General features: G+C 47.8%; 1 protein-coding gene across 3 annotated transcripts; it reads left to right on the top strand.

The window, feature by feature from the left end:
- Positions 1–78,719: 78,719 nt before the first annotated feature.
- Positions 78,720–229,852, top strand: COL5A1 (collagen type V alpha 1 chain). Of its 3 annotated transcripts, none has more exons than XM_086763616.1 (66): positions 78,720–78,953; positions 113,182–113,349; positions 119,397–119,610; positions 120,203–120,365; positions 145,917–146,048; positions 147,810–147,956; positions 148,081–148,329; positions 152,420–152,572; positions 152,857–152,913; positions 156,879–156,920; positions 157,192–157,254; positions 164,265–164,339; positions 165,843–165,935; positions 168,747–168,803; positions 168,963–169,016; positions 169,663–169,716; positions 170,575–170,628; positions 172,420–172,473; positions 173,397–173,450; positions 174,872–174,916; positions 177,939–177,992; positions 179,176–179,220; positions 179,835–179,888; positions 180,510–180,554; positions 181,790–181,843; positions 184,190–184,234; positions 185,635–185,688; positions 187,087–187,131; positions 188,154–188,207; positions 189,816–189,923; positions 190,533–190,586; positions 191,818–191,871; positions 196,390–196,434; positions 196,769–196,822; positions 197,765–197,809; positions 198,884–198,937; positions 199,501–199,554; positions 203,034–203,087; positions 204,287–204,394; positions 204,602–204,691; positions 204,784–204,837; positions 205,464–205,571; positions 207,306–207,413; positions 208,034–208,087; positions 208,707–208,760; positions 208,968–209,075; positions 209,171–209,224; positions 209,309–209,416; positions 209,553–209,606; positions 209,998–210,105; positions 211,197–211,250; positions 211,621–211,674; positions 212,133–212,186; positions 212,612–212,665; positions 213,396–213,503; positions 213,951–214,004; positions 214,103–214,156; positions 214,850–214,957; positions 215,444–215,497; positions 216,177–216,212; positions 217,013–217,066; positions 217,444–217,702; positions 218,073–218,185; positions 220,408–220,476; positions 224,220–224,453; positions 227,055–229,852. In XM_086763616.1, exons 1-66 carry the CDS (start codon positions 78,854–78,856, stop codon positions 227,199–227,201), a joined length of 5,514 nt encoding a protein of 1,837 aa, XP_086619742.1. In that variant the 5' UTR covers positions 78,720–78,853; the 3' UTR covers positions 227,202–229,852. The 3 variants fall into 3 exon arrangements, with proteins under 3 accessions (XP_086619742.1, XP_086619741.1, XP_086619739.1); XM_086763615.1 differs by lacking the exon at positions 220,408–220,476 and adding an exon at positions 220,285–220,353; XM_086763613.1 differs by having other exon boundaries at positions 220,285–220,476.
- Positions 229,853–234,720: the final 4,868 nt, after the last annotated feature.

Here is a 234,720-nt window from a genome sequence, read left to right as displayed (position 1 = left end):
CCAGTGTGGGTGCATGGGAGCAGGGCTGTCTCCCCGGGGCTCTTCACCCGCAGATGTGGAGCCATGAGGGTGCTCAGGTTCCGAGCAGGGCGGCCCGGGGTGCCGGTGCGGGCTGTTAGGGAGCTGTGGTGGCTGGGGCCGTGCCTCAGCAGAAGGGAATGTTCTCCTTGAGAAATGGTAGAGGCAGCCTGAAACGCTCCGTCCAGACCTCATGAGTCACCCAGCACCGCACACGCGGGCTCCGACGCAGCCAACATCCCTCAGAGCCAACGGCAACACTGCGTCGCCTAGCAATCGGGAGCAACCCTACCATAATAAACCGGAGGGAGAAGTGCTCATAATCCTATACAGCAAACCCATATAAGATCATTATGTTTAACGAGGATTTTCCAGCAGACAGTGACAGGGTCTGCGAGTGTGAGGAGGGGAAGTAGAGGCAGAATTTTTGTCTGATGCAGCCTCAAGCTCACAGCTCCTCCATCCTTTTTCCCTTCCCCATCTCCCCCTACCCATCGCTATTAAAGCTTTTTTTTCTGAATCACTTGTGCAGGGGGTTGCTCGCCAGCCTTGCACGGCTGGCAGTTGTTGCAGCCTGCCACGTGGACCCTCCAGACCCCCGCCCTGCTCGTGCGATGTCCCCAGAGCCCCGCTGATGTCAGTGGGAGCTGCTGGCTGCAGCTGGACCGCATCGGCAGCCAGGTCCACGCGTTGCCGAGCGGCAGCGGGAGCCTCTCCAGGGATCGCAGCGGGCTCGGAATCAGGCCTCGACTACTCCATGCATCTTGTCCGGATGGTGCCTTCGCATGTGGTTGGCTTTAATTAAGCCCCTCCTTGAAATATAAGCATACGCTTGAACGCCGTCTTCAGCGTGGGATACATCCCTCCGCGGCGGCAGAGGAAAGGGGAAGCTACTCTAACCTGGGGAAAATACTTCATCCTGAAACGTGTTGTCTTTGCTGCTGGAAAAGACGGATCCTTGGAAAGAGGAAGAGGGCAGCTCTCCAAAAGGTCCCCACGGGCGGGCTGGCTGCAGGGGTGGGAGGAGGTGCAATGTGGGAAAACACCAGCTGTTAGCGTCTCCGAGCGCTTGCTTCAGCGACGAAAAGCAGCACCATTAAATGTTCTGAAATTAGGTATAAATTAACTGGCCTGGCTCTGGTCATTTATGATGTCTTTCAGGTTAAAAAATGGTCCTCATTTCTAAGGATTTAGAGTCTCCACCTGCCTTTAATGGGACTGTTCTCCCTACAGCTATTGCCGTAGGTAAAGACTTAAAGTCAAACAATAACTACTCCCAGGAAAGAAACATTGTTTTCTTGTCATGTTCCATTAAATAGTTCACAGCACGAACCAAAGAATTAATGGCCTTATTATCTCGCCTTCAAAATATATCATACTAAAGAGGAGAAGGCAGCTCTGAAGAGTACAGAAGACACTGGGGACACCACTACCCGCAACGATACGGCTGTTGGGATGTTCAACATTTTTTATCTCAGTATTGGCTCGGCCACCAAGGGATGGAGGGGGGCGGTGGGAAGGGACCCTGGACCAGGAGAGGTGGCCGGGCAGACTGGGGACGTTCCCTCTCCGTTGGGATTTGCTTCCCGCAGAGATGAGGTTTGTTTTTCACCCTCGGTACGTGCCATCAGCTCCACCCCAGCTTCGCCTGGGGCGGTGGGTATTTGTGCTGCGAGGCGAGGGCTGACATCCGCACGTCTTTGTGTGATGGCAGATGTCAGCTCGGGATGTGAATGGGCTGCAGCCACGCACTGGCAGCAGGAACCTGAAATTCATTTGATTAATTCGCATTGTTGTTGTTTCTCCTTGAGCTGGAGAACCTGGCAGCCTCCAAATCATTTGGAAGTACATTAGATCCCCCAAGGAAAGAGAGGCAGAGCTTCCACCCCTCCTCCACGACTTCGGGGCTCTTTGAGGAGAGGATTTGGAGCGGCTCATCTCCCAGACACCTGCGGGCACACTCAGGCACACAGTGTGCACATAGGTGCGGCGCTGGCGGCTGAATTCCCCGTGGCCGTAGGGCTGCATATTCCACCTCTCTGATGATGCTCTGATGATGCTCAGCTGCTCACAGTTCAGCTCAGGCATTTGTGACGTCAGGGGAAGATGTGGCAGAGGAATGCCCTGGCCAGATCCCTTTTCTCTGTACACCCCTCTGCAGAAATCCCCGTAGAGAGCTCAAAGTTCAGCTGATGGCACAGACACCGGTCCCAGGGCCTCACGCGGATGCTCGGCCAGATGGATGCAGTTCCCCCGGCTGAGCTGGGGCTCATTGCACCTCCAGAAACACATGGCACAACTGTGGCTGGCTCAGTCCTCTAACTCTCTTCTGCTGGTTTTGTTTCCTAGTTAGCTTTCAAGTAAGCGGTGACACGGGCTTTTTTTGGCTTTTCATGAATATTAAATGGCAGAGTGGAAATGCGGGGAAAATCACTCACGGCTGTCATGGCCCCGTGCCCATGCTGCCTCATTCGTCAATCCTTAATTAGGTTAAGGACAGATTTGCCAATATTTTCGTCTCCTCATTTGATGGGGTCAGTGGGAGAGAATGAAAGCCCTCTGGTTGTGCCTTCACTTTTTTCCTTGCTCAGGAGGTGGGGATCTCCCATGCTGAGTGCCAGTGGAGCACAGGCGTTGCGGGGCCATAGCACCCCATGGAGATGGGCTGGCTTATGCCATCTCCTCTGGTTCTTGCTCAATGGCTTCTCTCCCCTCAGGGCTGTCACCGAGAGGCACTCAGTGATGCAGGTGGATGCAGGACACTGTCTCTGACCAAGGGCATGGGGCTGCCCTGTGCCGCAACAGCAAAGCCGGGGCTGGTGCTGTCTGCTTTTACCTGGCCTCGTGTCCCAGAAAGCTTCTTTCTGTCTCGTGCGTCTCTCTGGACTCTTCCAAATGTATCAGGAAGTCCAGGAAAGCACAAAACAAAAAGGAAATAAATAAATCTTCATGAAATTGTTTCAAGGTTTTACTTTTTTTTTTTTTTTAGATTCTGCTGCACCAGTCCTTGCAGACCAAATGTTATCTTTCACTTCTGGATGGACATAGCCACTGTAAAATTTTTAATAGCACCTTCCTTTTCTCAACAGCAGTCTAGAAGGCTCATTTTTATATGCTTTAGTCTATATTTCTTTACCTGCTTCTGTTTCAACACCGATATTGCTGAAAAACTTAAACTGCTTTGAAGACGAAGGAGTACTCTGCTGCCGATTTCTTTTCTGCTTCAGCCTGATGACATCCATCTGGTTTGCATGATCTTTTCATTAAGGGGGCTGGGCCTAATGGCACTTCACAGTTGAAAAATATCTCTGCATCCTTGCAGGGTTCTTACAGCATACAGCCCTGATCCAGCGAGCGTAATTCTACGCGAGGCAGTGAACTCGGCTGAGGACAGCGGGACATCTTGGAGTGACACCAGACACGCATGGGCGCAGGTGCTGTCGGGGTAGGAAGCATCTCCTTTGAAATCAAGCTTGGAAGGAAGCGCTGGATGTCAGCAGGCACACTGAACCTACTTTTGTTGCCTAAAATATTGTTGACACCTGAGGTGTAATCAGTATGGTGTTTTGCAACATTCTCTAAAATGCTGCTTTTAATTCTTATTTGATTTCTTCAGGTACTACCAATGTGGAGGCTTGGGGGCTTTTCATTGTTTTTTTCTTTTTTAAATTTTCAAGATGTTCTTTTCCCACATCGAGGGAACACTCTTTGCCTTCCCCTTGTTCCACAGAGGCGACTAAAAAGCCAAATTGCAAGAATGAAAAGAAAGTCAGGCTCACCATTATTAGCCAATCCATCTGCTTACGGCTTTAGGATTCACCAGCTAATATTCCCACAGTTCTACTTGGGCACAGGAAAATGGAACATTAGCCAAAAATTGTCTTGGATTTCTCTGGGTAGGGAAAAATATAAAGCTAATGCCCTCTTGTGGCTCCTTACAGCAAAATGTTTGGCTGCTGAGTTGTCTCACCTTTTGGTTGTCATGGGGTGGGAAAGACATTAGAGTTGTGTGGCCCTCTCTTTTTATTTCAATGTGAATTTAAGGGCTGTGGAGGCAAGGCGGTGTCTGGCTCACACCTGTGAGGGAAGCCCAGGGCATCTCCTGATCCTTGGGCAGGGCTGTGGCAAGGGATGCCGTGCTGGATGGGCTGGGATGCAGGCAGCAGACCCTGTCTGTAAGGCAGCATCCCAGCTCCCAGCCTTGGCAGGCTGTTTCTTGCCAGAAAGGGATGGTTTTAGAAACATTTAAGTCAGTTTTGGAGATTTGGAGGTGGTCCAAAAAGCACAGGGTTTTTATCCCAAGGCAAAACAGCCTGAGGGCACCAGGGATGGAGAAGTCCACTGCCTGTCACCCAGCTGTCCATCCACCATGTCCATCCATTCTAGCACACTTTGCAGGAACATTTAGCTTTAAATAAAACAATCTGGAGGTTTTCCTCAAAGCCCAGTTCTCACTTGCTTTTGAACTGCTCTGAAACGTACAGTCATCGCCTTTCATTGGTGCAAGGCATCCAATGACACATCCAAGTACATCTGAAAGATTTTTTTTTTAAAGTATGGACATTAACATATAATAAAAACAATAAAATTATCTATATTTTAGAGCCCATATGCCTGCCCCCACACCAGCCTTCCAGGAAAGACCTCTATCAGCATCTGCTTCTGATTAAACATCATTGGGTTCCAGCCCAAAATAACTTCAAAGATTTATTGACTTCCACGATTTCTAAACAGCTCCCAAAGAGCAACGGAGAGCCTGGCATCAGCTCCGCTAGCCCGGTGGGATGAGATGGTGCTCCATGCTGCTTATCCCACAGATTACCAGAATATGGAGCCAATCATTCCCTGTTTGAATGTTAACTTGAAAATATTTTGACCATGAAATTTGAGGAATTTAGGACTAATATAGCTGCTGAGCAGATCAGAGATGGAACCAAAGGTCCGCATTACCCAACATCCTACCCCAGCAGTGACCTCCCGTTGCCTGTGAGAAGTTCCCGTCCATTTGAAGTTAGTGTCCTCAAACAGGAGGACTCTAGCTCCTCCTTGCATTTGTTACAGTCCTTCTTCTTGCAAGTGGCTAGTCTCTCTCCAAATAAATTCTGAACATCTGATCAAGCCCCAGGAGTATCTGGTGGCTGAGAGTGTCACAAGCTCCAGGACCAGCATCGCTGCTAAGATTGTTCTGCAATTACTTTTTTTTATGCACAAGAAATTTTATCAACACCAAGTTTTCTGTAAAAATAGTACTCTAGAATTTTTTGAGAGATAGTTTCAGTTTGGAGTTTTCCTCTCTAAATCTTCTGAGCACCAAAAATAACAAAGATTTTAACTTAAAACTGAAGTTTTTTTTGCTTTCAGCTTTTTGGCAAAGACCCAAACTTATTTTCTTAGGAAAAGTGTGAGCTGAGAGAGGGCAAAGTTCCTTCCGTGATCACGCCACACACCACCAGGACCATGCTCACAAAAATAACAGTGGAAGAGCTCAGACCTCTTAGCCAAACTGCAGACATCGCATTGGCTCGTCCCCACTGCGGGCAGGGGCACGCTGCTGGGCTGGAAGCCAGCATCCAGCATCCAGCTCCTTGCTGTGCAAACATCCCCTGGAGTGAGCATCTGCACGGGTCCTCCCTGCTGGGATGAGCCTTGCCTGCCCCTTTCCCTCTGCCCAAGCAAATCCTTCCCTCCTAAACGTCCTTCTGTGGTCTTGACTGCTCACTGGCCAGTATAGAAATGGGTCCTGTATGGACACAAGCAGCTGTGATGAGGTCGGGCTGGGATATTGCTGCTGTGAGCTGAGCACCAGCTCCTAAATCCAGGAGGAACTGCCCCACAAAGCAGGAGGGAACTTGCCAAATGAGTCCCCGTTTGGTCCCCAGCACCATTCCTCCTTGGCTGGACCAGGTGAGATAATCTGCCATGCGATGGTTCGGGATCACCAGTGTGGGACCGTTTAAGCAGAGACTGGGCTTTTCCTGGGGTCTTCAACACCCTCGTAGGGAAAAAGTGGAAAGCGTGCCAGGCTCGCACCTTGAGGAGCCCCTGGAAGCATCCACCGAGAAGGGGACATAGGGGAAGAAGCAAACAGGGGTTTTGGCAGCGAGGCACCACACATCTGGCCCTGCGAGACTGTACATGCAGTCCCAGTACTCTCCGCTCGTTTCTCACTTTTTCCTTTTTAAGCGTCAGCTTCAGGCAGACAAATGGCTGAGAAAAGCAGAGCGATCGGCTTTTTTGGCCACAGGCCTGGAGAGTATCAGGCTGGCTGGCTGGTGGCGATGCCAGGAGGGATGTGCCCAGCGGCAGCGGGTGCTGCAGAAGGGCTTTGCAGGGTTTCTTTTATCACGGCTCGTGTTTGAAAGGAGGGGCGCGGGAGCGGGAGGCAAGCAGACTGACAGCCGTGTTCGATGGCTGGTGGCGGGATCGGCAGCTAAGATGCCATGACGAGGGGGTGCAGAAGGGAATTTGCAGCCTCTTAGGATGTTTCTGGGAGGATTTGCCTCCTTACTTCCAGGCTTTGTTCAAAATCAGGGTGCTGTTTGCCTGGAAAGCAGAGGCTCCTTAGAGGGGCTTTTCTTTCTCTCCACCAAATACAGATCTACCAAAAAGCACGGCTCTGGTCTCTGCCAAGAGCTGCATTTCTGTCAGGATTTCCAGGGCTACTTAGTGTCTCCATTTCCTGGGAATCTCTTTCCAAGAGTTTTACGCTGGTCCTTCCTCCCTTTGCTGTGGGGAGGAGGCGCGTGGGGCAAGCACTGAGACCCACAGACTAGGGACAGGGAGGAGGGATGCTCTCATCCAGCTGCACTGGTGCACACAGCAAAGGGCTGGACTCCAAGCTGCACCTCATGTGTTATGAAATACGGTGCTTCCTCCAGGCCCTGCCACTTTTTTCAAGCTAAAGCAATGCCTGGAGAAGGCAGAGCGTTTTTCACTGGGTTTGCTTTCCACTGACTCACGCTGGGCTGCACTGGAGGTGCACATATCATTTCTACTGCAATCATTACCGAGCGGGCGAGTGACAGGACACATCGGTTAACGTCAGCCTGGTCTAAGATGCAACCTCTCCGATGGGTTTGCACCATAGGGGAGTTCTAGGGGAATGACCAGGCTTTGCACAAGTGAGAGCTCTGCTAGGTCGCTCTGCTAAGCGGTGAGCAGGGCAGGAGGGTGCTGGTGCTCCCCGCCGAGAGGGAACAGACTGTTTGCCAGCTGCTGCTGCTCTCAGAGAAAAATAATTATTAAAAAAATAAAATAAAAAGAGATGGAAAAGCCTCAGTCCTCACGCCTCTTTTGTGGCCTGGACAATATGAGTCATGCTGAGTGCCCGGGGCATCCGAGGCTGCTGCCTGCTGCCCCCCTCTTCCCCCAGCACCGTGGCTGCCCCTTTGCCCCGCCAGCGTGGTGAGGCCAAGCTTCTGCCCCAGGTTGAAGGGAGGAAGACAGAGGGACACACAGTAGAGGACAGAAGGACAGCCTCCAGCAGGGAATGGGAAGGAGAACAAGACCCCAAAGAGCTCAGAAAGGAGCCAGCATGTAGCACAGGGCTCCAGCAGAAGCGTTCCCAAGCTTTTGGATCAGCAGCGGGACAAAAGAGTAAATTTGACACATATTTTCCATCCTCAGCTATCCGCATTGCCCCTAACCTGATCCCAATTAGATATACAGAGGCAGCTGCCAAGGAGCTTTTATGACTCATTGGAAAGGGAGCCTGCACAAGAACCGCGCGTTCGAATCCAGCTGTCTCCTCTCTGCTGTTGTTTAGGGAGGACATTTGTGCTTGCTTAGCTCACCTAGGAAAGGGCCAGCGGGCCCCTGGATGCAGGGGAAACTGGTTGTCAGCCCAGGCTGGGAACATGCTGTGTATTCCTTAAAAAAAAAAAAAAAGGGAGAGAGGGAGTCGAGCTGGCAGGAAACGCAGCTCAGGCTTCGAGGCATGGGCAGCAGCCCTGTGTTCTGGGGCAGCCCCCGCGCTGCATCGCCTTTCTTCTTCATGGGCTGGGCTGCGAACAGAGTTGTTCTGGGACAAGGTACTCAGGGTGTTTTCAGTTAGAATTGGGCAAAGAGCTAGAATATGATTAATATTTTGTGCTAGGAGGCTGTCAGGCTAAGCTTTGTTTGCAAAACGCATAATTTCTGATTTAAGTCTGGTACCAGAAACCAGGAGGTTTATCTTGAAAGCTGTGACTTCAGAACAAAACAAACCAACAACCCCCATCTTGTGAGAGAGCAGAGCACTTCATCTCTCACAACACAGTTTTACAAAACTGGCCTGGATATGCCCCAGTCTCAGAGGTCCCTGTCCTGGGCAGAGTTTATTTTCCGGGCACACTCCCTGACTTTTAAACACTTTGCACTCAGTATGGAGCAAGCCACATTTTCCTTTGATACCTCAAAAAAAAAATTCACTAAGTGAAATTGTCCTTTTACCACTCATCTCTAAAATTCAGTATCTGCGATACATCTTTCATTTGGCTTTTCAAGTTTCTGAAGCTGTGCCACTCTCTTAACTCATGTTTTCCCAGCATTTCAAGTAAGTACTTTTAAATGAGAGTTGAGACTCTCAAATTCCTGTGATTCTGGGAAATGGGTCTTAAAGAGTATCTGCTACTCTAACACCCTTGCTAGCAAGTGCCTTCACATCCCATGAGCCTAGGCAGGATCCTGCTGACATCTCCATCCTCTGTGCTATCAGGGCAGGGACTTGCACAACCTGAAGCTGGAGCAGCCTCCAGCAGAGCAAACACTGCACAAAGGACAGTGGTCCTGGGCAGGGCTGATGTGGGCATTGGCTGTGAAGGATGGGTGAAGTGCTGCAGTGTGCTTAGTGAGCAGGGTCTGCAGGGTTTGCACCACTTAAGACAGAATCATGGAATCATAGCATTCTAGAATGATTTGGGTGGGAAGGGGCCGTTAAAAGCCCACCCAGTCCAACCCTCTGCAAGGACCAGGGACATCTCCAACCGGATCAGGTTGCTCAGAGCCCCGGCCAACCTGGCCTGGAATGTTCCCAGGGATGGGGCATCCACCGCCTCTCTGGGGAACTTGGGCCAGTGCTTCACCATCCTCAGTGTAAAAAATTTCTTCCTTTTATCTAAAGATAAAGGTCTAAAGCTACCTCCTTGTAGTTTAAAACCATTACCCCTCACCCTATCACAACAGGCCCTGCTAAAAACTTTCTCCCCATCTTTCCTATCAAACCTCTTTAGGTACCAAAAGGCTACTCTAAGGGCTCCCCAGAGCCTTCTCTTCCCCCGGCTGAACAGCCCCAGCTCTCTCAGCCTGTGCTCACAGCAGAGCTGCTCCAGGATCTGCCCCTGGGATGGCATTACCCAATTTCCAGATCGCTGATGCTCTCCTCTTCCCCCCTCCCTGGAGCCCCCAGCCCAGTGCACCAGCACCCAGCCCGGCTCCCGCGGGGTTTTGCGGCGGGCTGGCTGCGGGCCTGCCCGGGCAGCGAGGACGGCAGCCGGTATCACTAGATGGTGCTCACGCTTGCCTTTTCCCCGGCTCCTGGCTCCCGCAGCAGCGGGCACCCGGCAAGGCGGCCCGCGGGGATGCTGCGGGGCGGGGGGGTCCCGGTGGGCCCCGGGCACCGCTCCACAGCGGCCACGAGGAAGATTATCGACTCGTTTAGGTTAGAAAAGACCTTTAAGATCTTTAAGTCCAACCGTTAACACTGCCAAGTCCACCCCTAAACCACGTCCCCAAGCACCGCATCTACACATCCTTTCCCTCCAGGGATGGTGAGTCCACCACCTCCCTGCGCACCCTGCTCCAGTGCTTGACAAACCCTTTTGGATCCAAAGAAAAGATGCTTCCTTTCTCTCTGGTTGTCTCCAGGCTCTCAAGAGGAAGGGCCTGGGCTCAGCATTTTGCAGGATGCGTCCCTGGGGTGTTAACGGGACACTGCCCTTCCCACCACTGCTCCCATTGAGGGTGTGGGTGCTGAGCCTCCAAGGGGCTGCAGGAACCCTTGTTCCCTCTCTGCATCAGTTTGTGCTGAAGCACCTCTCCTTACAGGGGGGCTGGACTGGATGGCCTTGAAAGGTCCCTTCCTACTCAAACTGTTCTGTGAGTCTATGACTCAAACCCTAACCAGACACAGGTTTCTTGAGGTCAAGGAAGCAAAGCCGCACCATGGGTAGGGGCAACTGGCTGTAATTCCCAGGCGGTGTTCCCTGTGCTAGTGATGAGCTGGAAACACATACACATGTCCATCCCACAGCCCCTGCCACTGGAGCACAACCTTCTGTGGATCCTATCCTCCTGTCACTTGGGAATGAAATGAAAGCTTGTGGGATGGGAGCTTTCTCTCTTGTGGAGGGATCATTGGTTTTTGGAAGCCCCACTCTAAATTCCCAGCTGATAAGGCACAGCCCGAGCTACAGCTGGCTGATCTTACCCCTCCTCACTGGGCAAATTGTCCCAGGAAGTGCTGGGGCCCAAGAAGGAGGGAGAAGGGCTCACCCACACAGCTGACTCAATGCTGATAAGCCACCACAGCCAGACACTAAACAAATGTGTCTGGGAACATTGTGTTTCTGCTCTCCAGGCACTCCTCACATCTTACAGGGCTGAGCTCAAGGAACAGAGCTGCCCCTCATCCCTTGGAGGAAATCAGGGCTTGGAAAATGGGTCTGACTCAGCCAGAGTGTGCCAAGAGGCACATGGTAAGGGGATGAATTCCCAGTAGGGAAGGGGGACATGGTTGGCAGGGTCCTCCCATGGCATCAGCCAAGGCTGTGGTCCCTCCCAGACAGAGTGCCCAGCCCCAGCCCCGGGATGTGGCCCTGGATGCAGAAAGCAGCAGGGATGTTCAGTCAGGATCATTAAATCTTCCACAGGGAGAGGACATGGGTGCACCCTGTACCCTGCCCATTCTCCAAAGGGCTTCCAGCTTCTTCAGGGATGGAGAAATTGTTGTAGGAAAAGGTATCTAAATGTAATTTTTCTCATGGAGTTGGACAAGATATGGATATTTCAAGCCTCCAGAGAACCCTGCTGGGAAGGGCAGGGAGAGCAGAACATCTGCAGCAAAACTAAAGCACAGCTCCAGTTTGCTGATTCTCAGCTATTTCCTCCCATTTGCTCCTGCCTTCTTCTGTGAGCAAACCTACCAGAACATCATTAATTCAGCCATGGTAGGTCAGCCCATGGGTCCATGTAAGAGCTCACAAGAGAACTATCCTGGTTTAGCTCCATTCAGCAGCTAAAACACCACGCAGTCACTCACTCACTCCCCCCTCACCACCCTCCACAGTGGGATGGAGAGGAGAATCAGGAAAGAAAAGGCAGCAAAACTTATGGATTGAAACAAGAACAGCTTAAGAGAACAACAGAGGAAAAGAAAACAGACAAGGAACACAAGCAAAAAGCCTCCCAATAACAGAAAACACTGAAGCAGGTAACTCACAGGACAACAGCTCAGGGTGGATCCTGGTGCCCAGCTCCCTCCCAGGCAGCCAAACCTGCCCCCCAGCCCCATCCCCACTTTATACCCTGAGCCTGATGGCCCAGGGCATGGAGCAGCCCTTGGGCCAATTTGGGTAAAGCATCCCAGCTGGTGGGCAGTCAGTGACCTGTCCCAGCTGTGTCCCCAGCCACAGGGGCCACCAGCTCCAGCTCCTCTCCCAGCTCCAGTGAGAATTAACTCTGTCCTAGCCAGAACCAGGACAGGAGCTCAGAGCTCTGCCCCATTTCTGAGAAACCCCAGCTTTCCAGGTCACAGCTTCGGCCGATCCTCACACCACTGGCAGCGTAATTGCCAGTGCCACCATTGTTCTTGCTCTTGGAAGATAACTGGAACCAGAAACACAGAAACATGAAGGAAACCACATGGAGAGACCAAGGCAAACCCAGGATCAAATGTGAGCAGTCACACCAACCTCACTGGCCTTGCGGTGCCACCACTGGATCTCACTCAGGATGGAGAAACACTTTGACGGCATTTCCTGTGCAGGGAAAAGGGCCATCATTTCCCTTGGGCAGCAGACACCGCTTTGCTGCAGAAGGTTACCTGTGGCTAGGTGAGCAGCTTTGGCTGTTTGATCAGATGCATGGGAGTAATTAACATCCTGATTTTAGGATCTGATCATATCAGGATGAGCAAATAAGCCCCTGAGATTTTTAATCAAAAGCTCTTCTCCTCACACTGTGTTCAAAGGCAGAGAGGACACAGGGAGGAAGATGAGGGTTGAGTGGCTGCTTTCTCTGTGACAAGGACTACGTGTCAGACCTGCTGCGATGTGCCAGCCCCACCGCACCGGGCTCCTCTCCCTGGGCTCCTTCACCTCCCGCGGGGCTCACACAGCCGTGAGTCACTGCAGCCATCCCTGCACCACATCCTCCACAAGACAAACCCACCCAGGAGCAAGAGAAGCTCAGGGCATTCTCTGAAGGAATTGCTTTCTTGTGACTAAATGTCAATGTAGATTAAAAATGAACCACAACCACAAATTTACTTAAAAACTGTGGTGTCGATGTCGCGGTGTGGAGCAGATGCAGGGAGAGGAGTTGCTTGTGTTGGTGAGGGCTGCTCAAACGCATCTCCCTCCAAAGAGCCTCCTGCGGCAGGGAGCTCCGCTGGGGTGGCCTCCGAAAGGAGAGCTTCTTGGCTTTATTATTGTGAATAATGATTTATTTATCAGCAGCTCCTTGGAGAGGAGCAGCTGGGATTGCATTGACACACAAAGTGGTGGGGAAGCTCTAAATCAGCTCCTGCCTTCTGCAGGCTGGGGCACAGGCAGGGCAGGAGTCGCGGCCAGCCGGGCACCCTGCGACGCGGTCCCTGCACCTTTCTGCAACTCATTAAAAATCCACTCCAGCTTGTCTGCAGGGAGCCTTGGTTTTTATCTTTATCATTCTCCTCCTCCTTGGGTTTGAGGGCGGTTAGGAAAGTGCAAGATGGAGAGCTCTTGTAGGCATGGCTGGGTGCCAGCCACCCTTGTAATTTTGTTAATAGACTAATAGAGGAGCAAATGAAGCCATTGTAGGCAACATTAATGCTGCGCAGTCCCATCATGGTCAGAAATGTTCCAGGCTACGTCATTAATAAATTTTCTTCTGCAGGATCTTATTTGCCCTTGGTTATCTCAGGACTGGGCTGGCATTGGTAGTGTTTTCAATTCTCCAGTAAAGTTTGATTTTTCTTTTAAATGAGCAGGCATTAATGGACTGTCTCAATTCAGTTTTTAACGACCTGATATAATGTAAGGGACCAAGCTCATAGTCTGGGTGGGGCTTTGTCTCAGGTGTCCGAGTTACGGCAGTGAAGGTGGAGGTGTTAACCCACCCAATTTAGCTGTCCAGGAGTGGCAGAGAGCGCTGGGGCTCCTGTGGAAACCTCTCCAGCACGAGCAGCGGGCCCCGGGGTGTCCCGGCACTAAGAGAGTGGAAAATCCATACGACAGGCCAGAAATGCAAATACTGTGCTGAGTGGAGAAATGGCTTCAGCAGAGGAGCTCTCTGGTGATGCAAACCCTGCGGACGCGCAGAACCAGGCTGCACCGGGGAAAGCCATCAGCGTTACTTCGCTTCCTGCAGTTCCCCCATCACTCACACTGGCTGGAATAGCCTTCGTTATCTTTTCTCTTTTCCCAGGCGGTGCTGGGCAGCCGATGCCAGGACAGGGATGGAAGGAGTCACATATTGAGGGTGGGAGGAATTGCCATGTGCACGGAGCCACGGACATCACCTACGTGCTGCTTACCTTCGGGGGGTTGTAAAAGCTGTTTGCAGCATGGAACTGCAGCCTTGAGACGAAAGTGCCCAGTAGCTGCCACATCTCTGGCAAAAAGCATTTCCCCTTTCCTGGTCCTGTGCGGCATTTGGGAGGGAAAAGCTGGAAATCAGGACATCTGGTTTGGGGAGGAGGCGGCTGGTGCTGCAGCCGGGGCCGCTGGCACCCGTCTTCCCTGGGCTGTGGATGCAGTCATTGACACGGATCCACCGGCGCGTGAAGTGGCCTCCTCTGAGACGGAGACGGTCACCCTCTGACCAGGCAGAGGAAGCACAGCTGGGCGACAAACGGGTCCAGACGGACATCGTTTATGGGCTCCATAGTGGGGCTGTTCCAGGACCTGAACCGAACTCGTAGGCTCAGAAATGTGACACGCTCTGCTCTAACAACCCACGGTTTTGTGTGACTCCAGCAGCCAGGCTTTCACCGCCACAAGCTTTTCTCCCCGGATTCCAGGCACCATTAGCACAGCCAAGGGACATTTGTTTCCTACCACGTGTGACTGGGCCACTGCTAATTTTAGCCATCTCTTCTAGAAAGACTCTTCCCAGTGAATGACACGGGGTAAACTCACCTGCTCCCAACAGCAGGTACCCTGAGTGCTGAAAAGAACATCACTTTCTGTCCCCAGGCCACAAGATGAAAGATGTGCCATTGTGTTAAAGTGTTAATTGTAAATGAAAATCTTCTCTTTGAACATTCCAGCTGTGAAAGTGGAGGGGGAGATGCAAAAAAAATCTTTCTGAACTTCCCTCTTCTTCAGTTATTTTACAAAACACTTTAGTGTTGGATATTTAAAGGAACAAACAGTTCTTTATGACCATCTAGCCCCTTCCTTTCTCCTCCCGCTCTTGATAATGAGGACCAGAGCGATGGACCACGCTAGACACAGCCAGTGCTAATTGGGAAGGAACAATTCCTGGAGAAATGGCAGAAAAAACCAGAAATTTTGTCTGGGCAAACCAGACCCTGCACTCCAGAAAGTAAAGGAGTGGGAAGGGCAGAGAGTGGAGAGTGTCGACCATGGGGTCACGTCTGCTCAGAGTGAGCTGGAAGGAGAAGGACATGGCTCTGGGAGAAATTCGAGGGAAAATGTAATGAGGCAGAAGGGATTGCTCCCTGCTGTGGTTAGCCAGCACACCAGGATGAGCTAAATGCTTTTGTGCATCCAGAGGTGATCTGGACACGTTGCAGGAGGATTTCGGACGGTTTAGGGGAGCCTGGTGCCCACAGGATGTGAGCTCCCGGGAAGCGCGTGCCCTGGTGCCGGGCCCCGCAGTGCGCGGGTGCCGAGAGACGCCTGACCTCGTGCTCTGCACCCGTGGAACCAGGGAGTGAGCGAAAGGGAGTCTGAGGAACATGAGCGAACGCAAATGTGTTTCCACTTAGCTGGTCCTCTGAGGCCAAATGATGTAACTCCCGCGAAGCCCTGCAATATGTTGGCAGGAGGAGCCTAGTGACAACTCCAACTGTAAGTTCCTGAGCTAATGAGCAAAAAAAGTTGAACTAAAAAAAAAAAAAAGGCTTTTTCTTTGGCTTAACATAGTGATCCTCCCCAGGACTATTTTCTTAGCAGAGAAACAGCAACTGAAGGAAAAAAAAAAGCCCCTGGCTCCTCTTCTCTGGGTCTAGCGGGGCAAAGCCAGGGGGTCAACACCCATCGGGACACGCATTTCAAACCAGCGGAGCTGTGGGTTTGCTCAGCCTGCTGAGACGCCGAAGCAGATCTCTGCCATCCTGTTCTCCAGCCGTTATGGAGTTAACCACAATTTTTATTGCCAAGGGTGGGTTTTTCTGTCTGTGTGTGTGTTACCAGGAAAGAATGTTTTACTACAGCTCTCCACACAGCCACCAGCCTCCAAATGGACCATGTTACAGTAGAGCTAAATGTTGTGTCAGGGACCATGTGTTTCTTGTAAGATGGGTTTGAGCCACAACTGTGTAGGAAATTGTTTATCTCTCTCCCCCCTCTCCCTCTTTCTGCCTTATCCTCCCACGGGTTGCGTGGACAGTCGGGGCACTGCTGATGGGAACTTTCCCGGGGATGCTGGTGGAGTTTTTTTTTGCAGCCCATGCCTGTAGCGAGGAGCGAGCTCCGGCTGGGACAGCACCGCAGAGCAGCTGCGGGTCGTGGTGTCTCCCCATCTGCCGGGCGACGTGCCAGTCTTGCCATCCCGAGGGGCACGGGCTGGGATCGGGTACCACGAGGCACTGCCCCAGCCCAGGGGCCAGCACCACTGCTGCAGGCTGGCTCGGCACCGCAGATGCCTGGGGAACCCTCTGATAGAACGCGCGGATGGAGCAAACAAAAGCACGATGCTGATGTGTGTGTGTGCGAGTTTTACAGCGTGATCCAGCCAGAGAGGTATTGCCAGCCCCAGGGTCAAGGTGGAGATGAGCCATCGTGCCATCAGCAGGGCACTGCTGTCACCGCGGGCAGGGCACAGGCTTGGCTTCACGCTCCGACGCTGCGCATCCACCCGTGGCTCGGTGCTCGGTGGAGGCACCGTGAGCAGGGCAAACCCCCCTGTCCTGACAGAGCTGGAGCTGGCAGATCTAGGACTTATTTCTCCCCTGTGCTTCTCTGCAAGAGGGATGCCAGGGAAACCTGAGCCCCTCGTGCCTTCCTCGCCGTATCCGTCCATCTCAACGCCATTCCCAAATGCAAGAAGGCACTTTTCCTTTTTATTGTCTCTGCTCTCTCCCGGCCACTGATCTGCACAATAGCATAATTGTATATAAACATCTGATTTCTTTTACTTTGCCTCAGTAATAGGTTGTATCAACCCTTTCCAACATCCATTAATACTGTGCTGTGTATTAGATCCAGACTTCAGACCCCTAAATGTGACTGTCTTCAGAGCAAAGTGGGGAAAGGCTGAACGCAGATCAAACGTTTGCCCTCTGGTCAATTTTAAATACAGTATAAACTGCATCTCTGTATAAATTTAGCAATTTTTGCTTCTAACCACCTTGGACTTTTCTCTCTGGGAGATACTATAGAGGAGGCCCACCTGGACCAGCCTAATGATCTCTAAACATCAGTATCCCGCATTTTGGCGAAGGCCAGCTGAACCTGGAGAGCAGTCCTCCTCCCACCGCCTCTTACATAGAGCAGAGCAGTAGGAGATCAGGGTCTCGTCACTTTATAGAGGGAAAACATGAGCACTCATCCAAAATCACCCAGAAGCCAGGTGGGAGGTAGAAACCACCAGAGCTTGATGGTGGTCGCTCCCTCCAGCAATCCCAGGACCTGGAGTGGTTTCTGATGGGAAGGATGCTGAGATGCCATTTTGTTGCTTTACATCGTCTCCTTGTAACAGAGAGGGAGACTTCCAGAGGTGCAGTTGCTTCTTCAATCACAGAGGCTTGCATTTGCCTTACTCTTTGGAACACGAAGGCTTTTACTTATAGAGAAATGAAGATTTTTCCAGATGGACTTTTTTTTTCTGAATTGTTTCGACTTTAGAGAAATTTGGCTTTTCACTGAACGTGGCTTGTCCTATCTCTTACCTACCCACCTGCAGAGGCAAAAGCAAAAAACAGCAAAACTGTAGCTAAAAATAAAAGCCTCATCTAATGCCTGTTCCTTTCACCATAAGATCAGATAACTTTTGAGCAATTCTATAAACCCCGGCACACGCTTTGGCCCAGCCGTGAGGCCTGGCTCTGCTGGCACACGGAGCACCGGTCAGGAACGGCGTGCGTGACGAAAGTCAGAGCTAGGGAAAGGGGCAGCACTTCCCATTGGGAAATTATCTTTCTCTGCTCAAAATCAAAAATCTACCCAGGTTATAATAACAAAAAGGCATGTTAGCCCTGATTTTATTGCTGGGAATGAGAAAAACAGCCTGCGTTAGATCTTCCAGCTGGTTATAATCCCTGGGAAGTGCCCCCTGCCCTTCCTGATTAGGGCATTGTCAGGGTCCAGTTCCAAATTTTAAAAAGATCACGTTTTTGCAAAAACAAACCGTAAAGCTGCATCCTCAGCTATATTTTTCTCCCATTGCTCCGTGGCATGCACACAGCACCACGTGCAGCTGCCCGCGCTAGGGCTGCTGTGAGACGGTAGTGACTGCTCTGCGCATCGCGTTGCACCCGCAGAGTGATCCAGCAGAAGACACTTAATGAGAAAAGGACACTGAAGAATTCGGCTCGGAGAGAAAAACCGTGTGTGAAGATCTGCCGGGGCTTTCTGGTAGGTTTTCTGGCTTACTAGGGTTTCTAAAAGAGATCAGATTCTTCCTCCTCTTCACCAGAAATAGTGATTTAAGGATTTCCTTGGTTCTGCTTTGCTTCTTGCTGCTGGCCACTGCTCTAAATTGGGCTGGGTGAAGGAGAGTTGCTGTACATTTTTCTGTTCTTGCTGGCTGGGATCATTAAAAGGCCTGAACTGTACCACGGACTGGACCAGCCCTTTGGATGACAAACTGCTTTACCACCAGCCTGCACTCCAAATTTACTGGGCTGCAGCTGGGAACCTTTCTCTTTGATCCATCTCTGCTAAGAAACAGCTTCAGACAAAGCCTCAAAGCTCCTTTCTAGGAAAGGAAGCCGAACAACCCGAGTCTTGGAGCTGAAGAGCAGTGGGGAGCTGATCTTCAAACTGCATCTCCTCACCAGCTTCAAAAACAAAGCAGCTCGTTTTAACACACTACACGACACCTCAGCAATGATGAAAGTACCGTAAACGCGCACCTTTTTCATCGCAGAGCTGTCTGCTGACGGGGTGCCAAGAACAACAAGCCCAATCCAAACCATCATCCCCGTGATGGATCTGATGGTCATTGTCTTGTTTCCCGAACAAGGGGAGCTGTAACAAAAATAGAGCCTGGAGAAAGGTGCACATCCTCGTACGGCAACAACCCCCTAAAGGCAGCCTGGAAAGCTGTAGGGGAGCCAGCCTGCAAGCTACAGACACAAAGCGCCAAGAGAATGAGATATCTGGTCGGTGAACGCTGGGAAATAATACCCTAAAATCCTTCTGAGCCCATTCATCACCGCGGCTTCAGTGATCATCTCGGCAATAAATTCCCTTATCATCCTATTGGAATTTGACATTAATGACCTGCCTGTTATTTCAGAGGGAGATGGACTGTAACCGGTGGGTAATTGGTAGGAAAAATTGCCGGGTATAGCAAAGATCTGATACCATCGGAGTAGTTACACCACGAGAGAGGGAGATTAGGGAGCTCTGTTTACCACAAGAGGCTTATTCATCCTGAATAAATGCGCTAGCTGCCCAGAGCCTTCCTCTTACACCCTCATTCCCCTTCGGTGGCATACTAACATCAGCACTGACACAGCTTTTTCCCAGCGACTTGTGTATGAAACACAGCAAAGACACGGCACAGCAGAAGCTGTTGATTGTAAAAATGATTTAAAAGCTGTCCTCAAGCTCCCATTAGTTTATACACTGTTTCTTGAGTTGTTTCAGGAAAGACAACTGATTCCTTAATCATTCACATTGCGCAGAATGCTTCTGCAAACGCTGCCGCTCTGCAAAATTTTCCACGAGCCGCTTCCCAAACTGCGGCTGCTTTAGGTTTTGTTTCTGTTTCTCTGCTGGAGTAGCACAATAGGTTTATTAACTTTTTTCCTTGCACCTGTGGGTCAACTTCCAGTGTGTTCTGCCTAAACTGTAAAGTCCATGTTTGCTGGAACCCTGCAGCCTTAACCAAAAATAGGACAGCTGAGCTCCCTAGTGTGTTAAGGGAGAGCTAGAAGCAAGTGGAGGTAAAACCCTGGCTCTGCTGCAATCAATGATGGTTATGATGGTTTTGCCCTGGCTTGATGGGTCTTTGCCTTTCTCAACAGTTTCCTGGTCCTGCCTTTCACTTCCCAGCTAATGGGACCAGCGATGGAGCCAGAACATCATTTTTTGGTGAACACACCTGCTTTTTAAATGAGCTCCCTGGAGCATTCACAAAAACAAAGCTGCAAGGCACGGCCACAGGAGGACTGAATGCTGCAGAAATACCCGCACGTATTCATAACAACGCATCTGCACGATTTGCCCGGCCCTGGCTGCAACTTCCCATCACATCCTGCACCTTTCTGGGAAGAAAGAACTGATGATCCTGGTGGGAAAATTGCTTCACCAGAGCGGAAGGGGGTTTCACAATCACTTTCGCTGGAGGCTGCTTTTAACCCTACGCATTCCCCACCTCTCTGTACCACCCTGTGGGCTCCCCATCACTGTAAGCAGTGATGGAGGAGAAGGAATTCTCCTTTTCCATGCAAATACTCGCTGGAGGGCCTGTGGGTGGTGGGAATGGACCCAAAGCCTCCCTCAGAAGGAGAATGGCTTTGTCTGCAGGGACCCTGACAAAATTCACCTTCTAGGCTCTACTGAGCACTCATATGTGCCAGTCTGGGCGTGAGTGCAGAAGGGTCAGCCCTGTGTCCTGCTGCCTGTCCCCGGCATCACCGCAGGATGTTGTGATTTGGGGACAAGGTGTATGGCAGCAACATCTTTCCAAACCAGCAAAACTACCCTGAGAGAACGGCTAGCTGGAGCTCTTCTCAATCGCTCTTTAAAGCCACCATTTGAAACCGGGCTCAGAGCAGAGAAGGAGCATCAGACCCCCAAAGAGGGAGTGGAGCTTGGAGGGACGGATGGAAATATTGAGCTTTGCATTGATAGCATCTGAGAGAGGAAGCTGCAGCAGCCCTGGAGCCACAGCATGCTGCCCCAGCGCTGAACCATCCCCTCCAATGGCTTTAACAGTGCTTGGGAGTCGATTCCCACATCTGTGGTGCTAGCAAGAGCTATGGCCTTGCTTCTCCTGGAGACCGAACTAGAAACCTGGAGGTTGGATTTCTTCCCTACAGCCACATAAAAGCTGTTAACTGCCATGGCAGGAGTCGAGCCTGCAAATCCCAGCTTGCTGCACTCCTTACAGGAGACTCTTCATGCAAAAAAAAGCATGAGCAGAATGAATTAAACGCTCTTGTACTGCCACGTTCCGACGTGCTCCTTGTGCTCTTCCGCTTGACTCACCAATAAAGAGGCCAAGATATTTTGTAGAGGCTGTTTTGAAAACACTCTCATCAATTTAATTCATAGCCAGAGCCCTTCCAGCCCTTTTGCTGGACATTTCCCCAGGAACGTGTTTAATCTCTGGTTGCCCTGGGTCGATGGAGATGGCGTCCTCCAACCCGTTCTTTCCCGGCTGCGGCACCGTGCCTGGCGAAGAGGTGTCTGCTGCTGGTCTCCAAGGCCATGCACAAGAACGAAAACGTTGGCGACAGTCTGAAAAAGGCTTCAATTTCTTCTTATCTTGTTGAAAGGCATGTTGTTTACCGCAGACAAATCGGAGATGAACATGCCGCGAGAGCCCAGTGAGTTCATAAAATAAACCCCTAAATAATCACAGTACAATATTTCTGCAAGAAAGGTTTTCTTATCTTGATTTTTCCCCCTTTGTCTCTCTCTCCGCCCCCTCCCATCTTGGACTAATCACTACCAGACCAGGAACCTTCAAACAGATTTGTTTGGAGACTTGGCATGAGCTCATGGTCGCTGGAAGCTTTCCTGCTTTTCCTACAAAAAACAGAGCCCATTTGGAGGAGAAGGAGAGTTCCAGCAGTAATTCAGAACCTAAACAGCATACATTGCAAACGAGATGGGAAGCAGAAAGCTGCTTAAAACATCTCTGGCCCCTTCCCTGCACGTCTACAGCAGAACCGCTTTCCCTTTGGCTTGTGGCGGTTGAGTTACAAATGCTGCAAGGATGAACCCAGCAGCCTCCTGCGGTTTGTTCTTTACATGTTCGCGAGGCGGCTTCCAAAATAAGTTTGAAGGCTGTCAATCTCATCACAAACAGCCCCGGGCAATGACGTGTCAGTCCATGGGAAAGCCTGGGTGTTCATCTGCACAGAACGACTGCTCCCTATCCACCCTGCCTGGCTTCTTGCCTGCGGTGATGCACCCGTGGTGGAAAATGGGGTGTCGTGGGGTGGGCTCTGTGGGATTTCTAGCAGAAATAGGTTGGTGAAAGACATTCTCCCAAAGGCTGCTGTGGTCCAGAGCAGCCAGGCAGACTCTCAGCCATGGGGAAAAGTTCTCTGATGCCCGGAGATGAAATGTGGCCAGGGCTTCACTTTGGGATGGGGATCACACTCACAACCGTGCACTGGGGAGCAAAACCCTGCCAAGAGGCAGGACCCCATGATGCAGAGTGAGGGGGTCCCTTTCTGAGGGCAGAGTGGGTCTTTCTGCTCAGCCCAGAGAGGAAAGTGGTGGAAATTGAAGATTTAATGTCTTCCTTGGCTGGAAACTTCAGTCTATGACAAAAACAATGGAAAGACACCCAAAAGCACTGGAGTCCTATCCCAAGGGGCTGTTCCCCTAGCAGAGGCAGGGATAATGCCTGGGCAGGAAATATGTTGGCCATATGAGCTTGTGAGTCATCCTGGTTGTGAACAACACACTAGTTAAGAGCTGGCTCACGTGTACATCAGGACATAAACATGTATATGTTCTTCTGAATCTTTCTCTTTACCTTTCTATCCCAGAAAATATCCAAGCTGCTAACACTCTGAGGAGGATGATGCAGCAAAAATAAATGTTTTAGCAAGAAATGGAGAAATTAGATTTGCATATGTTTTTCTGGGAAAAATATCAAGTTTTCCCTGTTAGAAAATGAATGTGTTGGAAACTGGCTTATAAAACTCAAAGCCTGACTTAAGCACTGATTTGTCACGGGACTGTCACCTACACTCGTGGTTAATGAGGACTCCTTGACCCTCTGTCCAAAAGGAAAGATTGCTGTTGATGTTTTATCAATGGATTTATGGAAGAGCAAATCCCGGTCAGGGAAGTAACCGGAGAAGCTTTCCCTGGACTCAGCAGTGGGGTGAGAAAAGTTTGTGGAATACAGAATTATCCTCTGTTCCCAAGGAGACTGGAAGCACAGTGATAAATGAATTTCAGAAGGCCCGGGGGTTCAGCTTGGCTAAGGGAAAAAATGCTGGTGTGTATCCCAACACTGCAAACCTGATTTTCCGCTTACATGCCTGGTTACAAATCAGCAGTAAATGTACTTATGTTGACACGCCAAGTTGTCCCTTGGACATCGTTCTATAGGAACACGCTCCTTCGGCCACAGGTGGTTAGATGTGATGAAGACACCACCAAGCGAGGTGCTTTGGTGGCTACCAGCAGGAGATCCTGTTTGATCAGCGCAGCGCTGCCTTTTGCCCTTGGATGCTCCGACTGGTTCTTCACCGCTCTGCTGAGGCAGAAGAGAGATGCCAGCGAAGAGTGTGACCCAGCAGAGACCCAGCCGGTGGGAATCCTCTGTCTGCAAAGCTCCTTGAGTCTGTAAAACTGGGTTAGAAATCTCTTAAGAGGTTTTTGATTAATGCAAATTCCATTTTTTTTTTTTTTTGCAGCAAAGTAAAGCTTTGGTTTATATTCATGTTCCCTTGAGGCTTATTCAGTCTGAGATCTCCTTGCTAAGCAGTATGTGCAGCTCTTCTTTTTGCTTTCGTTTACGCAGGACAGAAAGCATCTCAGTGCCTGTATTTCCGAAGAAGCCGAGGCCTGAGCCTGCCAACCAGGGCCACCAAAACACAACCTAAGCCATGCGAGGAACAAGGCAAGCACTCCAGGCAGGCCCCCGCAAACGAAAAAGGAGTCACTTGGAAACTGGGGCAAAAGTTGAAACAGGATTTAATTTTATCTGAATTGATTCATCTGTCCCTAATTAGTAATAGCTTCCCAGTGCATGACGTAAGAACATGCAGAGGGTTTTTTAATGAATAACTCTCAGCTAAGACAAAATATAGCCATTCTCAGATAGTCAGTTCTTTTTATATGCCAGTAGAGATTTGCGCAGTCAAAGATGAAAAATAGATGAGATCCCACAGTCACACATGTTGAAGACTAAAATCTTTTAAAGAACGGATCTTGTCCTCTTGACAATTGACTGTGGAAAAACCTGTAACTTTTGCACGCCCCGTGGTTTAATATCTGTATTTGCTTTTACTGAGAGAGGAGCCTTAAGCTCCCAAAACTGCACACTGCATGATGCTGTACAGAGGGATAACGCATAAAAACTTGCCCTGATACCAAAGTGCTGGCTGTGATTGTTCTGAAAGTCCCAAATCCAGCTGGCACGAAATGCTCATGTTTAACAGCACTTCAACAAAATAAATGAAGCAACTAGTTAAATTTAAAATCCATATTGTCCAATTTTTCATGGTAACAATGTGAAACTGGGCCACGGGCTGATCTCGCTTGCCTCGTAATGCACAGTCCTCCCCTCTTTCATACCACTCCTTTGCTCCTAGTCATGCGTCCTTGTACCATCCCACATATTTCACCCCAGTGCTCTGTGCTCACACTCTTGAAACCCTTCCAGGCTGCTATCACTTCCACTTCTCTAACTCACCTCTCTGAGCCAAGCTATACATCCAGGCTCTAATTCTTCTCCATAAACCAGTCCCTCTGGGGCCCTGACCGTTTTCTGATATTTCCATGAGCTGTGCAATGACTTGTGGGTTCACTTCTCCTCTTCTAACATCAATAAAAGCCCAGAAATTTACACCAGAGTGAGAGGAGAATAAAGTTTCTGGGTTCATTTTACAACCGGAGCGAAAGGCGAAGCTGGGGGATGCTGTACACGGTCCTCACCGAGCGGTGAAGAACCAGGGCAGGACACGTTGAGCAGATGGTGATTCTGGACTGCAGATGAGGATGAAATTACTGTGTTCAAATCACATCTCTGATACACTTCCAGCTTTTATCAGATGGTTCCACTCAATGTTTGGCACAGCTGATGCAAAGGGAAGGCCAGGAGAGCAATTGAACAGCATGAGCAGCTGAAGCAGCCCAGCGCAGGAGAAGGGCCCCGTCCCGGGGTGCTCTGGCTGTCACGGTCCTTCCGCACCTCTTGGGCAGCTGAAGTGGGGACTTCTCTGATTGCTCCCACTCTTCCAGCACCCGCAGAGCTTTAATATTTACCCTATAGGTGCAAAAAATCCCGGCACCCTACGGGCTACACAGCCTCTGCTGCCTCCTGCCACATCATGTTGCAAGCGGCTCGCCCAGGCGATGCGATTGTAAGCTAAAGTATCTGGGAGGATTGATAGCACGTGAGCAAGTTCTTGGCGTTAAAAGACTCCCCTCTTCGGGTTTTGGCTTTGGATGACCTGCACTCCTAATGTACTCTTCACTCCATTCACCCCTGCCAGTGCAAATGCTCTTCTTTATGAGGCTGGTAATCACTTTCTATCAACACGCTCTGAAAATCTGCTCCTCCTGCAAAGCATTCCTCCAAGTAAATCCTTCCCCGTGCGTATTCCCAGTATGACAAACCAGGACAAAGCCGAGCCCAGGGCCTGTGTGGGGCACAGGAGAGGACTTTCAAAGGACTCCCACTGAGTTCAATTGGCTCGGACCCCGAGTGAACACACATCCACACCCACAGCGCGCTGTTATAAACAGCCTCAGAGAAGCTCACAAGGAAACCAGACCTTTCCCAAAGTCCTTAAGAGGGCCCGTGGTTATTTCGCCAGCCTTTCGCTGCACATGGATGCAGGGTTTTACCTCTCGGGAGGTATCTCGGGCGGCACCACAAAGCACGTGAGCTGAAGGGCTGTGCTAATTTAAAATCCTTCCTGAACACTGAGTTTGGTGTCTTTTTTCTTCCTCAACTGAAAAGCCGTCTAGAGACGTCTGTGCAGGAGAATCAGTCACATACAGAGAAACCTTCTGCGTCCCGCGAAACAGCCCGTGTTTCCAGCCTCGGCAGTTTATTCTTCCCCCTTTTGGGAGGCAGCGCAGATATGTTTTCCATTTGAAACATCCCAGAGGTCTTGCAGCTCCTGCTGAGCCCTCAGAAGTAAATGAGCCACTTTTCCCAGCAGCAAGCCCAGCCACAATTAAGAAACGTTATTTTTTTTCAGCATACCCAGCCCGGCGCTTGGTTCCAGCCATAGGAAAACAGAGGCGCTGCGTCCACACCGGAGCAGTACCAACAAATATATAACACAAAAATACCTTTAGCTCAGAGTTTTCTGCTCTGTGTCTCTCAACTGTTTCACAGGCCAACTAGAGCTCTTTATCGGTGTCATTTACTCAGCTGTCAAGTGGTTTTTTTTTTTTTATCCTAAAGCTCCACAGTGGGGAAATAGGAACCTGCAATGAACTTGCCTCAAATTGAAACAGATATTTAACTAGAATAAACCAGTGGCTGGACTGAATAAACACTGCAGGCACTTTAGAAAGAATGTTAAGTTGACATAAGATCTGTTGGGTGAGTTCAAGAAATGGGAGACTTTATGCTGAAGTCATAAATCTTCCGGGTTAAAAAGGGGATAATGCTGAGCTCTGCGCCTCGGTGCCTGGCTGGGAGAGACCAGAGCAGGGGGTCTGCGGTCCCGGAGGCCGTGGAGCTGTTGGTACGGGCAGTTAGACCATTGCATGGTCTTTCCCATCACAGCTGCTGAGGGGTGAGGACTTCACCTCCATTGCTGTCTTCTGTAGCCACTGCAGCTCACCGAAGTGTCCTCGGCTGTGGGAACCCAAGTGTTTCATGGGGAGCTCAGCCTTTGCTGCTAAGCCCCGACACATGAATGTCTTGCAGGTTAGTGCAGCCCAGGGTCCCTGGGCCAACAATGTCTGCTCCAGCTGGGACAGCCCCAAATGCTGTTGAGGGCCAACGCCACGATGAAACCCCGTGGGGCTGTCCCGGGGCAGCAAAGGCGCTACAGCTCTTGCTGTGTTTGGAAACTGCGGTGCCCTTGTATGACCCAGACACGCTCCCGCCTGTCTCTGCTCTCCTCTTCCTCCGAAACCCAAGGACGGATGAAAGGGTGGGTCTGGGCTCTCCTGATCTCCTCTGAGCCAGCCCTGTTGATTTCAGGGGCAAGTTGGAGCCCGTTTCCTCCAGGCCTGCAGATGCCGGCAGCCGCGGGAAGTGTGAATTGCCTGCGGGCTGAGCTCTGCGCGGGGCACCTGTTATTTTGGGGTTTTTTTTAAAGAACACTGCACTTATTAAGGACAGACTTTCAAAAACTGGATACCACAGGAGACCACGACACTAACTGGCCTGTGATGGATTGCACGGGCTGGCAGGACCTGTGACCTTCACTTGGCCAGACCTGACAGCCGAATGGCGTGGGAAGATTTGGACATGATTGTGGTTCTGCCTCCATCACAGACCCCAGGTCTTGAGAAAGGAGATCACGTTTGCTGGGGAGGGGGCTGATCTCAGCAAAATGCATGCCCCGTCCCTGCGTGGTACCTGCCGGGTGGACTGAGCAGTGGTCCACGGGGTGAGAGCTCATCCCTGTAAGACAGCCTGTGCTAAGGCATCGCAGATGTTTAATATTTCTGGTCCCTGCTCCAAGGAGAGGGAGAGAGGAGCTGCAGAGCGCACAGCAATATTTTTTTCAATGCATTCCATATGTTTCCACCATAAGTCAAGATTAAACCAGTCAGTGGTGCTGGTCGGAATAGAAATCAGCCCGCCGGCTGTTTTGCTGCTTTTGAAGGAAGAATGAGCCTTAGCACAGGCTCTGACCTGACTCAAGAACACATTTCCACAGGGACAAGTGGACGTGTCATTCATGTTGTCAGCGTTCTCGCTGGTGCTCTTGCCTTTGCAAGGAGAACTAGTCAGCCCTGGCCCCACCTGCCTGGTGGAAAACCCCAAATTTTGGCGCAGCAGCTTGGCGTCGTCCTCGTGCTGCCTCTCAGCGTGGCATTCCCAGGCAAAACGCGATGTCCTTCGGATCCCCCAGGCCCAGGCCACCGCAGCCCGGTGTGCAGACACCGAGGTGGCACAAGGGTCCCAGCGCACGTCCCAGCACCCGCAGCCAGCTGCCTCGAGCCCTCGGTTATCACCCCTCCCACGAGCGCACCCAAATTACTGCAAATTACTTTTTTTCTATATTTTTTCCCAGTTTTCTCACTCCAGCAGCAGCATTCCGTCCTTGTTACAGTCACCGCTCCGGTCGCACGGCTCCAGACGCTGCAAAAGCCATCGCTGAAGACGGCAGGGAGGAGGACAACCCAGCAACCGCGAAGGGAAGGAATTTGCTCTCTCCTGAAGGGCACGCTGGGTATAATTACACCAGCCAAATATGCGCACAAGTCCTCAGTAATTGCTATGGTAATCATTTCACATGTGTGGGATTTTTTAGGCTAAAGCATAATTACAGCTAATTGCTGTTTGATTTTGTTCCTGTTTATATACCCATTAAAGGTATTGTTGAAACGTCTTTGCTAAAAGACTTTCTTCTTTCTTTTTTTCTCCTCCTCTTTTTCTTAAATCATCCTGAAGAAAAAAAAAAAAAAAGGATTGTGTTGCAACACTCGGAGTTCATGAATGGCCATCAGCTCGCCAGGGATCCTACAACAAAGAGCCACGTTAAGCCCGCAGGAGCCTGATGTTTTCCCAGTGTTGGGAACTGAAGAGCCCTTGAATTTGCAGAACTCAGGAGAATTTGCAAAGATCTTGGCTGTTTGTTAATGAAACCCTTCTGAGTCTGAATTCACCAGGGGAGAGAGGGTCTGAGCTGTTTGGGGAGAGCAGGAGGAAAGGTGTGCTCAGCCAGCTGCTTGGGTGACAGAAAGTTAAATTTCTGCTGCGTGCTCCCCATGGGAAACAGGCTCAGTGCAGGTCCAGGGATTTGCCAGGAGCATCTCTCAGCATGGCTGGTACCAGTACCATCACCGATTAGTTTTTCTCATCCCTGGTTTTTAACATAGTTGTCCCAGGGCACAACTTGGAGAGAATTAAACATTAAGTGTGCTCAAAACTTGGGGAGTTATCTTGTTCTAATGGCGCGCAGTGAGGCCAAATAAATCCCTTATCAATTTGGCCAAATATTTACATATATGTCTTTGAGCCACCCTTCAGGATGGCTTTTGCAGGTTTTCGTTTTCTATCAGAAAATTCGCTTTATGTTAAGGTGCTGAGCAGGTTTTGGGAAAAGGAATGGAAAGAGTCAGTTTTCTTCTCCTGGGAGAATCCTCCATCCCCTTCCCCATTTGGAATGAAAAACTGGAACTGGGAACGATGCTGAAAGGTGAAAATATTTGTTACTAGGTCTGTTGAAATGCTTTAGGTTCATTCAGCACTTGTCAAACAAAAATCACACAAAACACATGCACAAACAAAACCTTTCATACTGGTCTCTGTTATTTCAGCAGTGATTTTTTCAGGAGCTTCTCCTTTACTGCGTGCTTCTCCAGGGACTGGAGCACTTGGCAGAAGCTGGTGGACATGAGGTGGGCGATGCTCAGTAGAAAAACTACTGAAAGAAGGGCTGGAGAGGAACTTTTATGACTCCTTCAAACCCATCCTGGAAGAGGTGCCAGGGACCATCTTACCAGGCGGCCCTACCTCACCGAAATGCAATGTTCCTCTGGAGGAAGAAGAGGCCGTGGCTCACGAAGGCTGTAATACTCTCATTCCTGAGCATTGTATCCTTCAGAGGGGACCGAGACCACATGAAAACAGTCCTGACCGTGGTGAGCCACAAGCCATCGCTCCAGTCCCTCATCAGCCGCATGCAAAATTCAGAGCAGGGAGTGATCACAGCAAACGCAGGATTATGTTGCTAAGGGACTGGATGGAAAGAGTGGGCTGGTGCCATCACAATCCTTCGCCTTGGAGAACAGGGACCTTGTTTGCTTTAATTTTTTTTCCTTTTATTTTTTTTTCCCCTTTTCTATTTGGCTTCTACCTCTGCTCTGAGAAGCCAAATTAGCTCATGGTCTGAGGCTCCAGAACTGAACATAAGCAGAAGCAAACTGACATTGGCTGGAAATAGAAGCAGAAATAGAGCTGTTTACCATCCTGGTTTGCTTTGACACTTCGAGGGAGCAGGAAACAATTTCAGGGCATGGGCACTCACACAACAGCCACCAAAAGCACATCTGTAAGCACGACTGCTTCCCATGCGGCTGATGCTGTATGGCTGCTGCTTACATCTGCTCCGAAATGCTGTGGGCAAGGTTGTCACCCGCTTTAGTTCGGACTTCCCACTGCATCCAGTGGATGTTAATGCGCTGATTTCCAAGGTGCCACATCACTTTCCCTGACCAGAAGATGGGAATCCAAATCTCGACCAGGGATCTCTCACTGATGCACAACTCGTTCAGGGAACACAAAACAGGGATTGGAAACCACCGCGTCCCAGCTGACCGTTTATCCCTAATTAAGATCCCTTTGAGCTGGTGGCTGCGTCTGAAAGCTGCTGCCCCTCTGCGTGGATGTGTGGTGTATTTTTAGCCAGGCTCTTCTGAGGAGGATAATGATATGGTGGTGCCTCCTCCCTGCAATTTTGTGAAGTCTCTGTGTTTGGAAGATGATTTCAGCCACGGTGCTTACATGCTAAATAGTAGGTGGAAGAAGAATGAGCTCTTGATTAAAATATGTCTAGACAGCCTTCTGTAATTTTAGGTCCTAATTTAGAGGACATAGGTATGGAGGGTTTTACATCATTTCCAAAATCTGATCTGTTGTTTCTGATGGTGGTAGGACAGTTCTCATCGTCAGCTCTCAGTTTTCTCTGCAGTTTTGGGACATGTGGTGTTTTCCTGGTAGCCCCAGTCACTGTGGAAGAATAGTTACTTCCTTTTCTGTAAAAATAGGAAATTCTCACCCTTAAAGATCCCAGAGCAAATGAGACTCATAATGGTTGAAGTTTGGGGTGGGGAGGGAAGTGGAAAAAGACTACTATTAAATGGGATATTTTGAGCCATCTCATCTCTTTTGAAGGCTTAGGGTTGCTATGCCTATGGAGGAGACCCTTCTAGCTTTCAGACCACTCACGTAGCTTAAAATTCCCAGTCCTGAGCCCACGGCTGCCAAGAGCCTACAGAGTTTCTTTACCCAGCATCCCCCAAATCCTCTGAAGGGAAATGCTGTGCAGGAATGACTGCCCCAGGGGACTTGATGTGGCAACTGAGCCCTTCCATTCAAAGATCAGCTTGTTCCAATTCAAGCCATGTTGGCAGCACGCTAATGTTGCAGCAAGTTTGCTGCCGGGCCATGAGCTGCTGCCGCCGGCAGGACACGTTTTCTAACAGTGTGAACTGGCTCGACCTAAAAGCAACTTATTCTGCCTGTAGAAAAGCATCAGGGTCCCAATCAGCCGTGCTCCAGGTAGCTGTGACAGCACAAAACTCACCCTGAGTAGTGGAGGCATCAAGTCCATGTATACTCCACTGCAGTTATCGCTGGCACTCAACTTGATTTGGAAGTCAAGTTACCTAATAGCCCTACTATTTGAACCTGTTGAGGAGACCAGAAATTGAGTCTGCAGTTTCCATCCGCCAACGATCAGGCTGAGTGTTTTTAGTGCTTGGCAGCACTCAGCCGTGTGTTTGGATACAGACCCGAGGCAGTAGGAACTCACCATCAGATGCAACTCGACTGGAGAACTCTATGACTATTGGCCTCTGGAACGCAGCCACAGTTGATAGCCAGGGTCAATTTTGCTGGGAAAGAGGAGTTGAAACTCTTTGAACTCCACTAAGAACAAAAAGTGACATTGAGGTGTATTTTGCAGAGATCTAGAGAAAGTGGGCTCTGGAATGTTTGGGTACAAAATTACTTCTGCCACAATCTATTTCTCCTACAGAAGAACATGATTCTGCAAGGCACGGAGCTGGTGGGGGCAGGACAGCTTCCTCAGCGCTGCAGAAAGCAGGTTTCCGAATCACCACTTTTGAAGGCTCTCTGGTCTGGTGAACTCGACAAAGGAAATGGAAGGGAGATACTAACTGAGATGTAATTAAGTTTAAATTAATTTCTAAAAGAGCTCAAAGGAGAAAATCAGAGGAACTTTTTGGTCCTGGCAGAGGAGCTGATTTGAAGTTGCCCCCATGACCAGTAGCATTAAAAAGATGACAGCATAAGAAAAATGAGAACTTCTGTGCCTTTTAAAATCCTCTGTTCTGTTGAGCTTAATGACTCTTTATTTTCAAGAAATGCTTTGTCCTATGAATGTGTAACCAGCATCAAGAAGAGGATGGCATGGCACATCTGGAAGAATGCTTCATGACAGCTCTGTGGAGGTGGTGGGACTTGAAAAAAGTTAATGAGAAACACAAGCTTGCAAGAAGTGGGTGGGAAAAAGGGTTAGAGATACAGCAAAGTGGTTTGCATCCAGATTGCAGGAACATTTAATGACTCAGTGTGTGCTGATTTCTGAGCTAGAGATGTTGTCAACTCCTTAATGATTTCTCCATCCATGGGCCCATTAAGATAGGTTTAATGTGTTTAAGACGTGAGTCACTATTCCAGCCCTCACAAGGCAGAGAAACCCAAGGGAAAAGATGAAATGGGCCCTTATTGTGCCTGTGGATGACTAACCCCAGGAACTCTCTAACTGTGTCATCTCAAGGGTATAATTCAAAACCAGCATGGGAACCTTCCCAGTGCCACACCACGATGGTGGCTGGGCAGCCTGTGCCACAAGGTGAGGTTTATTTTTGAATCTGGGTCGCGCTTTCGAGGGCCACGGTCCCTGCTCCCTCCGCCTGTCAGCATCCTAGTCTTCTTCCAGCCTGAGACCATCCCGATCCCTTGGATGAGAGCTCATTTCAAAGGCAGATGAGGCTTCCCACAGCTATTGTCCTGTGGCTGTCTGCATATTTCAGCCCTTCACTATCCCTGCTCCCAGCAAGCTTCTGATCAGAAGCTCTGAACTTCATCTGAAAGCACATAAATTAAACTTTGAACAAAATAAAAAGACCTCCCCTCCAACATTTACTGAAATACTCTTTAAAAACAAATCCTTATATATTCTAAACTCAAAAACATCTGGGTTTCCAAGCCTCAGGAAATTACAACTCCCATTCTAGAAATAAAATACATACTTGTCCATATATCACATTAATTAAACCCCATAATATGGAAAGAGGCCAGTAAAATGCTTTCCTGATGACTGACAGATTTGCATAGCAATTTATCATATCACTCATTGCTATTATGATTATGATTATTATTTTATTTTCCTTCATGTAAGCTGTGTGTAGAAAGATAGTGTGTTCTTTGCTGATCAAGAGAGAAAAGCACCTGGTATCCCAGTGATATGATTACTATTTATATGCCCTGTCTCACGCTGAGGAAACACAGGGCCTCGTAGGTTTGCTGTTTGATTGTACCACGCGATTTTAGCAAGGAAGAGATTTAAAATTGAATGACGACATGGATAATTTATAAAAACAAGCTGTGACAGGCTGAATAAGACGACGGATGTGTCCTCCAGCTTGCTACTGGACGGGCTGTGGTTAAATCCCCCACTTGCGTCTCAAGGATGACTTCCCACCTGCCTCTGCTAAACAGTGGATGGGGAAAGCCCTCAGAGATGGACCCTACTCAGTGCCACCATTCCGGCTCCCGAGCCGTGTTCCCGCAGCTCCCCACCCGTGCGCAGGACGGTAGGAAATGCCACATCAGAAGCATTCCAGCTACTGGGGAAAACGATTTGGGGACTGGGAAAACTGCAGACTCTAGTTGTTCTTCGTGGGTTTTGCATTTTTTCCTAGTGAGGTACAGTGCACGGAAAACCATCGTACACCATGTGGTCAGCATTTTTACCATACACAGAGCAGTTACACATTGTTAAATTATTATTAGCTTAGCTACCCATGGGAAGGTTGTCTTAGCCTCCTCCAACAAGACTAAATCAAACATCCATTGGTTGCACAAGCTCTTGACTAGTTGTGTGTGAGCATGAATGCATGGCACTCCCAAAATGTGCACTGTCTCACATCTGTCCTCCCAGACACTGACCCTTCTTCCCCCACAGCCAGAGGAAAGAAGCCCAAGCAGGCATGCCTCGTCAGAGGAAATTATTTGCGAAGAGATGGGCTGAACTTGTGGATTCTGAGCAGAAGCCAAATTGTCTCAGGCTTTAATACACGCCTTCATTCCCCAGTTGTGTCAGCCCATCCGAAGTTGAAGAAGTCGTTGCCAAAGGAAATCTGGACCCGAATTTTGAATTCCAAGCTCTGAATTTGGCAATATTTGTATCAAGAAATATGACAAAATTAGGGAAGTTTTTCATGGCTATTTTTTTCTGCCTGGATGCAGCTCATGCCATTCAGTGATGCCAAAACCAATACCAATTTTGTGAAAAAATTTTATGGCATTTTGCTGTGCCTATGCCACAGGAAAAAGGCATTACTTTATTAAGAATGGACTTTACATAGAGTCTGTAGAAAAAACATAGCAAACTTCTTATCCTCATCCAAGGGGCATCCATCAAAGCAAAGTTTGGACTGGAAGCAGCTGTGAGTCTCAGCCTGAACCTGGAGTGACCATGCTGCTGTTAGGGAAGGAGAATTCCAGCCTCCAAAATCCGAACGGAGACTGCCAAGAAACGTGGCAGTCTGCAGCGGTAATCTCCCCGCCACGAAGATCTGCCGCAGCGACAGCTGGTAGCCGCGTGTCCTGTCCCTAGGAATTGCCGCTGAACGGGAACGTGCCCAGCGCCAGCTCCCTGACCCCCCCAGACCTCCTCAGCCTCTGCAAGGATTTCAGGCTTTGACTCCCTCGACGGCCCAGGCTTCATTCTCTGCAATTAACAGCTACGTTATTGTCAGCCGAGTAACTGTATACTCCATATGTGAAATACAGGAGATCCTGTGACAGCTACCTCGTCTCACAGAGCAGGGGATGTTGAGCGAGACAAAACATCCCATTCCCTCTCCTCCCTTGTTAAAATAAATGTCATACACTCTGATCAGCCTCCGCGTACATGCACGCAGCCAGCAGGAGAAAATCAAACATCAAAAGGGGAAAAAAAAAAACCCTAACAGGATATTGACATCAATAGGAGTTCTGTGAATAGAGATGAAATGTAAAATTGAGTCGCAATCCGGCTGATAGAAGTTAAAGACGCCGTTAACCCTTGAGCGGATCTGCTGCTGACATGAAAGGGAGGAGAGCTGTTAAGGCACAGGGCTGCTTGTTATTACACGGGCACTTGGGCTGTGCTTTTCTCAGGAATCTGGTGGGAATTTGGCACTCAAATTCCTTGGAAAGTTAGACATTTAATGCAATAGGTTCCTTGGAAATTACTGCTTCTCTTTAATCCCTGCTACAGATCCAACATGTCTGTGGGGAGAAAACCACTTTCCTTCGTCTTCCTCTCGCCGTAATTTTTCCATTGCTTCTTTCCTAATGGAAAGAACCATCTGTTTCAGTGATGAGGCAAAAAAGGAACAATGACAAAGGAGAAAGGGATCAAAGATGCAGGGCGAAATTTTCTGCCAGGATTTTTAGTTTAGGATGAGAAATAGAAAAAAAAAAAACCACTAGAAAAAGTTTCCAATGGAAAATTCCTAGCAGCTTTAATGTCACAGCCTCTGACCTCTGGCCAGCCACTTCAGTCAAAAAGCTCCTGCAGACACCCCTTGCTCAAGCTGGGAAATCAGACTCCAAATCCAGTTCTGGGGAGTCAGGGACCAAACTCCACACCCACTGGCTCGGACACCCCAACTGCCAGCCCCGCCTGAAGACCGTGCCCTAACGAGCCGTGACCCCTAACGGCAGCCTGAAATGGGTGATGTTCCTAGGTATCCTTAGAAAACTCGGTTTATTTTCTTAACATTTTTTGTTTGTTTACTTTAAGAAATAATCCAGCATAGAGTTTGTGTTAAGGACTGGCTTTTCTTGCACATTTTTATCTGACAGAACAAAGGGATTTATTTCTGCAGTGGAGAAACAACAAAATAACTTGTAAAGGCACACTGTAATTCCATCTATTTGAAGTTGTTTCTAGCTCTGCAGAAGCCCCAGATAACTTAAGAAGTTGCAAGTTCAGAAGGGATTTTTATCTCGCTGCCTGGAAAAGCATCGTCTTGACTTTATCGGTGGAATCTCAACATCAGGCTGTTGTTTAAATAACAGGAAGCAAGAGTGCTCGCCCCGGGTCCAAGTTTGCTCCAGGATTTGGGATGAAAGCCTGGCTGTCTGGTGGGGGTTGCTTCTTCCCAGAGCAGATCCATCCCACGGGATTTTGTGGACAAATCTGGGAGACACTCACAAGACCTGTTGTTTTGTTGGGTCTGGGCATCCCCACTGCTTTAGGGGACCTCAGCACAAAGTGTAAAGCGAAGCCTTGATGGAAGTAAGCAGAATAACTCCGTGCTGAGGTTTCCTGGCCCACAGCAGGGCGAGCAGGTCCCATACCTGGCACAGACAGACATATCCCCACCAGGACTCGGGTTTGATTCTCAATTGCTCTGTCTGCTCAGACGATGCCAGTTGTTAACCAGCACCACTTGCTTGGCCTGGGCTGACCCGGCCGGTGGCTGGAACCAATGAAGCGAAGAGGCCACGAAGGCAAAGGGGCTGTTATTTAATGTGTTTCCATCCCGAATGATGTACCCGTCAGCAGGCCCGTAGAGTTGTGCATTCAGGAGGTGAGAGGTAATTTGCACCATCACTTTGAGTGCCGAACCTCTGGTTCCCCGTGTCGCGTGAGTAGGTGCCTTCAGGGCTTGCTGCTGCTTAACATCAGGTTTTCAGCTTGCATTTCTTCTCTTGTTTTGTTGAAACAGCCTGAATTATTCCCCATTGCAGCAGGATTAGGACAAGGTTGATCACCTGCACGTTTTCCTGCATATGAGCTCAGGCAGAAAGCAATTTCCAGCCGTGCAAGGCTGCAGACCTGGGCCTTAGCAAGCACTGCAGTTGGGTTTGCATTTGAACTTCACTAGAGACAAACCTTTAGGGACAAAATGTGCATGTCTTCTGCCAGGAGTGGCAGGCAGGAGGCTGCGGGTGCTCAGCTCCAAGCAGGATTGAGCAAGGGGTGCGTTAGCGGTCCGGCTCTGCCTTTCGGACCTGGGATGCCGGCCACGCGGTATATCACAAAGGCGATGACACAGGACATATGGAGCTGTGTGTTTCAACATACATTTTCAAAAAGCTATTTAATACATTCCTTAGCTCCCAGTAATGCGTTGGAAAGGATCCAGGCTTGGGGATGTTTCTATAAACACATCATCTCTCGCTGCTCTTCTACCTCTTTTGCTGTGAGCTGAAGGATGTGGTGTTTCCCCCTCTTGCTGTGGAAGCCTTGGATGTCGCTTAAGATCTTGCTGGTCTATTAAAGCACAATCTTTCATTCTTACCCAGCTTTCAAGTCAGTGTAGTTCACATCAGAAAACCTCGCAGTCTGTGGCATTTCATACAGTCTGTGCCTTGAGGAGATCATTTCCTAGAAGCAGCCTTCCATTTCTGCAGCTATGAAAACATTCCCAGTACATCCTGTATGTGGAGATGATTATACGCAGCACACACACACCCATTAGATTGGGGTTTTTTTAGCTTTTTATTTGTTCGAATTGTTACTAGAGATAGGTGACATTTCTTCACAAAGCTTTTTCACCTGGAAAACGCAGGTTCAAAGAGACTCGAGTGCTTTGAAAATGTGCATTGAACCTACCTATTTCATAATTTAGGAAAAGATAAACATTCAGAGTTATTTTGAAACAGAAAGTTGTTAGAAACAAGCTGTAGATCTGTATTTCTATAGAACCAGCAAGCAGAAATATATGCTATGTTGAAAATAGCAAATCTGTTAGGTTGGGATTTTTACTTAAAAAGAACAAATATTTTAAAGCTCGGATTCAAACCTGGATGCTTTGCTCAAACCCAGGCAGATGTATTCCAGTTGGGGAGGAGGAGGTATTCAAAACAAAGTTTGATTGTTTTCCCACAATTTCTAAATTGCCAAAAAGCCATATCAGCATTGCTTGTTACAGTCTGATAGTCACATCCACTTTTAATTGAGCCTGAAACTACCACAGTTGCTGATTTCCCACACAAGAAAAACTCAGTGTTTAAATTTTACAGTGGGAGAAGGGATGAAAAAGCTTTCCTGGACTGTGATGGGCAGGAATCAGCCTCTGTCCCCAGCAGCTCAGGGATACCCAGAGCATCCTGAAGAGCCTGCTGAAATTAGGGATTCAGCAGTAAAACTGGTTGAATATTAGCAGTTTTACAAAACAGTTTGCATCTGTAAAATGCAAATATTTTCAATAAAATATGTCTTTTCTGGGGAAAAAAATTCTGCTGGGTGGGTGGTTCCTGGGTGCAGGCCAGGCCATGCAGTGGAAATGGGAACCACCCTAGAGCACATACTGGGAGCACGGGTGAGAGCCCCAGTATGTTCCTGATCCAGGTCTAACCCCCTCGGGGAGGTCTCGCGGGGTCCATCTGTCTCATTTTCTCCTCTTGGATGTACTCAGCTTGGCCCAAAAAGAGACAAACTGGATAGAGCAAAGGCCCTGGAGCTAAGGGCGGTCTGAGCCGAGTCACCCATTCCCTCTGTGCTCTCTCCCAGACGGGGCTGACGGGTCCCCTTCTCCCTGCGAGGGGGATGGAGAGCAAACGTCACAGTTGTGACCTTGCCACGTTGCATTTCTTGCTCTCCCGCCAGCCCAGTTCAGCAGTTTTCCTCATGGCACAGGAATCTTTCTCATAGCCTTTAACTTACATTTTTGGTCAAATTTTCAGAGCTTGTCCTTAATAATTTGGACTTTAGTTTCCTACCAGTTTCTGGCTCTGATCCAGCCCATCATATCTGCAAAGAGCCTTTACTCAGCAAGTTTCCACTTTTTCTTTTTGTGTGTGTGTGTGTGTTGAGGCTCTCAGTCTCCAGGAGAAATACTTTGAAAGCAGAGCAAAATATAAGAGTTAATGGGAAGCTACAATGCGGAGTGCCCTCCATGCACGCAGAAATGACCAACGCAGCTCTGAACCCTCGGATGAATTAGCCGGAGCGAGCCGCTCGTGCTGATGCTGCACCTTCGCCTGCCTGCTTTGATCACATCTGCAATCCTGACAACTTTCATCTACCAGTGATCGTAGAGGTTCTCCCATGAGCTAGTGCAAAGCGAGCGTAAAGGGAGACGGTGACTCCACTGACCCTAATTAAGAATTTATCATTAACACAAAATCTCCAGAATTAATTCTTCTGCAGCATTCAACTGGCTCTGCTGCACCAGTAACACATGAAGCATCCCTGAGGCTCCGGATTTACTGATGCCATCCTAAAGGAGGGGATAAATGAGGGCAGGAACAGAAGGGATTATAGATACTTGGAAGAAATCGTGCAATGATTAATTCCCAAAGTATGGACCACAGCGTGACTCTGACTGGACCTTCACTTGTGTCCAGACCAGCTCCCCAGCAGCTGTGCTGCAAGGACATGGGAGACGATACGTCCCATATTTCCTTGCCCTGCTCTGTCCACTGGTATCTCCGGAGGGCATGGTGGCTGTTTATCTCTACGACTGACCATCACTGGGCATCAGAGGGGAGCGCAGCAATTTTCTAGGCAGTCCAACAAGCAGAGAACTACACAATCCCTGCTCATTGCTCATTAGGATCTGTTTAATTAGAATCAGAAGAAATGGACAATACGTTAGGGTCATGTTTCTCCTTTATTTTAAAATTTCATTAATGTTTTCACATCCAAATAGAGATAAGCAAGTTCTGCTGTGTTTTACTTTCCTGTTGCAAGCACGAAACATCACTTTTGATAGATCACTTTTAATAGATCTTCATTTTTTCCCCAGAAACACAGACTGAACATGTGTAATTAGAGCAAAAGTTGTGTATCTGCATTCAGAGAGATATACCATTAAATGCAGTTTGCATTCGGAGCAGTCTGAAGTTAAATCTAGCGGCTGGATTAAGCTATCTTCAATTTTATCCTAAATGCTAATTGGAGTCTGAGAGCTCTTTGATCGAAATAACAAGGGAAAAACAGTGTACACCATTTCACCCAATTTCCAGAAAGCACTGGGCATGAGAACTGGACTCCCAGTTTAATTTATGTTGTGAGAATCCCTCACTGCATAATGCTGCTGTTTCCAGCTATTATTAACAGAGCTGGAGTGTCCTTCTTTGTGTTCTGATGGAAAGTAACTATAAATCAAACATGCTTCTGGGATGGTTGCAAAACTTCCATGAAGCTTGACTCACAGTCTAAAAATGTGCTCGTGGAATGGCTGTGGTTGCATCATGTAGGTGCTGGAAAGCAACCACAAACTGGGGAACCTCCTCTCCCCATCGATGCTCTTTCCTGCAGCGCATTGCCACACATTTCCTCCCCAAGGGGTCCCAGTGTCCCAGCATCCTGGCATCCCGACGCAGCCCTCGGGCCCGTGCATGGTCCAGTGCTTGGGAACGTAGGCATGACCAGCTCCAGTCTCATGGTTTGTCCATTGCTGAAGCCAACTCGCAACGTCTTTCAGCTTCTTTATGACGTGGAACCTGCAGTGAGGGGAAAAAAAAAGGAAAAGGAAAAAAAAAAAAGCCAACCAAAACAACACTATTTTCTGTGACCCTCCTCTGGCCTCTGCTTACAAAAAATCCTGGCATCCATAGCGATCAGATCTTTGATTAAATGACATTTTAATTTGGAGTATATTGAAACAGCATGTTTTCTACAAACGATCTCAGCACAGAAAGGGAAGAAGAGGCTCACAAGAACCTCTTCAGCTGCACAGTCACAACGTGCGCCCCAGATGCCATCACGATGTCTTTGATAGGCAGGCCAGTTGATTTAAAAGAGGGCAGGGGGGTTGGCTAATTGAAACCACTGTGTTATGATAACCAAACGTCCTACATCTTGTGCATCTCCCATAGATGGCAATGCATACTGAAAAAAAAAGAAATAATAATGCTACGTCCGTTTTCAGGGAGAGATCAAAGGATCTCCTGGAAAGAGGAGCCCAGTTGTCCCTTGAATGCATCTGGGCTGCAGACAGCCTCTGGAAAAGCCTACTTCATTCATTCATGAGGCAGAGGAATGCTGTCTGGATGCTTTGAAAAGTGCATGGGCTGGTTGAGGGAGGAAAAGTCTCTGTGTAAAAGGAGCTGTGGGAGCTCACATGGCTTTTGTGGCCAGCCATGCCCAGGTCATCAAACCATGTCTTGCTTTCCTGTTGCAACGGGGTCCTCTGGCTGTGATGTGCATTTCGGAAAGAGCTACAGCTGGTGCTGCGGTACCTGTAACACTGACTGGGACCTGTAACGAGAGATCTGGCAACTGGGGAGTGGGAGATGCAGTGTAGCAAATACAAAAATAAATAAATTCAGTGATATTGAGAGACTAGAGCTCCCTGTAATTCCTGGAGTACTCCGGGGTGAACAGCATTCTCCAGACTAATGGCTGTCAATGTACTCTTTGAAAGCATCTTGGCAGAAATGTATTTCTTCACCCAGACCACGGCCTCTGAAGGCGCTCTGCCCCCACTTGCTTTCAGCTTGCATTTGGACCGCAGTCGGTGGATGCAGTAAAGCTTCCTCCGCAGCAAAGGAGATGCTGTCCAGATGAATCAGAATCATCCCAGGCCTACAACAAAAAAAAAGGCACATCCCTCTTGGGATTGCCCCGACATGTTCCTCTGCAGAACATCTGCTCTTGCACACCCAGCTGCTGCTGCTGCTGCTCCCGCCGGCGCTGCCGCTCACCTTCCCTGCTCCCGGTGCTCCCACCTGACCCAAACGGCTCGGCGTGTCCAAGAACCACTTATGCAATGGCTTTTGGCTCTTACCCAGGGAGAGATCTCCTCTATCTAGAAGCCATCGCTGTTTCTACAGGAAGGGAAATGGCAGTTCCCGACAATCAGATGGAACCTTGCTGTGCCCCCAAGGGGATGGACTCCGTTTCTTCCCCCGAAAATGCAAACAGCCGCCAGCATAACTGGAAACAAAGCTCAGATAACTGGAGTCCTCTTTCCCTGCTGTAACCTGGGGACAAGCCCTTTTCCTCATCACAGGATAAATCCCACCACAGGACACGTTAAAAAGAACGTGTACATAATTAATGTAAATTAGAATATGGAGAGGAAAGGGGAGATTTGTTCCTCCAGTGTAATTTGGCCCTATTCTGGGTGTCTCCAAGGATGCCTCTGTCCCTCAGTCATGAAGATATTTCTGAGGGAAAAGGGTACATTTTGCTGATTTTTGAAGGCATCTGATTGCACCAGATGGTAAATATATTTTTTTTTCATTCTCCTGGGGGGATGCCCTGTGAATCACCTACCAGGGTTTTATTGCTTTCTTCTGCATCCACTGGCAAATTTCTGAGCACAGAAACTCGGGTTTGTTTGCATTTATAACGAGGCATTTGGAAACATCTGCCAGCAGCTCAGCTTACCAACCAGACAGAAAGCCCAGTTTCATTTACGGGTATTTCAAATAGCAATTAAAATTACAGACCATCTTCTCCTCATTCTTCCACATGCAGAAATATTTGGTATGGCCTCTGGAAATCCAGAATAACAGAAAGCAAAGCTTGCTCCTATGTTTCGTCAAGCATTATTCTGAATACAGAACATAACAACAACAAAAAAAACCTTTGTTAGATGCATAACACTGAGCGGATAGTTTTGCTAAACATTCATGAGATATTGGAAAATTCAGCTCCAGCCCTCATGTTTCATCAGCTGCAGCTAAATGCTCCAGTACAGATGGACAGGGCCCAGATGGCAACCTCGTCCGTGGAATTTGTCTCTGCTCTGGACCATATGCTGCTCAGAAGTAACAAAGGATGCAGAGTTTGCTTTGAAGCTCGGTCTGCGGTGCTCTGCGGGCAGACGGGTGCCACATGGACACTCAGACCTTCTCATCTACATGTGACCGACCTGCGAACTGAATCCCGGTGACACGGCAGGGACGCGGTGCTGGCAGTCCCATCACCATGTATTGGTGGAGACACGTCCTACTGGGGGTGAACTGGGCACCCATGGACATTCACAGTGGGATTTTGCGGTGCCATTCCTGTGATGGTGAATAGGACAGATGGGGGTGTCATGAGGGCAAGACATGCTTTTAAGGATGGAGTTAGCAGAGTGAGAAAGCTTTGATAGTTTAGGCTCAGCACTGTCCTAAGAGCAGAAAGTTTTTATTTCCAGAGAACGTGAGAGCTGAGCAAGCATCTTCAGCAACAGTATGTTTGCAGCTGAATTTTGTCTCCTCCCTGAAACGCTGCTGCTCTGCATGTAGAAATTAGTCTTCTTTATGGCTTCCACATTCCCATGACATATTCCGTTGAAGGTGCCAAGCTTTGTATGAGTAACATTCCCCAAATGTGCATCAGTTTTATCAGCAGCTGGTTAGCCAACTAGCAGAACCAGGGTGAGAGGAGGATGAACAGGGCTCCTAGACACATGCCCAAGTGCTAAGACTTAGTTTTCATCTCAGGTCTGCTGTCTGGCTTGGCACACGATGGCAAACTGGGGACAAGGCTGCCTTGGTTCAGCACAGAGGGGCATTTTTAATGAGCCACTCACTGAATCCTCAGAACAGAGAAAGGATTTGGGGATAACAAGATGCAAGGGCTTGATAGAAGCAGAAATGACTGTTGGAGAAACCATAAGAGAGGGAATAAATCTATTTAATCAAGCTGTGTTTGCTCAGCAAGGTGTGTCATGACTGATACCTCACTCCTGGCATGGGGTACAGCTCATGACAAACTCCAGGAGACCTTCTCCATCAGCACCATCTCCACCGCACCGCTGTCCTCGCAAAGGGGAGTGCGGTACAGCCAAGCGGCCTCCGTGCTGCCCCGCATCGCCATTCTCCAGGCCCCAGCTCCCTTCCCGGAGCAGGGACCAGACAAGACCTTCAGTGAGTCCTGTGCAATGCTTGTGTTTCAGAGATGTGTTTTTAAAGGTAGCAGATGTTAGAGAATGCTGTTTGCCAATTCTCTTTGATTTAACCAGTGCTCTGGGAGCTTCTCCCTTATTTATTACCTTTGAAAGCAGGAGTGTGGTACCAGCCTGCATGGTGATGCAGTTTACTGATCCCCCTTTTTCATCCTTCCCTTGCACTGCAGAACTTTTCCCCCTTCCCAGCCGCCTGGCATCTCCATGGGCACTTGGATGTGGGCAGGGAGGGCAGAGCTGCAGCCTTCCCTTCCCGCTTTCACTCTCCGGCTCCCCTCTCTCTCCATCTCACTTTTTGGCATGGCTCTAATAGAGAAGTAGAGAGGCATTTTTATTGCGCACACAGCTCTGTGTATCTTTTCCTTAGCATTTGTTTTTCCTAGATATACACACGCTTATCCACAGCCATTTCTACAGGCAGAGATGTTAATTTGGCATCATACATGGAAAGTTTTAGACATCTGATCAGAATCAGTACAAGCTTCTAGGAGCTGCTTGCCAGCTGAAGGACGAAGAAAGGGCCAATATTAAAAAGAAGCCCTTCCTTAATAAACGTAAGTACTGCAAATATAAACACTTAAAAATGCTATTAACTGTATTTGGAAAGTTCTGGTGAATCAATAAAGGGTGGGGGTGAAAGAGTCAAGCAGAGGCAATGAAATACAAACTTCGCGTTTTTTTCTTCGAGTGCCCTGAGAGATCCAGACTTTAAAAAGCTGCCTCTCAATCTGCACGTCTGATTTTCTACGTGCAACTTATTGTGTTTGCTTTGGGCCTGACCCAAAGTCCCTGAAAGTCCTCGCGATGGACTGGAGTGGTGCTTTCCCCCCGCAGTGTTCGTTGCTGCAGACACTGCCCGAGCTGCAGATTGCTCGGCATTGCTACAGAAGATGCTTCCAGGAGGGTTCAAGCACCCAGTGTTAGTCTACGAAATGCCACCAGCTGAGGTCTTGGCAGCTGTTGTTCAACAATTCTGAGCTGGCCCTTCCTGCACACCTTCTTTAGGTTTTTCCTAGACCAGGCACCTAAAAAATGGGACCAGAAGGGGAGTCTCACATCTGATCCCACCCCACCCTCACTCACACTGATTTGAGAAGCAGTGGAGACAGAAACCCTGGATTCAGGTGGCCCAATCTCCTGCTGAAGACAGCTTGGTGACCTTGTGAGCTCTTTCTTTTTTTCTCCTCTTTATTTTTCCTAAGGCGCTCAGGGTTTGGCAAGTCTAGAACTGCAGGTGCAAAGCTGAGAGGAAGGCTTGCCTGTAAAAGACCGTGATCTTCGCAGAGGGGATTTGAGTGTCTTACCCATCGGCTGGAGGACTTTCTGGATTGCAGCAGCTGAATGTGCAAAAAGCACGTTGCTCTCCAAATCCCCAGCAAATGCTCCAGGCACAGCCAGAGCCCGATGCTCCCCTGCGTCGGCTGCTGCGATCATGGAGCAAAGCCTGCCTGGCCCCCACCCACCCGCACCCTGCCAGCGCCTGAACCCTCCCTCCAAGGCACGCGTCAAAACGCTGCCTTCATTTTCCTGACATGATTTTCCTGCTCCGAGGGCTGAATTAACACCAAACAAGACCCAGATTCCTCTGTAATTAAGGGTCTCTACTCCACATCAACTTGTCTATTGCTTCCCCTTGTCCAACCCCAACATGCCCAGCTCCATCCTTCTGTTTACGTCTCCTTGTCCTGTTCCTCTGGGATCCAGCTTTGTGTTCTCCCCTCCACTGCCAACAAGGGACGTGAGCACAGAGGGCTGATGGTTTTGTCCCATCGCTTCCCCTGTTCTTTGAACCAAGGATGGAGCACACGTTCTTCATGAATGAGAAAGTAATTTGAAGCCATGTAAACAAAACTAGCAACAACAACCAAATCTAACAGAACAACCTGGAAAAAGCTGCTTGGGAATGGTCAGAAATACTTGTTTTCTCTTTTCCCATGCAAGCTTTATTTCTTTGCAGTCTTTCCATCTTCCACACTCTGCAGCTACCAAAGCTTCAGAAATCTCAAGAAAGGGTTGGCCCACAGTGGCCCAAACAGAAGTGAAAAACCTCTCAAGAAAGCTCATTTGCAAGACTGTGCTTCTATATCCCTCTGTTTTTGCAGTTTATGATAGGACCAGGGTTTGTCTCCTCCACTTTAGCTCCAGCATTCATGTTCCTGGCTTCCATGGAGGCACCAGCCCATGCCAAACAGCATGCCAGAAACTTGACCTTCTCATGAACTTCAGGGCTATTTTCTAGTCTGCACCCAGCTCTTTGCAGGCAGGACCATCTGGCCAGTGGATTCTGGCCCTTTTGCATGGAAAATGAGATGTGTCGGCTTGCATGGCTGGGTGGCTTGCCAGCTGCGTCCCTAACAGCACTTCACAGCCTGCTCGTGCTCCCCCCTTCCTTGTTCAACGAGTTGCCTTTGCTCGTACGCGCTTCGCACACGGATCTGCAATTGGGGGACCTGTGAGATCGTCCTTGGTGGCCTTGGGCCAGCTGGCCGACCCCCACTTTTCCTGCTGTGGCAACCAGCATGCTCCTCAACACAACCGAGCTTAATGCACGACTTTTTTTTTTGTCTTCTTGTTCCTCTTTCCAGAACTACTCAGCATTTTAGTTGCATCTTTCCCCATTTCCCCATTTTTCGGGCAGGGTACTCGGTGGTCCTTACCCTCCCCTTGCAGCAGCTGGTGCTTGCTTAGCTGGCGAAGGTCTGATTTGCACTGGAGCTAAACCCAGCAACGCTCCAGACTCCGATCAATATAATCTACCCCAGCCTAAGGCAGTTTATTCTGATATTAATATTGAGGCATCAAGTTCCCGCGCTAAGGATCTGCACTAAGCTCACCACTCAGGACTGTAATTGAATTTCATAGCAACCTTGGCTTCCATCCCCGGGCGGCCGGCGTTTGCGGGGGCTCCCAGGCCGTGTCTGGCAAACCCCACCGTGCCGTCCCTTCGGTACCGGTAAGGTCAAGGACAACCTGGACAGTCCCAGACTGCTTCCCTGTTTCTTCTGCACTTACTGCGTGACAGGGAGATCTCTGGTTGAGTGGCTCTTCCAGTTACCCTATTAATGAGCCTTTTAATTAGTACCCTTTTTTCCAAAGTAATTGCTACGGCATCAGATTCACTTGGGAGATGCAAATGGACTGGAAGCATGATGTTGCAAGGTAGCAGAGGAGCCGAACGCCACTATTAATATCTTCTGACAGGCTGCGTTCAGAGAAGCAGTGCCGGCCCTGGACAGGCGCGGACCTGCGAGCCATCGCGCCGTTTCCCATCACCGCCACGCGCCTGCCGAGCAGCCCGTCTGCCCGCGACGCCAGCGACTCACGGGCAGCTGCCCGGTCCCTGCTTTGCCCGTGGCTGCTGACCGGCGCTAAATTCGGTTCGTTGACTCAGAAAGGCAGTGCAGAGTGGAGTCGTTCGAGTTGCAAAAGCGGATGCGTTTTACCTGCGTGAAGTGCTGCTTTAGGCAGAGGCCAGGTTAAGCCACGGAAATGAGAAACGGCTGCAGAGGGGATGCTTTTCCTCAGTTTTGTACTCACGCAGCTTCACTTTAACTTTCTGTTACCTCAGAACAGCGTGAATACAGATATTACAGGTGTCACTGGTGTCCACCGCACACTTGTGAGGGGAAATTATGAGCAGGCATGTCCCAGGCAGCACGGTAAATCCCAGTCCTCACCAGGATCTCATCTCATACACCATTTACTGGTGGAGTCTGCTTCTTTACAGGTCTAACTGTACCAGCCCTACAGCAGCCACGCAGCTGAGCAGGCTCTTCCCCTCGAGCCAAGCAGTTTCTGCTGGCAGTGAGCTGCTCAGCACCAGAAGCACAGTGGGCTCAAAGCATGATTTCCCCCAGCGTGGCGGTTGTCCTGCCGCACTAGGAAAGCAGCAGCCTGTTCCTTCTCGGAAACACACCACTGGATCATGGCAGCTTTGCTCTTGCTTCTTTTGAGGCCCCAGTCCCGTTCCCCGTGGGTGTGCTCCTGGGCTGGCAAAAGGCTGTGTCTGAAGTCCATCACGGAGCTGCAGCCATCCCTGCCCCAGAAAGGCTGGGGCTGAGGACAGGAGGGGTCCCCAGGCAGCAGCTGGTCCTGCTGGGGACAAGCACCCTGGCATGCCCCAGGCTGCTCCAGCAGCCCGCTAAAATTTACAAGGAAAAGCGGAAAGGAGGGTCTGAAACCCCACTGGGGAGCTGGGGCTGCAGTGCTCTGCAGGTAAAGATCTATTTGGGAAATTTCCAGCTTGACTGAATTCTGCTGATGCACAATAAATGGGGACTTTTGTAGCAGCGCTGTTCGAAGCTCTCAGCTTTAAGAGCACATTTCCCCCAGCACCGCGACCAATGTTTCCTCTGTCAATACAGCGGGTTCCCCGCGAATCCACATCTCGCCCCTCTTCTGCAGGCGGCACCCACGCAGCCGTCAGCTCCGCTGATGTCGCTGCCTTTTATCCTCTGCATCCCTGAGCAGAGCTCACAAGTGATGCTTTGTACCAGAGCTAGAAAAAAATAAAAGACGTGTGCTCTAACACACGAAAGAAAAAAAGCTCATCTCGCCCCTTGTATTTTTCCTGGAAATGTCACTGCCCTTAATGCATCAAATAAATAGAATCACTTCTCTCCTTTTGTTTGCTTTGGCCCTCGCAGCTCACATTGAACAGGCCAAAATAAACCTGCACGCACCACAGGAATTTCGGGCACAGCCTATTCTGCAGCGCTGGGCTCAGGGAGAGAATGGCTCCGAAAAGCCATCGCCCTGACTCTGCTTTGTGGGTCCGAGCTGCTATGGGTGCAGTTGGTCACTACCCTGCAGAGAAGCCGGGACCCCGCTGGCCAATGCTCTTCTCCATCAGAAGACTTGATTGCAGATCAGATTCACTTCCAGGGACCCACCTCTAAGAAAACCCTCGGCCCTGGCATCAGGGAGGAGAAAATTGGGAAAGGAGTTTATACGCATGGGAGATTTTGGCTGGGAGCAGTCGGGGCTGAGGAGCACGTGTTCAGCTCAGAGCTGGCAGAGACACGCAGGAGAGCAGTGGGATGTACCCAGCGGCCAGCTGGCAGCAAACGGCAGCTCCTCTTCCCCTTCACCTGGCACAGATGCTGCTGCTTTCTTTATTTTGACTGTCTTTTCCCCCATGCATGCCTCAGAACAGCGGCTGGGATACGCAGGGCCAGGCACTGCCTCGAGGTGGCACTTGGGGGTGAAGGGCCCATGGGGCGGTCCCTGATGTTGAATGCCAGGGAAGAGAAGGAGCAGCTGGTGCCCATTTAGAATCACAAAATGGTTTGGGTGGGAAGGGACCGTTAAAGCCCATCCAGTCCAACCCCCCTGCAAGGAGCAGGGACATCTCCAACCAGATCAGGTGGCTCAGAGCCCCGGCCAACCTGGCCTGGAATGTTTCCAGGGGTGCGGCATCCACCACCTCTCTGGGCAACCTGGGCCAGTGCTCCACCACCCTCAGTGTAAAAAATTTTTTACTTATACCAAGATGGCATTTCAGTGCCAGAATTTTGTCAGCTCTGAATGGAAGGTCTGAGCGTGATGGTCACGGTTCAGATGGGTAGATGTCTCCCTGAATTCCTGATGGGAAGTTGAACAAGTCTCTTTGACTTTGTAACTGGGAGAGTGGAGGAAGGTCCCTTCTCCTCTGGGTGCTGTGGAGGTGACATGGTGAAGTAGGAGAACAAGTTCCCGAGTGAGTTTTCCAGGTGCAGAGGAGTTGTTCAGCATCCCCTTGTCACCCACGGTGCCATCCGTACTGATCTGGATGGACAGACAGACAGCAGAGCCAGCGTTAGACCCAGCGAGGCAGCACAGACTCCGCACGCTCGGCCCCTGCCTGCCGCTGCCTCCCAATGCTGGCTCTGATGGTAGGTTAAATACATGTCAATAGATTGTTAAATAAATACATTGAGGATTAGCTGTGCTGTAGGTATAGACCCCTTTCAGATTTGCTAAGTTTCAGCAAGTATGTTTTCAATAATTGGCTAATATTTTAAAGAAATGAATAAAACCTATGCTACTAAATCTAGTCCTTCTCTTATTATAAGACATTTATTGCATGCTCAAAAGCATATGTCTTTAATATCTGCAGCAAAGGAAAATAATATATAAGGGATCTCTTCTTAAACTTGAGTACGTGTAGTCATAATCAGAATTATTATCGATCATCAAATGTACACTAATGAAATAAAGAAACCCTGTCATTAGTAACTTTACAACTGGACTAGCTTAAGAAATAAGGACAAATAAGGAAATTCCCCTTTTGAAAATTTGAGATTTCACAAGACAGAAGAAGGGTCAAACGTGTTGAGATATCCCTGCACCTTTGAGGAGATTTATATGGATTTCTTAGGGAGTTGTGCAAACAGTTCTGGAAGCTGGTGTTGCTCCTGATTATACTCTCTTGAAAAACTGAAATTGGAAAACTGCTTTTCTGCTGCTGTCAGCGCAGAGGTATACTGATGTGTTTTTGCAGAGTTGCATTCACTTGCTGATTTATTTGTAACCAAGGTACCACCGCTGCCTTTTCTCCAGCGGGGAAATGCTTGTCCAAATTCTTGGTGAGAAGAGCCACATGTTTTCCAAAAGATTTTTGTCTGAGAATGCAATCAGCTGAGATCAGTCCTGCTCTCAGAGACCTGAACGGAGCTCTTAACTATTACTCAGGGAGTTATTTTTGTGTAAGAGGGAAGAACCTGGCCCAGCTATGTATACCTTCCCAATGATCTTCACAGCGCCTTGTCCATCTCAGCTCTTCCTCCTGACTGCACCATCCTGAAGCACATACAGAAAATAAAAGTTGAAAACAGGCTATCCTTTTTTTTTACAGTGAGTGAAATTAAGCCTTGGAACAGATTCCCCAGGGATATAATGCATCCCCCATTGCCTGGAGCACTTAAATCAAGACTGGGGTGGAGATGCTGGCTTGCTCAGAGCAAGCTGCATGCTAGGGGTGAGTGCCCTGGGACCCACCGTTGGGGTTTGGGTGTCTGAACTGGCTCTTACTGGGGTTTTGGCAGCTCTTTGGACACTGTCAGACTCAATTGCTCCCAGATCAGCTCCCAGTGTGACGACTTACAGGGCCAAATCAGTGAGGCTCCGCGGATGCTGGTTACCAAACCTGCTTGCTGTTTAGCCTGGCGTGTTTAATGGTTTCTGTGTGGGACTGGGAATAAACTGGCGGCAGCCCAGCTGCTCTGTGGGTCTCTCGCACATTGCAGCCAGGTATCTCTGTCCTGTGCCTGCTCCTTTTGGGTTGCAGCTCCGCTTGCAGCGGCGTGGGGCCGACTGCACCAGCTTTTCCTCCTTCAATGGAGCAACATCGAGCCGGCTGGGACTTGGCCCAAACAGACAGATAGCCCTGGCCCAACTGCAGAAATGAGTATAGAAAATAAATGTGCCTCCCACAGCAGGTACAAACCTCCATGCTGAGAAAATCTCTTGAGATGAAGAACAAAAGCAGCCCCCAGGGAAGCTCCCTGCTGCCCTGGCTGCCCCAGGCTCCTCTCCAGCAGCCCCCACCAGTGCAGGGGCCACGGCGGGCGATGCCCGGGCTCTGATGGCTTTTCAATTGCAGGTTTTATTTTGTTTTGTTTTAAAGGCACATTACCAGTTTGCAACAGCTGTTTCTTTAAGCCTTTATATGAGGTGAGGCAGTGGCCCAGGTTCCCCAGAGAGGTGGTGGATGCCCCATCCCTGGAAACATTCCAGGCCAGGTTGGCCGGGGCTCTGAGCAACCTGATCTGGTTGGAGATGTCCCTGCTCCTGGCAGGGGGTTGGACTAGATGGGCTTCAAGGTCCCTTCCCACCCAAACCATTCTGTGATTCTATGACATGCATTTCAAATCCCCACCTCGTTACAGAGGGAGAAAATACTCAATGATTTTCCCTGCTTCCAATTCCAAGCCCTCAGACTTTCTGAGTGGAATGTGCTGCCCCTGGATGCCGTACAGCTCCACAGGTTTCAATATTGTTGTCACCAGCTGAGACTCTGTCCACATCAATTTTGCTTTCTTATTTTGTTTCTAAGCTGTGCACATTTTGGCTCACAGACAGATTTTCCTTTCCAAGATTTCAGTGTTGGAGGACTGTTTCCCTAATCCCCAATAGTTTACGATTATCTCTAGCCAACTATTAATCAAAATCAGAATCTAGCACTGCTTGCTTGTGCTGTTGCACTTGAGAACATAAAAAAATCTTTTTGCTCTGAAGAAACACAGTTGTTAGTTTTTAAATTTGCCTCTGATTCCTTTAGCACCAGCCCCTCAGACACAGAACAGCCACATCTCTCATTCAGTACTCAATATTGCACCAGGATGCCACATAGGCCAAAGGATACTTTAGAAAAGCTGGCAAAACAAGCAAACACCAATGTATGAAAGGCTTAAAATAAGCCGGAAAATGACAAAGAAACTTTCTTATTTTCTCCTTCCAGAGTACGCTCCTTCAAGTGCAGAAGGATGAATTGCCATATAAAAGCCTGGCATATTGATAGGCAATTAGCTCTTGCAGTGACACGGGTTATAGAGCAAAAGATGGATTTTTACCGCACCTGCCATATGCCATGTCTCCAAAAGGCTTCGTAGAAAAGTGAATTAGATGCCACTGACTTTTTAGGGTCGGGAGCTGGAATGGCCCTCTCTGCTTCAATAGTGAGCTGTGCAAAGCGGCGTGTTTCAAGCCAAGAGGAGTCCCCGGGGCCCGGGACACAAGTCACAGGAATCCACTTACAGGAAAGTCTGGCTCCTCCACCGACCAGGGGGCAAATTCCAGCTTAGCCATGCACAGGGTTTGTGCCTGGGGTAGGGACTTTTCCTGTTTCCCATCCCCTGTTTTGTAATTAAATCAATTCTTAATGCCAGCATGCTCTCGTGGCCAGCACCCAGGGACTCAGCACTTGGGTAGCTGCCCTAAATAGTTTGTTTGTTTGGGTGCATGAAATGCTAAGGGGTGCTTTCTGAACACTGCACCTTTGAGAAATGTGTAAAGTGCAATTCAAATTGCTACAGGACACAAGCATCCTTCCTCCTCTGTCAGCATCTCACGGGGACCGCCTGGCACCCAGGACAGTGGACGTGGCTGGTGACCCCACTCCTGACTTCCCTTGATCCCAAATCCTCCATCAGGAATTCCTGCTCAGGGAAGAGGTCCTGCCGGATCCAACCTTTTAAGTTCCACTGCGGACCCTGCGACAAGGGACTTTTTTCCAGTCACATTGTATTTTGATAGAGCTTACATCAGCTCAAGCTGCCTGTCTATTTTAGCATCTCTGCAGGCTAAAAAGAAATCACTCTTCTCACAGCAACACAAAACAGGGAAGCTGGTGCTGCTTTGTCATATCCAATTTCAGGCAGCTCTTTCCCTTAAGCTGGTCGTGAACAAGCGAGGATAATGTAACACATAACTCGTTTCAGAAATGATTCTCCCATGCCGAGTCCTGATCTACCGCTGTCTGAGGCACTTTGCTCAATAGATTACAGCACGATGCCAGCTCGGGCTGGCAGACTACGCAGGAGTCGCAGCCACAGAACTGGATGTGATTTGCATCGGTCCCGCTCGCTCGCAGAGCTGTCACAGGGGATGGATGCTGCTCTCTAGCTGGCACCCGATATCTGCTGGGGAATCCCACGTTATCACTGCTGTCATCTTCCAAGCTGTGTGTTATACAGAGAAGGAAAGCTGCCAGGCTGCTCCACATGCCAGTAGGTATTCTTGGAGACAAAAACCTGAGCCTGGCCCCAAAGCCATTGTTTAAGCTTTACTTGGGTTTTATTTCTTTGAGAATTGGATGCCCCTCTCCCTCTGTTAGCTCACAAAACTGCAGCCTGGATCTGGCCAGCTGCATCCTCCGTTTCACACCCAGGACCTGGTCCAGAGCTCAGCAAAGCCAGAGGACCAGCTCCCATCGCCACCAGTGTTTTCTGGATCAGGCTGGGAGAAGAGGGCTCCGCTCAGGCTCGGCAGCGCCTGCCCTCTGCTCGCTCGCACCCGGGGAGCTCACGGCAGGAATGCCGGTGTGCAGAGCCCGCCGGCAGCCCCGCTGCCAGTCCTTGGCTCAGCCTTGCTTCCAAGGCAAGGTGTGCTTGGACCTTCTGCTGGGGAAGTTTTACCAAGGTTTTACAAGAAACCCTGCTGAAAATGGAAAGTTCACATAAAACCATCATACAATAACTGCGAGGGGCTCCATTTATAAATGCACTGTCTGCTGGCATAGTTCTGTCTCCTCTATTCACCAGCCAGCAATTATCCTCACTTGAGCTGCTTCTTATTTAGCTGCTCCCCGATTGGAATGAACAGGAATGGCATTTGCTTGCTGAACTGTAAAATGGAAATCTCGTCTTTGCTGAGGAAGCACCAGATGAGCACCGGCTCTGGCTGCATCCTCTGCTTCCGAGGAGCAATGTGGCCTGGGCATGGGCTTCGGAGGGGGGACATTTATAGGGAGCGTGGTTATCTTTTGGTAATTTTAATTTTTATAAGAAAAATTTAAATGAAAAAAAAGAAAGATGGTTTGTGGTAAATGGAAAACACAGCTCAGCAGAGAGAGGAGGAAGCTGCAGTGGAGAGGGGCTGCATGCGTGCTGTGCACTGCGAGGCCACGGTCCTGGGCGGGTTGGGAAGATCAGCTGCTCGATACGCGGTGCCAAGCGATGATGCAGGATGGGGAACGTTGTATATATGGAGCAGCAGCTGGAGGCTGTTAAGGCCAGGAGTCCACTACAGGTCCCTTGTGATCCACTCCTCTTAAACCTCTCTTGAATTATTCCGTGCGGCAGAGCGCACCACCCTGTACAATATGTGTACATTACATACACAAATATTTATACAACATATGGACGTATATTTGGCCAGGGTGTATAAACTCTGCAATGGTCTTTGAGCATCAGTGTGTGTTCCCCTGTCAGTCCCTGCTGCGACGCTCCACTGTCCCCAGCTGCACCTCCCTGCTCTGCTCTGCCGGGCTGAGCAAGCTGAGCTGCTGTAGCAGGGGACGTTCCCCATCCGCAGATGGTTCATCTGTTCATCTCCGTTATTAAGGGAAATTGGAGGATTCCTTGTGCACATGCACGGTTAGAGAGAGCTGCTGGACCAAAATGTGACACAAGGTAGACCCAGCGCGATAAGGAGTGGTAGGAAAGAGCCATTTGCTCGTTTGCAGCCAAGCAGCCCCGGCACGGAGCGATGAAACCGCTTGACGAAGGTCACACAAAGAGCATGTGGCAGAGCTGGGAATGAAATCCAGTTCTCAGCCTTCAACCGCACGGCTCGCGTGTGTGCTGCTACAGCCCAAACCGTAACTGCTCCGGAGCTTTGTCCCGTGTCCAGATGAAGGTGTAGAGTGCGTGAGGGACCTCCTCACCCTGGTTCGGGAGCAGGCACGTGGGTGCCCTCACAGCAGCAAACAGCAGAGCTGCAGCCTGCGGACCGGCATCCCTCATCCAGCATGACTCCTCTGGGCTCCCCAGGCTGGAGGGCTGAGCTCCCACAGGAAGGAGACAGGATCCATCCGATGGGATCTCCTGGGGGGCTGGAGGAGGGGAGCGACGGTGGCAGCACTCGCTGTGGCTGCGGCAGAGCGGGAGGTGCTGCCCGGGGTGCCAGCGAGGCTGTGAACCCTTCTCCGAGGACACGCTCCACCTTCACATCTCACCTACGTCAGAATTACCTCATGTTCATAATGCCAGGAATTTCCAGCTGGCCCAGCCAAGCCTTTAGCTGCTAAATTAAAGTTTCTACCTCTCCCCAGAGAGTTATTTTCCCTCCATTCTTTTTGTTAATAAATTAATAATACAGAATTGTGCTGGAGAGACACGGCGGACTCGGCTCCAAGCGTGGCAGAGCGAAGCAAGTACAAACATCAGCTTGTTTATAAGCACGTCTGTCTGCAGGGTTTGGGTACCAGAGACCAAATCCTTCACTCAGCACTTGCCAGAGCAACTGGAAGGTGTGATGGATGATTGTACAGGAAAGAAGCCTCCTTCCTTCTGCCCACACCACGGCATAGCTTGTCCAGCCAGGCGGCCAAGCCCCGTTCCGTGGTGGGGTCTGATCCCTGGCACTCTCTCCTCGTGCGGGTGGATGAGTGCTCCTTTCATCTCTCAAAGCTGGGTTTTCTTCAGTCCTGGCCCACAAAACGCTTAAAGCTTGATGGACCCAGGGCAGCAAGGATCTTGGGTTCTTCACCACCCATCTGGGAGGTTTGTTTTGTGACGGAGACCTGCTTTGTCCCTCTGCAGTAAGTCGTGTGTCATGTCTCCAAAGGTAAAGCCAGCCCATCCCCTCTGTGACACACAAAGCTGGTGAGAAGCAAGGTAGGGCCTGGGGTCGGTGGCCAGCTATTTTCCTAAGGGTGCAACTCCATAAAAACATTTTTGGAAACCTCAATCCCATTCCTTCTTCTTTATGGGAGGGGACATGAAGAGCTGCTTTGTACAGATTTATTTTTTTAGTCGCCAATGACCAAATTCTAGCGCTGTTCCTGCAAGACAGCTTCAGGTTTTGACTTAAACAATGCCATTTACTGCTAGATCAACATGTATTCTCTGTTATCTCATTTACAGCCGTGGAGGGAGCAGCAGGCGGCTGAAATCTGGTTACGGTGGCAGGAAATTTCAGATGCAGCCACTGACCAGCGGGTCAGGGCTTTGATCAGGCACTGATTGCGGCACCTGAGGAGCACAAATGGGTTGGAAATGAGGAGAACTGAACACGTGGAGCCTGGCCTGTAAACTGGAGCCGGCCCCGAAGTGGGATTTTTGCAGCTGGTTCCCGTGCCTGTTTTCCGCACCCTCACACGCGGTTGGTGCCGCAGGAGGGTCCTGCATCCCGCGTGGAGGGACGGGGACCACCTGCCCCCAAAAAACCAAGCGCTGACGAGACTGTGCTTAGGTCCAGGATTATCTGTCAGGTAGGGAGAAGGCAAAACAAGGGAGAGGGAGTGGACTCGGTGCCAAGGTTCATGTTTTCACACTTTTAATGTGGTATGGCACTCCACAACAAGATTTCCTAAAACTAACCTTGAAAAACCATGCAGGATTCGAGACAAGTGCAAGGAAAATACCTCTGCTTCCCATCAATAACCCCCGCCTCTGCGACAGAGCGAGTTGGGCTCAGGGCGGTTCACAAATCCCGGTATTCACCGCGCCCATGGGTTAAACACACTGCCCGACAGCAAACAGGGGTGGCCCACGAACACTGCAGATCCACGCAGATGTTATCGTCCTGCACGTGGGCAAACGTCCGTTGGGGCAGGACATAAATGAATCGTCCCGCTCTACCCATATCTCTGGTTTCTGTTCCCTCTGCGCTCTGATGCCAAGGGACAGCGCACGGTTGTAAATACAGCGGGAAAATTGCACAGTCTGCAATCTGCTGGTTCATTACAGCGGGTATATATCATTTTCTCCTTTAACCTGGGACCTGGTTTTGTAATCGCCGCACAAATCTCCAACTGAACGTTGATTTACGAGGGTGCCTTTCCCCCAGCCTTTTCGGTGCTTTACGAGAACCACAACCTGACTACACAAAGGGAATTTTTTTGGCATGGTGATGCGCAGCCATCTTTGGGCGGCAGTGCAGCGGGGGTTTGGCGGTGTACAGCGAAATGGCTGAACGCTGAAACATGGGAAGGGAAGGGGAATGCAAAGGAACAGAGACTTCTGGAACCTGTAAAGCTGTGGCACGGTAGCAGCTATGGAGCTGATAGGCCCCAAAATGTTATAAATTATGATATACGTATGATAAATTATGTATATGATGTTAGAGAGGAAAAGCTGCCATCAGTTGGGTGGAAATAAAACACAATTCCTGGGAATTTGTGTCTGCAGAAGGCACGACCCTGATGTGGGAATCATCCAGGAAAGCGGTGGCTGACACCTGTGCTCTCCCTCGCAGCCCAGCAGTGCCTTGGTGGGAGCAGCCCCTTTTTATTTGTCATCAAGAGATTTGTGGCAGAGCATCCAGGGCAATGGGGACAAATCCCACAGCACATCGTCCTGTTCTGCTGGCAGAGGTCAGCCCCGTGTGAGCCTGGCTCAGCTGGCAGGGATTTTACCTCTGCCAGGGGAGAAGGAGGGAAAGATTTACAGGAAACCCCCCAGAACAGCCAAACTTAGGAAGAAAGCAACAGGAGGTTGAAGTTTCACACTATTAACAGCTGAGCTGGCAGCTGAGCCCAGTTCTGGGTGATTGAGCAAGGCAAGGAGTGGGCTTTATTAGGAGCCCATGGGTGGGATCCTACTTCTCTGCCTGCCTGGGGTGGTGCTGGGGCGGGCAGGGCTGAGCTGGGGCACAGACACGTTGGGTCACAGCTTCCTTCGTGTCCTGCTCCTGTGAGGCTGCAGGAGGACGTCAAGCTTTTCCATGTCTGCCATGCCTGGGATACGCCTTCAAGATGCTGATCTTGGTGAGTGCTGAAGGTGGGAAATGGTCTCTGGAAACTCCCATGCAAAAGTGATCCCCTCTGTCTGGTGGGGTCTGGGGACCGGCTCCTGGACCAGAGGATGCTGTGGGCAGGTCTGCCTGGGGAGGGCTCCCCACCTGGGAGCAAAGGCAAAGGGAGTATTTTATTTCTTATAGAAGTTTCATAGATTCCTTGTGCTTTTGATCTAAAAAAAGGAAAAAAGCTTGTATGCTTTTGATGTGGGCCAGGCTGAATACTGTGGGTAATGATGGGCTAAAATTACTGAGTGGTCCTGTGGAAACAGCTGGTTGAATGTTATAGTTTGAACCAGACCAAGACTGCTGCTGGGTGACCTAGAAATTAGGCATATCCCTGTGTACAGCTATGGAGAGAGGAGTGTTAATGGGGAGAAGCACTATTTGTGTGTCTGCCCTTGGTATGAGAAAGAGACGTTTATTTCAGTACACCTGTGTGGCAGCAGCACATTCACATTGTAGCAGCATCCCAGCAACAGCCCAGTACGTTATTTTGCACAGAATGTAAAATACAAAGCTGAAAGGCACTCCCTTCTCTATGATCCTGTAACCCAGAGGGCTGAGGACACCCCCCAGGCCACGCTGGCTTTTGGAGGGGTGCATTTGCTCTGACCTTGCTCAGAGAGCACAGGCTGTCATTAGCAGGAGAGCTTTTGCTTCTGCTGAAGTGGAATTTAATGAGGGGACAGGAACTATTCTGTGAATGAGTAGTAGCTTTACAAACACAGTAATGAACTTCCCAATGACTGGGTTTTCTTGCTTTGCTTAATACTGATAGGAATGAAGGCAAAATATCTCTGTTTATGATATTTATTGCTCACAGCTTAGTTTGATTCACTTGAACCTGAATTTCAAAGCCACATTTAAGTCACCGGGTGTGAATCCACTTAAATTAAAACCAAATGAAAGCTGGCTGGGAAACCAGGGAGCTATGCATGCTTCCCACTGAAACTGGTGGGAGAATTATTATACCTTTGCCAATGGGAAAACCCTCATTGACTGCTGCTGGCAAAATTGGATTTCTAGTTAGCGTACACATACAATGCTTATAAGCTTTTGTGTGAGTGGGGACCTATAATAATGAAAATTCATTTGTAGCCTTAGCCTGGAAGTTGGTGCAGGCTGCTTAAGCCCAGCCGAAGCCTTGAGTAATAGTGGGTGATGCTCATGAGGGGAGGAGACAGTTTTCAGCCTAAAAAATTTAAAATTAATTTGTGACATAACCACAGAAAAGCATTCCAGGGACTGAAGGCACCATGCCTCCTTCCTCATTAATTAAAGATAATCTGAAAATACTGTCTCTAATTATTTGCAGAGAGGAGTTTATCAGCTCTAACATGATGGTAGTGATTGAAGTTGGAAAACTCCTGAAGTTCTAGGAAAATGTGAACCAGCATCCCCTTGCAGTGTCACTAGGAGCAAATATCTTTATGAACAATTAAGATGTGTAGCTCTAAATTGATGAGGAGGAGGGTTGGGGTGCCCACAGTGTTGGGGGGCTGCTCTGTAGCTCTGCTGGTGCTGAGATGCACTTGGAGGATTGGCTTGCTTGCTTCTCAAGTGTCTCTTGTGTTCCCAATCAATGATGAATTAGTTTCAGCTACTAGCAATAACTGCCAGCTTCTCTTTGAAGGTGAGCTGAGTCTTTCAGACTGCAGGGCTGATACTTGCAGGTTTCTATCCAAATGCTTGTTAGGTGTCTTCAGGTGCTTCCACTTACATGCAGGTGAGAAATACTTGTTAGTTCATGCTGCTTGTAAATGCATGTTGAGGTGCACTGGTGTGGTGTTCACACTGTGGGCACAGCAATGCAGAAATGCTTGGTCCAACATGCTACTTCTTTTCTTTTTTTGTGCTTGACAAATGAGAAATTTCTCCTCTTGACCCAGATCAAAGCAGAAAATAATCTCCTTTACTTGGTGCTCCTCACCCAGCACCCCTTTGCAGACATCAAGCCAAAGCAGGCTTTGAGGAGGGATGGGGAAGGGGGATTCTGACCTGTGGGGAGCCTTCCCAGTCCCTGAGTCAGCACAGGGATGTGGCTGGATGTCTGTTGGGAAATCAGAGCTGGGACTGGTGGGATCAGTGCTGCTCTGTGCAAAGGATGTCAGGAAAAATTACCAGATAGAGAGGAAATAGGGTGGCTTTTTTGTGTGCAGAGCCAGGCTTTGTGCCCAGACTGGTGTGGACACTGTATGAGGAGGCAGTGGTAGCAAAGTGGGGGTGACCTTGAAATAGGGGCTGCTACTGGATGCTGGTGCAGGAAAGCAGGTCCCTCCAGGGTGGGGAGAGGGAACTGTGTTGCTTTGCCTCGGAACATGGAGAGAAGGTGAAAGGAAGGGCTGCTTTTGATCCAAAATCCTGCTCACGATACAGTCTTGCCTTTTGGGCTTCTGTCTTTCTCTGCCTCCAATCCCCTGCAAAATGGGAATTGCAGATTTTTGCTTTTTTTACTGAGCTAATTTTTTTTTTTCCCCAAACAAGGACTTTGGGATTGAGTCTTGACCTATGAAGTGTATCTGCAGTTGCACCATGCATCTCATGTCAGGCACAGCTCCCCTGAGCTATTCCCCTCCCTCTTGGCTTTACAGACCACTTACAGCCTCACAGCTCCTGAGGTCATACTTTCCTATGGAGCAGCTTCTCAGCCAATCTTCATTAACCATCACCAGTCTTGCGTAGCTTCTTCCTCTGATTTCATGCTGAAATAATTCTTTACTCTCTCCCAGAGTTATATGAGCTTTCTATAAGTTGTTTGGCATCTTCATAGCATAATTCAAGAATGGGAAGGGGAAGAGACAGAAGATGGTTTAGAGAATCTAAACTTTAATCTCAATGAGGCAAGCTGTCTCCTAAATGCATGTTTGCTGCATGGGAGACCAGGCTGATGCATTCATTTCAGAGCCAAGACATGTGGATGCTTATTAAGCTTCACGTTATTCATTGTGCTGCTGAATTCAATGAGGCAGAGAGGTCTTAAAGTCCTCCCAAATAATTTCCTGCCTAGAATAAATAGCGTGCCATCACTCTGCAGTAAGGCAGGAGGCCCATGTACCTCCTAATTAAAAAAAAGTATGAGCAGAGTTTTGAAAAACCATTTATAGTTCCCATCACAGCTTGCATAAGTGTCACCTTGTAGGGTCTAGCCAAGAGAGACAACGGTGTTTGTAGCTGAGAGCAAAAAAAAAAACCAAAACCTGGGCAGCTCTTCAGCTCATGTTGGTGGTTACCAGAACCATGTGTTTGACATTTCTGGAGCTGAGAACACAGATCTGGACCTCTGTTCTCCTGGTGTCAGCTCTGCCTACCGTGCGTGGGGGGGTTCTGATGTCCAAGTCCTCCCTCCCCACCAAGAGAAACAAGTGAAAATACCAACAACAGCCACTCTTCAGACCCTGCCAGGTAAATGGAAGAACCAATCCATCTGTCTTGCTCTGCTTGTTTAATGTTCCTCTTCTGCAGAGAAGTGAGACAGTTACTTACACTTTCCAATATGTTGGGACAGTCTTTTGGCCTTAGAATGCTCCAGAATAATGAAAAAGTCTATTTACAGTAGCAAAAGCTCAGTCTGTCACCTCCTGGAATTAATTTACTACACTGGGATTTCTGAGGAGACTGTTTTCTCTCTCAGAAATGAGTATCTTGGCTACTCCTTACTAATGCCAGGTAGTAAGTTTTTGCAACGGTACCATGTGATTTATTTCTTGAAGATTTGTGGGACTTTTTTGAGGGAAAAGAGGAAAACCCCTCTGTTTTCCTGTGATGGCGAGAGTGGCAGAGCTGCTCCTGGAGCACAGATACATCCAAAGGAGCTGATGTTGCTATGAGAGCCCTGGGGCAGTGGGCAGTGTTTGCAGAAGGGGTGAACCGTGGCAGGGCTGCCCAAATCCTCCTTGTCCAAGAGCCACCGGTGCTACCAGCCTGATGGGGAAGGTCTGCATCCAGTTGCACGCAGCAGGCCAGGAAAATGCAGCTCCTGCCCTGGGCCTGGAGCCAGCGTAGCCACAGCAATCCCCTCGCTTTGCTTGGTTTGATGGCTGGCCAGCCTCTCTGGGGGCCAAGTTTAGCCCAGCAGCTCCTGGGCCACTCTCCTTCGGTTGAATTGCCATTTTGATTTATGGCTTTGGAAGTGGCTTGGTTTTTAGACTGCACCTCAGAGCTGAGAATGTGATGTGGAGGCCGGTTGCTCCTGCAAAATACTCTACTGTTTGCAGTGCTGCACTTCTGGATGTGCAGAAATCCAGCTGCCACTGCCAGGGAAGCTGGTTCAGGAGCAGCAGCAGCACCCTGCGAGGTGTGCTTGGGTGCGGGAAGCATCCCAGGAGGTGGTGGAGCCGTTCTGTGTTGAGGCTGTTGGACACTGCGCAATACCAGATGTATTGGGGATAAGTTTTGCCCAGTGTTGTCTGGAGCTTTGGTGGATAAGTGGAGCAGACAGCACTGCAAGCACCAGCCATATCCTATTATCTGGGATGGGCTAAATCTGTCCCTTTTGGAAGCTGCTCTGTTTATTGCAGTTATTGTTTTGTTTTGCTTTGGAGGAGTTCTCAGGGAGGTTCTGGCACTCTCTGTGTATACATGCTCAGTGTGGCATCGAGCTGTGATTGCTGCTGCCCTGCTCTGTGGGATGTATTTATTTTCTCTGCAAGCTGGTGTCCAGAGCAGTGCCATAAGGGAGGGCTGTTCGCTGGTGGTGGGGAGGGCGTGCGACCCCCCTGCTCATCCCAAGCCTGCTGCTGTGGTGTGCAGTCTAGGCATGGCAAGCGGGGACTTTCCTACTGTGGATCCATTCCTCGTACAGGATATTGCAGTTTATTTGCCCATGTGAAAAAACGAGCAAGTCCAATGAACCACTAAACTGAAAGGAATACAAGAGAAATGCATGTTTCTTTTTTCTCCTCCTGCATTCTTCTTGCCCTCAATGTAGACTCTGGCCTTTCCCGTGCTCGGCTTCTTCCCTCCCCACTTGCTGCTGCCTCCACACACGTGCGATTTCACTAGTGGATTTAAATTCTTTGAGCCAAAATTGGAGTTGGAGCCCCTGTTGCAGATTTGATTCACAAAACTCCAGGCTTGCATTGCTGGAGGCAGTTAAGAAAACAAAAGCACAGAAGAAATGAAAAAGCCAGCTGTGTAGTGGAAGTGCTGGGAGTTTGCTATTCCCGGTCACAACTGTGATTTCACTTCTGGATCATGATGCCAGTAGTGGTACAGCAGCCCCTGGGCTACCCAAAGGGGTTACAGATTTCTTCATTGCAGCCTATAGATCCTAGAGGAAGACAGCTGATTTTCCATTACTGAGAAACTCTCTGGATCCCAGAGGGTCCCTGAACTTAATTATTCCTGCGGCTGACCAGCTCATAAATTTCACATTTCATTAAACTGGTTGCTCTTGTTTAACAACATCCCAGCTGTTCCCTGTGTCCATCGCAGGTCTAACAAGGGGGGGAAAAGTAAGGTTTGTCCAACAGTCTTGAGAACTGCAGCTTTTTCCATACAATATCTTCCCATGCGTCGAAGGGCTGGTAGATTCATTATGATGTCTTCTCACTGCAAGATGTGTTTGGCAAGAGGAAATCCCTCTCTCTTCTTGTGTCAAAAGACAGCCATGGCATGTATGAGAAATGCAAATAGCTTGGCTAATTTTGGAAGTCGGCAGCTGAGATTGTGGCCTGTATCCCACAGAGTGGGATTGAGCCTTGGCCCTGGTTCTTCACGCTGTGTGTATTGTCAGCTGTAACCGCGCTGCTGTCAGACCTCTGGACAGAGTAAGTGATGAACATGGAAAAGCCAGGAGTAATTCAGCTCTTAGGAAGAGGCTGATATACTGTGCTGCTGTTGCAAGAGATTTATTTTTGGTTAACCTTACTAAATATCCTGCCAAATGTTCATGTTTAACTCTTCCCTGGATGTAAAAAAGAAATACTTGTGTTGGTCACACATGTGTGTGTTTGTGCATGCTATGTGTTCACTAGAAGCAATGTAACTTGAATTTCCAAATTTGCACATGGCATTTGAGCAGACTCAGGAGAAAAACATTTGTGATAGCACTTATTTTTTTCTTTCTACCTGTAGCAGCAGTCTTGTCTCTCACCTCTGAATACCAAGACTTTCCACACTAGTTCCAATTTATGCAGGTAAATACCCTGGGAAGAGAAGATTGCAGTGTAACGAGGCAAAACCACGATGCAGTGGCAAGAAAGTTTCATTTGTTTGAAGATCTGTGGCAGTAATAGTTGGTGCACTGTTCTGTACAGCTGGCACAGATGTGTTTATGAACTGGTGCTTCCTCCAAGGTGCATGCTGGAAATAGTTCCCTCCAAGGCCCCCAGAAAGCTGTTGCTGTCACTGTGACAGCTGGACCTGGGGAAGAGGCGGGGGGGACGATACTGGAGCAATGCCTCTGGGTCTCTAGAAGGAACAAACATTGAGTGCCCCAGAGGGACAGTGTGTCTGGAAAGGGCCATTTGAGTGGCGTTTTGGCAGGGATGCCCATAGAATTACCAACACCCGTAGAAAGCTGGAGTTCTGCAGCCTCTCCTTTTTCTGTTGAAGCCTATAGAGTATCTCCTCTTGTACTGCTGTGCTTTAAAAGAGATGGGGGTGACGGCTACAGAGAGCAGCTCTTCTCATCCCCAGGGCTATTGATGCTGATGTAGCATTTGGGAAACAACAGAGCTTCTGTTTAATAATGTTAACTCCATGTCATAACATAGCCAGCAAGGGCTTGAATAACCCTACACAGCTAATTAATTGCCATTTGGCTTAAGCACAATAATGAAAACATGCTGTTTATATTGTATGACCTTTACTGTGCAGTAGAAATGAGTGACGCTTGGTCGTGGGGCTCTTCTGGGTTGCTGCAGTGCTTCCATCTCCGTGTAGCTCTCCTGGAGCTGGGATCTGCAGGGTGCCTGGGTTCATCACCCAGTGAGCTGCTCTCTTCTCCCTAGCAGTTTTTCTTAACGCCAGTGCTCTCATTGCACACAACTTGCCCAGAGACGCTGGGATAAATTCTGCAAATAATCTGCTCCTGGGGTTTTGTGCAAATGGCCCAACTTCAGCCCAAACTTGTTCTTGATTTTTGGTGAGGCTGCTGTTGTGGAAAATGCTGATTCTGCTCTGTTGTATATGTAACTCTTGGCCAAGTTCAGTTCTGTGCACAAACCACCATCTCTGTCTTGCTTTGGGAGGATCTCTGTGTGAATTGACTTCAGTTACACTGAATGGACATTTTTTAGCAGCAAATGTTGATCTCAGTCCTGCTAGTAAATTATACTTGTGCTGCCACATGCCAGACATCTGTAGTGAACAGAGATGCCCAGTGTCTCTGAAGGCCAAGCTGTGTATTGCAAGATATGACTGCTTCTGTGTTCATGGGACCTGAATAAAGGAAGAAACAGAGCAGGATGATAAGACATGTATCCAGCTTATCAGACTCCATGTATCAGATGCTGCAGCACTCACAGAGGAGAAGTTGCAGCTGGCAGTAAATAAAACAGCCGCATTTTTGTCATGTCCTGTGGGAATAGCGTTGCATGCAATAGGATGAACCACAGGAAGCCAATGTAGCAAGTGAGTCACTGCTGGGGTCGGGGGGGTTGGTGTTGGGCTTTCAAATGGTGCCCGTGGGAGGCTGGCATCTCCTGTAAGTGTCTGAGAGAATCGGGACTGGAGCAAGGAGAATGCAGAGCAGCAACTGGGCTTGTCTGGCTTTATTTATACCATGGGGATTTGTGTGGGGGATAATGGCTTTAAGGCAGACTCTAGGCTGATATTTTCCATAAATGTGTTTCCAACCTGTCTGAGGAATTTGCTCAATCCATGCTTAAACGACAGACTTGAGGAATACGGATAGTCAAGAGGTATTTAGTTGTTCATTTGGGGACGCAAAAATGCAGGCGCTGAGGAGGTCAGCATACAGCTTTATTGGGAAATGATTGAACCAGCACATCTGCGATGCTCCCAGCATTAGGACACAGTTCAGCTACTACACAATATGCCGAAACCCCTCAACTTTGTGACTAAACAGCTTTCAGTATGACACTGAAACGCCTGTAACAACGCTGCTGTACTCTAGAATCAGGACTGAACTAAACCTCAGCTCTTCATACCCAAAAAGAGCCACTTCTGATTTTTTCCTTCATCCTGCCTTAGAGTAGATCAAGTGAAAAGTTACAGCTGAAAGATTTACAGGATATTTTTCAGAGCTGCCTGAGAATGATTTTGATGTGTTTGCTTTCTTTGCACTTGGCAAACTCTGCTTCTCTGGGATTAAACCTTGTGGAAACTTATCATTTATCTTCCATGGCTGGGAAGGAGGAGGCCAGGTTTAAATCTGTGCTCCAAATCAGGTAGACAGTACTACATCTCAAAATATCCAACATTCAGTGTTTTTTCTCAAAAAAAATAGTAGTTTTACAGCCAGTGCAGGAACTGCTTGTGAACTTCAGTGACTGATTCACCAAAGAGTCAGTAGAGGGGCTGGGAAATACTTTGGGCTTCTTCCCTGTGCCAGTGAGTCAGTCAAAAGGCTCTTTCCTTTGGCTCTTAGGGTGAGCTCCCAGTTGGGGTGGGAGCTGTGCTCATCTTGCTGCTGGAAGTCCTCAGCCTGGTCCCTGCTGATGGCTCTTGGTGTCTGTTAAAGGCCAGGCTGCTTCCTGCTGTCCTGGGACAAATTAGCAGAGGATGTGGGAGAGATGGTTGGTTGGTGTGCCTGCAAAGGCATTTTATCGGGAGCAGGCAGCACAGGTGCTGTTTTCACAGGCTGCCCTCTGCTTCCCTTCATTCTCTTGTGCAAACCTGATTTTCTTCCACTCACACATCTGCTTTCCATATTTGCTGCCTCCTACCCTAGGGAGGATCTGACAGAGCTGCTGGGCGAGATCCCAGCTCCCCTCCACCATCCCTGGGGGCAAGAACCCAGCCGAGATCCTCTGCTGCTGATGATAGGAAATGGGGACAGCGCTGCCAGCAGCCTGAAACGTGCAGGGAAGGTTGGTGGAGCCACCACACAGGAACACAGCTCTTAGCTTTCCATGAATGTCTGTCCTTACTCAAAAAGGCCCCTCCTGGGGCTGGGATCTACATAAAATCCAATGAAGTCAAGTTCATAGGGCAACAGGATTGCTTTGGCTCCAAGTAGTTCTACTGATGTTCTCGGGTGTAACTAAGCAGAGGTCGGGCACAGGGTCTTTAAGAGGAGACTTTATTTTTTAAGTTACTTTTTGAGAGTTTTAGTGTTGGACTCACTCTTTGCTTTGTAATCACATTTTTTCATTGGGTGCCTTTGGTAACAGATTATGGATGGTACTGGATTGCTCAGAGGAAAAGGAGCAGCTTGCGAATTCACTATGGAGCTATTCTGTGAACCTTGCAAATTTCCAGTGGCATATTAAAAAAAAAAAAAAACCTTAAAGAGCAGCCAGTGTTTTCAGTGCTTAGCCAAACAGCAAACACCCGGCAAGTCAGTTATTGCTGATCAGAGGTGGGCAAAAATGCTGCAGTGAAAAGGTGAATTTACAGAGGAGTTGGAGTGTCCTTGCATTTGAATGCAACCTAGAAAATGTTTTATTTTCATCTTATTTCAGGCATTGAGCACCTCTCTTAATTATAAAAAAACATATTTACATGTAATGGTAAAGCATTTGGAGTAAAAGCTATCTTACTCCAGTGATACAGCATGGGTGTAATGAATGCAAGGACAGGTACAGCCTAAAGGGTTTCCCTTCCTTGTCTTGGAAGCATTGACAGGGAAAAAAGAAATGTGGTGTCTGAGACCCAGCATCTTGAGGATCCCAGCCTGCAGTGCCTGCTTGTTAAAACTTGGCATGACCTGCAGTAACTCTTTGTGTGGCTGCTTATTCCAAGGGACTGGACTTCTGCAAGGCTGCCCCAAAATCAGTGGGACACAGGAGGGTCTTAGGGATGGGTTAGCATTCATATTTGTGGGCTTTCCAACATTGTAGAGTCTAAACTAGTACTTGTTTCCTCCCAGTATCTTTAAATGCTGAAGGAAAGGACCTTCTGCTGAGTCTCTGTAAATGAAAATGCAATCTGAGAGGCGTAAGAACTGTGAAAAAAATTGAAAGGGATGAACACTTTAATGACATAATGTCAGTGAAGTGGCTTGCCAGTCCAAACTTGGCTGGCATATTGATGCAGTAAGCTGGATCTGCTGGGTAAGCAAATGGTGTCACCCTCTTCCCAGATCCCAAACAACCTCCTCAATGTGTAGGCAGCAGCCGCTGATCCTCATGGAACAAACATGTCCCCTTCCAACATGAGAGACAACACAAAGTTCTTTGATTCCTCCTAATTGCATTTCAGTGTTTGTGGCTCCATTGTACAGTTTCTGCAGGAGTTCAGCAATTTTGGTTGCTGGCTTCCTCTCCTTGCTGACCTACAAATACCGGTTTTTAGGGGAAGATTTATGAGCAGGGTGAAATTACCATCTTGTAAAAGCACAAATCATAGCTATAAATAGGGGGCTGGACTGTGCACAGAAACCCAAGGGGATGGTGACTCTTGCTTTGTCTGTGCAGGACAGCCCCGCTAGCCCAGGTTGAGGAGGAGCCGGGTGCTTTGACTCCTGAAGGCTGGCGGAGCACCAGCCAGCCCTCCCCTAATCCGTATCCTCGCAAGGATGGAAATAACATCTGGCTGGGCTGATGGTAGGCAGGCTTTGTGGTAACCGAGAGCTCTGAAAACTGAACCTTCTTGAGCCTTGTATGCATTTATCTTCCTTTCCAGAACATTAGTAGGCAGAGTTTGTTTTCAGTGAGTTATTTAGCAGAAAGAGGGATTAGACCTCAGGCTAGCATTGATTAACCCCTGTGTGTTGAGTTGTTTAACAGCAGAATGGATTAGTCGTGTTTGCTGGTGACCTTTGTCAATTGAATCCTTCATCCAAAGACTCTGCTGTCTTTTTAAAAACACAGATCCTTAAAAATGGAATCTATGCTAAAATGCCCCTAAAGTGAATGGCTGGCTCAGGAGAGCACAGAACTGGGGCAAATAGTCCAGAATTTCTGATCTTAGGTTTGATGTTGTGTGAGTTTAGGTCATGGGAGCCCCACTTACGCAGCTGGCTACTTAGCGCTGCCCGTAGAATGGATCAGTAAGTGTTTGAAGAGCTCTGTATGACCTGGAAACAAATTGTTGTCTGAATAAAAAAGCATTCCTGGAAAAGAACTGAATTTTCTGTAGGTCCTGGGGAAGACTGTAAAATGAGTCCAGTTAGCAGTGAGATTTAATGTCACCCTGGAAATTAAATCAGTCATGTTTGGTGATTGTGGTTGATTGTTTCATTTAAAGGAAGGCATGTGGGCAGAGATGCTGCAAGTTGTAAATGTGTGAAGCCTTGTTGCCTTTGATGGAGCTGTATCTATTTAAATCAGCTGAGCATCTGCTCTGGATAACACACACATCCTGCTGCTGCTGCAGCCAGCGACCAAGGGGAAGAAAAACTGCTCGGACATACCACCAAGAAAAGCATCTCTAACTGCAAGAAGACACTGATGGCAATTTAAGGGCTGCCAGAAAGGTACAAAGGGCCCTTACATAAATCAGCCTTGGACCCAGCAGAAGGTGTCTGAGGGTGTCTCCTCAGACCTTCCATTCTCTCAGCAGTGCCATGGGGAAGCTGTTACACTTGACTTTTTGAGCAAAATACCTTCCCGCTGCAGCCAGGAGTTCTTTCTGGGCTCATTTTGCTGTAGTACAAGTCAGGTCAAGAAGCTTGTTTAGTTTGCTAAAAAAGATACTCTAGTTCAAACAAGACTTAATTCATTGAAGCCCCATGGCCTCTGTGAAACATGAACCCCTCTGGCCTCGTGATTTATGAACACAAAGCCATGGGGAAGTCTTGCCAGAGGAAAACAAGCTGTATGATAGGTAAATAAAAGGCACTGGGGCAGGAAAGGGTTAAGCAGACATAAATGTGGAAGCCATACAGTTGGGAGGTGTAATGAGCTGTTGAGTGCTCTGCCCTCCCAGAGGGGCTTTGCTGAGGATAGTCTGGAGTTGGTGCCCTTGCTTTGGCAGAGAGTTTGGGACAGGTCTGCTGTACCCCTGTGCTTTTGATTTGTCTGTGTCAATCTGAACAGGCTTGAAAGGAGAATAAATCTATAGCAGTGTTGAGATTGTTTTGTGGTACTCAGAGGTGGAAAGGGCAGGACCCAGCTGAGTCTCCCAGCCCTCCTGCCTGAGATACACTGCCAAACTCCTATTGTTGTGATCACCAGTGGTAAAAAAAAAAAAACACATCTGGTCCTAATCAGGGCCACATGAATCTCTATGCCAACTTAATCTTCCCCAAATGTTAATTACACAGATTAATATTTCAATGTTTAGGAGTTGTCTATGTGCATTGGATGTCTGGGGGTTTCTCCGTGTATGTTTGCAGAACCCCTAACAGGCACAGTGCTGCTTCCCAGGGCTGATAAAACCCCAAGGAGTGACAAAGCTGTGGCTGTGACTTTGTGCTGTAGTTGGGTGTGGTGATGCAGCAAACACTTCTAACCCAGTGAGATAAGTTATAACCTTTTTTTTTAGGAAAAACTTTTTACAATGAGGGTTGTAGAACACTGTCCCAGGTTGCCCAGAGAGGTGGTGGATGCCCCATCCTGGGAAACATGAAGGCCAGGTTGGCCGGGGCTCTGAGCAACCTGATCTGGTTGGACATGTCCCTGCTCCTGGCAGGGGGGTTGGACTGGGTGGGCTTTAAGGGTCCGTTCCCACCCAAACCATCCTGTGATTCTATAGGGCAAGCAGATGTGCTCCTAGAAATCTCACCCTCTGGGCAGGGGGCTGCAGGCAAAAAAAAAGGCAATGGCATATATACGCATGGCTAGATAGCTTATGTCTTCTGAAAGGTACAGTTTAGTTGGAATTAAAAGATAGGAAGCGCAGCAGACCATGGTCTGTCTGCTACCTGTTCACTGACACAGCTCCTTTAGTGCCTCAGGAAAGTACAATGAAGCTGATACACTGCTGTTTTTTTCTGGATCAGATCCTCCAAGGGAAGTGAAATGCTGGTGGAATGTTTTGCACTGCTGATCTTGAAAATATAACCTGTGGCCAAAACTCCTTGCACTTCCTCAAAGGTGTTTGAGAAATGTGGAAAAAATCCACATGCAAAAACAAGCTAACTAAACTCAAACTTCCAAAAAAAAAAACCAAACAACAAAAACCCTAAAATATGTAAACAGGAGGCTTTAGGATGCTGGTCTGGAACTGAAGGTCTGTATTTAAAAAAATAAAAGCATGACACTCTGTAAGAGGTGACCAGCCAATTTCTACTTTAAGATAACTGTGAAACCTGGTAACAATTTCAGAAGACTGTAGATGCTACAGAAAGACACCAGCACCACAAGGTATTGTCCCCTAAGCGGTAGGTGAGCGTCTGTTGTAGAAATACAGTGGATATGTAGGTGCTGCATGCTGGAAACGCATCTGAAATAAGGAGGTTGAGAGGGTGGACCATGGCCCTGATGTGGTGGCCGGAGCTAGCAGGCAGTGGGGTGGTCTAGGGTGGTATATTGGTGCTTAATCTGGGTGTATGAGCACTGTGTCTCTAGTTAAAAATGTTAATGAGCTGGCACCTTCTTCTAGCCAAGGTCTGCACCTTTGGCCATGCTGTCTGGCACCATGTAGAGCTCCCCAAACTGGAAAACTCATCAGTGAGGGGAGAAGGGAGTAAGTTACTGTGGGGACTTGTGGAAAGGTGCTGATGCATCTGAGAAGGTGACTTACTGGAAACACTGAGCAGACAGAAGCAAAAATTAGTCATGTCAGAGACCACTTGGTAGCTGGATTGGATTCCTCAAGTGATTCATCCACAAAATTGACTGCTTTGCCTGACATTTTACTTCCCTTCTCTATTTAGAAAGCAGCTCAGACTTACTGAGACTGTTGCCCGTTGTCTGAAAGGCTTTTTGATAGCTGGGTGGTGCACATAGCATCCTTGTGTTCTCATAACTTCTCAACCACTACTTCAACAAGGGGGGGGGGAAAGACAACAAAATGAAGGGGTTTGTCACTGCAGAAGCCCTCAGTGGAATGAACCTGTAATCTTGTGAAATCAAAGGGGAATCTGGGGAATGTGCCATTTTTTGGTAGGCTTACTGCAACAATTACAAATGGAAATAGCTGCCTGGAAGTTGTTACATGGTTAACTGACAAATATTAGAGAAGGGGGAAATGTGGATGAAAATTGCTTGGTAAAATAAAATCTCCAGGCTTTAAGTTGCGCTGTTTTTTTTTTTTTTGAGGAAGGACTAGAGGATGAAAGGACCATCAGCTGATGCAACAGAAATGTACTGGGATGCTTTAGTCACTACTAGACCTGGATAGGATAATTCATAACGATGCTAACTTTGGATGTGCTTGAATACGTGTAGAACATAGGATGAAAACCCACTTGTGATTTTTTTTTTGCTAGCTTATGTGTGGAAAACCTAGCAAATGACATCCTTTGTCCTGAAGAGTGTACTCAATCAACAGGCAGAAGTCCTGCTGGGATGTCTCATGCACCAGCAAAGGCAGGAGAAGGCTGTGACCTGCTTGCTCAGTGGTGGGAGCAGGACTTGTCTTAGTGCAGTGACCACATTTGTGAAATTCACCCAAATTTTTTCAGGATTACTGAGCTGCAGAAACCACCAGTGGAAAAGATCTCTCTGGTCATCCAACCCACTCTCATTCCAGGTCAGAATTGTTCCCTGCAATGTATAGGTTTCTCCAGACTGATATGACTCAGGCAACAGGATTTTTTTCACCACTTCCTTGGGGAAGTCTAACAGATCTTCCATAGCTGAGGAGATCTTAATGTGAGGATTCTTTTTTTCCCTGACATCTTGTTCTGAAATTTGTGCTATTTAATTTCCACCCAGTAATCCCATGCATGCCCTAAACTCTGGTGTTGTACCCTCACATACACACAGGTAGCACACGCTCAAGTTGTGTGGGCTGCTTTTGAGAGTAAGGAGCTCTGGAACCTTCTTAATATCCACCCTCCCCCCCCCCAAAAAAAAAAAAGCACAGACATCTTTAGAGATCTCTTTTTGAGAAAGCTCTGCAGGGAAGAAGTTGGGCTGCCATGCTTGCAAAAGCTGTTCCATATCCTGTAGATAAAGATGTACGACTTCTGCTGACTTCTTAATCTGGTATCTCAGGATTTTCAGCAATTTATATTTTGGATTCAGGACTTTCCTGGGTAGGATTCTAGCACATCTCATTAGGAAAGAGCTCTGCTCAAAGAAGCTAATTGCAGCTAAATGTAGTAGGGGAAAATAAATTTCTGGCTTTTCCATGATTCAACACCAAATCTTGCTTATGCCTAGAATTTACCAGAGATTCTTTTTACTCATCAAATAACTGCACACTGAACATTTGGTGAAATGGCATGGTGATTGCTTGGAGGGGTAGGTAATGAAGGAAAATTGCTGGGGATGAGCACAATTAACATCTGTCCTGGTCATTATTTCAGGAAATGTAGGGTAGCAGGGAGGAGAGCAACCTCAGTTCTCAGAACTGGGCTCTACCAGCAAAACTGCTCATCTGCATTCTTAGAATAACAGTGCGAAGGGGAAAAACCCCTTAAAACCTAACAATTGTGGTCCCAGCAGATGGAGTGTTATATGAATTTGTGATCACCATTACCATCCAAAAAGAAGAGGTGCCTGAGTGGTTATCTGTCATTTGACTCCTGCTCATCCCCATTCATCCCTGGGTAAAATGTTAGAGGCCTTCCTTGTGGATAGGCTGGAAAATTAATGCCACAGAGGTCTAGATGAAAATCTCTAATGGGCACCCAAGCTGAGCTCTTGAAGCCAGATGTTGCTGGGTGGTGTTGGACCTGTACATAAGCTTTGTAGTTTGGGCTTACCTTTAATCTTCAGGCATGATTATGAGGGACAAACTGGAGCTAGAAAATGAACTGTGGTCTGTATTCAATGAAACCTTCACTGGGGTCAGTGAGAGTTTAGTCCAAGTCACTTGGGAACTTTTTCATTTTTTTTGACCCTTGTGAAGATCACAGGATAAGTCCCAGGTCCTTGTTAATGTGTGGCTTCATGGTTTAACCTAACACTTTCTGTAGCCCCAAGGATCATCTCCCTGAAGTCTAGACAGATTATATATGGTTTAGCCTGGGCTGTTGACCGCAGATCATAAGGCATGAGGAAACAAAACAGAGGGATGAGAAGAGGGAATGGCAGCTCCTACCAGTCTTCCAGGCTGGCAGTGGGTGTGGAGAGGAACGAGATGAAAGGGGAAGAAGGTGAACTGAGCCCATCCTTCTCAATAGGCACCATGCTGCAATTTGTCCTCCCACATTTAATAGATCAGTAGGGCTCAAACACATACAAGGCTTGGAGTCATTAACATGAAACTTGAAGAGAAGGCAATAACACTGGAAAAAGAGGAGGAGTGGAAAGTCTGTTCTCTTTATAATGCCATTTCCTCTATTAAACAAACCTCTTTATGAAACATTTAAACATACAAAAAACAAACCCCACCTTGTGTTGGCTGCTCTTTCTACCGATGGGACTTGTCCTGGTGCCACCCCATGGCAAAAATCAGATTTGAATTTCCACCAGAGGATCTAGGAGAACTGGCTGCCCAGTCTCACAGCACTGTAGTGGTTTTGTAAAGAAACCGGTCTGCAAAGCCAAAACAGGTGCCTGACCACGGGAGTGGTGGTATTTTATTTCTGTGTTTTGTGATTTGTCTTTCTGGGAGAAAAAAAATTAACTCCAGAAAGAATTGTACATTTTAATGTTTGGGAGGTACCTGTAGAATATCTTCATGTCACCAGTCAGCCTGGGGTCAAACTGGAAAATAAAACTATCTGCTCTGTGTTTGGTATCACGCGATAGCTTGCGGTATTGCAGTGTCAATGTGCAACCCATCACCATGTTCTGTAACTGCAGGTCTGTGATGGCATTTGTTCAAAACCTTTTCGGAAAGGTTTTAGGATGCTGGGGAAGCTGCTGCCATGCTGCAGCTCTTCAGCAGGGTGAGAATGGCTACGAACAGTTTTGGGTGGTACGGGAAACACTTTGGATCAAAGACCACACAGAACAGAGCGCTGAGGCTTGAGACATCTGCCTTTGGGACACTAATGTGGCGCTTCCTCTGTGGATAAATGATAGCTTTATTTTTCAAATTTCTCAATCAAAAATGTCTCAGTAGCACTAAATTATCTTTTTTTTTCCTTAATCTGTATCTGAGAGCAATCATTTCCATGGCAACAGGTGTGAGAAGTTAGAATTGTGACTTCAGCATAAGACTACTCATAAAACTTGAGCTAGGTGTAGGGATGGGACTGTGCCTGTATCTTTGCAAAGAGTAAAGGCAGGTTGTAATATTGCAGAGGAAAATGGTCCTTTTTAGATATGTGTGCTCTTCATAAACAGTATTTGAAATAATTCCTGAGAGCAGTTGTATTTCCTGATTTCCAGGTAATTCTAAATGTATCACTTTCAGTCTGTTCCCATCAGCGGGTCACAGGGTGTAACTGGTTATCAATAACACCTCGGGCTATTCTTTCTGATTATCCCAATACTCACTTTCAAACTACAGAATAATGGCCTTTTGGGTTTTTTTGGCTGAATGCTCATGTCTGGTTTTATAGCATATACATGATTTAAATTTTTTTTTTCCTCTTTATCTTAATTTTTTTAAAAGCTCTCAAATGTGTCCTCCATCCTGTAAACAACAGCTAGCTGAGCTCAAGATGCACTTAGTCATGAAAATACTTCTATAAACTGCTGTTCCTTAAAGATATTTGGCCATCTGCCACTGCTGCGATGTACTCCTTTGCCTGTTGAGATGTTACCCTCCCTGGCTGCTGGAGGGATTTGGAGTTGGCCTCGACCCAGCTCATGTAAACCCACTTGGAGCTTGCCCCACCAGGTGATTTGCCCGTTCTGACTCGGAGGGTGGCTCTTTAAACTTGGCATGCGGATGCTGGAATTTTCCAGTTTGCCATTACAAGCTTATTTCTGTATTTCTGTTATTGTTGAGGAGGAGCAAGCAGGTCTGTGCAAGCTCCAAAAGCAACTGGAAACTCAGGCTTGCTGCTTAGCAGAAGCTCTCTAGGCCAGTTTCTCAACTGGTGTAAAGCAAAGTTGCTTTGCATCCGATGGAGATCCAGGTTTGGGTATTCTGGCTTCTGGAGCTGGGAGCCCTTGGAAAATGGGTGATGTGTGAGGGTAGTGCTCTGAGCTGCTTTTATTTCCTTGGTTTTTGGTGTTTGAGTGTGCTTTTGGAGGTGTAGATATCTCCCTTCCTACAGCTGTGTCTGGAAGGGCAGGGAATGTCAGCACTTCGGTTACAGTGCTCAGGTGTTAGCGGGAGGTTTCAGTTGCAGCTGGAGAAGACAGAACAGGGTCTCATTCCAAAACAATGAGCTGTTTGTATGATCTGAAATGCCAACATCTGGGATGAGAAGACCCAGGATCCTGGCATTCATGTAACTGGGGATGAAACAGGAAACCCCTTTGTCAGTGAGGCTGGTAGTGCCTCTCAAAGGTGATTTAAGGATCCATAGAAATACTGTGGATCTGGTTATTAATTTACCATAATAATAAGGGTTACTGGGAAGGGGAGGGTATTTGCAACACAGGGTCTGATGCTTTCAGCTGTCCTAGTTCTGTATTGTGTCCCTGAGATGCTTCACTGTCCATTTAAATGGAGGGGAGGGGAAGCATCTCCATCATGCAGTGTGGAATAGCTGCTCTGCTCCGTACCGGAGGCGTCTGCGAGCCTGTGGAGAGGCCTGTTGCTGTAAGCAGTGGGATATTTTGAAGCAGGAGGGAGGTGCAGTGGTGATGGATGCTGTCATCGCCAGGCTGCATCCAGTGGGTGCTCTGCACTAGGGTCTGCAGGGTTGTGCAGGTGTTACTTGTACTGGAAGAGCTTGCCTCCAGGCTCCTCCTGGATACAGAGCATTGCTTAATTTGTCTCGCCAGCCTCTAGTCATCTGGTTACTCATGAAAGGCAAGAACGGGAAGGGGCTTTCATCTGAGGGATTTGCCTGGGAGTACCACTGGCACTGTACCCACCCTACACATGGCCGCAGCCAGCTCATGCATGCTGCATGCCTCTTCCCGGCTCGGGGGCTCGCGGCCAATCTGCCTCTCACCTCTCTGGTGAAAGGCTCTTTCAGCAGAGAAACTCTTCTTGTGTGTGGCTTGTGCTCCAGCCTTTCCAGTTTCACAGGGAGGCTGGTAGGAGGGAGAAGGCATCTCGACAGGTTCAGAAGTAAAGAGATATTTCCTACACCTTTTCTCTACTGCCCCATCAGGTAACCTCTTCCTTAGGCTACAAGCTGAGCAGACTGGGAGCCCCCCTTTCCTCTTGCTTCCTTCTGCAGACCTACTGGGATTTGGCCTCCTGTGCTTGTAGGTTTTGATGTGCTAGTTTGATACCAGTTACCTAGTCAAGACACTTTCATCCCAGCAGGTCACAGAGCTATGCTGAACGAACAGCTAAAACTCAATATAAAACCCTGTTGCACTGAGTTCTTCTTCCATCAGACAGCCCAAAGCAGGGATGGGACGAGCGACTCCTAACTCGCATGTTGTCCTCCTTGTACATGGCAAATGGCACGGACAGTGACTGCCCAGGGTTTGGCAGTGCTGAGTGACCAATCCCACAGACAAGGAGACTGGAGTCCAGGGTAGGCAAAGTGTGGGAGTTCAGGTGATGGCAATGGTGTTTTTCCATGTGGATGATGAAGGCCTTAAGGATGCTGCTGTGTGAGGGCTACTAAACCACTAAAGTCACGGGAGCTGGGACTCTCAGCTGGTTGTGTGCTAGCAATGATGCTCAGATCTCTAATGGCACTGACAAAGCAAGTATTGACACACAGCAAGTGTCCTCAAAGCATTTGGCTGTTCTTGGATCTCCAGAGGACCTGATTTTGGGATCTGCAGCACTATGTGCCACTGAGTCCTGAGGTGTGAGGTCTGTCCTTTCCTGGAGCCTGTGGGAGAGCATTGCTGGAGGAAAGGGTCTGGTGTGGGGAAGGCACATCAGCTTTGATAGTTTTTTTTTCTGTACTGTTCTAATACTGCTGCTGTACCATGATAGAACAAGTGATATTTAAAGCTGATGTTTAATCACCATGATGCCTCAGCCACCACTGGTGTGTGAAGGTGATTGGCGCTCAGCAGTGTAGTGAGCGGGAGAGCGATGGGAGCAGAGCTGGGGCAGGACAAGCTGGGGGGCCAGCAGTGCCTTCATCCCTTGCTGTCCCCCTTGCGTAAGAGGAGGGTTTTGCCCCCCAGCACCCAGCTAGCCTGGCAGGGCATGCTGCCTTCCCTTTCCACTCCTTCCTGCTTGCACTTTTACTCTTTCCGTGAACATTTTGCAGCCTCCCCCTCCCAAATCCTTGCGTTTTCCATGCTTCCACAAACCCCGGACCTTGTCTCCCTCGGGAGCCGGGAAGAGCAGCGGGGGCTGGGAGAGAAAACTCGGGCTGGTGCCGATTCCGGGCCGGGGGCTGGGAGTGGAACCCCCTGTTTTGGTGGCCGGGGCGGGCACATCCCGGCTGCGTTCAAACTTACGGCGGGGCCGGGCCGGGAGCGGGGGGGAGGCGGGGGGTGGGGGGGGCCGGGCTGGGGGCCGCACCGCCCGGCCGTGATTTGCTGCCGCGGCTCCCAGATTGACAAACTCTTGCCTTGGATTTAAAAGAAGGGGGAAGAAAAAAAAAGAAGGGGGGGGTGAGGGGAGAGGAAGAAAAGTTTGAGGGTTTTTTTTTTCCGCTGCAGAACAGGCAGGGGCCGGCAGTGAGCGGAGCCCCCGGCAGCCCTCGCCCGCCCCATGGCTTTATAAAGCGGCTGCTCTCCGGGGGGGGCTGGCGGGGGGGTCTCAGCGGCTTTTCTTCGCTTATAGATCTATATATATTATTATTTTTTTTTTTTTTCACTCCTTCCCCTCGAGTTGTCCCGTGCTGGTGGCCCTTTTTTTTGTGGACCATGGATACGCACACGCGGTGGAAAAGGCGCAGTTGGATACGGAGCTGGTGGGTGCCGGCTGCCCTGGTGCTGCTGGGTGCCCTGGCCCTGGGGCGGGCAGGTAAGGGGGTCCCGGAGGGCGGGGAGGGGGCTTTCGTGCAGGGGCAAAACGTCTGGCTTTCCTTGCTCGATGCATTCCGGGGGGAAGAAAAGAAAAAACCCACAACCCACCCAACCTCCTTTAGCTGCACGAGTCTCTGAATGCCATTTGTCAGGGGGCCCGTAAAAGGGGGGGAAAAAAAACTTAAAACAATACTTTATTCGCTTTTCTTAGAACAGAGCAGCCTGTTGCTGAGCTTGTTTTTTTCTAGAGCAAAAGTCAGGCTGTGTTTCCAGAGGCTCAAATTCTTTATATATCTGCATGTATATATATGTAGAATATATATTTAGTCAACTGGAAACCTTTCCTCTTGCATAGTTCCTCCTCCTTGAGGAGAAGAAACTTTTTTTGTCCCAAGCGATCCGCTCTCCCCTCTGCACACCAAGGCTGCAGAGCTTGGGGACAGAAAAGCTCCACAGCTGTGTGTGCTTGGGACCCCAAGGCTTGCTCTGTGCCCTCCCCAATTTCCAAGATTTCTCCCTAAAATTGTGGCTGGTGAGTGTGACGAGAGAAGTTCTATGAAGTGCCAGATGTGCAATGGCACTAGACACGCAGCCAGAAAAACCCCTGGAATGTCATTTTTACAGTCGTGCCGGAGCGGGACCAAGCGTTTTATTTTGCCAAATAAATGCTTTTGGGGTTGAGTGCGTTTTGAGCTCTGCTTCCCAAATGTCTGCCTTCCCCGGGTGGGCTGAGAAATGCCAGAGCAGGGCAGATGGAGGCTTGTGGAAAAGTTTTCTGTGTGTTTTCAGAATGTTCTCAGAGTTTGTAGTGGACTCTTGGAGGCATCGGTGCTGTGAGGTCTTTTTGTGTTTCAAGGGAAAGGCTCAGCAGTGGTTTGTTGGCCAAGCTGATTTTTGAAATCTAAAAAGTTAAAGTAGGTGCAGTTCTGTGGGGTAACTTGAGAAACTGAGAAGTGCCCCGGAGAGCTGAGCGGTCTGAGATTCAAGATTTCATACTTGATTCTTGTGAGATCTGGGTGTTTTTTCCTGCAAAGCCCAGGCAGTGGTGTTTGGGGGGTTGTTTGTGTGTTAGCAGGACAAATGCGTGTGGGATTCTGTGTATAGCAGAACGACTGCAAATTATTGTGATTTCTGGGTTCTTAAAATGACCTTAAGGAAGAAAAGGTGGGCGTATGAGGAATGCTTTCATTAATGGTTTGCTTGCAAAGTCTGAGCAAGATGGGAAATAAGTTGCTAGTTGATTAATAAAATGCCTCCAGAACATCACTGCAGGAGAAGTTAACGGCAGTCGGAGCAACTGCAAGAGTTTGTGTTGTACTGCAACAGTATCGGGCTGCCAGAGCGGATTTCTGATGAGAGTGCTGGAGTGGTACTAGCTCATCTTGAGTTCCCTTTTAGAGCGGCCAGTCTGTCAGGCTGCTCATTACTTTGTGTGAGTTGAAAACTGAGTTATGACCAGTCTCAGCTATTTCAAAGGAGAGATGACAATTTTTTTCCCCTTTTCTTTTGTCTCTGCTAATGTTTTAATGGTTTCAGAGCATCCTTGGGCATTTTGCTGGTGGTGTATTTCCTTCAGTTTCACTGTAAGACCCAGCTCCTTTCAAAGTGACCTGGTAACTTCTCTGCAACTTCTGGGTCCAGCTGTGGGCTGCAGCTGGAGGGAGCAGGGGGCTGGCTGGAGCTCGCGCTGTGGTGGGTGGGTGGAAAGCTGCTGTGGGGCCAATGTGCAGCTCCAAGGGATGACTTGTGTGGAGAAAGGCCTTGAGTTTTCTTAATGAGGCTTCTAATAGGACATCAAATAATTCGGATGAGGGAGGAGTCAGATTGGGACTGCTGATGGCATTGACTAATGCTCTTGATAGCTCTTAATCTTTCCAAGTTCTTGTTGGTTTTATTTCAGCTCAGATTGTTTCTGTTTCAGTTTCATTTTAGTTGGCTTCTCTGTATAGAGAGAGGTGAATCTTCTCTGTGATCTCCTCCAGAAGCAGATGCATCAGGTGGCTCCAGAGAAAGGGGCAAGTAACCTCGCAGAGAAGGGTTTCCAGAAAAATAGAGAAACCACAATGTCGAAGGCAATGCGAACTGAACTGCCTCTGAGCCTTTCCAGCTCAGATTTTCCCATATTTTAACAGATGATGTCACACAAAAATCTAAGCCACAGACAAAGTTGGAATCTGTCTCTGCTTTTACAAATCCCTATAAAATTGAATCAGGTTTCTGGGTGAAAATTTTTGGAAGCAGCAGTTTCCTTTAGTGGCAAAGAAAAGTGTAATAAGAATACATGGCTTGCCCTTTAAAAGAAATAAAAATGCTGGAAATTATGAAGTATCCTGTTACCATCTGTTGCTTCTTTCCTTGGCTCTTCCCCAGTCATCTAGAATGAGCTAAAAAAAAAAAAATACTCTTTATCCAGCTAGTTAGAAGTGTTTTGTTTAATATTTTGCCAATCAAAAGTGTTGATATTGTTTTACAAGAAGAAATATGACTTTATAAGTCTGGAATTGATGGTGGATCTGATTTCTAGTGTGAAATCTGGATTATGCTGTCAGTGCATTGCCAGATTGGAGCAGGACTTTGTAACTTAAAAGCACCCAGCTGTTGGACGTGCCCTGTCCAGGGGATGCAGAAGAGGCATTTGGCTGAGGTAATATATTGTTCTTCCATGTAAGCTGGGGTCAAGATGAGAACTCTTTGCTGACCATTCTCTTCGAGGTGGTTTTTGAAGGCTGCTCCTGTGCTCACCTCCTCGCAGTGCCGTGGCTGTGCTGGATGCGGGAGCTGATTTCAGGCTTGCGGTGGAGGAGCTGGTTCTGCTGGCTCCCACCAAAGCTAACGGGAGCTTTGGCTCTTCAGTCCGAAGCGTTGCAGTGTTGTCTGGGCAAAAATGGGTTGAGAGTTGGAGAAATCCCATTTCATCTCTGGTCTGTAGTGGTAGCTCTAAGGCAAAACCGTCTGAAGAGCGGGTGCTGATTTTTTGTATACAAAGAGGGACAACAGTGTGGACCTGCCTGCTGGTGTTGCTAGCTCAGATTTCTAACGCTGGATCCTCACATCAAACCTCTTTTTAAGAACAAAGCTAATCCAATAAACAAAATTGGCACGGTGTTTCTCTGCTTGCAGACATAGTCTGCCCTCGAACAAACAGGGAGGGACTGTAAAGGGGATGTGCATCCCTTTTTTTCAATCGGGACTGTCCCTGCCCCTTGCATCTTGTTGTTGGAGATGAACTTTTTGGGTTCATTCAGTTTTGAAATGCACAGCAAATCTAACTAGTAGGTTTGTCTCGTGGTGACTTGCAGTCTGATCTGTGTTGCAGGAGATGTGCTTATGTCTATCAGAAGCCTTTGGGATGTGGCTCCTGCTCTGATCTCCCACCTCTGCTCAGGAGGGTGATGCTTTTCATGTCAGAGTTCTGAGAAAAAGAAAACTTTTGCTACTGCCACAGAGACCCTTCATGGCATGTAGATGTCCTATTACCCTCTGCAGCATGTGCCTGGCTGCTTTTCTTCTGACACTGAAGATGTGGTCTGGTCCTGGTGCTCTGTCCATCTCTGCTTTGGTGACTCAAAGTTTCCCGGTCTGTCCTGCAGCCTGGTTTCAGGGGATAGGCTTAGAGTTATGCGTTCTCACAACTGCTTTGAATTACAGATATACTCTTTAAGATGAGGCAAAGCATGGCAACAGATGCTGAGAAGCAGAAGGCACTGCTGTGGCAGATGCTACTAATGCAGAGGCATTTGTGTGAAGTGCCATTTATAGTCACATTTCAGGTAATGTGAGTTTTGTCTGGACTTCAGAAATAAATCTGTGGGAGTGCTTTCCAGGAAACTGCTCTTCAGTTTGAGGGTTTTTTCCTGTAGATTTTTTCTTCTGTAGAGGTGAAGCAAACTCGCATTAATTCTTTTAGCAACTACTTTTTCTACTTTTTGTCTTATGCCTTGATTCTGTGGCATGCTCCCTGTGCTCTCCCCACATCACTGGGATGCTGGGACTGCATGCTGCTGCCCTTCCCAGAGCAGGTGGAGGATGAATGCTGGTCACTCTGCGTAAATGTGAAAGTCTACACTGGGAAAACTGCACGGAGCGATACTGCTGTGAATGATTCCACACAAGCAGATGGAGGATTAGGGGCTTTCTGACCCAGCAAACCTTCAAGGGGCAATGGGGAGGAGGGGGGACAGGTCAGCTGGCTCCTGGGGAGATGATGTATGTAGGGTAGAGAAGTGCTCAAATGAGGTATCGCAATGGTGATTCGTAGTTCTGTTTTTGTGTGGTTGCCTGTGGATCCATCTGAAGAACAGTGGGACCAGGGAAGAGCGGGGGGCTGAGCCCCCTGTGTCATTGAACAGCAGCAAACACTGCGGGTGCCAAGATGGACCTAGGACCTTGTTCTAGGCAATGGTGTGCATGTCACAGGTGGGGATTTTTGGCCTTGGAGGACTTCTGAAGGGTTGAATTGAGAGCCCCTATGCCCTGTGGGTTGGCACTGGTGTTGGACAGCAAGGACCGGTCTGTGTATGCTGTGGTTCGGGGCAGAGATGCCTGGGTCTGGAATGATTTGGGAAGAGCAGCTTCTTTTGGAGCTCGTGCTCTGTTGTCGTGTGAATTGACTTTGAAGTGTAGCAGCCCTGAGTCGGGGGAAATCCCTGCTGCGTTGCAAGTACAGATTTGGCATTTCATCATGTATGTACACACTCGCCCACGTGTGCTCTCGCCTCCTCTGTGTAGCAGGAGTCTTATCCTCAGGATGCAGCTATCATCCTGTGAAATTAATTATTTTTGCTGAGAAAGGTTTGAAATGTTATTTGGGTTCTGTTGAAAACACAATTATAACTTTTGAATACCTAGATTTTCGTAAATGGTAACTGCTGTTTAAAATGAGAATTGTCTGGGAAATAAACCAGGAATGAACCACAAAACACACATCTTGGGCTTTATTCGTCTAGAGGAAGACTACTTCCACTCAGTTTTGTGCTTTTATCCAGTGTAGACTTCTACTCATCAAGTGTTTAGGAAAGCCCTGACTCTGCAGGTCTCTGATACTGCTACTGTTGAGGATATTCTGGGAATGCTGAGGCGTTAAACAGTCAGCTGCTGGAATTGGGTCAGATTTAAGATCTACGGGATTTGTCCCACAGTAGAAGTTGTGTCACCACAAAGGCATGTGCACACATGGGTTATGCTGCTTCTGGAGTTCAGATGAATGGTACCTGCTGGTTTCCCTGCCCTGTCTCTGGAGGTCCTTGACTTTTACCTTCTTTTTCAGTATGGAATGCAACCATCCATCTTGGTTATATGTCAAGTCTGTCTGATACAAGCAGTAGGACCTGGTGCTGGCATTGCATGGAGACACTGTCCCTTCCCCACCCAAATCAGCTGATGTGGTGGGGGAGCTCCAAGGGAGCCAAAGGCACTGTTCCTCCTCTGGTTCTGCGGGGACGTGGAGGCTTCTTGCTTGGTTATGTTCTTCTGGATCAGGACTGCTCAGTGCCCTTCTCTGGCTCTTGTCATTTGGATTTAGCTCTGTACAATAGCTGCACTCCAAAGGAGTCATAACCAGAGAGATCAGGACAGTCTGCAGATGTTAGTGGGTTTTTATTCCCTGCTAATGGGGTGGCTTTCTGGGGAGGTTTTAGATTTTTCTTGGAGCAGAAACTTTTCCAGGTGGACACTTGTCCTTTCTGAGGAAGGCAGCCTCCCACCTGTGGCAGGGAACAGTTTCCTTCCTAGAGTTTGGCTGCTCCTCTTTGAGCATCAGCAAAGAATGGTGGTGTCCTGAGCTAGTGGCTTTGTTGTTTGGCTGTGGGTACAAAACTTGGACCAAGGCAAGCAGAATGCAATCTTCAGACCCTTAAGATTTTTTTTTCTTCCTGTCTCCTGGTGTTGCCCGTTACCTACTTATACCTTCAGCTGTTGTTAATTGAGGCAGGGCATTCCCTCTCCTCTGCCCTCCTGCCTTACTTGAGAGAGGTTCCTGGGATTATCTCCTCCAGTTGTAGCCTGACCTTGCTGTATATCAAATGTTTTATTTTTACTAGCTAGGTTGGAGTTTGTGACAGGTACTGAGTTTGCAAGCTGGCAGTTTTTATTAAAAAATAAAACCTTTGTGTGAAACAAACCTAGTATGGGAAGAATGACCAAAAACCAGGGAAAAAAAAGTTGAGACGTGAAAGAATGGAAAAAACTGTGTTAAAACCTAATGTTATATGGAAAAAACTTAGGTTAGCAACATGGTATAATTAGCCATTGGGTTACTGCTGGCAAGCTTCAAGGCTCTTGAAATGAAGCCTAGCACCAAGTGAACTGTCCAAATGATGCCGTGGTTTCTCTGTGGATGTGTCTGGAAAATCTTTAGTTCTAAAATAAATAAATGAAGGAGCTACACAAAAGGCATTTTTGAGGTTGGTTGCTCTGAGTCTGGGCTCTTTTTCTCTCCAGAAGCCAACAGGATTCTTAGCATCATCTGGAAGCTTTCACAATGTTGAGAGATGTCACTTTTTTTTTTTGAAACTAGGAAAATGGTACTAATGTATTTACAATGCTGGAGTTTTCCTTCAAGATTGTGTAATAAGCTAGAGAGAAAAAGGATAATTTTGGGATTGAATGAGTGGAATGAGCTACACCAGTGCTCATTCCCAACCTCTGCTGCAAGCTTTCTCCCAGCCCTTAGGGAGGTCCCTGTTGCCCATGCCCTGGGGCTTGATCCCATGTCCCTGTGTGGAACCTGGCACTGAGGTGTTGCTGTAACACAAATTCAACATGTATATACCCACAGGTCATGTGTGTTCGAGCACTGAAGTGTTCTAAGAGTCTTTTTCATCGCTATGCCTCAGGCTATGCTAGTGGTTGTGGTCTGGGAGTTTTCTACTTTAAAAATACTTTTCCTTTCTGGGATGGTGTTTTCCTGGCTAGCAACAGCAGTGCCTCACACTGCACATCCAGAAGGTTATTTGGATTTTGTCTTTAGATTTGGGCAGATTTCTTGCATATTATATGGAGTACAATACAGAATGCCATGCTATTATGTTGACTACTCTCAGAACACTGTGAAGCATTAGATACATAAATGAAACCCAAAGAAGGTAGAGGATCTCTTTTTTTTTTTTCTTCCATTGGTCTGAACAGTGTCTGGATGTCACTTAGTTTCCCTAATGTTTGGAGGGGACCTTCTGCTCCCCTTAGGATGCTGCAGCTTGCTGAAGACCTGAATGATCTGCCAAACTTAAATGCAGTGAAATCATCCCAGTAGCCTGGGACAACCCCGCATGCCATCCCTGCCTGGATCAAGCTGTGCATCTACAGCCAGGGAGATGTTAATTTTTTCAAAGTAAATAAAATAAGTTTTTTCCTGGCTCAGCTTTTGAGCAAATGGTTTAAAGCCCTTTTCTCTCCTCGCCTTTCTATGCTTAGCTGCTGTAGCTTGCAAAGGATGGGGTTTGCAGCTCTGCTGGAAGTGCTGCGAGAGGTTGATGGGGGGAAACTCCTACAGAGGATGGAGGTCACCAAGGGGTCTGCTGGAGACCCTGCTTGACAGGACAGTTGGGCAGTTTTGGTGGCCAGATTTAGAATTTTACTTGCACGTCAGCTGGAGTTTCTATTTTTTGAGTGTGGATATACAGGAAAGAGCCATGCTTCAGCTGAGCTCGTGTATCCTCACCGAGAGCCTCGCTGGCCTCTTTTCCTCTGTTCCTCCCTCCACCCTTTTTTTTTTTTGTCTCCAAGACAATACTTCAGTAAGAATTTGTTGCAGCTGAATTCCTGGAGATGACACTGCCAGTTTCCCAGGATCTCTTGTACTCCTGCAGCATTTTTTACACAGCAATTTTTTTTTGGTGCAGTTCATTCAGCTGCACCCCTCAAATACGAATTAAGTGGTGGGTCTGTGTGGTCTTTGAGGGGGCTCATCCTGGATGTGCTGGAATGGGATCTCTCGTCTGCTGCGGGGTAGAGATTCCGTCTGAGGGCTGCAGTTCACCAGCTGAATAATGAACGCATTGTTTGTATGCCCTTATTTCCAGCTTCCACCATTGAAAGTGAATAGAAAGGTCAAGGAGATGAGTCACTGTGAATACAAGTGTCATTCTGCTCTGAAGAAATGGAAAAAAAAAGAGCTCCCAAGCCAGGTGTTTCAGCTGGTGCCAAACAGCTCTGTTTCACTGTACTTTCAGGGAGTTACGAGAGTAAATCTCAGCTATGATCTGCCAAAATGTCCAAGAACCTAAAAGTTAACATGGGGCTGGAGCTGGGGTTTGGTGCTTGTACTGGCCAGGGGCTCTGAAGGCAGCAGCTGATGTTGGCTGTGTTCAGAAGATTGGGGTGATATTCTGGAAGTGTTGGGCTCATTGATGCTCTTTTGCAAAACAAACAGCCAGAGCTTGCAGAGGTAGGAGTGCTTGTTCTCAGCTGCTTTACAAACCCAGCAGCACCCAGAAGAAAAGACCTTCCTCCCCATCAATGTGGAGACTCCTAATACTCAGGCCATTTTCCTCAACACTGATGAGGGTAGAAGTGTTATGAAGGTGCTGTCATGGGATGGTATTATCTCTTGAAATGCTGGTGGGAAAACCTGTGCACTTCAAGTGACGGGTCCCAGCTGGGTTCCTGCAGCATCCTGGGAAGAGGAGCGGGGTGGTGGGATGTGAGCATCTGCAGGGTGCCTGGAGGTGAGCATGAGCCCATCCTTGCCCTGGCCCTAGAAAATGCTCAGTTGTAAATTAAGCTTTTTAAAATTTCTTGCCCAAAAGCTTCGTTTGACAAGCCCCTGGCAGCTGGTTAACCACACTGGCAGAGCACTGAAAATAGAAATGGGGCTCGTGGGCGGCATGTGTGGAAGGGGGAGCAGTGAGCTGGGGATGGGCTAATGCCATGGGTGGGATAGGATGGGGGAGCTGGCCAGAACTTTGCTTTAATTGGTACTGCTGGGGCAATTAACATAAAACAGCAGTGGTGGTCAGGAGGCTAGAAAACAGAAGCCAGTTCAGATGTCCTTAATGCTCTTTTTAATGGAGTGGAATTTATCATGGGCTCCTGTACCTATGGGTTTCCTTTTTCACAAGGCTGAAACACCCTCCTTTGGGGTTATCAGCATTTTGGCTAATTGCTTTTCACTGCCCTGGCTAGGAAACATCCACAGTGCATTGAGATGGTGTGCTGTGGCAGACACTCCTGCACATTGTCTAGTGCTGCTTTGGTATTTTGGCAGAATGTGAATCCTGAGAAACAGTGCATAAATATTTACATTTTTGATTTCTAGCCATTGGATTTTTCTGTTCTGGAATCATTCGTCTGGTGATATGCCTCCAAAAAATAGCTAAACCTTTAGAATCTTGATTTATCCTTTCCTGTCAAAATACACCTGCAGTAGAAAATGAAGCCAACCATTTTTCTTGCCCACCTAATGTTAGATCACTTCCATAAACAACTTTCAAATGAATTTACCAGTATAGCTTTGATCCAAGCTGGCCAAAAATTCAGATGTTCCATTTGATATCAAATGACTGGCAGCCTGGGTCCCTTTGCTCAGGATGCAGTAGCGTGATGCTGACCCAGGGCTCTAGCAAGGCAGGAGCTGGTGGCTTTGTGCAGTGAAGCATTGGGTCTGTACCCCTTGTATTGGTATTTGTGGGAGTTGGATGTCTTCTGCAGACAGATAAGATGGGTATGTGTGTTTGACACACCTGACAGGTAGGACATGGCTGCTAGGAGGGTGAGATGTGTAGGACACACCGGAGGAGCTTGCTGCAGGGCAGGAGTGTGCTGGACGTGCCCCTCGGAGGGTTTCCCCTAGAAGATATGAGCCTGTCCATCCCCCTGTACAGCATCTGTTCCCCAACTGTGGGCTGCTCAGTGTCTTGTCTTGGAAAGCTGTCGATTCCTTGAAGGATAAGGACTGCTTGCCTGGAGCCCTTTGGCTGCCGATGCTTTTCCTGATGAGGCCGATGTTTTTCTCTTGATCCCATTGGGTCGTCTGCTTTTTGTAACAAGGAGGGCAGATCCCTAAGAATCCCCTCATCTTCTCTGCACTTGGAAAGCGACGTGAGGGTGGGAGGAGGAAGCGCCTTTCATCCTGGTTGCTGCCTTTGGCACATGCTGGCGAGTGCTTCGAGAGGAAAACTGCTAGGAATGTTCTCTCGCAAGGGTTTGCAGGGATCGGGAGAGGCATATTATCACGTCTTGTACGCTTTGGGAGAAAGTCCCTCACTCTGCCTCTCTGAAATGTTTAAATTAAAACAATCTGTCTTTCTGCAACTGTTGGATGCTTTCCCTGCTGACCTCAGGAGCTGGGACTGGGAGGAGGAGCGAACATACCCCAGTGCTTATAACTGGCTCTGGCTTTTTTTTTTTAAAGTTCAGTCTTGATTCCCTGCAGGATGCAAACCAGAAGAACAAGGGCCATATCTGCTCTGGAAACATCAATTTTCCCAGTGCTCTGTAATTAAAGAGCTATATTGGGAAGCACTGAAGCCTTCATGTGCTGGAGGCTATTGTCTTACAAGACTGCATGCAGGGAAGGCAGCAGGCACAGAGGGTAAATCCTCTGCAGTGTCTCCCCATCTCTTTCTTTTCCAAGCACAGACACCTTCCCCCAGGAGGGAAGATGCTCCTGGTGAGCAGGATCAGCCCCTTGCTCTGGGATGGGAAGGAGCTGAGCATCTTCACAGCTCTTGGCAGACAGCTGTGCCCAAGGATGCTGAATGTGGTGCTTTGGACCTGGCCTCCGAATGCAGCTGTGGTCCCTGCTTGGGGGATTCGTGTGTCCAAGGGGAACGTTGTCCCTGTGCAAGGGCCAGGGTTTTGGTCTGACCCTTTGGTGCTTACACAACTTTTTTTCTTGGCCCAGGACCCCGTGGCTGGGCAGAAACAGGTTGGTTTTTTTTTTCACTTCTTGGCTGCGAGTCCAGCTCTTGCAGCACTGCAGTGTTGCAGGAATCTGTACACACAGAGCTGTGGGCAGATGCAGGGCTGGTACCTGACTCTAGTTGACCTTGAGAATTCAGGCAGTGAAGTAGGATAGCATCATCAGGCCTAAATCACAAAACTGCCCTTCATCTCTGCTACTGCTGCCTTTGATTTGCTGCTTTCATTGCCCACAGGCCTGCATTTTTTTGGCAGTTTATGGGAGCTTACAGCGCTGGTTGGGATTCAGACTGGGAACACGCAATGTGATTTCTTGAGGCAATAGGGAATAGGCTTGGGTAACACCAAGCTGACTGAGATTTTCCTGTGAAATATGAACCAGAACTAAAACTGGAGCTTGGTTTGGATGTGGAAATGTCTGTGAAGAACTTTAGGTTCCTCATTTGAAGGTACTTTAAAAATTCACACCAAAAAACTCAGATGCTTTGAAACTTTCAGACTCAGAACAATAGTTAAAGATGTTCTGCACATTTGTAGTAACTGAGTAACCCAGCATGCTTCCCTTCCTGCAGCTCCCTTCTCCAAAGCCTTGGCCAGACAAGCCGGGGCCCTCCTTGCCCTGGGGACGCTCATCCCAAATAACAAACAGCCGCGCTGCTAAAATGAGCACAATTCCTGCAAGCCTGGAAATAGCTGAGTCTCTGCTGCCTGAGCAGAGCCGGCCAATTTGTGGTCTGGGACTGATCTTTTTATGGATGAAGCTGAAACATCTGCTTTTGGGGGAGTGAAATCCACCACATCTTTGCTTTAGCTCATATGGCCTCTGAGGAACCTGGGTGGGATTTGGGTCCAAATGTACCCCATGGTGATTTGTGGGGTCAAGCTGATTATTTTTCTGATGGTGGCAAAATGCCCAGCCCTGGAGTATCTTATAGGGAATTTTAGTCAATGGAAAGGATGAACGTCGACGTGGGAGAAAAGGGGGAGCTTTCATGAAACTGAAATGGATTCTCTTATGCTGAGGACTGAAAGCTGTAGATGTGCCCCAGGAAATGTTTTTGGGGGAACAGATCTGTTTCAATGCTTTTCTTTCCATTTTAGTGAGCAATGAATGACAGCGGAGGGGTGTTAATGCAGGCAGGTATGTCACGCCTGTATAATGTCAGTCGACACAGGATTAAAATAAGGCATGTGGAAAATTCTTCTAGGAAGTAAAGCCTAGTGAGAGAGAATCATTGGAGAGCTTGGGAGGTGCAGTAACCTGCTGTAGACAAGCCACAGTCCTGGAAATATCTCAGGAGATGGATCAGTGGTTTGGAAGGAGCTGGCAGGGGTGAGGCTGGCCAGCCTGAGAGCATCCTGCGGTGCTGAGCTGCTCTGCTTTACCGTGCTGCTTTGAATTGATAAGGTGGTGAATTTGATGCTTAATGTACTGGTTTTAACATGAAAATATTTTATTCTATTATCCAAGCATGTAGTGATAGACTTGCAAACTTCCCTGCGTGTGTGTCCTGCTGGTTTTTGACAGGAATGGGCAGGAGGAGCCAGGATCCCACTGGAGAAGGACAGAGTCCTTTCCAGACTCTCATGGGTCTGAGTCTTGTTTGCAGCTGATGTTATATTTTTCTAGGATGTCTGTCTTAATGTCAAAGGGAATGTCTCTTCCCTTCTCCTTGCTCTGGAAAAGATCTTGGCATGTTAATGAAGGGAAGAGGAACATACTGTAAGTGACCTCTTTGCACTTTTGTAAGGACAAAATTTGTTTTCCTGTAGCTATGAAAAGTCTGTGTTCCCTCTGAGCAATAAATGAGGGCATATAAAATGTACACAGATTACTTTTAAGCTATTGTGTATACCCTAGTCCAAAGTACTCCATATATTGCTTATTTTAGTGGTGGAGAGCATGCTGTGCGTGTAAGTCAGTCTTCTCAAAATATACTGATAACTCTTGGCATCTGCCTTGTCTCCAGTTTCCCAAATATTTTCTTACCTCATTTGGCTGCTTTCACTATTCAACATGCCTTTTGCTCATCTGTGAGATGAGTGGTGCTGGGCTGCTCTACTTGTCTGCATGGATTGATGCCTTGATGTGTCATTTACCTCCTCTCTCTATGTAAAAATACCAGACATTACTTACACACATTCATGAGTGGATGCACAAGTGATTGGAAGTGTCAGCATGCACTTTTCCAGATGGTGGAAGCATGTTCCTTAATTCATTTATTTCAAATGTCAAACTCAATGAAACTAATTACTGCCAGACTTGAACTGAAGTGACGGAGTGATTCCTCCATTTCACCAGTGCGAGGTGAAGCTGCCTGCTCCATAGGAAGAATAACCTTCAGGAGCTGAAAGGCAATTACTAAGCTGTGACTCCAAGCAATGTAAAGATCTGGATTTGTAGCAGGATGACCTCTTCTTGGTCATGGTTCGTGGTTTCATGGGGAAAGCTGAGTTTGATCTTGGTAGGGAGGGATGTCTCCTGTGGGAAGAATGGCCTGGTGAATGAAAGACTGACTTTGCCTTGGATTTATTCTCCACTGTACGTGGTGTGAGTGCAGCAGCTTGCTTGTGATGGCAGAGCTGATGTCCTGATGCTCGCTCTGCATCTATCACTGCGCTCCAGGGAGCTCCAGGTCAACCCCTAGTCTTTTGCCCTTCTACTTTATCTGTGAGAGGATGCTGTTGGGTTTTTTTATTTGCACAACATCTTGATAAGTTCTCAGGCTCCTTGGGGACAGCAATTGTAGAAGTACCCAAGCTGGGCAGGGTGGTGAAGTTCCTCTGGTCAGATATTGGCAAAGCTGCAGGGGTGGATGCTGAGTTTGGGACCCCAAGTTAAGGCAGTGCAGGACTGAATTTCAGCTTAACAGCTCTGAGCTTGTGGCACTTCTGGAAGCTGGGGTGGCTGAGTTGCAAGACAGTCCTGTTGAAGCAGAAAATGTAGTTCTTGGTGGCTGCCGTTTTCCTTCTGGGGTCTGCTTGCATGGTGGCTGTGCTGGCTGATGGAGCTTCAGGGAGTTGGTATTTCACGTGGACCCTGGGTCACAGGCAGAGCTGCGAGGCTTCATCCAGAGCCTCAGAAACAATAACTGTGGATGTATTTTAGTGTCTTGTTTCCACCCTGCATTTTGCCTCATATAAAGAGTATGTTCTTGTAAGGGATTTTCTAGGTAATTCCTTCTAATAATCCTCTGCATTTCTCAAACACCTTTGTTCCCCTTTTCAGAAGATACCTTGCAGCAACTATTTAAGCAGACTGCCAGTTTGCTGTTTACCTTAGGGAAATAACTGTTATCAGAGTTTCTAACTATTCCTAATTTGGGGTTCTTGTGTTTTTAACCTTGTGGTCCCCATGCCTCTCAGGCTGTTCTCTGGGCCTGATATCCTTTCTCAGTGGCCACTCGTTCCAGGGTCTCTCCCAGCACTGTTTGTGAGCCCTTCCTTGCCTGCCATACTCAGAAAAATAAGCAGCCCTGTCTCCTTTTGCCCTCTATTGTTTCTCTCTTTTGTGCTTGGTACAGTAATGCCGCTGAGCTACCCCGGGGTCCTGCGTTCCCATGCTTCCCATCCCTCTCACAAAGGACCTCTTTTCTCCCCGCCTTCTGGGTGCTGGGGCTCTGCAAATACGTGCTGGTGACCCTTTGCTCTGTATGAAAATAGCCCCTGCCTTTTTGTAGCTGTCATTTATTTTTGCTCCTTTAATTAGACTTGATCCTGCCTGTATTTTTTTTTTTTCCCCTTGACCTTTCTTTTAACTGCAGCAAGTTTTTGGAAAGTTGTTCAGCTCCCTTTCTACCTGTGTGTACCCAGCCATGCTGGCTCACACAAGCCTTCTCTCTTTGGATTAAGCTGGAAGGAGCTTTAATTGCAAGACTCCAAACTTTCCCAAATATTTCCTACTTCTGTGTTGTAAGGCTCCCCTGGGATGGGACTGCATATTTGTAGTTCTGATTGTCCTTCCATATGCTTTTGCCTAAAGCTGGTGGCTATTGTGTGACTACCTCGTGCTTCCCTCTGTGGGTATTTTAATATTGTCATCACTGAATTTGTAATATTCTCACTCAGTGGCATCTTGATTCATCCTGGCTGGCTGCTTTTCAGGGCTCATGTGCAAACAAAAAAGACCTGATAACTTCTCAAGTGCTGACTGTCATGCTGAGACTGATTTCTCTGTGTGGAGAAGAATCTTTCCCTGCAATGGGTTGCCTGCTCCTGTTAGGATTTCAGTGGAGGGATGCTGATTTACACCATGTGAGGATCTGCTCTGTGGTACCCTGGTTACATACAGTGAAATTGTTTTCCCACCTCATCAATTAATCAAGATTCCTCTTCTGCTGATCAAAGCTCTGGCCTGTGCACAGGCACAGACTTACCTGGGGAAACACTTCCCGCTTGGTTTTCAATGACCAGGCTGGAGCAGCATCCCTCAGCCACCTGACTGCCTGTATGGTCCCCAGCTGTATGGCTGCCTGTCCTGTTGGCCAGCTTGCTTTGAACATCTCTGCAGCTTCAGCTTCATTCCCTGCCAGAGTTACTGTCCTGTCCTCTCTCTGCCTTCAGCCCCTCAGCTGGCTGTGCTGCTGCTTGGCTACCTGAGATGGCTGCTGCTGCATGGTGTGGATGCCATGTAGACTTGGGGGTGTTTCCAAATGCGTCTCTGGGAGACAGTGGTCCTCTCAGAGCATCCTTGTCCATACCTTTGCTTTAAAGGCTCTGTCTGGTGTCTTTGCCTGGATGATGCTTTTATTTGTTTGGGTGCAAAGCTGTGCTTGGCAGAGGAGATCAGTGTCTATGCTGTTTAACCATATGTTGTGGTTGAGCCACACTCAGCAGCTAAAATACCATGCAGTTGCTCACTCACTCCTCCCTCAATAACCACTGCAGTGGGATGGGGAAGGAAGATAAGGAAAGAAAAGAGAGCAAAACTCCTGGGTTGAGATAAAAACAGTTTAAGAGAGCAACAGAGGAAAAGAAAACAGAGATGGAAAACAAAACCAATCACAGAAAACACTGAAGCAGGTAACTCACAGGACAACAGCTCAGGGTGGATCCTGGTGCCCAGCTCCCTCCCGGGCAGCCAAACCTGCCCCCCAGCCCCATCCCCACTTTATACCCTGAGCCTGATGGCCCAGGGCATGGAGCAGCCCTTGGGCCAATTTGGGTAAAGCATCCCAGCTGGTGGGCAGTCAGTGACCTGTCCCAGCTGTGTCCCCAGCCACAGGGGCCACCAGCTCCCCTCCCAGCTCTGGTGAGAATTAACTCCATCTTAGCTAGAACCAGGACACCATGGTGTTTTCTGAAGTCAAAAAAGGCACTTAGAGATGCTTTGTGGTTTCTTCAGGAGAAAGAACCAGAAAGTTTGCCACAGAGTGCTTGCTGCTGTGCAGATCAAGGGGATCTTCCCAAGGTGCTTTGCAGAAATGTGAGGAGGAATAAGGGAGACAGAAGTCATTTAACTGTGGAGACATGCTTGCTGCTCTGCTGGAATGGGAGAAACTCACCCAGGAGATGGATGATGGAGTTGGAAAGGAAGGGTGAGCATTGCAACAGTGAGAAGCGGTTTCTAGTGTGCTTTGCTCTGAAAAGCAGGGGTGTTTCTTGACAGATCTTGATTGATGAAATGGAAAGAAGCAAACAAACAAAAATTCCCCACCAAGGTCTGCATGGGAGTTGCTGGGATGGCTGGGCTGAGTGTGGATAGAGGTGGCCAGCAGCTCCTTTGTGTAGACAGTGTGAGCAGATTACTGCCCTGTGAAGCTCATCTGCTTGAAGCAGTCTGGGGTCCTTTTAAAAACAGGTAAAGGGTGATGGGGTAGGTTAGTTGTCATCCCCATCGGATGACTGACACATTACGGGGGGTCTGCTGGGTGTTGAGGCGGGTTCCTGTGTGTCTGCTTGAGGGGAATGTTACAATGTGTTTGGGACTGAGTAGCAGTGGCAGAGAAAAAAAATCCAGTTTAAGTCTTAAAGCACGTGCTTAATTAGTATTTAATGTCTAACATAGGTGATTAAGGGGAGGTTGATTGGTTGGTCAGGTCACTATGGTCTGATATTTGGAGCTGCGGATGAACTGTCTTAATCTCGCTGCCTCCTGTGACCTTGCTCAGGGCCACCTGCATTATTATCCTGCTTATGATAAAGGAAGAAAATAAATTTGACAAGAGATGTTGAGCCTTTAAAACAAATACAGGGGATAATGTCAAGGTAAATGTCTTAGGCTACAGAGAGAACAGTTTAAAAAGTGGTTAATATGTCAGGGTATTGATTTCTGTGCTGCTTTTTACTCATCTGGGGTTTTACCTGCTGCATTTTCGTGCCCTTTGGGAGGGAGAGTGATGTGGGCTCTGTGCTGTAGTTAAGAGGCGCAGGTAGAGTACCCATCAATACCAATCTGCATTTATTCTAGCTATGCTGGATCAATTGTCTGAGGCCAGATGGCTTTCAGGCGCTGCGGAGCTCTCACCCTTAAAGCTTGGGGCACAGACTCTGCTGCCGGAGGAGCCTGTGGTTGCTGGGTTGGGTCTTATTTGGGCATCTCTACATGTTGTGATTGCCTTTCTCACCATCATACAAATGAATACTTGTTGTGTTCTTATGCAAACTTATTTTTTTGATTACCCATCTCATAGGGACAGATTCTGCCACCCTTACCACCTTAGCTTAAGCAAATTGCCACAGAACATAGTGGGATTATCTGAAAGCAAAGCAATATACTGTTCCCCAGCGGGAATAGGGACTGGAAGAGTTGTGGGAAGCTTATGGCTGTGCTGGGCTTCTGTGGGAAACTTCAGCTCTGCTAAGCAGTTCTAGTTCCAAAGCTGCAATTTAGATGCTTCCCTTTGGAGAATGCAGTTGTGTGGTGGAAAACTGGTTCTTCAGTGTTAGCAAAAATCAAAACAAACCCCAAAAAGCTTAGATTTTACTGAGTAGTACATGAAGGTGTTGCACTTTACTGGCTTTAAATGGAGTATATCTCTGTAGTTGTCTGATTTTGGAGATTTAAAACAATTTGAGAAGTATTTGTTCCTTGAGAAAATTCAAATTTCTTTTCAAATTTGGCACATTTTCAGGTTGGGGGACATCAGGAGAGTGGCCACACAGTGAAATTAATCTTCCAGCATTTTAACTTTATTTTCTGGTTTTGATCTGGAATGTGAGGAAGTCTGTATTTGGGAGTAAAATTGCATTTCACTACTGCTGGCAGTGAGACTCAATTTTCTGTCTTTGATCTTCCTTTAAAGCAGCACCAAGACTTTGCATATTTGCCGCTGTGTCTGACTGCTGGTAGAGCTCTGAAATAGCTCGGACCTGGATGAATCGCCACTCTCTATGCCCAGAGTCCCTATGTGTCTCCCTTTTTTATTGTTTATACTGCTAATTCCTCAAAATCGGTGCTCTTGGGTTTGTGCTACACAAGCTACAGTCTGAAGAACAAGTTCACTGGCAACCTGTGGTGAACAGGGACAGTATCTGGCTGGACAATCTCCTGCCTGCTGACCATGACTGAAAAGGCAGAGAAAATAAAGCATGGTAGAATTGCTGCTGAATGCGCAACGGGTGGGCCAAGCTGCTCTGCAGAAGTGTGGAAGACAGACGTTAATTCCACTGGTTCCCTTTGCCAAGAGCACGCACGTGCCACCCCCTGCTCTGTTTGGTGCCTTGTTTATTTTTCCTGCCTGGGAATGAGAAGTTGCCCAGCCATCTGTCAGGAGCAGGCGATGGAGGGCTGAGGGGCTCAGCATCCCACCTCTGCCAGGATCTGGCTGTATTTGCCTGTGGTGGTGCTCACCCCACAGCAGTGCCAAGCACCTCATCCATCTGCCAAGCTCCTTTTGTCATGTCACCAAGTTAGTTGCTGGCAGTTAAGAAACCAGAAGTATCATTTCCTGAAACCACTTGGCGTAATACCTGTTGGGATATGGAAAGCATCATTATAGCAGTCTGCAAATATTACAGGCCTGACCGATCAAAGTTGTGAGTGAGCTCCTTAAACCTCCAAGTATGATTAAGAGGTCATGCCATGAACCAGTTTCAGGCAACTGAAAATAAGCTTGAGACTGGAATTGACCTCCTGTAGATGCTGAGGCAAAGCAAGGTTGGTTTGTTGGGTTTTTTTTTTGCTTGCAGCCTGAGAAAAGATTGTCCTGGAGACAGAGCTACTGAAATACAAAGCCCTTTTCTTACCTACAGAAGGAGGTGCAGCACTGGTCACCATGCTGAATATTGCGTAAGGAAATCTTCAGTTGCTTCTGTTCATTAGCTGGAAAGGAATCTGTACAAGAAAGTATATTTTCATGTGTTTTTATTGATGCTTTGGGATTGGTTTGTGGGAAGGTTACCTGATACTTATCTACCTCTTCACTGGGAGGGAGCACTAATTGCTTTCTTGCTGGAGTTAAATGGGTTTGTGGCAGTTCAAGTCCTCCCTGTCAATGCGAATTGAGGGTCACCTTTCCCTCAGGCTCCCCAGGAATGTCTTGCGCACACTTGTGTGACCAAGCCACCTGTGATGAGGCACCAGGTCCAAGTGCTGCCACCTTATTGTGAAGGTAGCAGCTTCCAAAGGCAACACTTGCTGGCTTTTTCCCCTTTGCTTCAGCCCTGAGGGTGGAAAGGTCAATAGGAGGGGTGAGAAATTTTTCTTAATGTTTTAGCTTAGCATGAGGGTCGTGCCCAGGAGCAAGCATGGTCACTAGTCCCTCCCTGTGTAGAGAAGTCCCGAAGGACCTGGTTTGAGGACCTTGACAGTTATTGCCCAAAGTACAGCTGGAGAAATGCCTGGGAGGAGGAGTGCCCTGGCAGCAGACAGGTTGTGGACCTGCAGATCCATTGCTGTGGCAGCTCCTGCCTCTGTGCTCCCTGTCCCTGTTGAACCGGGGTCTCTGGAGACACCTGAGGAGCCGGAGGTGGTGTCACCGTTTTGGCTCTTTTCCAGTAGTGGAAAGGCAATTTTGATAATGGTGTTGATGAGAGGAGCCTATGTGTGCAGGGAGCCCTGGGGATCTCCAGTGGAGTGATCTGGAAGCCTGTGCAGAAGTGGGCTCTGAACAAACCGCAGGCGTAGTTTTTCTTATAGAACAGAATCATGAATAGTCTGAGTTGGAAGGGACCTTCAAAGATCATCTAGTCCCACCCCCCTTATCTCCCACTTCATCAGTGTACTTGAAACCTCAGCTTGAAACTGGGTTGTGCACATTTGTGGTCTCAGTAAAGACCACCATAAGTACCTTGGTGTGTGGTTATCTCTTTTTTTTTGTGCTACATGGATCACTTCTACCTATGTTATGTTTGTATGCTACAGTAGGACGTCAGACCTGAGGTCCACTGTGCTGGGCTGTCTGCATGCGTTCAGGGAAAGGCCAGTCCCACAAGCCAATATATAAAGCAGAGATACATAAAAGTGACTCTGGAGTCATAGCTGCCCATCGTTCAAGTACCACTCGTCAGTGCTGCTGGGAGATCTCGGTGGTTTTTATAACTGTCATTGGCCCCTAATTAATGGCTGATGCCAAAGCAATAATAATAAAAGGCTCTTTATTTAAAACAAGCCCATGTGAATAATTATGTAAATATTTGTCTGGGCCACTGTTAGAGTCCTGGGAAAGCTTTTTGGGTGGATATCTTGGATATTTCTTGTTAGCTTTTATAGTAGCATATTTCAAATTAGATGCTATCTTTAGGCTTGAAGTCTCCTTCATGTATAATGGAAGACCTGAAATGACATTTCAGTGATGAAGTGCAGCAGATATTTCCAAGAACAGTCAATGTACAAGTCACACTGTAACCAGTTTAATAGAAAGTATCTGAAGGGGGAAAAATGATTGTGCAGCTGTCACCTAAGTTTTCTAAAATTGGTTCTTGTCCCTGTGTGACTTGGTCACTGCTGCAGTACACCACAGTGGCAGCTGTGGGTTTCAAGCGGATGAAGCCATGATTTTATGGGAATATTGGTACATGATGAGCAAAAATCCATAGTCTCCTTTAAATCAGCTCCTGGAATGGTGGTGAGAGATGGTTTCTGATGGTGACTTTGCTAGCTCTGGGAGGATTTGTCTCTCATCACAGGTGAGATGGTGTAGGGAGGAGTGGGCTGATGCTGGGTAATTAGCTCCTGATAGCTATTTGTGATGGAGATACCCCCTCATACACCCAGAGAGGTTAATGAGCTGGCTTTCTCCCCTAATGACCTAGGGTCAACGATCACAAAGGTCAGTCAAGGCTGAACAGAAGTTTCTTGATGTTACCCTGATGGCACTTGGTGAGCTGGGTTAATGGTAACAAGCCCCCTTCCACTGCTTGGTGCTGCCTGGACCAGGGGTGGTGGGTGGGGAGGGATCCTGTGTTTTAAATGCAAAACCTCCCATGTGCCATTTCTTAATTTGGGCAGTAGGGAAATGTGCCATCTACTCGTGTTTTATTTTTAATGGGACTGGGAATCAGAAAGGAATGGGAGCTGGAGTGTTGTATTTGGATGAGCCTCTTCATGTTTGGACCTTGACAGTTTATATATGATTCTAGCTGGTCCATAAAAAAACCTCAATTTGCCTAAAGTAAAATAATGTTTATTCCCTGGTGATGTTAAATTTAACAATTTAAACACCTAATTGGGCATAAGATCTGCTGAATAAATATCGACTAGAACTGAGAAAATAGTTAGGAACTGGTAACTTAAGTAGTGAATTTCTCTCTTCCTGCTTGTAAACTTCCCTTGAGGGCATCACAGCTCTTGGGTTTGTTTGTGGTGGTTGAGAACTGATGAAACTCATGGCTGTGGGTGCTTGGTTCAGGCCTATGACTTCCTCCTATTCTTGCCTTGAAAGCAGCACCTGTGTTGTGCAGACGTGGGCTGTGTAAAGGAATTAATGTTCCTGACAGAATTTTGAAAAACAAGCTTCAGGAACTGTTTTTGTGAAGTCAAGCAGATATTAATTTGAAATTTGCCTTCTGGCTAGATTTTTTGATGAGGAAAATCAGATATGGATATAAAGTGAATGATGGGAGTTCATTGATTCAAACATCTGAGAAGTGGTTTTACATTTATTTTGCTGTGTCAAAATACTCAAGTATACAGCAGTGCTGGAAATAATTCAGTGTTGGGTTTTTTTAAAACCATCCAATGAAATATTTAAAAAAAAATACTTATGCTTGGTCCTATTAACTTTATGGACAATTAGAACACCAGAGCTCCTAAATGACTGCACGTTGGAAGCATCCCAGCTGGGCTACCTGTGTGGGGTAGTGCCCTTTCAGTCAGCTCCTCTGTTTTGGTGATGGATTTTTTTTTCCTCCCCTTTAAGTGGCTGGTGATATGCCAACCATGTGATGCTGATTGCCAGCCTGACTCTAGCTGCAGTGTTTACCATGGTGGAAATGATTGTAATTATGCAGGTGTGTTAATGTGTTTAATTAAGCTTGTGGTTGGGCAATCCACTTGCAGCACCACAACAGAAATTAAAGGTCTGGGCATGGCTATAGGAAGGCTGTGGAGAGGGTATTATTCCAGAACGGCCAATATCTCTCCAAAGCTTGTCCATTTTGGCTGCTCTTTCCAGGCTGTACTGGTCTAGCTGATAGAAGATGCTCTCTGTGCCTCTTCTCCCTGCATCAGAGGAGCTCTAGCCATGGTTGCTGGACAGCCTGCTCTGCTGGCATTTCAGCATCTCCTGGTTTCCCCAAGTACTGCTGGAAGATGCTGAGAGGGAACACAATCCTTTGCACTGCACTTGTGAGGATGATCCTGTTTGCCCTGGCACAGAATTCCATGTAGAAAGCGGCTCCATCAGATTTTTTTCCTCATAACCCTGAAGCATCAAGAAGAGGTGTGGCACTGAGCATCCTGTATGGATGTAGGCTGCTTGTGTTGCATCCCGTTGTGTTTAGCTGTGCTTCCAGCCACTAGCCTGGGAAGCAGGAGGAGGGGAGAAAGCCCTGACCATGGCTTATTCTGTTCCTAAACTGCCCTGACATGCACATAGGCTGCTGGGTGCTTGTTAGGGTCCAATATAGATGGGCTAGGGCTTTGTGGGTTCAGGGCATGACTGTAGGTCTGTCTGCATATGATGGCTCTAGCCTGCCTGATGCAGTTCCTGTCCCATGTTTGTGAGTGCTCAGTGACATCCCTGGGATACAACAAGATGGTCACCCACATAAAATGACCCAGAGGGCTGCTGAGTATTGTTTTTGCAGGAAAACCACAGTTCAGCTGTTTGAATTTTGTTGTTTTTTTTTCCTTGGAAGGCTTTTGGGAAGTTTTGAGATGTCATGTGGAGAAGGCCATTGCCTTGATCTGTGTCTCCCCAAAGGGTGATGCTCTTGTTCTTGATTCAGTGCCAGGTAGCTTTGGACACAGAAAGGAGGTAGAAAGGTGCTCAATGTGATGTGCAGTGGCAGGCTGGAGCAGATGGCAGCCCTGGCAGCACGCTGCAGCTGAGGGAAGGATGCTCATGCTTGTTCTGACAAAGGCTCTTACATCAGGTCTTCGTGGATTATTTCCCTGTGTCTGGGAGATGAGTATGCCAGCTGCTTTCTTCCTTACAGGAGTAACTGTTCTGCACCCCATTAAAACTGATTGCAAAACTTCTTTTGACTTTAATGTGCTGCAAGATAAGGCCCTAATTAAATCTTGCAAAGAGCATTAAGTGGTTGATCATTACAAAGTGCTTTGAAAATGCAAATGCTGTCCAAGTGCCAGATCGTTTGGAAACACATGGCACTACTTAGAACAAAGACACAAAGTTGAACTTTCCTTTTCCACTTTCAAATGTACTGATTTGAGAGCTCTGAGGAGCCGCCTCCTTGCCTGCATCTGGCTTAGGTGTGAGCTCCACAGCAGCCCAGTGAATCTGGGAAGGGCAGTGAGGCCAAGCCAGAAAATACTGAGCCCTTACAGAACAGTAAATGTTTTGCTTAAAGCTAGCCTGAAGTGAAATCTGTAGTGTAGATGGGTTGCCTTGACTGTACAACATGGAGTCAGGTGTCCAAGTGATGCTGACATGTCCACAGTCCCTGGACCACTCTGCACACATGGTCCTGGGCTTGAGCTGTGAGCTCTGCCTCTTGTGTCAGGATGGCTCAGGGTGAAAATCATGCTGCCTGGGGACATCAGGTCCTCTGTGTCACCAAGCTGGGCCCTGTGGTTGGATCTCTGCAGAGAGACTAGCTGGTTCTGCATCACCTCCTGCAGAAAAGCATGCAAGGAGCCATAGGCAGAGAAGGGTCAATTCTCACATCAGAGGATGAAAGATCTCAATGCTTTACCTACAGAGCTGCTTTCCACAAGGCTATGTCAAGGTTTTACTTGGGAAGAATGACAGATCCCTTTGGATGCGATTTCTGTCTCTTGCTGGTACATCTCCATGTGCTCCCTTGGGGCTGAGGCAATCTGGGGGCCTTGCAAGGACTTTCAAGTGGGATTTTTGAGTAAAAGAACCAGAGACTTGGGGTGGGAGGGGAGGAGAGTACCTGTTCATTTGCACATAACTTGCATCCCTTTATGGCTGACTTTCAGAAACTGCTCCTAAAACTGAGTTCTCTTTAAGACCTCTCAGTTAATTGTTCAGAAGATGAAGTCATGCTCCATCTCTGTCTCCTTTTGCAGATCTGCTGAGCCTGTGACTTTGGAGTTTTAATAACTCTGAAAGTTTTAGACTCCGTTCACCCTTAGTTTTTCTTTAAAGGGCGAGACTCCCTGCCAGTAATCAAACTTCTGCTGGAAAACTTCCCAAAATGTCACAGTGACCCAGAAATACTTGGTCCAACTGGTGGGGGATTGGAAAGCTCCTCCAGGATCCCAGCTAGCCAGGGAGCGGGGCCGTGGGCAGGGTGGTATGCGAGGCATCTCCGCTACAGCCCGGGTGCCTGAGCAGAGGCAATGACGGTGACGGCAAAGCGGGTGATTCACCTAATTCTTCTGACCTTGCTGTCAGGACGGGCCCATAAAAACTCCTCGGACACTGAACAGTCGCGCTGGCGTGGGCTGGGGGTTTGGCAGGGCTTGGCTTGGGCTCTGCCTTAAAAGGCTCTGTGCTCTTCTCTTGAACGGGTGCGATGGTTTGTTTCAGTGGGGAAGGGGGGTGGAGGAGGTCATGCTATGGCCTCTTTCTTGGGAATGACTGGTGAAAGCCGGGGGAAATCCCACTGATCCCTGCAGGGACGGTGGAGATGCCCCTGAGCAGGGAAACAGGATGCTGTGTGCTGGCTTTGCACCCTCAGATCTGCCCCTCTGGGGACCCCACCGCTGCCCCTTCCCTGGGTTCTGGATTTTACTCATTGTTTTTTCATTTCCCCAGGATTTGCGGGAATGGGGGTCAGCAGCTCCCTGAAAGGGGCAGACCCCACGCTGTGGGTGCTCTCCGTGGGCCCTTGGCATGCAGCAGCAGGCTGTCCCTCGCGTCCCGGTGACAGATGCATGGCTTGGCCGTGCCCTGGCTCCCACGCTGGCGTGGGGCAGGAATCGCCTGGCTAGAGCTGCTCTGATGCCAGAAAAAGCCCGTCATCCTCCTCCCTGACCTTTCAGCACCCCTCTTCCTCACTGTGCTCAGGGAGCCAGCTCTGTGCTGCTGCTCCTGCTGCGTTTTTCTTTTCCCTGCTGGGGAGAATCTGAAATCCTCCGTCCGTTACGATGAATGGGATATTTGCTGCTCTTGAATGGGGCTGGGATTTCTCCCCAAGTCCTGAACATTTGCCTGTTTTCTATGCATTGTCTAAGTTTTCCGTGGCATTTGCAGCAGAGATTTTTTTTCCTGCATGGTTTAATGATATTCTGTGGAGGAAAGGCTTGCTCTTTGCTTGCTGTTAGCTGCTAACACCACTGCTTTGTTAGAAACCCAAATGATTGATTATTTTTTAACAAAAAGATTTACACGCAGAGGGACAAAGATTATTTGATTCCCTGAATTTAATGTAGGCTTGCCGAGCTGCTCCAGTATCAGTTCTGGGTTTCTTTCCTTCCCTTTTGGGATTATGCATATGATCTTTTGAATCTGACTCTGCATAATGGTTTCCTTTGTTCGCAGTTGGGACTATTTGGGCCTTTAAAAAACCCCATAAGGAGATGACATGAGTCACTGGTGAAATATTCGGCTATCTAGAGCGATGTGAATTGACACAGCTCTGTGCAGCTACTGGAACGGAGCTGATGTGCACCAGATGAGTGTGTGACCCCTTTTATTGCTGCCCTTTTTTTGCTGTTTTATGCCCCTTCATAGGGAACAAACTTTTAAATCTTCAATCCTGCAGTTCAGTTTTGTCAATTCTCCTCCTTATAATGCCTTTCCTCGTTGTCCAAATATATCATTTTGTTTTATTGGGCTGCTGGGATGCTGAAAAATTCAAGGGGCTGTGTTAAGTCCATCCAAAGGATGCTCAAGCAATGGCAACTGGAGCTCTATATTTATATTTTTATCCAGATTTTGTCTTAGCCTCTGCTATCTTGTTGTAGTTGGTTATCCAAGGGCTGCAGCCAGGAGTCCAATAGTAGTGAAAAATGTTTAGATAAGGACTAGAAATTGCTGAAATCCCCCAGGCGTGACCTGTAGCCTCCAGACTCTGTAGAAACCCATCACTGAGCAAAGCAGCTTCCAGTTCTCTCTGCGTTTGGCTCTCTTGTGAATCTCAGCACGGGAGCGTTTGTCCCTTGGGGGTTTATTCCCAGTATAATCCAAGACATCCACGTCCATCTCTGGGCAGCTGGCTGGAGAGTGAAAAACCCCAGTGAAAGGGCATCCTTCCCCCTGCACGCTCTGATCTGCCTCTGGTCCTCCAAAAATCAAGTGCTTATTTAGCACTAAGAATAAAACTAGCTTGGAAAAGTATTTAAAGAAGCACAAGCTGGTGAAGATGGAAGGGAAGAGGGTCTGTGTTTGGTGCTGTTTGGAGTGATGTTTTCCCTCGCTGGCTTCCTGGTGGGGTGGGCAAGCACCCAGTGCGATGCCCTGCCCACGGCTCTGTCACTGCAGAGGCTCAGCTCCTTCCTGGGGGGACCCTGACCTCGGCTGGGGGTCCTGGGTGAGGATGACAGTGTGGTGCTGCTGGGTCACAGCCGGCTCTCCTGTCCCCGTGCTGCTGTGTGAGTGCAGCCTGGTCTGCCCTCTCACAGCTCAGGCTTTTTGGGCTTCTGTTGGAAACTGCCTTTTCCTTTTTAAAAATACGAAACAGCCTCTCCGTCTCTTCCTGGGAATGGGTTTTTGCTGTGTTCAGGCAGCCCTGCAGAATCCTCCTTTCCTGTTTGAGAAGGTAATGCAGTGAGACAATATCCTGCTTAATGTTGTTTGTGCAGGATGCATTGGTATTAATTGGGGAAAATATAGTAATAACTTCAGAGTTGTCATCTGAGTACCTGAAACAGCCTTACAGAATTGATCTCTTGTAACCTCAACAGAGATGCTGGTGACTTTTCTGGCTTAAAGATTATAAAAATGAGAGATGGAGATGTTAAGTAGTAGGTTCTCTGGTGACATAAGTGGCCCTTATTTCATTAAAGCTGGGAGTTTTAGATCCCCCTTATCTACTGAGGGGGCTGGCACTTGCTGGCTCGGCCACGGCTGCGTGGGTGAGACCACAGCGCGGCTGGGTACGGGAGCCAGCTCCAGGCAGCCTGGGCACCATTGGTGATGTGCGTGCAAGAGAAACAGGACCATTTAAACCAGTTAGTTAATTGTGGGCAGGCTAATTGCAGTGCCTCTTTGCTTTTTTTTTTTCTGTTAAAACTGTTCTTTCTGTGGGACTCGAGGTACTTTTCAAGGAGACGCTGTTCTTGAAATAATCCTTACTCACTTTATTTACTGTCACTACTTGATGTGGGATAAGATGGCAATTTTGTTTTATTGCTTGTTCATATAGGAAGGATTTGCTTCACTGGTGGTGTGACGCTTGGGTACAAATACCCAGATGGGTGGGTTACGTGGTGAAGTTGCAGAGGGCACCTGGAATGAGCTGGGAGCACAAATGCTTACTCATTCTTCACCTTGTGACCTCAAATCTGTGGCAATAATTGCACATAAACTATAGTATGACTAAGTGCTGCGTCATGAAGTCCTGAAGGTCTCTGGATGCCCTTTAGCTGTTACCAAACCAAATATAGAAGAATGGTTCTCCCCTGTTACAGGATGGTGGTCCCTTCTCCAGACACCCAAATGTCTCAATTATTAATACAATGACAGGTTAACTGTACATAATAAATGTGTCTCAGGGTGCTGATGGGGAATTTTTTTCCACTTTGAAGGGTATTGTGAGGCAAAAGGTTGGAGAAACCTAGAATTTGCGTCAGGAAAACCAGCTATGTGTTCAGTGAAGGCACTGAAGACGTGGTCAATGTTGTCAGGTAATGCAGAATAAGCTAAATGTACCTTAGGATGGCAGTGATAGCTACTGAAATGAGAAGATTTTGACCTCTTCAGCCTGGTTTTGGACACGGCTGTAACACAACTGCTGTGTGGTGGAGCAGCTGCTTTCTTGTCCCATGGACAACACATGGCTCTGGGCAGGGCTAGTGGTGTGTGTGCAACTGGGTTGGGTTAAACAGCTCTGCTAAAACCTCTTCAGTTTCTGGTCCGTTGAGATCTTCAGGGGCCTTCTGACTGGCAAGATGAGGAAAAGGTAGTTGGAAAAGCAGGTCTGTTTTCAGCAATACACCAAATACCCAGCATCCTCTGCAGCTCCACTGGAAAATACAGAGGTGTGAGGAGGAAGAGGCTGATTGGGAGTACTCAACCCTTCGCAGGTACAAACTGCAACGAGGACACTGGCCCAACTGGAGAAATAGTCTTCTTGTTGACCAGTGGAGCCCTAGTCCTTCGGAGGAAGGAGCAGACTGGCCGTGGTGTGGGAACCTGTCTGCTGCTGGTGTTACTGCAAAGGATCTCAAAGAGTTGGCTTTGATCTTGGGGGATGTCAAGCTCAGAGCCTTTTACTAGCAATCAAATGAATGTAACAGGGCCATTAAGAATTGGGATTGGCTTTCCAGATGTGCTCTTGGTACTGCAGGAATGGCATTTCTACTCCTTCCAGTCCCACCCAGCTCTGGGGTGCCTGGTACTATGGGCTGGTGGGTGGTGTGGAGAGTCCAGGTTGTTTTTGAGTCCTTGCTGTCCCTGTGTGAAGGATGCGCTGTTTGCAGTCGAGATATGGTGTCGTGGCATTGCCAGCCTGCTGGGATTTGTATGAGGAGTCTTGTGATTCCTTGTGGGGCTTCGTTTTCTTTTCCTGAAAGTTTCTACTCCTAGAGCCAAGTGATTACTATACTTAAAAAAAAAAAATTTCCCACATGACAGCTGGAAAAGCTTGAACATCATGCTGAAAAACTAGGAGGCGACTTTCGGAACAGATTTATAAAATTTATTGTGTGTAGTTGGGAAAATAGGTACATTAACTTTGTAATTTACTGGAATCCAGTAAATGGTACTCGTCTTGAATACCTGGCTTTGCCTTTTGGCCACGTTGATGCTGCTTGGTTCACCCTGACGGGTGGTGCTGGGGTGGCCGGGGAGAGTGGCTGCCTCCGCGTGCCGCGATGTGAAGCAGGGAGGCGTTGGAGAGCGTCACCAGCAGCTTCAGCCTTCTGCTCAGTGCCAAGCTTAAATATTGCGGATTTCCTTGGGGATAAAGATTTAATTAAAGACTTTGGAAAAATGACGGCAGAGAGAATTGTTTCGAGGTTTGTTATCTGTAATTTGGCAATTTTTCAGACACTGGGAACGCGGATACCCACAAGTAATGTATAAGCGACTTATGTATCCTGACGCTTGGGAAAGTGCTTTGGGGCTTATTCAATAGCTTTGCTTCAGGTGTTAAAAATGATTATTACAGGCATAAATATGGCTTAGATTAATGACTTCTGGCTAATGCTTTATATACTGGGATTTTCAGCATGGTCTACAGAAGCTGTGGGTCTGTCTTGCACCAAATTTCAATGGCACCACTTCCATTTGGTTCGTGGGTTGGCTTTTTTTTTGAAGGGGGGAATAATGTCTTAGTTTCCTGCAGATCCATTCTACTTTTAAGAACATTAAGATAGGAAACAGCCAAGGGGTTGACAAAACTAGAGTAGCGGGGCTCTTTCTGGGCTGACACCTGTGAGGAGGTGAGGACAGCATGGCTTCCCTTGGCAAAGGCAAAACAAAATGCTTGGGCCAGGGAAGATAAAATTAGGAGGCTCTGGGCTTGATATCAAGCTTGGAGGAACCAAACTGTTTAACCTTTGTGCAATGGTTGTGTGGTAGATAGCGTACAAAGTCTTGAACCGACCTTCACGCAGTCACTAGGCAAGGGCTGGTTGTCCCCTTTCCTGTTCTGTGACTAGCCAGTGTAATGCATTAAGAAAAAGAAAATCCTTGTTTGTTATTGCACATGTCCTGAAGGATCAGCGGGGCTTAAGACCTCTTTCCCTCTTAAAATTTGATTTAAAGGACAGACAGGGAAAGGAAAGGTGAGGATGAACAACCCAGTTATGTAGTGAAGGAGGTTTGCCCATAGTCAGGGCGTTCAGTGTGCTCTAAATTTCACCTTCGGATGTTAATGATGCTCTGGGTTTCCTTTTCAGTTCCTTGGGGATACTTCTACTCCAGCATCCCACAGCTGAGTCTGGGCAGGCGGTTTGGCCGTGGTCAGGGTAGCAGGGCACGGCCACACTGACCCCGTTTTGGCTGGAGCCTGTGCCCAGCCCCAAGCCAGGGAGCTCGTTTCACTGAATGCTTCTTGGTTGGCTTTAATTCCGGTGTGTAGGAAAGAGTGGCTTTGGGCCACTGCTGAGGGGGGGTAGAGTTATAAACTCAGTACCAACTGCCTCTGTTCCAGGTTTTAGCAGGTGATTAAATCATTGGGAATCAGATTAACACAAAGATTGGTCTTGTAGCTAAATCCTCAGTCAGACATGTGGGAATTAGGGATTTAATTCCTCCTTTTGCCACTATTGGTTCATCAGGGAGTTGTTCATCCCTGCTTCATGAGAACGGGAAGTAATTCTCCTTTCTGGTCTTGTTCAAGGGCTTTATGTGCTGTTGGGTGCAGGCTTTTGGGGCAGCCTCTGGTCTAGTTTTGGTGCAATTTTGGCCATTTGGGGGTTGCCTCTGTGTACTGGGTATATTGCCACCCTCCTCCAATTCAGCAGGGACCAAGCTGCCGGTCGCTTTAGGGAGCCCTGTGCATCTCGAGTGAGAGAATTGATCCTGTGTGTAAAGCTGTATAGTAATGTTATTCATAAAATAGCAGGTAAAAAAAAAAGCTTTCATAAAGCAGCAGCTAATTCAGCTCTCAGATGAAGGGCAAGCCCAGGGCAAGCTTGCAAGAAACACGCTGTAGGGCCTGATGTTGCTCGGTCCGGTCTCTGTCCTTCTGTGCAGGATGCTGTCGTAGCTCCTAACGGAGATTGCCGGGTTTAGATTTGGCTGAAAAATCAAAGGGCAATAAATAAACCAATTAGCTGGGCAGGAGTCAGAGCTCCTCCTGTGTGAAGCTCATCTTCCTGGAAAGAGCTGGAGACTTTCATGCTGTTTAAGTCCTACTCAAACCAATGTTCTTGGTGATGAAGTGCAGTGTGAGCGGTCCGTAGGGCTTCAGCTGGCTCCTCAGCTCCACTGCAGGAGCTTTGGGCAAGCAGTTGCCATATGGCTTGCAAGTGGTATCATTCTGTTAGTGTATAGAGCTGGCAAAATCTTCTGTTTTCATGTTGCAGTTCCATCCTCTCAATATCCTGCAGACGCCCCGACCCCGCGGCGGCCGCTCTCAGCAGGATGGTTTGTGTGCAGCGCTGGGAGCGATGTTCAAATCCCCCCGCAGCCGGCATGGGGACCGGGCTGATGTCAGGAGTCTGGAATTCATATCCCCTCCCCCTTGCCTTTGCCTTTTCCACCTCTCCTCCCTAAATAAATGTTGGAGACAGCTTCGGAGCCAGCTGATTGGAATCTCTTGGAGCACAGGGAGGGAGTTGTAAGCAGAGCTGGGGTTTTATTGTAATTTTAGCTCCTTAAAACGACTTGGGCTGCATGTATGCGTATATTTGTGAAATAAAACATGGTTAAAGGCAGAGGGAGGATCTAAGTGGCAAGGACAGCTCAGACAAATGTGTGTGATCAATATACTGCCTAACAAGAGCAAGAGAGATGAGGAAACATTACAGCTGTACGCTGCTGGGCCAGGCTCTCAGCTGTTTATCCGCAGCGTTCCTTGGGTTTGCCATATGTTTGTAATCTCCCTTTGAGGGCCCAGCTTCTCAGGACTGTGGAAACTTTTAAAAACCGTCTAACAATGTACACGAATTTTCCATGCAAATATTAGGCAGCTCTTCTTGGTAACCAAACCTTTTCATATTGTAAAAGATCTGTTCATGCCATTTCTTTCCACGGCTGGGTGGTTTATTGCGTTCAGCGCTGATGTGCACCCCGTAACCCTTCCCTAGGGATGCAGCTAGTTGTGTATGATGTGTCGCTTGCAAATCCTCTCCTCCTCTCTCCTCTTTGGCCTTTCTAGTAGTATGCTTCATCCTGAAATGAGGCCAATTTTTTCTCCCTTGCAAGATTTTCTCCTGTATTATTTTCCTGCTCTTTGGGAGATCTGTCTTCTTTTTTTTTTTTTTTTTTTTTTTAGTAGCAGTGATGCCATGCACCTTCCTGAACACAGCTAGGCTGTTTGTGGTCATTCTGTGAGCTGGTATGAGCTCTGCACCCTTGGCCACGCAGCGTGGTGAGACGCCCTGAGATCCTGATGGAAGCTGGGGCAGCCGGCCCCGGGGGTTTGGCTTGGGTATCGTTGCAAACGATCAGATGTCAGACTATCTGATGTGTTGAGGATCTGAATAATATCACTCTTTGAGGGAAATAATGGATCAAGTGGCAAAAGAATGCAGCTGTGGTGTGTTGTCCAGGCAAGACTAAATGAAGCTGTCGTGCAGACGCTTGCTTTGGGCGCTGCTGGGGGTTTGCTGAGTTGGGTGGTTCATCTTTCTGACAGTGCTTTGCTCCAAGTATCAGGTCTGAATTCAAAATAACTTCTTTTAAGCATTTGAAGTCGGATCTGGTTATTCTGCTCTTGGAGACAGTCTCCCCTGACATAAGCAAGGCCAGATTAGGAAGTTAAGGAGATGTATCAGTTGCATTACTTAATCTATGCTAAAGACCTGAACATCTGGAGGTGAACCAGCCCCAACTTTGCTGGTGTGGGGAGTGCTGGGTGTGAGACGTGCTCTCTGTTAACTAGTTTAACATCTGCAGGAGTTGGGAGCCTTGGGACATGAGCCTGATGGGATGTGCTTGAGGAGGGCTGTTAAGGAAAGGAGCCCTTTGCTTCATGTCGTTAGTCCAGATGCCCATGCAGCTTGCTTTGAAGCATCCCCAGGTGCTGCACTGTCCAGAGGAGGAAGACAGGGATGACGGATGGGGCATGGGTGGCTGTGCTGTGCCCTGCTGCAGCCTGCTCCTGGCCAGGATGGAGGTGCCATTTCTGTACTGTGTCCTGAATTCCAGCTGAAGGGGCAGATTGTGTGATGAGGTCACAAAAACCAGAACAAGGTTTTTCCCAAGCTGGAGAGTAACTGGATTTTATCTTTATGGAGTGTTTGTGTTTCTTTGGCCAGTTCAGCTGCATCCTTGTATGAACTGGTGGCTGTGCAGAAATCCCAGTGTGTAATGGGGCGGAAAGAAGGGGAATTAGTTGATGGGACTTGCCTGGGCTTGGGTTGAGGTATTGGGGGTGGGGGGAGAGAGTTGGGGGGGTGCAGTTGGCTGCCTGCAGTGGATTTGTGCTGCATCCCTGCCCCATGCCCCCTCCCTTCACTCTGAGCAGGGTGATGCTCTGTGGCACCGCGCTGGGACGCTGCTCTGCTGTGACGTTTGTACCCCGAGGCAGGGCTGTGGGTTTACCTGTTGTCCCAGCGGGTGTGAGTTTACATCTGGTGGCTTTGCATGGCGTGTGTAATCCTTTGGGGAAGCTCACTCAGGTATTTGCTTCAAAACAACTTTTTGGGTTGAGCAGGTTAAGAAAAAAGGATGGAAAGGTTTGCATCAACGTGATGGCAATTTCTTGATTTAAAGCCTTTCTCTCAGATCGTGAATTTCCTGTCTAATGCTTAATCTTTAGGGTGGGCTTGAATGATGGAGATTGGGTGAAGACATCCAGAAAATATAACTGCTGCCCCTGTGCAGACAGCTGATCAGCTGTTCCTCTCTATGTTGAATTAGTGTCTCTGACCAGCAGTACAGTGTCCAGGTTTTGAAGCCGGTGTTAACATTGTATTTGCAGATGTATTGAAAACATATTTCATATGTTTTTAAAATTATGCTGAATATTTGTGTGAGACAGACTAATAATGACTTGGATCTGAGCAAGTGCCAGCCTCATTGCCTGCTAATTCTTGTTTTCTCTTTTTCTTTTTCCAGCTGAACCTGCAGACCTCTTGAAGGTGTTAGATTTTCATAATTTACCTGATGGTATAACAAAAACAACAGGGTTTTGCACAAGCAGAAGATCTTCGAAAGAAGCAGATGTTGCTTATAGAGTAACAAAAGATGCTCAGCTTAGTGCGCCGACAAAGCAGCTGTATCCTGGTGAGTCCGCAGCTTTTTATCTGTTACGTGGAAATATCTGATGCTTTTCTCAGATTCTGCAGGCGCTCGTAGGGCACTGTGTAATTTCTGCATTTCCCAAGTGTGTTTGCATGCTCCCTTGGCAGGGAGCCATCCTGCTGTTTCAGGGGGCTGCAGAATTTCAACCCCCAAATGACGCTGCAGTAAATTGCCTCTATCATTGCGTTTGCACGTGGTGGCGGGCTTCACTGCAGAAGATGTGGCCAGTGCCTACATCTGTTCCCTCCTGTATTAAAGTTTCTACTGTCTCATTATCGCACAGTGGCATCCAGCTGGGGAGAAAGACTTGGAAGATGCAGAGGAACGCAGACTGTGTTTTGTTCTGCGTTTGTGGAGTGCCAAGCACAGTAGGGTCTTATTCTGTGGCTGTGGTGTCTCTCATAACACAAATAATCACCATATAAAAATAATAGACTGCCCCACAAGAACAGATGTCCCAAGAACAGTTTGAAGAAATCGGAGGTTCGTTAGAGAGCCACTAAGATGCAGGAGTTCATAAGCCTTTGAAGAGCATGTGGGCTACTGATCACTTTTTGTCACTGAGGGTGTACTAGAGTTTTTTAATTTTTCAGGCTGAGACAATCACTCCTGTAGAGCAAAAATGTGCTTGTAAAAAGACTGGACACATTATGGACATAAACTACTCGCTGCCCGAGAGTTTGTCTTGAACGTGTAGTCACCATGGCGTTCCTTCCAAAGCCATACAGGAGCGTTGCTGTATCCCCGTTTTACGTGGGGGAGTGCATGGATGCTGGCAGGAGGCATGGTAGGACGTTCTAGGTTTGGTGAGAAAAGTGTCTTTTGAGGAAGGCTCAGCAATGGTGCAGAAAGACACTGCGTGTCCCTTGTCTGTGGAACGGTAGATGGCTTAGGCAAAGCAGAAACACACATTCTCCTTTGGTGTTTGTGAGAGAATTGATGATACCAAATGCATTAGCTAAATCAGAGGTAATGTGGCATGCCACTACCAGTGCTTTTTAATTAACATGCTGTATCTATCAGGCCCAGCCTGTCAATGGCCTGGACGAGGGCTCCGAGGCTGGACTGCTGATGCGCTTCTGCACTTCCTTCATTGCATGTGTTATCACTGAGGTTATTTTCAGACTTCATTATTATCCTGCTGTGACAATAAGCAGGTGAATTAATCTGTGTTGAGTAGGAGCATACTGTGTCTTGCATATGAACTGAGAACCTGATGTGGAAATGCGGGCAGTTGTGCCTGGGCTGAGGGCTGGTAGCCCTCCATCGCGTGGTCAGCCTTCAGCCGACAAGCTGCTTGGTTTTGCCTAAAGACCTGTTCCAATGTCTGCAGAAGCACAGAACAGACCCTCTATTTTTCTTTACCGCTGCCCAGGGCGGGACAGTCCTTTTAGACTATAGACAGTGTTGTCACGTGCCCAACTGCACCCCTCTGCCAGGCTGTGCCTTTGTCCCAGAGGATTGTTTCTGTGGATATGGGGAATATTCACCACAGGGATAGGCTGCAAGGGCCCTGCAGTGGCCCCTGAGTCCATCCATCTGTCTCAAGGCAAGATCAGCTCATCCTAAGCAGTGTGTGTTTAACCACTCTCATGTACTTTCTTTCCATGTATCTGAAATGACTCAAAGTTTTGGTCCAGCTTGGTATCTTCAAGCTCAGAAGTGCTTGGAATGAAGGAAGGAAATGGTTCCAGTTTGGAATATACAACTGGAATGGATTTGAGAGCTTTCCAGTAGTTGCTTTAGCCACTGTGAAGTCTTGCCTAATCGCCTTTTGTGTTACGGAAACCAGCAAACAGTGGTGACCCCAAGATATAAAAACAAGGATGGAGTTGTCTGGCTAATTAACATAGCAAAGAGACTGGATGACACTGCTTCTTGCAAAGGTTTACGTAAGAAGATGGCACACTGAACTGCATCATGGTCACAGGAGAGAACTCGGCGTTGTAGGAGATCTTCTTGCTTTTGTCCTACGTTACTGCTTATATGTCCTTTGAGTTCTTGGTTTGCACCTACTGTCTCCCCTGGGTGAGATGATCTGGATGGGGTGTCCTTGGTGTTGTCAAGCAACACACTTCAGTTGCTTCATCATCTGGACAATGTGGGGTGATGGAAGCAGCTCTGTCCCTCTATGGAGACTTCCAAAGGCACTGAGTCTACTCTGCTCTTCCCTTCCTATTTCCTTAGCAAGCAACAAAGTGAAGAGCTCTTGGTGTTTTCCATCAGATCTAAAGATGTTTTCTCAGTATATCTCCATAACTGGATGTGACTCCTGCTCACACCACCAAACACATGGGGGAGGAGATAAAGATAACAAAGTAATTGCAGTGCAATGTACCAGGGGAAATGTGGTTTTAGTGATTTCACGTTAACAGGCGGGTGGCTTGTAGCATAACTTTTCCTCTCTGCTATACAGCACCCTAGGCAAATGTAAACAGCACATAATATTTTGTGCTAATTAGAAGTCGGTGCTCTTCTAAGATGGTAATTTTGTGGGCTTTGCATTCTGCTTCTACAGCCACAGCCAGCAAAGCAAGAGAGATGTGTATATATAAAAGTCTGTCTGTTTTTCAAACCCACAAAAGTGAGAAAATCTGCTGAGATGCTCTTTGTCCTTGTTCCCTAAATAAGTTCTGCTTCCCAGCAAAACCATGCTCTTCCAGCAGAGGCAAGAAAGGCAAAGTTTTCAGTGACAGCCAGCAAAATGTCATTTGCATTCTTCTAGCAAACTCTATATTCTCTGCACTGCTCGTGGGTGTTTGCATATATATTTAAGAACTCAAAATTCTCTACTATGGCTTGAACAGACATCTCTGAGGAAAACAAGCCATTGCAAAATGGAGAGTCTTCTCAGATGGAGAAAAAGGCCAGAAGTTGGTGACACCGTTGAAGAGCTGTTTTCCTTCGAAAAGTGGCTCTGGAAATGACACCATCTCTCACAATAGATCTGCTTTCTGTTTGTGTCAGGAACTGGATCAGCTCATTGTTTTTGCTGGGTGTTTTTTTTTTTCTTTTTTGCTATTAAGCAGCTGAAGCTTTCCTGTCCTTCCCAGATCAGCAGCAAGGCTCTTCATTTCAGGCTGTGTTTTGATACACCTGCAGGGTCTGGATTAGGAGGAGGTCCTAGCTGTCCTTATTTTGAAGATCATGAGATGGCACAAGAGCCTTTAATCGCTGGTCATGGTGCTTAGGAGAGAAGGAACTCAGCTTGACCCCACTGGTTTGTGTATTGGGGCATACCACAGATGCAGTCTGCTCAAGTGAAGCTAATGGCATCAGCGTGTGGGGAGGAGGGGTCCGTGCCTACCCTGGACTTCCTCAGCTCTTTCCATGGCTCCATTTACAGAAATGTGGTCTTAACACTTCGCTGCCTTGCAGGAGGTTGCGTGTAGTGAGTTTGAAAGGACTTGGCCACGGGGTAAAAGAGTGATGCCGAGTCAAATTCGGCATTGGTGCGGTGTTAAGTGAAGAGATGGACGTGCAGCATCTCTCAGCATGAGCTCATTTGGAGAAGTGAATTGAATATAAGGGCTTAATCCCCCAAACCCATTATTGGGAGGGTTGTCTCCATTGTCTTTAAGGAGATTTGGGTCAATTTCTGTGTGCTTCATATATTTATTACGATGTATTTATTAGCATTACTGTGTGGATGCATTTTCATACATCATTCAATAGCCTGGGTCACTTCTGGCTGTGACAGTGAAGGCATTGTTATTTTGCCAGGACAGCAGAGCAGTAACAGAGTAATGTCAGCTATAATTCATCCATTATGGTTATTTGGGTTGAGAAAACTTGCATCACCATGGAGACATTTTAATAATAATGAAAAAAAAAATTAAAAGCAGCTTTTTAATGAGTTGGCAGCTTGTCCAAGCTGAAAGGTACTGTATTGTGGATTCATAATGAAATTTTGGACATGAACTATTTTACATAAAAGGCCCAAAACTGTAGCCTGTAATTGGAACCAGGAAGGCGTATGGTCTTGATTCAGTGCTACAGGAGGGTTTGCATACAGCAGGAGGGAGATAAAGCTCAGTGCATCCTATGGGAGGCACAATAATCGGATGCCTGCCTTTGCCAAATATCTGGGTCTGTGTCCTAGGGGGAAATCGGGCTATAATGATGGCATTTAATTACTTGACTGAGTCCTCTGTTCAGAATGCTGCTTTCCAAATGTTATTTAACCAAGATGAGGGATGTTAACTTGGTGCAAACACTGTCTCTGCAGGTACCCTCAGATGTGCCCCTCAGTGCCCTCTGTTTGCTTGTAGCAGTGCTCAATTTTGATGGAGCCCAGCCTGCCCGTGCCTCCTCTGCTGCCCGGCTGTGCACCCCTATGCTAGGCAGCTAGATGCATTTTAAATACTGCTTTGTTAATAAAAGTAAAAGCAGCTTCTAGGCAGAAGAGCAGAGGGTGAGCTCACGGCCTCTTTGCATCTGAGCTTTGCTGTGGTTGGAAGAATTCACCACTCCCATGTTCCCAGTCCCCTCCCTGAGATAAAATCCCTTATGCAGCCCTGTGATACCACCTAAGAAAACCCTAAGGGGGTGAAGGAAATCTCTTTGGAGCTTATGGGCACTGAGCTGGATGGTTTTCTTTTTTGTGGTTTTAAATGGCTATGGATCTGCGGTTTAAAGCAGATCCGTTGCGGTGTTCCCTTCCCTGCGTGCCGCCAGTTGCGGCACGCGGAGATAGCCCCAGCACGCACGCCGCGGTGCCCGCTGTGGGGCTGCCCCACTTTACTCCGCCCTGCCGCGGTTTAAGATTTCCCAGGCAGATACCCAGCCATACAATGCAATCCTTGTTTTTGCAAGCCTGGACCTTAAAGGAAAGATGCCCTGCAAGTCTCACGCTGCTGAAAGGCAGCTTCTGAGGAGGTTTTGCCCTGTAGGTACCTTCTGTTTCAATAGTTCTTGTCTCCAATAATAATTTGAGCAAGAAAGGTCCTTTACCAATGCTTCTGGTCATTAAGATGTCTTTTTTTTTTGGGATGTGCATCCAAGCTTTTCAGTTTGGGCTCATCTTTTCAATGGGAATGGTAGAGAAAACCCAAACGGAAGGAGTTGTGTCTGGCACAGGGTGGGACTTGATGCCCGGATTTTCTTTTACAGGAGTTACCTGAGATCAGACAGGGCCACTTTCCTGAGTGGAGAAAAAGCTAGGAAACTTTAGGTGCCTTTTAACGTGCAGAAAAACTGGCCTCTCCTACTAATTGCCAGATTTATTTCTATTTTAAGGTTTTTTTTTTTTATCTGCACCAGCCCTGAAAGCCAAAGCCGCAGAATGCTCTGTTCTCATCTGGAACAGACCAAACCTGATGCAACTTCCCTACTCCTTTAGATAAAACCTTAAATAATATTGTGTGTGCCTAACTGGCATGGGATCCTTAATTTCCTCTCTCCCTCTGACATCTTAATTTAATTTGAGGACCTCATGATATATGAAACAAAGCTTTTTGCCTTATCTCTGAAAAAGCTCTAGGGCACACTAGGGAAGGGTTAGATGCAAATAGTACAGATTTCAACCAACAGTTTTTAAGAAACATCTGTTTCTCCAGCACTATGGTCTCATCCCAAAACGGTAGACCCCTTGCTGTCCTTTGCAAGTTCAAGTGTGGGGTGGCTTTTGGCTCTGTGACAGATTGCAATAAGGGCTGGAAAAAGGCTTTCCTAGTCATAAAGGAATGATCTTCAGAGATTCTCAATTCTGCACTTGAGGTTTTTATTGAGGTTTTTAATGTGCCCTGAGAGCAGGTATTCCTTGGGGGACACTGCTTTATGCTAGCTTTGCTGGTGCAGTTCACATTGCAGCCCATCCCAACTCCATTTCATAGCAGGCTTTGGGGGAAAGCCAGACCTTCACTTGGCAACTAAGATGCTGCCTGATATAAATTTGTAGGGTTGCTGATGTGCACACATCTGGAAGGATAAACCAGTGGTCTCCTCATGGGTTGTTAGACAAGAGGACTGTTTCTGTACAGATCAATTTTCAAGGAAACCTGACTAACCTCTGTGCTTTTCCACTCCAGCTTCCCCATTCCCAGAGGACTTCTCCATTCTAACCACTGTAAAAGCGAAGAAAGGAGGTCAGTCCTTCTTGATCTCAATTTACAATGAGCAAGGGATCCAGCAAATTGGTGTGGAGATGGGTAGATCTCCTGTATTCCTGTATGAAGACCATACAGGAAAGCCAGGCCCAGAAGACTATCCTCTCTTTAGAGGCATTAACCTAGCAGATGGCAAGTAAGTGAAATTTTGTGCACAAAGGGAAAAACGGTACACTGTTTATATCGATACCAGCATGTTGAATATTGTGTAAAATAGGGTCATCCATATATAAAAATGTATATACGCACCTTTGATCACTGACAAGTGTTCAATTCTTGGACTTTTGCCCTTTAGCAAATAATACTGCATATATAAAAAGCATGAATCGCATGCCAGTCAGTGCACGTTCATACTTATGGGGACAGGAACACTGACTTTTACTGCAAAGGGCCTTAAAAAAATCAATTTGTCTTGTGAAATCCACATTGAGTCCTTTGCGAGACATAAGGAGGGTGGAAGAGGGGTTGTAGCCAGGGAGTTAATTGTGGTTTGGGGTTTTTTCCCTTCTGCCTCTTCTTGAAGCCAGAGCTGGCACTCTCCTACCTGTTTGGGAGGGATGAGAAGGGAATGGCCATACAGCCACCTTTAGGGCCTGCCCAAGGATGATTTTCATCTGTTTGCAGATGATGGCTAGTGTGGAAATTTCATAATTTATTTGTTAAACAATTGGCTTGTTCTTGAAAGCCTAAGGCTCTGGTTAACATGTTTATGGACTATGTTCTTTTAGGTGGCACAGAATAGCTATCAGTGTGCAGAAGAAAAATGTCACCTTGATTTTGGACTGTAAAAAGAAGATAACTAAGTTCTTGGACCGAAGTGACCATCCCATCATTGATGTTAACGGCATCATTGTATTTGGAACAAGGATATTGGATGAGGAAGTCTTTGAGGTAAGTCGTGACAATGAATAGCTCTGGAGATGTTCCACAGGGATGATGAGCTGGGTTCTGTTTGATGTATTTACAGCTCATTTTTGAAACTTGTGTTGGATTTTTGCATAATAGAACACTGTCATATGTGACTTAAATTTTTTTAAAAAGTTTGTTTGTTTTGATTAGGTAGATATTTTCTGTAGTAACAATGAAAACAATGGATTAGATGACCTGTTGGAGTGTGCTCCTTCAGTTCTATGGTTTCGAGCCCTTTCTGGGCTTTTAGACCAGCCCCTGCACTGGGATTTTTTTAGTTTTATAGCTCTTGTGCTCTCAGCTTGTCTCGCATGGGAAGGGCTCACAGGGTTTTCATTCATCCCTGTGTTATCATTTAGATTAAATTGTAGGGGTAGTAAACTAAGGCTGAGGAAAGCTTCTCCCTTGCAAGTCACAGTTCACTCTGGGGCTGCGGGGATTTGGTCTTTTCCCATGCATTGGCCGTAGATCCTTGGTTTCTTGCACCGTGACATAAGAGGACTCTCCTCAACAGCTTGTTTGGCAGCCCCGTCACCTCCCACACAGCGACTGCTTTTAAAAAGCAAACCAAAATCGTGATGGGTGGAATGTTCCCATGAGCTCCTCTGATTTAAGCAAAGAGATACAGGATTATTTATAGACAAGGTACATATGGTAGAAGTTCTTCCCGTAGTTCAGCAGTGAGTTTAATATATGCATTTCACTAGCAATCTCAACTTCTGTGATCTGCTGCGCTTCTGAGGTTTTCATGTGTATGAGAATCTTCTCCCTGATCTTTCTTGTGAGCTAGAATTGCTTCCCTGAAACCCGCACCAGTGTGGTGGGATGTAAACTAGGACCTAACGATCTCCATCCCCTCACTTTTACTGTTTTTATGTGAAGGAAGAGCTGTATCTCATGGGCCTCCCCAACCCAGCAAAGGGATGGGGGACATCTCTCAGTGGGTAGCCAGAACTGTAGCAAAGCCAGCTCTTGTCTGCATTTTGCTGTTACTCAGAAGGAAAGTTCCAGTCTGTTTAACATTACCGACATCTGGGAGCTCGTCTGCTGTAAACAGAGCAGGAATGCACGGGCCGAACGTTGCTGCCAAAATCCTGGTTACAGAGTTAGAGCTGAATCTCTAAATTGTCTTAAATTAGTAGGCATTCTCTGGGAAGTTTAACAATTAAAAATTGAAAGTAAAAGCCAGGTTTAATGGGCACTGGAGTGTCTGGATGTTCTGCCAAAAACTTCAGCACTTGCGCTGGATGTGATATTTTAAGCAGAGTTTTTACATAAAGCGATGAACTTTTCTGGGGAGCTGCTGGACCCAAGGATCTGGTAGATCCACTTAAAGGACTTGGTATTGCATCCAAACCAGATAAGAAACCTGGACTTTAGACTACTTAGTTTTGCAAAAATAACAGTTTCCATTACTGCCCCTGAAGCTTGAGATGTTCCTGGGTGGGTTTTAGTGCTTGCCTGGGTTTAGGAGTGCTGATTCCCCTTCCAGGCAAGGGAGCACACGTGGGTGGCAACGCTCGCCCAGCTCCACGGTCAGGCCTCCTCATGGACTTGGCCCCAGCTCCCTTGCTGAAAAGGACTTGTCTAGGGGTACAAGTTCAGGGGGCTTGTGAAACCTCGATTTCTGGGAGGTGGGTTGAAACGGGGCAAGCGTTCTGCTCCACTGGAGCCTGTCGTCTGTTCTGAGAACTGGACAATTAGCAAGTATTTTTTTGTCTTATATTATACAGTGTGTATGTAAAAAACCTCTGTAGTTCTGGTATTTGTCCTTTTTTCTTTTGTCATCCTCATCAGACAAAGAGGTTTTTCAGCGTATCCACACACACACTAATCAAGATGCCAGCAGCTTTAAACAGAATGTAATTAATAGGTTTCATGAAGGCAGTGGACTATAACCTAATTTCCTTCATATCTCAGCAACTTAATTTCCTTCGGCTCCTCCTTTCTTTTCTTTTTCTGCAACCCTAAGCAGAAACTGTACAGGGAAAACTGTCTCAGAACAGTGGGAGATGGGCGTAAACTGTTGAAGTTCCGTGTTCCTGGAAAGCTGGTAATTTCTGGACTGAACGCAGAACGATGAGATGAGGCTGCTGCTGTCCTGCAGGCAACTGCTCTGCAAACCTGAGCTGACAAGGTGTTCCCTCGTGTTCTCTGCACCCGTGGGGCTGCCTGGCTCTTACGTGCTTCTTGCTTTTTGCTAGAAATTAAAATAAGCCCGTTAGCTGGGAGTGGGATGGGGAGGGCTTAGATGGGCTGTGTCTCAGCACGAGCTCTATGGAGTGGGAATTCATTCCCTCCTTGTCAGGACTGAAGTCAAGTAAAGCCCTGGACACTTTTTGTTTTGAAAGGCGTAATTATTTAAGCTCCAGGTCTAGCTGGGGTCGCAGGCAGAGCGGCTCTGCTGTATTTGTCGATCGAGCGCCCCGATGGGGACTTCTTCGCCCGTCCTCTGTGGCAGAAAAAGCCTGGCAAGGAAGGTTAGGGGAGTTTCAAAATATTTCTCTAGCACAACATTCTTCCAGTGGAAAAACGACTTCCTCTCATTAAAATTCAATTAGTTCGGAGGCTGTGTGGGTCTCTGTGCGGTGCGGGAATGCTGGGTAGGGTTGAAAAGGGGCCAAGCCTGCAGCCTAGGTTGTACAAGTTGGGTTTTGTGCCGAGCCCTTGTTGGAAACAGAGGTTTACAAATGTCAGGACGGGCTCCCGCGCCGGGGCTGGGAAGTGGTGGCCGGCTTCACGCTGTGACTGGGAGGATGCTGTTGTGAGGCAGCAAAGGGCTGTTTGCAGGGAGAAAGGGGAAGAGAAAAGAAGCAGCAGGATAAACACTTTTGCTCTGCTTGTCGGCTGTCGTAAGCAGTGTTCCTGTGGCCGCAGCGGCGCTGGAAAGAAGTCAGAAGACATGTGAATGCATCTCATTTTTAGAGGGATTAGCTGTTTCTTTTGATGTGCTTTTTTGTAAACACACATTAGAAACCACGTCCTAGCACAGTCTGGTTAGGCATAGGGATAGAGAGGGGATGAAGTCTGGGAAAATCCCTTTTCCAGAGGGCAAAGCATCTTCTGTCTGAAACCCAGGGAGGTTTTCCAAAATGTCCTGGTGACGCGATGGCCCTGCTCCTGCCTCTGCTCTGCACGGGTGGACCACAGGAGCTGCCTGTTCAGTGCCCCTGATCTGCTGCAGGAGTCACCTTATCATGCAGGACTCCACCAGCTCTTGTGTGGGTGACATGGAACTGGAAGCCTGAGCCCCTCTTTGCTGGCAGCAGCGCGTGGATCTCAAGGCCGATCCATCAGCCTTGGTGCCGATCCCAGCTAGCCTGCGCTGGTGTAAGAGCTGGGAATGAGTTGGGCGCTTGTCAGGCTGATGCTTTGGTTGCTTGAGGGTTTACTTGGCTGCTGTTTGCAGGCTTCTGTTGCGTGTCGTAGTCATCAACCATGCCTGTGGGCTGTTTGGGTGCCTTGTGGGCTTTCATCTGAGGTTGTCCTTGGAAGGAAGATGCTTATGCCAAGGAATTTCTGCTCCACACACAACTCTTTGCTGGGTTCAGAGGACAGCACCTATCTCCCTGGGGCATGCCCCTTCCATCAGAGCCTGGAAAAGTTTTGTTAGCCGTAACAGTGTGCAGCTCCTGTAATCCATTTGACCACCATGTCCCAGGACCGCATGGGTGGCATCTCCCCATGGTCTGGCTTTTCCAACCTGCCCATTTGCTGCGATGGTCTGGTGGAAAAGCACTTCAGCTGGCTCTGGGCTGAAGGAGTTGTTCTGGTTTAGCAGATGTGGGTTGAAACAGAGTTCAGGTCCTGGCTCAGTAAGGTTGCAGGTGCTCCGTTTCAGTCCCAGAAGTGGCTGTGTTACCACAGTGAACTGAGAAGCCCCATAACCCACAGCTGGAGGATCTTTATGCATGGGAAGGGCTGCACAATGTCTGTGGCAGGTAAATGGCAGGTCTCTGAGCTGGATTAGGTGAACTGAACCCCTTTGCAGTGCTGTTTTGAAGCATCTCGTGTATTCTCACAGTTTAGTTTCCTCAATAGCATGCGGCCCAGCCATGTTTTACTGCTTAGCACTGATCTCCAGACCAGCACTTAGAGGCTGAAGAGTGAAATGAAACTCGTCCAGACCCTGCCAAACTCACTAATACACAGTGCCTTCTGTATTTCTGCTGCAAATCCCGTTTTGTCTTCCAGTTTGTGAGGATGAGACTGTGTGAGGCTACTGCGCTGGTAACAGTACTGTACAGCATCTGGCAGGCAGAACTAGCACTGACACTGTGAAAACTGCAATGTAGGTGTTCGTAGAAAATGAGTAGGCTTGGTAAAATGGCTGAGGATACTCTAGTAAGAAGTGAGTAGATTTGATATAAATTGGTTTTGGTTCATCTGCTTAAAATTTTGCAGGATTGCCCCACAAGGTAACAGGTGTTTTGATCCCCTAGAAATGTTTTGGAGTAGTGTCTGCTGTTGGTGTGGATGGAACCAGTTTTCCTATAAGTGGACAAGCTCAGCGCATGTGTATATTGCTTTTTAAGGTTTGTCTTTTGCTGTTGGCTCCTCTGGAAGATGAGGAGCTTTTGTTGAGCTTAATACAATAACTGTCTCGTTAGTCTAGTTGGCACTGTAAAACCAAGTGGTTTCTTCAGATTCTGCCGAACGAGGTGCAAAGTGAGAGGGTCTCTGCCTGTGGCCCCCATTCTGCCGAGGCAGCAAAGCAGCGAGGGACTGACAGTGTTTGCTGTTAGCTTCTGCCAAGGTTTGTCCTGGGAGGAGATGCTGCGCGCTGCTGGGCTTTGGATGGTGCTGAAAGGATGGTGCTTTGTATTCTCTCTTCTTTGTGTTTTCGAAGCCCACTGGTGAAATCAAGACATCAGAAGTGGAGGGAAAGCAATTTGTGCCGGGGCGAGCCAGAAAGCCCGGGCAGGGTGCCAGAGGTGCTCTTAGGACCGTTGAATGTTTCAAAGCGCAGGAAGACAAAGCAGCATAGATGCTTCAGTGCTCGTAGCAGAGACATTGGGGCTGTTCAGGTGCTGTGTTGCTCTTGGGCTGAAATGCCAACTCTTTTCATCTTCTGCCTTGTTTACACTTAAAAAACAATTATCACTGTGGTTGATAATCCCAGATTTCATTTCACTGTTGTCAAGGTTTTCTCCCTCCCTTCCCATCCTCTTGGCTGTAGCATTTCCAGTGCTGGAAAGTGCTCTTATCTTTAAAGTTTCTGTATGTTATTTTTCCTGGACACCTTTAAGGTTGTAAGATTGCATCCATAGCTTTTGCTTTAGCAAATGGTGTACAAATGAAAATAGGTTCCCGTACATGTAAGTGCATCTTATGGTATTTTTTTTTGAGGATGGAGAGACTTAAAAGACTTCCCTTTTGCAGGCATATCTCCTGATATGTCAAACAGCTACCCTCCTGTGATAGTGTCTATATATAAGCTGTGCTGCTTTGGGGAAAGCCAAGATTGGTGGTAACTGCAAAATTTTTGGACTTTCTCAGCTGATGAGGGCAAACGTACCATTCTCAGCTCTGATTCACATCTAGACCCAGGCGTACCTCGATGCGGCTGTCTCTGCTGGTCCTGCTTGCAAGGGGCTCTTGTGCAAGTGTAAACAGAGCCCTGGCAAGGTACAGAGGACACGGGAACGTGTGTTTATTTGTTTACAGGAGAAGCAACAAGGCTCCCAATACCTGCAAACTAGCAGCATCTTAACGGCTCCACTGAGCTCAATGAGGCTTCTCATGAGTGGCGCTGAACCCATCGCGTTCTGCGAGATCTGGGCTTAGTCCTGAGGTTGGGAAGGAACTGGGCAGACCTCATGCTTGTTAAGTTTTTGTTAGCCTTCAAAAACCATTTTTAAAATTAATTACGTTTTTTTTACGAATGTGAATTTCTCTGTCAAGATGTGCCACAGATAGATGCTCCTGTGTTTTTCCCTGCCTTGCAGACTGCTGAAAGAAGCTAATTCACAGTTCTGGCTGCCTCCTTGCCCAGCCCTGCCAAATCTGATTTCACCTCTCTGGCTGTAGAGCCTTTCAGGGAGCGCGAAGAGTCGGTGTTTTACACCACCGGCATATACCGTGGTGTGAGATGATGGAAAATAAAATGTTCTGAGCCAGCATTAGGATTCTTTATTGAAGATGTCTGTAGCTTTCCCCAGTCTCCTAATAATTCTCCATTTAGTTGCTGGTTTTCTCATCATTTCTTCTGCTTTTTTTTTTTTCCAAAGAGATGCTTTTTAGCAAAATGGTGCGTTTGAGACATATGGATTAAATCACAGAACTAGGCTCTTCCAGAAGGACAATGCTGCCTAGAAAATGTCTACAGTTATTGGAGATTATCCCTCTGGATAGGTTTGCAATTAACAGTGAGATTTTTGTGCGGGAGTCCAGGGGATGCAGTCAGTCTAATCAAAACCCAAACGTGATATTTGGCTCTGGTTGGCAAGGTCTCGCAGGCAGCATTGTCTTACACAGGTGCCCAGGGACGTCATCTAGTTTTATCAGTGTGTCTGTACCGAGGGAGGGGCAGGACCTGATCCAGAATAAGAATTGCAAAACAGCTTGTAAAAGTTTGTCTGTGCTTCAGGTGGTTTCATTTCAACCCCAGACTGACACCATTTCATGTGACCTCTGTCTGTCAGGTGCCAGCAAGGAAAGTGAGAATTTGGGTGGAAACATCAGATTAATTGTTTGCCTACACTTTGCTCAAACTCGTTTTTTCGTTTAGATTTGCTGGGTAATTGGCAGTTTAGCCATCTGGACTGCAGTCAAGCTTTGTGACTGGGTCAGGATTGCCCATAATGATGTAGCCGTGTTAGTCGTGGTTACAAAATATGCATTTAATGTTTTGAACTCTTTTGATTTTTTTTTTTTGTTATAAATTCCACTTCATAAACTGTAAAAGAAACTGAACTGGTATGTGTAGATAAAGACCCCAGTTTGCTGGTATCGAATGCCTGCAGACATCAGCCTGGCTGATGCTTGGTTTTATTGCTGCTTGTAGTTTATCCAGAGTTGAGTCCCAGTCTTACTGGAGGACCCGTGTGGATTTTGTCTCCAGATGGGTGCTGTTGGGTGTTAACCTTCAATGCCGCTGATGTCTCTTACTGGGCGGGGGCTGCTTCTGACTTCCAGCAATATGTTGTGTCCAGTGGGCTTCTGACTGCTGGGAGTCTGGGTTTCAATTTTGGACACCTCCCTTAGTTAATGGGAATAACCCTCCACTGGATCTTTGAACTCTGTGAGATATGGCTTGTGCTGTAATTGAAAAATAGTGCTGGCCCTTAAGCCATACTGATCTCGAGGTGGTGATAAGAGGAGGCTGTGAGGCTGTGGTTGTTCAAGGCACTTTATATTCCTGGTGTCCAGCACAGGAGATGAAATGAGGACTCTGCATAGGCAGAGATGGGGAGAGAGCAGGATCCCAGGAAGCCTGGCAACATGTAACAGCGATGTGTTTGACTGCCTGTCCTGGCCCCGGTGCTGCTGTGTGCTGTTACTCTAGAAAGGGGATTTGGTCCTTTTGGTGTCATCCTGAGTGAGGGCTTTCAAATCAATGCTTCTGCAATTGCTTGTTGAGAGGTCTCTCCTGATGATTTTGTTAGCAAAGCATGGTTAATGCTTTGCGAACATGGGGGGTACTGAGCATTGGTTAAAATCCAGGGTTAACGGTGAATGGTTGGTGAAGAACATGGGACCTCACCCTGGTCTGAGGAACCACTGACCACTCTTGACCTCTGGGTAGTGGTCACAATAATAATGGGCCATGAGTCCAGGAGGGGCTATCAAAGTGGGAAATACTTTTTTTTTTTACGGTTGTTTTAAATAGGCAGGTTTTGGAGCCTGATGGCTGCTTTACTAAGGACTCCTGCAGGCTAGCTTCTTTGGATGAGCTTTTGTCATTTTGGAGGGCATGGGCAAGGATGCTGAGTGGGAAGTAGGGAGAGTTGTCAGTGGGAAGGACGCTAAGTGATACCACACAGGACTCCCTGTGATAGCAACAGCAGTGGTAACTGCTGTTGTCTTAGGCCATGACATGGAGAAGACAGGCAGGCTGTTGCCCAACTTTCTGTGGCTTGGGGTGCATCCTACAGAGTAGCGTAATCAGTTGAAACAGCTAGTGAGGGAAACTGTTCTGTAGAAGGCAAAACTCATCCTTCAGAACAGTTTTAATCCACCATAGGGACTGGGGGGCTTGGGGAGCAGAAGTGTGTAGTTGTTCCTCACATTCACCTGGCAAAGTTCTGTATTTAAATACTGGCAGGCAGTGACCCAGGCAGGCTTGTTATACATGATGGATGCTCTTAGGTGTAGGTCATTACTCTTTCAGCTGATGGCTTTGTTTGTAGTCTGCTTCCCTCTTTGGATAGCGGGGGGGAGGAAAAGGGGGCTCAGTTTCTTCCATGGAAACTCTGAGGTGCAGAAGGCTGAGCCCAGACAGGGTGATGTAATGCTGGAAGCCTGCTCCTCTCTGGTGACTTCACGCCAAGGTTTGCAGTAGCGTTGTGGACATGGATTTCTTCTGGGAGCAGGCAGCAGGACAGGGCTTCAGGAGGAGAAAAGGCATGGCCAAGGGACCTGGAGTGTGTTAGAACAGCACTGAAGAGGAGAGCAAATGGACATGTTGGGGAGAGATGGTTTTCTTCAGCTTGAGCGTGGGGGAAAAGCCAAATACTCATGCTGTTGGGGAGGAGTTTCCAGCTGAACTTTATTGGCAGCATCACTATCCAATATGGAAAAGTGATGACTGGGACCAGAGAGCAATAGTGTGCCACTGGCCCAAGTCAATGCATGTTTCCCCTTCCCTGCTAATTTGGGGAACCTTGTTTTGTGTGGGAGGTGACATGCCAATTGGTCTTATTTGCATAAAAGTGAATTTCTGGAACAGAAGCCTGCAAACAGGGAAAAAATCCTCTATATACAAAAAGCTTGATTGATTTGTATTGTTGCAGCAAACTTATAAGTAGTACAGGCTCATTTGAGCCAAGCTCATTGAGGAAGAGGATGGTGAGCACTGAGCTCTGCAACAAGCTGGTCACACAGGGAGGTGGGCTTGTGTTCTTGTTGACCTGACAGTGCTCAAACTGATGTTTCTTAGAAATGTAGTAGGACTTCATTGCTTTGTAGGACACTGCTCAAAATCTGTTTACTGTGTCTTATGCAGAGTAAGCTCAGCATAGAAAGGACCATCCTAACTTGGAGGCATCTCATTTGACTTTGCGTTCAATCCATTCCCTTGCCGTTTAGGTACGAACAAATGAAACACATGTTCCTTATGCATGGTGAGGCCTTTTTTTTTTTTTTGAGGCAGTCTGGGCTGCTTGCCAAAGCCCAAAGGAAAATCCTAGCCCACTCCAGACATCCCCAGCGTGCAGGTGTACTACTCACTTCGACAGAGCTGAGCAGGATCGAATGTGTATGTTCACAATAAATACATCACCCTGGGGATGGGAGCTGGAAGAGGGTATTCCTAATGAGTTGTGCAGAATATTGGATGGGTTTTGTGTACTTGTGTGTATGTGTGTTTTCTACTCCCTCTAAGAACACGGAAAAAAGTCTCTAACCGTGGGCTCATTGTTCTCCACACGTAGCCACATACTGGCCGTGGTTCAGGAGGTCAAGTCTGCTTGAACAAACAGTGCTTTGGCCAGTGAAGTGAAATGTGTGGGGAGATGAGAGAATTTGTGGCGAATATTACTTTTGTGCACTGTTCTCTGCGCTGGAATGTCTGCAAACATAGCAAGGTTTTCCTGAGGCTTTGATGCCTTGCATAAGCAAATTTATCTGCAAATTATGTTTACTTTTTTCCAGTTTGCTGCTCCAAATACCGAAATCTGAGCTGTGATGCTCAGCTACTGCTGGTTGTGCTGGTCACGCTGCATTCGTTCCTGTTCCTTAATGGGTTTTGTTCAGATAACCACACTTCTGGGCTGAACTTCACATCTGCTCTTCAGACCATAGGGTATACAAACACAGCTCCTTTTGTTGGGATGAAAAGCTTGGGTGATGCCAAATTAGCTTTGTTCTGGGAGCTACGCAGGATTTTGCGTTTAAACACAAGACTTCTGGAATGCTGAATTTGAGATGGGAGATGCTGTTCAGAGGTTCTCTTGCAGGAATAGGGGAAAAAAATAATCTTTCATGGACAACTACAGTGTTGAAATGTGAAAAAATACTTTGGAGCTTGTAGGGGAGGGGTGTGTGAACATGGGTGAAGGAGATTGTCCAATTTCCTGGAGAAAGAGAGGGAGAAGGGTGTATGGACAAGAGGTGTTATGCCTATGTGTGCACATGAGCTCAGCCACCCATTATAGCTCTTTCCTGAGCAGCACTGGCCGAATTTGCAGCAATGGTGGGAAATGGCAATAGGAACCTGCATGAAAGCTTCCTTCTCGGGTGGTCCCAGCAGATGTGTCCTGCTCAGTGCTCCGTGGTTTGGTGGCTGTTGCTGGCCAAATGCAGGAAAACTATTTCCCAGCCCAAATTTGGTGTTAAGTTAAATTCTGAGCGTGTCAGCAGATATCCCCATGGCTAAGTATGTAATCCCACTTATATCCCAAGATAACTTTGGCAGCCAGGTCTATTTTTCCCCTCTTCCCTTTAATCCATAAAACCTGGATTCTGTATTTACCTCCTGGGGCAGAAAACATTCCAAGTCTTGATTAAAAGCCTCTGTGTATACAAAGCGCTTGATCCTGAGCCACCTTGGTGTGGAGGGCTGAGGATAAAACCTCAGGGTGGATCTTGGGGTTGTGGCAGTTGGGAGATGGAAAGCCTGTCTGTGGGGTGGAGAAAATGGCAGCTCAGCTTCCAGGTTAATTTGCTGTGAGCAAAAAAAATGGGGTAGAAGCAAGGAGTGTGCAATTAGGTGCCTTAGTATTCAGAAGAGCTCCAGCTGTTGTGGGATGGGAGCAGGAAGCCCTGATGTGCTGCTAGAAGCAGAGTGTCATCCGTTGGTGATGGAAGTGAGCCCAGACTGGGAGAGGCTGAGGATTTCCAAAGGGAGCCATGGGCTTCGGAGCTGTCTGAGGGTTTGCCTGGGGTTTCATATTGGAGTTTGGGAGGTGCTTAGGGAGTGGGGAGAGGATGGGAAATCATGGGGCTGCACCTGGTTGCTCTTCCTGCCCTTGTAGCAATGATGTGAATTGTCTGGTGGAGCTGCAAAATGCTGTGTGCTGTTTGACCATCATGTATGGTCATGGCTAGATGTTTGGGAGTCCAACCTTGGGTTGGACTTCTCTTCTGCTGCCTCCTTTTCCATACCAAGACATTCTGGTCCTCAAGTCTCTCCTGAGACTGTTCACCACCTTCCCTAGACCCTCTCTTTCCCTTTGCATCCTCCACCTCTGTCGTAGCCAGGGGTGGGAATGCAGCCTGGAGCTTTCTGGGTCATTGGTACCAACACCTCTCAGGCAGACAGCGCGACCCTGTTTACACAGGGCTGAGTAAAAACTGAGCAACTGCCTCCGCTTTGGCTCAGCCCAGCTCCAACAGTGAGTTTTCAAATGGGTAACGTAAGCCAAGAGCTTCGCTTTACTCCATATTTTCCACTGTGTGAGAGCCCCCTTTACAATACGCCGGCGTATCCAGCTTCACGTGGGCGGCGCAGCCAGCAGAAGCTGATCTCGTTCCTAATTTTCCATAGATAAAAGGGGAATAAATCAACGTGAAACGGGAGCCAGGAAACGGCAACGTTCGACACGGAGGGGGAAGACGCAAAAGAGCAATGCCGCGATGCGCTGTGCCGCAGCCTGTAATGAGGGAGAATCTGTTTTTAAACTATCCCTTATGGTTCACACATATGTCATTGAAAAATAACTTCTGTAGGAAAAAGCCAGCCCTTCAGCTCAGTTATTAGTGGATTATTTGATTTGGATGGTGAGAGGAAACTTGGAATGGTGTGATCAGCCCTTGGTGAGGCGGTGACATCAGGAGATGAAGCTGGCGGGGGGAAATGCAGCACTAAATGAAATGGTAAAGAAAATAGGGAACTTGAGTATGTGGTCAAGTCTGCACGACCACAAGAAGAAATGGGAAGTCTGGGCAGCCTTTGGCAGTCTTGCATGCTCTAATTTGGATTTATGTGGAGTTTTCAGAGGCTGCACCTCCTCTCTAAGGAAAGCGCTGCAATTTCCTCATTTCGTATAAGAAACGTAGCCTGGATGAAAGGGTGCTACCTGGAGCTGACCCTCGGACTGTGGATGGGGACACCAGCCAGGCTGTGGGGCTGCTCGGGCCTTGGGCCCTGCTGCAATGGGGATGAACTTTGGGTGGGGGCAACTGGGACTTGGAGAGTGGTGGCATTGGTGGGGGGGAGCAGGGCTTCCCTGGGCAGCAGAGGAGAAGGGGAAATGGGGACTTGAGTTTCTTCCAGGGATTCCTAATGAATGGGATGAGGAAAATGGAGAAAATAGCTTTTTTGAGCTTGATCTGTGGAGCGCAGGGTATTGAATGTATGCTTCAGAAAGGCAGTGCTATTTGGAATATATCAGATGCAAAATGAGGGTGTTATTTCAAAATTGCTCATTGTTTCATCTTCTCCTCTCTCCCTCTCAGCTTTATTAACTGCTGGTTAAAGGGCTGGCAGATCGTGATAGACAATGACATCCATTCATTTTGTGCTATTCATTTCTCAGAGGCCTGGGCTGGGCTTTTATGGTTTTTTAATTTCCATACTGGACAGTGGAACAGGACAGGCTGACACTACCCTTCCTTTATATAAATACCTCCCACAATATGCAGGCCATCAGTTAGTGCCGCTTTCCAGCGGGCCTGAATGTGAGTTTTTTGTGGGATGCTGCCCGTGGGGCCGTTGTCCCGGCAGTGCCAACCTGCCATGGTCTCCTCACCCCGGCCTCGGGGCACCACCGAAGCGATGAGCATGCTGATGGAGGGTGGTGGGGTTGGTGCAGGCTGCTGCCTGCTCCTCTGTGCTGTGGGAGGGAAAAATCTTTTTTTTTTTTTTTTCTGCAACTACTGATGTGAAACCAAACTTTGCCTGGTTCTGGTACCTTTCCAGATTGTCCCAGTAGTTCACATGGGAGTGACAAGGAGTGCACCACCTTGTCACACCATCCCACGATTTTATCCTTGGATGAAAATTTTTTTCCTTGATAGTTAAGAGGAGGCTACACTTGCAAAAACCCATTGCCAGGAGCCTCCTGACTGCTTAAGCATACCCATGGGAGCGAACTTTTTGAGCAAGTATTAAGAGATGTTTCTTTTTAATAGTCTGATTTGCTGCTTGCAAATGTTGAGAAGCGTAATCTGACTTGATGCTTCAATTAAGGAACAAAACCACACTGTGAGCAGAGCTGAGCCAAATCGGATCCTACTGGAAAACAATGGAAAGGAACGGCTTGAAAAACTTCTGCTGGGCGGTTGTTCACGCTTGGTTTTTTTTTTGTGAACACTTTGGAATAGTCAATAACTTAAAAGGAAAAAGAAAATAATGCTTGAATGCTATGAAGTGACTCTGAGCTGGTGATATTAATATTCTAAACATCTATTAAAGAATATCTGTGAACTGGGTGGTATACTTTTTTAGTGTTCTTTTGGAAGCTATCTTGCAGATTCACGCTTATTCCTGGCTAAGCTTTTCTAATCTGGAGGGGAAAAACCCAAACAGCAGCCGTGCAGTGACTGAGCTATAAAGCGAGACGCAAAGACAGGGACAACAGAGCACATGGTGATTGTGGGGCTTCTATTTTTAGCTATCAACACTGTAATTTGTGTGGAGTGTGACATAAATGCTGATTTTAAGTTACCAAATGAAGAGTTTGAAGGCAGAAATCACAGAGTAGCAAGCTGTTGTGTGGTCATATGCAAAAAATAACTTTGATCCTAGCATGTTTGCTGGAGAACCATAATGATTACAAGTCTGTTGTGCAGATGGATAAGCTGCTCTCTTTGAGTAAAGGCTTGTCCGAGGTTGCCTGGGTGGCCATGCCAACCTGGATTTGGCTGGCATCTGATGACAGGTAGCAGCAAACCCTTGGGCTCTGCTGTGTCCCCCCATATGATGTTTCTCTGAGAGCTGCCAGGGGAGCTGGCTGGCTGAGACCTGGAGATGCTTGGATTTCTCTTCCATTCTTCTTGGGTCTGGAAAACTGAGGAGACGAGGATGTATTCCATGTATAGGCAGAAATGCAAGAACTGCTTATTTTGTGGTGCTTCGGCCCATCTTTTTCCAGTTACTGTTGGAACTGGGAACCTCAGAGATGCCTTGAGATTAGTCAAGTCTAGATTCCTTCTAGTTTGTGTCTCATGGTTGCTTACAACTTTTCCTCTGGTAGGAGCGTTGAAGAGATGTTTTGTTGTGCATGCTCCTGTATCTGATCAGATGTGAACTTGCTGCAAAGACTCCTGTCAGACAATGAACTGGTATGATGCCTTTTATTTACCTGGCTGTCCGTTTCCGTGACACTTATAGGAGTTTCATTATCTTGAGCCTTTTTCCTCTGTCAAAAGTGATTGAAATCAGCTATCAGATGCAAGAGTTATTGAGACTGACAAATACACCTGTGGCTGCACAAAGATCACACATGGCTTGCTTTCAAGGGAAACCAGCCAAAGAAATGCATTGCTGTTCTAATGAGTTAATTAGAGGAGAATGCTTCCTCATGTGTTAGTTTAAACCTTCAAATTAAATAACTCTCAATGTGGTTTCTGGTGTACATGGGAGAGGTGAATATGTAGTTGCAATTCCAGAAGGCTGTTTCTTCAGTGAAGGTGTTTCCCTCTAGCATGGCTGCTATGCATACAACAGCTCTGCTCCAAATATTTCCTCTGGGGTAGGATCCTTGTAGGGACCCAGTTCTCCTGTAGCTCCTTGTGCTGGCAAAAATGCAGGAACTGATACTGCCTAGCTGAATGGAAGCAACACTAAAGATCCTACGTAAGGAGCGTGCACAGATCAGGTTTGCTGAGGACCTACACCAGGTCTGACCTTAACGTCTCTCACGTTCCCTAGGAGATGGTGCAAGTGTTCCAGGTCCTTCTGCCAAGCTGGCCCTGCATGCAGAGTCCAAACCTGCTTTTCTCTCATTCCAGCTCTTCTCAGAATTGGGTTTCCTATTTTTCAGTCAAAACCGTAGAGGGGAAAAGAGTCAGACTGTTTATCGTGTTCATGGGAGTTTTGGAGCAGCCAAAGAAAACTGAGTCACTTTGGAAGGGTTCTCAGCAGTCAGGTTTTGACTTTTTTTTTTCTTCTCTTCCCCTGAAATAGAAGGAACACCTTTGCCTAGCCAGCAGCTCAAAAATAAGCCAGCAAAGGAATTATTTCTTCCAGTCAAGCCGGGTTATTAGCATGGTCTAGATCACACTGCGAGGTTTCCATCACACAGCTATAAGAACCTCTGAGGCCTCTGGTGACTCAGTCCCAGTGAGCCAAGGGGCTCCAGCTCCTGTCCCATTTTTCTCGTCCTGGGGAAGGTGTTACTGCAGGAGATCTGTGAATGGTTTCTCAGCTGCAGATGGTCCTCAGCTAGCCAGGAGGGCCACAGCAAGCTGCTCACTGTAGGTGGATGCAGTTCATCCTCCAGCCCTAAGCCCGAGGCTGTGCTGGCCGGGGCGTCCATCCCTGCGGACGTGGCATGCGGTCAGCACTCCTGCGGGAAACGCGTGCTCCGCTCCGGAGGCGATGCCTGGGCGCTGTGTAAACACCCGGCGATAGCTGTGTGTGACACATCCCAGCTTTTGCAGGAAGAGGCTAGGGATAAGGATTAAGCCCTGGCTTTGGGAAAGCTGCTAGGGATATGTCAGGCTTTAGCAGGGTGCGTTCCCCTTCATGCCTGAAGGGGAAACGAAGTCATTACAAGTCAGTCTTTCAAAATTATCCAAATCTGTTTGCTTTTTCTCCTTTATCACTGTAGAAGCTTTAAGTTAGCAGGACTTCACATCTGTGTCTATAGATGCCACAGATGTTTGTCATGTATGAAAATATGCATGCTTAGATACACAGCATGGATGTGCAAAACTGCTGCAAAGTGGGATGTAGAGAAGCATCAATAACATTCCTGGGTAATAATCAAAGACCATATGCTGACATGTCTGTACAGAGCGATAGTTTTAGGGTGTGCAGCCTTAAATCTGGTATTTCTGAAGTTTTGGAACCCTTGCAGGTTTCATTTTAATTGTGTATGTGTGCACAGGGAGGTTTTTGAAGGAAAAATTGCAAAATTGGCTTCAGCCATGTGATCTCACATTGGCATCTATCAGGGTTGAGCGAGCGTGGGACACGTGTATGGGCACATGTATGCATACGTGTGCATGTATGAAACACTATTATGGATAACCTAACATGCAGCTGTTACTTTAGAGAGAAAATATTTACTTCAATGTGGTGAAATTTGAACTAGAAGTCGTGCAGTTTAACAAAAACGTGTGGTTTGGATTCCTTGTTCTTTGCATATGTTTCTAATCTCCTGGGGGGGGTCAGGCATCTGCCCAGAACACACAATTAAAAAAAAAAAAAGCTTAAAAATGCTCATTTTGCAAATATAAAGACTGACTTTTTACAACAGGAGAATGAAACTTGAGAGTAATGTCCTCTCTTTATTGGGGTGGAGAGAGGTGGGACTGTCAGGGGTTTTCATTTTTCTTTTTTCCCTTTAAAAACCTGAGCTGTGCGCTATTATTTTCCCCTCTTTGCAAAATAGCTGCAGAAACTTCTCGTATTATTTTTGCCTGTGTTACCACAGTGCTTGGCTGGGCTGTAGAGGAGTGAGTATAAAGCAGCCTTTTGTCACACCGGTCTGCGCAGCCCCTCTCCCTCTGTCCATCCCCCCAGGCTGGGACCGTGGAGCAGGGGAAGCCGCTCAGTTGCATCCCAAATTCCATGCCTGTTGGATTGTTTCACACCCAAAAATCCTAGCAGATAAATTGTGGTTTGAGACATAAATATATAAAAATAGCCAGCGGAGCTGAGTGTCTGATGGTTGTTGACTTAAGGATATCTGTCTCTCTGGGTGTTTTTAGCAGGTCTTTGTATTTGCTTTATTTTTGAAGACATCTTGGCTGCCTTCTCCTTTCCTGCAGTCCCTACTGCTTGGCTGCTGCTTTGCCCTGGGCGTACCTTCCCGTCCCATCGGAAGAGTTAGGGTGTTTGTGCTCGCTCAAAAGAGAAGGAGTGCAGACAAACCAGGAGTGGAGCGCTAGCCCTGCTGATGGCCGTGGTTTTAAGAGGGACCTGGGTTAACAGAGAGCTTGAAGTGTGGAAAGAAAAAAAAAAAAAAGCTTGTGAAGATTCTTTCCCAAAGGATGGCGGTGCGTGATGGTGATGCCACTGTGGCTGATGTCAGGCTGCCTGTACAGAGCTGTAAGATGTGAGGATAAACAGAAGCTGTGGAGTCATTTCTCCTCTGGGTGGGTCCTGCTCCCTTGTGCAATTAGCTGCAAGAGTTATTAAAAGTACTTGTCTGCTTTGCAATGCGGCCTGTGGAGCACGCAGCCGATGTCTGGTGGTTTGCAGCACTAGACATGAGTCAAGGGAAAGCTGGACGCGTCCCCTGGTACGTGTGTGGGACGGGCACTGCCTCCCGCTCTGTACTGCCCGACCTGGGATGCTCCTGTGGGAGCCTCTCAGCCGGCATTGTAAGGACAAGAGATTTAAACCATAATCCAGCTTCTGTGTTGGCCATGTCTGCCTTCAGAGTTTTCCTGGTTTGTTTTTTTTTCCTAGCTTAAATTTTCCCATTTGCTGGAGAAAATTCCCCTTGCTCCCAGCAGCTGTGGCTCCTGCACAGCCTGGCTCTGCAGGTCCTGCCCCATCAGTGCACGAGCGGAGGAGGGTTGTGTGGGATGGACCTGCCCAGGGATGCTGCGCTGGCACCACGGAGGCTTTTCCAGCTCTGAAACAAAAACTCTGGAGAAATGCATTGCTATCATATCCTTGAAGTGAATACTTTGTAGATTTGATGCTTTTTGTGCTTCTGCCAATGCCACCTGTTTTCCAAGCTGCCTCTTTCTTAAGGATTGTTTTTCTCTCCACCCTGTGTCCCCTAAGTTCCTGAATCTTAATTAAATGACAGGTTGCTAATTGGCCTTATCTGGGTTTTTCCACTCATTTGGTAAATTTTTTTAACAAAAACTGTCCTGCAAGGTCTAGGTGTTGGCATTTAGCTAGGAAAGACACGTTACCCACTGGAAGCAATGCTCACTTATGGTGGGAGCCATGGGGTAACAAACCATGGGATGCACATGTGATGCTTCATCCAAGCACTGCGAACCCCTTCAGCCAGTTCGGGTCCAGGTTGGGTAAGGTGAAGTACAGTTGCCTCAAAGCGTAAAGCAGCCCCAGAGCTTTTTGGGATCCTTCAGCTGGTGATTAGATGTTTGTTCTGAAAGGATGGAGGTTTGAACTGGGCGAAGTGCCTGGGGGTGAATCAGCGTTGGCAGTGAGGGGATGGGGAGCTGGTGCGGGGAGGATTGGGACTGTGTGGTGAGTCTGGAGCTTGATTTGAGCTTTTGCCTCATCATTTAATGTCCATTTGAGCTTGGTTAGGCTTTTCATCTTGTCCCTCTTCTGTTCTCTTCAGGGCATTACCAGTCCCTACATGAGAAGCTCCTGGGGCAAGATGTGATGGTTAAGTGGAGAAGGGTAGCAGAGGGCTGAGGGGAGAGCGGCTGTAGAGATGTTACGCGGGACTGGAGAGAGCAAAGTGGTTCTAGGCTGGGTTCTGGTTCTGAAGATTCCAGTATCAGCAAACTCAACTGTTTGGAAAAGCAAGGAAATACTTCAGCTGTTGAGGATATGAAACTGGAATGGTGGGTGGGTCATTCCGTTGCCTGTAAAGCACTGTAGTGTAAATAATCCATACTGCTGCTGAATGCTGTGTATATTGTCTTTGGGAATTAGCTCTGTGTTGTCACTTAAACAAAAAAAAAAAAAGGACTTCGGCATAACCTCTGGCTTTGCATTTGCTCCAGCAAGCACAGAGGGGGCTGCAGTGGCTGCCGGAGGAGTGTTTACAGTAGGGTCGGATGGTATTTACACGGCGTGGTTATCGGAGGTGGGGCTGGGAAGTAACCTTCTGGAAATGAAGCTCGTATTAGCGTCTCCTGCTCTGCTAATGACTTGAGTCCTTGACTGGTATTGGCAGAGCAACAGCTTCTTCAGGAGAGCTTTCCAGAATTAGCCAAGCCATCTGGCTTTTGTTCTCCTCTTAGAGAAGCACTTGTCCTTCCCTTCCAGGAAGGAGTCCTTGCTAAACTGCTTGGAATTTGTAGTGCAATATTACACCGACAGACCTACAGCATGCTGTGGTCTCTGCAAGCATGTATGAAATACAGCCCCTTGCTCCAAGAAGCCTCTTTTCTAAGAAACAGCCATGGAGCAGCAGACCTGAGGAATGGAGAAAGCATGACGTGGTGTTGCCTGACCATGCTTCCATCCTTTGGAGCGGGGCTGGGTGTTGAGGACAGCTCGGAGGGGAGGAGGTGCAGAGGAGGGGACCGCGCTCCCCTGCCCCACGCCTTCAAAGTCAGCGGCCAGGGCTAACAGCGAGTTAATGGATCTTCAAGTGGTGGGAAATTGGGTTCCTCCCTGGGCTTATAAAATGTAAAGGTTGAAAATTACTGAGGAGGTTAATTACCTTTGAGCCAAAGGGCTTGTTTTCTTGTTGCTGTGGTCAGGGAAAGAGGCATGTGGGTTGTCTGAATAATTACTGTAGTTTGTGCTCTGTGAGTTTAATAATGGAAATGCTAACGGGTTTGCCTTGGGGCAGGGATGCAGGACTATGCTGGGGTGTTGTGAGAGCAGAGTTTCTTAGGGTATTTCCTCTCCCAGACTGAGATGCAGTGAGAAAGAGGAACTGTTATCAGCCCTTGAGAGGTTTTTACTTGAAGCCGTATTTGGTTCTAGTGAAAGTTTATCCCTTTCTATGTAATTAAACCTGTTTTTTTCTAAAAAGGACTCGGAAGAGGATCCTATCTGAGTGCCAAAAGCCAGAAGGAAGCCATTCTTGTGGTGACTGAAGCCCAAGAGGGGAAATAGCAGAGATCTTGCAGCAAAGCTGCCCTGTCTGTTCCTGCAGCCCCTCTGCGCGGGATGGGGAAGCAAACATCCGGGTCGGGCTTATCCAAACCACCAAGTATTTGTAGCTGACTCATGACTGTGTGCAAGTCAAGCTTTTATTTTTTTCTTTTCCTCTTTCTTTTGAGACAGACCTTCAACTATTGCCTTCCCATTTCGTAGTGCAAAATTAAAATTTTTGGGAGCCCAAGGGGTGCCCTTTAGGTACCCGTGGCTTAGTCTGGTGAGCTCACTCCTGTCCCTGGCTGGCCAGTCAGAGGGGTTCAGGACACAAGTACTGATGGGGGCCTGGTGGGGGTGACCAGGCTTTGTTGGACCCCATTGCTGCAGTTTGTCTGCTTTCTGGAGCAACTGTGTTTAAACGAGGGACTCTGGGCTGATGCCAGTACAACAAAGGATGTGCTGGTGCTCTGAGTGGTTTTGGTATCTCACTACACTGGCAGAGCCAGGGCCACGGTGAGCTCTGAGTCACCCCTTGCTTCCCTTCTTCCCTGACTTCTCCAATACTCCTCATTCTCTAACCTGTGTGGACATGGAGCCGCTCGGAGCCCTGGAGTTGGGCAGCCGCTGCGTCCTTAGCGGAGAGCCTCCATCCATGGGCAAGTGCTGATGACAGGTTTTATCAAGTGGAACATCTTGGGGCTGGCAGGCTGTCTCCAATGTGGGGATTAGGTTTTTTGGAAGCTCTCTGGTGGCTGGGAATCTCTATGCTTTTTCTTTACTGCATTGAACCTCTGCCACTCTTAAGCCACCCAGCTGGGTTTGCGTTTATGGAACCAGTGAGTTTGTTATATTAAAATGCAGCAACATTGCAATTGCTTCCAATTATTAAGACAACTTTTTTTTTTGTATATTACAATTGTACATCCTGGGCCTGTGGTTATCTAATCTAAATGTAGGAGATAAAAAAAAAACAACACATCAAGCAGTATTTATTCTTATGGACGTCAAGAGCCTGTAAGACTTCTAGGGTAATGCACTAACCCAACAGTCCAGTTAATTATCCGTGCGTCGCAGTGAGAGCCCTGAAGAATCCCAATATTTATGGAGCTGCTGCCAATGCCAGATGAAGTCACTCCGATTATCCTTGCCAGCTGTTTGTTTTGTTGAACCGCAGCGATTTCTCCAAGTTACTGCAGTTGATGTCATTGGAAGCGATGTGACATTTTTGCACGCATATAGAATAAGTGTTAAAAAATGCTCCAGAAAAGCTTTTCCAGTCTTGTCTGCAAGCCGGCTGGGAGTTGAATTAAACTGGCTTGATGGAACTTAATCCATACAGCAAATGAGTCATCAGGCATAAATGGCTTTACCATAAATGTCAGACAGATTCTTACTGATCCTGACAGTTAGCACTTATATCTGTTTGGTGGAGCAAATAAAAACCTCACAATTCACAATCATTTTCATAACTGTACTGTCCTGCCTCCTCTTCTTCATGGGAAGCTCTAGAAATAAAGGTCAAAATGTGATTTATTACCCTTCTTAAAAGCTAGCTCTTCTGATGGATGAATGTTGGTTATTTTCAGGCCAAAAAAAAAGACCACTTTTTTTTATTTCCTCCACTTAATTTTTTTTTTTGTCCAACTGGGAAAGCGCAACTGTGCCTTGCCTTTGTTAAGGATTGCCCCAGTTACTGGAGCACTGTCTTGAGCCTGGTGTGCCAGATGTACCCAACTTGTTTGTGTGCCAAAAGAGGAATTTGCCCACCGTCTGCAGGGCTGGGGCCGGAGCACACTGTGCTAGTGACTTCTCCTTCGAAGCGGTGCCAGCGCGTTACCAGGGTGCTCTCTGACTTAGATACCTCTTCACTTGAAATAAAGTCTTGAAAACCTAAATGACTTTGCTGGTAAAGTCTTTAAACCACTCTCGTAGTGCAATTTTAAGTTCTCTCACAAAAGCTTCATGGAAAATCTGTAGCCTGTGCATGTGTGGAGGGGGAAAACTTCGTTATCGCTGTTCTTGTTAAAAAAAGCAGATGCTGACAGAGGAAGGAGAGAGGTCTTGGGTGTTTTGTGTAACCATAACAGTGAAACAAACCCTTGAGCAAGGAAGGGGAGCGGAGGTGCCTGCCACCTTTGTCAGCCCCCACCGGGGCAGCTATCTCTTGGGGAAATTTATTAGTGGCAACACTCGAGAGGACACAAAAGGCTCGCGAACCTCCAGGCCTGGCTCGCTCTATTTAAAGTCGGCTTTTCAAATCAAAGAAATGGGGCTCTTGACAGCGGAGCTTTGTGCATCTTTTGTGAAGTCCAGATAGTGGAGCTTTTTATTACAGGTTAAATTAGCCCATTTTATTGTTTTGCACTGAGGGATGAGGTCAGTTGACTGGGAATCTTGCTAACAAGGCTTTTCTCCTGTCTGCTTTTTACAAGTGTTAACACGGGGTATCCACCGGGGCCGTGCACTTGCTGTTAATGAAACAAAGATGAATGCTCTAGCAGCCCCGTGAGCTCTCCTCCTTCCCCCATCGCTGAGCTGCTCAACCCATCTCCGTGTACTTGAGCTCGGATGATCCCTGGGGCTCTCATTCTTCCAGAAGTCGGATGCGTTGGTTTTCCTTCTGATTTTGCATGCTTGCACACTGCTGCTGGAACAATAATAACAATATGAACTTTGCTGGGCAGGGTGATTGATTGGGTTTGAAAAGGAAATGGGAAAATAGTAGGCATGTTGAATGATGCTCGTGAAGCGTGGTGAGCTCTGAAGGAGCTGTCTGAGGCAGCTCATGCTTTTTCCTGGCACCCTTTGCATACCAAATTTATTCAGTTACGCACTGATTTTCTCAGGTTCTTGACCGAGAACTGGCAGGAAGCTTCCCTTGTTCATCTTCCCCCCGCTCACTCAGCAGCAACGGCTGGGCCAAGCGCTGTCCTTGGGTGTGTTAAGTGAGCATAGGGTTTCTGCTGTGGACCCAAGACTTGAGCCTGAGGCTTGCAGGTGATGTTTTTTCACATACTCAATGGTGCTGCTAATGCCTTGAGCCATCAGACCTAGAGGATGGTCCTCTCCTGTTGTGCTGCAGGGAAGCAGGGTGGGATTGAGCCAGGATTTCTCCCCGCGCATAGCTCAGGAGCTGCCATCAGCTGAGACTAAAAGGAAACTCAGCTTTAGCAAATTCTCTTCCGCTTAACCTTTTGCACTGTGTTTAGCCAACATGCCTTTCTTTGCTTTATCTGTTCCTCAAGGAAACACAGTTATAGTCCTGGTCACTTATAGGATGCAGACTATCAGCTCTCCTTGAGGTGTAAATCCAACCTTATCAGGAAGAAAAACCTTTCAGCCTTCCTTCCTTGCTTCTTGGAGACAAGTACCAAGTCTGCTTTTGTAGCTGTTTTATTTCAGCTTATCCCTGTGCTGCCAGACATTCCCCATAACCCTATGGAAACTGGGAAGCTTTAACCACCTAGCTGAGAGGAGGGCATAAATGGCTTAACTCAGCTGTCAGTGAGGGGCAGGGGTGGTTGAGGTCCTGTATGCAGAAATAGCAGCTGGAAGGATCTTCACATCATTGACTTTGAGCAAATTGCCGTGGCTAGGTTGGCCATCCTCCACTGGAGGGAGCTCCAAAGGAGCAGCCTGTTTTGTTGCTCTGAACTGCCTTTGGAGACAGGGATGATGTTATATGGTGTGAGTAAACCCAGACACCCTTCAGCTCCTTCAAGTCTCTGCTCGGAGCTGGATGGTGTCTTCTAGGTCACCGCGGCAGAGTTCTCCGTGCAGGTCATATTGTCAGGTGGTGGCCAGAGCTGGAAGGAAATGTTCTATGAGATAAAAACTTGGCGTTTTCACTTTTCCCAGTACTGCATCCCGATTTTTGGTGGTTACATTGAAAATGAAAAAGCCAAAACAGTACTGACAGAGCTCCTCTATGGATTTATAAGGGGGGGGGGCGGTTTAATAAAAAGGCAAGACTTTCTTTTTCTTAAAATAGAAAATTGAAAACCACTTTGCAGACACTTCTGTTAATTTTGTAAATGTTATTCTTGGGAAACAATGACTAATAAGCTTAAATCAGTGCTCAATTTTAGGGTAATTTGTATAGCATCTGAGAATTGCCCAGCTGTTACTGTGAGTTGCTGCAGAGATGGATGCGATAACCTGGGAACGGAGGAGGGAAATCCCAGGCAGCTGTAAGCTGCCCCTGCCCCTCAGAGCCAGGCAGGATGTGGCCAGGTCCACATGGTCCTTGTAGCCTTCTTTCCCTGTGGATCTCTGCCAAAAATGTAAATGGCTTTTTTTTTTTTTTTTTTTTTTTTTTTTTTTTTTTTTTTTTTTTTTTTTTTTTTTTTTTTTTGTGAAGTCGATGATATCTGTTCATGGCAGGGCTGAGCTCCACTCAGACCTCGAGGTGCCTGTGGCTGGAGCGAGTGCGGCTTGCATATGTGAAGGCAGATTTAGCCCGTTGTTTCAAAAAGTTCCTTTGGTTTTCTGCAGGACTGTTTGCCAGTCTGGCCAGGCTCCGTTTGCAGCTTCTGGTTCCCGTTATATGCCCAAGTCACCCTCCTGGTTTTGCTGTAATGCTCCTTCTTTTTCTCCTGTTTTTTTTTTCTGTTATTTAATAAGATATTTTTTCCTATCCCAATTAAAGTATCAGATCTAATAATCTAAGTAGTAAAGTCTTGTCTTATGTAACTGTCTACTGAATGAACTGGGTTTTGGCATTACAGTTTAGCAGCGTGGTGGCTCTTTAGGAAACTAAAGAGCGATTTCCGTTCTGACCGTCGGGCTGTGGCTGCGTCGTGCTTTGTTCGCTGTATAGCGAGCAGTCCCTCAAGCAGCCTCAGAGCCTAAGGAGCTTGCTTCTCACCTGGTTTTCAGTAAGCCACTGCAGTCCCCATCCCTTTTTTTTTTTTTTTTTTCTGATTATCAGATGCATTTCTAATCTTTTTCTGTGTCTGCTGCACTGTTGTGAGTGGAAAACCAAGGTGAGGCAAGATGTAGAAAGGGGGAGTAACGTCTTTTGGAAGACCAACTGATGGAGAGGGAGAAGCAGAGAAGTTCTGAGGTCAAAAACAGCTTTTTGGACTAGGCAGAGCAACTCCAGAGCCCTGCAGAGCTGCATGGGACTGGGCAGGAAAAGATTTTGTTTATTGTAGACAGGACACTGCTGATTTGGGCTGGGTAGAGACCTTTTCTCTTTTCACTGCACCCGCCTTGTCTGGGACTGTCAGCGCTGTTGTGTCACAGGTGTGGGGGTGACCTCTCCGCAGATGCGGTTATCTCTTGGGAAGGTGCATTTGGGCCCAGGCGTGAAGCGCAGTGGCTTCACACCTCACGGAGCAGCCCCAGATAAGCGGCTGCTTGACCTGGCCCTGGCCGCGGAGGCTTTTCGCCTGGCTTGTCTCAGGCAGTCTGTCCGTGTCAGGGAGGTGGCCCTGCCAAGTGTTTTGCTTTTTGTTCCTTTGTGGTGTTTTATCCCTTTGACTGCAGTCCCGGGCTGGTGGCTCCATGTACTCCATCCATCCCCCTGACACTTTGGTTTTCTTTCCCAACAGGGTGACATCCAGCAGCTCCTCATCGTGGCAGACCCCCGAGCAGCCCACGATTACTGCGAACACTACAGCCCCGACTGCGACACCGCCATCCCTGACTCCCCCCAGTCCCAGGACCCCAACCAGGACGAATACGTAAGTCACTTGCAGGGTTTGGGATTGCTCTGGGGGCAGCAGCATCCAGCTCCACGTTGTGGTTGCAAGCACGCTCAGCTTCTTCCTCCAGTTCACCTTCCCTGCAACTCATCTGTAAGGGCCAAGACAGAATTGGGTTGTTCTTAGGTTTTGCAGGTTCTGGTCTTGGCTCTTGCCCTTGGGAATTTCCCTTCCTTTTTGTGCTCCTCCCGTTCCCAGGGACTGAAACGGATATTCGCTTGGAGCTTAAAAACTTGCAGGAGAGGCAACCTGAGCCGAGTGTGAAACACTGACCTTGCCTGGCAGTCGAATCCTGTCCAAAACGGTTTCTAGATTTCAGTTTTTACTGTTGAACCTGTAAAAAGGCTAAGCAGTTCTTTTTTAATATTCTTTGAAATGACAGGTGTTAAAGGAAGGGGAAACATTTTTGACCATGTATTTACCATTTAAATTTCATTTTGGCAGAAATGCTCCCAGCTCCTCTGCATAGGCTGCTGTGCTCAACATTTTTTTCTATAAAAAGGTAGCCTTGGATCTTTTCTTTAAAAAAAAAAAAAAAAAAAAAAATCAATATGGGATACCTTTTTATGTCTGCTACTCAATTAGAAATGTCTAGGTGTGGCTGATTTCCAGAAGAGAATCACCTGAATTTTACACATTTTTGAGAGGTCTCAGGCTCAGCTCACAGCAATTAAAGTGGCTGGCATCCTCAGCCACTTCTCAGCGTCTTGGCTGCTCTCCTGCTCTCATCTGCCAGTCCGTGCACTCGCTTGCTTTCAGCTGGTCTCAGATCTGCGGGCTCCTGCCGAATCCCAATGAAGCTGTAATGCCATCAGCCCGCTCCAGCTTAAATTTAGGATTGAATTAAAAACCTGAGCCTAGCAGGGCTTTGGGTGCAGAGCGATGCTCGCGGGCGAGGCACGGCCGCCCAGCCCCAGGGAAGTGCCGTAGCCACTCTGCTAGCACTTCTGGAGAAACAATAAATAAGTGAAATAAAATAGACTTTGATACAGTCAAAATATGTGGTAGTAGGAAAATAAAACTCTTCTTTTGGAGCCAGCAATTCAACAAGGGCTGGCTTGTCTTAGGGCTGTGTTGCTCAGCGTAAGAATAACTCTTCCACGCGCTGGCGTCTGCTGCCAGTGAGAGTGATGGACTGGCAAGGATATTTGCCATGCCCGGCTGTAACCAAACGTTTTGTTTGTATTTCATTTTGAAGAATGACTGACTCCTTGTGGAAAACGCTGAAAAGATCTTGTTTTCAGAGCCCTTCTGCCTGCGGGCCGCGGGTGGCTGGGAAGTCACACGGATGCTATTAGTGCAGTCAGATGAGTGAAACCAGCGTCCCCGCTCCTCAGAGCGGCTGCGTGATTCAAGCGTTTTTTTTCTCCTCTCTGAACATGTCAGATGTGTGACCTGGGAGGTCTTGGTAATCTAAGGTTAAAAAAAAAAAAAGATTTTTCTTTTTTGTGTTATGGTGCGTGAGTGGATTGCTGCAGGGTAGGTCCATCCTCTCTGGTAAGGGAGACCGTGCCACAGGAGTGAGGGATGATTGGGAACCTCCTCAAATCACAGCTACTGCCCAAGCAGCCCAAAGCCAGGCTTTTGGTGAAGGTGTCACAGAAGCTGATGAGCAAGAGGAAAGGAAAGATTTCATGGCGTGGATCTGCATCATGGCACGGCCCAGCTGACATGAAATAACGTCTAAAAGAACTGCCAGGAATGCCAGCTTATTTTCTGTTTCTCATCTTTTCTTTGCAGTACACTGATGGGGAGGGAGAAGGTGACACCTACTACTACGAGTACCCCTACTATGAAGATGTTGATGAAGCTGTAAAGCCAGAAGCACCCACCACCAAGCCCAGCACTCCCGAAGTGGCTGCTGGAGAGAGACCTGAAACCAAGCAGGTACCCACGCGGGGTCCTGGCAAAGATACGGTTGATAAATGGCACTTTTATAGAGGAGGAGGTGGAGGATGATGCAGAATTTTCTTTTTAGCTCTCTGATTCTGGCATTTTATTTCTGTAACAGGACTATCCTTCCCCCACGCCATCACCTGATGGAGGGGACCCCGGCAAGCAGACGAAAGGGGATGCTGTGGTGGATGACCCGCTCGTGGACGAGTACAACTATGAGACCATTAACGAAGAGTACTTCACGCCTCTCCCCTATGAAGATGTCAACTACAATGAAGAAGTAGACCCTCAGGGCGGACTCACTGAAAATGCCGTGGAAGCTGAACTCCCCACGAGTACTGTCGTCACCTACAACGAGACCGATGTAATTTTAATGAATGTTTTTTCCTTTCACTTTTTTTTTTATCAGTTTTGGTATTTCATAGCCCTGAGAGCAAAAGAGATGTGATCATCCATATGGTAAATCTGTAAGTGGTTTGGGCAGCTGTTGGGAGAGGAAGTTTCTTGTAAAATATTTTCACTCCAGATCTTTCAGAGTGTGGAACACAGATATTTAGAATTTAGTTGAGGATTATTCCCCTGGAAAAATCTGTTCATATTGACATCTGAATTTCCCTGTGTGAAGCGCTTGTCTGACAAAAAGAAAAATGAGGGTTGGTGTTAAAATCTAAGTAAAAGCATTTTATTTCAAAGCTATTAATATAAATCCTTAAAATGTGGATTTGATGGTAAACATCAATATTTTTTGTTTTGTCATTCCCACTGAATAGCAGCTTTATGTTTTTCAGATTGTAATTTAAAAAAAAAAAAACATTTCAATAATGGGACAAATCCTGGATTTTAAGCTACTGCATTCACCCAGAGAGAGCCCCTCCATTTTGTGCACAGATCATTGAAGATGAGATCAGTCCACATCCCACAGCTGACGGTTCTGTTGGAGCGATTACATTTTTAGTTACCCACACTTTAATATGCTTCAACTGAGATATGTTGCACTTGGGACTCTTTTATCCTTAAGACTTGCCCGGTTTTTGCCTTTTGTATTGGTGCTTGAATAGATGAACATTAATCTTATCCTTAGATGAGACTGAGATAAATTATCCTGCAGCTGCGTGCTGTATAGCTCTCCACGGAAGGAAATAACTACGCTAGACGAGGCAAATTCTTCCTTATCCAGGAGCATCAGCAAGCAGAGTCAATGGTGGGATAACGCTTCCTGGGAGGTAGGATGGGACTTGGCAGAGTTTTGTGGTTTCTCCTCAAATGGAGAAGGAACTACTTGGTTATGAGACTGTCAAAACTCAAGGCTTTCTGGGAGGTGCTGGAGGGTGGCAAGAGAGACAGCAAAAGTTGGCCAACGTGTTTGGAGTTGGATCTGGAAGCTTGAATGAAAAGGTATCAGGGGAAGCATCCAAGAAAAGAGCTGAGCAGCTGGAGCGAGGCAGGAGGGGAGCCAGCCGCCCCGAGGGCCGGTGGCGTGGCGGGGATCAACTCCAGCCAACTGGGGATGAAAAAATGCAGTGGAGGAGGAGGTTGAGCAGGCCGAAATGATACATAGAGAGAAACAGAAAATGCTCCAGCGTATCGAGGAAGCGAGCGCCAACCTGAGGGAACACATTGGTGGGAAACTTTTCTGTGTCCTGACAAAGAGCCAGAAACCTTTGGCCAAGCTTAAACTTTCTAATAGAGAGGAATTAAAGATTGGATAGCGTGACCTTAAAAAAAAAAAATTGGAAGAGGAAATAAGAGGCTCAAGAGCCACTCCAGTTGTTAAGAAAAGGAAATAGAAGAGGAGGAAAGTTCAGGTAGAGAAACACAGGGTGAAGCTTTCCTGTGTGAAGCTCAGCCTGTTCTCAGTAAAGCATTTCGCGGGGAGAGAACACAAACTTGTCCCCCTCCAGCATCTCTGAGAGAGACAGCGTGTCAATGGGGTGGGCTGTAGGGCTGCTCCTGGGCTGGGGGGCTGCTCCAGTGGATCCCTTAGCTGATGGGCAGAGAAGAGGACACAGCTTGCCTGGCTGCAGGAGATTCCCAGGCAGCGAAGCGAAGGCTAACATCCTGTGACATGGGGAAGACTCCCAAAACGCGTCAGCCTGAGGGACAAATACCCGAGAGCATACGAATTTCAGGTTTGCACCTTGGAGCGGGGGCAAAGGGCCCTGCCTGCAGCCAGGAGCTCCTGGGGAAATCCAATCCTTTAACCCAGCCGCAGACCAAGCTGCTTTCTGAGGAATATGGAAGCAAGGAGCAGGAGCTCGTGTGTGTAATTGCCTGCTCGGTACCTGCTGTTAGAAGCAGGGTTTCAGCAGGAGATAGAGTGGTAAAGTGGTTGGAGAAGTTTATTTGCTCTTAAAAAAAAAAAAAAAAAAAAAAGGGGTTTTGTAAGTTTTTGGGCTAGTTTAGGAAAAAAGTAGTGCTCATGGTCAGCGCTCAAGGGCTGTTTTTAGCATCCCTTCACGGACCTGTTGCAAGAGCGGGAGGTGTCCATGGGGGTTGGAGGTCACCTGTCTCTGTTTTGGGAAATCTGTAATTCCTACAATGGGAGTTAAAAGGTGATTTAGTTTTACACAAGTGAAACTTCCTGAAGCCTGTGTGAGAGATTTGAGAGGCAGGCGTAGCCATGGATCTCTCCTGGGCTTGGGTTTTGTTATGGCTAATAACTCTGTGATAAATGCCAGGGAAGCAATTCTCAGATTTAGGAGGCAGCAGTACTCCCGTGAACAAGAGGAGCTGGAGACAGATATATTTTGTTCATTGCCTGCTATTCGTCAGGCAGTTTGCTTTACTTGTCCGGATGCATATACCAGGGCTTCATATCTACATCGCTTCCTCTAAAGGGAAGACTAAAACGTGATTTAAATTAAGCCCTTAGCACAGCACATTGCACATTAATTTTTTTTTTTTTTTTTTTTTTTTGGACCTCCTCTTTTCTTTGTGGACTGTGTTCTGATTCAGATTGTCTAACAGCATTGTTAAGGAGATTATTTTTAGGCTTTTGTTTTGGTTTTTCTCCAAAGCACCTGCAAATCTCAGCATGGAGGACTTTCCTCCTTCTCTGCCCAGTTATTCAAAATACCATGTCTTTCCATGCAAATTGACTTGAGGATCTTAATCAAAATATCAAACCAAACATTTTTGGCACTAACGTCAAGAAACGCAATTTGAGAAAAGCTTGCTATGTTATCCCCAAAAGCCTTATAGCAAGATAAACAGGTTTTAAGGTTTCAAAGCGCAAATCTAGATGGAAGATTTTAAGCAGGATAAAAGACGTGTGATAGCCCTGGATCCCTTTGAATGGTACAAAGGAAAAGTAATGCTAACGTTTCCAAGTTTTCTAGCTGAGTAATTGCCAAACTATAATTTCAGCAAAGACCACTTGGTGTTTGTAGAGCTAAAAGATGATGGGGTGGCAAAGGGGTGATTGTCTTAGCACTAGGCTTACTCTTGCTTTAAAACCTCTTGCATTTAGGAACAGATGCAGAAACAGGGTCTGCAAGTGGTGTTGGCATTTAAGTGATTTAAAATTCACAGTAGTGATAAGGTAATTTCTCTGGGAAGCACTGGAAATAATTACATTTATGGACCATTTTGGTCATTACCTGGATGGGAAAGAATAAAACAAACAAAAAAAAATACCAGCACATGTTTTTTACCATGCTGTTTAGACTAAAAGATGCCAAGAAATGTTACCTGCCAGGCTGCAGAAAGCACTGGGGTATGGAGGGAAGCAAGGAATTTATTTGTCTGTATGCCCATGCCTGTCATCCATAACATCTGTAAGGAGTCAGAAAGGATTCAGGGATTAATGCATCAGATTTGTCAAAATTTCTGCTTCCGCTCTTTGGACAAGCACTATCACAACTTGAATCCCAGACTAAACAAACAGGAGGTTTTTGTAGAAGTGAACTTGGATTTTTCCACATTTCCTCCTGTAATCGGATACGCATAGTAATACGTTGTGGTTTCGATGTGCATTTTAAATATGCGACTGGATGTGACTTTTCACGCTTAATAATCCAGTGTGTCCGGTACTGAGGCTGTGAGAGATGAGTAGGGCTTGGAGTTTGAAACTTCCATTCCCTGTTTCTTTAGACCTTCAGTGTTTGTGGGATCCTCCCGACGTGAGCTGTTGCTTTGTGCTGTGTTTCGTTTTCCTCGCTCAAACTTTCACACGTGTTATTTCAGGAGTCGACAGAGAAATCCCGGGGAAAGCCAGGGTGTATGCATTGATGTAAAGGTCCTCTCATCTTTCTTGCCTGCTACTGAAGATGACCCTTGGAGGTCACTGGAGACCTTAAAACTCCAGAATTTAACTTTTCCTGTGCTTTTTATTTGCGGCTGTTACTGTAAAGCATCCTCACTTTGCAAAACCTTCAGTCTTCCCCTTAGATTTCCAGAGTGTGCAGCCTAGAGAGGTTTACAACCTGACATGTTGCTGCTCTCTTGCTTTCCAGGCAGCTCAAGGAGGAGATGACCTGGATAAAGATTTTACCGAGGAAACAATAAAAGAATATGATGGGAATTATTATGATAACTATTACGACCGAACAGTATCTCCTGATATTGGCCCTGGCATGCCTGCTAACCAGGACACCATCTACGAAGGGGTAAGAGAGTTAATTTTCCATCAGGGGTAAGCCTGGTTTCCCATAATTTATGGCATAAAGATTAGCAACACAAAAAACCAGTGAGGGCATCTCGTGTGGGTTCATCCACCCGCAATGCGTGTGTTCTGTACAAGGCAAGGAGGGGCTGCCCTACACGGACGTGGGCAATCCTTTGGGTGCGGCAGTCGTCCCAGAATCTCTGGTTCCTGCTCGGAGCGGGGATGCTGATGCAGGCGATGTCCTCTTTGACTGTCTTGGTTTTGTGTTTCCCTTGTGTGCTGCAGATCGGTGGCCCACGGGGCGAGAAAGGGCAGAAGGGGGAGCCTGCGATTATTGAGCCGGTAAGGACCATCTGGGTTTTTGCTGTGGGTTTTTTTTTTTTTTTTTTCCCCAGGGAAAAAGGTACAAGGGGTATGTTTGGTATGGCTTGGTGCTCTCAGTGATACAGCTGGAAGGAAAATTTCCCAAGGAAGAATTACTTGGTTCATTAAAAACCTTCTAATATAAGATATAAAATACCGTAACTATTTTTTTTAAACTTCAAGAAGTGACCTAAATTATAAAGGAAGTGCAAAATTTCCCATGAAATCTCTAATTTACCAAAATAAAGCCTAGGGCTTTTAGAGTGGAAGCATTAGCCAGAGGGCATCTTTCTCCCCTCTGGAGGTTTTGAAGTGTCCCCAGCTCGGCAGCAAACCCACTCCCCCGAGTGCCCGCAGCCGCTGGCCCGGTCATATCCTGACCTGAACTTACAACTTGGGGCCGGCTTTAATTGTGCAGCTGAAGGGTTCATTTCTGTGGAAATAAAAGGGTTCTCCCTGCACACAGCTGTGGGAGAAAAGAGGTTTGCTCTTCCATCTGCTCCGGGGTCCCACCAGCTTTCCCCTTTCAGAGAAGCCCTGTGTCATCCTAGGCGTGGGACCTGGAGCTTGCTTTCTCTATGGTTCTGCCCTGGCCCATTCCTGAGGTTGTTTTTCTTTCTAAAGGATGGGTATAAACAGCCTGTGCCCTTTGCAGTCTGCAAAAAGTGTGGGTGCCCAACTGAGCACCCCCTCAGGTGGGGACGGCTGGTGTTTGCTCAGGTGCCTGTTGAGCCCAGCAAGCAGCCGTTGGTTGACAGCCGCGTGCCTGTCCCCTGTTGCCGGTCAGGATGCTGAGGTACCCCCATGCCTGGAAAACTGGCTGGAAATGGGGTCCTTGCAACCCCGTCCCCGAAGGGCCAATCGCCATGCTCACTGCACACCAGCAACTCAATTAACCTAATTTTCCTTGGCAGAGGGCCAGCACGGCGCCTAGAGTCGCAGCAGCACTTCCCATCACTCGGAGGCCATTATTTTTCTTTTAATTCTTCCTTCCTTTCCTTCTTTGCCTGATACTCTTGGACATGGGGGGGCAGGGAGAAGCTGAGGGTGCAGCAGCAGAGCTTGAAAAGCCTGAATTGAGCGCCTTATAAAAGCATTTCCAACCTTTCCTTTCTTCTCTTCCTTTCTGGGTCTCGCTCTGCAAACAAAAGGAGGAGCGAGCGATTTCCTTATCGAAGGTGCGGGAAGGGTGGGGGGCAGCCGAACCCCGCGAAGATGACAGCAGAAACCCAGCCTGCCCTGTCCAGAACCAATCTGAAAATGCTACAAAGCAAACCAAACAGTTAAGTTTAATCATCCAGAAAGAATTTGGCTGTCTTCGCTATTTCAAAACACTGGAGCATGTATAGCTTTTGCCAGAAAGTAAACAAGACCAAATGCCGCCTTTTCCCTCTCTGTGCGATTCCCCTTCAGCAGAGAGAAATTCAGATTTGCTGTGCTCTTCAGCTCTTTCTTTTTTTTTTTTTTTTTTTTAATGGGAGCTGCAGCAGAGAGGAGGGGATCAAAACCAAAAGCAGAAGTCGGATTCTGCTGTATTTTCTCTCCTTTTCATTCACACCACCCGTCCTTCAATCCTTGCTCTGTGCTGACGCTCGCTGGAGGCAGCGGAGCAGCACAGGGACGGGACGAGGAGGGATGGAGCTGGGGGTGGCTGGGACCCCCAGCATCCCAGCTCTGGAGATATCAGGCTGCCTTCCCTTCCTCAAAGCCTTTGAGGAGGGACCTGGGTGCTCGCATCTGCCTTCGGGAAGGGTTTGCTCAGCCTTTCATGGCACCTTTGTGTGTTGCAGCCAGCTGTTGGGCTGTTTTTGTGATATTGTGGGTAGCACCTGGGTGTTGACTGAGTGGAAGCAACACCCTCTTTTCCCCTGGGACACTCCTAAATCCATGGTTTGCTTGCTACCCCCAAAGCGATTGCCTTCAGTGACATTCCCCAACTGGTCCTGGCCCCAAAACCCTCCGTTCCTGTTGATGAGCAGTCATGTAAACAGTGGAGGTTTCTTGCTGAGGAGAATCTCCAGATGTCCCTGAAGCTAGAGCTCAACATAAACCAACAGATAAATATGGGAAGATGCCAAGGGTGTTTGCATCGCAAGTTGGCTAATTAGCCCGGACTTTTCCTCTGTGCAGGGGAGCGTCCCGAGGCTGTGCAGCTGGCCATGAGAAGCAGAGCCTCAGTGCTGTTTGCTCAGACCATGGTAATGCTGGCACCCAGCAGCCCAAAATTGTCCTGGGGAGACCTGTGTGGGCCATGGCTCTCTGCACCAGCCCAGAGACAATTATTAGTTTCTAGTTTGGAGCTTGCCACACCAAAACATGCTATCATTGGTCTCAACAGGGATGGACCTTCAGGTGTCCGTGTGGAGAAGGGTTTTCTGGGATCTCTGGGGTTTCTTATGCAATATCTTCATCATGAGTCTGAAAAGGAGCCAGTGCTCAGTGCATGTCCTGGGGGAGATCTTCTCCGTCAGCGTAGCTCACCTCTTCTGGGTAACCTCCAGCAAGCAAATAGCTCGTACTCAGTGCAGGTTGGAGGAGTGTCATGTAGGGTTCACCCCGAATTCACACATGGAAGAGAGCAGTGTCTCCACGGCGGACAGTGAAACTACTGTCAAAATGGGCACAGGGCAAAGTCCATGACCTAAATTCTTTGCTGGTGAAGAACGACTGCATGGGTGCTTCTGTGATGACAGCAGCAGAAAATTTCCCCCAGTGCATTCAAATGAAGCTGAAGCCAGATTTTGAACGAGGTGGTAATGAGTAGTATGGACACTGGGAAAGACAGCAAATAGTGGTGGCCGTGCATTAGTGGTGCAGAAACGTGCATCCCACTGATGGAAGAAGGGCTGGTCCATGGCAGCATGTTTTACTCTGTTTTTTGCTCCTCTGGGCTTAGAGGTTGTGGCTTTTGGGGCACGAATGCTTGGATTTTGCTCTAGATGTTTCAGATTTGTTCAGCTCAGCCCTGTCTGCTGTCCTGGGGTCAGCTGAGGCTTTTAGGACCAGAGCCTGAGCCCCCGAGACTGGCCAAGGGTGACCCCAGACCAGTCCCTGTACTTGCTTCCTCCAGGCTCCTCCTACGTGAGCTGACTGCTTATCTGTAGATTTTTACAGGCTGATTTTGTCCCATAGGAGAAATGTCCCAGTTTGCTATGGATGAGCTGGCAAGCGCTGGGACTGCTTTGTCTTGACCTGGGGCCGTGGTCACTGGTCCTGAGATAAAAGTGCAGTGCTTGCTGTGGGGCTCTTCCCAACAGAACGTCCTGATGGCTTCTGGAAAGTATTTGCCAGGTTCATTGGGAGGTTTCTCTCCTACCTCTTACATACTCATGAGGAAAAAAAAAAAGCTCAGTTCTACTGACTACATGATAGACCTGATTTAAAGTTATGACAAAATATTTAGATGAAAAGGAGTGGAATAACATTATTCTACCATTTTGCCCACACAGTGATTTCCTAGGTACACAGAGTAAATCACAGCATGCAGTCTGCTGGGAAAGTAATTTAAAAAAACAACTTTGCAATCTGATTATTAACTTTTTTTTTTAAAGCTGCTTGGGTCTAGAAACAGCTTCTCACTGCAGAGGAGCTCTTCTCCTGCTCCAGCACCATCAAGGCTGGATGTGCCCTTTGCCTGGCCGAGAGCTAAGGGAGAAGGGTTGCGGTTAGGAAGGTGACCCTGTGCTGGGGCGAGGGTGGGCTTGGTGCTGGGGGTGAGGGCTGCTCTGTGCAGTGCCCTGAATGATTCAGAGATGGTATTTGGCTTTCCAATGGACAGTGCCTTTTGTGCCTCTGGCAATGGGGACACAGGAGGTGTCATCCAGAGAGTGGAAACCCTTCAGCTCTGGGATGCCCGGACCTAGCACTGGGCTTTTCAGCCCCCAGGAGTGACTTTGAGGATGTGCCTTGCTAATCACTTTTTTTTTTTCCTTTCTCTTACTTAGGGTATGCTGGTGGAAGGCCCGCCTGGTCCCGAAGGCCCAGCAGTAAGTGTCCCTGTGTCTACACCTTGCGTGGAGGGACGCGTGCGGCTCCACGGTGCTGGATGTGCGTGGAGGGCTCAGCACACAGCTGTTCCCCAGCTCTATTGCTTCCATATGCCACGCATGTGTACAGAGTGCTTCGGGGTCGATTTTTCTGGTGCAATAATAAACAGAAAGTTCTAATTCTTTTCCTGCTTGTTGTACAAATATGTAACAAATAATAACACATTTTCCTTTAGTGGCTTACTTTTTTTTTTTTTTCTGTTGTTGCTAGGGCCTTCCAGGACCTCCAGGACCAACTGGACCCGTGGGCTTAATGGGTGACCCTGGGGAGAGAGTGAGTACTTGTGTTTTTCTCCTCTTTGGCTGAAGCCTTGAGTTGTTTTGTGCATGCAAAATGGGACTGTGGTGTATCACTGGAGCCCTAAAATGCCACTCATCCTGTAATAGCAATCTTCTCTGAGTCAGCGCCAAGAGGAGTTCGTCGTAGGGTACAGGGCAGTGCGTCCAGGGGCAAAGGGTTGGGGAACAGCCACGCTAGTCAAATGCGTTAAGCAGTTTTCTCCAGGTTAAAACTCAAGGGTAAGGTTGACAAACCCTCTGCTCTCTGCGCCGTTTGCCACACGGCTGCTTGTTCTGGGGTGGGAACTGGGCTGTGGTGCTGGGAAAACAGGATAAGCAAACACATGAAATAACTATTAGCACAGTAAAATGAAGTTCAGCAGCGATTCTGCTTGCTCGTTCCAGCTGGTGTTGAGTCCTGGTAGAGGGTTTGGTTTTGTTTGTGTCCAGGACAGTCCCAGGGCCATGCCAGCAGCTCTTTCCTTGTGCTGGTTTTGCATCCCAGGCTGTTCCTGGTGGGAAGGTGGCTGTTGTGCAGCCCCTCACCTTTTCTGTAGATGGGTTGTTGGTCTGTACCAGCGAGCACTAGAAACTGATTGATGTGCATTAACAATGCAGTAACTTGGGTTTTGCATGTTAGGTTTTGATGTTACTATTAGTTTTGTCCCTGGCAGCCACGGTTTTGTACTCTGCTGCCTGCAGGAGCCTCCAGCTTTGTGGTGTCTCATTGAAAGCAGCTGCTCCCAAGCCCTTTTGTGGGCTGTGACCCCAAATCCCATGGTTTAGCACCACACTTCAGTCAGAATTGCGTATTTATTCATTATTGCTGAGTCCTCACCTGGGATCAGGAGTGACCTGTATTTTGGAAGCTGCTGAACTCGAGCCTTGGGTCAGTAAGTGGTGCACGAGCACCGTTTGAGCAGTGATCTGTGTGCTTGGCAATGCCAAAAATCAAAACCCACTCTCCTCGCTCTGAAATGACCCTCGTACCAGTGCGCTCCTCATTCACTTTTGTTCACCCGCAGCTCAAGCCTATCTCCCCTCCCTGGCAGAGGCAGCCAGGCAAGTGGGTCTCTGTGCCCAGCTACCTGGGCAGATGAGGACCAGGCTGAATGCCGCTCCCAGCCCTGTGCCCCGCGGGAATTTTGGCCTGACATTTAAAGGAAGATTCACTGTAGCACAGGTGGGCTCTGGCTTTGCACCGAGGCTGAGGTGGGATCAACCTCGGCTGCCAGAGCAGCTCAGTTTGGGTCTGAAACTAGGGGAGTGCACTCAGTGTCCTTGAGCAGTGCTGGTTTGGGTGATGGACTAACAATATTGGGGCTGTGCTGACAGGAGAAGAGCGGTTTCCATCTCAGTGCAGCCCTGCGGAGCAGCGTGTGGTGCCCGAGCAGCGGCACAGGGGGACGTGTGTATCAGCAGCATCTGTTTCGCATGAGTAAATTCATTGGCAGGTTTGTGTGAGCAAAACAAATGGAGCTTGGAGTTTGACACTGTTTTGGTGCCTTGGTGCATCTTGATGTTGAGTGCAGTCAAATATTCTTTCAAGGTAGCTTCAATCATGCCGCTGTTTTATCCAGGGAATGGAGCTCCCAGCAGCTGGTGCCCAGGACACATTTGCAAGAGCTTCTCGCTGAGAGGTGGTTCTCCTTTCCCATCAGCAGTGGATGAGACTCATTTTGACTCAGACCAAGACGGACTCCTATAGCGAGGAGCTAAAACCAGCAATTTAGGCACGCAGGGATAGCCTAGGCTATCCTCATGCCAAGCAAAACCAGCTCTACCCTGGCTGGGCGATTGCACTGGTGCAAGCGGCTGGGAGAGCAGCGGGCTCGAGGGATGCTGCTGTGGGCGGTTTCAGCGGGCACTAGAAGTTCACCTAAAAATAAAAGCAGCTCTAACAACAGCATCTGCCAGGCTCGTTGTGGCCTGAGACATCCTGACAGTCCCATGAGCAAAAAGAGCAAAAAATGTGCCTACAGGTGCGTTTCTGAAGGCAGGCTTGTTGGAGGTCTGTTCTTCCAGAGTTTCTCCTGGAAGAAGCACAGGAGGGAGGAGAGCAGCAGCAACACAAATCGCAGGAGATGTGCCTGACCACACAACATCCCGCTGCTGTCAGTGCTGTCACCCAGCAAATGCAAAAACGCCTTTCTGTGGAAGGGAGCACTAACCAGCAAACGCTTCCCAAATCTGATCACTGAGGTCCTGAGCAATTTTTCTGGCAGATGAGGCGGCTGATGACCCGTGGCAGGTTCATGTGCACCGCGGCATCCTCCAACGATCCAACACATGGTTTCCAGATGGGGAATCGCATCCCCTTTGCCTCCTGAGTGCCCAGGAAGGATAAACTGGGGTGACTCAGGCTCTTCGCGTTCGTAGGGCTTCCTGCTCTTCTGGCAGATTTTGGTTGAATTCTGCCTGGATAAGGTGGGAAGAGCCGATGACCAGGTTCCAATGGGAAGGTCTGAATAGATAAGGAGCCTTTGCCGGGGACACTGGCAGGAGGATTTACGTTCCTGTCTTTCCTGCTTGCTGGAGGACAAAGCAAACCAGCTGGCTCCAAACCTTCATTATTCACCTCCCAGCCCACAGACACGCACGTTGCAAAATACAGTCACTGAAAGAAACAAAATCATTGCTGGCCAGCACTGGGAAGTGTCTGCTGCGGTTTTAAGGTGTACTTGAAGGGATTATTCAGGTGTTGGGCCATTCTTGTGGCAATGACCCTAACCTGAGCCCTGTATTTTATTTTTTTTTTTTAATTAAAGTTCTTTGTTACTGTGTTGGTCCCTGGGGACTTGGCTGGAGTCCGATGTCCGCTGCACTCTGCAAACCCCCAGAGCATTGCTGTAAAGACCCCACCTCATTTACACTCCTGGTATATTTATTGTTTTTTGATGGAACAGTAATAACATTTCTTGTGGTTGTGACATGATTGAGAACGAGAGGCCCTGACCGTGCTCCATCGATCGGGTGCCTGCAAGCTCAGAAAGTCAATATGCTGCTGCGGGCTCAGCCCGTGGCTGGGAGCCAGGACCACCGCTCAGAAAGGTTGGCTTAACCCTTGAGACACCATGGTCATGGTTCCCCCTGCTCTTCTCCAGCAAAAGGACAAAGGAGGGCTCTATGTCCTTGCATGTTGAACTTCAGGGAGGACGGGCAAGCTGGGCAAGGTCCCAGTGGTTTTTTACATCCCCAGATCTTGCAGAGGTCTAGGATTGGATGAAGCTCTGAGCAACCTGATCTGGTTGGAGATGTCCCTGCTGCTTGCAGGGGGGTTGGACTAGATGACCTTTAAAGGTCCCTTCCAATCCTAACAATTCTATGATTCTATGAGTAATTAAAAGATCTGCGTGGCTTCTTCAGGCCTTGGTGGGTCTTCATCCTGCATATTGTGCAGCTTTCTCCTCTTTTCCCCTTGATGTGATTCCTCTGCTCCAAGGATGCAGATCAGGCTGGATCTCTGCCATGTGTCCAGGCAGATGCAGGGATTTGCTGGCCAGGCTCTTCTTGAACGGCTGTGCAAAGCCAATCAGCAGCAGACACACTGTCCCGGGTGACGTTGCTCCACACCCCGAAATGAAAGGCATAATTTGCATTCTAGCACAGACGGCACATCCTTCTTTTCTATGTCCAGGACAGAATGTAAAGCAACATATTGTGCATAGAGAAGTGATGAACTTGCAGAGCCAGGAACTGCGACTGTATTAAAATACTCCTTTTCAATTAGAGCAGCTCTTCTTTTAATTTGTTTATTATTAACCTTGTGCCTAGCTCATGAATATACATGACACTTATATGTGTACAGTGAGGAACATTTCCTATGCCTGCATCTGACAGAAAGACTTTTTATTTGCAATCAAGCAGGTGCCCTGAATTAATATACCAACAATATTCAGCTATGTTAATATTGGCCAACACTCATTTAGCTCTGTTTTATTCATCATGTCAGTTTGTTCATTTATCCCAGTTATTTTACAATGCGAAGAAGAGCTTGCGTCAGCGGCAAAGCTGCAGAGCAGCCTGCTTGTGGGAGGTTTCGGAGGACTGATCTGGGAGGAGGGCGGTTTAGGATGAGTTAGGCAGTGGGAAGAAGGAAATATGGCACTTAGGAGACCAGAGAGCTATTTCATGAGGACTCCAGACCAGAATGAAGAAAAAGGGGAAAATGTGCTTCTTTGAAGGAGGCGAGTTGCAGCATTCAAGCAAACTGCCACCAACCCTGCTGTATGTTTGGAAATCTGGGGTTTCTGGGTGCTCTGGGCTTGACCAGCCTGTCTCTCGGGGAAGGCCGGTCACAAAGTAATGGCTGCGTCTTCCAACACCGTGCGGTCATTGTGTCCCAATGGACTTATTCCCTTGAGGACAGTTTGGCCTCTCAACAGTTTGTAATGGGTTCCTAAAATCCTTACTGGGGTTCTGAAACCATTGGTCTCTTCAGGGTGTTCTTTTTTCCATCAGAGGGAAGCACTACCTTACCTAGAAGACCCGAAATACTGCAAGAAAGATTTTCTGTTGTGTAATTCTCTCCCCAGGGCTGAAAATGGTAGAAAAATAATCTTAGAGAGAAACACTTAAAGTAAATTTTGAAGCCTAACACTGTGGGCTGCTGGGCACCACTCTGTCACTGTCTGTGACTCGAGGAGCCCGAGCACTAACGCGCCGAGGTCTCAGTTTAAATATTCCCTTGAAATATTGCATTAGTGTTTGCACTCGGCGTGGCGTTTTGGAGCACTGCACCAAATGAAAGTTGAAGTCCCCATCCCTGGCTGCTGTATTTCAGCAAATCTCTATTTACATAATGAGTGACACAGATTTACACCGACTGAGAGTCTGGCAGGCCGCGTTTCTTACAGGCATTCATGAATTTAAATTTACAAAGTGCTTTATGGGTTTGATTTTCCTCTGCACCGTTGCTCCCCACTGCTCCACCCCGCAAGGAAAAGGCCTCATGCACCCAACCTGAAACAAAAAGAGATGTTTATGTATAAAAACACTGCATCAACATTTGTCAGGCAGGGTACACAAAGAGAGATAAACAAGCTCGTTGCTGATCCATCATATGCAGGACTGGAGCTGAAGCGGGGGGGGGGGCGGGTAGTTTATGATATAAAATGAGTCTGGCCTAAATTATTTACTGTGCTGCTGCCCCAACAGATGGGCCTGCCCTCTGCACCTCCTGAGCAGAGTCAGGGACGCCGGTGTCGGCCAGACTGAGTAAACAGCATGAACGTAACATCGTGAGCTCGTCCTGAAAAATGGATGGGCTGGCGTGCGCTGCAGTCTCCCTTCGGCGCGGACTGAGCTGCTGGGTTTTGGTCGTTTTTGTTTTTTTTGGTTTTTTTTTTTTTTTCCTGATAAATCACTGGCTGCTGCAGCAGTGTCTGCTGCAGCAGTGTCTGCTGCAGCGCTGGGAGCAGCGTTGTTATTCCGGGCCGGTTGCGGTGCGGAGCTGGGCTCCTCGCCCGCAGCGCTGCTCGGGGCTGTAATTGTGGTGCAAGCCCGGCCGGGGCCCCGCGCGGGCTGGGGCAGGGTGGAGCAGCGGCAGCTCTTCCCCCACCCTGGTGCTGGGGCCTAATTTAGCATTTGAAACTTTGGCTTGAATGTTTGGGTTCCTTTTTAAGAGGGAAACATTAAGTTGAAAACAGCATAGAGGGAATGGAAGAAGAAGGAGCAGAGAGATGCACCAACATCTTGCTGGAAGACAGTAGCGCAAAGATAACACTTTTTTTTAAAATGTATATATACATTCTGATTTTCAGGAACGTGGTTACCTATTTCTCTCCTCCTCCTCCCTTTCCAAACTTTATCCACCTCCCTTTGCCTTGTAGGGTGGGTGTGTCACTTTCTGGGGGAAGGTCTGGCTCTTTTGTGTCTCTGGAGCATGTCCACATGTGTCTGTGACTCGTGGCAGAGTTTAATTCCACTTTTGTTTGGTGTCTGCGTAGGCTGGAGGGCTTCAGGCAGGTTGAAGAGAGTGAGAACTAACATAGATGTTTGTTGCCTGCCCTTCCAAGAGCTTTGGTTCTCCGCAGATGGGTTTATTATTGGTGTTTACTGAGTAGGAGAGTGTCCAAGTCCTCGAGCTTGAGCTGTTGGCCAGGCAATCCTCTCTGCCTTGCCATGAAACGAGAACCAGGGCTCCTCTTGGCCTCACTGGGGCGTGATCAAGTCATTCTTGCCTTCGGCTCCTTAAGCTGCTGTGAAAATTGCAGTTAGGTATGCATGTTGAGTAGCTGGGTGTCATCCTCATTTGCATGTACGATTGCTGGATGGATGTGTAAATTTGGGTTAACTTGAACTTTTTACCAAGTACGCAGTTGGGAATACAAATAATCTATGAGCTGTCTTAGAAAAATTGGCCATATTTGATTATTTATAGCTTCATCGATAGATCTTTTACAGTATACTCCTCTCTTTAGTACAAGTTAAAAATACTCAACTGATGTTAATCAGCACAGCTCCATTGAGGTCCTCAGAGTTTTGCTGATTTACAGCTGCTGACAGGATCACTCCATTGTAGATGGAAGTAGTCTCATAAGACAAAAAAAAAAAAAAAAAAAGAGAGAGAGAAAAATGGAATGACCCAGATGACTGAACATGTTCAGAAATGTATTTATCTTTCCACGTTTCTGTCTTACTGATGCGAGTTATGAAGTTTCATGTACTTTTTTAATAGGTTTTAACAGACCCAACTAGATATTGATTCCATTGACTTGGAACATTGCAGAGGCTTTTATTGCTCACTTGAAAATTGTGTATGGCAGACCCTGGAAATGTGGGGGCCAGGATGTAAGAAGAAGGAATTACTAAGAAAAATCATGTGCACTTACAGACGTGCTTCCATAAAATTTGCTGTAGATTGGGATGTCTAGATGCTCAGTGCCTGTCTGTCGAGACAGGGAGCCCTTTATATTGTGACATATAAGCATTTACAGCCACAACTAACTGATGTATGGACAGGACTAAAATGACACTGTTTATTTTTATTTCTTCTTCTTCTAGGGGCCACCTGGCCGCCCAGGTCTTCCAGGAGCAGATGGTTTACCTGGCCCACCAGGGACAATGCTTATGTTGCCTGTAAGTAGAAGCATTAAAAAAAAAAAATAATAAAATTAAATGAGTCAGGCTTCCTGACTTTGCTATTGCTTGGTCTTGCAAAAGTCTCCTGTCTCTTTTACACCAAGGACATGTTTTCCTTGGTATAAAAGATGGATCTGGATGGTTCCGCTTGTAAATTTACTTTTTGCAAAGCACTGTAACTTCTTAACTGGTCAAAAGCACGGGGCAGCTAGGTTAAAATTTCCAGGAGTGATGGATAACTAGGCATGACGTTGGAGGGAGAAAGTAATGAAGAAGCAACTAAAGACACCTCTAAGGGCTCAGTTTCCAGACAGAACCCTCCTGTGGTGAGGAACCTCTAACAGCTCTTTAAAGCAGGTGCCAGCACCTGAATTAACCACTCTTTTGATGACCATTGCTTATATTGTATTGGTTTTTTCCCTTACATGAAGCTAGCAAGGATCAAGTCAGCCTTCTTCGTCCTGGGATGCTAAAGGAATAGTTGTATTTTGTGTTTGCTTTGATGTGAGACAACCCTAAGGAAACTAGCTGCTGAAAATAAGTGGTTGGGTACCAAAGGGAAAGAGTATTTGGTGAAAAACCGCAGCAGTCTTGTACGGGCTCCAAATGGTAGGGTGATACTTGTGTAGGCTCCTGGCAGGGTGCCTAGGGCAGCTTGGGCCAAGCGCTTAACATGGAGCTCAGCTGGCCATTACAATACATCTGTTGGCCCCTACGGTAACCAACCATAGACCTATAAATTGCCTCTCTTTGAATCCGCTTGCCAAGTTTGTGTGGTCGTATACCAAGCAAAATGCAGAGGTGAAAGGGAGGTGAAGGAGCCATCCAAGTAGGTTCTGCAGCCTGGAGAGGCCTTCTTGCAAAACCCCAAAGACACACGCAATTAAGGCAGGGGAAGGGCGTGTGTCCTGGAAAGTGGGCTCGTAGCTGTTGGGGGTGGAAGAGGCAGAAGAAAGCACTAAACTCCTTCCCTTTCAAGTTTGGGAAAACAAAACATTAATGCTTGGGGTTTTTTTTTTTTTAAATCCTTTGTGTGCTGAAGGGGACAATAGGCCAAATTATGTTCTTTGAAGCCTGCTGCCACACTTGAGAAATGCAGCCTTTGTCCGGTGGCAAGCAGGCAGCTTCAGCCAAATAACCCGGTACAACCCCATCTCCGGGGGGCTTTTGGCCAACAGCATCCACACGGGGAATATCAGCCCTGTGAGAACTTCGCTGTTCGTTTTGAACAGCAGTGTGTGAGGTCCTTACGGTTCAAAGCCTACAATCCCTTTTACTGCACGTTGCGTTGGACTGGCAGAATTTGATTTGTGTGTATGGATGTTGGAAGCGGTCGGTTTGTACCTATGAGCTGGGTGACCTGAGCATGATGGATAGTCTGGAAGGACAGTGATGGAGCTGGGTCAGTCATGCTGAGGAGAGTTGTTTGGGAGTCAGGCTAGCGTGAGGGTGGAGAGATGACAACCCTGTGACCTGCTTTCTCCATCTTGTTCCCGTCAGTTCCGCTTTAGTGGAGGAGGAGATGCTGGCTCGAAGGGACCTCTTGTCTCAGCCCAGGAGGCCCAAGCACAAGCCATCCTGCAGCAGGCCAGGGTAAGTGAAGGGTGGTGGGGATGTCTCTTGCAGGAGGTGCCTGTGGAAGTGGAGGAGCACCAGAATAAACGTGTCAGGGGAGATGTTTCTGTACCTGCACCATCCATGGTGCTGGTGGTGGTCACAGCCTCTCATCTGAGATGGAATTGCTGTGTGACTTGAGGTGATGACATCTGGATCACTTGGCCTTTTATTAACGGCCAGACCCTGAAAGCATGGGTTTAAATTCCCTATAGACCTTGGACCAGGCCTTCTGCCAGTGCAAGTAGACGTAGACCTGTCAGCTTCAGGAGTGTTTGCTGTTTATGCTGACGGTTTTGAAAGTTTATATGAACAGTGGTGGTATGTGCTGTAGGGATTTTCTTTCTCTCTTTTGTTGCGTTTTTTTTTCCTCCTCCGATAAATCATAATAATTAAATGTATGTCACAGATGTAAGCTGTTCCCAGCTCAACGAATCTCAACAGGCAGACTACAATTTCCTTTTAATGTATTTATTTGGAAATACATGACGAATGCAACCTTTTTTTTCCTTGGATGACTTTATTGATTAATGATCAAATAATCCCTGCCAGTGTTTATTATGTAGGCTCAGTGGTGAAATGAGATCGACCGTGCACGTTCCCAGTACAACTGCTGTTCCCTGGCTAGATGAGTGCTGTAGTCTATAAGGCTTCATACTCATCCATTCAAAATAAACCTGAATTTTTTAGCCAATACAGCTTTGAAGCTTTCCTTCCACAAGTGCTCGTGTGAGGTTCCCTTTGACCGTTGGCACGTTAAAAGCAGACATGCAGGAGGCACAATTACAGCAGAAGGGAACACATGAGGACCCCACAAGCACCCTCCTGCTGTGTTTGCCCCAGTCTTGCCCAGGAGGGACCAAATTCAGGCTGTAAGCATGCCTGTGCAGTAAAGAGGGAAAAGTAAGCTGGTTTAGGGAGGCATTTCACCCAGAGACACAGCTTTGGGGGTATTTCTTCTCTTTCTGCCAAGTGCAGTCATCCAGGGGCAGCACTTAGCTGTGCTCCTCAGGGTCCAAAGGCCACATCTGTCTGCAGCTGGGACGTGTGGCTCGGCCGTAGCCAGTCTGTTATTCAGGGCTGTTGGCGGTTGCTGTAGCACAGACTTTTTGGGCAGGTTTGCTGAGATAGGCTAAAAAGCAATTGATTTCACCCTTGAATGAAATAAAGTCTATTGGGGTCTCCACCCAGCTGGGTGGCACGTGCCTCTTTTAGGGTTATAATGAGGGTTTTGGCTTTGCTGAGCTATTCTGGTTTCCATCCAGCTCCTGTTTTACAAAGGAGCTGGGTTTTGTACATATTCAGGTAGAGTACAGGGCCCTGATGGCACCAGTCACTGCATTTTCCTGTCCATTAACCTTACTCTGGGAATAATATTGGTGGGTTATGTTTCTGGTGTTACCTTGTCTGTCTTAATTTCAAGGCTGCCTACGGTTTTTCCATCAGCATTTTATTTTGCTGGGAAATAGGGGTTTTGACCAGATGAACATTTCATGAGAAGCATCTGCTTTCTCAGACTCTCTGTTTTTGTTCTTTTTTTTTCTGCCTGTTGAAAATTGTGACTGTTATGAAAAAAAACAGAGAAGCTCCTTCCCCTAATTCAAAGTCCCTTTTTTCCCCTGTTTTTTTTTCATTTTCAGATTTTTGGGAAAAATTTAAAAAACAAAGAAGTCCCGGGTGACTTTTGGGCTGTGGATGAAAAGTTGAATATTTCTGTACAGGAAAAAAAATCAATTTCTAGTTTAACTTCAAATATTGTCAGACATTTCAGCTGAAAACCCTGATACCAAAGCAGAAAGGGGAAAAAAAAAAAAAAGATATTTTTGTAGAGGAGTTACAGGATATGACAGGAATGGAAAAGGAGTCCTGCACTGTGAAGGATATCTTCTTTCCTTTTGGGGGGTTTGTTTTTCTTGTTATCATTGTTGTTAATTGCATTATTAGGTTGATTTATTCCCTTAAAGTTTGGCTTTCATTAGAGGCTGAACACTGTCCTAGCCGGCAGTGTTTCAGAGCAGCTCCCTTTTAATGGGATGTTGTAAAAAGATGCCACATAATCTAGCATTTGTGCAATATTTATGCCATTCCAAGTGCAATCACGGGTAGATTTTAATTACTGGAGTACGCAGATAATTACAACTCTCTTAAAGTGTTGAATTGTCGGGAGGGAACAAATTGTCCAAGTGATGCTTTAAAGCGTGGACCAGCCCCATTACCCACCGTGGGAATTACTGACTTTGATGCATGGTTACGTGTCTCCCTAATTATTGAGCTAAAAGCCCCCTGTTGCAAATAGAATTGCCATTCTCCTTACAGGATATTAAATAGTAACTAAAAAAAAGGAAAAAATTCCTCCAAAATTGAACTCCTAGGATCATAAAGAAAAAATCCTCCTGAGGATGAGGTAATTCCTCATCCCTCCGTCTGCCCCAGATCTGGGCTAGGATGTGTCTGTCCACGTCTACACCGGGGTTTTGTACATGCATGGTACAGAGCAGGCGTACGGCGGTAGGATGGCTACAGGCAGACAAGGTGTGGGTCCGTATGTCCTCTCAGCAGACCCACGCACCATCCGGGGGCTTTGCCCGTTTGTGGACGCAGGAAGGAGTTGGTGGGGCAGCAGATTGGATGTTCTTGGGCGAATTCGCTGAGAGCACAGGCATTGCCCCAAGGATCTGTGGTTCTCGAGGCGTGGAGAGAAAGTGAGGCTGGTGGCGCAATGATGACTTTGTCCCCTTGCATCAAGAAAGGAGAGACACCAACTGAGCAACATTTTTCTTTCTGTTGCAGCTGGCACTGAGAGGACCAGCAGGTCCGATGGGTCTGACAGGGCGGCCAGGCCCCATGGTAAGTGAACGGGCAAGCAAGGACGGAGCAGACCCAGCTGGTGCTGGCTCCGTGGATGCTCTGGGTTACCTGTATGAATGGCTCTTTCTTAACATGGCATGAGTCTTCCCTCTGACTCTGTTGTGGAAAAACGTAATAAATAATGTTTTCTGTCCAAAGGGACCCCCGGGGAGTGGAGGGCTGAAGGGAGAAGCTGGAGAAATGGGACCTCAGGTGAGTACAGACAAACTGGGAGACTGGGGGATCCAGGGGAAACAAAGGCGTGGAGCAGCCAGTCCTGCTTTAGAGGCTGCTGTGAAGGAGCAATCCAGTAACCCTGTGCCAACTGAAAACAGGAAGGTGTGGAAACATCTGTTTTGCGTATAAGCGTCCCTTCAAGTACCCAAATGCAGACTGAAGACAGAATTGTAAGCCAACAGTGTAAAATTCTGCAGGTGGTAGTTCTTTCCTGCGAAGATATCCGCAGAGGAGTCCTGTAAATACAAGACAGGTTGGAGTGTGGGGAGTTCTCTAATGCTCAGGAAATTATTCTTCTGAGCCATAAATCCTGCATTAAGGGAAAATTCCCATTTTCTAATGGTGGGGGAAGTGATTTGTCTCCACCGCGTGGAGCTGCTTGCAGGGCAAAAGCTTCCTCATGGATAAATGCGTGCAATTCCTGTGCAGAGATGCTCAGTCCTGAGCCTTTCCTGTGTGTTTTGAGCCACGGGCCCTGCTCGAGGCGTTCACGTCCCGTTTTGTAGCCCCGGTGACGCTCACAGCCCCAGCAGCGCCTGATCTGCGATGCCAGCAGGCGCTGGGTCTGTCTGTCATGCCTTTGGGTGACGGCATTTCTTCCTCTCTCGTTGATGCCTTGCAGGGTCCACGAGGCATCCAGGGTCCTCCCGGTCCAGCAGGAAAACCAGGCCGTAGGGTGAGTGTCCTGGGAGCTGTGCTGACAACTGCATTAACTACAATTTCTGTTAGAAATTGCTTCTGCTGCCAGACAATTTCTGAGCGCTGAGAGCATTGCACAAGATCAGGCTGGTGGCCAGGCCATGGCTTGTCCAGGACCTCTCCGTCCATCTGGGCAGACACAAATGAGGATGAGAATTAAAAGCTGAGCAGTGTGTGGAGAACTGCAAGTCCATGCTTCCCACTCTTTTGTAGTCTTTTTTTTTTTTTTTTTTTTTTTTCCTGCTCTGTCGTGTTGAGGTTGTAGCTGTACAAATGCTCTGGGCTGGTTTGGACGGTCTCCAAGTCTCGGTAGTGCGTAAGGACGATCCAGTCCCTTGAGGGTTTCGGAAGCTGGTATAAATTGTGCTCACTCGCTCCATCGAAATTTCCAATGCTGATTTTTTGTTTTACTCCATCCTCTAACTTGTCGTGATTCGACTTGCCAGAAGAAGAAACAAGAAAGTCTATTGTGTGACCCACTTCTGGCTTTCTTAAAAAAAAAAATCTCATTTCAATTTGTGGAGGTCATCATTAGCATATCTTAAAATGTGCTGGAAGATAATTATTTCAAATTAAAATCAATGACCATGTCCCAGCATCCTATGTAGTGAAGGAGCTTCACTGCCGTTTGTCTCACACTCCTCATTAGCGCCAGGCTGAGCCCGGGATGCTGCTTCAAAAACAGACCGGTGTTTTTTCCCTCGCCAAGGGAAGCTGCTCCCCAGCCGGCAAGCTCCAACTTAAATAAAACTTCACTCGGCTGCAGACCAAAGAGTAGATGTCTCTGTGGTCCTGCCTTACACTTTGTATTTGACTTTGCTTTTCTCTGTTGCAGGGACGAGCTGGCAGTGACGGTGCCCGGGGAATGCCAGGCCAGACAGGACCAAAGGTAGCGCCACATATTTATCTGCTTTTGCATCTGCTTTTTTAGAAAGGACGAACTGAGGGACCCTGGGCAGAAGGAGCCCACCTTGCTTGAAGGACGTTGCTGAAATGGTCCAGTAACTCATGAAATCATGGGCTCCACGTTTGAGAGAGGGAAATTAAACACACACCTAGAAGGCAGAATAGCAATCTTTCTTTTCTTTTCCTTTTTTTTTGATGCAATTTTTTTAAATTGCTGGATCCTCTTAAGAATGAAATACGCCCCCTTGGCTACACTTGTAGAACAAATACTTTGGAATCCCAATTATGAAGAACAAACATGAATGAGTGATTGGAAACATCCTAAAATACAACTACCGAAAAAATACCTATTAACTGGATGAGGAAATGTAGAAGGCGTGGTGAGGAATTTTAATGCCCTGTATTTTTATTTGAGACAAAATCCCTTTATTCAGCTGTGGTCTGCTGGTATTATCAAGCAAGAGAGAAGCTGTTTTGCTAAAATTGAATGCAGAGAAAGTTTGCTCAGGGAATCATGTATTAGAAGGTTTAAGTACTTTATTATGTAGATACTTAAAGCTGGAATGGATGGGGGGTTTTGATACAGAGACAGAAAACTGCAAATCATTTATCCAGTAAAGTGCTTTAATGAGCGTTGACTGCCCTCAAAGGAGTAGATGCCAGGGAAGAAGGGAAACCAGAAAAACGAGCAGCATTGGAAAGGAGAAGGAAATTTGCTGTGAGCAGAGTGAGAGCGATGCTCTAGGACCTGCTGAGAGGGAAGAGCTGCTGGTTACCTGGGGTGCACCTCGGACAGACCGCGCTGGCCTCTGAGCCGCTCGGTGCAGTCAACTTTCCTTTCCTTGCTAATAGATAACGGATTTGTGGGAGGGAGGAGCTGGTGCTATTTTCACATACCATTAGAATGTGAAAATACAAGTGTCTTCACCTCTGTGCAGAGAAAATGGGAGTTTTCTGTCTGCAGGGTGGTCCCTGCTGCCTTCTGCCCTGAGCGTTAGGAGATGGAGTCAGCCACGATTTGCAAACGCTCCTCTGTCTTCTCTCTTTTCCAAAGAGTTGATGCTTTTAGGAAAAGGCTGTCTCTGTGCGTTCCTGTCTCCACTTCCCCTTAGAACACAGGAGACTGGAACAGGGCTCAAGTTTGGTGAGGGGAAGCCCTGTTGCCACTTGCTGTGAAGTCACCCCATTTACCAGCTGATGACATTCCTTTTTAGGTCAAAACACATAAGTCTTCTGACCTTTACTTCATTAAGACAGTTTCCAGAGTTTAATTTGTATAGATAGCCACTCCTTGGAGTGTCCAGGAGGGTTAAAGGGATGAATGGGATGGATTTTAGCAAAGCTTGGGGTTATGTTTGGTGGCCTGTTGACAGATGTGGGAATCCTAGCGTCCAGTTTGCTTACTAGTGGATTGTCGTTTTTAAGTCCATGAAATGAAAAAAGAAAAATTAAAATAAATAAAGAACTGGACTAGAAGAACCTGTCCAGAAGCGAGATGCTTTAGATCATGGAGAAGTCACCCAGAGAAGCTCTGAAATCCACATGGAAAAAAGTTAAAAACTCTAGGTGCTGAGGGAAGAAGTGGGGGTTAAGATGACTTTGAGCTTTTTTCTTTTTTTTAATCTGTAACTTTGAAATCATCACTGGTCTGATGGGAGGTGAAGGCTGAATGTCTGAGGGAGAAAATCGATCCCTCCTTGTCACAGAAAGGAAACAAATTGGAAAGCTATTCAACAACGACTGGAAATGTGTACTAAACTGGTTTTTCTTTTAGGGTGACCGAGGGTTTGATGGCTTGGCTGGTTTGCCTGGTGAGAAGGGAAACAGAGTAAGTTGTCTTCCACTTGTCTTCTGGTCACGGTCTGTAATGAAACCTTGACAGGAGGAGGTGGCTGGGAGGTGCTGGGAGGGGGGCAGCTGTTGTTGGGGATGAGCCAGAGTGGTACAACTGGGAGAGGATGATTGTGTCCCGTAAGAGTATGTGGGATGTCACAGCATCCCTCCCAGGATCAGCATTCACGTCCTGGGAAGCTGTGGGATCCTTTTGGGATTGCTTGAAATTGGAAAGATGGGGGAAAAAAATTTGCTTTAATAAAATGCAAACTTAAAAAATAAAGCAAGAAGCAAAACCTGCTTTTAGACAGTGCAGTCATGGATGGAAGTTGCTAAAAACATAATGAGATTCTTCTCCTTGCTTTGTAATTAAACAAAGGGGGAAAAATGTGAGAAGCCGGTTATTTTGGCAGGCTGTTCGTGCCTCCCCTCCCTAGAGAGTGCAGCCATAGCTTTATAAAGCAGGGGAGTGTTTGAACAGCAGAGATTGCATCGTGATTACAAGCTACACAGGAAAGAGAAGACAGTGCCTGAGAGAGATGCTTAATCAGCCAGAAAAGGAATAGCATGCTTTGGGAAAAGTAATAACTGTGTGCAGAGCCCAAGTCCTCTCCTGAAGGAGAGAGGAGCCGCCTACAGCCTGCTCGGGTCCCAGACCCCTGCCAAAATGTCACCGGTAAATCTGGGGAGCTCAGGCCCATGGATGACGTTGGTCTGTCAGTTCTGGAGCCCTAAGGAGGGAGAGTGGGGCTCCTGCTTCCGAGAGCGGAGACGGGAACGTGAGGGTGGGAGTACCTTCAGCACACGGTATAGACAGAAAAATCAAGCCCGTTGCTTGGTTCATCAACGCTACCCAATGTTTTCCATGGCCAGAGTGTCTCTGCCTGCTCTGAAGCTTTTTCTGCCTTTTCTTTATAGGGTGAGCCAGGCCCCCACGGACCCCCGGGGGCACCTGGAGAGGATGGGGAGAGGGTAAGTCTGTCTCTGGATTCGGCAGTCCTTTGAATTCATAACTCCTGTAAACAAGAAGCAGATGCAGAGACGTGGCAAGAAGAGCCAGTGCACGAGCACTGGCCTGTCGTCCGCTGCCGGTCTTTGTGTCCTGCAAATGCTTGCAAGTGACTGTGCTGAGAGGGAAGCAAAGCAGGGAGATGGGAGTAAAAGTGAAAAGAAGAATTTGTTTTTAAAGATCTGGTCAGAACACTCAGTTTTTGTGAAAAAAAAAAAATAATGCAAGAATAAATGTTCGTTTTCTAGGTGAGCAGTCACTTCTAATCTTCTAAGATCCAGCAAATTGCAACAAGGCTTGGGGAATAAAAATTTCAGACAGATGTAGGAATCAGAATCAAAGATTAAATTGTTCACTCTCCTTCCACACTGTTTAGTCAATAGTCGAAGGCCTTTAGCAAAGCTCAAACTAAGTGGTTACAGGTCTAGAATAACTGATTTAAGAGGGGAGATTGAAAATGCTGCATCCGTGGCTGTGAGGAGCATGTGGTTTAATCGGAGGAGCGAGTATGGATTTCCCAGGCTCTAATCCCCTTCCATGATGTTTTCTTTCCACCTTTGGCTATTGCTATTTATTTCCTCTGTAAAGCACAGATAATAACACCTTCCTCATCACGAGGCTGTGAGGATTAATTAGTTGTGGCTGCAAAGTGCTTTGAAGTTGAAAAGCCCAAACCCATGTCTTGCGGGGGAGAAATGAGTGTCTGGAGAACTTTAATCCTAGACAGAAAATGAAACCATTCAAGGTGTGCAGGGAGACAAGCTCGGAGGGCATAACTGGGAAGAAGAGCGTGAATGTTATCAGCAGAAGAGAGGGTTTACAAGGCCTGGCTGCTGGGATTGATTTCCTTAGAGGGAGCCTCAGGTTTTGGGTGATGTAAAAGCCACCCAGGGGAAGCAGCGTCTAATACTCCTGGGGGATCAGCAGGAGATGGGAGTGGAGGGGTGAGCAGCTGCCCCATTGCTGCCTCTGGTTTATCTGAGGAGCCCGTGGGCTAATTTGGCCAAATCACACTCCCAGGGCAGCGCTCCCATGCTGGCTTCCCATTCGGTTTGGTACTAAATTTTGCGGTTATTGACTCGCGTGCCCTGAATTGTTCCTACGGTATCTTGTCTATTAGCAAAATCCATCTTTATAAACATCGACATGAATTATGAAGTATCCTTACAGCATTTCTAATCCTCAGTAAATTCTGCACACGCAGTATTAGTCTCCAGGCTGGCAACGTTCTCCCTTGTGCACGGCTACCCTTTTATTACTCCAGGGAAGCTGGTTTTCTGCATGATTATTATTTAACAAGAGTGAAACACCTGTGATGTGACTGAAATATAACTGGTTTGTTTTGTCTCTCTTGCTGCTTCTCTGCGCCTTCGCTGCTGAGCAGGGAGATGATGGAGAAGTTGGACCCAGAGGTCTACCTGGAGAACCTGTGAGTACCTCCGCCTTCGGCTTGACGTACAGCAGCGCTGCTTTGGTCAAGGTCTTGATAGGATAACGGTGTTTTTAGGGGTCCCATGGGGCAGCTCTTCTGGTGCTAAGCAAGACCCTTGGGGTCCTGCAGAGACTGAGCTTCTCTTGCTTGCAGATCCACGTGAACAGTTCAGAGGGTATCTGCTGTAATGTCTCTGTTATGACTTTTTTTTTTTTTTCTCCTTACTAAGATGACTACCAAGAAGAAAAGATGCTTTCTGGGTGGTTTTTTTGTTTGTTTGTTTGGGGGTTTGTGTGGTTGTTTTTTTTTTTTTTTTTTTAAATAAGCAAAATTCTCATTGATTTTGTTTGCAGGCTGGCTAGACTTGAAAAAAAAATTAATTGTAAATGTGAAGCTTAGCTTAGGTTGTGGTCTCATACCTTTCCTTATACTTATTTAGGATTCAGGTCAGTAAGCTAAGGTAGAAATTATATATGGTAAACATATGTGAAATACAGGGGTTTTGAGAATTTGTAGCAAACTCCAGAGAGGAATGGTTTTGTCTGCTGTTGTGTGGATAATGGCAGCAATCAGCTGTGCAGCTCCCTTGCCCACACACTTGGTTTTTTGCAGTGTGCGTGACTCCTTTTAAATCTCAGGGTGAAGACCTGGCAGGATTGAGCTCAAGGGGACTTTTTTAGCCCTGATTTCAGTGGGGTCAGTATTCATAGAATAGAGTCACAGAATGGTTTGAGTGGGAAGGGACCGTTAAAGCCCACCCAGTCCAACCCTCTGCCAGGAGCAGGGACATCTCCAACCAGATCAGGTTGCTCAGAGCCCCGGCCAACCTGGCCTGGAATGTTTCCAGGGACAGGGCATCCACCGCCTCTCTGGGCAACCTGGGCCTGTGCTCCACCACCTTCAGCATAAATAATTGTTTTCTTTTCACATTGCACAGAACTTCAGAAATGTGCAGAATTTGTCCATGTTTGGGCCTACACAGCTGAACCAGGGCTAGCGAAGGAGGGAATTCTTGGTATCAGTAGGGTCAAAAGAAGATACTAGTGTTGTTGGGTAAAAATCTCCTGACCAATGCAAAGAAATGCTTTTAGGGAGTATCATGCTGAAAAGAAACAATGTCAACTTGATACTCTGAAAACAATATTTCCCTCAATACCAACTATTTTTTACTTTATTGACAATGGTAAACTCTGCTTCTGGCTGCCTGTAGATTTTTGTGCGTAGTACTACAGTTGTTGGCTGCTTATTTAATCCAAAATGCATTTCCTTTGTTATGAAAAGAACATTAACTATGTATCATTTACTGTCGGCTTTGCTTTCAAAATGTCTTATTTTGTTGTTCTAAAGGCCCAGCGTGGTGGCCTGAGAGTAATTGATGAGAACTGTTGGACACACTTCATGTGAGAAAGGGAAGGGTTGGTAATTACGGACTGACTGGAACTGAATTATAGAGGAGATGTCTGATTAACTTCTGGGAAAGATTAATCAACCCAGCTATCTCCTTAGCACATGTCTAAGCAATAACTTATGGGTTATTAACTTCTTAAAAACGTTTGTGTGCTCAGGTAACACAGCAACAAAAGAGGAACTTAAACGATGATAATGCATGCAGGGAAGTTTATTTTTATTTCAGCAACGCAAGTGAAAATATTTGTGATGGCTCAAGTAAAGGTTTAAATCGCGTTGCAGGGAACTTTTGGTCATAAATATGTACACCCTAAAGTTTTTTTTTTTTTTTCTCTGCCCTGAGCCAAAAGAGGGTCTTTCCAAATTTATTGGTAACTGAAACTAGTGGTGGGACTTCAAAATGTCTTTCTTTTCATCCTGCTCCATTTTCTTCCAGTTCCCATTCCCAGTAGATACAAGTGGAGTTTCTGCTCTGCTGGGGCTCGGGGTGCCAGGCTTTAGCCTGTGAAGGGCTCCAGAGGCGGGGACAGACCACTTGGTCAGTGCGTCCAGTTTTTGCTGCGAACTGCATTTTTTTCAGGATCAAGTCCCTGCAGTCTCCAAGATTAGACACTTTCTTAATGTCTCCCGTTTTATCCTGCAGCATTTCATTTTAATTCCCCTGTCCTCCCTGAGTCATAAAAAGGGACGTATAATATTTGAGCAGACAGATAAAACTGCCCGTCAATCAAGAATGATTTTGCTCCATGACAGTGAACGAGCACCATCCTTGTAAATGCCTAGAGTTCCCCCGCAGTCCCTAAGTAAGAAAGGGCCAGCCTTTCAAAGCTGAGCTTTCAGATCTGCAGCTGAGTGCCCACAAGACCCCATCCCTTTCCTTTCCCTACAAACCCACCCCAAGGCTCAACGTAGAGGAGGTGCCAGGGTGTGATTTGCAAAGCTTCCTATTGAATGAATAAATTCTCCTGCTTATTCAACGGGATGCTCCAATCCTACCAATTGCCCCGAAGATAATGTGAGGTTAAATCTGGTGAGAGAGATAGAAATATCACCACAATACCAGGAGTCCTGACTGGTTAAGGTTTAGGAACCAAATGCCTTTGAAAATGTACATTTATGCTGCAGGCTGAAAAACTTTTCCAGCCTTGCTGAGTTGTATAGGTTGTCAATGATAAAAATTAAATCTGGAGAGATTTTGAAATGCTAACCCTAATGTTCCATTAGTGATATCAGGTCATTCTTCATAATACTCCCTGGCTGGCATGACTTAGCTGCAAAGTGTTTTGTATCATCGTGTGCATTACAAGGTAATCCAGGAATATGATTAATAAAAAAAGGTTGGTTTAAGTGGGCTGCTTTCCAATCTAAAGAGTAAATGCCTATGCCTGTGTTATTTATCTTGATAATTCAAGGATATGTGCACACAGGATTTTTCTTACTGTTTTTTAAACCAAGAAAGCTGCTGTTACAGCAAATCCAGCAAGGTCGTTGCCGTGCCAGCCCTGAAGCTTCGCTGGGTGATGCTCAGCCACGCACGAGCTCACCTCCATCCACACTCATGGCAGCACAGGACAGGACTGGGAACGCTAACCCCGTTTGTTTCCCCGAACAGGGACCCCGAGGGTTGCTGGGACCAAAGGGGCCACCAGGACCCCCAGGGCCACCGGTGAGTTCATGGGGCTGTTGTCCTCCTCAGGCGGTCAGCTGAGCTTTCTGAGCAGAATACCCCGTCTCTATTAGTCATTCAAGCAGATAATATAGCTGCATAATTTTATACATCTGTGCAACAAAAGGAAAGGCTATTAAAAAAAAAGTTATGGCTCAAAGTCCATAGTCTCCCCCATTTTCAGTGGTGTCACGTCCATGTACAGCAGCTCAATATTTGGCCCACCTGAGTAAATATTAATGCCTCGCTCAGGCTGAAAGGGAAGAATGAGAGTTATTAACACAGTGGCTTTGCCATTAACTTTTGCCTGAGGGCTGGTGAGACTTTAAAGCAGTTTGTTCATATTTTGGGCGAAAGCCGAGAAAAGAACGTGCCGTTTTTTATTCGGGAGACAGTCACCTTATCTGTCGTGCGCTGCTGGAAGTGCTGATGCAGGGGCTTACTCTGTAAATCACTGCAGCTCACTGAAGTCCCAGAACTTATAAACCAAAACCTGGGCTACTGCTAGAGCTAAAGGGGTCACCGCTTAATGGTGAGCGTTGTGAAAGCCTTAACCCCTCCTGGGATGCGAAAACACCTTTGCTTTGAGCTCATGCTCCTGCTGAAATTTAATGAGGGTTCAGGATCTGCTCCAAAACTGTCTCGTGTTGCACGAGCATGCTGTTACACCCAGCTAAGTTGCCCCACCAGAGCAAAACGCCGGCAGGGGAGCCCCCAGCGGGACATCTCCAGTTGATCAAGTACCATGTTACTCCCTTAATGAAGATGCTCAGGGTGTGTTTGACCTCAGTTACCTTCTATGGTCCAATCCGCTTTTTGGCAGAAGGCAGCACAGCCCAGTTGGCTTCACCCGCAGCCTTGTTGAACGATGCATTCGTGTCCCAAGCGAGGTCTTTTGTCCAGTTGTTCCTTTTCATTCGTTACTCCGCTGCTGACTGGCCTGGCACTGATTCTGCCTCACAGGCAGGTTGAACCAGCGAGGAAAACACTGAAATGACTTTTTAAAGTTTAAACTGGATTTGAGGAATTGGCTGCTTTTCCAAACACCTTTAGAAAATTGTTCCTTTTCCACATGGTCCAAAGGGCTTCCTGATGTGTTGTTATTTTTATGGCAATTTCTTTACTTTTGTGGTGCAAAATAATGAGATATTTTCTTAGTGCTGGTTTTTAAATCCTTTCTCAGGGTGTGGCTGGTATGGATGGACAAACAGGTCCCAAGGGGAATGTGGTAAGTTTTTACTGCAAATTTCATAGACAGTTCAGATATTACATAGAGGGGAATGTAAAATGTACTCTGTTAATTAGATTTGCTAATTGCTTTTTAGCCTGGTATAGATTCCTGTCAGAGCCTGTGAAAACCACAGAGGGTGTCTTCCTACAGCAAATGGATATTCATTTATTATAATTTCTGATGGAATTACACTTTATTTCCCCATGAAAGATCCAACTTTTTCATCAAGATGTGTGTTTTTCTAATGAATATAAAAATCTGGTAATTTAACTGAGAGGAAAAAGAATCTCTGTGTGCCTGATACACTCCGTACTGATCCGATGAAATGGACTCCCTGCAGAAGAGCCTGTGCAAAGCCAGGTAGCGTTAAAGCCCAGCTCGGCTCATTTGGGCTGCAGGTCCATGCAGAGAAGCGCGTGTGCCCTGAAATGACTTCACCCCTTGCTATCCCACCGTGGAGAGAAGCTGTTTCCCTTTCCCAGGAGCCCTCGGCCATGGGTTAGAGAGGATGTTGAGATGCTGTGCCAGGGGGCAGGAGCCGCGGTGCCCAAGGAAGCACTGGCTCCGCTCTCGCCTTTCTTGCCTTCAGCTCTGCCCTTGTCTCCTCGCAGGGTCCTCAAGGTGAGCCAGGTCCCCCAGGACAGCAGGGTAACCCGGGTGCTCAGGTAAGAGGAAAACTCCTTTTCCAGGGGTAGGAAAAGGAAATGATAATTTTGAATAAGCTTCGCTCCCCTCCCAGAGACAGAACCATGAATAAGGAGATTTGCTGGGAATTGGCTTGATGATACATCACTGGCCCCAAATCTTCCTGCAGATGCTCCTGGTTGCAGATTCCCCTGGTTCTCACCTGGCTTCAGCTGCCAGGGTGCACAGCCAAACCCAGGTCCAAGCAGCCTCTTCGGCTGAGCTTCATCTTGTGGCTCATGACTGATTTTTAGCATCCCACGGTCCGGTTGCTCTGGAGCCAGATGGGTAATACAGATGTCTGAGCCTTGCTGTCAGCCTTCTCCACGACTCTCAGCAAGTCTTGCTCCTCAGAGCATCTCTGTTTCCATCCCTGGGATGAGCCTGGCTGCGCATGGCGAAGTGGTGCAGCTCTCCAGAGGAGGCATGCCGTGCAAAAATGAAATTTTACCGTCTCTCGCAAGACGTTTTGAGAATGAATGGATCTGGGGAAATCCCCAGCTGTCGCAGGCACCAGAATGATGCTTAGCTAAGGCTCTGCCAAAATGCATTTGGAAGGAATAACTTGTTCCTTAATGACCCTAGTTTTTTTCTTTTCTCAGGGTCTTCCAGGTCCACAAGGCGCAATCGGTCCCCCAGGAGAGAAAGTAAGTTTAAATACTGCAGCTCTGACTTAAGACAACTGTTGCCATGAATATGCATTTGCTACTTCAGCTGCTCCTTTGCCCCATATGCAACATCTGTTTGCAGCCCTGCCTATGAAAGTCTAATGCCTCTCATTCCAGACAGAAGAGAGACAAGAAAGCACAATTTACCTCTAATTCATAATATTTGCATTCATTTCCCCTCTTAAGAGAAATATTTTGAAGGCAGCCTATGGTAAAACATTAGGAGGGGATTGAAAATTGTCATTTTCTGTGGGCTAAATGCCTGGAAGTCTGAGCAGGATGGTAATGGGAAGAGCCAGTGGATTTGGCTTGCTAAGCCAAGATCCCCTCCCTCGGCCTCTCCCGCACTCCCCGTCCATGCCAGCTCACTCTCCTTCTCCATTGCTGCTGGTGTGGGGTAGGTCCTGGCCTGGATTCTCCCCCAGGCAGCCCTGGGACCACCAGGATTTAAACAAGGGGAACAGTTTTGCGTACAGAAGCATAATTCTTCGGGTATTTTCTCAGCTCCTGTTGCGCGGGGACGCAGCGTGCGTCCGGGCGTGAATCCTGGGGGAATCCCCCGTTTGCCTTGGCAGTGTGCGGTGGACCCAAATTATCGATCATAATTCTGCAAACGAGCACATTAGCAGATCTGTCAGATAAAGGGCGCTCTGGTTTTCAGTGCCACACAGCAGCAGTGGCACTCCTCGCTGGTGTGAGAAATCGGGAGGTTGCTTAATTAGAAAGGTAATCGTTGAACAGTGTGAAAGCAGCAAGCACAGTCAGCGGAGGCAGCTCCGCTCTTCCTTCACCAGGTAATTGCCTTGCCATTTGTCACCAAAGAACGGGCATTCCTCAGCCCAGTGAGCCCTATGGTTTGATAGAATAGAAAGAACACAATGGGGTATCCTCCAGCTGGTGCTTGTACACACATGCAGCACTGTGCCCTTTCGGCAGGACAGCAGCTTGGTGCCTCATGCCCCAGTGTCACCAGCTGAGCTCTCGTTGCTTTTGCTGCATCGTGTGTGTGAGGTGCTGGCACTAATGCTGCAGCATCTCAGGATGCTGTGAGACTCTGCCCAGAGTAATAAGCAGACTCCTACAAGTCACGGCAGCTTTTCCAGCAGTCACCTCTCTGCAGCCTTTCACAACTCTGAAAAGCAAGAAACATGCCTGAAAGCCCCATCCTCTGATGCTTTGACCGTTGCAGCTGTTGATCTTCTGTTTGTTTTTAGGGGCCGCTGGGCAAACCTGGTCTTCCTGGCATGCCTGGTGCGGATGGACCTCCGGTAAGTTGTCCTCTCCTGGGTCTCTGCCTGGTACCAGGGCTGCGGGTCGTCATCCTGCACCCATCCGCCCTGGGGTGCACCGTGGGCTTGTGAAGCGTGTGAGCCAGCAGCCTGCCCACGACTCGGTTGGTTTGAAAGGTTTGGGTTTGAGAAGCCCTGTCCCTGCTCCAGACTTTGCTCAGGTACTTCTCACCATCTCTTTGGGCCTCTCTTTCCCCTCCTTGTGTTTCTCCTCTCTGTTCTGGGTAGCTTGGCAGCTCACCGAGGTAGGGACGGTCTCCTGTGCCGCGTGTGTTACGTGTTCCGCAGCACAAGCACGGGGTGGTCCTCATCTCGCTCGGGGCCTCTGGGCACTGCTGCAGAACGGTGATAAGAACAGGTTGAAATCGCATGTCAATGTTGTATTCTTGCAGCTTCCTCCTAATCCTACTTTAAACATCATTTGCTCCTTGCTCTGGAAATTGGTCTTAAAAATCTCTGGCCTTTAAGCCTGATCTCTTTTTTACACCCCTCAGAGGCACCTGGTTTTGAGAATGACAAATGTAAAATAGTTACATTCTGCTAATGCAAATGCAGAGCATAGCGAAAAAAAAAAAATTACATTTCCCACGCTGGGATTATCATTCCCACAGAAGGCATTTCGAACATTCGTACAATTGTTAGCTGAGTCAACAGAGCAGCTAGAGCAAAGCCCAGAACATCTCTAAGTCTGTAGCTTTCGATGTGAAATTCCTACAGCAGCCTCCAGGGAAGCTCAGCCGGAGAAGACAGCAGGTCTATTTTTACACAGACTGAAGGCCGTGTAAAACCTGCAAGCTGAGCACGTGTGGGTGTGCACGGACACCGGTCCTTTGCCACAGGGAGCCCTGTAGCTTGCAGTCAGTTTGTGCATTTGTAAGCATGAGGCTTGCTCTTTCCAAGGACAAAAACTCGCCCATGTTCTCTGTATCAAAATTGGTCTTGGAAGATATCTGAAAATCCCTGAGGGCCTGAAGCATCTCTCTGCGAAAGCCAGCCAAGTTGCTCAACAATTTTTTATCTCAGTAGCAGTAATGGAGACGGGCGTTTTGAAAATGGTGGTGATTTAGTGCAGAGTGGACAAAGGGTTTTGAAATCATGCTGCGCTTCTATTTTTGCCTCCCCTGGGGTGCAGAGAGGTATGAGGAGCTGATGGCAAGCACAGTTATACGACCTGCTTTGTGCTTTGGTGCTCTTGGTGCCGTTTAAACCCACAGGACAAATTCAGATTGCGTTTTCTCCTGCATTCTGTTGATGTAAAAATGACAGCTGTCATTTTGTTTCTTTATTATACCATCTTGTTTTATGAAACCCAGCTTGTCTGACATTCCTGTCCCAAAGACTGATGATGGAAAATAATCTTGTGGTTTTCTTTGTAATATTGGTAGAAAGTAAATTTTTGTATTTGGAGGAGAGTTCATAACCAAAGAAACCATTGAGTGCAGAAGGTGTTAGTGGCTTTAGAGCGGCTGGATGTGCTCTCATCATCTCTATAAAAGAAAAGGTCCCTGGGTGTGCAGTGAGTGCCCTTGCGGGAGCTTATTGCTTTTGTACAGACATTGCCAACCAAAGATCTTCCATCCTGGCTCCATTTTGGTTCTAACAGTAGGGAAGTCAACACTAAAAACTGCTCTTACGGATCTCCCCCCTTTCTCACTAATCCTCCAAGCTGTATCTGAGGCAATTCACGCTTATTTTCTACTGACTGCAACCCCAGGAAAAGGTTTCTAAAGACTGTGAGGTGAGAATGTGTTTGAAACTCTTGGACGTTGAGTTACTCAGCATCAAATCCCAAGAAGAATGCTGGCCAGCATCCAGCCAGCCGCTGTCTAGCGGGGATGCAGGTTAGCTGAGCATTCGTCATGAGATCTTGTAATGGACTCTAGGAATTAGGAAATTAATGAGGGGCTCTGACCAGTCTGGGCATCTTGTGACCTTCACAAGTTTGTTAACGCATGGAGTTACTTTTATCCGTTTTCCTATCTGCAAAATTTATATACTGCTTGCTGCTGAGCTTGCTGAGGTGTTCTAATATGTGAAGAATATTGCAAAATGGTTTGTGCTTCTCTGCTGAAAGATGGTGAAGAGTAAAAGTATAAATAACCAGGTAGAATACCACCAAGGACCCAAATGCTGCTCTGTTCCTTTTAGGGAAAGCTTACTCTTTCAAGTTGGCTTCAGGGGGGCTACTAGCATCTGTAAGAGCTTCCTGGAGAGCAGCTGTTCTCTTACAAATAAATCGTAGCTGCCTGAGGGAGCTGGTTTGGATCTTGAAGCATTAGACGTGCACTAAACTAATTTTCCTCATCTCTTTGTCTCTTTTAATAGGGTCATCCTGGCAAGGAGGGTCCTCCTGGAGAAAAAGGGAGTCAGGTAGGTGGGAACAAGACGCTAGTCATTGCTAAGGGGAAGGTCACGGTAGCTGGATGGAGAGAGATCTCCATGGGGCCCCGGGGATGGCTGGGCAGCCAGGGGATGTGGGTCAATGGAGGTGGCAAGAAGTAAAACCTGTTGAAATTTGAAATCTGAGACCAGCTTTCATCTGTTTGGGAGTCTCTTCTGGTGCTTGGGCTGGTCTTTTGTCAGCTCCTCCCAGCTCTCCTAGCGAGCAGCGCTCCATAGCCCAGCGGATGTGAAAACTGAAGTTGTGAAGAGAAACCTTCTCTCAATCAGACACAAATAAATATCTTTCGTGGCACAGGAAATGCAGAAAATAACTCTTTTTGTATTTCCTGCCCTTCGTTTTTATTCCCTCCCCACTCAAAGTCCCTCTTTAACAATATATTAGAGAATATTGCTGGAGGCTGGAGTCCCTGAATTATTCAGTTGTCCATCTGTCCAGGAGATTTACCATCTGCGTTCTCACTGTGTCGCAGTCAGTTGAAAAACATTACATTTGTCAAAAGCCCTTGATTAGAGCACAGTCTGGTTTGATGGACGTCCACTCAAGCCTTGCTCGGGTGCTGCTCGAGCACAACCTGCAGCCACAGCCGTTTGTCCGGCTGACATCACACAAAGCCAAAAATTCAAACATTGGCTTCTGCACAATACGCGAAGCCAATAAGCGGTTGTGCCAGCGCTCCCCACGCTGGGAGAGGTTTAGCAAACATCAAGGAGGGGATTTCGGAGAAAGTGTTTCACTTGCAGGTATAAGACAGTGTGGCAGCGAGGGTGGGAAGGAGATTTTTTTGCAGGGCACATATCTGGCACCACGTCCAGCACAGCTCGTGGTGTCCCAGGGGATTCGCAGCTTTCAGGGCCAGAAAGCAGTTTTGCAAGCATCTCGTCTCCCACATAGCTGAGGCCGAAGGACATCACCCTGAGGCTTGTGCCTCGAGCAATACCTTCTCTCTGTGATCATCATCATCACAAGCTCTGCTGCGTTACAGCAAAACCAGGATGGTTTGGGAGGGAGGAGATAGCAGAACATGCTCTTCCTCTTTCAGAGAAGTTATTTTCTTTAATCCAAAACAAAAACAATCAATCTAATGTGTAAATCCCCTTTCTAACAAGTTGTTGTTGTCTGGACTCTTCTCATCCTCCTTTCTTATTGTATGGATCTTTGCTGTTGGCTCAGCTCAGTGCACCTGCTCGAGGTGATGTTCCTTTAGCTCTCTGTGCTATTTTGAGCTATTTTCAGCTGGCCACTGCCATTTCCACCCGGTCTGAAGCATTCAGATGGCTGGGATTTTTGTTTTCCACACACTCCTTATTGCTGTATGTTCATGTTGATTTTTGATGTGTTTTTCTTGCTTGCATTTTGTTCATCCCAGGGTCCGCCAGGTCCTCAGGGCCCCATCGGTTATCCGGGACCCCGCGGAGTCAAGGTAAGGAGGACACAGAAACGGTGTCTATGGTGTTGTTTGTTCAACTTGGGTTCACTGGCTTGTGCTGGAGGTGGGCACTGCCACTGGGCACAGATGCCCAACCAGGGCACTGAGGGCCACCTCAGTGACCAAATGTATTTTCTCCTCAAGCTTTGGTCCAATGTCTTCGTGTAGGCCATGAGGATTGCAGGTTCCCTGCTCTCCAATAACTCCTCCAAGCATCATTCAGTGCTTTGGAGAGATTTCTCTTTTAATTCTTTGTGAGCATGGCTCAGTCCCATTCCAATCATTTCTGGTTTACAACCAAAGTAAATCTCAGCCAGAATGTGAGGACTTTAACAAGGCTTGTTAATAAACCAAAATAGCCTGTTACTAAAACAAAGCAAGCTTTTCATGCTGCTGACCCAAAACCTTGTTAGACGAAGCCTGTGCATCTCAGCGATGTGTTTTTTCACTAGACTGAATTCCAGCTCTTTCCTCGCTCCTACTGCCTGCAGCGCTTGCGTGCTGATAAGGACGCGGTGGGTTTTTTCTCCCCGTTCGGCTCTGGCTGTTATGCCCATCAAAACGTATTAGTTCAGGTGCATCCTGCATCCCAAAGGCCCAATGAATCTGCAGGGATCTGTGCTAGCAGATACCAACATGGCTTGGGGACTGACTTTAGGTGAAGTTAAGCCCTCTTAAACCCCCTTGTATATTTTTTTTTCAATAGCAGAAACTCATTTTCTGTTCTGCCTTCAAAATTTAAGCACAATGTATTTAGCCAAAGCAAGCTTTCATATTGTTTCTTGCAAGGTTGCAGACTGAGACGTAGTGGTCCATTAGGGATGTGTTTGCTGTTGTATTTACCACTAAAGTGGAACTGTTCCACATTAGAGTGATCTACAGAAAGTGTGTCACGCACCAAGCCCGTAGTGCATACAGACAGGGTTTTGCTTCCTACAAGCAACGTTCTATTAACTGCACGAGCCTCCAGTTTGGAAAAAAACTGCATCCCACTGGGTCTGCAGCTATAAATAACTTTCAGATCTTGCCTGGCTTACCAGAACCCTGGCAGCAAGGCATTTGTGGCAATGTTTTTTTAGAAAAGAGATGCAGAATAACTTTCCATGGTGGGTTTTGTCCCTGGAAACATAATCATGGGCAGGGGACATGTGGAGACCACCAACCCCACCTGCCAAATCAAGTCAGCGGAGGTTTGTGACTGTCAGGTACTCACTGATAACCCAAAAGGCAGATGTTAGTGGCTGATATTTGATTATCAATATGTTTAGGAATATCACAGTTTGCAGAGATACCGTTGTCAATATTGGAGGAAGCAAAAATCCCCATAATTAATGATTCTTCAATCTTAAGCTTGCCTATACCCTTGTAACATCTTGTTTTATGTCCTGCAAGGGAGCAGATGGTGTTCGTGGATTGAAAGGCACTAAAGGTGAAAAGGTGAGTTGGCGCTGTACGTTGGAATGGTTTTCTACAGCCTCTGAGCTTTTTTGTAGACCCACCTCACAAGATGCTCCCCATGACATTTTTCTCCTGCACAGGGGGGGTTCTCTTAGATGAGCAGGGGAGCTGAGCACCCGAGGGACTGGGAACCTCTTTGGTTTCAGAGTGGGCACAGGATGATGTCTTCCTGACAAAATTTGCAACTTGAGTGATTCAGTAGAGCTGACAGGTTTGTGGTGTGTTACAGCTGGATGACAGCATACGGGATATGCTGCCCAGCCTGATCATCAGAGTTGCTTGTGAAACCCATGCCAATAAGAAAGTCAACATTCTGTCTCCGCATGTCTCAAAAGATGCGGTTAGTTTCTCCCGGAGGAAGAGCAGGAGATGGAGAAAAATCTTGCCCACTCCCACAGAGATCTATATTCCTTCGTTCCTGCCCCCAGCGATTCAGCAGCAAAGCTGGCAGTTTTAGCTAGGGAATCCTGGCAGAGACCTTCCAGACTTTAAAAGTCTTTCTGAGAACTGTGTCTTCATTGCCTATGAGAGATTTGCTGTAGGATGAAATACATTATTGATTTGAGCTCTGCAATTAAACCTTCTTGGCTGAAAGAAATATTGCCACTGTCCTAGAGGTTGCCTCGAAGCATGGTGTAAAACGTCCTCCATGAAAATAAAACCAGTTGTACTTCAGAAATAAATGGTTCCCAGTACTGGCAAGGTGTTGTTAATCACGTTGAGCCAGATTTGTGATCTTGACTTGCAGCTAGGATGGGATGTAGGGAGTACTTGCTGTGATTCCTCAGAGACCTTGGCGGTCACAGCCTGGCTGGGGTTCCATGCCCATTTGTGAACACCAAAGACTTGCAGAAGCCAGTGTGTTGGGCAGTCAGGGACTTGATCTTGTCCTCCTAGGTTGAGGCCATACAATGAGGCTAGAGAAGCCTTTCTTCTGTGGGTTTTTTTTTTTTTTTCCAATCTATACACCTTGTCTGTTTTTGCCCCTCTCTGTTATTTAGGGTGAAGATGGCTTCCCTGGCTTCAAAGGTGACATGGGCATCAAAGGAGACCGGGTAAGAGCCTACGGCTGATATGATCGCATAGTGCTTTGCTGTTCAAGCCTTGTGCGTTATCATGCGAACGTGGCTCGGGGAGAGAGACTCTTGGTGTCCTGGCACATCCAATCTTGAGGCAGGAACTCAGGAATTTCATGGTCACATCAAGCACAACAGTTGTAAACCTCTACGTTTGCTAGTTGCACCTTAAAGGTAAAATAAAACTGAGAGATAATAGAGGGCCATGGCTTGCTCCTTTGACTGCTAGGAATACGGTGTGGTCCAGCTGCATTATATATTTGTTTCCAGTATCTCTTTTCCCCCCATGATGTTATATCTAGGGTCTGGTAGGCATCATTATTTGCTGAGCCTGGTGTGCTTCTGTAACATCAGTGTGAGGTGTAAAGTCACGAGGAACACACTTTAATAGAAACCGAAGCAGCGCTGAGAAAGCTGCCGGGGGTGGAGTGTTACGTTAGACTCGTGACTTCAGCAGCAAGGCGCGTTGCCTAGTCACAAAAACTTTTATAATCAGTGGAACACAACAGCCCACGGCTTTGCAGTGCGTCTGCCCATCCTTCACACCCAGCCCTTGGGGACAGGGGGCTATCCCTGTCCCCTGTCTGAGTGATGCTTTGCCTGGGGCTTGGTTTTCCCCACCTTGCCCTCCCAGGGATCAAGAACACTCTGCAGTCATTCATGCCGGTGTTTAAAGGAAAATGAATGCCTTGCATGAAGGCTTATGGAAGTAAAGTAAAATCCTCCATTTCTCCTGGCATTTAACTATGTAACTGAACAGTTAAAACAACTGGAGGCTTTCCCAGCCCCCACTTCTTGCCAAGGAAGCAGGACCAAAGGTGGCATCTTGGGGAGGTGGCTCCTGTCCTCGCCAAATGCAGAAATCCTTCAGACAAAGCTCACCACTCCTGTTCCCACCAGCAAACTCTTTGTGCTTTATGATGAGCAATGAAAGGACAAGGGGTACTCGAGAGCCTGGCAGATAAATCCGTATCCATCCAGCTTCTGGTGAGTGAGAAGAAGGCTGCCTGTGTTCGCAGCGTCGAAGCATCTCCTGTTACCCTGCGTGACGGAATGACAACCGTTGTTTTGCGTGCCGAAGCCTGCAGTGTCACAACAATTCGCGTTAATAGCTCGATCCCCTGGGCTCTCAGATTTCGTAATGATTTTCTGCACAAAAGCTCCAGCCCGCTCTTTCTTCTCCAGTTGCCCAGTTCAGCCCTCAATGAAACGCTTCCCAGGGCTTGCTTGCACATCAGACTGAGATTTGGGAACTGGGAGGTGGGGAGAAGGGTGCGCTGCAATCAGAGGTGATGAAGGCTGTTTCGGTGGAGAGGTGCTGCGTGTAGCTGGGATAATTGGTCCACAGGAAAAGACGGCTCTTGTGGAAGATAATGGCCAGGCTATGTGAATGAAAGGTTGGTCCTCTAATAATGCTCTGCGATTTACTCAGTGACAATCTTGTCTGAACCTCTTGGTGAAGACCAGCTTTCTTCAAGGGTTAGCAGCTCTATGGAGTATCTGATTGCAGCCGTGACGGTATTGCTGTCAGCAAACACAGGGTCTGGGACCTGGCCGCCTCATCAACGCTTGTCTTGTGATTAACAGGGGGAAATTGGACCTCCTGGCCCCCGAGGTGAGGATGGTCCTGAAGGTCCCAAAGGTCGCTCAGGCCCTAACGGAGATCCCGGTCCTCTTGGTCCTGCTGGAGAGAAGGTGAGTCTTGAGGATGGAATCTCCCAGGGATGTTTAACAGCAAAACCTGCTTTTCTTTGGGTGTCTTGGGTGGGTGGCCAGGGCAGTGCTCAGCATGGAGGGATGATTTTAGGGCAGTGGATGAAGATGAGCTGTGGATGCTTTGTGTGAAGGCTGGCCTGAGTTATTCAATGCGAAGGAGACCTAGATGTTTTTACTGCAGCGATGTGACTTGAGCACGTTGAGATGTTGGTCTCTTTGGGGTTGTCTGCTCGCCTGCAATGTCTTGAAAAAAAAGACCAGAGGGAAAAAATGGAGAAGTTGAAACTATCATGGACTCCAGTCAAATTTCTAGGTGCATCCTGTTGGAAAAAAAAGGATAGCAAATATAATCATTCCCCAGTAGGTCCCCAACATTTTCAGTGCCCACTCTGCATCAGACCCACTGGGCCTGCCTCGGGGAGGGCAGAGGATGCCCACAGTGCCCCGACAGCTTTATTCCACCTGTGTCTTGTCCGCTTTGCTCTTGACTTCTTTGCCCTTGGCATCTCCCCTTTCCGCTGGTACAAATCTGAAGGTGCTCGCGAGGTCTCTCTTGCCCACACTAACACACTTTTATTTGTGTTTCAGGGAAAACTCGGCGTGCCAGGACTGCCCGGCTACCCGGGCAGGCAGGGCCCAAAGGTAACTCGGCTGGATTCAGTCCTGGAGAGGTGTGGGGTGCGCGGGGGAGCCCAGCGGATGCCGGCCGAGCTCTGACGGTGACGCCGTGCCAAGGGCTCAGCCCCTCGCTCATGGGACGAAGTGGAACGGCATAATTTCCCTCATTCCCACCCGTGCAGGACAAATTGATAGATGGGTGAAAACAGCTCCCAGCCCTTAGCTGGTGGAAATCAGTGGCTGGTTCTGAATCGCTTCAGTCTCCTGCAAAGCGATGGGAAGAGGTGCGGTGGGACGGGGGCTGCGGCACGCGAGGGCGTGCAGGACTGCTTTGGTGATGAGTATGAACAGGCTCCACGTGAGCTTTCATGCTGGTAACAGGCGTAATAGTCCTTCTCCTTGTATTGTATCTTCAAAGCTCTGCGCTAGCGTTAGCTAATTAATTAAGGAGAATAGCTAATGATTCAGGGTCTCCCTGAAATTAAAATAAAACCACTATTCCTGGATTTGCAAACATCCTTTGTATCTTATCTACACGCCCACCTTCATCTGGTCCATTTTCAAATGTTCTTTTCAAATTAAAACTGTGAATTCCACTACATAGACTGAGGCTGCAGCCCAGTTTTTACATGCCCTGGAGGCTTTGGTAACTTACGTTTTTGTTAACTTTTTTTTTTTTTGTAAGAATCATATTTTATTATTCATGTTCATTGCTTGAAAAAAAATTCAGGCTTGTTTAACACTGGAGGCATAATTATCTGCAAGAGATTGTTTCCTGGTTGTTCTGTTGATGGTTTATTTTTTAATTTGCATTTTATATCTAGGGTACTTTTTTTTTTTTTTTTGCATTTCTCTAATTCATATTTTAAAAGCAGCAGCTATTCTCCAGGCACTTGCATCAGAAAGGAACAAGCCAGGAGTTAAATTTTCATGTGCAACATGTAGTGACTTAGGAGCTAAAAACCAAACGTCTGCCTGTTCCCCAGGCGCCCCGTGCAACCGTGGGCTTGGGCCTTTGCAGGGACTCCTAATGAGGCACGGACCTTTTTTTTTTGTTGTTATTTTTGGACGAAACTTAGTTTCTGAGGTCATTTTGGGTCTGTCTTTGGTTTTGTTTTTATTAAAGGAAGGTTGGGGGAAAAAAAAAAAGCCGGGAGCTGCAACCATCAGTGAGAGCTCGCTGGGGGTTATTCCAGGCCAGAGCTGCCCCTCTTGGTGTCCTGAACCGCTCTTTCTCTTTGCTTTTCCCCCCAAGGGCTCAATCGGCTTCCCAGGATTTCCAGGAGCCAACGGAGAGAAGGGCACACGGGTAAGAGCCGCTTTCTTTAGCTGCTTTGCTGGTTTTTATTTTTTTTTTCTCTCCAAAGCAAGGTCCTGGGGCAGGACGTGGGGAATGCTCCGTTGCAGGCAGCTGCTGGGCGGATGCTCTGGTTGCTTTTGTACAAAGAGGTTGCTCCAAGAAGGGTCATCCTCCCCCTCGCATCCCAGGACGAGGTCCTGGGCACAGGGAGCGCAGGACCAGCCCAAGCCTGGAGCAGGCATGGGGCTCCCGACGCCGTTTGTTGGGAGAGGAGGGTGCCAGTAATAGCACAGCCAGCACTGCAGACAGCAGCTTTCCAATTAAACACTGGAAATTTTTCCCTCAAGATATTTTAAGAGATTTCTCTGAACCTGAATCCTTCCCGCGCTGTCGGACTTTGCTCAGGGCAGGAAGAGCTTTTTAATTAACAGTAATTATTAGAGATGGATGAATCTGTTCAGAAGCAGCAAGAACCATCTTTAGCCCAACTTGAGATTCAAAATGTGAGGATGAAAACACTCTTACAAGTTCCTCTTTTTAAGAAGCAGAGCTATTCTAAATTCATAAACACCCTTAAAATGTGGGAGCTCCATCCTCCAGACGTGTCTCTGCCTCTCACCCCACCTCCACAGACTTTGCTCCCGAGTAGGGATTGTCGAAGTACCCTGGTGATACTTTTATTTTGTGGAAGACATGCTTGAATTAAGAGATTCAGAGTGTAAACATAAAGCCGTTTTCTGCACCAGCTCTGGTCACAGGGACAAAAAGGAGGAGTGAGGAGACCAAGTGGAATTAGTTTTCTTTTTACTCTCATTTAAATACAAATGACTTCTAACAGGCTTGTTTGATAGGAGCCCAGAAAATATAAATCACTTTGCACTGCATTAATATCATGCCACTGAAATTTGGTTTATATCCACTCCCCCCTCTTTTTTTTTTCTACTGAGTAATTTTCATTTCATTCTGAACTACAAATCCGCCATCCTCTCCCCTTCCTCCGCTCCAGGCTGGAGGAGGGAGGCCGTGAATAATGCTTTGAATTCACTGCAGCTCAATAATTACCACCCGCCTTATCAAATATACAGCAATAAAATCCTTGGGCTGGATTTTTGGGTGATGTAAAACAGGGCATCGGCACCGCAGCGGGGTGAAGACATGCTGCTTTGCATCCCCGAGCATCTGCATCCCTCTTGCTCCATCGGCTAATTTTATTCTGGTGGGATGGAGAGCCAGACAACTGGGATGGGAAACCTTTCAACGAGGTACCAGGAGCTGGTCGTTGGAGACTGGAAAAAAGCCCCAAGGGTTAGTTAGGCTGGTTGAACGTTGACAATATCCAGCCTGAAAGGGATTGAGGAGAGAGCAGGAGTGCTGGGAAGGGGGCCAGCATCAGGACCAAGCAATGATGAGACAAGAAAAGACAAAAAAACTCCAGCAGTTTGCTCACTTTTGTTCCAAATGAGCTTTGTGCTTTTAAGAGGAGGTAGTGAGGACACTTGGTTCCACCCCCTGGCATGCCACCCATTTCTTCAGTTTAGGAATTGAAAAGAGTTTTTTGTATTTCAAGTTCAGAAGCTGGTGTTGTCCTGGCTTAGGAGTCAAGAGGTGCCGGGTGGCCGCTGTCCCACTCCTGGGCCGGGTTGGGCTCTGGAGCGTGCTGTGGCGGGGCTGGCACCCCTGTGCTGGCGGCCGCAGAACCGCTGGTGTAAAGGAAGCAGACTGGAATCTGGGGAGAAATTAGAGGGTTTTTGTGTATGGGGAGCAGGGACAGAGTCTGGCACCCCAGCCCCTGAGGGGGAGCATGGTCTGGCATGCCTCTGTCAAACAGAAATAAGTTGATTTATTTTATGGTTTGTTTTTTTTCTCTCTCTCCAATGTGTGATTGGACCATTTAAGCCATTCCATACGCAGTCCAGCAGCGTGCACTACTTTTATCGGTGTGTTTGCATGTTAGAGAGTTGGGTAGAGAGAGAGAAACTTCTGTGGACAAATCGCTCTTTTAGTAAAAGGAGCTTAGCTTGAAAATCTTTTAAGAATAGAAGAAATACTAATTTTCAGTAATTTTTTTTTTTATCCTCTTTCTATTTTTGCTTCTAAGCATCCAATTTAAATTGGTGAAAAGCAATTATATACAGGACAATAGACTGAGCTGGGATCACACCACACAAACCAAATGGACACCATCAACTTAATCTAAGCCTAGTTGAGTGAGACGTCTCCTCTGTTTCTCTTGAGACCAGTAAATTTGCTATTTTGTGAGCATGTCCACATACAGTCAAGAAAGAGAGTTTCTGAGATTTGCTTCTCCAGTGCATTGTGGGGTAACCCAATTTGCAGCTGGAACGACCAAAAATCATTTGTTTGTCCTCTCTTTTTACAAGGTATTACTATTATGCTATTCAGCAATGTTGTTTATGTGTCCAAAATAGTATGAATCACGCGGTTCTCTTACAAATAGTCATCATCTAGGATTTCAAATATGCTTTCCAGCTCATTATTTCAGCAGCACAAGTACTCTTCCCAAGTCCTTAAATAATTCAAAAAAGGTGAAAACTCATGGCACATGAGCAGCACCAGCAGATCCTACCAGCACGCGCAGCTGAATTTTGGTGCTGCTGGAGCTTGCAGCACTAAAGCTCCCGAAACCTGAAACCGCAGCTTCTGCCCCTTCAGCTGCACAAAAGGGCTGGAAAAGTTAAAAATGGGGCGGGGGGAGGATATTTTAGGGTTTTTGGAGAAGTGTGACCTGTTAAATAGCAGGGTGGTTTGGGCGAGCGGCTGCTGGTCACGATGCCCGTTCTCACCCTGCGGCCGGAGGCGAGCTGGGGTGAGCTTGCTTGGGTATTTTCAAAACCTGATTGTAAAATCAATAGTTAGACGTGAATAAGTGGCCTTATTTTCAGAGTTAATAGGCCTCTGCCATTAGCACAGGGTAATAGATCTCACTCGGTCTGACAGAGCCCAGGGGGTGCCTGGAGGTACCAAAATCCAGACCATTTATCTGAGTCCCTGGAAAATAATCTGAATTTAGATGCCTTTCCCTCAGCACGCCTGTTTGAAAAATATAGGTCTGTGTACATTTACAGTGCTATATAAATTCTCCACAACAGTACACGGTGCTGTATGCATGATTAATGATAGCAATAAGCAGGGGAAAAATTTGCTTAAAAATAGAATGGAAGGAGAGGAGCGTATTAGGGGTACCTGCAGGGAGGCGGCGTGCGCTCCTCTCCACCTGCTCTGACTTTAGCCTCCCCTAGCTGAAGGAAAACCAGCTGGAGTACTTTAAAATTATTTTTTGTAATTAATTAAGAAAAGTTATGCCAGCAGGGTTTATTAAATGGAGCCACCGAATGAGAAGGATTCAGCAGGGCTAATTTTAGTAGCTTGAAGAAAGTTGATTGTAAAGTTTTTCCAGCTCCTGTTTTATGTTTGCCTGGGTAATGAGTGCCAAAGACGAGAAGGCAAGACTGTGAAATGATGGATTTGGGGCAGAAAATGGCAAGTGATATTTTAAGCGTTCTGTGTTCCTTACATAGAAAGCCAGTCTTTATTTTCCCTCCTTTAACAGGTGATTGGTAACAACACTGGACTGCAGGTCCAAAGAAAGGAAGTTAAACCTATGGGTGTTTTTCTGATAATTTGACACTAGCCAAAATAGTGTTTTCAGGGAGAAAGCTCTAGGCCATTAGTTTTCTTTAGGCGCAGGGTAATGGAGCTTAACGTAATGCCAGGTTTAGGACCCAGCCGCCTCTGTCTTTCTTCTGTCAGAATTAATCACAGTCTCCCATTAGAGGAAGCTGAGTGCATCTGTCAGATCTCATAAGCCTGCTGCTTTGTCGCTGCTGCAAAACAACGTCTTAAATTACTTGTTTAGCACAAAGTTCACAGAGATGAGGAAAGATTTGTAAATATGTGGGGCAGCTTAATTGGCTTGTGCGGTGTAAAATAACTGCTCAGAGCAGGAGCCATGCTCTGCTGCTGTCGTCCTTTAAATATTTAACAGCGCAGGTCTTGCGACACGCGTGTGCATCGGTGCAAGCTGGCCTGCCCTGCTCCCGGCCAGGGTGAGGACCAGCCCTTCCCCACCACTGGAGCTGGGTGAAGGGATGAGCGGAGAGCAGCGGGAGGAGGGACCGTAGGCTTTGGGGTGGCAGCGTTGGAGAGCTTTCTGCTGGCTCTGCTGTGGTGGAAGGGTGTGTGGTCTGAGCGAGTGGCCGCATCTTTGAAAGTTTGTGTGGTGTTTTAGAGGATTCAGGATGTGTTTTCTTAAGAGACTCCTTCCCTCAGATGGTAGATGTCATCTGGGCGTCGGGATTGCCATCCAGACCTGCCCAAGCATTATAAATGAAAATAAATACAAGAATCGGGAGGTGGAAGTAAACCTGCTGTTGTCATTTTCATTGCACATGAGAACTGGAGAGGTTTTGGGGGGAATTTGTGTGCTATAGGCTCCCTTGAGGGTCCATCTGCTGTGAGCTCAGCCTCCGATGCCACTAACTCTTCTTTGTTTCTTTTCCATTGCAGGGGACACCTGGCAAACCAGGTCCAAGGGGGCAGCGCGGTCCAACGGTAATGATCCATTTCTCCGTTCTCGTGCATTTTGAAAGCTTGCTAAGACCCGGAGAAAGCATGATCTGTGTCCTCACTGGGTGGGATCTGGCCGTCAGCAGTTAACACTAAGCAGAGGGGACACAGTGACTTGGGGCAGGGGCTCACCAGTGAACGTGGTTTTAGGTCGTAACAGGATCAGGCCTCCAGAGGCAGTGACAGAGGCTCCTGCCGTCCCCTGGCTGCTGATGGGACAGCTCGATGACCCGGCGCTGCTCAGGCGCTTTGCCTGATCGCAATGAAGTGCTGTGAGTAGCAATAAGGGCTAAAATGTCCTCTTTTGTGTCTTTTTAAGGGTCCACGTGGGGAAAGAGGCCCTAGGGGAAGCACTGGGAAACCTGGCCCGAAGGTAAGGTTTTGGAGATCCTGTTGGAATTGTCCTAAAAAGCATTGGTATAAGAGACCATCTGGTTGATTGTCCTCCATTTCCCTTTTCTCTTGATCTTCATTGCCCAGCCAAACGGCTCATAACTCACCCATAAAGTATGTGTACAGATCCTAAACACACGTTGGCTTGCGTTTCAGCAGGACATCGAGCACATGTACACATGAGGAGCCATTGCAACCAGAAGGGGAGGGAGGACCCCCACATCAGGGACCAGCACAACCCTACGATCTGCTGACGCTTGCCCTAAGCTCTATTTTTTTTCTGGTGTTCAAGTGGCATTTGAAGCACCTTAGAGGCCTTAGGCTGTGCCGTGGATGACGGGGCACATGTTGCTGCTGGTCTCTAGAACCTGGCACCTTGCTGAGGCACTTCGCATGCGCACTGTGTGCCCACAATTGGTCCCTGGGCCAAACAGTTATTTTTCTGCCAGCCAATCTTGGAGGCACGCTACACTCCAGAACCCGCTGCAGAGACCGATTAAGTGCCCATCAATCGCCTGGCATGATGGAAGCAAAGCTTTTGTAGTGAGGCGTTGTCACCGCCGCGCTGCCGGCTTTAAAAATAAATGTCTCGGCTTTGTGTCGGCATGAATTTTTGATAAATACCTCATCTTTGCGGCGGCATTTATCTCTCAGAGGGAGGCCGTTATCTGGTGGAAATATCCTGAGCTCGCTGATGTTATCTTTCCTGTATTTTTATTAAGCAGTGTGAGGGGAACAAACAGCTGCTCATTTGTCACTGGATGCTGCTCCTGATACAGAATTATTGATAGAGAGGGGCCGGGGGAGCCGGTGGGGTGGGGTGTCACCATGGGCTTGGTGCCATTGGAAGTCTTTGTGCAAAGCAGCTGCGATGATGATGTATGTGTTTTTCATGGTGTGTTGTTTTGTTTCTCCGTAAAAGGGCAACTCTGGTGGTGACGGCCCCCCTGGTCCTCCTGGCGAAAGGGTAAGGGGGTTTGGTGGGGCGAAAGCAGGACTCAGTCCAGGCCCGTTAGTTTAACACGGCAGACGAGGCGGGTTTGCAGGGCTGAGGTGCTGCTGAGGGATTTTTGCAGTGAGCATCCTACCAAGTACCCCATGAAACAGAGAGGGGGGTGGGCAGCTCGCTGGAGCCAGGATGCAGCTTAGCATACATCCATCAGCAGAAAGGAGACAATCTGTTTAGAAATCTGAGGTGAAATGTGCTTGTGTGGAGAGAGGGGGTCCCGTGAGTCACGTACAGCCCTTAAGTCCTTTCTGAGCTCTCCAGGGAAGGCTCAGATGGGACCTTGGGTGTCCTGTGTGAGCATCGCTCCATGGGAAAAGGGAGAAGTCACCCGTGGGTTTTGTGCAGGCAGCCAGAGCCCCTGTTTTCTGGAGGATATGGGCCTCTAGGACCTCATGCTGCTTTCTCCAGATTATAGCACACTGGGTGGAAAATACTGAAACAATGGGACTTCATTATTTTAGCCTCAATATCTGCCTTTTTTCCTGTTTTTTGTTTTTTTTTTTTTTTGCTTGTAAATTTTCTACAAAATTACCTCCGGGAGGAAATATGTGAAATTGGTCCCTGCTTTGCATCTGCTGGTTGCGACTGTAAGGGAAAGGGCTGAGCTGCCGCTCTGGGGAAGCAGCGATCTGCAGCAGCGCCCCCGAAGCCATCAGCTCTCTTTTTCGTTCCCACACGAGCTGGTAGCTCCCAGGTGCTCTCACTTGAGCTGGGATGGGCAGAAACCTATTTTTCATAGCACTGGGAGGGAAAGGCACTAAGCGGTTGATAGCCCTCATCACGTTTGAAGTGCCCTTTGCCGCTGGACACGCCACACGGTTAAATGTGCCTGGTGGTCCTTCTCTCTCCGTGCATTTTTTTCAAGGGAGGGCTCGGTGCAGCTGCGTCTCGTGCTTTGGGGCATTTCTTTGGGGTAGAAGTAGCTGGCTTTCCGTACCTTTGCGCTCATCTGCTGTTCACGCAGAGCTAGCATTTCACAGTAAAGCGTTACAGGTTCCTTAACTGTGTTCTCTGGCTTCTTTTGCATCCCAGGGACCACCAGGGCCTCAAGGACCGACTGGATTTCCTGGACCAAAAGGCCCCCCTGTAAGTAACACTTTCTCTAGAACATACAAAGAAACATAAAGTCTTTCCCATCCAGCTGCGATTGCCTGTGCCAGCTCACTCTTAGCTGCTGTTCTGACAAGCGGTGATGTACCCAATAAAAGGCATTACTGAGACATCATGATAATAGCTCAATGGTTGAAGATTTTAAATAATAGCCAAGTAAATTGCAGCTGATTATAAATGTTCATTTCCTAATGACTCAATATCGCTAGGATCTTCCATGGTTGCTCTGTTCTTTATTTTCCCTCTGTATACTGGGAGGACAGTACAACCAAGTAACATTTCTGTCTCTGCAATTACTGTGCACTGGTGGGGGACCTCAGAACCTTTTTGGTGTGATTTCCTTCCCTGTGGTGAGCAGCTCGCTCCCACTCTGGACCTGTAAGAGAAATCTTTCCTTTGGGAGATGTGTGGGGAAGGGCCACATCTTAAAATGGATGGGAACTAACGCAAGGAGGCAAGCAGGTTTGATTCAGTCCTTATCACAGTTTTACTGCTGAGCGCTTAGTGATGTTCCTTCTCACCGTGGTTTTCTGCTGTAGGGTCCTCCTGGGAAGGATGGATTGCCTGGTCACCCCGGACAGAGAGGAGAAACCGTAAGTAGCTAAAAATCGTGGGCAGATCATTAGTCCTGAGTCTCGTCTTGCCGGTTGGTTTTTCTAAACCCTTCTGTGCAGCTGGGGAGGTGTGGGCACACGTTTGGTTTCCCTGGATGTCTGTGTCTCTCCAGCTGCATGGGGTGGTCTATGGGAAGCAGCCCTCTTCTGAGCAGGACGGGTCGGTCTAATGATGATTTCTGTGAAGGCTGTGCACCAACTCCCCTCTCTCTGACCCTTTAGTAGATTGTGGAGGTCAACATGTGCATCATGCATGGAGAAAATGTGAGCAGAGATGTAGTGATGCCGGTGACCGGTGTCAGAGGCAGCTGGGTTTCTGCCGCAATGGGTGCTGCAAGAGGCAGCTCCTCGCGAGGCGGGAGGGTGTTGGCTGGGGCTGGGTCAGCACTGGCACAAGCCAGCGCTTGGTGTGGCTTTTGCTTTCACGAAGTGGAGAAGCAGCTGGGGGGTGATTCCTGAGCAGCCCCTGCAGCCAGGCTCTGTACCCCAAGGGTTCACTGAGGTGCCCGTGCCTTTGCCCTGCTGAGGGGGAAGGCTGTGCCTCTGCTCTTTCGGCCGTTACGGGTAAAGTCTGTGCTTCCTTTCCCACTCCATCCTTTGTAGATGTACAGGGTTTGTGTCTTTGTTCCAGAGGCATAACTCTAGGGCTGTGGTAGCAGATTTTTCGTGCAAGATGGGCTCCATCGTTTGCAAGTTCAGCTTTTTGCACCCAGCTGCGTTAAGTCAGGGGCAGTTTTATTTTGTCTGGAAGCTGCAATGGGGAGAAATAAATGCTTTTCAATTCCTGATGCACCTTTTGGCCAACGCCAAGAACTGTTGCACAGCAGAGTTACAGCCCGGTTTTGGCCATGCTTGTTTTGAGAGGAAGGCAATTCCTGGCCAAGATGAAGGGTGCAATGGTTTTGCTCTAGTTTTTCTATCCGCACCTATTACTGCAGCACGCTCGTGTCTCAGCCGCTGCCTTAGCGCCCGAGTAAGAAGAGCATCTCTGCTGCCGCTGCCTTTTAGCCACAGCTACGCACAAGGGCCTCGCCAAGGTTTGCTTGAGCCCCCTCCAGCAATAATCCCTCGCTGCAACCCGGGGAGCAGCTCCTGGCTGGTTAGGTACCTCACTGTATCGTACGCGTACTGCTTTATCCGTTTTCCAAGGTTTTGTTGCACAGATGTAATCATTGTTTCTCACCAAAGGAGAACGATGAGGCATGCGGAAGGTATGATACCCTGGCTGTCGTGCGTCCCTGGTACTCTGTGTTCTGCACCTTTTTTGCTTGAAGGATACGCTAAGCAAAAATGCCCCTTCTGCGTGTATTCCTCTGCATGCAGTCGTTAGTGTATTTCTGTTTGGCATTTCTGGGGATGTTTATTTTTTTTTCCTCAGCTGTTTACAATCCAGCTCATTTGCTGTGGTTGGTATGTCCCTTTCCCCAACAGTGCATGCTGCATGTTAGCAGGTAGACTCTTTGTTCTGTGTTTATTCTACAGGAAAAAAAAAAAACAAAACAACAACTTCCTCTACTCAGCTTTGCATTTTTCTCCACTGTCTTTCCTAGCAAATGAGCATTAAAAAGGCTTTACACATTATCCATTTTTTCCCCTCAACTTTTCACACAACGATTTAATTAACTTTCCGGCATTTGTTAAGCCAGGCAATGCAAATACTGCTCAGCACAACACCAGGTTTTTATTTACACTCTGTAAGACTGACTTTAAGGCAATGCTTGCGGTATTTTTGAACACAGTCCTCAGGTCAGGATTAACTTAAAGAGAGTAATTTTCACTGGCCAGAGCCTGACTGTGACATTCAGTCTTCCTTCCTCCTGTAACATCCAGGACACCTCCATCCAAATTAGTAGTAGTAAAAACTTTACATACATCTGCTGTTATTAACTTGGAATAAAGCATCAAACTCTAAGTCTGCATGAATATGAATGGAAAATTGGCTTTCAATTGCTTGTGGTCTGAAAGTATTCCCTGGTACTTTCTTCACTCATAGCAGCAGTGGCTTGTCTAGCACAGGCAAATAATTCCAGCAAACCAAAAATTGGTTAATCTGTGCCATCAGCAAACTTAAAAAGATCATTTTAACTTCCATCCTCTTGAGGTGCATGCAGACATATACAGAAGCAAGTAGCAGAAGTCCCTTTTTGTATCTCCCTTCCCTTACACAGTGCCAAAAAGCTAGGGAAAAAACCCCATAAAAACGAGTTAAATATTATTTCCGTATCAGTAGCCTTGTCAGAGCACTCTGTACCGTCATGCAAGAAAACCTAGACTTGAAATCTGAGTGTCAAATAGTTCTCTTTATTTTACTGTTCATTTAGCAGCAAATAGGCATGCTGAAGGATGCTGAAATATTTGGCCATATTAGATTTACAAAGATTGAGTCTAAAAAAAACCAAGAAAAAGTCTAAAAACTCTGTGCCCAAGGCTCGGACAGGATAAAGGAAACCCCTTTCTTCAGATTAATAAGAAACATCCTGCACAGAACTGGCTGAAATATTTTTCTGCGATAAGAGTTTAAATTGTACATTCATTTCCCAAAGATGCTTTGCCATTTTCCCATCAATGACAGACAGCTATAGAATAGCATCGAGTAGTTTTTTTAGCGTGACACATTACTGCTGGCTTGGGATTTATCTGATCTCTTTTGTGGCAATGAGGAAATAGCCTGTGTGCCCTAAATGACATTTCTCAAGCTTGTCAGCATGCTATAGTACGATTGATAATTAATGTGCTTTTTAAAGAGTGGCTTAGAGAGCTAAACGATCACGGTGGTGACGGTTCGCTATTGTCACTCCAAAATATCATTGTAAATAGCCGTCATGCGGACTTCGCTACTCAGCGGCATTTGGAGAGAAACACGTTTGTGATTTCTTTCCACAGATGCTGATGAAAGAAATGAAGCTTCAGTCAGCCCCCAGGCTGGTGGGCTGTGGGCTTCAGTGGGACTGGAGATCGGCACCACCGCTGCCGAAAGTGGAAGCCGGTCACCCAGGCTCCGAACCGCTGGGAGCTAAGCCTGACACAGAGCTAAGCCTAAACCAGTACCAGAATGGGGAGTAGGAGAGGGGAAATGGTTATTAAGGATTACTCAGCATGAAGAAACTCATACATTGACTTTTTGATAGCCATTTCTTCCATAGGTTTTATGAGCATAGCAAATCCTTTTATACATAGATATGGCCAATCCTTCAGCCAAACCACAGTAGCTCTACCAAAACAGCAGAGCTGAGCTTTGAGAATCCCTTTCTGTTCCTCTGTTTCATCCCTGCGTAAATGTACAAATGCACATTTTCCACCTTCTGTTTGGTTTCTTGTTTCCTTTGTCTTTGGGTGTCCTCCCGTTCCTGGTCAGTAGTTTCACCAGAGGAGGAGCAGTCGGGTGGCAGCCTGTGACCCTCGCTGGAGCACTCCTTGGCAGAAGCATCATCTCTTTCTCTTTTCCTTGTCTCCTACAGGGTTTCCAAGGCAAGACTGGCCCTCCAGGACCCCCCGGTGTCGTAGGCCCTCAGGTAAGAAACAAATGCCCGTGCTTTCACCAGCCCTCAGGAGCTCATGTTCATGTAGGGTGAGAGAGAGACCAGCTACGCAAAACCTGAGTAAAGACTTTAAGCAACCAGAGAGTTAAACGTGATCTCAGAGGGCGTTCAGGGCAGCATAAGAGTGCTCTTCCATGTTGCTATGAAGAAATGCATCCCTCTTTAATGGAAAGTGCTGCTAGATTCTGTCAGAGTGGGCCTGTTTTTCTTTTAGTTGCAGTGAACTTTGTGCAATCTGGAAATAGTAACTGCGTAACCAGAATTTGTATCCCTCAAGTACAAGGCTCGTGCATCAGTTTTGTAGGCAGAGTCCTAGACTCAGTGGGGACTGGCTTTAGGTTGAGTCTTCTTTCCTGAACTGCTGAAGAAATTGCTCTTTAATTACAAAATAATTGATTTGTCCTCTTAAATTATAAAATCCCTGACTTGTTAATTCCCTGATTAGGAGCAATTCCCTGACTGTGTCCGTCTTCTCAAGTGCAAATTAAGTTCTATGGCAATTTTATTTGGCTCTGCTGCTGGTAGTTAGTGTGATGTGTGGTTGCTGAGCGATCGCAGTGTTATCATTCTGCTTACACTAAGTGGCACCCTGCAGCGTGACGTGAATTACAGCCACTGTCTCAGCGGACACCGGCGTGCAGGGACGTTACAGTCTTGTGTGTGTGGCTTTTGTCCTACTCTGAAATGGGCCACTTGGGAACCTTCTGCGCCGGGCCTTATGTTACACTCATCACCATTAGTGCCCACGTACAGCAGAGAGGCAGTCAGTAATTGTCGTGTAGTACAAGCCTAATCCATTATTTATGCCCCATATAAGGACGAATCAGCATGATTGTAGAGTACTCAGGAAGTTTTCAATTAAAAAAAAAAAAACCCTAAGCATAATAATTGTAGCAATAATATCTGGTTTATGTGAACGCTTTCATTCCAGAGGTTCCCAGTGCCTCTAGTCTGTCAAGTGCAATGTTGCCCACTTCCAAAATAAGATCCCTTTAGACGCCAAAGGAGGCATCTCCGCAGGGATTCCTGGTGGCACTACAGGGGACAGCAAAGGGAAGGAGCATCTGCCATCCCATTGCAACCTAAGGAAATAAACTGATAGCCTGCACCTCTTCCTTCATGGTTTGCTCTGCCAATACCCGACACCTTTTCCCCAATCTCTGTTTCTTCAGGGTCCGACTGGTGAGACTGGGCCAATGGGTGAGCGGGGACATCCAGGCCCTCCAGGTCCCCCAGGTGAACAAGGTCTTCCTGGCCTCACTGGAAAAGAAGGGACCAAGGTAGGGACGAGAAGCCTACTGAATTCACTGTCCGTGCGAGCCTGGACGCCTACCTCTCTCCCAGAGATGGAGGGGGATGATTCAGAAAAAAAAAAAAAAAAAAAAAAAAGATGTTTTGCAGTGTTTCATCACAACTTGAGCCCAGAGGGAGAAGCTGGGTCTCTACCGAGTCTGCAAATCCTCAGCTGTTTTTCACTGACCTTGCAGGGCGACCCTGGTCCCGCTGGCCTCCCAGGGAAGGACGGTCCCCCCGGCTTGCGAGGCTTCCCCGGAGAGAGAGGTCTCCCTGGTCCCATTGTGAGTAGAGGCTGCCCAGTCCTTCCAGCGGGAAGGATCCCCAGGCGGTGCAGCACCCCGATCCCAAAATGACTTTGTTTTCCTCCTTCCAGGGCACTCCAGGGCTGAAAGGCAACGAAGGTCCCCCAGGCCCCCCGGGTCCAGCAGTGAGTATCCTTGCCCTCCCAGGCACCACTTAATGCATTTACAAGCTTGGCAAGCCAAACCAGAGGGCTGGTCGCAGCGCAGGGCTTTATCCGTTATTTCCTTTGCACTAACGAACGACTTGCTTGAATATTGCTTTAGTTTACGAGACACACATGTAGTAGCTCAGTTGTTTTGCGGTGTCGCTATGGACATACGTGACAAGCTGAGGGAACAGATGATTCAGGACATTGAGAACTTTGCCCTAAGTTACCAGCTTTCCCTCTGAAAGTTGTCCCCACTTGAGATTCGTGTTCAGTGCAGCCCTCCTGGAAGAAAATATTCATCATCCAGCCCCGCCTGCCACGTTGGCCATGAAGTGGCTTGTGCTCTTGTTCCAAGCTGATTGTGTGCCCCCACAAACTGAGCTCCCTGCACCATCCAGAGCAGAACCCAGCTCTTCCAGGGATTTTAATATAAAAATGATCTGCAGGACCCCTCAGGCTGATGGTACCAGGTCATCACATGGCAGTCACCCCATCAAATGTGCTCACTTACGGTGTGTTTGCAGCATCCTACTGCTGGATTTATATCTATCTTGTATATAAAGTTTGGTACTGTAGTTAATGCTTCCTTCTTCTCCTGACAGGGCTCTCCCGGCGAGCGTGGTCCCGCAGGATCAGCCGGCCCCATAGGCTTGCCAGGGCGACCTGGCCCCCAGGGACCTCCGGGACCTGCAGGTGAAAAGGGAGCCCCAGTAAGTACCAATATAAAGATTAACAGCTGTGGGTCACATAGATGTGTGTACAGTAGGAAGCTGAGAATGGAGACAGCCCCTGGTATAAAAGATTAAAAAAAAAAGAAAAAAAGAAGGAATCAGTTAGGAAGGAATTTTCTCATCTTGGGTGCATCAAACCACTGAATGTTAGCAGCTCAACTGCCCCGTCTGTGACACCTGTGCTATCAAAAATGGATGTGATCCCAGGGACCAAAATGTCTTCAGGCAACAGGAAGGGCTGAGGGCTGAACAGGTAAAATGACAGCCTGTGTGACCTCCTGGTGACAAACAGCCAAAGGACAGGCCTCTGAGCAAAGTGAGCCAGCCCCATCTCTGCGTACGAGGATGCAACGGCAGCAGCAGTTTCCACTGAGCCCAAATAAATCCTTACTCTCACTCCACCTCAGCCGAGGGGCAGCGCGGGAAGGTGCTGCAGAGATTTTGGCTCCGCTTTCCGGGATGCTGCGTGCTGGCACAGCATCAGTGTTCCCAGGCGTCCCGTTGACACCCGTGGAAAGAGCTGCTGTCAGCAGGAGCCCGTGCAGAGCGCGGCTGAGCCCTGCCATATGGTCCCTCTCCAGAGCCTTCAGCAGCCAGCCCGCGCAAACTCTCACGTCTTTCACTCCCCAGGCACGCGCGTGAAATGTCACGTGCGGGCAGGAGAGCGTGGGCTGGGATGACTATTTCTGTCCCTGAAGAGCACAGCACCGTGACGGTCCCGAGGAGGAAGGCTGTGCCTCTAGTTCACACCCAGATAGTTTTGTAGGAACTTTTGAGTTGTCTGCCTCAAACTTAAGCTCAGCTTCAGCCCCAGCAAAACGAGCAAATGCTGGCAGCGGTGGTTTCAGACTAGATGAGCATGCTTACGGTGATTGATTGTTGATATCAAAAGTGTTTATCAGCCGCTGTATTCCATGTTTGCTGGCTTATTGGAAACTCCAGCAGCTAGTCCAGGGATAAGAATTTCCTGGTGAATCAGCTTTATGAACATCTGTCCTGCCAAGTACCTCTATCAGTGAATAGATGAATAGGCAATTTATGTGGCATCTAATTGTTCAGAAGAGAGCACCCAGGATTCAGATGCAATTAAGTTATGTACGAAGGACCTGGAAAATATTCACTGTTCAGTTCCTATAAACAAACAAATTTGATCGAAGGCTCCAGGTCTGAAGAATATGAGTAGATGTTTAAGCAGGAGGCTGGCAGAGATTGCTTTATTCACTTCTGGTGGTTCCCTTTGTCCAGAAGCTTTGGAGGGAGCCTGAGGCCTCCTGAGAAACCCCCGTTAGTTGGGAATCAGCCAGGGAGGGAGCAGGCGGTGAGGGCTGGGGCAGCCAGGACCAGAATCAGTACAAACTGGCTTGTGGGAATAAAAATTAGTTGAGGTCTTGTTCGTCATCCAGAGAGAGATGGCAGAGGGTTTGGATTAAATCTGATTATATTGCTATAGCAGTGGAATTGCAGCTGTGATCTGGGCATTCACTGTTTGGATTTGTCTGTGCTTTCTTTATCTCTTGAGACAGAAATTTTGTCTTGTTTCAGACAGCGCATGCAGAGACTCTGATGAAATACCAGCTGGAAACGGGTTTTGCTATGCATGCCCATACAGTCCGGGATTGTTAGCAGCTGAATAAAACAGTTAATGGGATGTAATGGGTTGGTTGGAGGGTGGAGGAGAGCTCTGTGTGACCTCTCTGCTTGTTCTGCTTCCAGGGTGAGAAGGGTCCTCAAGGACCGGCTGGCCGGGATGGCATCCAAGGCCCAGTGGGACTGCCAGGTCCGGCAGGTCCCGTCGGCCCCCCCGGAGAGGATGGAGACAAGGTGGGAGCGGCTCCCTGCTGCGCTGGGTCACCCTGGGAAGGAACTGGGCAACGCGTCCCATTGCCACCACGCTGCTTCTACCACGTTGGGTTGGATGTGCGGCTGGGCGTAACACCAAGGATATTTAACGGTGCTTGCGATCCCGCGAGATCGGCAGCGTCCAGTGTGGGGAGCGGCGGGCAAACTGGGCTGTGTGTGCTCTGCCAGCCAAACCGCTTGCTGAAATCCAGTTAGCCTCCCCCGAAGCCTGTAGCAGGTGGTCTGCCTGTGAGTGCCCGGCCTTTCCAAATTAATTACCTTTCCCCACTCTCATTAAGGCCCTCTGGACTGGAGGGTTCTTAGAAAACATTGGCTGGGACACGTCACTCATCGCTGCTAACAAGCTCTGCAGAGCGATGCTTCTTGCATCACATGGCAGCTAAGGAAAGTTTTAGGATGTGAAAGGGTTTGGTTACACCTGGAGTGGCGAAATCACTGGCCTTTTTCAGAACATTCTGTGTTGTTTCTGTGGGAACTGGCATCTTTAGGATGAGGATGCAGACAGACAGGACTATGGATTGAGTGTTGAGATATGGAAGTGGTCACCACGTGAGCTGACTGTGTCCCTTTGTACCCGGCAGGGCGAGATCGGGGAGCCTGGCCAGAAGGGCAGCAAGGGCGACAAAGGGGAGCAGGTGAGTGGGGTGGACGTCGTCGGAGCCACTTCCCTGGAGGAGCGTGGTCACCTTGTGTGGCTTGCTGGAAACAGAAAACAATATCATTTTAATTTCTTTCTGTCACTGCTTCATCTTCTCCTTTGCTTCATCAAATGCTCTCACCATGTGAAAAAAAGTGAGTGCCTGAAGTGCGAGCCTCTAGCTCCCAGGAACACGCGGAGATGTTTCCATGTCACCCATGTTCTGTGTAAATATCTGTGAAACATTAGCGGCCCTTCCCGCTGAAGTTGGGTGTTTGGCTATAGTTTCTTTTCTAGTTGCTTATAGCACACTGACGCACCCTTTGTGTGCTGCTCAGAGCCTGAGGAAGATAAATTCCACACAGGTATATAGACAGAACTGAGTGGTGTGATATTGCTTTACTGAAGCAAAAATGTGTTTAGCTGTGTCTGCTGTGCCATTGGCACCAGGGCTGAGGAATGCTGGCGTGTCCAGGCAGACTTGACCCTGTCCTCCCTCTCTGTTTTGGGAATTAATGCGCATTTAACAGAGGCTGTGTTGAAGGGCATCACCGTTTCCAGGTGAGTTTTTTACTCTGTGCTCCTAACACTGGCGTTGCACTTCTGTTTTGTGACAGGGTCCACCAGGTCCTACCGGTCCGCAGGGTCCAATCGGTCAGCCTGGCCCAGCTGTGAGTATCGTCCACTTAGCAGACATCCCCTTTCTTACCGCAAAATCTCCTGGGAAGCACTGCAGTGATTGGCAGTTTCTGCCTGGCACTGCTGACGCTCAACACACGAGTAGGGCATTGCCACTGGCTGCGGCAGGAGGTGGTGGGGATGGGGCTTTGCATCTGCCTCCTGTCTTTGCTAAGCTGCATTCCACTCTCTCCTCGTAGGGTGCCGATGGAGAGCCAGGTCCCAGAGGACAGCAAGGCCTCTTTGGTCAGAAAGGTGATGAAGGACCTCGAGGTTTCCCTGGTCCCCCTGGCCCAGTGGGCTTGCAGGTAGTTGGCAGCATCGAGGGAAGACTTAGGCTAATGAGAGCTGGGGCTCCGCCTGAAATGTTTAGAGCTAAAACTCATCCCCTCCACCTCCACAGGGCTTGCCTGGACCACCTGGTGAGAAGGGAGAAACAGGTGACGTTGGGCAAATGGTAAGATGCTTTCCTACTTCTTTTTTCATCACTGACATAGACATTGCTCCAAGAAACATGTCTTAAATCTGTCTCCCCTTTCAGGGCCCGCCAGGCCCACCTGGACCCAGAGGTCCATCTGGACCACCAGGAGCTGACGGTCCGCAGGGTCCTCCCGGGGGAATAGGAAATCCTGGTGCAGTAGGAGAGAAGGTAAAACACCCAGACAAACCTGATTGAAGCCCGTGGGAGTTTGCTACCACACTCGTGCAAGGGCTTTGCTACATCAGCAGAAATCTCAGCACCCTGCAGAAATGTAAGTGTGCTCATCCCCTTTTCCCCTCTGCAGGGTGAACCTGGTGAATCTGGTGAGCCTGGTCTTCCCGGCGAGGTCGGCCTCCCGGTAAGTACGCTACGAGGTGGCTCTTGCTCTGATGGAGAAGAGCTTTTCTTCAGTGGTGTCCCCTGAGGAGCTGGTTGAAGGGGGTTCAGAGAGGCATGGATGTGGATGGGGCTGCAGGGACCAAACCAGCCATGTCCTTGGTTTGGGTATCGGGTGACACATCACCATGCTATTGGATATTTATAGTACAACATTTAGTCACCAAGGTTGGACTACCCACGACTGAACAACATGAACACCATTTAGTCTTTGTGGGAAGGGACTGCTAAATCATGTCCTCACGCTTTGAGATGCAAATAGTGCCTCTTTCTCAGAACTGATTAAAAAAGGATGATTAGAGATTGTTAAGTTGTTTTCCGGGATAATAAGAAACACCCTTTTTCCTTTACAGGGTCCTAAAGGTGAAAGAGGTGAAAAGGGTGAAGCAGGTCCCTCTGGTGCTGCTGGTCCACCTGGCCCCAAAGGTCCACCAGGCGATGACGGTCCCAAAGGCAGCCCAGTAAGTACCCGTTCCTGTCCAAGCAGTGCTTCCTTGTCTTGCCCAGCAGAGATTTTTGCATTAAAAGGTGTTTTCTAGAGATTTTTGTGGAAATTTGAAATAGTTTACCAGCCAGAGATTTGTTCCTCTAGTGTTATGTGATGTTAGTCCCCTTCCTTTAGGGTGCTAATGAGGAAAAGACCCAGTTGTGCCATATTTTCCAGCCATACTTGAATTATTAGCCCTCTTCGCAGACTATCAGAAAACTCACCCCTATGGAGAGGGCCTGCAGTGGGTTTACTTTGCACTTGAGCACATTGCCACGGTCCTCTGCACCAGAGCAAAGCTTCCAAAATAACGTAGAGGAGATGTATGTGAATTTGGGAGTTGTACCTCTAGGGTCAGATCCCTGCTGATGGTAATTGCTGTAGCTCGATTGAAGCCAGTAGAGTTGTACTGATTTATACCAGATGACAATGGTACAGTATTTATCTCGCCGACTCCTTTGATGCTTGCTGGCTGAAGGAATTTATTATGCGATAAGCGAAGATGGCATGAAACCGCAGAGGAGGCAGGGGAGTTAGTCATCTCTCTTAACAGATGGGTTTGGAGGATATTGCATTATTGGTTGAAGCCTGTTGTCTGAACGTTGGTCTCAGAATCATTTGAAGTACACGATAGACGTTGTATGGAGAAGAATGGCGAAGTGTTCTAGTCATTAAATGCTTTGAAAGGATCCTCATGTGAAAAATGTTACACAGCATGTAGTAAGCAAAAGCAAAATCTTCTAATGTGCATGTTCCGCGAAGCTGCGAGGATTTTGCTGTCACTTGTCCAATGTATTTATGAAAAAGTAGATGAAAGTCCCAGCATTGACACTGGAGTTTTACATAGTCTGGATGCAGAGCTGAACTGGTGGCTGTGACAGGATGGATTTGCTGAAGATGCAAAGATGGGATGTGGTCTGGGATTGTGTTTGGGGTAGGGAGGTGTGGGGGTTTGCTCCATAGGGTGGCTCCCTGTGTTGCCACCGGGGTAACAGGCACTCATGTTCTACAGTTCTCCAGATGCAATCTCTCTGACTTGGGGATCTCCTTCTTCTCTCTTTGCAGGGTCCGGTTGGTTTCCCTGGTGACCCTGGTCCTCCTGGAGAACCTGGTCCAGCTGTAAGTGTTTGTCTCACAGAAGGGCAGTTAGGTTCCTCCTCTTGGTTTAGTGAAATAGGATTGCATGCTGTTCATTCATCAGCAGCTCCCCTGGCATTTACTCTTCCTTTACTTGGGAAAAAGTAGAAAGTTTCACCGTAAGACTGTTTGGCCATGCTGCAGCCTTTGGGGCAGTAGCTGTATGAATGTTGCTGTCCACAGTATTTGACATAGGACGTTTGATGTTGGCAGTATTCTCAATGGGAGATGGGAAGGGATGGTGCCTGGTGACTTGAAGACTAGCTGAACCACACCTGCTGCTGCTAACACTCTGCTCAACAAGATTTGTACCCTAAATACACCTGCTTGCTTCTCTCTTCTTCCTTTCTAGGGTCAAGATGGCCCCCCTGGTGACAAAGGTGATGATGGCGAGCCTGGACAGACTGTGAGTAACTGGATAGATGAGATCTGTTCCCCATCAGTCCCCGCGGTTTCTGTGTGCTGGTCCTAGGACTTTTAACACTGAAGGACGTACAGCATCCAATACCCACCAGCTTCTGCTGCAGTGGTCCCCGGATGCTTGTCCCTCCTGTCTGTGTCAGCCCGGCTGCTGCCATCTGTCCCGGCTGCTCAGCAGTACATCCCGAAAGCAAAGATTGACTTAGGGAAAAACAAAATCAAAGTCTTTCATTTTCACTCTGCTGTGCCTTATGGTATTTTGTGGTGGGAAGGGATAAAACAAGATACCACCTGCACCCCCGAGGAGGTGTCGGGAGTTGTGCTGGCCGCCCACGCCTCGGCTGAGCACAGACTCCAGATCTCAACTCGAGTTTTCCGCGTTTGCTCCTCCCTTCCGCCTCTCCTGGTGCAGTCATGGCTTGTTCTTCTCCCCTCTCCATCTAGGGTTCCCCTGGTCCCACGGGAGAGCCAGGCCCCTCTGGACCCCCAGGAAAAAGGGTAAGCTGATTGTTTAGGAGTATTTTTCCAAATATATCTGTATTGACTTTTTGAAACGAATGTTGTTACTAGGTCTGCAGTAAATGCAAGGCAGTAGTATGTAAAATAGATAAAATAATAATACAATTAATGTGCCATCCACAGCCTTTGGAAATTGATGGGAAGTTTTCAACCAAATCCCATGGATTTTTTTGAGGTTTTAACACCCAAAAGAAAATACAAACATGAGGTGCTTCCGCTCTTCCTGCCTTGCTGGCAGAGCCCAGGGATTCATTTAGCAAGAAGCTAATTTAAAAAGCTTTCAAAGATATTTGTCTCCATTTTGTCTTCTTCCCTGGGGCTGTAGCATCATTTTGTTAATTCCAATACACCGTTTCAGAGCAATGTGATCTAATTGTTTTGCATCTCTTCTGTGCTTTTTCTAGGGCCCTCCTGGTCCAGCTGGTCCTGAAGGAAGGCAAGGAGAGAAAGGAGCCAAGGTAAGAACGGAATGGGATTTCACTTCTACCGTGTCTTTTGTATGCCAAAAGGATCACCCTCTGACAGCGTTGGTGTTTGAAAGACAGCAGTTTGATTTTGCTGTGTGTTACAACAAATTAGCCTGAATTTGAGGCCATTGGCCTCAAATCTAAGCTTCTGTTTCATCTTTTAACAAACTCTGTGGAGATAATTAGGGCTTGGTAAGGTCATGGGAATGTTTTTCTTCTTTTGAAATGACAAAGTGGCATATTTTTCAATTTAATGTGTTGTAAATAATACGGCATGGACAGCCCAACGTCCTTTCCCAGGGCAAACACAGCGTTATTGGACCGTGGTTGTTTTGGTAGGGGTGGTGGGGCAATGTAGAGTGGGACTGCAAATTATAGACCCAATTATTGTGGCAGCCACAGGAACGCTGATGGCGGAGGATGTATCCTCTGCTAGCTCACCAAACCCAGGAGAGCTTTCTGCTCCAGAGAGCTTGAAGCCAAAGGGCCATTCCTGCTGGGAATCGGCAGAAATGGGCAAGGCTGAAAAGTGAAGGAGTTTGGAGGCTTGTCCTCAGTGTGTATGGGGCAGCAAGCAGTAGGAAAATCAACGAACAGAAGGTTTTACGTGCTTTGCGTGGAATTGCATTCACTCTGTGGCATCCTGGCAGCAGCCACAGCGTATTTGACAAGATTGTTTGATGCCCCAGTGCAAATTAAACCATGCTGCTTTTGCATCTAGGGTGAAGCTGGTTTGGAAGGACCTCCTGGGAAGACTGGCCCAATTGGTCCTCAAGGTGCTCCAGGGAAGCCTGGCCCTGACGGCCTTCGAGGGATTCCTGGTCCAGTTGTGAGTATTCCCAAACTGAGCAAAGTCTGAGAAGGCTTCTGGGCAGGGTTGCTCCCCATGCTTTACTGTGACCCATCTGCTGTGGAAGATGTCTTTCTCCCAGTGTCGTGTTCTGTCTTTGCTTAAACGCCTGACAGCAGACAAAACATCTTTACTGGAAATAATATAACGGTGAATATCGTCTTCCAGCATGTTGTATTTGAGTCTTGGGTCTGCTCACCCGCTCTCTGGGGTAACATTTCTGTGAGCTCCAAAATCCCTTTTCCAGTAGAGATTTGAGCATGAAGGGAACATAAATCCTTTTGCCTTTATCCACCTGTTGAGAAGCCAGGGCAAACATACCCTGGTACGGGGACCAGAAGAGGGTGAATGAATAATCTGAATAATCCCAGCTGGAAGCACTCCTGTCAGGAATGAGTGGTTTGAAGGAATTGCACTGTTTTACAGGGTGAACAAGGTCTCCCAGGATCCCCTGGCCCAGATGGTCCTCCAGGCCCAATGGTATGTCTAGACTATCAAATTCCTTGAGTTTTTTAAATGGGTGAATGCATTTTACATTAATTAATTCTCTCTTTTTCTTTCCACTCTGTCTCCCAAAGGGCCCACCGGGTTTGCCTGGTCTTAAAGGAGACTCTGGTCCTAAAGGGGAGAAGGTGAGAGTGCTGCATATGATCTCGTTGTATGATCTGGTGTCCATGTCTGGGTGTGGGGAAGAAAATACCATTGTAGAGGGGTCCTGCAACTGGCATGACAAGGCTGAGGGATGCCACCAGCCCCATACGTGCGCTGTCATACTCTGGAAGCATTGGACATATCTTTAGAAGAGAGATGGAGAGTTGTGAGTGTGCCCCAAGGGATGAACCAGGTTGTGCCACTGCCCATCTGGATCCAAGACTGGGTTTCCCATCCCCATGTTCACCAGCGCCAATGACAAGGAGGTGACATGAAGGAGCTGAATCGCTGTGTTCCCCTACATCGGTCCTCACAATCCACGGCAGCTTTAGTTGTCTTTAGCAGGACTTCAGCAGAGGGCATAGGGAGGTGCAGACAACTGGCTTGCTTTAGGGCAGGATTCTCAGTCTGGTACAAATTTGTGTAATATATGTCAGCGCACGAAGTGAGCAGCTGCTCTGGTGCGGTGGTTCTGCTTCTATATTTGTCGCATTTTCTGTTGCACAAAGCTGGTGTTTTGCTCTGCTCTGCCACTGCCAGGTGTCAGTGATAGCTACAAACTCCTGTCACCTTAAGTGTTTGAGTTTGTACCTAGAAATGTCTTTGCTGGGTAGCTTTGGTGTTCGGTTACCTCCAGCGAGAGATCATAATTAACATCTGCTGTTTTCCCCTAGGGTCATCCAGGTTTAATTGGTCTTATTGGACCACCAGGAGAGCAGGGAGAAAAGGGCGACAGAGGTCTCCCAGGGCCCCAGGGCTCAGCGGGACCCAAAGGAGAGCAGGTAAGTATTCCAAAGACCTTCATGGAAAGTGCTTTTGAACTGTGGGGTTTGCTGCCTTTGAGCAGGTACAGCATAGCAGGGATGGTCAGCCTCAGCAGGGGATTGTTGCTAATTTTTGCGGAATATTTTCTTTATTAATGTAGTTTATTCTACCTGTGAAAAGCAGAGATGCTCCAAAATGACCCATTTTAGTGGAAAGCAGATTCTCAAGGGTCATATGAAAGGAGCTGAGTAGACTTGGAGGGATGGTAACATTAAATATGCATTCAGAGGACTGATTTTTAAAACTGTGTTGCCTACATGAGATACGAGCTTCCCTGGTCATGCCCTTTCCTGGATCGTGCGCACACTTAAAAACCAGTTAAAGCTCCAGATTTGAATGGAGCCCTCCAAAACCAGGTGGTCATCTGTGAGCAGATGTTAGTTGTGTAGTTATAGGCCAGCATCGCTGCATGCAAATCAGTGTCATTCTGTTTTATTTTTCAGGGTATCACAGGTCCTTCTGGACCAATTGGACCTCCAGGGCCACCAGGATTACCGGTATGTGACAAGTAATTATCTTGTAGTTCCTCAGGAGCTACCCAGTCCTTCTGGAGTCTCCTTGGTGCTCCCAGCTCTACCCAGCACAACCCTTCTGGCTGGACTTTGTATGAGGATGCTGATAGGACTGCCAATTAAAAGTTGAGCCCATTAAAAAGACTTGAATGAGTTACAGGAGTACTGGACAGTGACCCGTGAGCTGAGAGATGGGCACAGGGGACATGGAGTGATCGAGGCAGAGAAATTAGCCCTCTGTTTCTCTCCGCCTTTCTTTTGGATTATCTGCAATCACATAATATTTTTCTTTTGTACTGTTTTTTTTCACTTGATGCCCAAGGCTGCACCCATGGGTGACCAGCATTTGCTATTGCTGGGTGTCCTTAGCACGGAGCCAGGATCAGTCCCGGGTTACGGTGATCACACAGCAGCTTTTCCAGTCCCCATCCAGGCTGGAGTGCGGAGCGCTGACACAGATTGGTCTGACACAAATGCTTTTTGTATGTTGGCACATAATAGCAACACCGAACTCAAGTGGATGTGAAAAGTGGAAAGAGAGAGGAAGTCAATTAAAAAAAAAAACAACCCACCTTGCATAACGCTACTGTGTCTCTCTCTAAGGAGAGACTGACTTCTCTGCTAGGAAATGCGCTGACTCCTTTCTGTGTTTTTCTCTATACAGGGTCCACCTGGTCCCAAAGGTGCTAAAGGATCATCAGTGAGTATAGTCATTGTTAAAAGAAGAGGCTGAGGAGCTCTTATTAAGCGTGTAACCTGCTGCGACTCCTCCACATCAGTGGCATTAAGGCAATTAGCCGAAGATGACTGTCGCAAACGCAGCCTTTTCAGGCTGGCTGAGCCTAGAAGTTATAATTGGGAAAGGTTTCTGCTGCACACACTGTACTTCATTGAACATCAGTGCAGCAAAGATTGTAAGGAGGAATCCAGTGCGTAGTCCTTAGGAGAAAGCCTACTGCTGTAAAGCGGAGGGCATTAAAAATAGACTGTGAGGCGGGAGGTGGCAAGCTGAAAAGCGAGGAACTCGGTGAGAAATGCGGCACTGAAGCAAGCTTCGTGTTACAGATCTTCTGTGCAGGCAGCTAAAAATTCCTCTTAGGCAACTTCCTAAAGTCTTTTTCCCATGCAGAATGAAACGTTTTATTAATTTTGAGATTTTATTTGGCTTATAAAACTGTTGTATTGATTTGGAGAGTTAGCGTTTTCATGCATTGGAAGATCTGTCCTTTTCCCTAGGAAGCCTAAGCAAAATTTGAGTGTTTACCCCCAAGTGTTTGATCTTTTTCTCTTATCTAAGCTTCAAAAGTAATCAAAATAAACATTTTCTTGTGGGGGGGGGGGGGTGGTGTGCAAGGATGGTCCTCTTGTATGCCTGAAAGGAGAGGAAGACATTTTTTGCCACAAGAGACTATTAAAAGAAATAATGTTTGGGATGTGATATAAGTGACAAGTGCTTTTTCCTGATTGACTTTTATGTTTTCCCTTTGTTTCTCCACACAGGGTCCAACAGGTCCAAAGGGTGAATCGGGTCTTCCTGGGCCCCCAGGGCCTCCTGTAAGTAGAAATGAGGTTCAGATTTAACAGGTGTTGTAATATTAGGAAGTAGATTTCTGGACAGAGATTCATCATACCAGGAGTCCTAGCAATGGGTTGGCATCTCTTAGTAGAGATGCTGGGGAAGAAAGCAGGATGTGAAGGGAGAAGTTACTAATGGGAAGATGACATAAGAACATGGACCCATTGTTCAAAGCTGGGGGCCTGGGGTTTTATCAGTACCGTCATGGGTGGTTTACATGTCTGGTGCGTATCTTGTGATGCTGCTTCTCAGCGCCGGTGGCTGCTCTTCTGTCATCTTCCATCAGGCCATCTCTTCTGTCTCTTCCCGACCAGCAATGCAATGAGAAGTTGTATCTTCTTTCCCCACAAATCAGGGTCCTCCTGGAGAAGTCATCCAGCCGCTGCCCATCCAGTCTTCCAAAAGGACCAGGCGAAACATTGACGCCAGCCAGCTGGTGGACGATGGAAATGCCGACAACTACATGGACTACGCAGACGGCATGGAGGAAATTTTCGGGTCGCTGAATTCCTTGAAACTGGAAATTGAGCAAATGAAGCATCCATTGGGCACTCAACATAACCCAGCACGTACCTGCAAGGATCTGCAGCTCTGTCACCCCGATTTCCCGGATGGTGCGTCCTGGGATGGGGGGGTGTGGGGAAAACACTGCGGGTTTCCTACCTCCGTGCGGTGAATACAAGCGAGTGCAAGAAAAGAAGTAAATCTGGGGAGTCACTGGCCCTGGTGCCACCTGAGGAATGTGGCTGACAAAGAAGCAACATGTAGAGAAGAATGGGGATACATAATGCAAAATAGCTATTTCTTTAAGGTGTCACAGTGTAATCTGAAATCAGAGCATAACTGGTTTTAAAAAAAATACACATAAATAGTCACCTACGACAGAGATGAAACATCCCCTGATAGATGGTTGCTGAAGGGCCCATCATCCTCCCCTCACAGTGCTGATTCTTCCTTCCCTTCTCTTCCCTCTCGTGCATCCAGGTGAATACTGGGTTGATCCTAACCAAGGATGTTCCAGGGACTCTTTCAAAGTTTACTGTAATTTCACAGCTGGTGGAGAGACTTGCATCTTCCCTGATAAGAAATCTGAAGGAGTAAGTCCACATAATTTTATTTTTTTTCCCCTTATATCACAGTGGTAAGAGATGGTTGCCTAAGATGAATATTCATAGACAGTCAGTTTCAGGAGGATTGAACAATAGCAAGTAAGGATTAAAGATCCAGAACACTTCTTTTTCACACAACGTTGGCTTCTAAAAGAATAAGGAATATATTTACAAAGAGAATTTCTTTCAATAAGTCAGATTTAAACTGCTATTTGGGACAAGTCTTTAATGATTTCCCAGGCATAATAAATGCTAAAGCCTTAATTTTTTGACTTAGCTTTACAAAGGCGGAACCGCGACTCCCCATGAGCTCCGTTTAACTCGTTCCTTGTCTTCCCTCCTGCAGCCGGGCTGCCGCTCCGCTGTCTGCATGCCTAAGCACCGCTGATTCCTCTGTCCTTGCTGTGTCTTCAGGCAGAGCAGATAAATATTTATCTCTTGTCATTTTTTTCCTGGTGTTTCTTGTGGGTATTTGGTTTCCTAAATGATTGCAACTAGCTCTTCCTGGCCCCGACGCACAAGGTTGATTAAGTTATTTGTGTAATGATGTGCTCAGCTCAACCATACTCGTAATTTTTATCCCATAGCCATGCACTTTGTTTTCTGGAGCTGCTCTCCCTGATGCCTGGGGACCAGTTCTTGCGCTGGCCAAGCAGAAACTCTTGCAGAGCGGCCCGAGGGAGCCCTCTCAGTGTCACAGTTGTGCTGCAGCTGGGTTAAGGTGCAGGCAAAGCTGCTCGCTCCAGCGGAAGCCGTTTGCTTGCTGAATTCCATCCACCAGAAATATGTGCCAGCACAGGACAAATAACGTGCAATGTAAATCTTCTTTGAGTTTTTGTTAGGGCTGTTTAAACAGGAGATGCATTTCTTCTCGTTGGCATTAACTTGCCATGGCTCTCCTCAAAATGTTGACAGCTAAAAAAGCAGAGTGTGACTAGGATCTTAGAGTTGCTCAGACTCCTGCCACGCTGACTCTGCGAGTGGCTCTTCAGCCCAGTCCATCCACTGCGGAGCTGCCACTCTCGCTGCAGGCTGCGATGCTCCTCAAACGCAAATTGTGCTGCACTTCTGCAATACTGTCACAAATAAGGAACAACTTCAGCCTGCTCTGGAATGAAAACAGCTACCAGACCTGCATTAAGCATTGGCTGACTGGTTTTATTTTAGGCCACAGCAGAGCTTAAGCCAACATCCCCTTTCAGTGCATCCTTAACCCAGCAGAAGCACACTGACATGCGTTATGGTTCACGTACTGGAAAGGAAAGGACAATCCCAGGACACCTGTGTATAGCTTGGCGGTTGTGCTCGGGCAGATTTACGGCAGAAGTGAGGGAGCTTTTGGGAGGGTAAGGGAGCAGACGGCAGCAACGCTCCTTCCTTGGACTCTGGCTCAAAAGAAGTGATTCAGCTGTTTAGACCGGGCTGCGGTAAAGGATGCTCTGACAGCCCGTTTCTTGTCAAGGTCACCCCCTGCGTCGCTCCGGGTAGTTGGAGCTCCATCGTGTGTGATGGTCCAGCACTGACTGCGGAGGATGCTCTGCCCATGATGCACAAAGGCAGGAGGCAGGCAGAGGCTTTTCCTTAATCGCATTCTTTGCCTTTCCCAGCACCACAGCATCCGGATTTGGTGTCAGAGTGACAGCAGCCATCTCCGTTGTCAGCATTCCTTTTCCAGCCCAGCCCTCCCATGAAAATCAATGCATCTTTTCCCATTGATATTTCCTTTTTTCCCCCTCCTCTGTCTTTCCTTTTATCTCTCCCGCCGATAGACTGCACTGCTGGTTTTGCATCTGGAGAATCCCGGAGGCAGAGATCGTTAGCCCTCAGCAAAGGAGGCTGGTGCCAAGGCAGCGCTGGGCGCCCGGGGTAGCACCACGCCGTCCGTTCTGCTTGAGAGGCTGCTGGCACCTTAGGGCTCTGCCAACTGCTCTTGTTACTGGTTATAAAGATTAAGAAAATATTTTAAAGGAAGTTGGACAGTTTCAATAAGACATGCAGACTCTGCTTGTGGAACTGAATGTAACTTTATTTTATTTCTTTTTTTTTTTCTTTCTTTCTCTCTTTCCTTGCTGCCGTCCACAAACTAGGCTAGAATAACTTCTTGGCCAAAGGAAAACCCAGGCTCCTGGTTCAGTGAATTCAAGCGCGGTAAACTGGTAAGATGCATCTTGGTGCTTTCTGTTTTCTTTAACCCGTGTCATATTTTACAGAGCAAAATGGCTCGTTGGCCCAAAGAACAGCCTTCCACATGGTATAGTCAATACAAGCGGGGGTCTTTGGTAAGTGGCTAACCTTGGCCCTCCGGTCTGAATCAGAGCGCGTCATCTGCTTTGGTATGGCCAGACCTCTTGTACTCTGCATGCTGGACTAATCACCATCATAAGTGGCAGTAAAAACATTTAAGGTGGAATACTGAAAAAGAAACAAAACCCAGTGGGGACGCTTTATTCCAGTCGGCTTGACTGGCAACCTAGGAGGAGGTGACAAGCTTTCCCCTGCGTTACAAGGGGACCCACAGAGCTGGGGCTGTTGCAGAGCAATGCGGCGGGCTGCATCCCATGGGAAGGCTGTATCCCGCAGGATGGCTGGTGCTGTCTCCTAAGAACTTCCCGTTACGGCACGGGTGTCCCTGTGCTGCTGTCCCCCAGCAGCGTAGCCGTATCCCAAACGCTGAGAGACCCCTAACATGATGCTTCAGCCTGGAGCTGGGCACCATGCCGTCGTAGCCCGTATTGCTGGTACCCAGGCTGAGGTGGTGGACCTGCACATTTCTGGTCTGGGACAAGTTTTCCTCAAAAGAAGAATCTCATCTCCCATGGTGGAGATGAGCCACACTGGGGGCTCCCACACCACCCCCGGAGCTTGGGAGATGTGAAGTCACTGGTTTAAAGGAGGATTTCAAGCCATGTGTGTTTGCCAGGCCTGGTGGACAGGAATTCGACTTAGTCACAACGAAGGATTTTTTTCAAGGGAGAACAACTGTTGTAAGGTCAAACAGTGCTTGATTTCAGCAAGCAAGCAAGACAGCAACACGTGAAACAGAGAAAAAGCTCTGGTATCTTGTCCTGTAACAGAGGACATTCACGTTGTGGATCGATCACTACCACAGAGCTCGAGCTCTGGCCAGGGATGTCAGAGCAGCCGCTAATTGGTGTAAGCCAGGGCTCCTTAGCCAACAGAAATCTGTCGCATGTGTATCAATTCTTGTAGGATTAGTGGGATGCAGATAATGAGCTCAGTCAAATTAGGAGAATTAGGGAAGAAGGAAATATTCAGCAGACCAAACTGACCTGCCCTTGAAAGCCGGAGATGCTCTGACGTACCATCATCCTCTCCCCAGGGCAGAGGTTTCTTGCAGTGCCTCAAACTTCCACCTTAAAAGGCAAACAACAAAGAAAATCACCGCGTTGTTTTCCTGAGCCACGTTTCATCGCCACTAAACACGTTTTGCTCTGATTCTGCCCACAAGAAGGATATGGCTTCTGCAGCTTTTCTGCATTATCGAATAAGGCCGCAAAGCCAAGGCTTCTGCCTCACAGCTCCTTGGAGGGCAACTACTCATAGCTTAATTACAGAGCACTTCATCGGTTAATATCATGAGTACTTCCATTTCTCCGCCTTCTCTGCTCTTTTGGTTTTTTCCCAGTCTACCAGCTACGTTAGAGGCTGAATTGCCAAGCTAGAGCGTAGGGCCCATTCCTTTAAACAGGAATTTCATGCTACTTGGAGCCCTTTGTTCCATCTTTCTGTCTTGCTATTTTCTTGCTTTTTTTTTACCTGTCCTGCATTTTCTGTTTGGAAAAAAAAAGCCACCAGCACGTAGAAGACCTGCCTAAGCAAACCACAAAACTGTTAAACACACAAGCCATGAAAGTAAAGTCCAGTTTTTTTCAAAAGAGCCTCTGATTTCGCCCAGGTCAGTACTTAGAACCATGAGATTGGTAAACTGGGGAGACGTTTGCCTGGATCCCAGATCAATTGAAATCTGTGTGTAGATGGGTGAGATGAATGAGTCCAAGTTCCCCTCTGGGTGCAGTATTGCCCCTCTTAACTCCATGGAGAAGGTCCCTGGTGCCTTTCCACGCAGCCTGAGCACGGTCTCTTGAGGGGCTGAGCCTACGGGGACCCCCAGCGCCAAGGGGAAGATTTTCTACCCGGCTGCAGGCTGCTGATGTGGCAGGCTCCCTATGGATCTCAGTGCTTGCACGAGGTATGAGCCGTGAAGATGCTTGCCTTTCTTCTGCGGATAGCTAAAGTAATAACGACATAGCAAATATGAAATCCAAAGAAACCAACTTGTTTTGATGTTTCCGCTCCGTCATTAATCAATGACACAGAGTACTTGGAGCTGATTTCTTACCACGTCTCATGATACAGCCAAACTGCCTTTAGAGGGATAAAAGGGTGGCAGATGTTTTCTTCTGGACTCTGCTTTCCTTCTCCGTGTTACACCCAATTCCCAGGACCTCTAACAAGGCCTGCTACCCATCCTGTCCTGTCATCCTCCATAGCCAGATGGCATCTGCCACAGGGAAATGCTATCACAGAGAAAACAGGAAAGGATGGATTTTTGCAAAACCGTGTTCCCACAAGCACAAGCTTTATGTGCACAACCAGTTCCCGGTGGCTCCAGTTGCAAAGCTGGGACAAGGCTTCCTGCCATCTGCAGAGGCAAAACGGCAACTGAGACCCTGTAACAAGCAGTCAGGCTCGCAAACCAAGCACTGATTGGAAATAAGGAGAAATTAGAGAAATGAGAGAAGTGGGTGGGTGTGTGCCAAGTCGTCGGCATTTTATGTCCCCGTCCTTCCACGTCCTGGTGGTTTTCTGGTAGCTCTCCTCCTGGCATGCGTGGCTCTCTCGTGGTCAGTCGTATTTAACTCTCAGGAGGACAATGCAACAGTACCCTGACAACCGGTTGGTATATTTATTTTTATTATCATTTTACTCATGATTTTATTGTCTGGTTATGAATCTCTTCTACTGTTTGCAGCTTGCACCGGTGTTTCACACTACCTCGAAGAACACTACGCTCTTTGTGTGCCTGTATTTTTTTTTTTTTTTTTTTCTCCTGGTCATTTCTAAAGAAATCCACTGTCCATAGAGGACAGTAAGGAACAGCAGCTCTGGTAGCTCTGCCGTGGCTGGAGATGCCCCCCATACAGTTAGTTTGTACGTGCAAACCAGTTGTCCTGCTGTGGGATATGAAAGAACGTTCCAGGAATTCCTGAATCCCTTAGATGCTGGACGTGGGTTTCAATAAACTGGGCTTTGCAGAAATGTGTTTCTAGACACACCATTCTCCTCCAAGGGAGAAAAGGAGCTGATGTGCAGGATGGAGCAAATCCCTGTGCCAGGGCAGCTCTGTGATTCATGACATGCCCCACGGGCAGAAAATGCATTTTCCTGAGCGCAGCCTGGCCCAGCGGTGCAGCACTGAGTCCTTGTCAGCAGGAGCAGGGCCAAGTGCTGCGGAGTAAGCGCAAAGATTGCTTAGAAGCCGGTGTGTTGGTGCCCAGGGAAACCAAATGGGGGGTGTCCCAGTGTGTGCAGAACAAAATACAGCAGTCAGAAAATCATGTCAAATAGGACAGAAAAATAATGCCCTGAACCCTTACAGAAATCTGCTTTCTCTCCTCTTCAAAAGCTGGAGAAGTATGGTTGGTATTGGCTTAAACTTGAGCCGCATATCTCCAGATTTGCTTAGCCCTGCACATTTTTGCAGCCAGGGCTGAAATCTCCCTTCCTTTCTCCTCTCGCCCTGCATTAGCCTTGTTTTTTTAGCTGGCAACCAGCAAGAGAAATAAACTGTCCTTGGTGGCCGTGCCCTGGCCGCAGGAGGACCAGTGCAGCCCCGTGCCCGTAGCGCGGCAGGAGCAGCGTCTGTGCCCCGGTGGGGTGTGGAGACCGAGCCCCATGTGCCGGGCAATAAAGATGGGTGAAACTGGTGGTCTTCAGAGCCCCCTAAGCGTGTTGCATTGCCCCTCACTGCCCAGTGTTTCCCCTTCTCCACTTCTCGCAGCTCTCCTACGTGGATTCGGACGGGAACCCCATTGGAGTGGTGCAGATGACTTTCCTCCGGCTCCTGAGCGCCTCGGCCCACCAGAACATCACTTACAACTGCTATCAGTCCGTAGCCTGGCACGACGCCACCACTGACAGCTATGACAAGGCCATCCGCTTCCTGGGCTCCAACGATGAGGAGATGTCCTACGACAACAACCCCTACATCCGAGCCGCCCTCGACGGCTGCGCGGTACGTGGGCAGAGCTGGTCTCGGCCAGTCCCTGCAAAAGGGGTCGGTGCTGGAGGCGTTTGTGCCCCTCCCCTGGTTGTCCAGTACCATCTCCCTTGGGACAAATCACCCCCAAATTTGTAGTTGCCTTGAGGATTGTCCCCGGTGGAGAGACATCGAGCTGGTCTCCCTATGCTGGGAATACCTGGCTCCACTCAAGGTCGGGGCAGCTGCAGCACTTCTAGAAACCAGATTAATTTGCTTTATTGCTGGCTGGGCATAAAGGAAGGGACTCGCCTAAAACCACCAGTTGCTTTTAAAAGGTCCCTTCTTTACTCTTACTCTGTTTATTCACCCAGAGAGGGGCCAGCGATGGCACCCAGTTGCATATGGGTTTTGCAGGCTTTGATAATCAGTTTTTGAAGTGCTTTCAGGAAATCTTGGAGGCAAAACGTTGAGGGTTTGGTGCTGGGTTGGTTGGGGTATTTTTGAGGGGCGCCGCTGTGCGTGCCTGTGCCCTTGGGAGAGAACAAACCGGAGCAAGGCCTGGCTCCATAGCAAGATGAGATGATGCTGCAGGAGGCAGAGGTTCGCATCCCTTCTCGTGTTTCACGTATGACGTAGAGTGAGGGAGAAAGACGCTAAGTTCCCCCTGACTTTTTTTGCCCGCAGTGCAGAAGCAGGCGTTACGCCCCAGCCCTCCTCTCCCCACACCACCCGCATTGCTCTTCGCCTTTGCTTTGGCTATGAACAAGAGCCAGAGTTTCTAAAGGTGCCCGGCATCCTCCATTTGCTTCTGCCTCCTTCTCTTGGGTGCCTGATTCGGGATTGAGCTCTGACAGGAGCTAAAAATTTGGCAAAGCAGGCGCTGCTTGCATTCATTTTGAGACCCAGCTTGCTGGTGCAAAAGCCTGCATAATTCTCATGCTCTGCAACGGCAGTGTCTGAAGCCCACGGGACAGGAAGATTGAGATGTTTGACAGAAAAAGCCCTCCTCGTAATTTGAGATGAAAGCGGTTCTGTTCTGGCACACGCAGGTGTTTTACTGTAGGAGCAATGAGGAAAATCAGACGAGAATCACTTCTTCTTTTAACACTCTGGCAGAGAGGGAAAGGGCATCCATCTCACTTCTGGAAAGACTCAGAAGCAGTATGGGGAGGTTTATCCTCAAGTGCTTCATCTCTCCTGCTAACGCAACATGTCCTTGGTAAAAAGTGCTTTCCCTCCTTAAGTCTCCGAGGTGCTGCAACACCACGCGTTGCACATTTTAAGGCAGACGTGCCTGCTGAAAACCCTTCTGGTTTCAGGGGTTTGGCTCAGGTGCCCTGCATTCCTGTCCTTAGTGAGGGATATTTGCATGGAAAGAGGACTGTGGCTCCTTCCCGTTTGTTTGCTTGGTCGCTTCTCACAGGCGGCTGTTAGCACGGCCGGTCTCGGTGTTGCAAGTAAACAATTGTGGTGAGAACTAAAGCAGAGCGGGAGTAACAGGCATGCGCGGTGAGGGAGCATCGGGAGAGGCTGAAGGAGCCCCGGTGCAATGGTGGGGCACAGGGATGTCATCTCCTGGCTCAGAGCTTTGGGCATCGCTTCCAAATCGGCGTGCCCCAGCCCTTCCTCTCTGCTAGAGATGTTCCTGCGGGATATAAAAAGGAGGTAAAATATGCCAAGGGAGCTCCTTGCAGCCCTGCAGAGAGAGGCTGTGTTCCCATACAGTCTCCGGTACCCCAGTGGGTCATTCCCCCTGAACCACAGGCAGGATATTTGAGATTGAGCCCTACCATGCGAAAAATGCGGTTGGGCTGCCCGACACGGTGTTGCCGCAGAGCTCGTGGTAGGATCCGTGCTCCGGCCGTGACGGAGGCTGCCGCAGCCGGCAGATCTCCAGGGCTGATGTTCAGGCCGTTATTTGAAGGTGTTTTTCCTGGTCTTACAGCCCTTCCTCAGTAGCTGTGATATAGCCTGTTCTTCTGAGGCACACAAATCAGAGGGTAAGGCAGAGCCGAAAGCTGCTCTGTAAATTCACTTGTTTGTGCAGCTTTGTATGCCCTCGGGTGCACTTCTGCTCCTCTAATAATTATTTATATTTCGGCAATAACTGTATGGCTACTGGGCACGATAAAAAGACACCACCACCTTGTGAATTCCATCAAACTTTAAACGCGATCTTTTCAGTAGCGCTCGGATAATAGTCAAACTAATATATTCAAATTAAATCGCTTGCGTTTGCTCAACAACCCATGCGTGTCCTCAGGGGGGCAAAACAACTGTACCACAGGCACATTTTTACCAGGCTCCCGCTCCAGCTCTGAGACACGCTGACAGCAGAGTTCGTGCCTGTTGATCTGCGTGGCAGCAGCGTCGTCTTCTCCAAAGTCTGGGCTCAGGACAGTCATCTCCCAGGGGTTTGCTCAGTGGTCGCCATCCCACTTGAGAGCATGTCTGCTAAATCTCCAGGGCAAACGTAGGGTGTTTGGGTGCTGGGTGCCTCTAATTCAGCTTAGGAAATGCCTGGGCAAGATCGTCACCGTATTCCCAACTGATCGGTGAGTGCTCTTGATAACTCACTGTTGTTGGGTTGGAGGCATCATCAGAGCTCTTCTCTCTCCCTCTTCTCCCCATCAGGCAAGGAAGGGCTATCAGAAGACTATCCTGGAAATCAACACGCCCAAAGTAGAGCAAGTACCTATAGTCGACATCATGTTCAATGACTTCGGAGAAGCGTCACAGAAATTTGGATTCGAGGTGGGACCAGCTTGCTTCATGGGCTAAGAGCCACCTGAAAACTAGTCTCCAAATGAGCAACCTCGTAACCTCATTGCGCCATTTAATTAATTAAAAAAGAAAAAAGAAAAAAAGAATTCCTTGTCACATGCACGTTCTGAAACTGGACAGCGATGGGTTATTTTTTTCCGTTTCGTTTTGTTCCTCGTTTTGCCCGAGTTCCTCTGCGCCACCGCACCCAGACATACCGAATTACCGACTGAGAGGACCGTTTCCACGACAGACGCAGAATCGCATGACCGACCGCCGCACGCGTGGCCCAGAGACCTGTCCCCACGCCACCACCACCGCTGCTCCCACCACTGCTGCTCCACAGCCACTGAGCAGACCCCACCGCCATCAAAGACTTCTTTTTCTTGCCGTGAAGCGATACCGAGTGCTTGTCTGTAGATTATTATTTGTTTGTTTCTAAGGAAAAATGGAAAAAACTTGAAACTCCTGTGTTCAGCTTGACGTTGAAGTCTCAGCAGTCCTGGCTCCAATCCAAACTCTGCCGAAGCTCATTGGAGGCGTTTTGTTGACTTCCACGAGATTTGTATCGGCTCGAGCAAGTAGACATCATGGCCACTTCCAGAATTTTTAATATCACCATTGAGTCACATAATTCTACATTTTACAAAATTTAACGCCATTAATTCGATCGCTAAAAGTCACACTGGGCATCTCTTTCCCATGTATTAAAGGTGCTTATATTTTTGTATGTTTGTAAGTAAATATTTGTATTGTATATTATTTTAAATGTTTAAATGTTTCTGGCTTCAAAACATGCATGTGACCCTGTCTGTATTAAAACCACCGCCCTTCCCACCACCATCCCAGCCTGGGAATGAAGACGGCGACTCACGTCCCCGCCGCCCGCACCTCTTCCCAGCGCCAAGCCCGGATCTGGAGGGGCTTGGAGTTCCACCCAGGCGTGAGTCTTTGGAGGATGCTGGCCCAATAAGTGGCAAACCAGCCCTCCCCCCGAGCCACAGATGCCTTTTGGAATGATTCGCTTCAAAATAAGGAAATTAAAGCCACTTTTTAACAGGATTTCTACAAAACCCTAATCTAAAAGCAGGATCTGCTTTGAGTCTCTGCCTTTTTATACACTTGCTTACCTTAACATACGTGTTTTAAATTAATTCTTCTTTTTTTCCTTCAGCATTCTTCTAAAATAGTAATAAAAAAAATCCATTCCGAGCGGCAGATTGCAGTGGCAGGGGAAATCCGTTTGTCCTCTCTGAATATAAGGTGTAAAAAAAAAAAAAGAAAGGAAAAAAAAAAAAAGGTGCTTTTTATTTTTACATGTCTCTGTGGTGCTATCTATTTGAATAACTTTAACACAACACTGGTGATACCCTGCCATTGGCCAATCTCCCACCAGCTTTGGCTTTTCAGCCACTTTCAACGCAAGACTGCGGGCTTTCGCTGCAGCCTTTGGTTATAAGCGCATGCCACCTGCATGTTTGTTCTGTAGAAGACGCGCTCCTTTCCTTCATTGTACTGCGGTAGCTTTATACGGCCCGTGTAGAAAAAGTATTAAATGTGCTTACTCTTTTTTTTTTTTTTTTTTTTTTTTTTCCTTCCCGAGAATATTCATGCGTTTATACGGTGGTAACCGTACCAGATTGTACTCCGTCGCCGAATGTTTGTGGTGCTAATTTATGTCTTTGTCGGCTTTCCTGATGCGATGCTGAAGCCGCGTGGGTGCCCGCCCGCCGAGCGCTCCTGGGACTCTGCAGTTTTCCTGGCCTTCCCACAGTGGCTCTGCCAGGATGGTTTGTTTTTTTTTTTTTTTTAATTCCATGCAGCGTTTTCATCTCGCAACCTGCCAGCACCATGTTCTTTTTCCCTTTGTTTGTTTGTTTTCTCCCTGGCCGTTTTCCTTGTTTAGATCTCTGAGCTGGAAAACAGAAGTTGCAGGGTGTTATTTTTTTAATTATTATTGGCCTGGAGTATTACAGCAACGCTTGAGCCGAGGGGGGGTCTTTCACCATGAAGGAAGAGACATCACATTTACTGTGAAGAAAAGCCTATATATGATGTCTTTTCCCCCCTCCTTCCCAAGCACAGAGCAGCAGCAGCCAAGGAAGGGAGGCGAAGCCGTGCTGGAGGGAGCGGCGATGCCGTGTGGTGCTTTTCGGCTTGGGAGAGCCGTGTCCATCCGTCTCCCTTCTTCTGTTGTGTTGTCTGGTATTTTTTTTTGCTTCCTATTTCAAGGAGGAAAAAAAAAAAAAAAAAAGGTGCTACGCTAAAAACTGCAGACTCCGGCAGCAAAGCAGTGCAAAGGAGAATATAATAATATATAGGAGAATCCAGCTTCTCGGTCACCTTGGCAAGAGCCGTGTTCAGGAACAGTGGGAAGGTCAGGAAAGGTTGCACGTTCCTCGCTGCGACAGATAAGCCATATATTGATGTATGTACACACATGTGCGTCTGTCTAGGTCATGTGATTCTGTTATAAATTTTCATCAAGGGAGCTTTTTTCTTTTATTTTTTTTTCCTTTTATTTCTTTGCTTTTAAGTAAAAAAAAAAAAAAAAAAATTCCTCTGTTGAATTCCACAGTGTTGTAATTGTACTGAGATCCAAACTGTTCCGATTTCCCCAGACCACTTAGCTACGGTATATTGCAATAAAATTACTACTTGTATTTGCAGACCTTCTTTTTGTGTAATTTTATTTCCCTCCTCCCTTAATATATATGACTTGAACAAATGTTGATAAGAAAAATAAAACCTATGGAAAAAATTTTAGTACATAAGGCCCTTTTTAAAATATAGTGTCAAATGACATATTGTACATTTCTTCAAAGTCCAATAAACATGTCATAAAATTAAAGTGTAATGCCCATAAGAGCTATTTTTAAATATTTTAAACCTGTGTAATAAAGGAATAAATGTAATAGATTTTTTTTCAATAAATCAAGTTTACTGTTTCCACCTAAACCAACGTGATGTGAATGTCTTCTTGAAGTTGATTGCAGCGTGATTTCCCCACGACCCCTCTGCTCGGTGGAGCCTGAAGAGTTCGTCAGAGGACCTGTGAAAGCACATGGAGGTAATATATGCTGTAAAATGGTAAACCCAGCCCACCAGAGAGAGAACTTCCAGGCCTGGAACCTTTTTTTTTTTGTTTTTCTCAGTGAGAAACTTGGATTGACCCCAACGCTGCCAAAATCCAATGTGGGCGTTTCGGTGGCTGGGACTTGGATGAGAAGATCGGTGGCCACCAGCTCTCCACCTTCTCCACCCCAGCAGCAGCAGCACTGGAGGAGTCGCTGCTCGGCAGCGCCGCCTTTGCCTTGGATAATCTCACCCCAAGATGAATGCAGGAAAAAAAAAACAATAAATTTTTCCAGCTTCTTGGTGTGAGCTCTTCAGCCCTCAAACTCAAGTCTCAGCCCCAGGGCGCTGCTGCGTGGACATGGGGGAAGCAAGTGTGAAGGACATTTTGCTCATCCCCTCCTTACCCACTGCAGGCTTCTCTCCAGGGACGTGCAAGAAGACGACGGCTCCTCTGGAAACCACTGTAAGAACCTGCATGCATCTGTCTGCCAACACCAGCCACTGCTGCTGGATTTGCAGGTTCGGGGGCTTCTTGCAAAGAATATTTGGTTGGTGCTGCTGGTTTGCAGGTTTAAGAAGATGCCTGACCTTGGAACCGTGTCCATGTCTGCAGCGCAGCAGGTATGTACAGTACAAATACACCTGTGTGCAAACCCACCTCTGTGCACAAAGTCGGGCAATGACCAAGCCAAGTTGTGTGTCCCATCAGCCTCTCCCCTTCGTTCATTGGCTGCAATTAATGGCAGATCTCTGATTGAGAGAGATGTTCAGATAAGGAGACAAAGTTCTTTAGTCTGAGGATATAATTAGCTTATAGGACTTTTGGGAAATCTTGAGGTATTATGGCCAAATCTTTATCCAAATTGACCCCAGAAACGCAGAGATACCACAGCTGTGGGAAGAAACTAGGGGGAGGGAAATAGCTTTAATTACTTAGACTTAGCTAGAAAGACTTAACTTAGATCCTGATGACAAGGTGACACTAACCTCATCGGCGCTGCCTTGCCAGTTGTGATTTGCACTCGATCATTGCGGTTGCAGCAAACGCTTCCAGCAAATGCCTCGGGGTCTCACTGCTGAGAGGAGCTTTGATCGGCCATCAGGAAAAGGCAGAGATCTGAGGGAGGGGTAGAATGGGTCGGACGCAGAGGCCGTGGCGTATTTTTCATCTCTTCATGTAACAAAGTCCATTATTTGGTGCTAGAGCCTCAATGCAGTCACTCTGCCTGCTGAGTGAAGTATGGAGTGTAATTTTTGGATGATCCACAACAGAAAACAGCAGCAAATTATTGAAACTGAGCGTGAGCACCCAAGAGCTCGGTTTTGCTCCAGGGACGGGAAAAGGATGGGCCTGGGCTGCTCAAACCAAACTCACACGTGTCCCTGGGGCTTTGCCCAGGCATGGCTGTCTCCCCATCTCGGGGCTGGTGGGCGAGGGCAGGGGCAGAGGCTCAAACCTTGGGATGCAGCAAGGAGAGGGAGAGGATGGAGCTCAGCACCCACCCCTGGTACAGCCTGGGGAGTGAGAGCTGACCGGGTGCAGCTGAGCCCGGTTGCGTTTCCAACAGCCGTTGGAAGCTGCTGAGCCACCCTGGGCTGGGGAAGGGGAGCCTGTAAGGCTGCCAGGGTCTGCTTTGCTCTGCTCTGCCTGTGATGTTTTGGTTTTTCTTTTTCCTTCTTTTTAAGAGGCAGGGGCTGAACTAGGCTGGGATTTCTGCACTTCTGTGCATTAAGAAGGTAAAGCCTGAAGAGTTCTTCCATCCAGTTTCCTGAGCTGACCCAGCCATGAGGACGTGTACGTTTGCTTCCCAGCTGTTTCCTAAGGTAAAACACATCTTGCCGTGTGACTTCATTTCTGCCGATAAAATGAGAATTACTCCTTTTTGGTTTATTTTTCAGTCCTGTTCTGGAGGAAGGGCCCAGATCCTAATGCTAGCTGTGTGTCTCTTGGCTCCCTGTCCTGTATCTTGGAGTCACTTGGCTTGCTTCATCTGGTGGAGCAGTATCTGTCCCTAAAAAAGCAGCGGGGCAGAGAAAAGAGCCTTTAGCCTGAGCTCAGCCACATATTAGCCACCTGAAACTCCACTGAGAGGCCGCCTGTGGGTACAAGAAGCCTCAAGGAGCACAGCCTTGTGCACCCATCGCTCACGTGGGACGCAGGGCTGGTGCAAGTGCCTCCTGGCCAGGGCTGTGCCGGAGCAGCCGGAGCATGGGGGAAGGCTGGGACGGAGCCGCAGGCTCGCCATCTGCCAGCGCCCGCCTGCCGCAGGGCAGGGCAGCTTTGCCAAAACGCAGCTCCCTTCACTCATGCGTCGACCCTGGGGCTGTGCTGGTGGCGGTGGGCACCTTCCCGCTCCTCCTCGGGACCGGGGTCCACGGCGCAGCTCTGCCACGCGCCGCTTCCAGCCCGGCGTGCGCCGTGCGGGGACACGCCGCAATCACAGCCATTGCTCTCCGCGAGACATGGCAGCTTTGGGTGGGATGCACCCTGCTTTATTATTATCTCTCAGAGTGTTGCTTCTCCTGGATCCTTAAATATCATATTTATGTGAGGCTAGTAAAAATAAAAATGTCTAAAAAAGAGGTGTTGGATTAAATATAGAGACTAGCTCTTGGGCGTTTCTTCCCTATGGTCTCAGTGAGTTTGGGCACGCAACCTAGAAGGCAATCTGTGAATGGGTGTTTTATACGGAGTATTGGGCTGCCTTAGCGCGACTGAAGCTCTCCCAGAAGGAGACAAACAGCAGGACAAAGTGGGAGGCTGTGACGAGAAGGGGAGAGGGATGTGCTGTAGCATGACGAGAAGACGTGAAGCGTTGGGGCGCGTGAGGCTTGCGCAACAGGCAAGGCAAGCCGGAGCTGTTTCTGTTGTTCAGCTGCTGCTTGTCCGGCATCTTCTCCCCAGCCACACCTGGTTTGACTTGGTGTTTTTTATTAATGTCTCAATCAAAAGGCTAGAACTGATCTGACCCACAGCTCTGGGGGGAAACAAAAAACCTCTCGGTGCCTTTCTGTGAGAGAGCAAGAGAGCTGGAAGTGCCTCCCGGCAGTTCACTGTCACCTGTAAATTAAGCTGCAGAGTCTCCAGGAAAAGCTAATACAGAGCGAGTTAAATGTGTTCCCTCTTCCTTAACGCCTCGCACAGGAACAGCAAATTCACTGCTCTGGCTTTCCTGCCAGCCAGGCACTCCACCAGACAGACAACTTCCAAATTTCTTTTTTTTTTTTTTTTTTTTTTTTTTTTTTAACATGGGTGATTGGAGCGGGACAGACCGCCCCCACAGCAGTGGGTCACATCACAGATTGCTGTGTCACTTGGCACTGCGAGCGGGGTGTCCCTCTGCCACGAGCATCACATCCCATCCTGCGCTGGGGTTCGGGGGAAGGCAGCAGCGATGCCCGGGACCTTCACCCGCAGCCTGGCTGGAAACGCTCGGTGATGTCTCGGCTTGCAGCAGGAATGGGAATTCTCAGCGCAAGGGCTGTCAGCTGTGCTTGCTCCTTGTCACACTCAGCGATCCCAGCTCCTGCCAGTGCTGGTGACCCAACCCCTTCTCTCCAGGGAAAAGCTGTGTCTCTCCCAGCTGGGGCAGCCCAGCGAGGCGGTGGGGCAGGACCTGGCCCCGCAGCCACCTCTTCCGCTCCCTCTTTTTGCTCCGCTTCCCCATGCCGCCAGCAGCGGGTGGGAAGCGGTGGTTTATCATCATTACCCATAAATGATCGTGTCATTGCAGTGGGGACTTCTGTTTTTTCCTTTTTTTCTGTTTCCTTTCCCTATATTTTCCTTATTTTCAGACAAGAGCAACCTTTGAATCCAACCTGGGCTGATGTTCTCAACAGCCATCCATCGCTGTTTAACCAGTGCCACTCTCCTGCTGTTAGGCAATGGCCCAAAACTGCAGCGCTTTCACGCTTGTCGAGGCACCTGGCTTAATCCAAGCTGTGATTTAAACCCGGAGGCACTACTGGCACTAGAGAGTACAAAAGTGCAGTTTCATGACCTGAGCAATGACAGGCAAATGCGAAGCTTGAACCACCAGCCCTGGCACTGGGTGCTTGCAGCCAAGTACCGGGATGCGCGATCGGTCTGTAGAGCTTCTCCCCGGGCTGCTCTCCATCTCCACTCCAGAGGAGCAGGATGCTGTGCCGCAGAGAGCGACCGACTGTCACTGCAAAACCACCAGCGCCGGTCCAACAGGATCATCCTGCAAAAAAAGCACCACGGAGCAATCCCTTGGATCGTGGCCTCGGAAATAATTTAACTCATCCCTCCCTCAGCTCTTCCAGCTGGGAGGAATGGCCGTTCCTCTCTGGCATCGAGGAGAGCTTCAGTACCAGCGTCTTCTCTGGGCACATAATCAACCCGCTGGATTTGGGGCTCTTGGGTTTTCCCCAAGTCACAGCACTGAAGCTGGTTTTGCTTTTTATCTCTGAAGCAGAGGAGGAGCATTAATATGCT

Source organism: Chlamydotis macqueenii, chromosome 20 (genome assembly GCF_036417535.1).
Source record: "Chlamydotis macqueenii isolate bChlMac1 chromosome 20, bChlMac1.mat, whole genome shotgun sequence".
NCBI classification, from domain to species: domain Eukaryota; kingdom Metazoa; phylum Chordata; class Aves; order Otidiformes; family Otididae; genus Chlamydotis; species Chlamydotis macqueenii.
The sequence above is the reverse complement of the archived record's forward strand: the minus strand, read 5'-3'. Positions and strand labels throughout refer to the sequence as shown.

Bases quoted from the DNA above. Each gene is read 5' to 3' on its own strand.
- COL5A1 (XM_086763613.1), top strand. From the start codon at position 78,854: ATGGATACGCACACGCGGTGGAAAAGGCGCAGTTGGATACGGAGCTGG. The intron at 180,555-181,789 runs GTAAGTTTAAAT...GTTTGTTTTTAG, and splicing joins TCGGTCCCCCAGGAGAGAAA to GGGCCGCTGGGCAAACCTGG. The intron at 207,414-208,033 runs GTGGGAGCGGCT...TGTACCCGGCAG, and splicing joins CCGGAGAGGATGGAGACAAG to GGCGAGATCGGGGAGCCTGG.